The sequence below is a fragment of the Pseudorca crassidens genome, chromosome 6, assembly GCF_039906515.1.
Source record: "Pseudorca crassidens isolate mPseCra1 chromosome 6, mPseCra1.hap1, whole genome shotgun sequence".
Lineage (NCBI taxonomy): Eukaryota > Metazoa > Chordata > Mammalia > Artiodactyla > Delphinidae > Pseudorca > Pseudorca crassidens.
In genome coordinates this window covers 18,640,299-18,922,737 of record NC_090301.1, presented here as the reverse complement: position 1 = coordinate 18,922,737, position 282,439 = coordinate 18,640,299, and the positions used below count along the sequence as shown (strand labels likewise).

Below are 282,439 nucleotides of genomic sequence, written 5' to 3'. Positions count from 1 at the left end.
GCGGGCGTCACCCCTCCCCGTGCCTCCCTCTGCAGGCGGTGATGGAGAATATGCGGCGGAAGTGCAAGTGCCACGGCACGTCAGGCAGCTGCCAGCTCAAGACGTGCTGGCAGGTGACGCCGGAGTTCCGCGCTGTAGGGGCACTGCTACGTAGCCGCTTCCACCGCGCCACGCTCATCCGGCCGCACAACCGCAACGGCGGCCAGCTGGAGCCGGGCCCCGCGGGGCCACCCTCGCCAGCCCCGGACATTCCGGGGCCTCGGCGCCGCGCCGGCACCGCCGACCTGGTCTACTTCGAGAAGTCGCCCGACTTCTGCGAGCGCGAGCCGCGCCTGGACTCGGCGGGCACCGTGGGCCGCCTGTGCAACAAGAGCAGCGTGGGCCCGGACGGCTGCGGCAGCATGTGCTGCGGCCGCGGCCACAACATCCTACGCCAGACGCGCAGCGAGCGCTGTCACTGCCGCTTCCACTGGTGCTGCTTCGTGGTCTGCGAGGAGTGCCGCATCACCGAGTGGGTCAGCGTGTGCAAGTGAGCGGACGGCTCGCCTCCCTGTGCCTGGTCCTCTGCAGCTTGCGATGTTGTCCGGGCAGCGTCGCCTTGGTTCCTGGGAGTGGAGGATGGACCACAAATTCTTACAGGAACCTCCCAGCTCTGAGGTCGTCAAGACGGCAATCACGGGACAGTTCAGGCCCGCTCAGACCCCCTGCTCACTTCTGTGGCCTCCAGGACCGGTTTGCCTCCCGGGTCTCTGACCCAAGCTCAGACAGTTCCGTTGGGCTGGCGGTTGCCCCACACTCTAGGGCAGTGTCAGCCAGGCATCCTCTGGGCCTGCCTCCTTTTATCTCTTCACCCCTACCCCTGGAGGGGGAGGGAATGAATGGAAGCTGATGGGGAGGGGGAGGAGGATTAAAAAGAAGAAATGGACATCACTGAGCTGAAGTGATTCTGCGGAGGCCTCAGACACCCTCCCCCACTGGCCTCTGTCCCTCATCATTTAACAAATATTTATTTTTGCACTCTTTGTGGCCTGGCACTCTGTGGGGGACGAGAGGTGCTGGGGATACAGATGTGAATGCGAGATACAAGACCTGCTCTCTTGGAGTTTACATTCGGGCTGGGGAAGATGAACAGTAAACAAGAAAACACACAAACAAGGTCATTTCAGACAATGCTATGTGCTGTGAAGAAAATAAAGCAAAGTGCTGGATGTAGAGTGATTTGTGGGGAGTGGGGCCCCTCTAGATAAAGCTACTGGTTGGGGAAGACCTCATGCTGAGACTGCATGAGAAGGAGAGCCATGCACAAATTGAGGGTAAGGGCTTTTCAGGCAGAGGCCATGTGAATGCAAAAGCTCTGAGGACAGAAAGATCTCAGGAGGAGCAGCAAAGAGGCCAGTGTGGTTGGAGTGAAGAAATCAAGGGACAGATTAACAGCAGAGGAGCTGCTGGAGGGGGGTGGGGGATGGGGAATGGTCACATTATGCATCCTTCCAGGCCAAGGTAAGGGATTTTATGTAAGAGGAATGGAAACCTTCAGAGGGTCTTAGGCAGGCAAATGTCATGGTCTGATTCCCACACTGCTTGCTGTCTGGGGAACTGAAAGGCAGGGGACAAGTTGACAGCAGGCGGCCAGTTAGGAGACTACAGCCATCTTCCAAACCAGAGATGAGGCCTGGGCTAGATGGAGGCAGTGGGGAAGTTGGCAAGGAGCTGGATCAGGAGCCCTGGATGCCAGAGCTCCAGCTGTCCACCTTGTGCCTGAGCCCTCTGCCACAAGCCAGGACGAGTGTCGGCCAGTAGCACCCGTCGGCAGGTACTCTGAGAGGAGTAATCCTGGGCAAGACCCAGCCCAACCCAGCCAGCCCAGCGCCCCAGGGAGCAGGTGGGGCTAGGAGGTGCGGCCTGGAGAAGGGTGGCAGGGGAGGGCCAGGAGACTCGCTGTCTGGATTCTGGTCTCTTTGAGTCCAGGCAGGGGAGGCGGGGTATGTAAGTAAGGCTGGGGGTGGGGGGATATCCTTCCTGGGTCTCTTGTGCCCCCAGATCCCCGGCTCAGGATGTCCCTTGGCAGGTCAACCAGCCCCTCCTCCATACCCCCATAAGAACGCTGCTAAGCTGGCGGCCTGGGTCCAGCATTGCACTCTCCTTGGCTCTCAGATCTGATGTTTTTCTGGAACAGACCCTCAAGGAGGAGGCAGTGGAGAGGGAGGTGGGGTCAAGTTCTCGGGGAAAGAACCCTTCACCAACTTCATCCGGGCCTCCTGCTGCTCACAGTGGAGAGTCCTGTGCCTGCCTCAGTTCACCCCAGAGTGGCACCCTTCTCGATGAACCAACCAAGGATGAAGTCTTGTTCCTTTTCCCAGTTGCCAGCCTACCTGCATCTCCATACTTCCCTGGCCCTGACCCATGTCTCCCTACCCCTGGGTAGGGCTGAGAAGGAAAGGAGGCTCTCATGGTGATGCACGCCTGCAGGCCCACCACCTGGGAGACTTGCCCTCATGCGCTTGCCCTCAGCTCCCTTCCCTCCAACTCCTGCATCCCAGCAGCTCTCAGACATGACTAAGGCAGCAGGACATTTCACATGCTCAGTTCTGCTGCCTCTGGAGAGGACAGGGTTTCTCTCCCCATCCCCCTAAAGACAGTACCACAGGCAGGCGGGTGAGAGTCCCCCAGGAGGAGGGGTGGGCAGAAGCAGCCAGACACACCTGCTTCATTCCTTTCCTCTTGTTCACCCAGGAGAAAGCTTTGGGGGCTGGGTTCGCTGCCTCCTCCCTCCCTCCCATTCAGGGTAGGAGGGAAGGGAGGGGCAATGAAGGCCTGGGGGGGTACTCTCACCCCCTGCCCAGCCCCCAGCAGTGTCCACTACAGCGTTAGCTGTGGTTTCAGCCTCCTCTGCCTTCCAGGCTTTAAGAGGACAGAGTTGGGGGAGGAGAGACTGAAGATGAGAGACGCAGGATGAGGGCTGGGATAATGAGGTAGGAGCTGTAACACTGCAGGGCGTGCTGCCTCTAGAGGGAGGGGTGGGCTATGGGGTGGGACAGGGGACTGGACACCAGGCTGTGGGGGACATATCCCAGTCAAGTCAAATCATGGTGATCTGATACATGCTAGCTTTACCTGTAAAGGGAGAGAGGAAAAGTTGGAGAAGGAACAAATAGGGTGTTGCCCACCCCCATCCTTTCTCTGGGCCTGAAGCTGACTAGAGTCTGGACCAAAGCTGAACCCCACATTTGAAAAGGGGTGTATGGGATTTGGTTGACCCTAAAGGGAGATATGGAGGTGATAAGTGGTGGGAAAATGGGGCCCAAGAGGCCCTGGGTTTATGCACTCTGGCTACGAGTGAGGCAGAAATCAATGTGCTGGTTGGAAATAGGGGAAATGGGCTGAAATAAAGTGGGACGGTGGAAGTAAATAGGAGGAAGAACTTGCCAAGAGCTAGGAGAGGACCAAGGTTCAGATTTGGAAATAAGAAGAGAGGGTGGACCAGACTTCACTCAGAGGGGGAGGAAGCCATCCCCACCCCCAACACCTTTCACCTTGAGGGACATTGGGCCAACTCCTTGCAGGAGGAAAAAATAGCATGGAGCCTGGATGGTCCCAAAGGGAAGAAGGGAGGGAAGTAAGAGAGAATGAGGTGGTGGATAGATCAGCAGGCAGTGGTGGGTTAAAGGTCAGGGAGAGGCAGCCAGACTGGGGTGGGGATCACAACCCAGGCATCCTGCTTTTTTGTCGCCCAAGGTCCCAGGGTCAGAAAAAAGAGGGAGAGGCAAAGGTAGAGGCCTCGGCAGCTGTAGGAGGGCCAGGTGGGTGAGAAATGAGGTCAGGGGCATCCCGGCCCTCCCTCGCCTTCCTCCGAATTAATGCGCCCCCAGCTAGCCCCCGGCAGGGGGCCTTCCACGTTGGAGCTTGGCCAGGCCCTAGTCGCGGCCTCCCTCCACCCCTCCCACCCCCCCTTCTCATGTGGTTGCCGGCAGCTGCCTGCGGTCGCCCCAACTCCTGCGCTCAAGGCACGGGGACTTTCCAACAGGGGAAAAAATGACTTAATGAGAGTGGGAGCCGGGGCGGGAGGGACAGGTCCCTGTAATCACCGCTCTGCTGTGGGGCCTACGCGCCTCCGGGCCCTTCCCTGGCTTCCTGCTGCCAGCGGCCCCCTCGGGCTCTGCGGGGGGAGGGGGACGGGCTGGCGCAGGGGATCCCTTTTCAAGTTCCAGGCTCTTTGGGGGCTCCGGCTGCCTTTGTTCCCTAGGCTTGCCCTGCGTGGAAACTGAGACGCCCCGTGGTCCCTCTCTGGACTTTGTCCTTGAAGTTGGGGGGTGGCAGTCCTTCCCAGGAGCCACGGTCCTCTGCTGGTGGATTAGAGGGGTGCGGGATCGTGGAGAGCCCTTTGCCACTTCGCGGCTGCGCACTTCCAAACGCCTCCGGTTGCTGTGGCAACCAGGGCAGTTGAGGTGTGTCCGCAGGGCTGGGAGGCGCCCACCCCACCCCCCTTTTCTCGCAGCCCTCCGGGCCAGGCCGGGCCGCTGCGGTGCGCGGGGGTGGGGGTGTGCCGTTACCATGGCAAGGGTGCGCTAGGAGGGCACATTCTTCCCCAGGGTGGGAGCGCCCCGGGGATACGAGAAGGGGGGTGATGGGGGCAGCAGAAAGGGGAGGCTAGAGGGTCAGAACGAGGGAGGAGTCTCGGACAAGACGCTCCAGGGCTTCTGGGGTTGGGATGGGGAGTTTGGAATCTGCCCTCGCCACCCCCAGATCTCCGGAGATGTCCCGGTCCTCCCCCCTCACTCTCGCTGGGGTTCAAGCCCCTAAACCCCGTTTCTGAGGAAGGGATCCGAACTGCCGACCCCGAAGGTCTTTTGGCTTCCTCCGAGGTCTGGTTCGCCGAGCTAAGTGTCCATCCCCTCCCCCCGCAAGCGGAGCTGCATCCCAGACTGCGACCCGAAGCCCTGCAATTAAGCCCCTCGCCCTCCCCTGCGCCGCCCGCGGGTCCTCTGCCCGGCAGGGCCTGCACCGCCAATTACAGCATGCGCGCAGCAGCTGATTACTCCGGAGTCCAGGAAGCGGCCGGGGTGGGGACCTCAGCAGGTCCAGGCGGCGGGGTCCCTGGGGTAGTCCCCGGCCAGGGGTCCTTCACTGGAGCTTCGGGCTGCGGCCCTCTAGCCCAAAGTCTCCGCTCCAGACAAGACGGGGAGGAGGGTCTACTCGGTGCTCAGTCCTGCGCTGCCTCAGTTCCTCCCTCCTCGAATGCACACTGCACCCAGGGCAGAAAGAGCGCAGGGAGGATGTGTGTGTGTGTGTGTGTGTGTGTGTGTGTGTACGCAAGAGTTCAAAGCCCTCAAGGCCAGGTCTCTTTCCTGCCGCAGACGATCGCGTGGGTCTCTCCTGGCCCAATGTCCCGCCCGGTGGACCCGGCTCTGTTGTGCTGAGCTAGCCCCAGGGCGGCTGACAACCGGTATCGCACTTTTCTGGGAATCGGAAAACGGCGCCCCCGCTGGGCAAGAGGCTCCCGCATTTCTACCCCACAATGCAAGGCAGTCCGGGAGCCTGCGGGGCAGCGACGTCGGGTATTCTGCCACCACCTTTGCCCCCTGCCATCCCTTCTTCCCTCTCCCCTCGCCCACCGGTCTGCAGTGGCTAGGGTAGAGCTCAAGTCTCCCGTGGTCCAGCTGCCCACATCTGGCCGGCAGCTGGGACCCGCCCCCTTCGCACTGCTGTGGACCCAGCGCCCTCTGTTGGTGCGGAGCCGCGGCGCACCAGTTTTCCGGCCTGGATCTCCAGCTGCCGCCGCCGGTCTGGGGTATCGCTCCAGTTCCAAGGATTTGGGGTTCCACCCATTTGACGCCCCTTGCCGTTGGGTACACCCCACCCTCTGCCTCACGTCGCTCCCAAATCCGACTTTTGGGGCCCTTTGCTCTTTGCCGGCCGCGGCCTCTCTCTCTTTCCTCGGTCTTTGCGTGCTCAAAACCTTGTCCGGCGACCTAACTGTCCCCCAACCTCCCATCCTCTCTAGTCGTCCAGGCTTCGAGGGCAAGTACTGAGGTGCGATCTCTTGGAGCCCAATGTGAAAGTCCGCAAATAGGAACACGATTACATAAATCGCCGCCCATCTGTTCAATAGGATTCCTCGCAGTGCCCTTAAAAATGAGGTGGTTTGAAGTATATTTAGGGACTGAGACTGAGTGTTTGCTCTTTATGGGGGGGGGGCGTGTGTGTGCAAGGTACAAAATAGCACAGGGAAGGATCCCTCCTTTATCGCAACAAAAATTATAGATGTCATTTGCATTTTTAAAGTCTAAAGTAGGCAGTAAAACGCTAACAGAAATCATTTTTTGGATGATGGAATTATAGGTGGTTTAAAATTTGTCTCTATTTTATCTACATTTTTCGTTTATCTATAATGAACATGTAATACTTTGGCACAATAAAAATTCCATATCCAGAATATTTTTGCCCAAAATGTGAGAATCGAATTACATCATTAGAATACATTAAATTTTAAAAAGAACCCTTTTAAAAGTAGGAATTAGGGAGACCTCCTGACAAGAGCTAATATGATTATGTCATTGGGATTTTCTCTTTAAAATCATAAAACTTTGTAGGGAAAGCAGGCTTCCAACCTCTGAACTTCAGGACCTAGGGAACTGAGAAGTTGTTAGAGGGTCCTCAAATCCACATGCACCTCCAGTACTGTTGCGAGTGGAACTGCTGATTTATTGTACTGCGTGTGTATAAAGATGCTGTCATGATTAACAATATAGAAAATAATTTTAATACCTTTTTCTCAGTCTTGATCCTCTTTGGTCTCTTTGCAGCACTACACTTCATTAAATGTCCTCCCCTTAGACATATTCAATCCTTTAGTCCACGTGTTTGATGTTGCCCTGCCTAGTTCTCTCATTCTCCACTGCCTCAGGGATTCCATTAACTCTTTCCTTCTCTTTTTTCTTTTTATTTGGTGTAACAGAAAAGTTACAATAGTACAAAGAACTTTCCCCTTCCCTGAACTTGAGAATAAATGACCTACACAATGCCTCATCACCCCTAATACTTTAATGTATATACTTCAGTGTATATTCTCCTACATAACCTAATACAATGCTCACAATCAGGAAATTAACATTGATACATTAATACTGTCTAACTCCCAGACCTTACTGAACTTTCATCAATTGGCCTAATGATGAAAAGATCCAGTCCAGAATTATTCATTGCATTTAGTTGTCATGTCTTTCCAGTCTCCTTCAGTCTGAGACAGTTCCCAAGATTTCCTTTACTTTTATGACCAGGATGATTTAGAAGGTTACAGACCTATTACATTGTAGAATGTCCCTCAACTTGGGTTTGTCTGTTGTTTCCTCATGATTAGATTCAGGCTATACAACTTTATGCAGCAATATTACAGATGTGAGTGTTTCACTCATTGCTTCATTATTTATTCTGATGCTTAGAATTTCCCAGACTCGGCCAGCTGCCGGGCTGGCTTCTGTCACCACAATTCTTTGAGTACTTCCTTACTTTCTGGCACAACAAGATGTTCAGGGCTCATCTTGTACTTTCTCTGCTCAAGTCCTGTAATTAGCCATTTCTCCAAGGGACTTTGTTTCTTTTAGTAGAGAATGGTATTTAGAAATCAAGATCTGGGTGCCAGGTGTGCTCATTGTTCTTGGGATATCACTGCTTCCGGGCCTTTTATGGAGAATGCTAGGAAATTTGTGTATGATTAAACACACATTATCTATCTATCTATCTATCATTTATCAAAGTATGTAGAAAACCATGTGTTCACACAATGCCTTCAATTCCCATCCAACACTATAGGATTTATTCTAATTTTCTCCCTTTTTATTTGTGTAACTTCCTTCTCCCTTCTTGTTGGAGTAATCCCTTTGTAAGTAACATGTTCCTGACTGCTGCTGCCGTCCCCTCCACTCACCTTGCAGACATCCTCTTCTCGCATCTTGGCCTTGATAACCTATGACAGCCTGATGTCCACTCTGCCCCCACATGGATGCTTCCCTTTGTTAGCCCCACATCATGGCTTTTCAGCCAGAAAAACTAGTTCAGAAAGGCGGGCAGGCAGGAAGGCTGGAAACAATTTTACTCTCTTGAGGCTTAGAAATACTTCTCAGTCTTTCCTATTCAGTAAATGCCAGAGGATCTTCCTGTTGAAAACTCTGGAGGCACTGGACTCCTTTATTTCTCTGACGCCTCACATCCAACCCATCAGCAGATCTTGCTGGTTCTCCTTCAGTTTATATCTAGAGTTTGGTCACATGTCATCTCCTCCGTCATTGCCATCACAGTGCAAGAGACCATAGTCTCTTGCCTTGAATGACTGCAATTATCTCCTAGTTGATCTCCCTGCTTCTGCCCTTACAAACCACCAGTATACTCTATACACAGCAACCAGAGTGATCCTTTTGAAGTATTAATCATGGAGCGCACCTCCTCTGCTCAAAATTGTCCAAACTCTTCCTATTTCACTCAGAACAAGAGCCAAAGTACTTATAACGACAGGGCCTTACAAGATTTGCTCCCTACCACCTGCACCTCTACTTCTGCCCTCCTTCTACTCTGCCCTCATCAATTTTGCTTTAGCCACACTGACCTCCTAGAAGCTCTTTGAACAAAACAAATTGTCCAACCTCAGTGTCTTTGCACTCATTATTCTCTCTGCCTGAAATATGTTTCCCCTAGAAAACTACATGGATGTTGCCCCCCTGCATTCAGGACTTGACTCAAACATCTCTTTCCAAGAGGGGCCTTGGGCTTCCCTGGTGGTGCAGTGGTTGAGAGTCCGCCTGCCGATGCAGGGACACTGGTTCGTGCCCCGGTCCAGGAAGATCCCACATGCCACGGAGCGGCTGGGCCCATGAGCCATGGCCACTGAGCCTGCACGTCCGGAGCCTGTGCTTCGCAAGGGGAGAGGCCACAACAGTGAGAGGCCCGCATACCGCAAAAAAACAAAAACAAAAACCAAGAGGGGCCTTTACAGAGCATCCTATCTAAAAGAGCAGAACTTCTCTTACCTTTACCTTCCTTTATTTTTCTTCAGAGTATACATCACATATTTGACGTATTTGTGTATTTGTTTACTGTCTGCCTCTATGCTCTATAATGGAAATTCTGTGAGAGCTGAGACTCTCTCTCTCTCCCCTCTCCACTCGCTTTCTACGGCAAGAATGGTACTGAGTACATAGTAGGTACTCAATAGATGTAAGTGAATGAACGAATGAAATGTCTTTGAGAATGACTACCAATCTGTCTTTAGGCCCAGTCTTCCTTTGTGGGATCTTTTCTGAAGTTCCGGCTAAACATGTTTTGCCATGTGTCTGTGGCACCACAAACTAAAGCTTAATCAAGGCAGTTTCACGATCTCATGTACGTATTTGTTAATATAAGGAATGAAATTTTGTTTTGTTCACTGATGTCTTCTTAACACCTAGAACAGTGCCTGACATAGAGGAGGCATTCAGTGTTTGTTAAATGAATGAATGAATGATTTCCCCCTCAAACTAGTTCTCCCTGGCTTGCTTCTTCTCTTTGTAACATCATCATTTTCCTAGTTACTAAGGCTCAAAACTCCTGTCAGCTTGGACTTTTCCCTCTCCTTTCTTTTCCATATTCCGTGAGTGGCCAAAACCTGCCCATTCACTCACTTCATCGGTGCTGTCAATATCATAGCTCATCACACACTCAAATGTCACAACGGCCTCCCAACTGGCCTCCTCAATCCACCTCTGTCAGAGTTTTCAATTTTTCTCTCCCCTAAAGTGCTCTGATCATGTCATGTCCTCTGGCTGAAGCTTTCAATGGGTCTTTGTACCAAATAGGGCTCTTAATTGCAAACAGTAGAAATGGACTCTGGTTCACTTAGGTAGAAGAGGAATGTACTGGAATGATATCAGGCAGCTCACAGAATTGACAGGAAGCCTCAAGAATCAGGCTCAGGAAATAGGCAGGAATCAAGAGAAGCTAGGCCGCCAGAACTTTATTCAGGTCTTGCTCAGGAGCAGCCTGACTAGGGGGCTGCTTCCTCTGGGCTCTGGGCTCTCACAAGGCCACCACCACCCTGAGACCTGACTGGTGCTGCCTCGAATCATAAACAGTCATCTGCTTCCTGGGGTCACTTGCCGAAGATTCAGAGTCCTGAGTGGGGTCATCAATTTGGCACACTGTTGAGGTCATAGTCCTGTGACCTTCCTGCCAGGGGTCAAGGGATGTCTCATTAAGACATCCACTAAGGACGCTACTCCAACACAGGAAGGAGGCTCAGATGCTGGGCAGCCTAAGAACCCAGTGTGTACCCATATACGGGTTCCTGAGCATGTCACTGAAGCTCTCCACCATCTGCCACAAAGCACCACCTCTAGTTTTTTCTCCCTTGCACAACATGTTCCACTGAAGCAGGATTACGTGCAGTCCCCTGAGCTGATCCTTCCTGCCTCAGCCCCTTGTAGCAACTGATCTCCAAAGATCGTTCCTATTGAACCACTCTTCCTGATATTCACACCTAAGTATTGTCTCCTGCCCTTGAATCTGGGATGGCCTGTGATTCATCTTCATGGATAGCATGCTGTGGAAGTGACACGGCATGACTCCCAAAGACAGGGCATAAGAAGTCTTGCAGAGGTTTCCCTGGTGGTGCAGTGGTTAGGAATCCTCCTGCCAGTGCAAGGAACACGGGTTCGAGCCCTGGTCCGGGAAGACCCCACATGTCACAGAGCAACTAAGCTCGTGCACCACAACTACTGAGCCTGTGCTCTACAGCCCGCGAGCAACAACTACTGAGACCGCGTGCTGCGACTACTGAAGCCCATGCGCTCTAGAGCCCATGCTCTGCAACAAGAGAAGCCACCGCAATGAGAAGCCCGTGCACTGCAACGAAGAATAGCCCCTGCTCGCCACAACTAGAGAAAGTCTGCGTGCAGCAACGAAGACCCAACACAGCCAAAAAAAAAAAAAAAAAAAAGAAGTCTTGCAGCTTCTGCCTCAGCCTCTTGGAATATTTACTCTAGGGGAAGCCAGTCACCATGTATGAGGTCCATTTACTCTGAGACAACCATGCTATGAGGAAATCTAAGCAAACACATGCAAACACATGTGTGGTGAGAGAAATTCCTGGTTAGTCCCCATCTGTTTCAGCTAATTCAGATGAGATACCAGACACGTGATTTTAAAAAGCCACTTTGGATATCCAGCAGAGTTGAGCCTTCAGATGACTCCAGCCCCAACCTCCACCTGACTGCAGTTGCATAAGAGACCCCAAGCGAGAACTGCCCAGCTGAGTGTCCCATAGGACTGTGAAGCTAATAATAAATTGTTATTTTAAGCCACTAAAATTGGGGGTGGTTTGTTCCACAATAATAGAGAATCAAAAGAGCCCCTTTGTGGAACATGCTTTGCTCTCTCTGGAATGTTCCCCTACTCTCCTATCCCATGTACCACTCATATCTGCATTTGTCAAAAACCTTCTGCTTAGTGTGGTTCAGGGCAGAGGAAAGAGCCATGCTTTGCGGGGCAAACTATGGGTTGAGAGGGGTTGAATCTTAATTTAGTCTCACTATCCCTGTGACCTTGGACAAAATAATTTCTCTGGATCTCAATTTCTGCATCTGCCATATGGAAATAAAAACACATGTCTCCTGGAGTTCTTCTGAGTACTAGGTAGAAAATATGTAAAATATCTATGCAACTTGTCCATTTCAGTCTCATTGAATAGAGGTCTTCAGGAGATACCCAGCTTTCTAGACCTACATCAAATGGCACTCCCAAAGTCTAATTCTCGTCACTTGCAAACTATACGGTTTTGGACAAATCCTTTAAACTTCTTTAAGCCTTACCCTCTGCATTTGTAACACGGGTTTGATGATAATATCTGTGTAATGGGGTTTCTTGCCTGGGCTAGGGACTGGGCTGTCTCATGGTATTAGGCAACACTGCCCCCTTGAGACAGAACACCCAGAACCCTTAAGCCAGGTCCCTTAACCTATATGACATTTGGAAGAGAACGAAACCATGCCCACAATTTGGGTTTGGGGATGAACAGACATGTCTAGTGGGCCAGGGACTGTGGTGGACCCCATACCACAGGGAAGAACAGCAGAATCTCTGAGAGTGCATCACCCTGAGTGAGAAAGGGGTTTCAGTGGAGGGGGGGGAAAGGGTGCATCGAACAGAGAAGAGGGAAGACTGTTATTTGGAATGGTGTGAGGCTGGATATGACCAGCTTGTGGCTCAGTACATCCCCATTTCCCACTTTCCCAGGGCCTTCCTTGTGAAGGAAAGATCTGGGGTATAATGGCAAAGACAGGGACTACCAGGGGCACACATATCTCTACCATCGGAACCCTTTTGAGAAGAAGCAGCAGCAGAATATCATTTTCTACCTCAGAGAGGGAGAGGCATGCCAGGAGGTCATGGGCACAGGGGTCCACTATATGATTTCAGTTGCATCCTGTGCAAAAACAGGGAAAACTAATTTCTGCTGGAAGGTAGAATAGTGGTTACCCCTGCAGGGGAAGTAGTGACTAGAAGGAAACATGAGGGGGATTCTGAGAGCTGGTAATGTTTTGCTTCTTCGTCAAGGGGCTGGTTACACCAGCATGCTCATTTTATAAAAACTTGAGTGCGGGCTTCCCTGGTGGCGCAGTGGTTGAGAGTCCGCCTGCCGATGCAGGGGACCCGGGTTCGTGCCCCGCTCCGGGAAGATCCCATATGCTGCAGAGCGGCTGGGCCCGTGAGCCATGGTCACTGAGCCTGCGCGTCTAGAGCCTGTGCTCCGCAATGGGAGAGGCCACAACAGTGAGAGGCCCGTGTACTGCAAAAAACAAAAAAACAAAAAAGAAAACTTGAGTGCACTTAAGATTTGTGTGCTTTTCTGTATCTTACTTCAATAACAAGTTAAAACACACACACACACGCACACCTGTGTGGAAGATAAGCAGTCATTTCCCACTTCAAGCCCTTTGAAGTGCAGCCACATCAGCTAAGGGGGTAAGAGATTAGTGAGCTGGAGGCAAGGACCACCTGGTACCTGGCCAGACTTATTTCATTTCTCCCTCCATTCATTCACTCTTTCACTTATGGTTTATTTATTATCTCCTAAACATTGAACACTGTACAACATGTAAGGGGATAAAAAGAATTATTAATAGCAGTAGCTTCCACCTATTGAGTGCTTACTTTGGAGTAGGCCCTGAACATACAGACCACTCACAATAATCCCATGAAGTATCATTACCCGCATCTATCAGTGAAAGAGCCTCAGAAAGGTTAACCAAGTTGCTCAAGGTCACGTAGCAAGGAAGTGTCTAGATTTTCGTATGAACCTGAGTCTGTGTGAACCCAAAGCTGGGACACTTTTCACTGAGCTACGCTCTCCTCTAGGAATCTAGGGGGAGGAGTGATCTGTTCACAAATTGTTCTGCCACGAGCCTTCAGAGCTGGAGTCAGACTGGGTTCGAATTTTGGTCGCATCCTTTTCTGTGACCCTCGGCCGGTTCCTTCACTTTTAAGCCTCAGTTTCCCCATCTGTATAATGCGGGTAAAAATCACATTCTAGTGAACGCCTAGAACAGGCAGTCATTAATATTTTTGCAAAACTCGACCAGGGCCACAGTCAGGCATGGGCACGGGGTGGAAGGCGAATCCCTGACGCCCGTTATCTGAACCATTAGGGCCCGTTGGACTTAAGTGAGCCGGTGGGCCTTTATAGACCCGTTCGTGCTGGTAGAAAACGGGCCGGGAGAAGAGCCAGCACCCCAAAGGACATCCAAAAAGGGTCACCGCCCTCAGACCTACGAGGTCGGCTATCCGGGTCGGCTCGGCCGGCGAGAAGAAGCAATATCGCGAGATCTGGCGGGACTAACAGGTTTCCAGGCCGGAAGTGAGGAGGCGGGCCCGAGGGAGTGCGCTCCTTTTGAAACCTGCGGGAGGGGAGAGTGGGTTGGAGGTCGCTGTCCCTTCTGGGAATCGGTCGAGCGCCGCAGGAGCGGGACGTTAGGTCAGCGGAGACCTCGGCGTGGGATTAGGCCGGGAGTGGCCACAGCTTCGTTCATTGGGCAGCTACCCGGGGCCGGCCACGCTCCGTGAGCCACTGTGACGAAGCCCCTTCTTGTCTCCCCAGAGCTCAGCCCGGGCCGCTGCACCTCCCTCCAAATGTGGATAAAGTTCCCACCCTTTGGCTCAGCCTTTTAAGGAGCCTTTGTGACAGCAGAGGTGGTTTGCTCTGACACTAACCAAACTTCACTTTCTGGACGCCCACTTACCCAGGCCCAGTCTATGGCCATGGAAGGGATCTTAGCAACGTGTTTACAAGATAATGTTTTTATAAAATTAGCAAAACTAAGATATTTTAACCCACATCTGTTAAGACAGCTGCCTCTTTCCACTGGGACTTTCCTATCTGGGAGCACTGAAGTAGCTAGGGCAGCTTGGGGCATTTTTAAGTAGGGTCTTCCCGTGAGTAGGGCTTGAGTGTGTCTACTTGGCCTGCCTTTGGGTTCTGGGTTGTGCAGAGTTCAGAGGAGTTATCTTTACTGAGAGGCCCAGTAAAGATAAAAGGGGAAAAGTTGTGTTTCTGAAGTGTCTCCAAATCTCCAATGGTGGCAGCCCTCATCCACCCCTGCCAGCGATGAAAGGTGGCCAGGATCTGGTGAGAGAGAACCATCAGAAGAACTGCAGCCATGGGTCCTCCCTCTGTGTCAGGGTAAGTTTGGAATTCTTGAACAGAAACAGAATCAGCTGGTGAACCGGCTGTGAGTGAATATGCATGCAAACATGTCTTTTGTTGTTTCTCAAGCCAAGTATATTTTTGGTCTGTTTCCCTGGAGACTGGAATAGGGAGAGGCTTTACCAAGTGTAGTATAATTTTGCCGACTCCACTTCCCTTCCAATTCCCCAAATTAGTCATCCTGTCTCTTCACCTGGATTGATTTTGTCCAAGGTCACTAACTTCTTTGTTGCTAAATCTAACTTTTCAGTCTTAATCTTAATTGACTCTCCTTTGCTACCAATGCTCTTTTCAAATGTAAGTCCTATCCGCCTCTACTTAAAATCTTTCAGTGGCTCCCCTTTGCTTTTAGGATAAGACCCAAATCTCCAACCTGCATGGTCAGACCCAGTCCTCTCCAGTGTCGTCCCAGTCACACACACTGATCTTTCATGTCTCCAATGAGCCATGCTCTTTTCCCGATACAAAACTTTTGCACGTGTTCCTTCACCCATTTTATATGTGCCTCAGTTTATCTGTTAACACCTCAAAAACTGTGGGACAGTAAATTTCTGTTACTTAAGCCACTCAATTTATGGTACTTTGTTATGGCAGCTTTAGGAAACTAATACACTCACCAACACTTGTTATTTTCCATTTTAAAAATTACTATCATAACCATCCTTTTGGGTGTGACGTGGTATCTCATTATGGTTTTGGTTTGCATTTCCTTAATGCAAGTGATTTTGAACTTACTTTCACATGCTTATTAGCCATTTGTATATCTTCTTTGGATAAGTGTCTATTCATATCTTCTCTTCATTTTTCAGTTGGATTATTTGTCTTTTTGTTATTGAGTTTTAGGAGTTCTTCTATATCTAGAAAGAAGTCCTTTATCCTTTATACGTTTTGCCAGCATTTTCTCCTCTGCTCAGGTGGTCTTTTCACTTTCTTATTGGTGTTCTTTGAAGCACAAAAGTTTTTAATTTTGATGAAGTCCAATTTATCTATTTTTTCTTTTGTTGCTGTGCTTTTGGTATTTTATCTTCCATCTTGACCTAGCTCAAATGTTTCTTCCACAGGGAAGATAGCATTCCTCTGATGTATGCTCTCAAAAAACCATCTTTGTAATTACAAATTTATTGGAGAGATTTATTTGATTGTCTTTTCCTCTAGACTGTAAACTCCAGGAGAGTAGGGTCTGAGTCTGCTTCCTCTCTTCCCATTTTGACCCCAGCAGAGTGCCTGCTATGTAGCAGGCGCTCAGAGTTGTTGAATGAATAAAATGTAGACTTGACTCTATGGACTATTCCCTGAAATGGAATGAAGAGTGAAATACTCTTCATGTGGTCTTGATGACATCCACCCTCCTGTTCTCCTACTTCTTGGCTGCTCCTAGGGCTATTCTGCTGGTTCCTCTTCCTTTACCCATTCTGTGGTCACAGGCCCTGCTCTCTTCTCACCCTCCACACTCTCTTTGCCTCTGCTCCCAAGACTTTAATTACAAGTTGAAAGCTAATGACTCTCAAGTCTGTTTCCTACCTAGATGGTTCTTCTCAGCTGCAAACCTGCATGTCCCACTGAAAAAAATGTGTATGCTTTTTGTTGAGTGGAGTGTTCTATAAATGTCAATTAGGTCTAGTTTGTTGATAGTGCTCTCCATATCTTCTATATCCTTATGAATTTCTGTTAACTTGTTCTGTAAATTATTGGCAAAAGGATATTGAAATCTGAGTGTAATTGTGGATTACTCCTTACAGTTCTATCAGTTTTTGCATTGTGAATCTCGGAGCTCTGTTTTTAGGTGCATAAACACTTAGGATTGTTATGTTCTTTTGATGACTTGACCCTTTTATCATTATAAATTACCTTCTTTATTCTTGGTTATGTTTTTTCTCTGAAATCTACTTTGATATTATTATAGCCACTCTGGCTTTCTTTTAGTACCAGCATGGTGTGTCTTTTTCTATACTTTTACCTATTCACGTCTTTATATTTAAAGTGTATTTATTTTAGGAGGCACGTAGTTGGGTCTTTTTCTTTTGTAATCCAAACTGACAATCTCTCTCATTTAATTAATTCAATTACATTTAATGTGATTTTTAATATAGTTAGGTTGGTTATCACGTTGCTTGCTGTTGTTTTCTATTTGTCCTCTCCATTCTTTGTTCCCTTTTCCTCCTTTTCAGCCATCTTTTGGATTGAGTACTTTTTTTATTCTACTTTATTTGCTTCATTGGTTTTTTAGCTATAATTCTTTGTTTTTTTAGTGGCTGTGTAGGGTTTATAGTATACATCTTAAAGTTACCACAGTCTGTGTCTTCAAGTTCACTAATCTTTTCTTCTGCAGTCTAATCTGTCACTAATTCCTTTCAGTGTATTATTCATCTCACACATTGTACTTTCATCTCTAGATGATTGATTTAGTTCTTTTAAAAACTATCTTCCATGTGTCTACTCTATTTCTGAACATATGGAGTTATAGGTATAATACCTGTTTTGATGTCCTTGTCTTCTAATCCTAACATCTGTCTCAGTTGTAGGTTGGTTCAATTGATTGATTTTTCTCCTCCTTACAGGTGGTATTTTTCTGCTTCTTTGTAAGTCAGCTAATCTTTGATGGGGTGCCAAACATTGTGAATTTTATTTTGTTGGGTATTGTCTTATTTTCTATTCATTTGTGTTTGAACTTTGTTCTGGGATACAGTTAAGTTACTTGGAAACAATTTGATTCTTTTAATTCTTGTTTTAAGTTGGGCCATAAAGGAAATCTCAGCAAATTTTACAGGATTGAAATCTCTGCAAATTAGGCTAGAAGTCCATAATAAAAAATAACGACTTCCAGTTTCTGGGCTTAGAAGTCACTACTCTGTCCTAACAACAAATAAAAAGCTGAAAAAAACTGAAAAGTCAACAACTCTTCTTAGATCTGTAAGAGAAGTGAGGTCACAGGGCAAACCACTGTCACCCAAATTGGAAGGACCAATGCAGAGAATCACAGCTTACTGAAGCAGAAGACCACAAGCTGAAACTTCTGCAGGAACCAGTGCTGGGGTAGGAAACCTGAACTGTAGTTGATGAATTGCTGGAGGCTCAGTATAGACAATTCTGAGAGTTAAAAACTCCGAGGGGACTCATTCATTGAGAGGCCTCCACCTTTTTTAGGAGTATTACCTACTGTAGTTCTACCAGGTTCTCAAGTGAATCATGAGAAACATCCCCTTGTGCTTCTGGCAGGGGAGGGTGAAAAGGAACCACTTTGAAATATACCAGAACATTCTGTTCTTTTTAACAAGGTCTGTCCTCAGGAGAAACTATTTAACCAGAGCTCAGAGCGTAACCTGCTGGGGTTTTATCAGAGCCTAACTGACCTGAGGGAAGGCTGGCTCTAGCCTTCCAATTGTGAGAAAGGAAATACTGAACTCCAGCCCCCGTCTAGCCATTCTGTCCCACCTAAGAGGGTAAAGGAGAATGAGAAGCATGTGTGAAGATCACAGTCCAGAATCACAGACTCACTAAAAGACTGAGACCTAATCATAGGACTGTAAAATGCTTTCCCTCCCCCTATACCTTACACCATATTACTAAAGCTATTTACAACAGTTTCTCTTACCCAGTACATCATGCCTGACAACCAAGAAAAAACTCAAAAGTCATATTAAAAGACAAAAAACACAGTTTGAAGACACAGAGCAAGCATCAGAACTAGACTCAGATATGGCAGGGATGTTGGAATTATCAGGCTGGGAATTAAAAACAACTATGATTAGTATGCTAGGAGCGCAGAGAGAGAAGGACAATGACATAGCAGCAACCTGGATATACATAAAGAAAGGAAGAGCACTAGAGAAGGAATAAGGATAGGTAAAATAAAAACTTTTATTTTTTAAATTTTCAATTGATCTATGAGATAACAATTTGTTTAAAATAATAATAGCAACAATTACTTGACTATATATATATTCTTATGCATGCTTATAAAAAAAGTGAAATGAATGTCAGCAATGATAAAGGGATCAGAGGGAGGAATTAGGATGATTTTGTTACTATACAGTATTCACACTACCTGTGAAGTGATATAATGTTATTTGATAGTGGTTTGGATTAGCTGTAAATGTATATTACAAACTCTAGGGCAACCACTGAAAAAAAAGTTTTATAAAAAGCATAGTTGATATACTAAGAAAGAAGAGAAAATGGAATCATAAAATGCTCAAAACCACAAAAGGCAGAAAAATAGTGGAAGACAAAAAGTAGGGACAAAGAATAAGGCTGACAAATAGAAAACAGTAACATATATCATAAATATTAACCCAACTATATCAATAGTAATCATTTTGGACATCAAAGCTCTAAATGCACCAACTAAAAAACAGATTGTCAGGGTAGATAAAAAAACAAGAGCCAACTATATGTTGTCTACAAGATACACACTTTAAATACAAAGACACATATAAATTAAAAGTAAATGGATGGAGAAAGATGTACCATGCTAACAATAACTGAAAGAAAGTAGGGGGACTTTCCTGGTGGCACAGTGGTTAAGAATCAGCTTGCCATTGCAGGGGACATGGGTTCGAGCCCTGATCTGGGAAGATCCCACATGCCAGAGAGCAGCTAAGCCTGTTGTGCGCCACAACTACTGAGCCTGCGTTCTAGAGCCCATGAGCCACAACAACTGAAGCCCCCGTGCCTAGAGCCCATGCTCCACAGTAAGAGAAGCCACCGCAATGAGAAGCCTGTGCACTGCAAGGAAGAGTAGCCCCCGCTCGCCACAACTAGAGAAAGCCCGTGCGCAGCAACAAAGACGCAACACAGCCAAAAATAAATAAATAAATAATAAATAAATTCATAAAAAAAGCAAGCCAAAATGAAACAGCTTGAGCACTAGTTGCTTAAAAAAGAAAAAACCTAAAAAAAAAAAAGAGGGGCTTCCCTGGTGGCGCAGTGGTTGAGAGTCCGCCTGCCGATGCAGGGGACGTGGGTTCGCGCCCCGGTCCAGGAAGATCCCACATACTGCGGAGTGGCTGGGCCCATGAGCCGTGGCCACTGAGCCTGCGCGTCCGGAGCCTGTGCTCCGCAACGGGAGAGGCCGCAGCAGTGAGAGGCCCGCGTACCGCAAAAAACAAACAAAAAAAAAAAAAAAAAAAAAAAGAAAGAAAGTAGGAATAGCTACATTAATTTCAGATAGAGCAGACTTCAGAGCAGAGAAGGTTATCAGGGATAAAGAGGGGTCTTACATAATGATAAAGGAGTCAGTTCTCTAAGAAGACATAATAATCCTTAATGCGTATGCACCTAACAACAGAGTGTCAAAATACATGAGGCAAAAACTGATAGAACTGCAAGGAAAAGAAGATGAATCCACTATTATATTTAGAGACTTCTACCCCTCTATTGGAAATGGATTGATCAAGCAGGCAGAAAAGTCAGTAAGGATACAGTTGAACTCAACACCATCAAATAACTGGATATAATGGACATCTCATGGACTTCTTCATCCAACAACAGCACAAGGCACATTCTTCTCAAGCTTACATGGAACATTCACTAAGATAGACCACATTCTGGGCCATATAAAATACACCTTAACGAATTTAAAAGAATAGAAATCATACAATGGAATTAAACTAGAAATCAATAACAGAAAGATAGTTGGAAAATCCCCAAATACTTGAAGATTAAACAACACACTTTTAAATAACACACGGGTCAAAAAAGAAATCTCAGAATAGCCAATACAATCTTGAAGGAGAGTGTGAAGTTGGAGGACTGACACTACCCAGCTTCAAGACCTACTATAAAGCTACAGCAATCAAGACAATGTGGTAGCAGTGATAGGACAGACAAATAGACCAATGGAACAGAATGGACAGAGCTGATATAGACCCACGTCAATGCAGTCAACTGATCTTTGACAAAAGAGCAAGAGCAATACGATGGAGAAAAGACAGTCTTTCAGCAAATGGTGCTGGAACAACTGGACAGTCCATGTGCTAAAAAAATGAGTCTAGACAAAGACCTTCCACCTTCACAAAAGTTAACTCAAAATGGGTCACAGACAGTTTTTTGTTTCTTTTTATCTTTTTCTTGCCTTCTTTTGTATTGATCAGTATTTTTTTTTTTTTTTTGAGGTACGCGGACCTCTCACTGTTGTGGCCTCTCCCATTGCGGAGCACAGGCTCCGGACGCGCAGGCTCAGCGGCCATGGCTCACGGGCCCAGCCGCTCTGCGGCATGCGGGATCTTCCCGGACCGGGGCACGAACCCGTGTCCCCTGCATCGGCAGGCGAACTCTCAACCACTGTGCCACCAGGGAAGCCCCTGATCAGTACTTTTTTATTATTCTGTTTCCTTCCTCTATAACTTGTTAGTTACACATTCACTGTTATTATTATTATTTTGTTACCCTAGATATTACAGCATACATCCTTAACTTAACAAAGTCTCCTTTAAATTAGTACTTTTACCTTTCTCTAGACAATTCAAGGACCTTACAACACTTTAATTCTGTTTAGCACCCTCCTGGCTTTCATACTATTGTTTATTCTAATATATTGTAAACCTCACAATAGATGACATTTATTGTTCTGAACAGTCATTATTCAATGAAATTTACCTACAAATTTACCCTTTTTTCTGCTTTTCATTCTTTCTACATTTCCCTTCTCTCTGGTAACTTGGTTCTCGAGGTCCTGGTTGCCTTGGTTGTTCTTTGATGTCATCAAACAGCTATGGTTTGTGTTTTATCTAGCTTTAATATTTGTTTTCAGTGAGAGAGTTATTCTGGTACTAGCTACTTCATCATAGCCTGAAACAGAGTTTCTTTCCTGGGTTCTTAATCTTTCCCTCAATTCTAGCTCTTTCTGCTTAGTGTAAAAAATCATGTATTCACAATTCCCTAAACACAACCAGCCATTTCAGATCTCTGTGCCTTTGTTTATGCTGTTCCTTCTGCCTCTCCTCAACATCCTCCTTGTTTTTATGGCTAAAAGTCCCTTTAAGTCTCAGCTCATATTGACAAGTTTTCTGGGACGCTACCTCCACCCTTGCATCTTGGGTGAACCTCTGTTGTGTCAGTTATCACATTGTGCTATAACTGTTATCTATCCTCTACACCAGACTTACAGAGGATACTGTAGGGATTCCCGCACATAGTACAGTGCTTAGTACAGTATAAGACATTTTTTGAATGAATGAATGACAAGCATATCCTTCAGATGATCCTTCTCAAATCTTGTGCTAGTTAGGCTCCTCTGATTGCAAGGGATGGAGACACCCTCCCCACTATAGATTTATTCTGATGATATCACTTTATTCTAATATCATCATCTACATCATCTACATGTGGCAAGAAGTTCAATAAATATTTTATAAGAAACCAAGAACAGTTAATCCTTATGTAGCCTGGGGCATAATTTGAGAACTAGAAGGTGAGTTAGAACCTTAAGTAAACTTGTGACTGGGTCACAGGGTTATCATGCCCACAACATCATAAGTGCTTCAGTTCCCTGCCATCATGGGGACTCAGCTTGTGTCTTTCTTTGATTCTCCTACTCTTCCTGCTGGCGGCCAACCCCTCAACCTCTTCTCTGAATATCATTTGCTTGTTCATTGATTTTGCTTACTCATAGCTTCTGCTTCTTTGTGGCCTCAAAACCTCTGCACTTGCCCCCTCTTTTTGTGTTCACTCAGTTTCTCAACCTGTCATCAACTTCCGACTTCTGCATCTCAGTTTCAGCTCCACAAGAGAGTGATCTGATTGGTTCGTTTAGACAGCGTCAATTCTCTTGGCAAAGCTCTTATGCCAGGTCACATCATGGCCACCATTCTTCCATTTATTTGCCTATTTAACAAATATGCACAGGCCACTGGCTCACTTCTAGATAAGCTATCATAAGGTAGGTGCCCAATCCTGGGCTAGTAGCCGTGGTTGGGGTAGAGTGGAGGACAAGGTCATAAAGTGGTAACAGTGTGGAGATCTGTATTGAAGAAACTGTCTTAGGACGGGGCTGTGGCCACACCATGCATTCTAAGCCTTGGCCAGTTCAGGAAACAAATTCCAGCAAGGCTTTTGAAAATAATTCCAAATTGAGAACGCTGGTGCTGAGCGAACGGTATCTTATGTTCTGGAGAGTAAGAGTGTCTTTTGTTTGAGATATGAGTACTGCAGGTGACAGAGTTAGTTTGGGGGATGGGAAACAGTTCATTTTAAGATGAAAACTAAAGAGTTGATTTGTATTGTGGCCTGGTGAGTGGTTGTCCCACCTTTGCTGCAGGAACACCTGTAAAGTCAAGATTCCCTAAGAAATTCTGTCCCCTAAAACCATGAGATACGTCTTGGTCTGGAAGATGTTCTGAGGAAAGAAGCTTAGAATGTTTGATTTTGGATTAAATGCACAGTTCAGAAATTTTTAAAAACTGATCCACAGATTCATTGTTGAAATGATCCTCCTGGATGCTGAATAGTATCAGCCCAAACTGGGGCTTTGATATTGACACGTTCTTTCCTATGAACAGGTGCAGCTTACTTCCTCCCGCCTTTCTTCCCTCCCTCCCTCCCTCCCTCCTTTCCTTCCTTCCTTCCTTCCTCTTTCAAATATTTTCCTTTTTCAAAAAATCAAGAAATACATCACATACACTTAAATACATTTATTACATGAATATATGTCGTTTAAAGATTAATCATCCAATGAACATTCATGTACCCACTATTTAGGTTAAGAAACAGAACATTCTGAGGGTTCCATACGCTCCCTGTGGACCCTTCCACAGTTACATCCCCCTTCCTCCTCCACAGAGACAACCTCTGCCTGTCTTCTGTGTTAGTTCTATCTTCTCGTCTCTATAATTATCCTTATAATTTCTAATACCTTGGTATTCCTCTACCATATATTGTTTTGTTTCATAAAACAGTAACATGCACAAAGCTGGGTTAGTAAGGACAGTGTATCGTTGCCTCTTTAGATGAAGGTCCTCAGGAGAAGGTGAAACGATGACCTCTGGGTCAGAGGTGACCTCATGTTCACTGAAAGTTTACAGGGCAAAGTCACAAGTGAGTCTGTGGGAAATAGCACTCATCAAAATTGGCCTGCATGGCAGGGTGAAGTGTCAGACAGATACTGGACATCAGGCAGGATACGGTCAGGAAGAGTGGGCGGCTCTGTACTCTGTGATTTGAAGTTCCTGTGGCCTACTTGCAGCTCTCAGGAATGGGTCAGAGCAAAACATTTTTGTGAGAGTGAAATAAATATCTTCAAACAATGCAGGCAGGAGGGCATCAAGGGAAGAGCAGGGACTTCATCCACACATGGTCAAGACAAGCCTCCTGGTGATGCTGCAAACGCCAGAAGCAGCTAAAGGTTTATAGTCAACCAGAAGGGCTGTGGGAATGAGCCCCTCAAAAAGAAGGGATGGAAAGCCTTCAGCATCTGTGATGCTGCTGCTGCTGGTGATGGTGACGATGGTAGCTGAATGCTCACTCTGAGCCCTGCATGGTGCTAAGCAGTGTCCATTTTTGTCTCATTTAATCTTCATAACAAGAGATAGATATTAATATAATGCTTGTTGTCCAAATGAAGAGATTGAGCGTCTGAGAGTTTCTTAATTAAGAAACTGGCCCAGTGTCACATAGCTGGTAAATTGCTTCAGATGTTTTCCAGGGATCAAGGCCACATTATCTGCTGGGAGAGAGATGAAGAGACTAGCACAGGTGGTGAACTGATGGGAGCATGCTTAGGTTAGTGGCGGTAATAACAAAAATAGGGGCATTCCCTGGTGGTCCAGTGGTTAGAACTCAGTGCTTTCACTGCCAAGGGCCCGGGTTCAATCCCTGGTTGGGGAACTAAAATCCCACAAGCTCTGTGGCCAAAAAAAAAAAAAAAATTTACTGGATGTGCACTAAGTACCTGACATAGTGCTAAGCACTTTTACATGCATTAATTTGAGATGAAATAATACCCAGATACACAGAACTGGCACATGAGGCACAAAGCTTGAGGCTTTTGGAAAACTTAGAAATACCCTCTGGCCACATCAAACAGGTAAAAAAATCCTCGCTGTACTGTAGATGTTTCTTCTGATCAGAGGTAACCATTTATTCAAAATTTATTTACGAAATGCCTCTTGTCTCCCAGGTACTGTTTTAGGCACTGAGGACATAGCAGAGAACGGAACAGGCTCAAGGAGAAGAGGAAAGTTCAGAAACATAAAGGGAAATAAGGAAATATTCAGAAGCATCTGAATTTTTGACCCTCTGATCAACACCACCAGAAAAGGAAAAAGAGAAGTACTATTACATTTGCTACTGGTACTACAAAACTGTGCCCTTACCTAACTTCATTTCAGCAAGCCTTTACTGTGAACTATTAATGTGCCAGGCACCAGGTGCAGAGGCGCTGGCCCAAAGATGAAGAAGATGAGGTTTCTGTCCTTGGGAAGCGCAGTGTGGGAGACAGACGGGTAGGCGGATAATTATATTACAGATGATTCATGCTATGATTGAGGTGTGAACAAAATTCTGTAGGAGCAGAGAAGAGTGAATAATTCTGCCTGGGGGTGTCAGATAACGTTTAATGGAGGAGAAGACATCTTACCTGGGTCTAAGGGAGGCTAGGAGATGGCCAGGTGGAGATGGAGAGAAAAGACATCTAGGGAGGAGTCATTTGTGGATAGAATGATGAAGTTACAGTGCTAAGTTCTGAAATATGGACTGCACACGGACAGCCTGGATCCCTCAGACAATGGTGGGGTGGGGTAGTCCGCAGGGTTAATGATTTATTGAAAAGGAGGATTGAGGCTTGTGTTGCTACCAGTTAAAATAACTGAGTTGATAAGCAACCCACTGACTGTTTCTCTGTGCAGAAACCGTTCAGGCGTCCACCATAGTTTTCCCACTCTATGTTTAAGCTAAAGTATCAAAAAGACTTAAAGCACTGCTGTACATATTTGGGGAGGGCAGTGTAAGTTGGTACAGCCCACATGAAAAGCAGATTGTCAATATCTATAAAATTACAAATGCTGCATATATCTTGTGACCAAGCAGTTTCACTTCTAGGAATTTATCTTCAGATGCACTCACTGGCACATGAAATAACTTATGCACGAGTATCCATTGCATCTTGTTTGTTATAGCAAAAGACTGAATACAAATTAAATGTTCATCAAGAGGGGACTGGTTAAATAAGTTATGGTATCTCTTTAAAATGGGATACTATTCAGTTTAAGAAGAAAACAAAGAATAAGGTAGCTCTTTATAATCCTGTTTGGAATGATACATTGTCAAATAAAAAAAAGCAAGGGGCAGACCATTTATATAAAATGGGAATGGAGAGAATTCAGGTCTTCCATGGAGTGTTCCAGCAGTTGAATTAAAGAACCCTGGGCTGCCCTGCCTCCAGGCTCCTTGTGATAGGTGACAAGAAAGGTCAGCTGAGACGGAGTCTTCTGTGACTTGTAGCCAAAAGCATACAGACACAAACCTGAGGTCTGCAGAGGTCTTTGTGTTTGGACCAGGAATAATGCAGAAGAGGGGGTTAAATCTTTGACTTGCAGAAATTCTCCAGTTGACTCCATTTTAACTCCAGTGGGCATCCCCAAGTGCTTCTTCCCTCTGGGTATCCTGAGCTCTGTATCTCAGGGCAGCCAGTCATTCACGTGATGCAGCTGTGGGGATTTCTGTGCAGAGATGCAATCTGGCAGAATTCAACTTGCCTTCTTTTAAAATACAACCTCATCAAAGCAAGAGCGCTAAAAGCCTGATAGAATCTATTTGTAGTCAGGGGCACGAGGGCAATACACTGGTTGCTAGAACCAAATCTGGCCATTCTCCGCCCACAGGAGGACCCAGATAATCCTGACCTGCCGTAGTGACTATAGAGCTGAGAAGTCTCTGGATCAAGCTTCATGTGGTCTGAGAACTTGTCCACACGGCTGAAACTGTCCTGTCAGTATCTTCCAGACAATTTTGAGGATTCACTGTCACTCACTTATCTTTTCTTTCAAGAAAGTTATTTGTCCCTGGCACTCTGCTAGGTACTGGAGATACAACAGTGAGCAAAACTGAAGCGGCCTTGCCTGTATTGACTTACAGTCTAGAGGAGGAGATGGGAATTAGTTGAATAATTATCAAATAGGTGTTCAATTACAACTGAGCTAAGTATTGTAAAGGAAGCGTTCATGGTGGATAAGAGTGGTTAAGAAAGATACCTATATTAGAATGGGATCAGAGAAGGCCTACCTGAGGAAATGACACTTGAGCTGACATCTGAAGAATGAGTGAGAGTTAATTAGGTGATGTCGGAGAAAAGCATTCCAGCAGAAGGAATAGTTCCTGCAAAGGCTCTGGGGTTGGGGGTAGCATAGAACACTCGAGGAATTGGGAGAAGGCCAGTGGGGTTGGAGGGCAGAGAGTGAGGGGGTGTGCTGGGAGGCGAGGCTGAAGCCTGGAAAGGCAAAACCAAGAGACATGTAAAGTATTTTTGTAAGAGCGATGGAAAGCCATTTGTAGTACAGAGTATTGGTTGTTCCCGAATATCCATTTTCCCCTCTGTTCCTTTAGTATTCGAGTCCCAGAGTTTTGGCTCAGTACATTCAAATCCCAGAGTTTTGGTTACCCAGTTAAAGACTATTTTCCAGACTCATTTGCATATAGATTTGCCCATGTGACCAAGTTCTGACCAGTGGGTTGTGAGCAGAAGGACAGGCTTCCATTTGCTCCTATTTTCTTCTCACTGGCTGGTGTACAGACATGATGGTCCGGGCTGGAGGAGTCATCCTAGACCATGAGGTGGAAGCCATATGCCGAGGATGGCAAAGCAACAAGATAGAGGGAAACTGGCTCCCCATCACCATGGAGTAGCCCTAGCAGCCCCAGACTGTTAAACTCAGACTATATATGACAAGGTAATAAATTTCTAACCTGTGTAAACTACATTTTTTGGTCTTTATCATAGAAGTTACGCCTATATTCTTAGTGACTGTTACAGACTGAATGTTTGTGCCCCCTCAAAGTTCATATGGTGAAATCCTAACCCCCAGTGGTATTAGGAGGTGGGACCTTTGGGAGGTGATTAGGTCATGAGGGTGGAGCTCTCATGAATGGGATTAGTGTCTTTATAAAAGAGGCTCCAGAGACTCTCTTGCCCCTTCTACCATGTGAGGACACAGTGAGAAGACGGTCATCTGTGATCTAGGAAGGGGCCTTGCAGCAGACACCGAATCTGCCAGCACCTTGATTTTGGACTTCCCAGCCTCCAGAACTGTGAGAAATAAATGTTTGTTATTTAAGCCACCAGTCTATGGTATTTTTGTTATGGCAGCCTGAAAGGACTAAGCCACTGGTACACCACTGAAGTGTTCTAGGTGACAGAATCAGATTTCCCCCTTGAAACGGTCACTCTGGCTGCTGTGTGGAAGGTAAAAGCAGTGAGAACAGTCAGAAGCTATCGCAGCCCCCATCAAGGAGGCTGATATCTTGGACCTGCAAAGTAGCTACGAAGATTGGACCGGACTCCATTAGAACACCTTTCGCCTGGTGTAGTGGAAAGAGCATGGACTCTGGCCTCAGGGAGAACTAAGTTCTGCTCCTGGATCCACTACTCTGTAGCTGTGACCTTGGGCAAGTTACTTAGCATCTTTGAGTCTCATCTATAAATTCAAATTGAGGTTCTTTTTAGGGGCTGTATGGTTAAGTTTAAGATGGCCTTCAGAACTGAACTGCAGCATTAGCTCTTCCCTGGGTCTTCAGCTTGCCAACATATCCCCAGAGACTTTGGACTTGCCAGTCTCCATAATCACTCTCGCCTTAAGATAAATGAGCCAATTCCTTAAGATAAATCCCCCCTCCCAACTATCTATCTATCTACACATCCTATTAGTTTTGTTTCTCTGGAGAACCCTAATACAGGAATAAACTCTCTATTGGTTTATAATATGCATACAGCAGAGTGCACAGATATGAAGGGCACAGCTCAATGAATTTGTACAAAGTTAACACAATCAACCACTATCCACAAGAAGATATAAAACATTAGGGAAAAAAAACAAAAACAAAAAAAAACCCATTGGAATTCCAAGATATAAAACATTGGAATTCTGTGAAACATTGTGGCATATTGTTTTAGATAGCAAAACTAGAAACCCATGGATAATGTTTACAACAAAATTAGGTGGTAAGGTATCCCCACGAAGCCCAAAATACAAGTGGGTGAGGACAAGGCAGCAAGACGGAATTGGCAACTGTGCAGAAGAAAGCAGAGGGAAGTAGTGGGCTTCTTATGAAACAGAACAGGAGGGACATAAAAATAACCGGTAGGTGTTCATGCGTTAATTTTGAGAAAGCAGAAACTGGGCGGGGTTTTACCTAATTCAATTATGGGTGAGTGCAAGCAGCCTACAGGAAGGTCTGAAATAAATGGAGCTCTCTAGCCCTTGTGAACTCCCAAGACGGCCATCAGTCAGGGCTCTCTGCCAGGACAGGAGCCCATGCTGAGAAGAAAGTACTTGGAGAAGAATCGAAATTGGGCAGGATAGGTACAACAAAGATAAAGACAAGACAAGGCCCAGACAAGAATGGGGAAGGGAGTAGAGCCAGGAAATCTGAGAAAGCATGCTGCCACATATTTTATTACTGCATGAAAATAGCAGAAAAAGGAACTCTGTGAGGTTAGAAGACTCACTCTGACCCATGTTTCCCTCTGAAGATTCAGGATAATCAATTTCATGTAAAAATAAACAACAGAAAAGTACTGAGTCCAAATCAATTACAAAGTTACAAGAAAATAAGCAGAACCTACCGGCAAAGAAAGCATGTCAGAAAGACATGCCCACAGGGCAGATAAAAACTGTGACCTTAACTATTTAGAAAGAAGATAAGGGACTTCCCTGGTGGCCCAGCGGTTAAGAACCTGTGCTTCCACTGCAGGGGGCATGGGTTCGATCCCTGGTCAGGGAACTAAGATCCCACGTGCCATGTGGTACAGCCTAAAAAAAAAAAAAAAAAAAGAAGATAAAAGATGTTTAAAATAATACAAGACATAAAAGGATAAGATAAATCAAGTTAGAGATGGTCTGAAATGAGATGACAGAACTCAGAAAAGAATTAGAAATGAACGAAAAGTAATTTCAGAAGGAAAGGCTAAATTGTAAAAACACTGGAGTGAAGTAACACAGCAGATAACCCTTAAGAGAAATAGAAGGTGAAAAGGAAGAAGACATTAGAAATTGACATGAAATTTTAAAAGAGATGAAAAGGACTCAAAGAAAAAGAAAATTCCAAATATTGAAAATAGGTGAGTAAGACTTAACACACAGTAAATAGAAATCTCTGAGGAAGAAAATCTAGGCAAGGAAACAGAATGGATACCATGGGAAGGCCAGCCCTCAGGAAGGAACTGAGGCCTTCTGCCAACAACCACTTGAATGGTTGGGTGTGGGTCTTCCAGCCCCAGTCAGTGACTGCAGTCCCCTCTTTGTAATCTTCATTATAACTTCATGAGAGACCCTGAACCAGAATGACCCAGCTAAGCCACTCCTAAATTCTTGATCTCAGAAGCTGGGAGATAATGTGTCATTGCAAGCCACTACATTTCGGAGTGATTTTTTTTTTTTTTTTTAATGCAGCAATGGATAACTAATGGAATGGGCATTAGGATAGCTTCCAGTTGGGGCTATTTCAGTGTCCCTGCTAAGCACATCCTAGTATATGCCTTATGGTGAATATATATGCATTTCTGTAGGTTATAAACCTAGGAGTGAAAATGCTGGGTCACAGGATATACATATATAAAGCTTTAGTAGGTACTGCAAAAGTGTTTTCCACAGTGTTCGTATCAATTTACACTCTCACCAGCAGTGTATAAGAGTCCCTGTTGCTCATATTCTTACCAACACTTGCTATTTTCTGTCTGTTTTCATTTTAGTCATTTTGATGGATTGTACTGGAATCTCACTGTGGTTTTAATTTACATTTTTCCTAGTGTCTGATGAGGTTTAGTACCTTTTCAAAAGCTTAGTGGCCATTTAGACTTTCCATTTATAAAACACCTGTTCAAGTCTTCTACCCATTTAAAAAATTGAGTTGTCGGGCTTCCCTGGTGGTGCAGTGGTTGAGAGTCCGCCTGCCGATGCAGGGGACACGGGTTCGTGCCACGGACCGGGAAGATCCCACATGCCGCAGAGTGGCTGGGCCCATGAGCCATGGCCGCTGAGCCTGCGCGTCCGGAGCCTGTGCTCCACAACGGGAGAGGCCACAACAGTGAGAGGCCCGCGTACTGCAAAAAAAAATAAAATTAAATTTAAAAAAATTGAGTTGTGTGTCTTTTCCTGATTGATTTATTCTTTTTATAGTTCTGAGATTCATTTTATATTCTGTAACCAGTCCTTTGGCAGATGTATAATATTTCTTCTCCCACTCTCTGGGTTTCCTTTTCACTCTCTCAGTGACTTTTTTTCCTTTTTTTAAAAAAATAAATTTATTTATTTTTGGCTGCGTTCGGTCTTCGTTGCTGCATGCAGGCGGTGTGTGGTCTTCTCATTGCGGTGGCTTCTCATTGTAGAGCACAGGCTCTAGGCGCGGGGGCTTCAGTAGTTGCGGCACACAGGCTCAGTAGTTGTGGCGCACGGGCTTAGTTGCTCCATGGCATGTGGGATCTTCCCGGACCAGGGCTGGAACCTGTGTCCCCTGCATTGGCAGGCAGATTCTTAACCACTGCACCACCAGGGAAGTCCCTCGATGATGACTTTCGATAAACAGTTCTTTTTTTTTTAATTAATTAATTTATTTATTTATTTTTGGCTGCATTGGGTCTTCGTTGCTGCGTGCGAGCTTTCTTTAGTTGCGGCGAGCGGTGGCTACTGTTTGTTGCGGTGCGCAGGCTTCTCATTGCAGTGGCTTCTTTTGTTGCAGAGCATGGGCTCTAGGCACACGGGCTTCAGTAGTTATGGCTTGCAGGCTCTAGAGCGCAGGTCAGTAGTTGTGGCGCACGGGCTTAGTTGCTCCGTGGCATGTGGGATCTTCCACAGGGCTCAAACCCATGTCCCGTGGCTCGAACCCATGTCCCCTGCATTGGCAGGTGGATTCTTAACCACTGTGCCACCAGGGAAGCCCCTAAACAGAAGCTCTTAATTTTAGTGTAGTCCAGTTTATCAATCACTTTTCATATGGTTAGTTATTTTAAATTTTCTATTTACAAAATATTTGCCTACTCTAAGTCATGAAAACATTTTCTTAAGTTATCATCAAGAAGCTCTATTCAGTCTATGATCCATTTAGAATTGATTTTTGTGTATGGTGTGAGGTAAAGATTAAGATTTACAGTTGCTCCAGCACCATTTATTGAAAATAAAATCATTTCCCCAGGGTATTAGAACTTTATCATAAATCAGGTGACCGTACATTTAGGGATCTGTTCATGGAGTTTGCTCCATTTGTCTATCCTTGCCCCAATACCATGCTGTTTTAGTTATTATAGATTTATAATAAGTTTTGATATCTGTTACCTGGTAGATAAGCTTTCCAACTTCTTTTTCTTCAATATTGTCTTTGCTGTTTTGGCTGTTTGATTTCCATATAAATTTTAGAGTCAGCCTGTCAATTTCCATTGAAACATCTACTGGGATTTTGATTGGGATTGCATTCAATCTCTTGATAAATTTGGGGAAAATGAATACACTATTGAGTCTTACAAGCCATTAGTATGCTTTTTCTCTGTTTATTTAGGTTTTCTTTAATTTTTCTCACTAATGTTTCCTAGTTTTGCGTGTAGAATCTTGAATGTTTTTCATTAGATTTACTCCTAGGTGTTTGATGCTTTTTGATGCTGTGTTAAAGAACATCATTTAAAAAATTTCAATTCTAATTGTTATTGCTTATATGTAGAAATACACTTGATTTTTAAATATTGACCCTTATATCTAGTGACCTTGATAAATTCTTTTGTTAGTTTTGTACATTCTTCTTTTTACTTTCTTCACACACAGTCTTGTAGTCTCTAAATAAGAAAGTTTTCTATCCATCTTTATACATTTTATTTTTTTTCAGCTCAGATCTCCGGTATAATGTTGAATAGAAGTAATGACATTCTTGTCTTGGTCTTAATATCAGGAGGAAATCTTACAATATTTCACTAGTAATTATAATACCTGATGTGGTGGTGGCCGTGCACAGTGTCGGATCTGATCCTGTGAGAAGGGCATCTGCATAGGAGAGTGACCTGGCCTGGGGCCTAGGAGCCTGAATGGGGTGACAAGGACATCCCAGCAGAAGGGTGGTACAGTACAGGGTGTCAGAGCCTAGGAAGACTAAGGAGGGCATGTTAGGCAGCCTGGTGTGGTGTGTTGGTGCCGCAACAGAGGGAGGAAGACGTCCATGCATGGTAAAAGGTATTAGACCCCAGGAGGGGTAAGGAGAGCTTTTACATAAGGGATGGCCTGGCATGGGGTATCAGAACCCAAGTGGAGTTAGAAGGACATTTATGGAAGATTTGCAGAGAAGGGAAAGTAGAGGTGACAGGAGATTGGTAACATACAAAGGGATGGATACAGTTGGGAAATATATTGAGGAAAATGGGAACCAGGTTTCTTACTGTTAGAGAAAGAGGTTATAAATATGAAAAGATGTACATATGAAAAGAGGTACAACTACAATGAATGCTGGAAGGTGAGATTAGAATTGGAGGTATTAGTGTGAATTTAAAGTTTTCAACGTACAGATTGATATAGGGGTGTGTGTGTGTGTGTGTGTGTGTGTGTGTGTGTACACATGCATATATTTCTTAGCTCTGTCCATTAAGAAGATCTAGGAGTAGCCCCACCCTAATAGCAATGAGCATATCTAGCATCCAGATCTTGGTTTCTAAATGCCTTTCTTTGCTAAAAGGAACCAGAGCTCCTTGGAAAAATGGTTGATTCCAGTCCTGAGGCAGGAAAAGTACAAGATAAGCCTAGAATTTCTTGTTGTGCCAGAAAATAAAGAAGTGCTCAAATGATAATATCCATTCTGTCAAGGAACACAGAAACTAGCTTGAAGGGGCTCCCACTGGCCAAATCTGGGACAATTTGGACATGGAAATAAATGACAGTTGTAACACACTGAATGAAATAGGAATCCATGAATCCATTTGATATAAATAAATTAATTCAGAATTTCAGGACGAATGGGATATTTATGTAGTCTCAAAGTACGTTGCCAAGGGAAGAAGAGTAACTTCTGCCAGCAGAGATGCTGGTGGATATACTATCTTAATCAAAGGATCAAGATTAAAATAACAGTAAAGAGACATAACAATTAAAAGCAATGTGGGGGGCTTCCCTGGTGGCGCAGTGGTTGAGAGTCCGCCTGCCGATGCAGGGGACACGGGTTCGTGCCCCGGTCTGGGAAGATCCCACATGCCGCGGAGCAGCTGGGCCCGTGAGCCATGGCCGCTGAGCCTGCGCATCTGGAGCCATTGCTCCGCAATGGGAGAGGCCAGAGCAGTGAGAGGCCCGCGTACCGCAAAAAAAAAAACAAACAATGTGGGATCCTGGGTTAGTTTCTGAAACTGAGAAAGGACCTTAGTGGGACAGTTGGTTGAGATTTGAGTAAAATGTGTAGATTAGATTATTTGGTAGTAATCCATCCACCCTTGTTAATACTGATTTTGATGGTTGCATTGTGGCTAGGAAATGTACACGAAAATATTCGTGGGTGATGAGGCATTGTATTACTCTCAAACAGGAGAAGAAAAAACATTCTTTGCCCTGTATAAAGAAAAAAGGTAACTACAGTTATTCTGGACTTGGGAGAGTGTTTATCTGGAGTCCTGATACATGAAGTAGGGAGGGCAACACCACTTCCAGGAGGAGTCAAATCTTACCCAGAATGAGTGCTTTTATTGTAATTTGTGCAGGTTCCAACTGTGAATTCCTTGAGGGTGGGGCCTATATCTTACTTAAAGGGGCGAGGGTAGATATTGTGGGGCCTGAAGGTTGCATAATCTCAGAGCCCTTCTTAAGAAAAAGATTATAAAATTATAAGTATAACATTAGGCAGAAAAGTGAATATTTATTTAGAATGAGAATTAAATCATAACAAATTATAAATTCTAAAAACTGACAAATACCACTGATATCACAAAATCCAGAAAAATATACTTTTTTTTGTTAGTTAACTACTTGATAGATCCCTCTATAATACTTTTGTGCCACATTTCTTGGCTGCATACGCTGTGATCACATCTTTATATGACAACAGTTTTATAATATCAGTGTCTAAGAGAGAATGGAAAGATAATTTAGTCTTTCCTCTAGCATGGGTGATCATATAATTAAAAAAAATTATTCATAGGGCTTCCCTGGTGGCGCAGTGGTTGAGAGTCCGCCTGCTGATGCAGGGGACACGGGTTCGTGCCCTAGTCCAGGAAGATCCCACATGCCGCGGAGCGGCTGGGCCCGTGAGCCATGGCCGTTGAGCCTGCGCTTCCGGAGCCTGTGCTCCGCAATGGGAGAGGCCACAACAGTGAGAGGCCCGCGTACTGCAAAAAAAAAAAAAATCTTTTTTTCATAGCTTTAAAAAGTTCATTTTGGCTTCAAAACTCATTGATAATGTCATGTCAGTTTTTGGGTTTTTTTTTAAATTTTATATTTATTTATTTATTTGGTTGCGCTGGGTCTTCGTTCCTGCACACAGGCTTTCTCTAGTTGCATTGAGCGGGGGCTACTGTTTGTTGCTGTGCGCAGGCTTCTCATTGCAGTGGTTTCTCTTGTTGTGAAGCTCAGGCTTTAGGCACACCGGTTTCAGTAGTTGTGGCACATGGGCTCAGTAGTTGTGGCTCGCGGGCCCTAGAGCGCAAGCTCAGTAGCTGTGGCGCATGGGCTTAGTTGCTCTGCGGCATGTGGGATCTTCCCGGACCAGGGATCGAACCCATGTCCCCTGCATTGACAGGCAGATTCTTAGCCACTGTGCCGCCAAGGAAGTCCCTGCATGTCAGTTTATAAGATTGTTATCAAATTTGGAAAAACTGCTACTAAGCTTCTTTCATATATGAGTTGTACGATTTCAGGGCATAACCAAATATATTCCTAACAAGAGAGAACTTCCATTTTTGTCTCTGTGAGGACTGAATTCTCCATGTACAATTTTCCACACCTGATAATTGGAAGAATCTTCCACAGGTAAGCCTCTGGCTCCCCACATTTCAAACCTTATCTTCCTTACTCGTTCACTTCTGGTGCTAGGCGCTGTAGGACATGTCCATTCCGCAATATAACCTCTGACCTCACATTGCATCATGATGCCAGGTCCACTGGCATAGTGAGTGGGCACTAGTCATAGTTCTGGAAGACACTCTTACACCAGGATGTGAGAGAGTTAATAGTTAGCTATACAGAGAAACGCCTGCAGATACACAACTACAGCCCACTATATGGGTTGAATGGCTCTCCCTTCCCCTGCCCTGCCACCCAAAGATAGATCCATACCCTAACCTGTAGAACGTGCAAATGTGACCTTATTTGGTAATAGGGCCTTGTGAATATAGTTAAGTCAAGGATCTCAAGATGAAGTCATCTTGGATTTTGAGTGGGCCCTAAATCCAATGGCAGGTGTCCTTCTAAGAGAAAGGCAGAGGGAGACTTAAGAGACACAGAGGAGAAGGTGATGTGAAGATAGAGGCGGAGATTGGAGTGATGTTTCTACAAGCCAAGGAACGCCAAAGATTGACACAGTCATCAGAAGCTAGGAGAGAGGCATGGAATGGATTCTCCCTCAGAGCCTTTGGAAGGAACCCAACCTGCCAACACCTGGATTCTGGACTATGAGAGAGAAGTTTCTATTGTTTTAAGCCACCAAGTTTGTGGTGTTTTGTTACAGCAGCCCCAGGAAGCTAACACAGCCACTAAATCCAAATTAAGTATTGTCCCAATTTTAGCTTGATCCCAGAAACTTCATAGCAGTTCAACACCCTCTGCATAAGGGAGCAGGTAACAGAGGGGAAGTTGGAGTGGTAACAGCAGTCTTAACAAATTTTGGTTAAAATATCAGTTTTTCAGATTTTACAAAGATCGTATAACTCTCTGAATACATTAATAGGGCCCCTCCCAGGACGTTGGAAGGGGTCTGGCCAACTGAGAGTCCCTGAAGCTTAGAAATAATAAATTTCACAGAATGGCTACCTCTGTGTAGGAGGCGGTGTAGTGTTATAAAGACAAGCACTGGAGCCAGATGGCCTGGGTTCAAATCCCCTTTTCACAACTATCTGGCTGTTGACTTCAGACACGTTACTTAAACTTTCTGTGCCCCAATTTCTTCCTCTGTAAAATATGAATGATAAAAGCAATATCTACTTCATAGGGTTATTGACTGGCCACTGGAGCCAGATGGCCTGGGTTCAAATCCCCTTTTCACAACTATCTGGCTGTTGACTTCAGACACGTTACTTAAACTTTCTGTGCCCCAATTTCTTCCTCTGTAAAATATGAATGATAAAAGCAATATCTACTTCATAGGGTTATTGACCGGGTCAAGTGATATAATGCATATAAAGTGCATGGTACATGTAACACACATAGAACAGTACATACTCCTTGGTAAGTACTCAATACACATTAGCCATTTTATGATTTACTAGGCAAGCCATTGTACTAGGCATTGGGGTGTAAAGACAAATAAGAAATGGTCCTTGGTTTCAAGAAGCTCACCATCTATAGGGGAAATAGGTTATAAAATGGTTATAATACAATGCTTTAAGTGCAATGAAGTGGATGCTATGTCCCAGATGTATGGGAGCACAGAGGGGGATCCTCTGTTCGCAGATTGGGGTCATTCCAGGAAGGTTTCCTGGAGAGGGTGACATCTGAGTTGAATCTGTCCATATGTTTGTATGACAAGATGATTTATTGAGCTATTAATTTTTATATTGTTTTTCCTGAATTCATTCATTGATTCAAATACTTATTGAACATCTACTATTTGCCAGGCACTTTTATAGGCACTGGAAATACTCTAATGAAAAAACATATCAAAAAGCCCTGAACTGGGACTTCCCTGGCAGTCCAGCGGTTAAGACTCCGTGCTTCCACTGCAGGGGGCGTAGGTGTGATCACTGTTCGGGGAACTAAGATCCCACATGCCACGCGGTGCAGACAAAAATTTAAAAAAAAAAAAAAAAGCCCTGAACTTACTTATTTTGAAATATATTAAAAAATAAGTTGGGGCTTCCCTAGTGGCGCAGTGGTTGAGAGTCCGCCTGCCGGTGCAGGGAACACGGGTTCGTGCCCCGGTCTGGGAGGATCCCACATGCCGCGGAGCGGCTGGGCCCGTGAGCTATGGCCGCTGAGCCTGCGCGTCCGGAGCCTGTGCTCCGCAACGAGAGAGGCCACAACAGTGAGAGGCCCGCGTACCGCAAAAAAAAAAAAAAAGTTGGATAGAGGAATAATATGTGATACAGCAAATATAGTAATAGGTTAATTATAGACTCTGTGGCAAATATATGGGTCTTCACTGTACATTTCTTTCAACTTTTCTGTATATTAGAAAAGTTTCATAATGAAATGTTGGTTAAAAAAATGAATATCTGTACAATCAAACACTATACATCCATTAAAAATGTTTTGGTAAAATATTTATTCCAACAGAAAGATAAATATTATTTATTTTAAACTGAAAAAGAGTAGGGTTCAAAACCATAATTGTACTTCCATCCAGCTTTCTTTATGTCTATATGAGGAATGTACACTAGGAACAGCACATACAAAGGTCCTAGGCAGAAGCTTTACTGGAGCGTTTGAGGAACTGCAAAGAAGCAGCTAGGATTAGAGAGGAGGAAGGGAGCAAGGTAGTAGATAAGCTGATAGAGATAATGGGAGGGGCAAGGTTCGTTAAGCTGTTCTGGGAATTTATTTCTGCATAAGAGATTATCTCAAATTTAGTGACTTGAAGCAACAACCATCTTTTCATTGCTCACAACTTGTAGGTCAAGAATTTGGACAGGGAGGCTTCCCTGATGGCACAGTGGTTGAGAATCCACCTGCCAATGCAGGGGACACAGGTTCAAGCCCTGGTCCGGGAGGAGCCCACATGCTGCGGAGCAACTAAGCCTGTGTGCCGCAGCTACTGAGCCTGCGCTCTAGAGCCCGTGATCCACAACTACTGAACCCATGTGCCACAACTACTGAAGCCCGCGCACCTGGAGCCTGTGCTCTGCAATGGGAGAGGCCACCGCAGTGAGAAGCCCATGCACCGCAGGGAACAGTAGCCCCCGCTCGCCGCTACTAGAGAAAACCCACATGCAGCAATGAAGACCCAATGCAGCCAAAAATAAAAAAATAAAAATAAAAAGAAGAATTTGGGGGCTTCCCTGGTGGCACAGTGGTTGAGAGTCCGCCTGCCGATGCAGGGGACACGGGTTCGTGCCCTGGTCCGGGAAGATCCCAGATGCCACGGAGCGGCTGGGCCCATGAGCCATGCCCTCTGAGCCTGCGCGTCCGGAGCCTGTGCTCCGCAACGGGAGAGGCCACAACAGTGAGAGGCCCGCGTACCACCCCCCCAAAAAAAAGAATTTGGACAGGACACAACTGGCCGATCTTTCCACGCCATGTGGCATTAACTGAGGTCACTCGGTGGTGTTTGGCTGGCAGAGGGGTTGGTCTGTAGGGTCCAGATTGGTTTCATTCTCATGTCCAGTGCCTTGGTGGGGATGACTAGACTCATCAAGGCTGGGCTCAGCTGGGACCCTTTTTCTCTCCATACAGTCTCAGGGCTTTTCCATGTAGTCTCTCCAGCAGGGTAGTTGGATTTCTTACATAGTGGCTCAAAGCTCCAAGATCAAATGTTTCAAGAGACAGGACAAAGAAGTTGCCTGTCTTTTTACGCCTGCCTCCGGAAATGGGCACAGTGGCACTTCTGCCATATTCTATTGGTCAAAGCAGTCATGAGACCCACCCAGATTCAAGGGGTCAGGGAGAAGACACCAGTATACCTCTCAATGAGAGGAGTGTTAAAGAATTTGTGGCCATCTTTAATCTACCGCATAGGCCCTTGTAGGTCAGAATAAGGATTTCGGCTTTTACTGTGAATGAGAATGGAGCCGTTGGAGTGTTTTAAACAGAGGAGTGACATGATCTGGCCCCTATTTTAACAAGACCACTCTAGCTGCCATTTAGGGGGAGGGAAGAAGTAGGAAGACCAGTTAGAGTTTATTTTTATTGCTATTGCAATAAACCAAGCAAGGGATGATGGTGGCTTGGGCTAATGTGGTGGTGAAAAGTGGTTGAATTCTGGACATACTTTGAAGGCAGAGTGATCAAGATTTGCTGGTGGATTAGATGTATGTGTGAAATAAAAAGAGGAGTCAAAGATAACTCCAAAGCTTTTGTCCTGAGCAAGTGGTAGACTAGAATTGCTGTTAACAAAGATGGGGATGATAGCAAGAGTTGGTTTTTAACATGTTGAGATGCCTATACATCCAAGTGGAGATCTCAAGCAGGTCTGGTGCTTAAGGGAACAATTTAGACTGGAGATAAATATGTGAATGTCATTAGCGTATGGGTGAATTTCACCTAGAGACTGAATGGAGAGAGAGAAGAGGTCCAAAGACTGAGGCTGGGGCCTCAGACTCCCTCTTTTCCTTCCTTCAATCCCCCTTGGCATCCTTGGCCTCCAAAAAGTTGATGTTTCAGATGCTGCCTCCAGGCCACCTCTCTTCCAGTCTTTTGTGAAAGCCTAAACTCATTGAGAAGATTGTGCTGGGGAAGTGAAAACTGCAGTGGTTTTGAGGAGAGAGAGGAAGGAGCTGGGTGAGGAGAGAGGATGATGTCTTCTTCTGGGGTCCTTATATGGCAGAGAGAGTAGGGAAAGAGAAAAGCTTTCTGTTGTCTCTCCTTATAAGGACACTAACCCCAACATGAAGGCTCCACTCTCATGACCTTATCTACACCTAGTTGTCTCGCAAAGGCCCCATCTCCAAATACCATCACATTGGGGGCTAGGGCTTAACATATGAATTTGGCATGGGAGGGACACAATTCAGTCCATAGCAGGCTAGTTAGGGTAGACCTCATTAAGACAATGGTTTTTGACCAAATACCAAATAAGATGAGGAAGTCAGCCCAGCCTATAACTAGGAGAATGTTCCAAGAAGAGAAAAACAACCAGTGCAGAGCCGAAGGTGGGAGGCCAGTGTGGTGGGGGCACAGTAAAGGGTGAGGTTGAAGAGATAAAGGCAAAGGGAAAATTACATTGGGTCTCAGAAGCCACTTTCATACCTTTTCCACTGGATGAAAATTCTATAGGATAAGGACATTGTCAATTTTGTTCACTGCCTGACACGTAGTGCCACTTGATAAATGTGGCACTTGATAACTGTTAAATACATAAAATTCATATGTTATTACAATGAGTTATTTCCCATAATCTGACAAGATCACAAGTTGGTGAGAATGTGAAGCAATAGGAACTTGCATACATTGCTCATGGTGGGTGTAAATTGATACAGGCTCTTAGGAGAGCAGCTCAGCAATATCTAGCAAAGTTGAAAATGTGAATGCTCAGTAATCCAGCAATTCCACTGCTGAGCATATTCCTAGGGAAACGACTGCACATGTGCAGGAGAGAAAATATTTATAACAACGTTGTTTGTAATCACAAACAATTGAAAACAAGGTACATATCAGTCAACAAAAATCAACATCAACAAGGATAAATCTTACTTTTTAATGTAAAGAAAAAATTTTCAGATTAATATAGTATGGTTTCACTTATATAAAGCTAAAGTATCTGAATAGATAGATAGATAGAAAAATAGGCATAGTGATAGGATTCTAAGATGGCCTCCACGTTCCCCCTTCCCCAAGTTACTCCCATGATTGTTACATTATATGACAAAGGGGATTTTTACAGATGTACTTGAAGTTACTACTCAGTTGACCTTAAAACAGGGAGAGGGCTTCCCTGGTGGCACAGTGGTTAAGAATCCGCCTGCCAATGCAGGGGACACGGGTTTGATCCCTCGTCTGGGAAGATCCCACATGCCACGGAGCAACTAAGCCCGTGCGCCACAACTACTGAGCCTGCGCTCTAGAGCCCGCGAGCCACAACTACTGAAGCCCGTGTGCCACAACTACGGAAGCCCGCACACCTAGAGCCTGTGCTCTGCAACAAGAGAAGCCACCACAATGAGAAGCCTGTGCCCCGCCACAAAGAGTAGCCCCCGCTTACTGCAACTAGAGAAAATTTGCATGCAGCAGCAAAGAACCAATGCAGCCACAAATTAAATAAATGAATAAATTAAAAAAACAAAAAAACAGGGAGATTATCTGGGTAAGCCTAACTAACCTAATCATACAAAACCTTTAAAAGCAAGAAGTTTTCTCCAACTGGTCACAGAAATGGGAATAAGAGACATTCCAAGTGTGAGGATTCCATGCATAATTACTGACTTGTGGGTGGCCTCCAAGAGCCAAGAGCAGGGCACAGCTGACAGCCCACAAGGTAACAAGGACCTCAGTTCTACAACCACAAGGAACTTCTGGCAACCTAAATGAGACTGGAAGCAGACTCTTGCCCAGGGCCCCCAGATAGGATCCCTGCCTTTGATTTCAGCCTTGTGAAATTCTAAGCAGAGAACTGAGCCAAGCCCGCCTGACCTACAGAAGCGAGCTAATAATTGGATGTTGTTTCAAGCCTCCAAATGTGTAAGTTTGTGGTTGTTGTTATGTAGCAATAACACACACACACATACACATTTGCTTAATCAGGATCTGTATATGTTGTAAGAGAATAAAGAAATATTTGGAAAGATAAACACCAAATTTGGAATACTTGTTATTCTGTTGGGCAGTTGGTGATAGGGAAGAGAGGGCTGTTAGGGAGAAGATAAAAAAATTAAACTGTAGACAATATTTTATTATTTAAAGCAGGTATAGTGTTTTACTTTTTATACCTTTTTATGTTTTTCATACATTGCATAACAATTTTAAAGATTCCTGACCCTCATTCACAGCCTGGAAACAGTAGAGATGCTAGACTCTGAGGGGCCCTTAGGGCTTGGACAATGAGTGCCCCCACAGGTATGTGCTAGAGACCTTCTTCTGGTTTCTGAAAATGTCCTGTAACCTTTGGGAGGAGGATGGAGTCTTCATAACAACTGAGATTGAATTTCCCTCCACCCTAGAAGAATCAGGCTAGGAGTCAGATTTAATTTAACACCCCACCCCCACCCCCCGCAAAAAGAAGAAAGAAAAAGAAAAAAAGAAAGAAAATGTCTTGTTCACCAAATTTGTGTTGAGTGAACAAATGAATGAATGGAAAGGTGAATTATGAATGGATGCCCAAGGACTCATGAAATCACTATCAAAGTTGTGTATTTGGACCATAGAGTAGGATAGGAAAATATTGTCCTATTGCAGAATAACCCATAACTACTTGAAAGAAAACGGCCTCAGAGTTAAGAGAGAGAGAGATGTGAGCCATGTTGTAACCGAAAACTGGTTTGGTTGGAGCTCCAGTCACTCTCCTGAGAGAACTCCCAAGGGCAGGCCAGACAGAAGTCCTGCAGCAGAACCCTGGGGCAGCTTAAAGCTCAAACCCACCCCCACCCCAGAGACGCTGTGCTAATGACCCTGATAACAAATGATTCTGTGTGGCCACAGCTGCCTCGTACACTGGTTGGGGGCAAACTTGATTCAGAAGCATGATGGAGGGTGAAGCATTAAATTTCTTATTTAGCAGAAAGCGGATACCCAAGGAATGCAACCTGGCAGCTGCCCAGAAAGAAGACTTGACAATTATGCAGCCTGTAGGAAAATGGCTTTCTTGTCACAAAGCTTTTACTTTGAGAAAGGGTTACTGGGACTTGATGAAGAACACGTCACCAGCTATAGTTTGGACAGGGAGGTTTGAGGAATCCAGCAGGAAATAAGTCTTGGGGTCAGAACCCAGGTTGTGGTCAACAGTGTCTCATCCAGATTCAGTCCTTCACTGACAACCAGATGCGAGAGACCACCCTCCTCAGTCATCAAGACGAAACATGTACTTCTCTGAAGTTACCAACAAATTTCCAGAAGGTAAATGTCCAGGCGGGAAGTTCTAGTCATTGGAATTTTTTTCCTTGCAAATGTTAGATTTGCTACTCAAATTACCTTAAGATTAGGAAAAAAGTGGGAAAGAGGGGTGTTTATTGGGTCATAGACCTGCATCAGGTCCAGCTGGATCCAGGGGCTAAAATTACATCAGGAGTCTGTCCCTCCATCTGTTGACTGTTTCCCTGTGTATTAGTTCAGATTTCAGATGACCTCCATCCATGTGGGGGCAAGAGAGTCACTGACATCTCAATGCTTTCATCCCACTAGCTTAGCAACCTCAGAGGAGGGAAAGCATCTCATTCTCAATAGTTCTAGTAAAACTCTGAGAACTGAATCTCATTAAGATTGGCTTTGGTTACCAGCCCATCCCTGATCCATTATGACCGGGAAGGTAGACGGTCAGGTACCTAACTATTAAAGAGGCTGTTGGAAGTATCAGGTGAAATCGTGTCTATGGATGTGCTTTGTAAGCTGTAAAGCACAGTACACAGTACAGGTGGTCCTGAGTCTGGCCCTTAGGTGCATGGAAAAGACATGCCCATTGCCCCATGTAAACCACATGAATTGAGAGTGTGGGAGAAGTGGTTTCCCTAAAGCAAATTAGGGTATTCTTACTACAGGGAGGCTGGTTGCTCCTCCGGCAGCAATAGCAGTGGAGCTCAACAGAAGAAACAAGTAGGACCCAGCCATCTCCCCGAGTTTTCCTCTTTCTCTTAATTTTTTCATACAGTGATGCCACCTTAAGACTACCCCAAGAAATTTTGGTTCCATAGGTCTGAAGTAGGTCCCAGAAATTGTATTTTTACAAAGTTCCTTCAGGTGTTCCGTGAGGCAGAGTGGTCTAGAAGCTACCAATTAATCTAGCAGACAACCTTCTTACACTTCTCTGCTCCCTCCCCAAAAGTGAGTATATATGGGCCTCCAGGTGATAAAATCAGGACTGCTTTTTTACTTAAAGGAGATAAAAATAAAGGATTCACCTTATATTTTGAGATCATGGAAAGGAAAGCATAAATTAATGAATCCGTTACAAACCCCAGCCCCTAATCCTGGACAAATAGGTAAACAGAAGTGGCTCCTATACGACAAAATGCTGGGCCGTAAGCAGGCCCACCAGAGCTCTTCCCACAAGCAGTTACCCATTAACCCTCATGCTCAGAGGGCAGAATCGGTCACTGTGAGCAGGCGGTGGCTGAGGCCTGGCTCTGCCTTGGGAAAGGCGCTTAGCATCATCACAGCTTGGGGTCGGACAGGAAAGGCCATGGACTGGAAGGGACACAATACCAGACGGAGGAACAGGACCTCAGTTAAAAATTGATTTTAACCCCCTACCAGTGGTTGCTTAGCTGTGAGAATTTAGGATAAGCTGGAGTTAGATTAGTTGCAAAGGTAGAAGGTGGAGGGGAGGGGGTAGGATCACTCAAGTTGTCCAATTCCATTCTCTGTAACTGATCATAGGACACTGATCAACTTACTACTGTTTATTATTTTTTTTCGTGTGTCTCTAATTTCTGTTGTATGTTCTTTGAAGCCTGGAGACCCACCGCATCCTGTTTCCTATTCCCAGCACCTAGCCCAGTACCTTATAGGTGACGGCTTCTCAAATAGTATTTGCTAATATGGATTTTATAATTTTGCAGAATATTTTCTCAAACCTTTTGAAAAGAAAAACTGACCCTACATGGAGCCTCTGGAGCTGTGGAGAGACAGCAGTGTGTGGGATGAGTAGCCAGAGAGCGCCCTCTGAAAGGTGCAGTCAGAATATGGGGCCAGCATGGTACCTGGCACACAGCAGGTACACGGAGATTCACCAAATGAATGAGGCCCAGAAGGAAGGACAGCTCTAAATTCAGGTCTCAAAAGCCAAACAAAAAGAAATGATAGTACAACCCTGTCCCTTTAATGAAGAATGTTCTAATGAGAAAAGCAAAAACAAAAACATGCTAATGGTACAGGTCAAATAAACTGTTCCTGCTCTGTAAAAATAATGATGACAGTATAATTCTGTAATAACTCACATATTTTGAACACCAAGTACCATGCACATGTAATATACAAGCATTGTGGAGCATTGTGAGATTAAATAAAATCTTACAGCAACGCTATGATGGTCCACCTTTATAGACCTCAGGAGAGTCCCTCAGCGCGTAAGTGGAGGGGCTAGACTTGAACCCAGACCTGCAAGACTCTAGAACCCACGTAGGAACGCCCACACTGTGTTTTTTTAAGGTGACAGATACTTTCTGTGCTATCTGTGAATGAGTCAGATCTCTTCCTGGCCCCTCCCTCTGCTAACAAAGGAATCTGGGCCAGCGAGCCCCTTGTTCACTCCCAAAGGAGGACTGTACACCAGGTCTCAGCCTCTATCAGGCGGCAGCTCCCGAAGAACCCCAGGGCCCCTGAGTGATTCCTGTAAGTCAAGATGAGAAAGGCTCTCATGGTCACGGCTAGAGTTTAGGGACCGAGTACCCTGAGGGAGTTGTTGGGGCAGATGAAAGCGGGGCAGAGACAAAGGTTATGGGGATCCAGGGAATATCCGAGCTAGAGTTCTCGAAGGCTCTTCTCTTTCCCCAAGAATCTCCAAGACAGGGCTTTCAAACCTCACTGGGGCCAGCCAGGGCGGAGGGCACCCCTCCCCCATCCCAGGGCACAGAGATGGGAAGGCAGGACTCACAGAGTGGAATTGAGATAGAGGAGGACAGAGACAGGGAAAGAGACGAGTAGATGAAGACCCAGTCGCAGTGGCAGCTTTCCTGCAGCCACCTGCCTGGTTGAGATGGAAACGCTGATTCCAGCTCCAGCCCCCAGACAGGCTAAGAATATCCTAGAAAAGCAACAGCCACCACCCCCGCCCTCCTTGATCTGCTCCCACATCTGGAGTGCTATGCTGGGCTCCAGCAGGGGCAGGGAAGAGACAGAGATGCTTGCGGCTTGGGGTTGGGGGTGAAAGGGAGGAGGCAAAAAAGGGGCATGATGGGAGCAGGAGAAGAAGAACTGAGAAATAAAGCTATTGGAGAGTATATATATATAGAGAGAAATAAAGCTGGAAGGATTGGGCAGAGAGAACTCTTCACAGGGGGCAACAAAGCGGGGTGAAAGCAGGAGCCAGAGATATGGGGAGAAAACATCCAGGTATGAGGATGTGGGAGGGCTGGCATCAGTAACCCAGAAGGGAGACCAAGGCTTTATTAAGGAATCAGAGCCTAGGGCAAGAAAAAGGAGCCCCAGGCTCACCCTTGTCCTCCCCTGACCCTTAATCCCGGGCCCCCCAGCCTCTCAGCATTGCTCCCTTCTCTCCCTGTCCCAGAGCACCACCCCCAACTGTGCTTATCAACCCTATTTTCTGTTCTAAAAAATCTATATTTGGGCTCCTCAATTAAGTCCTCCTAGCAAGGGGCCTGCTGGAAAGGGAAAGGTGTGAGAACATGGGGGTCTCCCTCCTGGCAGCTAGCAGCACCTCCTTTGTCAAGTTCATCTCTTCTCTCTGCTCAGCGCCTTTCTCCACTCCCCACTGTTACCTGGGGAGGGATTCTACTCCCTCCACTGCCTCCCCACCCCAGCTCCCCTGGGGTAAGGTCCTCCAGAGAGGGAGGGAGGGCTGGTGCATATCCTCTCCCTTTGTGGGAGTACTGAATCAGGGAAGGGGGACAGCAGGATCCAGGCATTCAGATGCCCAGGCTGAGTCTCTACTCTGGCTGTTTTAAGAATCTACATTATCATCACCCCCTTTGTAGGGGCCCCTTGGAGACACGGGATGCAATGACCTTGAGTTCTAGGACCTCCGGCCTTGATGTTTACTGGGGGGACCCTGGAACTTAGCCAGCTTGGCATCTTGTCCTTTGTCTCACCACCTTTCAGAGGCCCCCTAAAGCTTGAAGGGACCTAGGAAGGCTTATGTTGCTGAGAGCCTGAGCACCCCTCCCCTTCCTCTCCTGGGTAGAACTGCAGAAGAGCAGTCCTCGCATGGCTGCTGTGCACACAAGACTGAGCCCATCAGGCAGAAACAGATTAGGGAGCACCAGACAGGGCTGGAGCTACAAAGCGAAACAGAATTCTTAGGGCAGATTTTATTTAGAATCAGAATCAGAGAACTGGAAGAGTCTTCAGGAATCATTTTTAAGTTCAATCCCAAGATATTATCTTATTTCTTCAATATTCTTTTTTTTTGTCTGATAATAAAAATATGTAGAATTCCTGCATTTTAGTATGAAGAATGGGAGGCCCAGAGAGCTGAAATGACTTCCCCAAGTCATACAATTTATAAGCTGTGGACTAAAACTCCTGACTCCTAGACTGTGACCTCTCAGAAAAAAAGATAAAAACAGCCAATGGGCAGAAGAGTCTGCGCAGCATTGCCTGGGGATGTTCCCTTAAAGATGGGCCTCAACTGGGGAATTCCCTGGCCGTCCACTGTCCTTCCGTAAAGCCTGCCTTCTCATGACGCCTTTCTGGTTTCACCGTGCTTACCCCTCTTGGCCTCCACCCTGGAGAGATATAACCTCCCTCTCTCCTCCCTCAATTCTGTCAGCATTTTTTGTAAAAGAAACGCCGTCACTCTTTATGGATTTGTTTTTATTATTTTGTCTGCTTGTCCTTTAAAATTCCATCCATATTCATCTTCCACATCTTTGACTAGGAACTCAGAGCTCAGCTCTTAACTAAGTTGTTATGTAGCAGTTGCTGCTGGCGGGGGAAGAGGTTAGAAAGATTGATGTTAGAAGGAGCATCAGTTCCCTCCCAATCAATCCAAAAAAGCTTCTTGGAAGAGATGGAATTTCAAGAGCTTGACGAAGGCAGGTTGGTGGTCTGAGGGAGGGGCCTGGCACAGTGATAGGAGCTCAGAGTTTCAAGAGATAACCAGAGTAGGAGGGTGGTGAGCATGTCAGCCAAAGAGAGAGGGTCTGAGGTAGGGCAAGATGAAGAGTGAGAAGAGGCAGTAAGGTCTTTTAAGGTACCTGGTTTGGGGACCCCAAAGCAGAGGAGGGAACTCTCAATTCTAAAAGGACAACAGGAGGTTGCTGCTGGGCCTGGAGTGGGGATACCATGGTGGTGACATCTGTGGGTGCTGCATAGACTCTTGTCCTAAATGACACGAGCAATAGGCCTTATGTCAGTGAGGGACTCCTGGGAGGACCCACGTGCCATTCAGATCCACGTGCCCGGTATCTCTGCCAGTGCACCTCAGTCTCTATGGGGCCTGTCCTTAACTACTGGTGAGCCAACTGTTCCTTGGGTGCCAGATAAAGGCTGACTCAGAAAGCCTTGTAGGAGGAAGTAGGGCCAATTACAGAAGCTGAAAAGAGGGAACATTCTTCTGTAACTATAGGGAGAATGAGAGGTTGGGCAGGTCAGCTTGAGCTGTGAGAGAATAAAGATCAGATCTAAGGGAGCAGGAGAGACCCCACTGAGAAAGTACAGATGGGCGCTGAGTCAGGGAGGTGTACAAGCTGGCCTGTGTATGGTGGTGTACGGTGGTAGAGAGGTGGGGAATCAATACAGCTAGACCACAGGCCCCCACAGGGGCAGGCCTGTGGGACAGCTGAGAAGAGCTGGTGCCTCTGATTCTGGAATCCTCTCTGGAATGAACTAGGTACACACATGCATATGTACCAACCCTGACAGCAGTGGATCCTTGGAGGTGTCTTGGTGGTCTCTGAGGAACATGGAGGTGACTCCAGGGCCAATTCTGAGAATTCTGCTGAATCCATAGGCCAAGGCTTCTCTCCCCCATGAAACCCATACCTACCTCCAAGGCCCACTTAAGAAACCAGAAGACCTCCTGTGTTGGGGAGCCAGAGAGCAGGCCAGACTGCCTTCTACAGTTCTACAAGGCAGATAGAACAGCCCAGAACCAGCTGGGCTCAGGAGGTGCAGGTAAGGCCCAGCGAGTACCAAATCCAGGGCAAAGGCCTTGTGGGTGCCAAGGAGGGAACAGACCCAGAGAGAAATGGGCAGGATCCAGCCTAACAGCGTGCAGCTGGGAACGGGGACAGCTAGGACCTGAATGGCAGGGAGCATGTAACAACGAAAATCCATCTCAGCCTGGACCCAGGCTGGGCTGGAGGTGGGACCAACGCTCCTGGGCCTCCCTTCCCACAGGAGGCCCATCTGCTATCTGAGCCTGGGCAGACCAATTTCCAGACTTTTCCCAGGGACCAACCACCCATCATCCACCCAAGTGTGGAATCAGGGGATCTGGGTTGGGGGAGGGGGCAAAGAGCACAAGAGCAGTGGCCCAGGGACCAGAGCTCATGGCCTCTCATCACAGACTCAGCAGCAGAGAATCAGGTCGGCAAACGGTGGCCTCAGGGACAAATCTGAGCGTCTTGCCACCCCCCAGAGTGAGGACCTTTAAGGAGTCGGTTTGTGACCTTCAGGAAGGCCAGGGCCCAGCCAGCACCCCATCACAGGCAGAACAAGAATGTGCCTTCTGCAGCCCTCCCAGGCGGCCTTGTAGGGGGAATGGAGGGGAGGAGAGCTAAGAGGGAATCAACCGACTGCTAGATTGGACGAGCCGGTGCAGTGCGACCCAGCTGGGGCCAGGGCCCCTTGATGAAGGCATTCACTCCTCACGCTGCCCCCCAACACATAATCAAAAGGGGGGAGAGGCTGTTCCCATGGCATCTCTGCTATCGCGATCCAGTGCATCAAAACAAGTTGACTCGGGGCCCTAGGACCTGGAGGGCTAGGTGGGAGCAGCCCCCCCGTCCACCCCGCCCACCCCACCCACCGGCTCTGACCCTGAGGAGGCCCTCGAACCAGCCACCTCCTCCTCCTTACCCCTTTCCCGTGAAGGGAAAGGACCAGAGACAGAGTTGGGGGATGGGCGGGACTTGAGATTGGCATGCGAGATTCTATTGGGCAGCGGAGCTGCCGGTTAGGAGGGCAGCTCAGGCGAGGATTGGCTGCGTGAGGCGGGGCGCGGCGCGGCGAAGACGGGGCCCAAGGGGTGGGGCTGACGCTGCAGCTGGCGCAGCTGAGACTCTCAGCAGCCGGCGCCGAGCAGCCGAGCAGCCACCTTCTACTGCCCGTTCCCGCGCCCGGGCCGGGGCTGGGCCCCCACCTCCGGGTCCCCGGGGGCTGCAGCAGCGGGCAGCGGCGCCGCCCGCGGTTCCCGCCGGGGCCCGGGCGCCGGCCCCGCTCTGCAGGATGGGCACGGTGCTGTCTCTTTCCCCCGCCTCCTCGGCCAAGGGCCGGAGGCCCGGCGGGCTGCCCGAGGAGAAGAAGAAGGCGCCGCCCTCGGGAGACGAGGCGCTGGGGGGATACGGGGCGCCGCCAGTAGGCAAGGGCGGTAAAGGCGAGAGCCGGCTCAAGCGGCCGTCCGTGCTCATCTCGGCGCTCACCTGGAAGCGGCTTGTGGCCGCGTCTGCCAAGAAGAAGAAAGGCAGCAAGAAGGTGACGCCCAAGCCGGCGTCCACCGGCGCGGACTCCCTGGTCCAGCAACGCAACCGCGAGAACCTTCTCCGCAAGGGTCGGGACCCCCCCGACGGCGGCGGCGCCGCCAAGCCCCTGGCGGTGCCCGTGCCCACCGTGCCCGCGGCCGCCGCCACCTGCGAGCCGCCGTCGGGGGGCAGCGCCGTCGCCCCACCTCCAGGCTCCGGTGGAGGGAAACCGCCGCCGCCGCCGCCCCCAGCCCCGCAGGCGGCGCCGCCGGTACCTGGCGGCTCGCCGCGGCGGGTCATCGTGCAGGCGTCTACGGGAGAGCTGCTGCGCTGCCTGGGCGACTTCGTGTGCCGACGCTGCTACCGTCTCAAGGAGCTAAGCCCAGGCGAGCTGGTGGGCTGGTTCCGCGGAGTGGACCGCTCGCTGCTGCTGCAGGGCTGGCAAGACCAGGCCTTCATTACGCCCGCCAACCTGGTGTTCGTGTACCTGCTGTGCCGCGAGTCGCTGCGCGGGGATGAGCTGGCGTCGGCCGCCGAGCTGCAGGCTGCCTTCCTCACCTGCCTCTACCTCGCCTACTCCTACATGGGCAATGAGATCTCCTACCCGCTCAAGCCCTTCCTCGTGGAGCCCGACAAGGAGCGCTTCTGGCAACGCTGCCTGCGCCTCATCCAGCGGCTCAGTCCGCAGATGCTGCGGCTCAACGCCGACCCCCACTTCTTCACGCAGGTCTTCCAAGACCTCAAGAACGAGGGCGAGGCCGCTGCCGGCGCCGGGGGTCCTCCCAGCGGGGGAGCGCCCGCGGCCTCCTCCTCCTCGGCCGCCAGGGACAGCTGCGCGACTGGAGCCAAGCACTGGACTATGAACCTGGACCGCTAGGGATACCCAAGGGCCGCGCCCACCCCCCGCCCCAACCCCTGACACACACTCGGAGCCCCTGGGACCATCAAGACGCCGCCGCTGTTACCGCCGCTCCGCGCCGTGGCCGGAGGAGGAGCCGCCCCTGTCCCGCAGGGGAAGGTGGAGGCCAGGATGCCAGAGGCCGCGGCGTCTGGATTTGCTGGGCGCAGGGTGGGGGTGGGGGATGAGCGCGGGAGGGGAACCCCCAACCTCACCCTTTCTATCTGTCTGCGCCCCCATCTCTCCAATTCTACCCGGGTCTCCGCCTTCCCTTCTCTGTGTCTGTAAGTTCATCTCCCTCGGATTTGTCCATTTCTTCATCTCCTTCCTGTATTTTCACCTTCCCTCCTTCCTTCATCTTCTGCCTTCCCAACTTCCTCCTTGCCTTTCCATTTTCCATTCTTTGGGTGTGTATTTCCGTCTCCATCTTACCCCCTACCTATCTCTCATTGCCCCGTTTATCTTTCTGCACCTGTGTCCCCATCTCCCCTTCTTTTCTTTTTCCTCGCTCCTGGCATGTGTCACCATCTTCCCTCCTGTCTGCCTTCCCCCCTCCGCCTGTGTTAGCTTGCATTTCTTCCCCCAACTGAGCCCCTGTACTCTCTTCCCCAGGCCAAAGGGAATATTAGTTCTTAATTTGGATCGGCTGAGGTACTGCGAGACACTGCAGCCCCAGGAGCCCAGACAACCACCAGGATGGTCCTTCGCCCCACCCCCAACCACCTCTCCCTACCTTTTCCAACGTGTTGCATGCCGGGAGATAGTGGGAGGGGGATGCCAGCTTCAGGAGACTGAGGTTTGGGGAAAAAATGAACCTAGGAGGTCACCCTGGCGGCGGCGGCGGCGGCGCCTCAGCCGAAGGGTGGGAGGAGACAGAAAACTCTTCTTACTCTGAGGGAGGGGCACCCCTCTTCCTTATCCTTAGGTGTTTTTGTTTCCCCCTCCACCCCCACTCCTTTTAATTTATTTGATTGTTTCTGGAGGGAGGGGGGAGGGGCGGGTTGGGCCGGGAGCTGTCTGAGGTGCTGATCTGAGGCCGGACCAGAATTCTCCCGGGAGGGTACCAGGGACTGGGTTGGGCCTGGTGCCGTGTCCAAGGTGCCAATGATGCGGGCCGACGGTGCGGGCCGCATTGTCTGTCTGTCCTTCTGTTCGGGAGAGAACTATAAAGCGCTGGAAGCGCCTGCAGATGTTTTTGCGCCAGCCTTTTTTTGGGCCCTGGGAGGGAGGGAGCGGGAGTGGAACTGTCACAGGCAGGGCAGGAGGGCCCCCATGGGTCTAGTGCGGAAGGTCGAGTCCCTGAGAACTGCTACTGTCTTCCTTCCCCCTCCCCCCAATGGCTTCCATTTTACAGAGAGTAAAGTGAGGGAGCCACAGAATGGGGCCTGGTGGTGAAGCCGAATTCCTGCTCCCCTGCCCCCCCCACCCCCGCCTTCATCTTTTCCGACCTACCTACTCATTAATACCCAGGCCATTTAGAGAATAAGTGATGAGGACGTCAGAAGTTGTTCCCCTTTTACAGAGTGGCTCATTGAGGCAGCACCAGCTACTTGTTGTTGCTGCTTTTCTCTTCCTTCTCCATCTCTCCCTGCCATTCATCCTGTCAAGAGTCCAGTCAGGCCTAAGTCTGTCTTCACCACTCTCAGGTGGGGCCTGAATGTCACACTTAGCCCCATACGCTTCCGCCCACCCATAGGGCTGCTTCAAAGCTGTTTCAGTCACACGCCCACCCAGGGCAGCTTTGGGAGGTCCAACCCTGTTTGAGATTCAGCCCTGGCCCTTTATCCCCAGGGAGGCTAGTACACAGGCAGCCTGGAAGACAGGAGCCATTCTTTGGGGATGAAAGAAGAAAAATAAGCTATTTGGCCTGAAATTCCTCTTTGGTCCCCATTGCCTTCTTAACCACATAGCTAAGCGCCCCATTCACTATTTCATTGGCCCAAGGAGGCCTGGCTCCATTGGAGCGCTGGCGTCTCTGACCCTGGTCTCCATGGAGACCTCAAGGATTCGGAGAGAGAAGCGGGCGCGACCCGCCAAGAAATGGTCCTGGTTCGCTGTCCGTGGTACTGACGGGCGTGCTCGGGCTGGGTGAGGGCTTGCAGGGGCAGGAGGATTTGCAGACTCGGCCTCAGTTAGGTTTTCCGGATAATTTGGGAGTAGGGTGTGATCCATTTCTGGTGGCAGGTTACGGGACTCTGGGCCAAGAACCCAGGAATGCCGGCTTCTACTTGCCCTCCTAGGAGGACAGACCTCGACTTTCCCCCGGCCTCGGCCCAGCGCCCTTTCCCCGCCCCCCCCCCCCCCCCCCGCCCCGGCCTGGAGCCGGAAATCCCCAGTCCAGATTTGTGAATCGAGTTCCCGGGGGGAGGTGGGGAGAGCTGGAGGAAGGGAAGGCGGGAGCAGCCGCCCATTGGCTGGAATTTGGCGCAGTCAGCGCGGTGCCGTCATCTTTCTAGGTTTGGGAGGAGAGAGGGCGGAGCACTCGGGTCACCCCGAGGCTGTCGCCATAGTAACCAGACTGAGCGGGCGGGGCCCCCTTTCCACTCTCTCACCTCTGGCGGGCCGGTTGGGGAGGAGAGCAATCCTGGTCCGCCTTATTTGGAACTAGTTAGCGAGGCTATTTGATTGGGATTTCTGTGTTAGAAGAGCCTAATGGGGATGGGAAAGAAACCCGAGAACCTACAGAGACCCCCAAACATCCTGCCCTTGGAGGGAGGGGCCTCTAGATTCTGCCCCTGAATGCATATACTCAACACTCTCCTGCTACTGCTCTCGCGCACGCACACACACACACACACACACACACACACACGCGCGCGCGCGCGCCTCCAAGAACCTGTGCTCTGGCACTTGGAGAGCTAGAATGAGAAAAAAGCCTCAGTGCGTGATGTCAAATTAAATCGCACTTTCCTTGCCATGGCCCAAGGCATGAAACACTGCCGTAATCCGATTAGGGGGTGAGGGACTGGAGGAGGATCAGCATGAATACATGGAAGAATTAGCCTCCTGGGTCAAACTTGGTCAGACTCCTGTTTTATCAGGGAGAAGGCAGTCATAAGGAGGAGGACTCAGAACAGTCTTCTGAGAAGGCAAAGTGCGAAGGGAGTAAATGCAAAAACAGAGTGCAGTGCCTTCTCTTTATTGTCCAGAAGTGAACCTCTGGGAAAGTGAGTCCAGGCCTAGGAGGGAGGTGGTGAAGAGGGCCCAGAGCTTTAGAGAGGGTCCAGCAGGGATGAGGGAGGGATGCACTGAGGAAAGAATGGAGATGGAGGATAGGAGACAGAAACCCAGCTGGAGCCATATGACTCAGCATTTCCCCTCAGCAAAGGGCAGAAGTGACTCTCCCAACACAGGGACAGCAGAGAGGGGAGGGAAGCAGGGAAGCAAATGGGCAGATAAATGGTGATCTGACCATTTGCATGGTACATACATTGATATACAACACATTTTAACACATAAGCACGTACATATGCATTTATACTGATGAAGTTTCATTCAATCATAACATATACACATCTCCACTTTCCTTCCCTCCCCCACTTCCTGGAGCAGAGGACATTCTGTCCTGAGAGCTATGTTTGCCTGTCTCTGGAACCCTGGAATACGTTGGCACTTAATGGGAAAGGAGATATACCAAAAATCGCAGACGTGTGTGTGTGGGGGAGTGGTTGTCATGGTAACTGCTTTGCCTGCCAGGCACGGTGCCCAGCAACCAGAGAATCTGGCAGTATCCAAGGGGACATCCTGTGGCCTCTACCCACTGGGACTCTGCCTCAGGCACTCAGATGGGCATCTCCAGAAGATTTCTACTACAGGGGCTGCCAAAGCAGTCCCTCCGACCATGCCACCGTGACCAGGGACATCTGGCAGCCAGGTTTGGGGGCCTGACCTTCTTAATGTGCCCCACTTTAGGTGCTACTCCTGACCCCTTCATACATCGTAAACAACACTTACCATGAGTGGCCTCAAGACAGCAGGAGTTAACACTTTAAAGACCTTTATTAAGACCATTCCCTTTCCTCTCAGCACCTTGCCAGACATCCAACAAGAAGGTCATCTATAGCCACACACGTTAGGTGTGTAATTGAGGGATAGAAAAATAGTTTTAGTTCAGTGAGATGAAAGATTGGGTATAAGATAGAAAAACTGCAGAGCACAGTCTCAGGATTCAAGTTCCTTTGACCTGAGTTTAATACACTGATGAGATTTTCAGAAGCAGTCTCTCTTTTTCACTCGCAGGCTGGCTGACCCGACGTTTTACTCCAGCACTCAACCTTCCTTTTTTTCCTGGGCATTCAGATTTAACCTCTTAGTTTCTGGCTTAAAATTCTCCCTATCCAGTTTGGGCCTTCAGGGGGTTTCTTTTCCCCTGGGTTCTATTTATTTAGCAATTAGCTGCTCCCAAGTTCTCTTTCTACTTGGCAATACTGCGCACCGTAGTTACTCCCCTTTTACGACTTCCCCCCCACCCCCATTACTTTATACCCCTTGATCATCGTGTCCTGTGACTGACATTTAGCTTCAAGCCCATAAAATATAAAATTAGTCTCTCTGTGTGCATTTTTATATATGACAACCTAAAAGGATGGAGGGGTGTTGAACAATGTAAACAGGGAAAGACGTATTTCTTTATAACCTTTCTACATTTTACTCCTTTTAAAAAATAATTTACATATTATCCCAGAAAAACACAGAATATGAAGAAAAACATAAGAAGAGTAATGATGGAAGGCTTGCCCTATAGAGCTAAGGTAGCTAAAACATAAGGCACTGATACAGGAATAGACATACCAGTAGAACAGAATAGATAATCCAAAACTAAACTCAAGCATACGTGGGAATTTAATATATGATAAAGGCACCATTTCAAATCCACTGGGAAAAGATGGATTAGTCAGGAAATGGTTTTGGAACAATTGGATAGTCATTTATATGAAGAAAAAATGTCAATACTTCCTGATTCTTTACCCCCAAATAAGTTCCAAATTGATTAAAAAGACTTAAAGAAAAAAAACTATAAAAGTGTTAGAAGAGAGAACAATTTGGAAGTGTCTATTAGAAATCTAAGTGCACATACTTTTCTACTCTGGAATTCCAGTTTCTAATATTGACCCTAGAGAAATACTTAAACATATAAAGAGGCATGATAAAGATTTTTTATTGTATTATTGTTTAGAGAAAGATAAATTGAAGTCAACCTAAATATCCACCAATAGTTTAGAAATTTTAAAAACTTTGATACATTCAAATTACTAAATACTACAGTATTCAGTTTAAAAGAGTGGATTGGACTGTATTATGTATTATACTGACATGAAAGATCTCCAAAACATGTAGTATCATTAGAAGTTGCATAACAACACACACAGTACAATATCATTTATGCAAAAGCAAAACAAATCAAACTATAATTTGTGTGTGTGTGTGTGTGTGTGTATGAAAAATAGAAGCTGAAGAAAGACACACATTACTCTTAAGTGACTTCTGGGAAGGAACTGGGATTGATGTTGTCTAGGGAACTTTTGCCTTATCTGTGGTGTTTAACTTTTTTACGATAAAAATGTATTAGTAAGTTATCTGCATAACTAGAAAATAGTAATTAGTATGTGACAGTAGTCAAATATTAAATAAAAATACTCGAAGAGTACCTGTATTATTATTAGTAGTAGTAGTAATATTGCGTCTTGGGTTGAGTGGAGAACATCTTTTTAGAGATAGAGCTTAAAGAAAAAGATTGATTCATCTGACTCCATTTAAGCTTTTGAATGTTAGAGAAATAGAGAAAAAGAACAACCATAAACAAGATTGAAAAACAAATGACAAGATGAGAGAACATATTTGCAACACAATATATTTTCCATAGAAAATTAGTTAAAACTATGAAGAGTACTTCACACAAAGATGTAAATAATCAATAAACACATAAAAACATACTTGACTTCACTCTTGACCAAAGAAATTCAAGTCAAAACTGTAGTGGGATATTGCATCTCTTATACCAGCAAAGATTATAAAAATGGAAAATACCAACCATGATAAAAACATGGGGAAATGTGCACTTTCTCACACCGTTGTAGACATATATGTTAGTGGAGTCTTTTTGCAGAGCTACTTGGCTGTGGCTCAAACTGTGGAAGGCAGTGAGCTCTTAGTCCCAACCACCACATTTCCAGAAATTTGCCCTGAGGAGGTAATTGGGAAAAGACCTGACGCAAGGATACTTATCATGACATTGTTTATAATAATAAAACTTCGCATGCATTAGTAGGAGATTAAGTAAATTGAGACAAAGCAATATTCTTTGGGCTATTATGGACCACTAAAAATGATACATAGGGCTTCCCTGGTGGCGCAGTGGTTGAGAGTCTGCCTGCCGATGCAGGGGACGCAGGTTCGTGCCCCGGTCCGGGAGGATCCCACATGCCGCGGAGCGGCTGGGCCCGTGAGCCATGGCCGCTGAGCCTGCGCGTCCGGAGCCTGTGCTCTGCAACGGGAGAAGCCACAACAGTGAGAGGCCCGCGTACCGCAAAAAAAAATAATAATAAAAATTTAAAAATGATACACTAATCTATATTAAAAATGACCATGACAAAGTGAAAATAGCGGGTTGAAAACAATATAATGTGGTCCCATTTTTGTAAGGAGAGAGAGGCCTTTAAATAACTGTCCTCTTCCTGTCATTCAGATCTCAGTTTAACAGCCACCTCTTCCTGATGAATTCATCTCAGCCTGCCCCACAGTCACCCTTCATCACATACCCCTGATGGATTTCTCCACGACATTTGTCCCCACCTGATAATTTTTTGTTATTTATTTTGTATCCTGTCAATAAAAGGCCTATCTTGTTCACTGCTAGATTCCCTGCACCTGGCAGTAAACAGTCACTATAGATATATACTGAATCTGTGTGTATGTTTGTGTGTGTGTGTATATGCAGAAACACAAACTTTTAGGATGTTTAGTAAAATGTTAATGGTTGTTCTCACTAAGTGGTGGGATTTTATTTTATTTTATTTTTTAATGTTTTTATTGGAGTATAATTGCTTTACAATGGTTAGTTTCTGCTTTATAACAAAGTGAATCAGTTATACTTATACCTATATCCCCATATCTCTTCCCTCTTGCGTCTCCCTCCCTCCCACTTTCCCTATCCCACCCTTCTAGCTGGTCACAAAGCACCGAGCTGATCTCCCTGTGCTATGCGGCTGCTTCCCACTAGCTATCAATTTTACATTTGGTAGTGTATATATGTCTATATATACACTACCACTCTCTCACTTTGTCCCAGCTTACCCTTCCCCCTCCCTGTGTCCTCAAGTCCATTCTCTAGTAGGTCTGCCTCTTTATTCCCATCTTGCCCTTAGGTTCTTCATGACCTTTTTTTTTTTTTTTTTTAAGATTCCATATATATGTGTTAGCATACGGTATTTGTTTTTCTCTTTCTGACTTACTTCACTCTGTATGACAGACTCGAGGTCCATCCACCTCAGTGGTGGGATTTTAAATGATCAGCTTTAATGATCTCTTCTTAATTCTTTTCTGAGCTTTTTAGTTAAGTACAATAAATTAAACTATTGTCAGTACCTAAAAAAAAAAAGAAGGAAAATTGTAAAGAAAGAAAAAGAGGTAAAAAGAAAGAAGAGAAAAAAAAAAAAAATGAAAGGAAGGGGGAATTCCCTGGTGGTCCAGTGGTTAGGACTCGGCTCTTTCATTGCCATGGGCTGGGGTTTGATTCCTGGTTGGGGAACTAAGATTCCGTAATCTTGCAAGCTGCGCGGCACAGCCGAAAAGGAAAAAAGTGAGGCTAGGCAGTGAGTGTCTGGAAAAGCTGGAAAGGGAGAAACACACATCTACAGCCCTGCCCTCCTTTCACATGTCTCCAAAGTCTCTTTATTCCCTTCCCTCTCCTCAAGCTATTTCCAAATCCCTAGGATTTAAGAATGTCCCTTGATGGACAAGGGAAGTGAGACACCTATCTATCCCAGCAGGCGTGTGTGTGTGTGTGTGTGTGTGTGTGTGTGTACACGCACAGCACACGTATAGTACATGCACATGGGCACACACATGTATACACTCTTACGAGGACCAAGACCATTTAAAGAATACTTCTCTATCTTTTGCATAGCTGTCGAAGAAGACCCATTGTCCCTTATCCAAACAATAAAGCTAGGGGAAATTTTCCTCGTCACACTAACTTATTCATATCTTTTCTTTAAACAATGAAAATTAACACAGTGCCTGACACTTAGTAGATCTCAATAAATGGGAAATGGATAAATGAACTAAAATAGTGACAGTTTCCATGTTTGCCTTTGGTTGTCAATAAGTATACAATTAAATATATATCTTTAGGACACAGCCGTGGTAACCAACTCCTCCCAGATGTTTGCTATTTCTCCTTTCTTTCTGAATGTTCTTGTTTTATGCTGGGTTTGGAGATTAGGATTTGTTTCATTTTTTAATTTTATTCTGGTACTTTTATAGAGTCTTTATTTCATTCTTTAATTTATTTTGGAATTTATTTTTGTATGTGGTGAGAAGTAGAGATATAAGTATTTTCCCAAAATGAGTAACAGGTTGCACCAACTTTTGAACTGTCTTGCTTTTCTTCCAGAGAATGCCATCTCTATCTTTTATGAAATTTCCACATATACATGGGTCTGTTTCAAGGTTCTACTGGATTCCATTGGTCTACTTGACTATAGCTGTGACAAACCACATCTTTAATAACTGTAGCTCTGCGGTATGCTCATTGTTCTTTTGCTAAAACTGCCTTGGTTATTTTTAAATACATAGTCCAGAAGAACTTTAAAGCCAAGTCTGTCAGTTTCCATAAAATTCCTTTGGGACTTGGATTGGGACTGTATCACTTTATAGATCAGTTTGGACAGACCTGACATTTTGCAATATTGAGTCATTCCACCCAGGAACATGCTAAGTGTTCCATTTAGTCTGGTCTTCTTTTATGTTCCTTAGTGAAGATTTATAGTTTTTTTTTCATTTAGATAGTTCCCAGGTTTTTCATTAGGATTACCTGGGAGTATATTTTTATTGCTCTTGTGAATCTGTCATTTCCAATTCTTTTCCTTATTTCTACACAGTTATGGAAAAAACATATTTTTTTTGTAGTAACCTTGTGTGTTAACCTTTTGTGTGTTAACATTAGAATCATTAGTTCTAATTGATTTCCTGTTGAATCTCTTGGATTTTCTAGGTAGGCAGTCATATTGTCTGCAAACTAAGATATTGTGACTTTTTCCTTTTCAATATTAGTGTAAAACAGATAACTTTTCTTGTCTTATTGTGTCGACTAGGACGTCCAGTAGAATGTTCAGTGGTAGCAATGATGACAAGGTTAGAAAGGATAAAGAAGACATCCTTGCTTTGTCCCTGACTTATGGGAATGCTTCTCATATTTCGCCAGTTGCTTTTTCATCTTTTAAAACTGAATATCCTGTTTTGTGTATACTGCTATATAGTAAGTCATCTCAAATCATTTTTTGGAAGTTGATAAAACTTTAATCAAAATAATTATTCAAATTGTCTGTTCTACGTGAAACACCAGCTGAGCCATGTGGCCTACAAGGTCCTGGGCATGTGCAATTTGGGGATAGAGGATAGGGTGGCTGGATGTCCCTCTGGGACTCCTTTGTCCCCCTGACATTTAAAGGCAGTGTGACGTGATGTACAGAACAAAAGACTAGGAGTCAGAGGTTTGAGTCCCTACTCTACATTTACTAGCTGTTGCTGTAAGACAGTTATTCAACCTCTCTGAATTTCAGTTTTCTCATCTTTCAGATGGAAACAAGAATCTCAGATTTGTGGTGTCTTATCAAATGGCTATAATAAGAATGACAATATTATTTTTGTTGGGGTAGCTACCATTGCTATGGTAGTCAGACTATTAATAAATTTTGACAGAGGAATTAAGGGACCAAGACAAAGTCCAGAATGGAGCCCTGAGCTGCTCTGACCAGCTCTGCTGGCCCTTGAGGCAGTAGGGAGTCCTAGAGGTCTGGGCCTCCCATGAGCAATCTGTGACCTGGGTGACATGTGTTTACTCCTTGCTGCCAGGCCTCGGCCCTAGTGGGACCCACATGCCTCTTTCTGGGATGCCAGCCAGGGGACTTGCTTCAGCTGCTGGTGGTAGATACTTGTGCCAGCCTGGCCCAGCACAGCAGCATTCCTGAGTCTAGGCATTTGGGCCAGGAGACTAGGCTTCTCTTGGGACTCCCCACTCCAGGGATCCCCCTGCCCCAGCAGGGAAGAACAGCTGAACCTGCCTCCTCATCTCACCTGCTTTGTGATGAAGGGTGGAGAAAGGTGCATCTTGAGGGCACCTTAGGACACTAGGCATTAAGAATCTTCAAACTGTGAGGACATGGAATAGCAGGCACGACATTATGCCAAAGCCTGTACTGACATCCATGCTACGATATGTAGTGGAAATATGCTGAGACTTGCAGCAAATCTGGGCCCTGCTCTTTCCTCATGGTGGGACCTTCAGACTTTTTTCCCTCGTCTGTCATACAGGAATTAAAGAGGCTGTTGTATATGGTGAAATCACATATATGGATGTGCTTTGTAAACTGTAAAGCACAATATACATATAAGGTGGTCCTGAATCTGGCCCTTAGGCACATGGTTACGGACATGGCCAATGGACAGATGTGTGTACAGGATGGACCCTAGAACTTGTCTCTCTGCCTCTGTGTGTCAAAGGTAGAAAACCAAGGGGAAAGAGTTGGAGAATTGGGAAGGTGATCACAGGAAAGGAGAATGAAGCCCAGAGGTTACCATCAGAGCCTGGGACTCTTCCCTACTTTCCCCACTCATCTCCCCGTCTAGTGTATCCCCAGATCTCTCCATGTTGCAGGATGATAAAGGATAGCCCTGCATGGAGCCTCCCTGACAACTTCTGCTGTGTTGCTAAGCAACTTGGTCTCCTCTTCCAGAAAAAGGAACCCAGGGTCTGGCCTTCCAGCCTTCCTCTGCTACTTCCTCCTCCCACAACCTCACAGAATCTCAAGGAAGGAGCTTCTCCGACTCATGGAAGGAGAAGTGGGATGCAGTGTTGGGGGATTAGACTGGGGGAGGTGGTTTGAGCTCCCAGGGCAGGTGTCTGTTCTGGGCTGGTCAGTGCTGGGGGGATGACATTTTTGGAGCAGTCCTCCAAGCTGGAATCTTTAGGCACATACTCTGCCCTTGCAGCAAACCAACAAGGTGGGTATAATCAGCGTTTCCATTTTATAGATGAGGCCACTGAGGCTCAGAGAAAGTAGCCTTCTCATTCCTACAGGGAGTAGACAGAGGTTGGGTTTGAATCCATGTCCATCTGGGCTCCCTCTACTCCATCATGCATTCTGAGATAAATGCAAGGGTCACATTGGCTACAAGACTTCTAAAATGTATTTCTCACTCTGTTATTTGTCTGGAACCCAGGTGAGCACTGGAATTGGGAACCTAGCCTGGGGTTGGGCTGAGATTTGGGGAAATAGTCCTGCCACTTCCTGGGCTTCTCAGAATCTCAAAATCTGCTCATTCCTCCATGAGAGATGATCAAGGGAATAAGGGATGGGGAAGGGAGTGAAAACTGGGCTGCTGGGGTTGAATCACCTTGCTACCATTTAGCAGCACTGTGATTCCAACCAACTTATTTAATATTTTGTGCCTCAGTTTTCCTCATCTATAGAATGGGAATAATACTAGACCCAACTCCAAAAGGTTGTGAGGATTAAATGAATGTAAAGCTCTTTCAATAGTGCCTGACACACAAGTGTTCAATAAGTATTAGCCTTTGTTATTACTTCTAGGACACTTTAATGTATAAAGCTCTTTCACATCCTTAGTGGTTAAAAGAACTCACTGCCTCTGAAGTCAGACTGGGTTCAGACTCTGCTCTGCCCTTTCTCACCATGTGACTCTAGACTTAACCTCTCGGTGCCTCAGTTTTCTCATCATAAAATCAGGGAAATCATCATGTCTATATCGGAGGATTGTTGTAAGGATTAAATGTGATTTGAGTATTAGTTATGGTAATGTTTGTTGCTGTTAAAAGGAAACCTCCAAATTAAATGTAATAGTCCAATGCATGTGGATGAGTGATTTCTCTCTCTATGATGGATCCTTTCATAATGGAGCTCTGCCACCTCTAAGGAACTAGTCGTCCTCTAAATCCAGGTGGCAGAAAGGGAATAAGAGAGTATGGAGAAGGCACATCCATTTCCAAATGTTTTGGCCTAGGAGCAACACATACTATCATTTTCATTCATATTCTGTTGGCAAAAACAAGGCACATGGCTCCCACCAACATGCAAGGAGGGCTGGAAAATTAGTCCCTGGCTGGGCAATCACTTCCCAATGACAACTCCACTACAGGAAGTGAGGAGCATGCAGCTTGGGGTGGGGAGGGGGGTTGAGCTAGCTGTGTCTGTCGTTTTGAGAAAAATTTTAGGATATTATTAAATGTGTCATAGAGAGTGAGAAGTGTGTTAAGCGCTATTGCTAATACTATTTTTATTTAATCCACATACTAACCATAGGAAGTAAGCATTACAATTATCCATATTTTAAAGGAGAAAATGAATTCTCTGAGTGGTGGGGCCATATTCCCAAAGTCACACGGCTGGTAACTAGCTGAGATCCTATCATTTTCAATTCAGTACGTTCTCCAGTTACCCCGTAAAGACATGGAGGATGCACGGAGTATAGGAGGCTGGCCCATGTGATGGTTGTGGCCACATAACCAGTCAAGAGGCTGGTTCTTGGTGAAGCTCACCAGGTGGGTGACTGGCTTAGAAAAGTAGACGTAGCCACTCAAGATCCTTCCCAGGACACGTGGAGGGCATCTGATTGGGACTGGAGGGGAAGAGGCAGGTGCTTGCTTTCTTTGCGGTTGTTTTATTTGTTTGTCTAATAATAGAAAACACTGATATGTGTACAAAGGTACTTATATAATCATGTATTCTTTCAACCCTATGAGGTAGGTTCTGTTATTATCATATCCATTTTACGGATGGAGTAATTGAGGCACAAAGAAGTAAGTAAATTGCTCGAGGTCACGCAGCTAGTAAGTAACAGAGCCAGCACTTGAACCTAGGATGTCCAGCCCCAGAGCCCTTGCACTTAACCATCATGCCTTTTTTTTACAAAGAAAGGAAAGGAGGAAATAGCAAAGAAGATCCAGTAGGAGAGAATTCTCAGAAATAGAAAAAGTTACAGTCAATGGGACATTGGGCCACTTGCCTCAAGACCCACCATCCCAGGAAAGAGGAGGGCAGGGGAAAATCTTGCTGACCGAACTGATGTAGGAATTGCCACCAAAGTCAAGTTGTAGTCAGACCCTCAGCCACGCCCTAGAGTACAGTGATCTACTCAAAGCACAGTTAGGAAAGTGAAGGCTTGCAAAAGACAGTGGGGCAACAGAACAGTCTGATTTTTTTTTTTTAAATCAGACAGAGGCACTAACTAACTAAAGACATGCGTAAGACAAGTCATCAATATGTCCATTATAACCTGTCATTTTCTGCTACGACTAGACAATTAGATGGAGTATGTCTGCGATGGGTAGTCTGCAGGTCACATCCACATGAAGAAGCTTTCCAGGAAGGCCCAGTGAGAGGGGATCTGGTGTGATGGGTGAGGACTTGAGCTCTGGGGTCACAGGCTGAACCAGTCACTTAACTTCTCCAAGCCTCAGTTTCCTCATCTGAAAGTGGAGGTAACCATCCCCACCTGGCAAGGTGTGGCCAAGTCAAAGGAGAGACCACAGGTAAAGCATTAGCACAGGGCAGAGCCTGGCGCAGAGTCAGGTTCAATGAATGGTAGGGCACATTTTTATTATCAGCAGGTCTACTTGATGTGAATTATAAAAAGAGGTTGAGGAACAAGTTAAGTGCATTTCAAAGACACATTGAAGGGAAAATGAAGGCCGAAAAAGCAGAGGGCTCTGAGAAAAGCACATCACAGTGAGATCTAATGCATTTTGATGTCTGTCTATGGTCACATGGGCTTATGTATGAGAAAATGCCTTGTAAGCCTTGGTGCCCTAGGTGATATCATTTCTCTGTGGCTGTGCAGGTCTAGGGCAGTGTGTGGGCATGGATGTCCTCACACAGCATGCTAGCTGGACTTCTGATTCCATCTGCAAATGACGGCAAGTGGAGCTTGGTCACAAGGAGCACACGTTACTGGAGGACACACGGGTCTGTGTAATCCCGGGAGGGCGGGGGAGTGGTCCTACAAACACAGTGACCAAGGCCACTTGGGACGATGGAGAAACCACTCCAAGCACTGGGAAAAAGCCTGGTGAGGAACCAGAGGCACAGGTCCTAGAACAAGCCCTGAGACTTTGGCCAAGTTTTTTAACATCTTGGGCTTTGGTTTACTCATCCTCCAAGTGGATAAAGCAATCCCTGCCCTATCTTCCTCCATGACCCTGGAGGCGATCAATAAAACAGTGGATGTGAAAGTGTTCTGTAAACTCTGTCGTGCAAGCACGCGGCAAGGGGTGGGGAAGTGAGCCATATTTTCACCAATGACATGAGTGAAGAGATAGAGAAAAGGCTCAGACCTTCAGGGAATGAGAGAGGGGCTGGACCCTGGATTGGGAGAGAGAAGCAATGGTGGGATCAATATCTGGGAGAGCCAAGGACCAAGAGGTTAAGGGTCAATGAGGACAGGCCTGGATCACAGGAAGCTGAGTGTGGTATGAGTGTGGCTTCATCAGGGTTTGGGTGGAGTAGAGTCAACCCAAGACCACAGTGAATGGAATCCCAGAATTATCTGAAGGTTAACTAGCAAGTCAGTTGACAATCTGGGACCAGAACTCGGGTTTTCCAATGCCCAGTCCTATATATCAGCTTCCCAAATTGGCTCTTCGTGCAGGAAAGAACAGCGGGGCAAGGTGAGCTTTAAGGATGTGATATCACAGGTAAGAAGACCCCCTAATCTAACAAGACATCCCCCAGCTTCCCAACGATGTCTAAATCCCTCCTTTAGCAACTCACTCACAGGACTTCAAGAGTCTCAAGGTTGAAGTCACCTAGTACACCTCCCCTCTCAACCTCCAAGGAAGGGTCTGCTGAACACTCCAGTGACAAAGCACTCCTCATCATGGTCCATAGCAGAAAGTTCTCCATTAGATCAGGCTGACATATATGTCTCACTGTAGTTTTCTACCGTGTGTCCCAGTACACGCATCCAGGTGCTCTGCCACAGGACATCTCTTTGAATAACTGAGGACAGCTCCCATGCCTCTTTCCCCACTATGATTTTCCAGACCACATCTCCTGTGGCTGGTTTTCCAGCATTGTTCCTCCTCACTTCCTGGGTCCACTATTCTGTCTGTTTGGTCTTCTCCTGAAAGTGTTATCTAACACTGTGTACAATATGCTGGGGGCACAATCATTATAGCAAGTGGATCATTTCCTGCATCCTAGAGTGCCATAGCTGCATCAATGTGTCCTCAGATCACAATGTTTTTTTCTGCATTTACCATACAGGCTCCCGTGTAACATTGTGTTAACTAAGACACCACTAATTTACACATAGGCTCTACAGAGCACCACCCTTGCATGTCTCACACTCTAGCCTTTAGAGATCTAAGTACAGGACCTCACACTTCTTGCCAGGAAATTTCACCTTTTTACATTCAACCCACAATTCTTAGCAGCCCAGACCTTTCTGGAACCTGGTTCTGTCTTCCCAGTGCATTCTTTCTCCCTCCCAACTTCTGCCCCCTGCAAAGAGGCCCTTTGCCTCTCCCTCTAAGTCCCTGAGGCCCTCACCAGGCTGGATTCCTCCCCTGGCCATCTGCTCCTTGGAATACATGATCCCACACCTTCTTACCCCATGAAGTCTAGAGAGCATAACAACGGCATGGACCATGCTGATACCAGAATGTTAAGGGACTAAAGCAGGGTACCATTCAATTCCAAAGGGCACAGAGAAAAAAGGAGATTAAGACAAAGCGTTATAAATAGTGGCCTTTGTGTAATGAGACTGTAGGTGACTTTTCCCCATGTTTCATTACATGCTTAATTCAACTAATATTTCATGGAGCCCTTATTGTGTATTTTCCAAATTTTCTATGCTGAGTGTGTTATTTGGAAAACCAGAAAAAAATAAAGTGAAGATGAAATGAAAAGAAGTAAAGACTCTTTCCCTAGGTGGACCTCGATGATTTCATTCCCTTTGGGAAGGGGCATTCAGACCCTCCCTGCACTTAGTTCTCCTGCCTTCCCCCTGCATTTTCCCTTCCGGCCCATGGGGCACAGGGAAATCTCAACTGCCTTGTGGGAACCCAGGCACTCTCCCACCAACTAGCGAGGAACCTTTGGTCCAGGAAGAGATATGGCTCCTGGGAAAGAAACACTAGGACCATGGAGAAGGGGGAGCAATGAGCTTACCTTGGTGTGCAGCTCAGAGTTCTGGCTATCACTTCAAGTACCTCCCCCGTGTTGTTTCCGCCTAAAGGAACGCGTTCAAGGCAGTTTTCCTGCCAACAGGTTTTGTAAAAGGCACGGAGAAAGCATAAGAGCCGTGGCCCCCGGTGGGCACAGTATTCAAAGGGCCTCAGGTGGTGAGGAAAATGGCCCTGCCAGGAGGATGACCCACTTCCCAGACTTCTCGAGGTCGGACCTGGGGTGCAGGGCTAGGATTCCCCCTTTTCGCCCTCCTCTCTGAAAGCCAAGTTTGGCCTGAAGTGTCGGGTTCTCAGTTTAGCTGCAAAACCTGGCTCTGGCTTACCCTCCTGAGACCAGCAGAGGGCGCGCGCCGCCCGCGAGAAGGAGGTTGCAGCCGCAAGCCCGGAGGGGAGCGGCAGGCGCAGAAGGGGAGATTCCCTCCTCCTGAAAACGAGGAGGCAGATCCAGAGAAAAGATAGTGCTGGAGATAGGGGGACCGGGGAGGGGAGCGTTTGTGAGTGGGAGTGAGAGAGAAAGTCTGAGTGAAGGTAGGATGGAGAGGAGAGGAGAGGTGGGGAAGGGGATGAAATGGAGGGACTGAGGAAAGATTGAGATGGTGTGAAGATGAGACAAGGTGGGGTGGAGGTTGGGAGGAGGTGAGGAACTTGCGTAAGCATGGGTGAGATGGGGGAAGGTGGCATGCCGCTGCGCGTTGGGAGGGAAGTTGGGATGGGGTAGGGGGAAGGGGCAAGTGGAAGGCCGGATGAGGCAGGCTGGGCTCGACTGCCAGGTAGGAGGGGCGCTGCAGCAGGAGCCCATGCATTAGAGGCTCCGCGCTCCCCTCCAGTAGCACCGAAGCCTGCCTGCCCTCATTCTCTCGAGCTTTTCCTTGGCAGGCCTTTCTGCTCAGGCCTGAGCTGGGCGTCTCACGACCTTTTCCACAACCACACCCACCCCCAACCCCAGTCAAGGTTTTGGTGCAGCTAAGAACAGAGAGAAGAGGCAGTGGGGAGCTTGGGAGCTTTAATAGGTCTGGAAGGTAATAGAAACACAAGGCAGTCCTGTGGGAAGTTGGGGGCGGGAGGAAGGGGGCCCGGAAGCTACCTAGAAGTGTCAAGGGAGACGCGGCCCTTACCAAGCCCGCTGAGGTGCCAGGGGAGGAGAAGGTGGACTCTGCTGGGCCTCGGTCATACTGGAATCGGGGCAGCTCCGTGGGGGACAAAAAAAGAGAGAGAGAGAGAGAGAGAGAAAATTTGGAATAAGAGAGGGATCATAATGGAGGGGCTTCCAGAAGCCAGAGGGAAGTACAGATGGAGGGGAGGAAAAATCAGGGGAGACCCGAGAACCCCTTTCAGGGATCTGAGGTCTAGAAGAAGGTTAGAGGAAATGCAGGCACAGTCACCCTCCCTCGGGGGTTGCGGGATGAGGCGGGGGGCAAATCCGGTGTTAAAGGAAGATTGAGGCGACTACAGGCCCCTTCCCCCGGGGGGGTGCAGCGGGCGGAGTAAAATCTGAGGTTGAAGGAACAGCGGCGGAGGCGCCGGCCCCTCTCCGGGATGTGGATGGGATTGAGCGAGGCTCTGGGCGTCTGGGAGAGGCCACGGGGCATCCGGCCGCCCCGTCTAGTGGTAATGGCCCCCCAGGTGCGAGGCGGCGGCCACCGCGCCGAAGGGCCCGGACGGGGGCTGCAACCCGGGGCTGGGGTAGAGCGCGGCGGTGGCGGCGGCGGCGGCGGCGGGGCCCGGACCCGGCCAGTAGGAGAAGCCGGCGGGCGCGACGCCGGCCGAGGCGGCCATGAGGTTGAGTTTGGAGAGGCCGGGGAAGGGCAGTGGGGCCAGGCTGGGCTGCAGCTTGTAGAGTGCGCCTTCCTGGGCGGCGGCGGCCGCGGCGGCGGCCGCGGCGGCGGCGGCGTGAGCGTGCGCGGGGGGCGGCTGGCAGGCCTGCGCCAGGCCCTGGAAGTCGAAGCGGTAGGCGTAGCGCTTGCCGTGCACCTTGCTCATGATGTTCTTGTCATAGTAGTAGCGCAGCGCGCGGCTCAGCTTGTCGTAGTTCATGTTGGGCTTGCTCTTGCGCTCGCCCCAGCGCCGCGCCACCTCGTCTGGGTCCGTGAGCTTGAACTCGCCGTGGCCACCCTCCCACGCGATGCAGCCGGCGTTCGCGCGGTCAGCCAGCAGCTCCAGCAGAAACTGCCACAGCTGGATCTGGCCGCTGCCTGTGGGGAAGCGGGGCAGTCAGCTACCGGCGGGATGAGGGAGGCTAGCGGCGGGGGAAGAGGTGAGGTGGGAGACGACCTCCCTCCCCGCCGAGTCGGAGGTGGGGACCGATATCAGGGAGGAAAAGGGCACGTCCAGCTGTGTAATTGGGCACAGCTGGGGCGGCTGGCCAGGGAGGCGCTGATCAGCAAAGCCGTCCCTAGCCAGTACCGCGCTTTTGCACAATGGAAACGAGTCTCCCACTAAGGAGGACGCAACCCCGCGGGCGCACAGCTTTATGAGAACTGGGGTGAGAAAGGGAAGCGTCACCTCCTCTGTATAGAGGTAGAGGCGCTCCAACGCACAGGGCTCTCGGAGGTGAGCAAAGGCGGGATATCAGCCCTTCGGCTTAGTGCTCTTACTCGGTGCAGAGCCTGCACAACCGCACAGGGTAGCCTACATAGGTGGTTAGACTGCCACATCCCAGCCGGACCACGTCCAGAGATCCAGAGGGAAGAAGCAGGCCTGCAGCAGGATCACCCCAGCCACCGGACAAGGCATACAGTTGGACCCCCTGCCCGAGGTGGAGATGAGGTGGTGGCTGGCTTCCTCGAGGTACCACATCAGACAAGAATGGGCACAGTGGCTCCCTAAGCGTGAGAGGAATGGCAGCCTCTGAAGTCTCCCCACCCTTGCCAGCGTCTGGTGCTGGGGCTACTCCGGTTCGGCCTCTTTTTTCGAAACAGGCGGGATTCCCAGGGTACCAAGGTGTCGTAGTTCCCTGGGGGCGTGATGCGCCGCTCTGAGAAGAGGAGAGGAGACCGGGAAGCCTCTCTGCTTGGCTCCCTGCCTCCTCCCATCTTTGGCTAATCTCCAGACTCTTCTGCCCCGTCTGGATTTGGGGGGGTGCTAAAAACGGCCAGGAGGCTTTCCCGGGTAAGTGGGTAGTGAGAGAGAACTCCCGCTTCTCTGTCTTGGAGCCTCAATCAGACAGTTGGAGAAAAATCTTGATAGCATTACCCGCCCTCCCCCACACACACACTCTTTCAGAATAAAGGATTTTCCTCGAAACTGTCTGTTTTAAATTGAGCCTGCTGAAACTCTTCTTTTTTCAACAACTCGCTCAGGACCCAGATGCTGCCCTCCAACATCATTTTGATCCAAGTCCCTCCACACCAGCCCGGTGAGGAGCTGCCTGGCTCCAGGTCAGGACTGTTGAATTTTAGGGTCAGAAGCAAGGGAAGATTTGGGTTAAAATGTGCATCTGGTACTGAGGGGCGTAGAGGCTTGGAAGCTCATTCCTGTTGGGTGTTGTGTTCCCTTTTGGATAAAGCAGTTGCCAACCTTGTTTTTCTGGTTACGGTAACTTGGTGAGATCTAGGGTACTGACTGGGTGGGGACCTGTGGGGAGGCTTGGCCTGGAAGGCCGGCCAGGTTCGGCTGCCAACATGGCAAAACCGAGGATAATTTAGCCACCGGCAGAGACTGGGTGGCCAACCTGGGAATCAACTGCAACGGCCCAGAGGGCTTGGCTCACAGAGCCTGGCATGGGCCAGTGGGGCAGGTGGATGCTGGCCCTGGTGCTAATGGTGAGTCGGCCTGGAGTGGCCAGGGAATAATTTTCCGGGTCACCTTGCTGGGCGGTGCCGATGCCTTGGGCTCCCGCTGCCAGTAGGGAAATGACACCAAGCACCTCAGCCCCAGCCCCACAGCAGGAAAAACATTCCCAGCTGAAAGGGGGTGGGGCAGGATCTTCATCTGCCCTGGCCATCGAGTTCAATCCTGGGTCTCAGAAGGTGCAGGAGCCAAAGGCCAAATGAATGTTCCCCCCACCCCGAGCCTCCCCACAACCATGCCCCGACCCTCTGCTTCCCAAAGCCCAGCATCGCGTATCTCTCCCACCCTCTGTTCAGGCGGCAGTGGCGCCTGTCCGTATGCGGTGGGTACCCCGGACCCGATCCACTGTCTTCGCCTCCGCCCGTCCACCCCGTTGGCCAGCTCACCTTTTTGTACCGCGGGGCTCAGCGGCCCCCACCCAGGGCTCTTTCCTTCCTTGAAGAGACCGTCTCCGACGGGATCTGTGGCAGCAGGAGAAAACAATCAGGCGGATCGAGGCGGAGGTTGCCGACTTGCCCGAAAGGGCCCCAGGCCAAGGCTCAAGGGGGAACAGGGGGGTGCCTTGGCTCCCCGGCGCGAGGCTGGGGGCCCGATCCGTCCGGCTCCTCCTCCCGGAGCCTGGCCCGGGCGCGCGCCGCGCGGAGCCCCTCCATAACGCCCAAGTCAGGAAACGCGTCCAGGAAAAAGGAAATCCGCTTTCTGAACGGGCCGGCGGGAGCCTTATAAAGCCGAGCGGGGTTTGCGCCAGCGAGCCGGAGCGCGCAGAGCCCACCGGAGAGGAGAGGGCGCCTGGAAAGCTGGGCTGGTGGGAACGCTCGGAGCACGGAGGTGAGGGGCCACGAGGGTGCACAGGAGACTCCCGGCTGACCACAACCTCCCAACACTGCATGCGCACTGAGTCCCCTGCCACACTGTAGACCTCTGCTCCCCCTGCCAGGCTCTTTCAGCCGCTGAACTGGCGCTCTTGGCTTCCCAGGCTCCCAGTCGGCTCACTTCAGGTCCTCTAAATCTCACACTAAAACCCCAAAGCGCTCCATCTGCCTTTAAGGTCTCCCAGCGCCCTAGACTGCTCAGTTCTCCCAGAGATCCGATTCTCTGGACCGCGCCCCCTTCCCTTGGACCGCAGTATCCTCTTTCCAAGCCCCAGCCCAGACTTCCCGCCCCGGGTCCTGGTGCCTCCAGCCCCCGGCTGGTCCCTGGTACCTGGCAGGTACATGTTGATCAGCAGGGGTTGGGAGGCGCCGCTCTGTCTCATCGCCGCCAGGGCCTGGGCGGTGGGAGGTGGGGGTGGGGGTGGGAGAGGGGGATCGCGTCAGGCTTTGCGCTCCGGGGCACCGATCCCCGCCCGAGGCGACAGCGGGTGACAGGGAGAAGGCGCTGGGTCCAGCAAGGCCTGGCGGGAGGGGGCTGCCCGGGTGTGGCGGGGGATGGAGGGGTCCTGGAGCGATGCTCCCAGCTACCAGGCTGCTCGGAACCCTCCGGGCCCCCGCGCGGGCAGGGGCCGCAATTTCCGTTTTAATTAAAGAGCTGCAGCCTCGGCCCCCCGGACCCCGCCCCCGCCCCTCTTATCGCCCCATCGCAATAAAGTCTCCGACTTGCCGCGCGGCAGCCAAGCGCACCCGGCAGCCCCCCGCACCTCGCAACCCGGGAGACGCGCGGGGGATGGGCCTGGGCCTCGCGCTCTGGCAGGGGTCAGGAGCCCATTTCTTTTCCGCCTCCCTGACTCTGAGCAAACAGGATTGGGGCGGGGTACCCCAATCCTTGGTACCCCCGGGGCCACAAGGGGGTAGGGGGCTCCCTCCTTCTCACCCATCCCCCCCCACCTCACCGCTCCACTCGCCTCCCCTCTCCCCACCCCACCCCCACCCGGGTTCCCGTCTCCAGGCTGCGTTATCTGCATCTTCACTTTTAAATTTCCGCTTCCCTCCCTCTCTCCTGTCGCTGCGCTCCGGGTCGGCAGCCGTTGCTCCCTTTATCTACCCCGCTTCCTCCATCCCCGCTACTCCTCCCTCCTCTCCTCTCCCCCTCTCTGCTCTTCCCTGGAGACCTGATCTCCTTCCCTGTCTCCCTCTTGTTTTCCCCGGTTTCCTGCCTTTCCGGGGCTCCCAGGCCTCCGGGCCAGCGCTGGGGCGTCTCCCGCACAACTTTTAGTGGCTTGTCCTTCCTCCCCCTTTCTAGGTCTCTCCTTCTTCTTCCATGTAGTCCCTCCTCCTCCCATCTCCCTTCTGTCTCCTCTCTACCTCTCCATCCCATCTCTCTCTTTCCCTTCCTTTTCTCATTCGTTTGTTCTCACTAATTTGTGGCAAATGGGTGACTCGTGATCCCCCTTCCATCCCCCCCAACCATTTCTCTTCTATCTTTCCCCATCCCTTGTCATCCCAACTTACCATCTACCCTCACAACTATTCCCATCCTGATTATCCCAGAACTAGGCTGCAGTTGGCACCTTGCTCTAGCAGGAGTAGAGGAGTTAAAACAGGTGCACCGTACAAGGTCCCCCAACCCAGGGGGAGTGGAAGTAAATACACTCCGAGAAAGGGGCGAAGGGGGGTATTAGCAAAGCTGATGTGGTTCCCAGGTGGCCTGGAGTCTCTGGGTACCTGTGGGGCTTCCTGGCTCTGGAGGGGCACACTAAGGAGGGATGCTGCCTGAAGATGGGTCTCTGAGACAGGAGCCCACCTGCAGCCATGCAGCACCCGGTGACTCCGGTCAGAATCGATAATCTCAAGGCGTTTCTCTCCCACTGCTTGACTTCAGGAGGTGAGGAGGCCTGGGACTTCAGGGCACTTGGATGGAAGTGGGCAGGTTTTCTGCAGGATCCCTGGTCCTGGGTTGCCTGACTGAGGATGGCTGGGAAGTCCAGCTGGGGGAGGGGTTTCTGTGGGGCCTCTTGCATTCTTCACTTGCTGTTAACTCCTGGGGTGTTCCTCCTTGCTGGTGGAGGGTACAAAAATCAGAAGGAACCAAGGAGGAGCGTGGGAGGTGAGTCTAGGGGAAAATGGGGGGGGTAATCCCAGGACCCTGGAGGATCCTAAAGGGACAGGGGTGGAGGCTTCAGGATGTGCAGGTGGAACCTGGTGGGGGAAAGATGAGAGGTTGGGATGCTCCCTAGGAACAAAACTCAGGGCTTTGAGGGAGCAGAGGGTCTTGAGGGTCCAGCCGAGGTCTCACTCTCTCTCCTTCTTGCTTTCTTGTCACTTCCCCAGATAGAAAATGAGGAATAGGAGGCCAGAGTTGCAAGAATGGGGAGGCAGCAAGTTTCACCCACTAATGCTCTGAGTGGAAGGCAGAGGCAGAAGGGAGAGGCGCTTAGAGTGGGCATCTATCCGGACATCCCAGCTCCGAGCTGATGAAGGATCAACAGCTCAGGCTCCGCCCCCACCCCCACCTCACTGAGGACTCAGGGACTGAGGGGTAGGTGGGCTCTGCGAAGAGTTTGTGAGGGAGTGAGGGGCACACCGTACTGCACCGGGGTCTCGGCTGCACCAATGGAAAGGATATGACCTCCTCCGTCCCCTTTGGCCTTTGGCTGAGTGCAGCCAATGAGCAAATCCAGGCAGCTTCCCTGCCATCATCCTCGCACCTGGCTGGGTGTGAGCCCCACCGTGTTCTGCAGACCATCAGCCTGCCCAGCATAGAGGGACGGTAGGAAGGTGAGAACACTCGGGCCCAGCCTGGCCTCTGCGCACCCCCTCCTTATTTGCTAATGTGGGGAGCAGAGTTGGACCCGTGGGTCTCAGAAAACCTAGAAGGCCATGCTGGCAAAGGCTGCAACAAATATTAGCTCCCCCAACTCCTTCACTGTACAGGTGGGGACACCTGTAGAGACAGGGCGTACCCTGGCAGGGTCACACTGCCACTTCCTGAAAGCATCTTGCTGGGTGGTCCTAGTAACCATGGACCTTCCTGGAGGGAAGGCAGCTCAGCTTATGGTAGATACCAGATCTCCCTTTGCCCACTGCCTGCCCCCAATACAGGCAGTGCAGAGATGGGCTGCTGGGCTCTGAGACCAGTTTGGGTCTGGGCTCAACTCCAGAGCCCCCATTTCCTAGTTGCGTGGCTTTTGGGGAAGTTACATAACCTCTGTACCTTAGTCTATTCATCTGTAAAATGGGGATTATAGTACCAACCATACAGAATTATTAGGCTTATATAACACATGCTGAGTGCTCAGACAAAGCTGCATATATTTAGCTGTTGTTACTATTACCATGCCCACAAGGGGACAGTTAGGAGCCTGTGACTACAGAGGAACCCCAGGCTCCTCTGGAGCCCACAAAGGTTTGGGGCTCTGCTGAGGCCTGAGGCTTTTGGCCACAGCTCAGGTCAGCCTCCGGTTAACAGCCTGGATTTGGTGTCTGGAGCCCTGTGTTCAGGTCCTGGCTTTGTCACCAATTAAGTGGATGACCTCATCAAGCCTTCTCCCTCTCAGAGGAGCTGCAGTTTCTTCATTGGTGAAATGGATGAAGAATGGAAGCTATTAGGAGGATCAAATGTGACAGGGGCGATGGACTTCAGAACCCATCTAGGTATGAAGCAGAATTCATACCCCACCTAGAACTCTGTCCTTGGTCCCCTGACCCAACCCTGAGATCCATGGGGAGAGGCAGGGAAGGGAGGTCCTATGGTAAGTGCCCTAGTTCTTTTCTGAACCACAAGCATTTCCAGGCAGTTCTCCTTGAATCCTCACAACAACCCTGTGAGAGAGACAAGGCAGGACTCAATAGCCCCAGTTTATAGGTGAGGGAATTGAGGCTGGGGGATGCTATGTGACTGGGTCCTGGGTGTTCTGACCTCTGGTCCAGGACTCTTCCCAAGGGAGCAGATGCCTGACTGTGCACAGCTGGGCCCCTGGGAAATGCCCAGGTCCAAATCTGACTTTTCTCCAACATCGCTTTGACTCCCCTGGGCTGGGGCAATGATCTGGGCCACCCCTCCCCATGGATTGGTCCACCAGGGGCTTGAAAACTCAAGCATCCCTGAGAGACAGGATGAAGGGCCTCCCAAGGACCTTGAAGGCCCTGCCTATGTGGGCGAGATTATCATAAACTGAGTCAAAGAGGGAGCTGGAAAGAAGCCACATTGGTGCCACGGACTCTGATGGCTGCTGCCACATTCAACCCCACCATGGCTGGGGGCTTCTACCACCTGCCCCAGAACCCGGGCTCGCTGTGGTCAGTGGCTCAGGGGTGGCCTCTGCAGCTCACTAGTCCTCTGAAGAGTGGGGAGGAAGAGGAAGAACGAAGAGGGAGTTTTTGAGACAGCTGAGAGGCAAGGTATGCAAATGCTTTGTACAATAAATGCTGGAGCTTAATACCACGAGGGATTGTTATTCAAAGGGCCTAGGGCTTTGCTCAGAGAAAGCACATCTCCTCTAGGAGGCAGTGGGGCCTCCCAGCAATTACCCCTCTCACACCCTTGCTCCTCTATAAGGCGGAGATTCTACAAAGCTGGGAAATGGGTGCAAGCTTCCCTTAGGCTGGGTAGGGAGCCAGGGTGAAGATAGGGGCTCGAAAAGGTAGGGGTGGGGGTCAGAGAGGAGCCCAGCAGGGCTGCTGCACAGAGCTAAGGAGGTCCTGCCCCGAATGCTGGAGCCTGGCCCAGGGGGTGTGTGAAGGTTGAAATTCAGCTATGAGCCCTGCCGTGGAGCTATGTGCGCCCAAACCAGAGGATGGCAAAGGAACGATCTGGGCTAGCGGTACACCTGGTCCAAGCTGATAGGCCTTTGCCAAGGAGAGGTGTGGGGCTGGTTGCATTTAACAGGATCCCCAGGATTCTTACCAGCATTTTCATCTCAGACCCATCAGCCACATACATCCTAAGCCAGTGTATGCTCCAGTCAAGGGTCCTGGAGCCAGAGGGGAGGGGAGGGTTGGCAGAGAAGGACCCTCAGAAGGATAAGGATGGAGATTGCAAAGCAAGACACCAAAAAGGAGGCAAGAGGGGCAGGCAGGTTCAGGAGCCTTTATTGAGGGTCCTCATGGGAGGCGCCAGGGCTGTGGAGCCTAGTGCTGGACTCTCCGAATGGACTGCAGCTGCCCAGTGTGGGCCTGCGTGCCGAATTCACTGTAGTTACGGAACTCCCCGCTGTGGCGGTCCTGCTCCAATACATACTGGTAGCCCCGGTAGCCTGGGTACTGGTAGGCCACCCACCTAGGCCAGTGAAGGCACAGGGGTGGTAAGTAGGCTCTGCTCCCCCCCCATGTCCTCCACGTCTGGTCCTCCTTTCTCAGCTCCGATCCCCAGCTCCAAAACTATGGCTTCTGTTTTCCCTACATGGATCTCTCCCTGCCCTGTCCACTGCTCCAGGTCTTCCTAACACCTTCTTCATCTTGTCTCCTATTCCCACCCTCCATTGCCTCCTCACCCATGTTTTCAATCCCTTCCTCTACCCACATTGCCCCCCTGACTCATTCTCCTATTACCTGCCCCATCCCTCCCAGTCTGTCTCCATCATCTCACTTCCCCTTGCCTCTCAGTCTCCCATGACCTCACTCCCCCGTCCCCTAGCCCCCAATGTCTCTCTTTACTGTGTCTCTTAGCACCCCTGTCACTTTTCCCCACCCTCCTTCCTGGTCCCCACCCTCCTCCCTGCTCTTCTTCCCTGTTCCAATCCCAGGACTCACGCTCCAGAGCTGACTTTGAGGGAACCCACATCCTTGCTGGCCCAGCCCATGGAAGGCAGGGATGGGTAGTCATCATTGAGTTCAAACTTGCAGCCCTGGAAGTTTTCCCCCTCAAAAAGTGTCACACGGCTGTCACTGTGGTTCTGAGGCACAAGAAAGTAGGGGTGGACAGGTCAGGCCCTCCAAAGAGGATACATTCTCAGCCCGACTCCCCCAACACTCTGCCCAGCATAAGCTGTAAAGACACAGGGTCCATAAACACACCCAGAGTTCACTCCATCAGCTCCATATCAGTCTGGGAAGCTGGGATGCTCAGAGGTCCCCAGCCTGGTCCCTTCTATGGCTTTGGATTGAAGTGGTGAGACTGAGGGGGCTGTTCCCAGAGACACTTCCACATCAGGGGTAGAGAGCATCTTTTGACATGGACATGTTTTGCAGGAGGAAAATCAGAGGTCCTGAGGGAAATCTGGTCCACTAAGCAAGACAGTTTCCCTAAGGAAGCATTGACTATCAACCCCCTGCCCAGCACCCTGGGCATAGCCTCTCATAGGTTAAGACCCAGAGAAGGGTGGAGAGAAAAGTCAGAACGTACAGGCCGGGGCATCAGTGTTTGTTGAGTCTGGGCTCCCATTGTGCCAGGGCCTTCCCCCTGCAGGGCTCCTTGGCCTCCTGGGATGGAGAAACTGGGCTGAGTCAGCACCTGCTTTCTGTCCTCCACCACACAGCCCCAGGCCTCACCAGTAGGGTAGATAAATCGGCAGAAATGGGAAGTGAGATCCTCCCCTCCAGTGTATTTGATTTATTACCAACCCCTTCCCCCCAAACACACACACAGAGACTAACCCCTTCTCAGCCTTGATCCCTGATTGAGTTCTATTCTCATGTTAACCTTTGTGACCAGGGTCAAATCACTTTGCCCTCTGAGCCCCATTTCCACACCTGTGTATGAGGTTAAGAGCAGTCACCCCACCTCACGGTGCTGTGTGACAACAGAAGCGCTCGCTGACATGTGCGGACCTGTGGACGACTGGGTGTGAGGAACGGGGCTCAAGACTGCACGGTCTCGGGGCTGTCCGTGGTGCTGATTTCCGATGCTTGGCTTAGGCCCACGTTCCACAATTTCTGAGACCCCTCTGGTTCTGGGAAGTAATGCCACTCCTACCCATCTAGGAGTTGTGTTTACACCCCCCGTACAGTGAGGGGACAGTCTTTCCAGGTGCTGTGGTGGGGCCAGGGCCTGGAGCTAGGAGCTAGGACGCAGAGGGGGAGGGGGAGGGCTGTGCTCACCGCGCAGAGCACTGGCCGGAAGGACAGCAGCTGGTCGCTGTGGTGGCCGCCACTGCCGCTCCAGGCACTCCAGCGAGGGTAGTCACCTTTCTCCAGAATGAACTGCTGTCCCTGGAAGTCGGGGTACTCGAAGGCCACCCAACTGGGGAAAAATAATGGAAGCTGCGAGGCATCTGCCCCAGCCTCATTCATTCCTCCCCCTCCCCCTTGCTTTTACAGAACCGATCTTTGCCTCCACCCAAGGCCTTTCCCTTAACACACCCATCACAAGGCAACCCAGCCCCTCTAGAGGCTAAAGACCCTAAGCCGGCTTCTATCTGGGGTTTGAGGGGTCCAGGCTTCCAGCTCAGGGCCCCCAGGCTGGAAGGAATTTTCCAGTCTACGAAGATCACCCGACCAAGCACTCCTATCGCAAGGATTTTGGCCCCTGCAAAGGTAGGTGTAGGAACCCCCCTAACCTGCAGTAGCAAACTGCAATAGCTCAGGGGCCTCAGCTTTCTTGAGGGCCCCAGTCTCTAGGAGACCGGGGTGGGGCGGGCGGAAGGGATTTGGCTTCTTTTGCTAAACGAAGCTTAGAGCCATCTAACTTTGGAAGGGACAGAAATACACTGGGAACCCCTTCAGGGTTCAGACTGGCCCCACGGAGTCCCGCAAAGGGTCGCTTCTCGCCTTTATCCCTTTAGCTCACACGAGGATACAATCTTTCTCATGATTTGTTTTGGGGCAGGTGGGGAGTTTTGAGGAAGCCGAGATATGTTCCACGTGGCTGGGTCTCTCTCAGCCGGGGCTTACATACAGTCTGGGGAATGGAGGACTGGGAGCCGAGGACCCCGTCTCGCAGCTTGCGCCAGGGGAGCCTGGCGCCCCCCAACCCAGCCCAACCGCGCCGGGGCATCACTCACGCGCCATTTTCCACCTTGACCGAGCGCACCCGGCGCAGGCCTACGCGCTCGCCGATGTTGGTGCAGTCGCTCAGCAGCCGGCTGCGGCGGCCCTGGAAGTCCTCCTCATCCCAAAGCGTGAGGCTGGCGGGCGCTGGGCCCTGTGCGGGGGCGCTGCTCATGCCGCTGCAGACAGGGACGGGACCAAGCGCTCAGCGTCTCGAGAGCCCACTCCCCGCCCAGGCCCGCCCAACCCCGCCCAACCTCTCCCAACCCTGATGGGAGGTGAAGGACCGCGGGCCGGACCCTGGCCGCTAGCGGCTTTTCCCCATCTCGCCCTCCCCGGCCCGAAGAGACCGCGCCCCAGCACCGAGTATTCACCCGGTGGGTGGGAGCGGTACTGACGGAAGCGGAGAGGCTGCGCGCGAGCTGGGCGGGCGTGCGGGGCTTTATACCAGGCCTCGCCCGCTCTCCGCACCCTCTCCCGCTGCGGTGGGGGGGAGCTGAGTCAGCGGGCAAGCTGCGGTCAGCTCTGGTGTCCCCGGGGCAGCCGCGGCCTCTCCCGCAACCGCTGACCTGGCCGCAGCCCTCGGGGATTACAATAGAAAGTGCTGAGACACATGTACGGCGCTCGCCACAGCCGAGGCTGACTCCGCTTTTTCTTTTTGGGGGGCCTGAGCCAGGCCGAGACCTTCAGGGATAGAGGTACCAGGCCACCCGGTGGCCACTCCGCTAAAACCGCGCTTTCCTGGCTCGAGATGTGGAAGTTCTTCCCAGCGTCTAAACTCCTTTTCTTTAGAGGTCGAGGCCTCTCTTTGGGGCGACGCTAGGGAGGAAGTAGACAAGGCTCCCCATAAGAGACTTTCCTCACGACCCTCAGCCCTCTTTTCCCTGGAGGGTGGGCCATCGCGGCCCGTTTCTTCCCAAGATCGAGTCCCCGGACCCGGTGCTGAGCTCCCGAAGTTTTCTTGCGCGGAGGTGCTGAGAAGAGGCGATGACCAGGACTCGCCGCAAGGCGACGCTGAGTGCAGGAAACGTAAAACGCCCAAAGGAAGGCACGGATTTGCAAAGCGTTCAGGGAGTGGCTCGCTACCGAACCGCTCAACCTCAGCGCGGCCGGGACCGTGGCGCTCCCAGCCACCCGACAGAGCTCCCAGTTTTGGGGCCTCCGGCCACGACGTCAGCCTGAGATCTAGCAGCTGATTATTGAGCGCCTAGTTCGGGCCAGACCCTCTACTCAGAGCTATTACGTGCGTGATCTCAGCTAATTGTAGCACCGACCAGTTGAGGCAGGCGGTGTTACTGCCTTGCATTTCACAGATGATCCTGCGGCCCAGAAGGGTACCGGAAGGCAGTCGGGGAGCTGTCACAGCTGAGAAGCGGCCCAGTTGAGGTGTGATGGGTTTCTCTTTTGACTATAAGGCTTACTTAGGCTCTTACCCGCAATCCCACTGCCTTGTACGGTGGGGGAGGGGGGAAGGTTGGGTGTAGGGAGGGAGAAATTTAGGCGGAAAGGCTTGGGGCCCCAGGGAAGTTCTAAGGAGGAAATTTCCTCACAACTTGCAACAGAATTTCCTAACCCTCATGGCTGTCAAGGAGACACAAAGGCTCCTGGCAGAATTGTAAGTGTTCCTTAATGGAGGGGGTATTCCAGCAGAAGCGGAGGGGTGAGTAAGAAGGAAACTAATATTTTGTTGTTCCCATGAACCAAGTGCTTCTCTTTTAGACTCAACAGTCCAAAGTGGTAAGTTTCGGTGAACAGATGTGGAAATTGAGGCTTGGGAGGTACAGGGCCTTTTCCAAGTCCACATGGCTAGCTAGTGTCAGAGCAAGATTGAAATTTAGACCTTTTGACTCCAAAGCCAGTGCTCTTGCCACCCAACCTCCTGTGACTAAAAGGGCTCACAGGCCAGATGCAGCTGCCCCAAATCCGGAAGTCTAGTTACACTGGCTTCTATGCTTTCTCCCAACTGCCAAGCTCACTCCAGCCTCAGAGCCTTTGCATTTGTTGCTCCTGTTACCTGGAGCGTCTTAGTCTCAAGATCTTGGCATGCTGGCTCCTTTTTCTACCACCTGGATGATGCTGTTCCTGGTATTTACTGTCCATCACATCACACTATTTTCTTTATAGCATTTATTACTCTGTAAAGTTGTCTTTTTCATCTTTTGTGTATGGCTGTACTGAGTGTTTCCTTTTGTACTAGACTGTAAGCTCCATTTAAAGGGGCAGGGGCTGTGTCAGTCTCGTTTTCAGTTGTTATCCTCCAACCTAGCACAGTGCTGGACACATAGTATGTGCTCAATAAAACTTCTCGAATGAGTGAGTGAACAGGGTGGTCAGGTTGGGCCAAATGTCCATGGGGGAAGGCGTGTAGAGGAAATTCTCCAGTGAGAGTGGGGGGTGACGGTTTGCCCATCCCACTGACCTCCCCACCCCTGAACAGGCACTGGGGGAAATTAGAGTCTCCCCTGAGTCTCACTTTTCACCGGTGAGTAATTTCTGTCAAGGATCACAACGTGTGTGAAGGTGAATGCCAAAAGCACAAGGCCCTATAACATAAAGAGTAAAGCCCAGTTTGGAGGTTTTAAGTCAGAGCAGGGACGGCCACAACCAGGTTTGACTGCAGATGTGGTCAGAGCCATGCACAGTCCCCTGACTCCCTATGCTAGAGGGGGTCTGGACAAATAGGGTATAATTTTCCCCAAACCCCAAAAGGGGAAATACAAGCTATAGAGGGAGGCAAGAAACAGTCCTGGGCTGTTCGTGACCCGGCAGTTTGTCTCGGTTTCACAAGTTAGGGCTATCGCAGCGGTGAGAAGTGAGGGACCGAATCCTTCTCTCTTCCTCCCCCATCTCTATCCAGCAATTCTGGATTCGGCCACCAGGGGGGGCGCGGGGGCCGCTCTGGGTAGAACGCCAGAGCGGTGGGGCCGGGGGGCGGGGAAAGGAAGGGGGAGTTGGTCTGAGGCTGAGGTCGGGAGGGGCGCCCGTGGCGAGTGTGTCAGGCTGTGCGTCTGCGCTGGTCAGTGACGCGGTCACCCAGTCTAGTCCCGAGGGTGCGGGGGTGGCTGTCAGAGGGTGGACGCTGTGTTTTCGGGAGCTAGTGCTGGGAGGGCAGTTTCCGTGTTGGTGGGACCACCATATTCCACAGGAGGAGTGTGTGTGTGTGTGTGTGTGTGTGTGTGTGTGTGTGTGTGTGTGTGTGTGTGTGTGTGTGTGTGTGTGTGTGTGTGTGTGTGTGTGTGTGTGTGTGTGTGTGTGAATTAGAACAGCCATCGCTCCTCTCCTAGTCCTATATTCTGATCTTGGCTCTGCACTAAGTAGCTGTGTGGCACTAGCTAGCTTCTCCCCTCCTCTGACTCAGTTCCTTCATCGGGAAAATGGTGTGTAGGTCCCACTGCCAATACAGGATAGTCCATGGCTTTCAGTTCTACCTGTCTTCACCAGCTCTCTCAGAAATGGGCACACCCACCGACACTGCCAATAGCCAGTTACCCAGATCTCTAGACTCTCTCAGGCTCCCCACATCCCTCCAGACCCCTCCCTGGCTCTGGGCCTCATAATCATCAAGAAAGGGAAGAATGAGCCACTGGGGGGAAGGGGCTGTCAGGCAGCCCTTACAGGTGTGCTAGAATGGGGCTCCGGGATCCCTGTCCCTTTTCTCTACTATGGACCCCCTTCTGGCCTCCTTTCTCTACCAGGCTGGTCCACCTCCAGCCCCCCTTCCGTCCCCCAGCAGCTGGTCCTGTTTGTTTTCCGAGATCAGTTGTGCTCAGAGCTTCCTGAAGGATGGATGCACAGGTGGCTTTGTTTGCCGGCTCAGCACCCTCACCCCTTCCTTCTCCACATCCACAGCCTCAGCCTCCGGGCATGGGGAAGGGGGAGGAGTTAGACAAAAAAACAAGTGTCCCCAGGTCTACACATCCAAGAGACCTCACTCAAGATCTCGTAGGGAATCTCATTACCCGAAGAGAACTCCCCACCCCCACCCTGTCCAGTGCTTCATCTCATATAGGGACCTTTGGTCGCACTTAAGAATCCTCAGGACCCACACCCCCATGATTCTGCCGAAGCACCCATCCCATAAGGCGCACTAAGATCCCACAGAGAAGCCCTCAGACTCGGTCCTGTGTTCTCAGTGAGGCCCTGTATCCCACTCAGATCTCCATCCTATATGCGGAAATGTACATCTGACAAAGAAACCCTTAAACCCAATCCTGGACTCTCATCCAGGTCTCCATCGCAGGTAGAATCCCCAGAGAAGTGACGTCTCCCTCGTATAGGACCCCATCCCTCGAGCAGCCCGACTTCACAGTACTGATGGGCAGCTTAGAGGGTCCCGGTGGCCAAAGTCTTCTCCTCAAGTCGGCCTGCTCCCACCCCTTTCCCTCATTTCACTGGGAAATCAGCCAGGGCTTTGGTGACTGAAGATGCAAATTCTGTGAATGTGGTGCCTTCCCCCACCCTGTACCATCACCAGCCCCTCCTTTGCAGCCCTGCTCCTCCACTCCCCACCCCCACCCCAGCTCCTGGGAGCCAGGAACAGCAGTGAGTACCTTCCCTGGGGCTGTGAGGTCTGGTCTCCTGGGAGACAGAGATAACGCGGGTGAGAGACTAGCTCAGCTCAGGCTGGGTCCGACAGCTGGGCCTGAAAGAGGTGGGTCCTGACGGGGTGAGAGCCCCACCCACACAGACTCATTGTCGTGTCCCTCTATCAACAGAGCCCCTCTTCTCTGCCCCTCAGTGGGGATGGAGAACTGGCCCCCATCCAGGGAGATGGGAGGCAGCTTTCACCACCACCCACTCACCCAGGCACAAAGCCAGGGCTTGCACAGGGCGGCAGGGAGAGGGCACACACGTGCGCAGGTTCACATGGGCGGAAGCTACATGCATCACATGTGAACAGTCTCCTTCTAGGATTCAGTAGACACCTCAGTGGTCAAACTCATTTATGGGCAGACATTTGTTCACTCACTTAGTCCTTAAATATTTAATAAAATGTACTATGTGCCAGGCACCGTGGTGGGTGCCTTGTGTACTTTCATGAGCATACAACCCACTCCACGGTTGCCTAGAGAAGATCATCTCAGTCACCCACTCAAGGCCATACAGACACTGAAGGGTTAAGAGTGTGGGCTCTGGAGTCACACTGCTGCCTGGGTTCAAATCCAAGCTCCACTGCTTATAAATTGGATGAACTTGTACTCCACTACTCAGATTTTCCCCCTGAAAAATGGGAATGATAGTTCTTTTTTTTTTTTTTTTTTTTTGCGGTACGCGGGCCTCTCACTGTTGTGGCTTCTCCCGTTGCGGAGCACAGGCTCCGGACGCGCAGGCTCAGCGGCCATGGCTCACAGGCCCAGCCGCTCCGCGGCATGTGGGATCTTCCCGGACCGGGGCACGAACCCGTGTCCCCTGCATCGACAGGCGGACTCTCAACCACTGCGCCACCAGGGAAGCCCGGAATGATAGTTTTTAAAACTGTTGTAAAGATTTAAATGCCTGTAAAACCCAGAACTAGCCTGCAGTAGGCATCAAATAAATGTTCGCTGTTACAGCTGTGGTTATAACTGGCTTTGCTGCCTAGTTCTTCCTATCCCCCTGGGGCTGGGCTGGGTTGTAGGGAGGAGTCGGGTAGCAGGCATAGCGGCATCCCCTGTCCCGAGAAGCCAGCCTAGCGCTCAGGATGGGGAGCCTTCCTGCTTCACTCCATTAGAGCCGCTTTACTGATGAGCTCAGTTGGGGAGGGTCGGGGGGTATCTCAATTTCCTTTGTTTTTGTTCAAATCTCTGCTGTCTGGGTGGAACCGGAGACCTGACTTCCGGTCCTGGTGCTTTTCCTGGCTCCATATGTGGCCTTGGGCAGGTCATTCCCCATCTTGGGGCCACAGTTTTGTACCTGAAAACTAAGCTAATTGCTGATCCTGGAAGGGCCTCCCAACCCTGACTCCTGTGATCCTGTGATGCCTCGGGAAGGGAAGGCTCCCTTCCCTCCCCACCGAGCCTCTGCCTGCACCCCGACTCCCCACTCCCCACTTTTCTCACACACACCTGGCCTAGCCCGAATGAGGGGGTGAGTTGCCACTGTCGTCATGGGGACTAATCTCCAAGAAGGTCAGTGAGGCTCTGCTTCTGCCTCGGCTGGATTGGGGATTAGCGCCTGTGTGCAAGCCCTCCCGTCCCCCCGGTGCCTCCACTCCCAGGTCTCCACACTGTTACATAGACCCTGGGCCGCCTCCACACCCAGAAGTTCCACGGCTGGGCCAGAATCAGCAGGTGGGTAGTGGGGCCAGGGCAGCTGCCACAGCTGTCTGTCCAGCTGTGGCCAAGAGAGAAAGTGGGAGAGATCAAGTCAGATCCATGCCCCTCACTACTCACATGGCCTGAGCTGTGTCCCTCTTCACCTTCTGCCCTTTAATGGGGAGAGATGGGTCTCCCAAGATAGGGGTATCACCTCTACTTCCAGCCCTGGCTCACGTTTGCAGGTCACATAGGAGCCATCTCTTTCTCCTTTGTTGTGGGTAATTTCCCCATCCCGACGTGGGGTGGGATGGAGGCTGTTTTCACATAGCCTCCCCCTTCCCCCTCACATGCTGTCTCTTCCATCCCTGGTTACCCTGACCTCTGACCCAGCATCTTCAAATCCCATCTCTCTGGAGTGTACATCCCTTGTTATCTCACACTGCCTCCGTGTATCTCTGGTCTCTCTCTAGCTCTCACTTTCACAATCTGGGGTTGGGGGGGGCGGTGTCTGCAGCCTCTCTGGACCCTGAAATCTTCCACACCCTCTGGGCTGCACCCTCTGTCTGCCCCTCTGTGCTTCTGCTGGGGTTCTCCACCCTCTTGCTCATCCTTCTCCCCTCTCCATTTCTCATGGGCAGGCCCCTGGTCCCCCTATGGCCAGCCACACTCCAACTGCTCTTTCCCTTTTTCCGCTTCCTCCATTACCTGTCCCCTCCCCCGCTCAGGGTGCTGACAGGGATGACAGGAAGCAGGCTCCGGCTTCAAGCAGGAAGGGGGAGGGGGTGGGGGCCCGCCTCGAACACCAGCTGCTGAGCACCCCCCTCCCCAAGCCCTGCACCTGCAGGGCTGCCTGGCGCCTGGTGACTCCGCCCCTGGCCAGGCAGGGGAGGATGGACCTGGAGGAGAGGCCAGATCCTCGGCTACGTCCAGGAAATGCGGGTCTAGGGGATGGGGGGGCGGTGGAGGTCTGGGGAAATTGCCGACCCCCGCAGCGGGGGAAGAGGCAGTGGCTCTCTGTCACAAGGGCAGACCCCAGCCCACTGGTGGCCTCATTCTTCTCACCCCCGCCCCCAGGACTGCTGTGTGTGTGTGTGTGTGTTGGGCGGCGGTCATTCCAAGGGGAGACCTTTTTGTTGTGCAGCCCCAGAATCTGGAATCCTAGCCAGAGGGGGAGTGCTCTAGCCACCTTCCATGTTTGGGGGAGGGGAGAGGAAGCCCTCAAAGACACAGGGAGGATGTACCAGCACCAGGGCCAGGCGAATCAATCAGTGCCAGGCTGGGAGGCCAGGAGAGGGGCTGCACACACCCAGCCTGGGACCCATGGACTTCCCCTCGCCCTCGCGGCCCAGGCTGCTGCACGGAGATCCAGCCGGCAGTCCACCCTCTCCCCAGACCTGCCTGGGATCTGTCAGAGCCATCTCGTCCCCTCCCCCTCCCTCTCTCTGTGCCAAGGACTCAGCAGATCCTGTGGAGCCTGCGGGTAGTTGGGTGAGGGGTGGCAGTGGAGTGGGGGGAAAGTGGAGGGGGAAAGCCAGCACCCCCAGGAACATCCAAATTGGAGTCAGAAGGGACCAGTGACTCCTGACCCTCATTCCCATCTCCCTGGGGACTGCCTTGGCCTGGGTGTGTAGGGTACAGTCCCTCCCCATAAAGCTTCCTCACCCTTAGGGGAAACTGGGCTCCTTACTGCTGTCCAAGGAGCCTTCCTTCCACCCCTGACCTACAACTGGCCCTTCCCTCCGGGGCTGGCTCAGCATCACCGTCAGTTTTGGGAGGCGGAATGGAGTACACCTGGAATCACAGGGCAGCGGCTCGACTGGGAGCTCAGACTGACCCCAGGCCTCAGTTCTAGGCTCTCCAAGCAGGAGGCCAGGGGTCTACGGCAATCTTCATCCTCCTCCCCCGTGTCAGATCTTAACACTTTGAGTCACTGAAAACGCAGGTGGTCTGTCCTAGGTTTGGGTTGTGGCTAATGACCCATGGACTCCCACCTAATCTGAGGGCCACGCAGACCTACCCCACCTCCAGCTGACGGAAACAAGAGGCCTCGGGATTATGAAGTTTGGGAAAGGCAGTGAGCTGCAGTGCCTGGGAACCCCATCAGGCAAGGGCTACCGGACCCCGTGTTTGTCCTTTTCGATCAGTCTGTCTGTCTTGAACATGGGAAGACTGAAGGATGGGTCAAGGAGATGGCAGGGAGTGAACCCTCAGGATGTCAGCACCAAAGATATGTGGAGGAGCTGGACTTGATCCACTGTGATTCTAGCTCCCCCCACCCAGATTTCCCACACCTCATAGCTGCTGTTCCAACCCCTTGAGAGCCTCAAACTCCCCAGGTCAGGGGCCTCAAAAGCATTGCTAAAAGCCCAGAAACTAGGATATGGGGAGTGGTGGGACCCACGCGGGAGGCCAGACCAACCCCCCTCATTGCACAAATGGGGGATGGGGGTTGGAGGAAAGCCCGAGGAGAGGCCATGAAATGACTTGCCCAAGGCCACAGAAGTCGCTGGGACAGAGCCGGACTAGAAGGCGGGTTTTCACCTCCGGAAGGGCTCCTGACCAGGCCCACAGCCCTCCATGCCACCCGGTGGAGCCTGCTCCGCCGGCCCGTATTATCCGGAATCGAGCCGGGCAGCCCAGGAGTTGCGGGCAGGACCAGGCAGTGCGGGCGGGGCCGGATGGGAGCCGGATCTCCCCGGGGAGCGGCGCACAGCCTCTCCGACCCTTATGGCGGCGGCGGCGGCGACAGGTGCTTGCGTGGCGATCGGGCCGGGCCCCCGGGCGGGTGCTGAGAGGCCGCCCCTGCCTCACGCGAGCCGAACGAACAAAACGCTCAGGTCCGGTTTGTGCGAGGGGCTCGTCGCGGGGCGGGAGCGGAGGGCCCGGGGCCAGGCTGTGGCCCTCGGTGGTCTCCTGGTCCTGGTCTTCGGCGAGCGCAGTGCGGCACAGCACTCCGCTAGCTGCCGCCCTCCCCTGCGCGCGTCTGCGGCTGACACGTCGGCGGCCGCAGTGGCCACTACAGGTGCGCACCTGGCCCGCCCCTCCCTTCCTGGCCACCTTCCACCCGGCCGGGCCCTGCCTGGCTTGGTCCCCAGCGCACGCCCCGGAGCTTGTGCCGGAGCCCCGGCTCAGCGCGCTTTATACGGCCTACTGAGTCCCCGCCCCTAGACACACACACACACACACGCTCACGCACACACACACTCACACCTGTCCGGGCGCCCGTTTGCTCGAGGCAAATATTGACTCAGAGGAGGCGGAGCGCCCCTCTCCCCGCCCCCGCCTAGGCTTTGGGGCCGGAGCTCCTCCGAGGCCTTGGCGGTGGCGGTGGAGGGGGGGGTGTCGGGGACCTGGGCGCCTCTGGAACAACACCAGATGTCACTTTTCCACCCACCTGCCTCGGGGAGGGGGGGTGGAGCCGAGGACAGAGGCTGCCAGGCGGAGGTTAGGGGGAACCGGAGGTGGGTATCCTAGGGAAAGTGGGACATCCCCTGGTCTGGGGATTCAGATTCACGATGAGAGTCGTTTAGTAGGGTCTGTGGCCCGCTGTCTAGCGATGATCTTCACCCGCACCCCAGCGTCTAGTTCTTGGCCCTCCGCGAGATGCCTCGATTTCCCAACCTCAGCAGAGTCCCGGGAGTCCGGCAGATGCTGAGAAAAAGCTAGAGGTGGAAGGGCCGAGCCTCAGAGCAAGCGCGGCGGGGAAAGGGTAGGGGTGGCAACCTTGCTCCGCGGCCACCTGCTGCGCAGACCAGGCCTGGCGCTCGGCTCCTGTCCACCCGGCTCTGCTGGGTCAAAGGCCAGCCAGGCCCCGCCCGAAGCGCCCTCCACTGGCCAGACCAGGTCCAGCGCCCGGCAGCGAGCAGTGAGAACTCTTGCCCAGCTGCCGAGCGGAGTGGAGAGGCGCAACCTCCCAGCCCCTAAGTCTCCAATGAGTCGAGGCGGTCCACCTTGGCCGCTTCCACCATCTGTCCCTCTGAGACCGCGCGCGCGAGTTCTTGTCGTGTCGGGGAAATAAAGTTAAGGCAGATATAGAAATAAAGCTATAGATGCTTTACTGGGGGGTGATGGAGAGGGGGGCGGGAGGAACCTAGAGCTGCAAGTCGGAGGGGGTGGGCGCTGGCGTCTGCAAACAGTTGGTGGGGGGCGGCTCAGTCGAGCCGGGCATCTCCGCTTGCTGCGGCCCCGGGGACGCCGCTGGCAGCGAGTCGGGAGTCAGAATCCTGGATGACAGAAAGCTCCAGGTAGGGGGGGTCGGGGAGAGGCTTCCCGCCGAGGCTGCCCGTCCCTGAAGCCCCTCGCGCCCCTCCAGCGGCCGCTGGCCCGGGCCCCCCCACCTGGGAACGCTGAGCGGCGGCAGGGCGATGACGCGTGGCCGCGAAGTGAGCACCACCTCCCCGCGGCTCGCCTCCACCAGGATGTTCTGGATCATGTTCTCCAGCAGCGCCTCCTGCAGGCTAACGAAAGCCGGGAGCCTACGGGGCGGGAGGCGGGGGCGCCGGGGTCAGCGCCGCCACCGACCGCGCTCTGGTTCTCCGCTGGCCTCCTCTGTGCTGTATCGTTTGCCGCGTGCTCTACGTGGATTCTCATTTTAACTCCCCGCCCTCCCAACACTATGAGGCGTCCTTGTTCCAATTTTACAGACGTTCAAACTACGGCTTAAACAGACCAAGTTGCCAAACGTCACGCTGCTGGTACACGTGGTGGGATTCGAACCCAGGGAATCGGAGTCCCCATCCCAGGGCCAGGGTTGGGGAAAGGCATCGAGCGATGAGACGGTGCAGAAGGGACTCCTGGGGAATCCCACCACAGACAGAAAACCCCAGAGCAGCCCCAGGGAAAGGCGGTGCAAGAAGAGGTGGTACTTTTCTCCTGGCTCTAAAAACTCATTTAAGAGACTTTGACGGCTATAATCACCCTCCTGGAAGTGGTGTGATGGTAAACGTTAATAGTCTGCTCTTGGAGAAGAAAATTAAAGCTTGGATCGCCATTTCGTAAATACTCCCACTGAGGCCTTAAGCGTCCAACAGTGATGTCAATGAACACTGAGTTGGAAAGAGAAGCTCACACAGGTAGAGCCCCAGCACACCATCGCCTCCTAGGAGCCTGCTGCACTTGACCCCGCCCCCGCCAACCCTCACGGTGGTCTGGCTGCTTACCGGCTGATGGCCTCCTTCTCATCTTGCTCTTGCTTCTCCTTCAGTGAGACCTTCAGCTGTTGCTGCCACTGCCATTTCAGGGACTCCTGGGACGTGGGCTGCAGCGTGGGCTTCGTCTCCGTCCAGGGCAACTTCTCTTCCTCCTCCTCCAGCTCCTCCTCTCCCCCCTCTTCCTTCTTCCTCAGCCTCCGTTTGTCTTCCGCCTCCTCTTTGTCTTTGCTGACCTCAGAGCTGCTGGAGGACTGAGACGTTGCTGGAGCTAAGTGCAGGCTGCCGTTCTGGGCCGTGAACCTTGCCGACTGCTCATTCCAGAACTGGCAGAAGTAAGGCATTTGCTCCACCAGGTTTCGGTCCACAGCCTCATGGAAGATCTTGTCCTCCAGCAGACCCCTGGGTGGCAGGGAGGAGGAGAAGGTCCTCACTGAGAGGCCTTGCAGCCCCCTCTGGGGGGCTCTGGCTTCAGGGGTTCCCCAAGGGGTGGTTCTTGGCTACTGTGTCCACAAACAGGTGCTAGGTGGGGGGAGGGGAGCCCCTGATCAGTTGCTCCCTCCCATTCCTTCTTTAGATAAAGGCATCTCTGGGCCCCGTGGATTCTTAAAGGTGAACATTATATGGTAGAGGAAGAGCCAGGATGTCAGAGTTACACAGATGAGGCCCGGAGCCCTGGAGAGACAGTGAACTGGCTCCAGACCGCATCTACCAGACACGACAAGGCAGAACTCGGGACCCAGCCCTGAGGATCCCTCCAGCCAGCTCCATTAGAGCTGTACCATCCTCAAGGGCCTGGGACCACCAGTGGAAGGATCTTGTGAGGAAGTTCTATCTTTCAGGAAAGGAAGGGCTGGGATTTCAGGGGCTTTGGGTGGACCCAGAATTGACGAATGAACAAGGGAGATGGAGGGGTGAGCGTTTAGGGGGTGGGTGGTCACCTGATTATGGTGGTGAGACAGTCAGTCAGGAGCTGCTTCTCCTGCTTGGAGACAGGGGCCCACTTGTCCGTGGATAATTCCTCACCAGCCTCCGACTCCTCCCTGGGGTACTTCCTCTTTGGCAGCTCCCTGGGGCAGGCCGTGGCATTCTGAGTGGCCTGGGCAAGCCACCACGCTGGGGTTGGGGGCATGAGCAGTGATGGTGGCTGCCCAGTCATGAGGACATAGGTGAGTTTGGGGCAGCCCCCAGCCTTAACCCAACATAGTGCTGCTGCATTTGGGGAACCAAGCCCGACTCTCAGAGTGGGCACAGGACCTGGAGAGGCTCCAAGTTGGAAAGGGAAGGAAGGAGGGGAGGCAGGGAGGCCTAAGTGGGTTCCCCAGGGGCTCTGGCTCTTTGCCCCCTCCTCATAAGGGCCTAACAGTAACGGGGGCATTCTGGGCCCAGCAGTGCCCCAGAAGTCCCAGTGATACTGCACGTGCTTCAAGCCCTCAGCAAGGGTTAGGTCTGGGCAGTCCTGTTCTAGAGCGGGAGGGTGGCAGAGAGCAGAGCAAGCAGACCCCTCCCTCCCTGAGAGTTCACCGGTGCAAGAAGTGGCGGGGAAAGTCAGAGAAGAAGTTGGCCAGGAAGTAGTCGGTGGCATGGGCGCGGGCAGTGAGGCCTAAGCTGAGCGTCCCTGGCGAGGGCGGCTGGGGGCATGGCCAGCGTGCCTCCTCCTTTGCGATCTTAAGGCTCCAGCTGGTTGGGCAGTTGAGACACCACTGGTTCTTGATGGGGGGCAGCGTCTTTGGGAAAGGGGAGGCATGGATGACAGGGGCTTAGGGACTGCGCTCCCATCACTGATGGGTCCCTAGCCCCCCAACCAGGTCTTTTGTGACACCCCTGGCATTTCATCCGCACCCATTGGCACTTTCATCCCTCCCTTCCAGGAGACTAGACCAGAGGTTGGACGTCTCTCTGGAGAGGAAGCAAGGATCCTCTCAAGTTATCCCAAGGAGACAGGCCTGGGCTTACGTCCTCACCCTGTACTTGCTCACAGGTTCACAAGCTGTACAACACGCCCTTCTCTGTGGAAGCAAAGAGACCCCCGGCTTAGGACGCAAGAGGCCTAGAGGGACTCCCCTCTTCCTCCCCTTCCTGCTGACCCACGTAGGGCCTGAAATCAATGTCAGCACCTGCTGCCCCCTTGGTTCTGCCCAACTCCCAGCCACACCCTCTTCCAGAACCTTCCCTAGGGAAGTGCTGCCTGCAGACTTGGAAAATCTGGTTACCTAACTAAAGGAAAGAAATGGAGATGTCACCAAACACTGCAGGCTGCCCCAAGGGTACTTCTCTGGTGCCCTGGAGCTTTGTGGTTTGGCTTGATAAGGAAACAGCCATCCTTATTAAGCCTTAATTCAGAAATCCCTTCTCCCATAGCCCTCAAGACATGATTTGCCTTCACAGTTGGGCCAGAGGTTCAGAGGGGAGTAGTGTCTCCCTGGGGGTTCAGTGTGGAGTACACAGGGGTGATCGAGGTGCAAGAATGCAATCGTGGGGACTTCCCTGCTGGCGCAGTGGTCAAGAATACGCCTGCCAATACAAGGGTCATGGGTTTGAGCTCTGGTCGGGGAAGATGCCACGTGCCAGAGAGCAACTAAGCCCGTGCACCACAACTACTGAGCCTGTGCGCCACAGGCCTGCGTGCCTAGAGCCCGTGCTCCGCAACAAGAGAAGCCACTGCAATAAGAAGCAACACAACGAAGAGTAGACCCTGCTCACTGCAACTAGAGAAAGCCCGCGTGTAGCAATGAAGACCCAACGCAGACAAAAAAAAAAAAAAAAAAAAGAATGCAACCGTGGGGAGGAGGATCCAAGGTGGATACTTCGTATCATTTATTATCAGTCTCCCCTGCATAAAGAGTAATAGCCCATGTTTAGTGAGTGCTTACTGGGTGCCAGGCACTGTTGTAGGCACTTTACATGCATTAACTCATTTAATCCTCGCAGCAGTGCCACAAAGCAGATAACAATTTATTCACATTTCAAAATATTTTGGGGCTTCCACGGTGGTGCAGTGGTTAAGAATCTGTCTGCCAATGAAGGGGACACGGGTTTGAGCCCTGGTCTGGGAAGATCCCACATGCCACATAGCAACTAAGCCCGTGTGCCACAGCTACTGAGCTTGCGCTCTAGAGCCTGTGAACCACAACTACTGAGCCCGCGTGCCACAACTACTGAAGCCCTCGCGCCTAAAGCCGGTACTCCGCAACAAGAGAAGACACCGCAATGAGAAGCCCGCGCTCCGTAATGAAGAGTAGCCCCCGCTCGCTCCAACTAGAGAAAGCCCGCACGCAGCAATGAAAACCCAATGCAGCCAAAACTAAATAAATAAAATAAATTTTAAAAAGAATAAAATAAAATATTTTAACAACTTTTCTTTTTAACCTTTTTTTTTTTTTTTTGGCCATGCTGCACAGCTTGTGGGATCTCAGTTCCCTGACCAGGGATTGAACCCGGGCCATGGCAGTGGAAGCCCAGAATCCTAACCACTAGGCCACCAGGGAACTCGCTTTTTAACCTTCTTAATATGGAAAATTACAAAAGTATTCAAAAGTGGAGAGAGTGCTACAAAGAATCTTCCATTACCCCCACCCAGCTTGAACAATTAGCAGTTCATGGCCAATTTTGTCTCATCTATACCCCATCTCTGGATTATCTTGAAGCCAGTCTCAGATGTCCTATTACCCCCCATTATACAGTTGAGGGAACTAAGAGGTTAAATAACTTGACTAAGATCACAGAGCTAGAAATCATCAAAGTCAGGAAACAAACCTGGGCAATTTGTTTCCAGAGCCTGTACCTGAAACCACTACGCCACACTCTCTTCCAGCAGAAGGTGAGCTCTGCCTGGTTTCCCCTGGGTCCCCAGTGCCCAGCACCGGGTGGGTATTCATTAAATACAGGCTACAGGAAGCAGGGAATGGTCAGCCAGCTTTCAGTATCCAGAGAGTCTCTGGGGGATGTGCTATGCTTAGCCTAATGAAAGAAATCTAATCTCTTAAGTCAGGCTGACCAGTTTTTTAGGACCACCTCGGATCACCACCTCTGTCCCCTCTGGCAAGGCCAATTGGAAAGCTCTGTGGTGTTCAAAGCCCACCCTGCCCTCATCACCTTTGCTTTCCTATCTGTGATGGTGAACTCCACTTCCTGCCGCACCTTCTCGTCCTCCCACTCCTGCAGTTCCTTACGGTACTGCGTCAGGAGTTTCTGCCGGTACACCTGTGGCTCAGGACAAGGAGAGAGAAGACCAAGGTCTGGAGGGCCTTGGCCTGGGCCTGTTCTGTGGGCCCCCCACTCTTCCAGAGGTTGGCCTTTGCCTCTCTCTGGGGGTCTGGGGATCTCACAGACCACCCCACACCTCAAGACTGGGAGCTGTGCACCATCCCAGCTTCTCGCTAAGGCTGATCCTACCTTGCATACCAGGTCCATGCTATAGAAGCTGGCATGCACTGAGGCCTTCAGGGTCACCACAAACGGGATCGTCTCTTCAGGAGCCACCTCTCCTCTCATAGGACTCACAGACACCTGTTTATTTTGGGAAGGAGTCTCTGGACCTTCACAGGGATTGTATGGGACAAGACGGGATAGGGGGTGGGATGGGGTGGGGTGGGATGGGGTGGGATGGGATGGAGTGGAACGGAGTGGGATGGGATGGGATGAGTCTAGAGCCCCTCTGGAGGTTCTCATTCTGCAAACACAGGGAACTCTCACCTCCCCGAAGTCTAGAGCCTTCCGCTGCCAGACAAAGACAATTGTCTCATCCTTGGAGATGTTGTTGAGGAACAGCAGGCGGCTGCACTTGCTCTGCACAGGAATGTTTCCCAGGGAGATATGCGATTGGGACAGGAAGACGTTCTGTTGGTGGAGACAACACAACAGCAACTTTGGGAGGTGAAGTAGTACTCAGCATAGCAACCACTACCAGTCACTCAGTGCTTTCAACAGGCCAGGTACCACTGTAGGCAACTGACATGCATTTGATCCTCACAGTGGCCCAATATATAGGCCACTACTATATATAGGTACTACTAATCATTTTCACTTTATAGATGTGCTGCTGAGGTTCAGAGAGCATAAATAATTTTCCAAAGGTCTCTCACAGGCACAGCTGGGACAAACCCTGACAGTCTCACTCTAAAGCCTATGATTTTGACCATTAAAATAGGCTTGGAAGGGCTGAGAAATCAGAATTCGCTTAGAGAAGGCAGAAGTAAAGCCGACAAAATTCGTCTCTGAAGGATGGTTGTAAATTAGTAGGTGATCAGCTGTTGGTACCTTCACTGCGCACACAGCAGGCGCTGTGTTGTAGGGGTGTCTGGAAAGATTGAGGCCATGGAAGGGGCACTTTCTCTCTGTCTAGACCCTGAGTGCCTCCAGAGCTGAGACTTTGTCTGGCTCTTCTCTGTGACCCCACAGTACTCATCCTTCAGTAAGAGTCCAAAGAGGGTAGGAGTGGAAGAGTGGACAGGCAGATGCATTGGTGGATAGTAACTGGATGAGTGCATGGATGGAGAGATACATGGATGAATAAACAGGCATGTGGATCAGTGGGGAAATGGATGGATGCGTCATACCTCCCAACAGTGAGGAGTGTGTGAACTAAAGGTAGTATTACTGACCCTAGATATTTCAGCAAAATCCATCTACATCCAGGGGAGAGACTGTTCTATATGAAGATAATATCTCAGTGCCCTAGACTGGCAGAGCTTCTTTTTACTCCTTTCAATACCTCCATCCCAATGCCCAGAGGCAAGGGCGGGTGGAGGGCCCTGCAGCAGGTGGAGTGGCTGGAGCAGGAACACCTGTGGGCACTAGGTGGCAGGGTAAGCCTCTCATGGAGCTGGTGCTGCCTCCTAAACCTGGAGGAGGGCTGGTTCCAGGTTCACCTCTGTATTGCTCCCTTCTCAACTCCGTCTCTTCTTTCGCAGCCTCCCCACCCCTCCGCAGTGGACACCCTGGACCCTCAGTCTCCTCCTAGGCCTCAGGCCTTCCCAGATCCCTTCCCCCTACCTGTCCAGGAACCATCAGCCTCGAGTGGATGGAGCTATTGTCCCATGAGGAGATGTTGTGGAATGGGGCTGTGTCGCCCATGATGTTAGGGTCATAGCCCACTCCCTGGAAACGGATGATGGCTGAGTTCCATCCCAGGATGTGTATGGGCACATCCACCTGGGAAGTTAGGAAGGTGGGGGAAGGCACTGGTCAGAGCAAGGCCTGATGGGGAGGCCACCTCCAACCCCCGGCCCAAGCCCGTGTTAGCCCAGGCTGCTGCTCACCATGTAGGTCTTGGCCTCAATAGGTGAGAAGATCCAGAAGACGAGAGCAGTTGTACCTGGCTGGATCTCCCCTTTGGGGTTGAGGCAGCAGAAGATGGGGTGATCAAAATTTTTTTCCTGAACCTGCGACAGGATGCTGGTCTGGATCTCATATGTCACGGGCACCGAGCCACCATTATACAGCTCATAAATCTGCAGGGGGAAGGAACAGGGAAATCTCCACACCAGCTCTGGGCTGCAATGCAGAGAGCCTGGGATTCTGTGTCCACTGTAGGAGGGCAGGTTGATCCCCGTGACGTCGCCCTTACAGTCCCAGAGCTCCCTTAAATACCTCTGATTTCCCGTATGGCTTGATCACCCAAGAAGTATATAACTATATTTTCAACCTGTGACATTTTAGTATAATCTGTAATTCTTATTTTATTTGCTCTCAATTTACCTTATTTTATTTTATTTACCTCAACTTATTTTATTTACCTTACCTTATTTTATTTACCTCAACTTAAGGGGACACTAACGCTTGTGTCCCTAGTGTTGGAATTTAGGGGAATGTCCATGCATACACCATCCAGACCCTTCATCGTTTTCTAAGCTCTCATTCTAATTACCTGTGAGGCTGCCACTCCATGTCTGCCATTAGAGGTCGTTGTGCTTACAGGCAGATAAGGGAGCAGAAGGAAGATATGAGGTCCCCCAAGACTAACTCCACAGTTGGGGAATCACAGAACGGCCTGCCTGAAACCAGAGATCTTCTGGTCCAAGCCTCCATGTTAGAGATGAGAAAACGGAAGACAGTGAGAATAAAGAGTTTGTCTGGATTTAGGTCCAGCCCCTCATCTTTCTCAGCACCCACCCCTGAACGCGCTGATGCTCTTTCTCTAGCTTGGACCACCCTCTGAGCTTCAGACCTGGTATCCAACTACTACTAAACAACGCCTCCTGGTTGTCTCATAGGCCTCTTAAATTCAGCCAAAACCCAACTCTTCACTCTAAAACCTATTCCTCCCCCAGTGTATCTTGTTTCAGCAAATGGCACTACATACTTCCAGTGGCTCAAACTAGGAATCCAATACGTTTTTCATCCATCCCTTTCTCTTACTTCCCAGATCCAATCCCCAGCAAGTCCCAGGGATTCTGTCTTCAAAATGTAAATTAAATCTGTTCACTTCTCTCAGTTTCCTCTGCCCTCTTGCAGGTCCAGGCCACCATCTGTCATCATCTTATGAACGAAAAAGGCAGCTTGGCTACAGTTGTGGAGTTTGGCTGGAGGTACAACTGGGTCTTCTCCAGATCTGGGGGCCTTTTCCATTGTCTATGTTCAGGGCCATGGGGGAGTGGTCTGATCTCTCTGGAAAGCTTTCCAGGAGGCATGTGAGTCTTCGCCTTCTCTTTTGAGGGTCTGGGTTTCTGGGTGGGGCTTCTGGGAAGCCAGTGGCGTAAAGGGTGGTGTAAGGCAGTGGGCAGAGCTCGGGACTATGAGATCCCCTCTCAGGTCTAGGAAGCCCATTCCTGTGCCTCTCGGCGGAGGGGCTAGAGGCCCCTGCCCAGAAGCACAAGGGCTTCTCAGTTGTTAGAAATTTCAGAGTGATGAAGTGTTTGTGAAAATACTATATCCTCTATTGGAGATTTCCAATGTACATTTTCAGAACAAAGGAAACTGATTCCCTCCAATTAATAAATAAAATTCTATAGCTTTGAGGATTTACATTCTAGCTTTTCATGCTCCAGACAGATGCCCTTTTGGGGCAGTGATTTTCAAACTGTGACTGAGACCCATTAGTAAGCAGGTCATGAAACCAATTTATCAGGTCATGTCCAGCATTTAAAAAATGGAACAGGGCTTCCCTGGTGGTGCAGTGGTTAAGAACACGCCTGCCAATGCAGGGGACACGGGTTCGAGCCCTGGTCCGGGAAGATCCCACGTGCCACAGAGCAACTAAGCCCGTGCGCCACAACTACGGAGCCTGCGCTCTAGAGCCCGTGAGCCACAACTAATGAGCCCGCACGCCACAACTACTGAAGCCCATGCGCCTAGAGCCCGTGCTCCGCAACAAGAGAAGCCACCGCAATGAGAAGCCCGCGCACCGCAACGAAGAACAGCCCCCGCTCGCCACAACTAGAGAAAGCCCGCGCGCAGCAACGAAGACCCAACACAGCCAAAAATAAAAATAAGTAAAATAAAATAAATAAAACATTTAAAAAAATGGAACAGAATAAAATAAAAAAGAAAACATCAGAGTACTTAGCATGTAGTGGTGACGTATTGATTTGTTTTGTTTCAGTTGTATGTATGTATTGGGTTTTCCAAAATATATTAGTGTGGCTCATGGTCAAAGAAGTTTGAAAAACCCTGTGTTAGAGGAAGGAACTCCCTGCTTTTGCATGGGAATGAGGCCTGGCAAAAGGTTTAGAACCAGTGCCAAGAAGCTGAAGCCTCTCGCCTTGGGTCTCTCCCAGTTGCCCAGTCTTGGGGTTCAACCTGTCACCCCACCTCTTAGAGTGAGGGCAGGGTCCTTGTCATCCTGTCAAGGGCTGATACAGATACACAGAGATCAATACTGAAGCCTCCTGGTGACCAGGACAATGTACCACTGACCTGCCTTGGGGGCAGTGTGTCGCCGATGGGGACGGGGATGAACTGATGGCTGGTGGAGGTGAAGTGCACGTACTTCTGCTCCAGCTTCACTGTCACACCTATGAAATTTAGCTGGAAATAGAAAACCTGTGAGTAGCATCCTTCCCTGAGAGGAACTGAAGTATCCAGCAGAGAGATCTGGACCCCATCTCTCTGGGGAGCACGGCTCCCTGTGCCTCTCTCTTGGTTTTCCAGGACAGGACCAGGGCTGGGCCTCACCAGGATCTCCCGGCCATGGGACACCTTGAAGAGCACCGGGAGGCGATCAGTGCCAATGAACAGGTGGCTGGAAGGGAGGAGAGAGTCTGGGATGAGTTACTGAGCCCTGGTACGAGTGGAAGAGCAAGCGGTCATGGCACACCTATGGCTTTGGGGCAGCTACGTGGAAACCCTCGAGCTGGGATGGGGCAAGAGGAAAATTAAACTTCCCCTGCAGGTGGGAAGGTGGGGCCTTCTCAGGGTGGTAGCCACTCAGGATACCCTGGAGTCACACAGTGCAAGGCCAGCGTCCTCCAGGAGTCGGGGGGAAGGGGGTCTCCAGGACTGGAAGTGCAGGGCGGGCGGTGGGGGCAGCACCTGTATCTGAACTCCACCATCTGCTCTTGCCCGGGACCCAGGCTCCCAGCCTTGGGGCTGACGGAGAATATGCAATTGTCCTGCACACGTATTTGGTGCAGCTCAGTGCAGTCGAAGTCCACCTGCTCTGCCCACAGCTCCAGGTCGATCTGCTGGTCACTTGGGAAGAGGAAGGCCCTGGGAAAGGGGTGCAAAGCAGAAGGGGTGGAGCCCCTCAGTCAGAGCAGAGGCAGGAGCTCTGAGCCCCAGGCAGGATGGATGGAGGCCTTTTCTTCATCCCCCAGCAGGCAAGCTCTCCCATGCATGGCCGGGCAAATGCGGCAGTTGTGGATTCTCGTTTCTTAATGGCCCCCAAACCCAGGAACAGAAGCAGGGTCCTGGTGACTAAATGGAAAGCAGAGATTGGGGCTCGCATTGTGGGTGCCAGGGGTCAGGGTGCTGCTTGTATATGTGGGCCACTTTGAGCTGGGCACTGACCCTGGAGGGGTTTGTGTGACAAGCTGTTAGGAAGGGCCATTTGAGCCACCTAGAAATGACAGCAGCACCAACCAAGGGTCCCCAAGAGGGCTGGTAGTCTTGAATCCAAAGCAAGGCTGGGCATAGAATGAGCGCCCCTGTAATGCCTGGTGCTGTACTGAAGCAGACACTGCACTCTAAATGCGACCAAATAAGTGACCAAGGGGTCCCAAGGTCACCATCTGAAAAGAAGATCCCTGCGCTCTCAGAGGGATGGCACGGAACTGTCCTCAAAACGGGCAGAGGTTATGAAGAGGGAACGGCCAGAAGGGGGAAAGAAAACAGCCAACGCATCTGAAAAGGCTCAAGGGGAGTCGGGAGATGAAAATCAAAACTCCCTTGAATCAATCTTAAATATTTTCACATCTGAATCGTGACAAATAGTTACATCCAATGCTGGTAAGTTTAGAAACAATGACATCTTTGAACACAGGCAGGGAGAGAAGAAATTGCTACCACCTTTTGTTGTAGGAATTATGACAGCATCTTTTAGAATAAAAAGTGCATAGAATAAAAAATGCCCTTTGACTCAGAAATTCTATTCGGGGGAACTAAGCTGCAGGAATAAACGTAAGTGTGCAGGCAGGCAGGCAGGCACGCACGTGCACACACACACAGACACACGTACTCACACAGGGATGTTGATTACAACTTTGTTAGTGATGGCAACAAATATTAAAAAGCACCGGGAACAACTAATGTCATCTAATAAAAGAGTGGTTTTAAAACATAAGGGCCATTCATATTACGGAATACTATGCAACTATTAAAAAGAATGAGTTAGATCTATACGTCTTGATCTTTATTGACCTATAGGGAATGTTATTGACATAATGCTGAGTGAAAAGGTTATTGCTATAACGCTGAGCAGAGAGTAATACGTGTAACATCATGCCATTATGGTAAAAGAAATGAAAGGGTAGCTGCGTCCCTGTGTCTGTGCCTTGTACCAGTGCTGAGAGTGGAAGCTCATGCCAAACCCTCCAGGGCAGACTAGAGAGGGAGCTGGGGTGTTCCTTCCATCTCTTCCATCACCCTTGTATTGTTTGACTTGCTACAGGCGAATAAACTGTTTGGTCATTTTATTTGCGGGATATTGATCAGCGGCAAAACTGGTGATCTTGATACTTCGGGGATGTCTGGATGGTTTCCCTCTTGGCCCTCACCCAGTCTCCCTCCAAATGATCACAGCCCCCTTTTCCCTGCCAGTCCTCTGGTGTGGGCCCCCATCTTGGGACTGTGGAAGCCTGCCAACCTGTCCCCCTGCCTCAAGCCACGAATCCTTCTCAGAAGGAGAAGGAGTCCAAGGCCCTGCCCGTCCCCCTATCAACGTTGCAGCCACTCTGTGGCCTCTTCTCTTACCCATGCCCGCGCTACACCCTCCATCTGGGAGGCTCTTCGCAGCCTCTCTTGCCTCCGCTCCCTGGGTTGCAGGTCTAGCTTGGCTGTAGCTTTCTCCAGGAAGCCTTTCTCATGTGCCCACCCCCACCTACCACTTCCAAAACAGAGGCAAGTGGCTGCACAAGCCTCTGTCACAGCACTTGTCACCCTGCACCGAAAGGCCGGTCCGCCCCACCTGGAGGGCAGGGCCTGGGCTCATCTGCATTGCTATTCTGAGCTCTGGGCCTGGAGCCTACACCTGGGAAGCCCCAGTCAACATTTAGCCAATGACTTAATGAATGAGTGAGGGAACAGATGATGTTAACCAGTATATCTGATGCCTGTGAGGGATCACCCCTTAAATGCACGGCAGCTTTTCTGTCCTGCCTGCTGCTGCCTGCAGGCCAAGTCCACACTCCCCATTTCTTACTGGTCTTGGCAGGAATAAAACCTTCAGTCTGTTCCTTACGAGTTTAGCAGAGACCCGGCTAGAATTTTCAAAAATAGCCTTCTAAGAAATTGAAAGGAAACACAACAACACAGAAAGTCTAGGAGAGTCAAGCCTTCCAAGGAAGGTTCCCTGTGTTTGGAATCCGGGAACAAGCACGGACTGCCTTCCTGAACCTCCAATGATGTCCCAATGGACGGCCCAGCTCGGTGGGCACTCTGCCCGGCTTTCCTCCCGCCCCAGTTTCCAACAACCTGGACCCTCTCCATAGAGAGTGTGAGCTGGCTTGCTCCTACACAAATACACACGCACGCACAGTCCACCAAAGTACCCTGCTCCACACCAGGACACAGGCCAGCGCCGCTTTTCCTGCCCCCACTCCTGAGCCCTGCAGGGGCCTGGCTCCCAGCCACTCAAACAACCCCGGGAATGGCAGATCCAGAGCTCCAGGCGGGCCCTGGGCCTCCCCCACCAGCCTGCCAAGCTTCCCAGTCACTCAGGGCCAGGAGCCCTGAGTTACGCACAGTCCCGGCCCTTCTCAGACAGGAGCCGCCTAATAAATCAGCTCCCCCGGCATCCTCCACCACCAGGAGGGGCAGGACGACCCGGAGAGTACAGGGTGGCCACTGCACCCCGGATGATGCAGCCCCCCACCAGCCTCACCCACGCGCACCCCATGGCTCGGCTCAGGCAGGAAGGTTCCTGAGATCACAGATGGCCACCCCCTGCATATGTTCACCCTTATCCACTCACTGCCATGCCCAGGCTGGGCCCCTGGCTCTCTCCCCCAAGCCTGACCCAGACGGGGACACTTCTTTCTCACCTCCATCTAGCCAAGCAAAGTTGGAAGTCATCAGAAGGAAGTTTATTAGGAAATCGAGGCGCGTGGCAGAGGAAGGGAGGGAAAAAAAGAAATGGCGATGGCATGGAAACAGGATGCTTACTGGGCACCAGTTTGGGGCCCCAGTGGGAGGAAAGCCAAGCACAGGAAGGGCCCAGCTTGGCGGGCTCAGGTCTCCAGGCCTGGGCCCCCTGTGATTGGGGAAGTGCAGCCTGCCCCATGGCCAGCCTCGACCCTTCCTGCAGCTCACTGGCTTTGCTTAGCCCTGTCATCTCCCTGACAACGGCGCTGTGGCAGCAGAGCACTGTCCTTCCCTGCCAGAGACCCTCAACTCGCCCCTGTGCAGGCCCGGCCCCCATTGGCCTGGGGCTCTGTCGGGGCTGCCCCAGTGCCTAGCACAATGCCTGGGACGCAGGAGCACCTCGCAGCTTCTTGCTGACTAACCAGTGTAGGCGGGGATTCTGGAGTTGGACAAATCTGGGCTTGAACTTGGCTCTGCCTCTAATGGCTGAATGCTCTTGGTTGAGTCCTTAGCCTCCCATCTGTGAAAGAGTCAGCAGAGGGGGATTTTTTTCACAGGGTCGGTGTGAGGCTCGGAGGAGAAGAGGCTCATAAAGGCCAGCGGCTAGCGTGCAGCAGATGCGTGACGGTTACTTCTCATTTCTTAAGCTCTGAAGATGACCCTGCCAGTCTCCGTAGGGTGATTCGACCATTTCTGAGCCTGTGGACGCGACTCAGCCAGTGACAGGTCTGGTGTCCTGCTGGGCGACCCTAGTCCCACCCTGGCCTCTACATCCTTCAGTGGGGGCGGGGGGCACACTTCACAGATACCAGGCATCCAGGGCTACCACCAGCAAGAGAAGGCCTCCAAGCCCCTGTCCCCCGGCCCCCCGGGCCCCCACACTGTACCAGTCCAGGGGCACCACTCCACCGTTCTTCAGGGCCAGGAACACCACAGAGGGTGGGGCATCTATTGGTGCTGCCCCAAAATTGAAGTTGAGCTTCAGAGGGGTGAAGACAGAGGGGATCTGGCTGGTGCTGTGTGGAGCAGAGAAATGGTCTCAGAAACAGGGCTGCGGACAGGATGGGGCCCTTCCAGGGGTGGCTGGCTTGGCACCCATCTCCCCATAGGTGGGAATTGGAGAATCTGGGACTCAGGGGCAGGGGTGGGTCAGCACTTTAGACCTCAAGCCCATCCCTGCCTTCTCCATGCTCCTCCGGGGATGGGCAGGAATTGGGGAGGAGATAGGGACCCCCTTCTTGGACAGGGCCTGGGGCTGAGGGCATGGACGGAAAGCTCCAAGAACATCCCCAGACAGGCCCTGCCTCTCCCCCAGGCCCACCTCACCTGTGCCGGGTGGGCGCTTGGTAGGTGAGTTCCCAGGGGGTGGGGTCGCGCTCCAAGTAACTGTTGAGCAGGTCTAAGGAGAAGAGGCGCCACAGGTGCTTCCGGGTGATGCCCTCGGCGCTGCCCATGGAGCAGATATCCAGGATGGAGAGTAGGGGGTACACGGCCATCAGGGACACGCGACACAGCTCCTGCTTCTCCCCAACCTTGTTATCTGGGGGAAAGCGGTGCGAGAGAGAGGGGTGGGCTCACCTCCCAGCTCCCCTGGGGCGGGGCGTACAGGCTGAGGATGCAGGGGTCCCGGGAAACCTGTCCTAGGACCCTTGTCAGGAGCAGACTCTGGGATGCTTCCAACAACAGCCAAACTTTATCTGATACTTTCTATGGACCAGGCACTGTCCTAAGAGCTGTGCAAACACCACTGTGCACTGTTTTCAAACTACTGATTACACGTACTAATGGCTTTATTGAGATATAATCTATATGCCATAAAATTAACCCTTTTAACACATACAATTCAGTGATGTTTTTTGTATATTCAGAGTTGGGCAACCATCACCACAAATTTTAGAACGTTCTCAGTCTTTCCCAAAGAAACCCAGTACCAAGTAGCTGTCACTCTCCGTTCACCCCTGGCAACCACTAATCTACTTTCTGTCTCTGTAGATTTGCCTATTCTGGGTGTTTCACATAAATGGAATCATACAATGTGCAGCTTTTTGTGACTGGCTCCTTTCACTTGGCGTAATGTTTTCAAGGTTTGCCCCTGTGGTAACATGTACTTTATTTTTTTGCCTGTGCACCATTATTATCCCCATTTTACAGATGTGGAAACTGAGGCATAGGGAGGTTAAACAAGTCGCTAAGATTACATGGCTAATAAGTGCTGAGGCCAGGATCCAATTCCAGGGAGTCCACACTCTTAGCCACTCTCCTGTGCTGGACTCTTATTAGGCAGCCCCGGGGCAGGATGGTAACAACCTCATTTTATGAAGGAGGAAACTGAGGCCCAGGGCAGCTGAGGATTTGCTTACGATCCCACAGTAAATCAGCACAGCGCCCAGCCCTTCACGTTGAGTCCTCCACAGCTCAGGCACACACAAACGGACACCCACACATACAGATGTGGTTGGTATGAGGCATATACACCAGACACCCAAAGGCACACCCTGGCACACTCACACCCACTCTGCCAGCTCTGTCTGAACCCTCGGCATCCTCCCACCCCAAGTCCTGCTCACACAGTCCTCCCCCTTTCCTCCCTGGTCCTGACTCTCCGTGCCAGATGGCCCAGGTACCTCTGTGGGAGAGGAGAGAGTAGTTGATGGTCCAGGAGTACTGGGAACGGTGTTTGGGACAGGCGGTCAGGCAGATGGTGTCCTGGGACCGGGGCGGCATGCTCCCCTCTGTGCGGTCCAGCTGCAGAGCTGTTCAGGAATGACCGGGTGGGGTCAAGGGCAGAGGAGGCCCTCAGTGCAACACAGGGAGGTCCAGCCTTTCCTCTTGCTCCACCCCAGATACTCTCCCCTGGACCAGCATTGCTCTGGTTAGAGAGCAGGCCCTGAGCCAGGAAATGGGGAGCAGAGTGCTTCCTCCAGATCAAGACAGTGTGAGGACGTGTCTTGGTGTCACTGGCATCTGCTAAGCACTTTGCGCCACCTAGCTGCCCGGTGAGGCAGGCTCCACCAGCAGCCCCATTTTACAGATGAGGGAGTTGAGGCTCAGAGAGGACAATCACCCGGCAACGCCACACATCTAGGAAGTGGAAGCACCACGTTTTAAGCCCTGCTCTGCCTGCTCCCGAGCCACGGTCTGGTTAACCAGTCTTAACCAGCGCCCTTCATTGCCTGCCTCCCAGCCCAGTCCCGCCCAGGCCTGAGTACCGAGGGGGCCGTTGCCGACAGCCTCAGGGCTGCACTGCTCCAGGAACAGGCGGTAATAGAGGGTGCAGTTGCCGTCATTCAGGAGCACCAGCATCCTGGTCTGCTCGCTGTTCACCAGCACGTTCCCAAAGTCCAGCTCCTTTTCCTTTGCCTGAGGGCCAGAGTCAGCCAGGCCGGGGTGGGGGGCTCCCCCAGGTCCACGGCCCCGTCTTACCCAACCCTGGCCTCAGAGAATCCCCAAGGAAGGACAGGTTCAGGCACCCTGGGGCCTTCCCTCCCGCAGGTGCCCTGGTCCCCTGCCCCCTCCCTTCCTCGCCGGGGTCCTCCCACTCACGGAGAGGCTGCTGCGGAGGCCCATGCCCACCAGCCGGAGCAGGTAGTGGGTGGTGGCGGAGGGCTTGGTGTTTGGGGGCAGGCCAGCTTCCCAGACCCACATCCCCTCTCGGAACAGGTACTTGCTCTCCTCCAGAGGGCTGAAGGTCCACGTCAGCGTCTGGGGTCACAAAGATTAGCCCTGCATGGGGGTCTCTGGGAAGCCCTGCCCAGGCTCTTGGACGTCTAAGGTCCCGCTGCAGGACATCAGGCTATGGTGACCCATCCTGAGTGTCTCCCCGTGCCAGCCACTTACACACATCTTGTGCTATGTCATCTCCCTTAGCCCCTCGATCCCTTAGCCCCACGAGGTAAGCGGTATTCTTCTAGTGCCTCATTGTCTGATGAGAAACTGGAGACTCAGAGAACTGGGGTAACTTGCCCAAGGTCACACAGCTGATGAGGGCGCTTGGCAGGAGCTGGGGTGTGAACTCTTGAGGCGGACTCCCAAGTCTGTGTGGTCTCTCGCCTTGCAGGTTGCTACCCCCGGCTTCTAACAGACACCGTGTGTTGGTGGTTCTTGCCTCAAGTTGGGCCTCCCCAACTAAGAGGCCCTAGACCAGGGATGGGAGGCTGCTAGTTTGGGCCCCACCCATGCCCCCCCCAGGGACCCGCCACTTTGACCTCCGCGAGCCCTCTTCCTCACTCCTTAATGGTAGCCACCCACTTGTCTCCACACCGTCTTCCAGTGATCTCTCCACGGTGGGGACCAGGGATGGAGAATGGACTCGTTTCTGGGCACTGACATCAGAAACCCTGCTTCAAGTCCCAGCTTTGCACCTCCTAACTCACAGTCTCAGTAAATGGCTATTGTTCCCCTCTAAGTCTCAATTCTTCTTTGTAAAATGGGGGTGTGGTAACAATCATACCGACCCATAAGGCTGGAAGAAGTGACTGTGGATTGAATGGGAGGGTAAGCCTGCCCCCTGATAGGCATGAGTAAGAGACGCTGGTGCAGGTGAGGATGACGGGCCCCTTCCCTCTGGCCCTCGGCAGTGTGGCAGGGCACTCACCAGGCTCTCATTGGGCTGGATAATCCCCCTGGCGGGCTGCACGGCCAGCATCTTCCGGTGCTGCTGGGAGACCCTCCACTCAAACTCCAGAGGTAGACGCGACGGGTTTTGGAAGGTGAAGAGGCTGGTGGAGGAGCAGCCCACCCAGGTGGGCTTGAAGAAGACGCTTTTACAGGCGTCCAGCTTCAGCTGCAGCGGCTCCTCCCGGCTCTGCATGCATACCTCCTGGGGCCAGTGAAGGGAGGACAGTGCCCTGACGTCACCCTGCAGCCCTGGCTCCCCCAAAAGTCACGGGCGGGCAGCTTTTCCCCCCTCGGAAAGGGCAGCAAAAGGCCCTCCCCCAGCCTGCGCACGGGCAGCTTCTGTCAAAGGCAGAGTATGTAGTGACTGACCCAGGAGATAAGGAAAAGAACTCAGGGACTGAAAGAGGATGTACAGACCATTTCATGGGCCAGACATGGGTCCAACACCCTGGACCCTTTCCCTGCCCTGGTCCCAAACACCCCTCTACCACCTGCAGATATGAGTCTTCGGGTTGCCCCCAGTCCTTCCTTGGGGACCTCTGTACCCCTTTTCTTGTCCCGACCCCATAAGGTGGACAGGCAAGGTCCTGAGGATAGCTGTTCCCAGATGTGGCCGAGGGGTCCTCTCCCTGCCGTGCCACTTCCTGGAGGAGGAACAGCCCCTGGGCCACTTTAGGGGAGCTTTAGGGGCCAGGTCCAGAATGTGGCTTTGAAAAGGGAAGCCCCAGACTATGGCCCCCTCCCGAGGACCCCGTCCTTACCCCTGCCTCCTACCTTGAGATACTGGGGGCAGAAATTGAACTGCAAGTAGAAAACATGCTGCTTCCAGGAGGTGCCCTTGGGGTAGGTAGAGATGAGGAAGATCTGGTGGGCCCCAGGGGGCACGAGGCCCGAGCTGGGCCGTAGGGAGACGTCCGAGCTGCTTCTGGGGGCCAGGTTGAAGGTCAGCAGCATGGAGCCTGTGTTGGTCAGGAGCAGGCTGCGGTAGGAGGGTTCACTGGGGGACACTGCCGGAAATAGCTGGGGTGCGAGAGAAGAGGGACCCACGCTCAGATCTACACGCCCTGCCCATCCCCACCTCACACACACACACTCAGGGAAGTCTGTGTGGGCTTGGGTGGCGCCATGTCTCAGGAGATCCAAGATGCCTCTACACAACCCAGTCAGTGCCCTGGGGGCGGGGAATGGAGGAACACAGCTTGGCACCAAAAAATGCTTCTGTCCTCCAGAGACCTCCAGGCAGAGAGATGGGGTGGCCACAGGAACAGGCTCCGGGAAACTCAGGCCCCTGAGACCCCCCACCCCAAGTTTCTTCCACCTTAGGGCGCCCTCAAATCATCCTTTGGAGAACCCAGTTTCCAAGATCTTGGTCCAGAAGCTCTGGGGGTAAGCAGCCCCTTCTAGAGGATTCTCATGCTGGTAGCTGAGGGGAACCCCACTCTGGGAAAGGGAAAGCCCCAGCAATCCCAGGTTCCAGACATTCCTTAAGCATTTAGGGTGTGGCCAGCACCAGGCAAAGAGCTGGGCCGGGTACCAAACACAAGGCTGGAATCGCTGCCCTGGGCGCCCCATGCAGCTGGGGCGATGAGCACCGTGCGTGAGGCAGTGGGGGTAGGGGGGCAACACGGGCCCAGAATCTGCTGGATTTTAGTAAAGGCCACAAACTGCTACGAGGAACTGGCCGAGGGAAAGGGGTGGGGGTCAGGGTCAGCGAGGGGGCCCCTGTGCCGTCAGGAGGGCTTTGGGAAGCCCTAACTAGTCGGGAGGCAAGACCACCCCAAGCACATTGTCCAAAAGTGGCACCTTTCTAGCAACATGAGGGGTGGGGGAAGTGCAGACGGATGAAAAGACTGACGATGGAAATGGAAGCTGGGAAGAGGCACCGAAGGAGAAACCAGGATTAGGACTTGGCCGCCTGGCTCTAGAATCTATGTTTCTCAGCCTTGTGGCATCCTGGGGCTCAGGTCAGACGGGGCCTCCAAGGGCCCTTCTGAGAGACCTGGGAATGATGACTCCCTGAGGATGGGGTTACACCGAGGGGCGGGCTCTGCGACCCCTCCAGAGCTGGATGATCCCCACGGGCAGGGGCTCATGACGTGGGTGGTCATATCCCTAGCAGGCACTCAGTAAACACAGCGAACGGAGGAGCTGGAGACTTTTAAACCTGAGTGAGAGGACCGGGGAGTATTTCAGATGGGGCAGGCCGGAGCCATAGGTCTAAGCCCCAGCCTCTTCCCGGTCCCAGTGCTGCGGTCCAGGAGAGAGTCCTTGATGGGCACAGAGCCCCAGGGGCTGGCAGTGGGGAGGTTGGGATGGCCAGGGAGGGTGCTCGACATGTTTCTGAGGCCATCAGAGACAGGAGAGGGATCTGCAGGCCACGGCAGAAGCCAGGCTCCCCTGTTCCACCTCTCACTGCTGCTGGGGCCACGCTCACCTTGGGGGCATCCAGGGTATACTGAGGGATGTGGTGCTCCAAGTCAGCACAATAACTGTGGCCTCGTGCCCGGAGCCTCAGGCACCAGGACGGGCACACAGTGCAGTCCTCTTCGATATTGTTGTAGCTCCGCAGGACCTGCAGGAGGGCCGGACCCATGGATAGGCTGAGTCCTGTGTCTGACCCTGTGGGGCACCCCCGCTTGCCTGCCCTGTACTGCAGGAGCCCTACGTGGGGCCCAGCGGGAGGGGCCCTCGGGGAAGACAGCTCGGAGAACAGCAGTCATAGCAGCCCCTCCCGCTGTGCGCCAGGCCCTGCCCTGAGCACTCAGCAAACGTGCTCTTTGATCCCCCCAGTCAGACGAGGGTGGGGCTGGGATGTGAAAGCAGCATTCATCCTGCAGGAATGTGCCCAGAGAGCACTGGCCAACAGAAATATAATGCAAGCCACAAGTGTGAGCCGCAAACGGCATTTTAAATGTTCTAGTCCCAGCAATCCCACTACTGGGCATATACCCTGAGAAAACCAGAATTCAAAAAGAGTCGTGTACCACAATGTTCATTGCAGCTCTATTTACAATAGCCAGGACACGGAAGCAACCTAAGTGTCCATCGACAGATGATTGGATAAAGAAGATGTGGCACATATATGCAATGGAATATTACTCAGCCATAAAAGGAAACGAAATTGAGTTATTTGTAGTGAGGTGGATGGACCTAGAGTCTGTCATACAGAGTGAACTAAGTCAGAAAGAGAAGAACAAATACCGCATGCTAACACACATATATGGAATATTAAAAAAAAAATGGTTCTGAAGAACCTAGGGGCAGGACAGGGATAAAGACGCAGATGTAGAGAACGGACTTGAGGACACGGGGAGGGGGAAGGGTAAGCTGGGACGAAGTGAGAGAGTGGCATGGACATATATACACACCAAACGTAAAATAGATAGCTAGTGGGAAGCAGCCGCATAGCACAGGGAGATCAGCTCGGTGCTTTGTGACCACCTAGAGGGTTGGGATGGGGAGGGTGGGAGGGAGGGAGATGCAAGAGGGATGAGATATGGGGGTATATGTATACGTATAGCTGACTCACTTTGTTATACAGCAGAAACACACCATTGTAAAGCAATTATACTCCAATAAAGATGTTAAAAGATAAATAAATAAAAAGTAAATGTTCTAGTAGCCACATCAACAAGGTGAAACGCATGCAATTTATTCAACAATACGTTTTGTCTAACCCAGCTGATCTAAAATCTTTTCACTCCAACGTATAATCGATATATAAGTGATGCAGGAGGCATTTTGCATTCTTCTGTGCTAAGTCTTAGAAATCAGTGTGTCTCCTCCCTTTACAGCATATCTGTTTGGACCTGACACAGTACAAGTACTCAGCAGCCACATGTGGCTGGTGATTGGCATATCGGACAGCACAGGGTTACAGCCTGTAGCCTAAAAGTCTGACAGGCTCAGCAAAGCCAAGTGTCCACAGCCTTATTCCTACGAACTTCCAAGTCCCGCCACTGCCAAGATATTAGAACAGAGACAACTAAAGACTCAGCTTTGGAAAAACTTCTCAGAAGTTTGGATAGGTTCCCAAGTTCACAGATGAAAAGACCAGGGCTCAGAGGCATTAAGGGACGTGCCCAAGGTCACAGAGCTGGTAAGGGACTCTGACCTTGACTGCACAGCTCTCCTCTTCCCTGAGCCCCAGCACCCAGCCACTGGGAGAGAACAGCAGGGTGGGTAGAGCAGAGAAAGGAGGGAAAGGGCAGGATGGACTGGAGATGAGGAGGGAGCGACACGTCTGGGGCTAAGAGACGTGGCTGGGACAGCCTGGTCAAGGGAAGTTGGACTAGAAGCCGCTCCCTACACGCACCTAATCACCAGGTGCCCCTGACTCCGCCCCCCAGGCCCTAGTTCCTGCCCACAGCTCTTTTAGAGGGACCACTTCCTACCTCAAGGACTAGAGGGAGGCCAGGAGCCACCCCGCCACACCAGCCAGGAGCCCCAGGAAACTATGTGCACCAAAATTTTCCAAAGGGCTTGAGCCCCACTGAGTTCTCCCTCTGGAGGGGTGGGAGGCACATGTGAGTGAGACATAATCAGCTGGGTCAAGAAGCCCCTTGGCCCAGGCAGGCCATGAGCCTGGGGAAACACAGACCGCGAAGGCTGTAGTCCAGCCAAGGAGACAAGAGGAGGAAGCAGAGCCTGGCACAGAGAGGATGGATCCTACATCACCCCATCACCCCCTCCGACCCCATACCCTGCCGTTCAGCCTCCAGGGCAGAGAACCCACCTTCCCCCCCTCATCTGCCCACACACCTTATAGACAGCAAAGGCTTCAAGCTCCACGGCATACAGGCAGTTGGGGTGAGGCGGCTGGAAGTGCAAGCGCATGGCTGTGGACTTGAGAGGGGGCACATCGCAGGGGTTTGGAGTCACCCAGAAGGGGCAATCAGCCCTGCGTGTCCAGGCCACAGTGATTTTGCCTTTGGTGTAGTTCATCAGGCACAGGGGGACAGGGTTGGGGTCCTTGGGCCTGGGGCAGGCACCAAAATCCACCTCAACAGGCTCAATGCTGACGGGCGGGGGAAAGATGGCCATGTCGTTGGTGCCGTCGAAGAAGTACTCGGTCATGGGGGGGATGAGGGGATATTGCGGGGCTGGTATGTCCTCCAGGTCCTGTGTGGGGAGAGCCGGTTGCCGGGGGCCCAGCTGCCATTCCTCCTGCTGCTGCCCCTCATCTGCATGCTCCTTTCTGGAAAAGGCTACAAGAGCTCCACACACGTCACCCCCGACTACTAAGGGTACCCACAGGGCTACGGAGCACAGGACTGCCCAAGAATTGAGAAGGGGGCATGAACCTGGGGAGGGTAGGTGGCCCCCGGGGCCCCAGAGGGGTCCATCGAACCTCAGTGGGAATCATCAGGGCACCGTTCTTATCCTGCTCCAGCTTCCTCTCCCTCAGCATGATGTCCAGGATGTCAGGCGGGTAGAGCGTCAGGCCCCGCACCAGGTGTGTGCGGTACCAAGCGAGGTGCTGAGGCCTGAGGATGGCTGGCTTTGTGCTGTCCGAGTGACACGTCCCAATCAGGTCGAGGAACAGTGGGTCCTGCGACATTTGTCTGTGTGAGGCTAGATTTGAGCCTCCACTTGCCACCTTGGCCAGAGACCAGCTGGTCAGGGCACAGTTTGTACCACCTTGTCCAGGGGCCTGGGTTGGGGTCGTCACTTCAAGGCTCTCTGTGCTGCACATGCTGCGTGGGGCGAGGTCCAGTCCCCCCTACACCAGCCCATTAGCAGCATCAGAGCAAAGTCTTTGGCCTGGCAGCAGTCACAGCAAGACTGGCCTACCCACCCGGCTCGGAGCGAGCGTTCACATGCCCCTGGCCAAACTCTGGCTCCAAAAGCCAGACTGGGGCTCTGGAGGTGATGATCCAGGCAGACAGCCCTGGAAGCTCCAGAATACAGGGGACTGAGCACCAAGCACTGTCTGCATTGCTAGGACTCGGATCGGCCCCTCCAGCTTCCCGGGGAGCCCCTCCTCACCCCCTCCCCCATAGCTCACCTGGTGGTGGATGAAACAGGCCACCCTCCGAAAGTAGATGATGGGGTGAGTGGGCTGGAAGGCACAGTGCAGGGTCATGCGGGCCTTGCCCACCAGGGTCCCAAAGGCAGGTCTGATGCTGAAGACGCTCTCCTGACAGTCGATGTCAAACTGGAAGTGGGCCGTGCAGTCCGACTTGTTCTCAATCCACAGGGACTGCTCCGAGCGCTTCCCGAGGTTGACCCAGCTGAAGTCGACACAGTAGTACTGCAGGGACACGTCAGGACCTGGGCGGAAGAGATGGGGGCTCTGTGAGTGGGCCCTGCCACCTGAGTGGGGCTGGGGTATCAGCCTCCCCGAGGCTATGTCAAAGGGTACCACTGATGGGAGGTGGTGCTGCCTGGAGACAGAAGGTTGGGTTGGAAAGGCCTGAGCAGACCACCAGGTCACCAGGGGCGAGCATGGGAACAATATCTCCAGGCGTCTTCAACTGGTTCCTCACTGATTCCACCAGGGGGCAGCAGACACCCAGGTTGAGGGCAAGGAGGCCCTGGGCGACTAGGAGTGGGCACTTGCCAATCCTAAGCATGGGTTGCTCCAGTCTCCAGAGGGAGTGCAGTGACCTGGGACTGCCAGTACCTCTACAGAAACCAACGACTTTGAGCAGGGTTTGGGAGGCACAGCCAGAGGGCATGACGGACAAGTAGTCCATAGTCCTGACGTCCAAGGTCTTGGGGTGGAAGAACACTGACACGCATTTCTTCTGTCCCGGGGGCACGATGCCATGGGCCGTGGGGCATGAGAAGGCCTCGTCTTTGGCCAGCATGTCTGGGGCCACTTCAATCCTGAAGGGGGCGCTCACCTACGGGGCCAGGTGGGGACAGGAGGTGGTCAGGTCACAGGTGGCTCGTCTGTTATTACCAAGGTGCCCAGCCGAGGGGGTGAGGGCAGCTGAAGCCCCACCTGTGCCTCAATCATCAGCTTTGATGGTGGAGCAAGGCTGCCTCTGCCGGGAGGAAGGAGGGGGCCGAGCCGTGTGCCCTACACTGGGACCACCCAGAGGGGGCACCTTTTCCTTTTCTCAAAGGTACCACAAAGGCTGGCTGTGGTCCTGGCATCAGGACACCTTAGGACTTCTCTTGGAGTTGCTCTGGGGCGGGTCGAGGGATACCCCAGCCCAGCCCCCAGCTGAGAGGAGAGTGGGACCCCTTTTGACATGAGTGTATCAGCAGACATGGGTACGTGAGGTTGCAACATTCTGTACAGGGGCTGAGTGTTAGTTGCACCTGGCCCTGTGGTCCCTGAGTCCTGCCCCCACTCCCGCTATGTGCACAGGACGCATACCACCGATGGGTTATACAGCTTGATCTGCCTCTCAGCGGTGCAGCCCACGGCAACAGAGCCAAAGTGCAACACTTTCTGGATGCCCTCGGCATCCTGGTCCTCCGGGCGCTTCTGCTTTATGCTCACCAGCAGCTGGGCGCATTTGGCTGGGCAGAGAGGGGGGAGTCTTGGGGAGAAATCCACCAGGGCCTCTGTGGCCCTAGCTGAACAGCCCTTCAGAGAAGACGGGGGTCCCCAGGGAAACACTGGTCTGCGACAACAAGGAAGACAGAGAAAAGGCAAAGCCTGCAGGGCTCAGGGGAGGGCAGGAGGCTGGAGGAGGTCCCGTGGAGGCCAGGCCAGGGCGGGGGCGGGGGGGGGCACACTGCGGCTTCGATCCCTGCAGAGGATGGGTGAGAGGTCGGGCCTCACCCACAGCCTGCAGCTGGATGCTGCTCTTCTGCTTGCTCCCCTCCCCGTACCAGCACGTGGCCTGAACGTCATAGATGACAGCCATAAGGGGCTGAAAGGTCACGGTGATCCGGCAGGCCTGGCCTGGCTCCAGCAGCCCCGTGGTCGGCAACATCTGGAATGGGCTGGGGGACTCCCAGGTGAAGAAGGTGGGCAGGTCCCTGGAGGGGGGTGGGCAGGTTAGAGCCACTGGGCTCACTGACCACTGCCCCTGCTTTAGAAAGGCCGGGATGCCCCCTTTACTCCCCCTATCTCCTTCCACCATCACACAGGCCAGTCTCTCCTGCTCCCAGGAACCCTCCTCACAGTCCTCACTCTTCCCACCTCTGAGCCTCAGCCACAGCCCTCACCCCGCATTGTCCAGACAGAACCAGGCCTCGGCCATGTCCCCCATGGCACACACGGGCAACTGCAGGGACGGTGGGCAGATCAGATTGTGGCAGGGCAGGGTGGCTCTCAGGTCCACACAGAACATCCCCTCTGCTTTCTCAAACCACAGCTGGTCCATGTACTCCTTCTGCAGTGTGGGGGCAGAGAGGCAGAGGCCCTGGTTGATCAGTGGTAGCCGGGTGGTACTCAAGGACCACTCACCTGACCCCAGCCCTTGGCCATCCCCTCAACACAACTGCTGAGGGCTGGGTTGGGCTATGGCCCTCCATCTCAGTCTCTGAAGAGAGGGTCAGTTACTTGTGTTCCAGCACCATCTTGGTCTCAGAGATGTAGGGCTTCTTTTGTGAGGAATAAAGTATTTGGGGAAACATTTTGAGAGCAGGAAGAGCCCAAGGAATATAGGGCTTTCTGATGGCCAACACAGTAGCACAGCCTTTTCCCCCAACAACATCCAACTGGGAAGCCCCCTCTATCTAATGAGTTTTGGCTCCAGCTGGTGGGATGTGGGTGTGGTGGGAGAGCTCCTTGCTGCTCTGCCCTACATCCTGCTCTGAAGTCACTGTGCCTGTGTCCCTCCCTGCCCTCCGCTCACCATGGCAGACCTTACCTCCTCCAGGGGCCGGAAGATGATTGGGAGTGAGAGGGTTATGCCTGGGCTCAGGAAGATGGGCTGGGGGATGACCGTGAAGAAGAATTTCGTCTTGGGGGGCCTGTGGGAAGGAGCCAGAGGATAAGCACTTCAGGATCAGAAAATTAGGAGAGGCAGAAAGATTAGGGAATATTCTGGAAAGCCAAGCAGACTTGAGTCTGTGGGACCATGGAAGGAGAAACACAGGTGTTCTGTCATAGGAGGAACTGTCTCCCTCATCCTACCACTTCTCTTGCAGACCTTCACTCTCGGATGTCAGAGCACTGAATGAAAAGATACAGGGCCAAGGGAGCAGCGCTTGTACCTCAGATGCACATGGTGGTCAGTGGGGTCTGGGATGGGGAAGGCTGCCCTGATTTAACCAAATCCCTGAGCACTTAGCTGGGGGAAACCAAAGCTGAGAACAGAGGTGCCAGGGATGCATTCCCAAGCAGAGATCTCGGCACAGCTGTAGAGTTCCAGAGTGGGTCAAAACTATAGATTCTGCAGACTTCAAAAATACTAATAGGGGACTTCCCTGGTGGCGCAGTGGTTAAGAATCTGCCTGCCAATGCAGGGGACACGGGTTCGAGGCTGGTCTGGGAAGATCCCACATGCCGTGGAGCAACTAAGCCCGTGTGCCACAACTACACGCCTGCACTCTAGAGCCCGTAAGCCACAACTATTGAGCCCGTGTGCCACAACTACTGAGCCCATGTGCCACAACTACTGAAGCCCGCATGCCTACAGCCTGTGCTCTGCAACAAGAGAAGCCATGAGAAGCGTAGCCCCTGCATGCCCCAACTAGAGAAAGCCCACACACAGCAACGAAGACCCAATGCAGCCATAAATAAATAAATTTATTTTTAAAAATATATTAATAAGAAGGCAATATTATCAAAAAATCTATAGCAATAAGTTCAGATAAAATATACATATTCCTAGGAATGTATAATTGACCAAAACTGATTCAAGAATTATACATTTTATGGCCACCCTTTCTAAAAGTATCCAAAAAATTAAATAAATAGTCAAAAATCTTCCCACAAAGAAAACACCAGGCCAGATGGCTCCCCAGCAAGTAGTACCAAGCATCTGATAATCCTTGTCTTCTCTTCCCAACAGCAGAAAACAAGGAAACCCTCCCCACCATATTCTATGAATCCATCATAACGTTGTTATCAAAACCTGACAGTTATGAGAAGAAAGGAAAATCACAGGCTAATATCACCCATAAACAAAATACTGGCAAAAAGAATTTAGCAATCTGTATAAAAAGAATACTCAATCATGACCAAGTTGGGCTTATTCTAGGAATACACAGTTGGTGTAACATTAAAAAAATCAGTTAATGTAATTCACCATACTAACAAATTAAGAGAGAAAAAAATCAAATGATCGTCTCAATAAAGAAAAATATTAAACTTCAACATATGTTTATGACAAAAACTCTCAGCAACCTAGAAATAGAAGGGAACTTCCTTAACCTGATAAAGTTTAAAAAAAAAAAAGAAAGAAAAAACTACAGGAACCATCCAAATTAATGGTGAAACACTGGAATCTTTCATGCTGAGATCATGAACAAAACAATGATGCCTTCTATAACAGCTTCTGTTCAACACTTTCCTTTTCAACAGTGCAGTAAGAAAAGACAAAGAAAGAAAGGAGATAGGGTTGGAAAGGAAGGAAAAATGCCATTTTCATATAAGATATGAATGTGTATGTGGAAAAAAAGAATTAACAAATACATTATTAGAGTTAATGAGAGAACTTACCAAGGTTTCTGGGCACAAGATTATGAACAAAACATCCATATTTTTAAAAAATGACTTTCTATAAAGCCAGCAACAAGCAGAAAATGAAACAACTTTAAAAGAGATCATACTCAGCATCATCAAAAATATAAAACACTTAGGGATAAATCTAACTAAAGATGTGTAAGACACCTACAGAGAAAAATCTATATTTTATTGAGAGGCATGAAAGAAGACCTAAAGAAATATAAAGATAAACCATGAGTCATGAAAGATAAAAACTGTCATGAAAGACTCAGTTTGTAATGACATCAAGTCTCCCCAAATTAACCTATAGTTTCAAATAAATCCCAATCAAAATCTCAAAAAGTAGTTTATGTGTGTGTGGTAAGCTGATTTGGAGACATATATGAAAGTTCAACGGCCCAAGGATAGCCAAGACAATCCTGAATAAGAATGAAGTTGGAAGACTTATACTATAAGATATTCAAGATTTATTATAAGCTCTAATATTTAATTCAGGATGATATTTATTGGCCCAGGGAAAGACAAATAGAGCAAGGGAACAAAACAGAGTTCAAAAATGGATCCATACATATATGGACACTTGATATACATCAGTGGTGGGGGAGATCATCAGGGAAGGTATGAACTTTTCAATAAATGGTGTTGGGACAATTGGACATTTGGTTGAGGGAAAAAAATGTCATTGGATCCCTACTTGAAACCATTCACAAAAATCAATTCCATATAGATAAAAGACAAATATTAAATGCAAAATTATAAAGTCTATAGAAGACACTATAAGAGAATATCTTCATGACCTAGGTAAGGGTAGAGAAGAACTTCTTAAACAAGATACAAAAAAGCCTCAACCATAAAAGAAAAATATGGGTACATTTGATTCCTTTGAAATTAAGAACTTCTTTTCTTCAAAAGACATGATAGAGTAAAAGACAAGTCACAAAGTGGGAGAAGATATTCACAACACAGAACTGACAAAGGATTAGTATCCTCAATAAGAATTTCTATTTAAAAAAGACATTATAAGGGCAGACAGCAGAAGCAAGAAGAACTACAATCCTGCAGCCTGTGGAACAAAAACCATATTCACAGAAAGATAGACAAGATGAAAAGGCAGAGGGCTATGTACCAGATGAAGCAACAAAATAAAACCCCAGAAAAACAACTAAATGAAGTGGAGATAGGCAACCTTCCAGAAAAAGAATTCAGAATAATGATAGTGAAGATGATCCGGGACCTCGGGAAAAGAATGGAGGCAAAGATCAAGAAGATGCAAGAAATGTTTAACAAAGACCTAGAAGAATTAAAGAACAAACAAACAGAGATGAACAATACAATAACTGAAATGAAAAATACACTAGAAGGAATCAATAGCAGAATAACTGAGGCAGAAGAACGGATAAGTGACCTGGAAGACAGAATGGTGGAATTCACTGCTGCGGAATGGAATAAAGAAAAAAGAATGAAAAGAAATGAAGACAGCCTGAGACCTCTGGGACAACATTAAACGCAACAACATTTGCATTACAGGGGTCCCAGAAGGAGAAGAGAGAGAGAAAGGACCTGAGAAAATATTTGAAGAAATTATAGTTGAAAGATTTCCTAACATGGGAAAGGAAATAGCCACCCAAGTCCAGGAAGCGCAGAGAGTCCCATACGGGATAAACCCAAGAAGAAACACTCTGAGACACATAGTAATCAAACTGGCAAAAATTAAAGACAAAGAAAAAGTATTGAAAGCAGCAAGGGAAAAACGACAAATATCATACAAGGGAACTCCCATAAGGTTAACAGCTGACTTCTCAGCAGAAACTCTGCAAGCCAGAAGGGAGTGGCATGATATACTTAAAGTGATGAAAGGGAAGAACCTACAACCAAGATTACTCTAGCCAGCAAGGATCTCATCCAGATTCGATGGAGAAATAAAAAGCTTTACTGACAAGCAAAAGCTAAGAGAATTCAGCACCACCAAACCAGCTCTACAACAAATGCTAAAGGAACGTCTCTAAGTGGGAAACACAAGAGAAGAAAAGAACCTAAAAAAAAAAAACCCAAAACAATTAAGAAAATGGTCATAGGAACATACATATTGATAATTACCTTAAACGTGAATGGATTAAATGCTCCAACCAAAAGACACAGACTTGCTGAATGGATACAAAAACAAGACCCATATATATGCTCTCTACAAGAGACCCACTTCAGACCTAGGGACACATACAGACTGAAAGTGAGGGGATGGAAAAAGATATTCCATGCAAATGGAAATCAAAAGAAAGCTGGGTAGCAATACTCATATTAGATAAAATAGACTTTAAAATAAAGAATGCTTCAAGAGACAAGGAAGGACACTACATAATGATCAAGGGATCAATCCAAGAAGAAGATATAACAATTATAAATATATATGCACCCAACACAGGAGCATCTCAATACATAAGGCAACTGCTAACAGCTATAAAAGAGGAAATCGACGGTAACACAATAATAGTGGGGGACTTTAACACCTCACTTACACCAATGGACAGATCATCCAAAATGAAAATAAATAAGGAAACAGAAGCTTTAAATGACACAATAGACCAGATAGATTTAACTGATATATATAGGACATTCCATCCAAAAACAGCAGATTACACTTTCTTCTCAAGTGTGCACGGAACATTCTCCAGGATAAATCACATCTTGGGTCACAAATCAAGCCTCAGGAAATTTAAGAAAATTGAAATCGTATCAAGTATCTTTTCTGACCACAATGTTATGAGATTAGAAATCAATTACAGGGGGAAAAAATGTAAAAAACACAAACACATGGAGGCTAAACAATATGTTACTAAATAACCAAGAGATCACTGAGGAAATCAAAAAATACCTAAAGACAAATGACAATGAAAACACGATGATCCAAAACCTATGGGATGCAGCAAAAGCAGTTCTAAGAGGGAAGTTTATAGCAATACAAGCCTACCTAAAGAAACAAGAAAAATCTCAAATAAACAATCTAATTTACACCTAAAGGAACCAGAGAAAGAAGAACAAACAAAACCCAAAGTTAGTAGAAGGAAAGAAATCATAAAGATCAGAGCAGAAATAAATGAAATAGAAACAAAGAAAACAATAGCCAAGATCAATAAAACTAAAAGCTGGTTCTTTGAGAAGATAAACAAAGTTGATAAAACATTAGCCAGACTCATCAAGAAAAAGAGGGAGAGGACTCAAATCAATAAAATTAGAAATGAAAAAGGAGAAGTTACAACAGACACCGCAGAAATACAAAGCATCCTAAGAGACTACAACAAGCAACTCTATGCCAATAACATGGACAACCTGGAAGAAATGGACAAATTCTTAGAAAGGTATAACCTTCCAAGACTGAACCAGGAAGAAATAGAAAATATGAACAAACCAATCACAAGTAATGAAATTGAAACTGTGATTAAAAATCTTCCAAAAAACAAAAGTCCAGGACCAGATGCCTTCACAGGTGAATTCTATCAAACATTTAGAGAAGAGCTAACACCCATCCTTCTAAAACTCTTCCAAAAAATTGCAGAGTAAGGAACACTCCCAAACACATTCTATGAGGTCACCATCACCCTGATACCAAAACCAGACAAAGATACTACCAAAAAAGAAAACTACAGACCAATATCACTGATGAATATAGATGCAAAAATCCTCAACAAAATACTAGCAAACAGAATCCAACAACACTTTAAAAGGATCGTACACCATGATCAAGTGGGATTTATTCCAGGGATGCAAGGATTCTTCAATATATGCAAATCAATCAATGTGATACACCATATTAACAAATTGAAGAAGAAAAACCATATGATCATCTCAATAGATGCAGAAAAAGCTTTTGACAAAATTCAACACCTATTTATGATAAAAAAAACTCTCCAGAAAGTGGGCATAGAGGGAACCTACCTCAACATAATAAAGGTCATATATGACAAACCCACAGCAAACATCATTCTCAATGGTGAAAAACTGAAAGCATTTCCTCTAAGATCAGGAACAAGACAAGGATGTCCACTCTCACCACTATTACTCAACATAGTCTTGGAAGTCCTAGCCACAGAAATCAGAGAAAAAAAAGAAATAAAATGAATACAAAATGGAAAAGAAGAAGTAAAACTGTCACTGTTTGCAGTGACACTGTTTGCACTGTTTGACATGATACTATACATAGAGAATCCTAAAGATGCCACCAGAAAACTACTAGAGCTAATCAATGAATTTGGTAAAGTTGCAGGATACAAAATTAATGCACAGAAATCTCTTTCATTCCTATATACTAATGATGAAAAGTCTGAAAGAGAAATTAAAGAAACACTCCCATTTATCACTGCAAAAAAAAGAATAAAATACCTAGGAATAAACCTACCTAGGGAGACAAAAGACCTGTATGAAGAAAAGTATAAGACACTGATGAAAGAAATTAAAGACAATACCAACAGATGGAGAGATATACCATGTTCTTGGATTGGAAGAATCAATATTGTGAAAATGACTATACTACCCAAAGCAATCTACAGATTCAATGCAATCCCTATCAAATTACCAATGGCATTTTTTACGGAACTAGAACAAAAAATCGTAAAATTTGTATGGAGACACAAAAGACCCCCAATAGCCAAAGCAGTCTTGAGGGAAAAAACCGGAGCTGGAGGAATTAGACTCCCTGACTTCAGACTATACTACAAAGCTACAGTAATCAAGACAATATGGTACTGGCACAAAAACAAAAACATAGATCAAAGGAACAAGATAGAAAGCCCAGAGATAAACCCACGCACCTATGGTCAACTAATCTATGACAAAGGAGGCAAGGATATACAATGGAGAAAAGACAGCCTCTTCAATAAGTGGTGCTGGGAAAACTGTAAAAGAATGAAATTAGAATAGTCCCTAACACCATACACAAAAATAAACTCAAAATGGATTAGAGACCTAAATGTAAGACTGGACACTATAAAACTCTTAGAGGAAAACATAGGAAGAACACTCTTTGACATAAATCACAGCAACATCTTTTTTGATCCACCTCCTAGAGTAATGGAAATAAAAACAAAAATAAACAAATGGGACCTAATGAAACTTCAAAGCTTTTGCACAGCAAAGGAAACCATAAACAAGACAAAAAGACAACCCTCAGAATGGGAGAAAATATTTGCAAACGAATCAACAGACAAACGATTAATCTGCAAAATATATAAACAGCTCATGCAGCTCAATATTAAAAAAACAAACAACCCAATCCAAAAATGGGCAGGAGACCTAAATAGACATTTCTCCAAAGAAGACATACAGATGGCCAAGAAGCACATGAAAAGCTGCTCAACATCACTAATTATTAGAGAAATGCAAATCAAAAGTACAATGAGGTATCACCTCACACCAGTTAGAATGGGCATCATCAGAAAATCTACAAACAACAAATGCTGGAGAGGGTGTGGAGAAAAGGGAACCCTCTTGCACTGTTGGTCAGAATGTAAATTGATACAGCCACTATGGAGAACAGTATGGAGGTTCCTTAAAAAACTACAAATAGAACTACCATACGACCCAGCAATCCCACTACTGGGCATATACCCTGAGAAAACCATAATTCAAAAAGAGTCATGTACTGCAATGTTCATTGAAGCTCTATTTACAATAGCCAGGACATGGAAGCAACCTAAGTGTCCATCGACAGATGAATGGATAAAGAAGATGTGGCACATATATACAATGGAATATTACTCAGCCATAAAAAGGAACGAAATTGGGTCCTTTGTTGAGACGTGGATGGATCTAGAGATTGTCATACAGAGTGAAGTAAGTCAGAAAGAGAAAAACAAATATCGTATATTAACGCATGTATGTGGAACCTAGAAAAATGGTACAGATGAACTGGTATGCAGGGCAGAAGTTGAGACACAGATGTAGAGAACAAATGTATGGACACCAAGGGGGGAAAGCCGCGGGGGGTGGGGTGGGGATGGTGGTGTGCTGAATTGGGCAATTGGGATTGACATGTATACACTGATGTGTATAAAATTGATGACTAATAAGAACCTGCTGTTTAAAAAAATAAATAAAATTAAATTAAAAAAAAAAAGGAAAAGACAATCTAGCACAGCAAAGGAAACCATAAACAAAATGAAAAAAACAACCCACAGAATGGGAGAAAATATTTGCAAATGAACTGACCGACAGGGATTAATCTCCCAAATATACAAAAGGCTCATGCAGCTCAATATTGAAAAAGCAAACACCCAATCAAAAAATGGGCAGAAGATCTAAAAAGACATTTCTCGGGCTTCCCTGGTTGCGCAGTGGTTGAGAGTCCGCCTGCCGATGCAGGGGACGCGGGTTTGTGCCCCGGTCCGGGAGGATCACACATGCCACAGAGTGGCTGGGCCCGTGAGGCATGGCCGCTGGGCCTGCGCGTCCGGAGCCTGTGCTCCGCGGCGGGAGAGGCCACAGCAGTGAGAGGCCCACGTACCACAAAAAAATTTTAAAAATATAAATAAATAAAATAAATAAAAAGACATTTCTCCAAAGAAGACATACAGATGGACAGAGGCACATGAAAAGATGCTCAACATCACTAATTATTAGAGAAATGCAAATCAAAACTACAATGAGGTATCACCTCACACCAGTCAGAATGGCCATTATCAAAAAATCTGCAAACAATAAATGCTGGGAAGGGTGTGGAGAAAAGGGAACCTTCCTATACTGTTGGTGGGAATGTAAATTGGTACAACCATTATGGAGAACAGTATGGAGTTTCCTTAAAAAACTAAAAATAGAGCTGCCGTATGATCCAGCAATCCCACTCCTGGGCATATATCCAGAGAAAACCATAATGCAAAAAGATACATACACCCCAATGTTCATTGCAGCACTATTTACAATAGCCAGGACATGGAAGCAACCTAAATGCCCATTGACAGAGAAATGGATAAAGAAGATCTGGTACACATATATACAATGGAATATTACTCAGCCATAAAAAAGAATGAAATAACACCATTTGCAGCAACATGAATGGACCTAGAAATTGTCATACGAGTGAAGTCAGTCAGACAGAAAAAGACAAATATCATATGATAGCGCTTATATGTGGAATCTAAAAAAATGGTACAAATGAACTTACTTACAAAATAGAAATAGAGTCACAGGTGCAAAAAACAAACATGGAGGGAAGGGGTAGGGATAAACTGGGAGATTGGGATTGACATATACACACTACTATATATAAAATAGTTACCTAAGCAGGACCTCCTGGGAACTTAAATTTAAAACAAAGTTATTACAAGATAATGCCTATAATTCCCTGTACTCTGCAATATATCTTTGTTGCTTATCTACTTTAAACTTAGTAGTTTGTTTTTCTTAATCCCATGTCCCTATCTTGCCCCTCCCCACTTCCCTCTCCCCACTGGTAACCACTGGTTTGTTTTCTGTATCTGTGAGTTTGTTTCTTTTGCTATATACATTCATTTGTTTTATTTTTTAGATTGTACATATAAGTGATATCATACAGTATTTGTCTTTCTCTGTCTGACTTATTTCGCTAAGCATTATATTCTCTAGGTCCGTCCATGTTGCTGCAAATGGCAGAATTTCATTCTTTTTTTCTGGCTGAGTAATATCCCATTGTGGTATATATTGATATATACTCATTTGTCTGTTGATGGATGCTTGGGTTGGCTATTGCTATGAACATTGGGATGCATTTATCTTTTCCAATTAGTGTTTTTGTTTTTTTCTGGACATATACCCAGGAGTGGAATTGCTGAATCATATGGTCGTTTTTTTTAGTTTTTTGAGGAACCTCTGCACTGTTTTCCATGACGACTGACCAATTTCCATTCCCACCAACAGTGTACAAGGGTTCCCTTTTCTCCACGTCCTCACCAACATTTGTTATTTGTAGACTTTCTGATGATAGCCATTCTGACAGGTGTGCGGTGTTATCTCATTGTCGTTTTGATTTGCATTTCTCTAATAATTAGTGATCTTCAGCATCTTTTCATGTGCTGTTAGCTATCTGTATGTCTTCTTTGTTGATTGTCTTTTGTCTTTTTTTCTTCTAATTTTTATTGGAGTATAGTTGATTTACAATGTTGTGTTAGTTTCTGCTGTACAGCAAAGTGAATCGGTTGTACATACACATATATCTGCTCTTTTTTAGATTCTTTTCCTATATAGGTCATTACAGAGAATTGAGTAGAGTTCCCTGTGCTATACAGTAGGTCCTGCTTAGGTATCTATTTTATATATAGTAGTGTGTATATGTCAATACCAATATCCCAATTTATCCCTCCCCCCCCTTATCCCCTGGCAACCATATATCTTATAATAGCTTTTAAGGGAGTATAATCTAAAAAAATACTGGATCACCATTCTACACATCTGAAACTAATATAATATTATAAATCAGCTATATTTCAATATTTTTAAAAAATGAAAAAAGATAATCTATTAGAAAAATGGGCACAGGCTTAAACATGTATTTCACAAATGAAATGGCCAATAACATTTGAAAAGACACTCAGCTGTATTAGTAATCAGAGAAATGCAAATTGAACCCACAACAAATTACCATTATTGGCAAAAATTTTAAATCTTGACATTATCAATTGTTGATAAAGATACAGAGGAATGGGAACGCTCATATGTGGCTTATGGGAATATAAATGGATTACAAGTCCTTTGGGAAAGAGTTCGGCAAACATGTACAGAAATCTACAAAAAGCAAACATGTACATGTTCTAAGTCACAGCAACTGTACTCCTATGTATCTACCCTAGAAAAACTCTTGAACTTGTGCAATAGGAGATGTATACAGACCCAAACTGGAAACAACCCAAACGTCCCTTAACAGAAGAATGGGTGAATAGGTAGAAGCATACATTGGACTATTATACTGCAATGAAAAAGGATGAACTATATCTGCATGTGGATGAGTCTTACGAACATAACTGAGCAAAATAAAAGTGTAACGGGGCCTTCCCTGGTGGCGCAGTGGTTGAGAGTCCGCCTGCCGATGCAGGGCACACGGGTTCGTGCCCCGGTCCGAGAAGATCCCACATGCCGCGGAGCGGCTAGGCCCGTGAGCCACGGCCGCTGAGCCTGTGCATCCGGAGCCTGTGCTCCGCAACGGGAGAGGCCACAACAGTGAGAGGCCCGCGTACCGCAAAAAAAAAAAAAAAAAAAAAAGTGTAACAAAATATACCATGTTATCCCGCTTATATAAAGTTCATAAGAAGGAAAAATTAAACTATAACATTTAGGGATACAAACATAAGTGGTAAAACCTTTTGAGAAAAACAAGAAAATCATTATCATGAAAGACAAGGTATTGGTTACCTTTATGGGTAGGGAAGGTGTTCCAGTGCGGGGGACACATAGTGGGAGAAGGTGAGCTTCAGACACTGTTAGTATTCCATTATTTAATCTGGTCACAATTATTCAACAATTATTCAAATTATACTCTCAACAATTATTCAAGCTGTACATGTTTTATATCCTCTTCTGGTTTTATATGACATTTTAAAAGTGTGTTTTTTAAGAGTGGCTGCTTTGGGGGCTTGAAGGCTCAGGGGCTTAGTCTCTGATCGCTCATACTGGTACCTGTACTTTATCTTCTGGATTTTCAAGGATAGATTTTTCAGAACCAGGTTCTTGGTGATCTCCTTCCCCAACTCCCAGCCTTTCCACTGAAGCTCCTCAGCCACCTCAATGCCCCAGATGACCCTCTTCTTCACTTTGTCCTGCTTCTTTGGGAAGCACTTCTGAGTATCCATGGAACTGGCAGGCTGTCTGGTCGGCAGGGAGAAAGGGGAGAAGCAAGTGGGATAGGATTCAAAGACCCAGAGAATGGGCAAAGATCTCCCCACCTCCAGAAAGTAATGAATCACACCACTCTTCACCCCTGGGGGATGGTCTGGAGAGAGAAGGTGAGGGGCGGGTAGGCGAGTCAGATATTACCTCTTCTGAGGTCACTGGAATGGTTTTCCAACTAGATTCCCAGAGACCCTGCCCATGAAGCCTTCCCTGGCCACCGCACGGGCCATTCCACCTGGCACACTCAGCAGCCTTAGCTTGCCTGTTGTGCTCCTCAGTGTGCCCTCAGATCCCGGCCTGTTCAGATGCTGCCTCCTCCTCTGCCTGCCATCCTACCCCTTCGCTACAGAAGCCTCTCCTAGTTGGAGTGGTCTATCCCCGGCACTTCTCCAGAGCACAGGGATACACCACCATTCCCTCTTCCACCCCTCACCTAGCTGGTAGAGCAGAAGAAAGAGCCAATTTGCCTGCGACCACCCCGCACCCCGTGCCTTGACTTCGAGACCACCCCAAGCACTTCTCCTAATGATGCTAGAGGTTCGCTATGCCAACGCTTCTCGTCTGTAATGGAAAATCCTGTCATAGGTGAATCCCTAGCCCCTATGTATCTGAGGGGGGAGGGAGATGGAAAAATGCCTGGGGTGGCAAGATGGCAGAAGGATGAAACAGGTGCCTCTTCCTACCAGTCATCGCTCTGAAAGTAAATTCACTGCCATTTAACTTTATCTTTGACCAAGTATTGTTGTTATGTCATTACATAACATAAGGATACATTCATCTATTCGACAGATATTTGTTGACTACCTATGATGCAATGGACATTGTATTAGGTGCCAGGACTATAAAAGTGAGCAGGACTGGCAAATCCCTTCCTTCTTGGAACTATATCTCAGTTTATAGAGAGTGTCGGATGGCCTGACCTGCCCGTGGAGGAAAGGTGACTTGGGTGAGCAAGGATCATTCATTATAAATATCAACTGGTGCATCAGTTAGGGTCCAACCAGGAAAACAGAAGCCACTCCGGGTGTTTAAAATAAGGAATTTAATGCACAACCAGGGGATAGTGAAGTAACCCCAAAGTTAACAACATCAAGAAGCTGCCACCACACATAGGTTAGGGGAAGTGGCGGGGTTCTCAGAGCCCAGAGGCCTGTCTGGTGGGGACTGGAGTCACAGGGAGATGCAGCTGCTGATGGAGACACTGTCAAAAGCAGAGAGGGAAGAAGATAAATAGCCTGGCTTCTCCCTTCTTCCCAACTTCCAATCTCCTGCCAGCTCAGAGCAGAGTGGGGAAGGGCAGTGAGTGAATCTGTGAGCAAACTGGGCCAGAATGGCACAGATGGAGGGGTGAGATGACCCCGGTCCACAGAGAGGCAAATGCAACCACCATCACATCTAAGGAAACACGAGAATTCACAAATGATACAGACACATGCTGCACAAATGCAGTGAGACCCCATAGTTACATCCCTAGACAAGCACCCCCTGCCCTGGTCCTGCGCTATCACAGAGAGGGACCCCCGAGAGCTGTGAGAAGTAAACAACATCCATCCACTGACAAACACAAAGCCCTAGGGCTCGAGACCAGAAGAGCTTTGTGAAGGAAGAGAGAACTACTGGCTACTCTATCAGCCCCCAACTCGCATCTCCCCAGCGTTCTCCCCGCTCCACCATCACGCTCACAGCTGCCACCACTCCAGTTAGCATAGGGCTCAGTGTATGCAGGGTCTAGTACTGGAGTTTAGACAGGAGAGTGGGGTCGTCTCAGATTCCTACCCCCGCTGCCCTGCTGCCCATCTACCCTGCTTGGCCCTGCTCCACCCACTCCACCCGCCCCGCACGTGTCCTCACACAGGCACTAGCATTGCTGCTGCTGTAGGCACTCATGGCCACGCTGCTGCCAGTGATGGTGGGAAAGGCCACTGTGCTGGCACTCAGGCATGATCCAGCGTTCATGGTGTAGTCCCCGCTGTCCTCGTGAGGAGGCTTAGGGCTGCCCTGATGAGCATCCGGTGCCTGGAACACAAGTCCAAGGGAAGCTCTCTGGCTAAGACAGGAGTTCCTGCCAGTTGGGAGCTGGGAAGAGACCAGAGGGGAGGCAGGAGGGGCATGAAAAAGAGGGGTCAATGAAGAAGGCTCACCACGGCCATCATTTTCATGCAGGGGTGTCTGCTTCCTAGCTCTGGCAACAGGTGTGAAGTAGCACCATGAGGAACAAGACTGAATGCAAGATCCAAGGCTTTGCCTGGGAGCCTAGGGACTCACCGTTCAGGAAAGGCCATTTGGAAAAGGGAACTGGGGATGAGGCCCAGGCAGCCCTGCTCTCCAAGGCCACACTTGGCATTTCTCAGCAAGCCCCCAGTGAGTGTTACTGAAGCATATGCATTACCTTTACTTGGCTTTTACTCTCTACTTGTTTCCTCTGAACGTGGCTTGCCTCCTGTGGGAAAAGGAATAAGAGTCAAAGAAGAAGCAAATGAGACTGGAGGATTCTTGGGCTTCTGGGTTTCCTCTATCAGTACACGACATGTAGTCCAGGTTTAAAGGAAGCATTCACTAAAATAATGACTCAGTCCAAAGATTAATGAATCAACCTCTAAAACAGAGGGATCCACTGATAGACTGCGGCTGGAAGTTATATGCAAATACATGCAAACGTTATAGACAAATTATATGCAAAATGTCATGGGTTTGGGCATGTGCTCTTTTCCAGGGAGAGTGTCCACAGCTTTCACCAAATGCTCAAAAGGGTGCTTGGCCCTGCTCTAGGGGACACAGAAGTGTCCCAAACTGGCTCTGGCTCCCTCTCAAATCCCCCTTCCTTTAGCAGGCTTCCTTCAGCACATATACCCAGGTATGGCTACTACATTGGACAGCATCAATGTAATCCTTTTTTGAACATGTATACATTTTTAAGACTACTCAGTATCCTAGCCCATCTCTTTGAATAGCAATCTCAAAAATAATAACAACTTCTAAGAACATTTACTAAGAACTTACCATGTGCCAAGCAGTGTTGTAAGTCCTTCACATATATTTTAGTTCTTACAACAATTTATGATTAGATGGAATTGTCTTTTATTTGGCCTAAAATTATCTCTTTTCAAGTCTGGGTTTCAGCTCCCTTTTACAACATATTATGCTTTAGTAAACAATTTCATGGTCGCCCTTTAGAAAGTTCCACGTTTCCATCAGACACTCTCCCGTCCCCTCCCCACCACCCATTCAGAACAAAAGATTCTGTTGATGCACTTTTTCCTAATTGGCAATATGTCCAAACCCTCTGGAGGGGATTATCTTACATTCATTCATTCACAAGGCATTTACTGAGTGCCTGCTATGTACCAGTGCTAGGCACAGGACAGGACAGGCAAGGCTCCTACCTTTGGTTGTGAAGTGAACTGTTCAGATGGAATCAAAGAAATGCAAGCTGGGGAGATAGGGAGGAAGGTCCCATTACTTCTCTGCTATTGGATGGCTTTGTAGTACTTCCCCGGCTCATTAATGACTGTTACCTTAGGGGATTCTACAGACAGTCCCTGCCTCAAGGCTCTGAAAAAATTTCCACTCAACACTTGTAGGAAAAATGAGAGACAGTGGGATAGAAAGCTGGTCCAGACCAGGTCTTAGGGCTTAGAAGTGAGCACTGGTCCTGGAGCAAGAAAAGCTGGGTTGAAGCATCTGCTCAGATTCGTTTAAGATGGGCAAGTTTCTCCATCTCCTCAAGCCTCAGCCTCCTTACCTGTAAAATGAGGGTTATTGTATTTCACAAAATTGATGTGAAGCTTGAAAGAAATAGAGAAGTGAAAAAGCCCTAGACAAACCTATGTTACTATAATGAACAATTACAACTTCCACACTAACACGTGCTACTCTTCCAAAAGATTCACACATCTGCAATCATTGTGAGGACACTGGGCAAGGGAGGTGTTGTTTTAAATCTTTTTCTAATCTTGAGGATCTTAAAAAAATATCATCAGCTTCCTTTATTTGCCTAATTTCCAACCTAAAAATTCCTAAGATGACCAGTGTAAAAAGTGGCGGGTCGCCGAGTAGAGGGAGGAAGAAAGAGGTAAAAAGAAGGAATAAAATATACTTAGAGCTGTTCCACCATCGTCTAAGAGATCCCCAGGCTGATCTCGCCCAAGTCTCAGTCCCTCCGGGCTCTCTGAAGGACACCGAGGGGACCCCTGGTTACGACTTCCCAAAGGAGACCGTCTCCCAAGACAGATACCTTCCCTGGCCACTTGCGCAGCTCCCCCTGGTCACTTGGACCAACGCTCAGAACTCACACCGCCGCCATGTTGTCGTCTCTATAGATACAGGACGCGCAGGACACGGCGTCTCCTGGTATCCCAGGGCAACGACGGCTACCCGAAGGAGTCAAGGATCACAGAAGGCGAAAGCTCCGCGCAACTTTAACGCTCACCACCATTTTTTATTCTCCGACTTTCCCTGCTAGCAGTAACTGTCTTCTACCAGTCGCAGCACAGTTGTCGTGACGTCCCCGCAATCCTGGCTTTAGTTGAAGACCAAATTCAGAGGAGGCTACTACAAGGACTTGTCACACCAGTGAGAGTTGTTTCTGTTCTTTTCTGATACCCCTCGGTGACATAGGGTCAGAATTTCAACTGGAACTTTATTCTGTGATTGCAATTGTTAACTTAAAAGCAGCCGGTAGTTATTTCTTATTTGCATATTGCTTTTCAAATTAATTCCTTTTGCAGGTGGAAGAGAATGTGTTCTAGGCATTTTCTCCTAGCATTTCCTTCTGCCCAGCACAAAGCTAACTCTTGAAGGGATCTGAAGGTGAATGTATGAAGAAGGCATTATTACACATAATATGGATTTTTGGAAGCCCATTAGTTCATTTGTTTGTATGTCCTTTGGGAGGAAGAGTCTCATTTGGTGAAGACTTCTTAGGTGGGTGAAGCTGAAAATCTCAGAGTTCATTCATGGGCAATTAAAGATGTTTCACTACCCAGGACAGTGATGGAGGTGGGTGTTGGGGGAGAGAACTTAGACACTCTAGGGGTAAACCCAGAAAACAAACTCTCATTTTGGGAAAGTTGGAGTATATCTGTGAAAGGTGAAAGACTCAGATGACAGTGTTGCCTGAGTTGGCCTGGGAGATCACATGGCCAGAGGCTGGCTGTATTAGAGGGAAGGGTCAGACCAGGGGGCCCATTAAGTTATGCCAGCACAGTTAGGTCTGGAGTTTTCTTGGGATCGAGGAATGTGGAACTCAGTAAGCTTTTCACTGGTTTTAATGTTATTCTCAGTATAGGAAACCTGTACTTTGGACGTTACCACTTTTATGTTGTTTGTGGTTTCTATAATGATTTCTTTTTTGTTTTCCTCTAAGCTCTTTTTGAAATAGTCATCCTGACTCAGCTGGATCTTAGGAACAGGGAAAGGGACCTGTTTGTCCATTCTTAGGCCAAATAGGGAGCAGTGACTCTGGGGGCAAGGCTTGGTGGTGGCCTCAGGAATCCCAGCAAGAAAACCCTAAGGGGATTAGGGTTAGAAAAGCTTATTCTAGGGATTTCCCTGGTGGTCCAGTAGTTAAGACTCCATGCTCCCAATGCAGGGGGCCCAGGTTCGATCCCCAGTCAAGGAACTAGATCCCACATGCTGTAACTAAGAGCCTGCATGCCGCAACTAAAGATTCTGCATGCCACAACGAAGATCCTGAGTGGCACAAATAGGACCTGGTGCAGCCAAATAAATAAATAAAGATTTTAAAGAAAAAAGCTTATTCTAGGAGCCACACATCCTTGTGCCTCTTCACTGAAGGAGGGTCCCTCCAGAGCTGGCCTGCTCAAACCTTGGTGGATTCTGGGCTTGAGACGGTGAGAAGGGATTCGTAGTTGGTCCTCTGTGGGCTCTACTTCTGCAAGTTTCTAGCTGCCTCCTGGGAGTTCTGCTGGTGAGTGACCTTGACTGGCATGGTGGACTCCCAGGGAGAGGCCCAAGCTGGACTTTGCCGCAGGAAGCAAACAGCATGGAAAGGGGTGTGGCAAGGCGTTGAACCCGAGGAAGGGAGAGAAAGTTGGGTTTGCCACTCATTTCAGGATCCCGGAATGTGTGGGAAATAATGGGTGCTGGGTCCTGGTGACCATCTCCTCCATGGACCCAAGAAAGACAACAGGGTGGTGCTATTTTCTTCAAGGCTATGAACAAGTGTGGGTGATGATTCAGTATACTGATGAAGACCAGGATGTGGAAGAAAGGGAGGGAAGAGGATGAGTAGGAGGACTCTGATGCTCCTGGCTGGAAGCAGAGCAGTGGGGGTAATAAAGATAAAGCACACTCCATGATCTGGGCTTCAGCACACACAAAATTTATCTTTTCTAAGCCTTTTTCCCATAGCCATCCCCCCGCCACCCATGAAATCCAGAAGACTCTGGGCTGGGAAATCAGGCAGACCTGAGATTGATCCTGATTGCCACTTACTGGCTGTATGACCTTGGGCAAGTCCCATGACCTCTCTGAGCCTCATCTTTTACCTGGGGATAATTATCAAAAGGCCTGTGTAGGGACTGAGTGATCAGTTATGTAAAGTATTTGACACATGGTAGACAATCAACAAAGTTACACACAGACACACACACACATACACACAGAGGAGGGTCACTCACTATGTGGGATGCCCTAGAATTTTGCCTCTCAGCTCTCTGTCCACCCTCGCCTCCTACCACGTCCCAGCCTCTCTGCTGCACACTGGAGAAGTGGAAAGTTTTTCTCCTCTCCACAGCCTCCTCTTTTGTTTCTCCAAGAAGGAGGCTGCCTTCCTGCTCCAGCGTGGAGAAAGACAAGAAGAGATGCCGGGGTGATCTGCTGTCCAGTTGGCAAGTCACCCAGCTCCAGGACTGGCCAAGCCCTCTCCCACTTTCCTTCCCCTGCAACTCTGACTCAGTTTCCAGTGTTGCTTCTGAAATCAGGTCAGCATCGAAGACGTACTTAAGCTAGGGGAGGGAAATGAGGAGGTGGGTACTCCCACAGAAGCTCCTGACCTCCGAAATAAGTAGGGTAAATCTTCTAAGCCCAACCTGATAGATGAAGAGGAGACTATAGCTAAGAGGGCCACTGGGGTTGTTCAAGGCTGGATCTAGGAGCAGGCATAGAGCACTCTCTGCATTAGACTGCCGCGGTCCCCTGGGTTGCTTGGTGTGGAGAGGGTGTGTCAGGAGATTGATAGCACCTCCAGCCTGAAAGGGCTGCCAGGGCACAAATTTGGCAGGGGCTGGGGGAAGACTGCCATGTGGCAAGGTAATTCAAAAGAAAGAGTTCCATTCTGCCTGAGACCCCTATAGGTTTTTCTAACTCTCTTGTGTCAATCCAAAGCCCCTCTTCAAATTGCTTCCTGTACTCGTTGTCCCCATCAAATGGTGAATAGGCACACAGGCCGACAGTAGTGGGGTGGATGGAAAATGACATGAGGCTCAATCCCAGAAGACCGAGTTCAAGTCCTGATTCTACCATTTAAGAGCTGAGCTAGGACTTCCCTGGTGGTCCAGTGGTTAAGACTCTGTGCTTCCACTGCAGGGGCATGGGTTTGATCCCTGGTCAGGGATCCTGCATGCTGCGTAGTGCGGCCAAAAAAAAAAAAAAAGGTTAAAAAAGAAAAAGCTGAGCAATTTGAGGCAAATCATTAAACATTCCAGAGCCTCACTTTCCCCACCTGTAAAATGGGGGCAAACAGGGGTAGCATTCAAAATACTTAAAAATTGGTAAGTTATGAGTACTGACCTATGAGAATGGACACCAGGGGGCCTTAGAGCCAGAGCTGGGTCCTGGGAGGCCACATTGTGCCAGGCCTTAACCTTTTAGTTGCTGGGTTGTGGGGAAGCCTGCAGGTGTGGAGAGAGGACTGGGAGAGCAGCCGCAGCAGTGGAGAACTCAGCCAGTGACTACTCACCAACTAGTACCAAAGTATTTCCAGATTTTAACAACCAGTACAGCTACCCTGGATAGTGATGGCATACGGGTTGCAAGTGAGACCTGAGGAAAAATCCTATCTCACCAGCTACTGTATACATGGTTATTTATTTTAAGCCCAAACTTGAAGTTCTAATTCCTTCTAATTCTTCCTGATCGGTAGAGGACCTGCGACCGCGTCTAACTGCTCTGTCCCTCTAGTCTAGTGCAGGCTTCTTCTCTGTGTTAGCTCTCCCAGCTGTCTTCCCCTACACCATCTCCTACAGGCTCTCCAGCTCCATGCCCCTCTGACCAGCACCATGGACAGCTCCAGCTGACCAGCCCATCCTAGGCCATCCCCTTCCTCCTGCCTTATCTCTCCTCTTACCCCACCCATGCCAGCACAGAAACCCTGAGGTACGAACTGAATGTAGGTCACCCCTGAGAAAACAGTACAGTGGAGTGGTTCAGAACAAGCTCTGGAGTAAAGCCGACTGGATTTGAATCCCAACCCACCAGCTCTCAGCTGTTTGATCGTATTCCTCCATTTCTATAACACCCAGATTGCTCTCTTGTCAACAGTGAAAACTTTACAGCTACCTCAAAGGTCGTAAGGTTTAAGTGGGATAAAAGGTTTAAAGAACTTAGCACAGTGCCTGGCTCATTATATGTTCTGAATAAATAAAGAGCACCATTATTCTGTGACTTTCTATCCTATTTAATTCCTCAAACCCTTTTCCAATCCATCTCTGATGAGGGCCCTCTCTCAGATAAAGGTATTATAACATGACCACCAGCTTAGTGTAGCTGGCCTCCTTTGGTGTGAAAGTTGGCTTGGACTTCAAAGATGGTAAGGAAGCCAACCTTTGGTCCATGAGATTCTCTTTTTATTAGTTTTTTTTTTTTTTTTTTTGCATTTAAAAAATTTTGAGTTAATCTTAGACATACACCAAAATAGTACAAGTGGTTCTCATAAACCCTTCATCCAGTTTCCCCTTAGGTTAACTTCTTACATGACCATCGGACGCTTATCAAAAAGAAGAAATTAATGTTGGTACAATGATACTATTAACAAAATTATAGAATTTATTTAGATTTCACAAGTTTGTCCACAAATCTCCTTTTCCTGTTTCAGTATCCAATCCAGGATACCCCCTGGGGCATTTCCTGAAACTTTCCTTGTTTTTCATGACCTTGATTCTTTTGAAGAGTACTGTCAATTGTTTTGTAGAATATTCCTCAATCTGGGTTTGTTTCTCATGATTAGAGTAAAATGTGCATTATTGGGAAGCATAACATAGAGTTATAGGCCCTTCTCAGTGCATGATATCAGGGGGTACATCGTGTCAATACGTATTTTTGGTGATGTTAACTTTGATCACTTGGGTAGAGTGGTGTCTGCCAGGATTCTCCACTGCAAACTTGCTCTCTTCCCCTCTTTATTAGATTTTGAACATGCCCATCTTTTACTTCTCTAGAATTAAGTGTTCAGAACCAAGAAAACTGTCCTCGCTGTAACCCATCCATCTGTACACTCCCAACCACTCCTGAGCCATACCCATTCCCTATGACCTGCCTGGTCACTTTCCTGTGAGTTTTCTTTTTTCCTTTATATATATACACACACACACACATTCCTTTCCTATTTTTCTTTTTTTTTTAACCTCTTTATTGGAGTATAATTGCTTTACGATGATGTGTTAGTTTCTGCTGTATAACAAAGTGAGTCAGCTATACGTATACATATATCCCCATATCTCCTCCCTCTTGCATCTCCCTCCCACCCTCCCTATCCCGCCCCTCTAGGTGGTCACAAAGCACTGAGTTGATCTCCCTGTGTTATACGGCTACTTCCCACTAGCTATCTATTTTACATTTGGTAGTATATATAAGTCAGTGCTAGTCTCTCACTTCATCCCAGCTTACCCTTCCCCCTCCCCGTGTCCTCAAGTCCATTCTCTACATCTGCGTCTTTATTCCTGTCCTGCCCCTAGGTTCTTCATAACCTTTTTTTTTTTTTAGATTCCATATATATGTGTTAGCATATGGTATTTGTTGTTCTCTTTCTGCCTTACTTCACTCTGTATGACAGACTTTAGGTTCATCCACCTCACTGCAAATAACTCAATTTCGTTTCTTTTTATGGCTGAGTAATATTCCATTGTATATATGTGCCACGTCTTCTTTACCCATTCATCTGTCAATGGACACTTAGGTTGCTTCCAAGTCCTGGCTATTGTAAATAGAGCTGCAATGAACATTATGGTACATGACTCTTTTTGAATTATGGTTTTCTCAGGGTATATGCCCAGTAGTGGGATTGCTGGGTTTTTTAAGGAACCTCCATACTGTTCTCCATAGTGGCTGTATCAATTTACATTCCCACCAACAGTGCAAGAGGGTTCCCTTTTCTCCACACCCTCTCCAGCATTTATTGTTTGTAGTTTTTTTGATGATGGCCATTCTGACTGGTGTGAGGTGATACCTCATTGTAGTTTTGATTTGCATTTCTCTAATGATTAGTGATGTTGAGCATTCTTTCATGTGTTTGTTGGCAATCTGTATATCTTCTTTGGAGAAACGTCTATTTAGGTCTTCTGCCCATTTTTGGATTGGGTTGTTTGTTTTTTGATATTGAGCTGTATGAGCTGCTTGTAAATTTGGAGATTAATCCTTTGTCAGTTGCTTCATTTGCAAATATTTTCTCCCATTCTGAGGGTTGTCTTTTGGTCTTGTTTATGGTTTCCTTTGCTTTACAAAAGCTTTGAAGTTTCATTAGCTCCCATTTGTTTACTTTTGTTTCTATTTCCTTTTCTCTAGGAGGTGGGTCAAAAAGGATCTTGCTGTGATTTATGTCATAGAGTGTTCTGCCTATGTTTTCCTCTAAGAGTTTTATAGTGTCTGGCCTTACATTTAGGTCTCTAATCCATTTTGAGTTTATTTTTGTGTATGGTGTTAGGGAGCGTTCTAATTTCATTCTTTTACATGTAGCTCTCCTGTTTTCCCAGTACCAGTTATTGAAGAGGCTGTCTTTTCTCCATTGTATATTCTTGCCTCCTTTATCAAAAACAAGGTGACCATAAGTGCATGGGTTTATCTCTGGGCTTTCTATCCTGTTCTATTGATCTATATTTCTGTTTTTGTGCCAGTACCACACTGTCTTGATTACTGTAGCTTTGTAATATAGTCTGAAGTCAGGGAGCCTGATTCATCCAGCTCTGCTTTTCTTTCTCAAGATTGCTTTGGCTATTCGTGGTCTTTTGTGTTTCCATACAAATTGTGAAATTTTTTGTTCTACTTCTTTGAAAAATGCTGTTAGTAGTTTGATAGGGATTGCATTGACTCTGTATATTGCTCTGGGTAGTATAGTCATTTTCACAATGTTGATTCTTCCAATCCAAGAACATGGTATATCTCTCCATCTATTTGTATCATCTTTAATTTCTTTCTTCAGTGTCTTATAGTTTTCTGCATACAGCACTTTTGTCTTCTTAGGTAGGTTTTTTCCTAGGTATTGTATTCTTTTTGTTGCAAGGGTAAATGGGAGTGTTTCTTTAATTTCTCTTTCAGATTTTTCATCATTAGTATATAGGAATGCAAGATATTTCTGTGCATTAATTTTGTATCCTGATACTTTACCAAATTCATTGTTTAGCTCTAGTAGTTTTCTGGTAGAGTCTTTAGGATTCTCTATGGATAGTATCATGTCATCTGCAAACAGTGACAGCTTTATTTCTTCTTTTCTGATTTGGATTCCTTTTGTTTCTTTTTCTTCTCTGATTGCCATGGCTGAAACTTCCAAAACTATGTTGAATAATAGTGGTGAGAGTGGGCAACCTTGTCTTGTTCTTGATCTTAGTGGAAATGGTTTCAGCTTTTCACCACTGAGAATGATGTTGGCTGTGGGTTTGTTAGTATGGCCTTTATTATGTTGAGGTAAGTTCCCTCTATGCCTACTTTCTGGAGGGTTTTTATCATAAATGGGTGTTGAATTTTGTCAAAAGCTTTTTCTGCATCTATTGAGATGATCATATAGTTTTTCTCCTTCAATTGGTTAATATGGTGTATCACATTGATTGATTTGTGTATATTGAAGAATTCTTGCATTCCTGGGATATACCCCACTTGATCATGGTGTATGATCCTTTTAATGTGCTGTTGGATTCTGTTTGCTAGTATTTTGTTGAGGATTTTTGCATCTATATTCATCAGTGATATTGGCCTATAGTTTTCTTTATTTGTGACACCTTTGTCTGGTTTTGGTATCAGGGTGATGGTGGTCTCATAGAATGAGCTTGGGAGTGTTCCTCCCTCTGCTATATTTTGGAAGAGTTTGAGAAGGATAGGTGTTAACTCTTCTCTAAATGTTTGATAGAATTCACCTGTGAAGCCATCTGGTCCTGGGCTTTTGTTTGTTGGAAGATTTTTAATCACGGTCTCAATTTCAGTGCTTGTGATTGGTCTGTTTATATTTTCTATTTCTTCCTGGTTCAGTCTTGGAAGGTGGTGCTTTTCTAAGAATTTGTCCATTTCTTCCAGATTGTCCATTTTATTGCCATATAGTTGCTTGTAGTAATCTCTCATGATCCTTTGTATTTCTGCAATGTCAGTTGTTACTTCTTTTTCATTTCTAATTCTATTGATTTGAGTCTTCTCCCATTTTTTCTTGATGAGCCTGGCTAATGGTTTATCAATTTTTTTTTATCTTCTTAAAGAACCAGCTTTTAGTTTTATTGATCTTTGCTACTGTTTCCTTGATATTTTTTTCATTTATTTGTGATCTGATCTTTATGATTTCTTTCCTTCTGCTAACTTTGGGGGTTTTTTGTTCTTCTTTCTCTAATTGCTTTAGGTGTAAGGTTAGGTTGTTTATTTGAGATGTTTCTTGTTTCTTGAGGTAGGATTGTATAGCTATACACTTCCCTCTTAGAACTGCTTTTGCTGCATCCCATAGGTTTTGAGTCGTTGTGTTTTCATTGTCAATTTTTTCTAGGTATTTTTTGATTTCCTCTTTGATTTCTTTGGTGATCTCTTGGTTATTGAGTAGTGTATTGTTTAGCCTCCATGTGTTTGTATTTTTTACAGATTTTTTCCTGTAATTGATATCTAGTCTCGTAGCGTTGTGGTCGGAAAAGATACTTGGTATGATTTCAATTTTCTTAAATTAACCATGGCTTGATTTGTGACCCAAGATATGATGACTCCTGGAGAATGTTCCATGAGCACTTGAGAAGAAAGTGTATTCTGTTGTTTTTGGATGGAATGTCTTATAAATATCAATTAAGTCCATCTTGTTTAATGTATCATTTAAAGCTTGTGTTTCCTTATTTATTTTCATTTTGGATGATCTGTCCATTGGTGGAAATGGGGTGTTAAAGTCCCCTACTATGATTGTGTTACTGTCGTTTTCCCCTTTTATGGCTGTTAGCATTTGCCTTATGTACTGAGGTGCTCCTATGTTGGGTGCATAAATATTTACAATTGTTATATCTTCTTCTTGGATTGATCCCTTGATCATTATATAGTGTCCTCGGCTCTTGTAATAGTCTTTATTTTAAAGTCTGTTTTGTCTGACATGAGAATTGCTACTCCAGCTTTCTTTTGATTTCCATTTGCATGGAATATCTTTTTCTATCCCCTCACTTTCAGTCTGTATGTGTCCCTAGGTCTGAAGTGGGTCTCTTGTAGACAACATATATATGGGTTTTGTTTTTGTATCCATTCAGCCAGTCTATGTCTTTTGGTTGGAGCATTTAATCCATTTACATTTAAGGTAATTATCAATATGTATGTTCCTATTACCATTTTCTTTATTGTTTTGGGTTTGTTATTGTAGGTCTTTTCCTTCTCTTGTGTTTCTTGCCTAGAGAAGTTCCTTTAACATTTGTTGTAAAGGTGGTTTGGTGGTGCTGAATTCTCTTAGCTTTTGCTTGTCTGTAAAGGTTTTAATTTCTCCATCAAACCTGAAAGAGATCCTTGCTGGGTAGAGTGATCTTGGTTGTAGGTGTTTCCCTTTCATCATTTTTTAAAAATTTTATTTATTTTAGGCTGCGTTGGGTCTTCATTGCTGTGCTGTGCTTCCTCTAGTTGCAGTGAGCGGGGGCCACTCTTTGTTGTGGTGCGTGGGTTTCTCATTGCGGTGGCTCCTCTTGTTGCGGAGCATGGGCTCTAGGTGTGTGGGCTTCAGTAGTTGTGGCTCACAGGCTCTATAGCACAGGCTCAGTAGTTGTGGCACACGGGCTTAGTTGCTCGGCCTCATGTGGGATCTTCCTGGACCAGAGCTCGAACCCGTGTCCCCTGCATTTGCAGGCGGATTCTTAACCACTGTGCCACCAGGGAAGCCCTCCCTTTCATCACTTTAATTATGTTCTGCCACTTCCTTCTGGCTTGCAGAATTTCTGCTGAAAGATCAGCTGTTAACCTTATGGGGATTCCCTTGTATGTTATCTGTTGTTCTTCCCTTGATGCTTTTAATATTTTTTCTTTGTGTTTAATTTTTGATAGTTTGATTAATATGTGTCTTGGCATGTTTCTCCTTGGATTTATCCTGTATGGGACTCTCTGTGCTTCCTGGACTTGATTAACTATTTCCTTTCCTATATTAGGGAAATTTTCAACTATGATCTCCTCAAATATTTTCTCAGTCCCTTTCTTTTTCTCTTCTTCTTCTGGGACCCCTATAATTCAAATGTTGGTGCATTTAATGTTGTCTCAGAGGTCTCTGAGACAGTCCTCAATTCTTTTCATTCTGTTTTCTTTATTCTGCTCTGAAGTAATTATTTCCACTATTTTATCTTCCAGGTCACTTATCCGTTCTTCTGCCTCAGTTATACTGCTATTGATTCCTTCTAGAGAATTTTAAATTTCATTTATTGTGTTTTTCATCCTTGTTTGTTTGCTCTTTAGTTCTTCTAAGTCCTTATTAAACATTTCTTATATTTTCTCCATTCTATTTCCAAGATTTGGGGTCATCTTTATTATCATTACTCTGAATTCTTTTTCAGGTAGACTGCCTATTTCCTCTTCATTTGTTTGGTCTGGTGGGTTTTTACCTTGCTCCTTCACCTGCTGTGTGTTTCTCTGTCTTCTAATTTTGCTTAACTTACTGTGTTTGGGGTCTCCTTTTCGCAGGCTGTAGGTTCATAGTTCCTGTTGTTTTTGGTGTCTGCCCCCCAGTGGGTAAGGTTGGTTCAGTGGGCTGTTTAGGCTTCCTGGTGGAGGGGACTGGTGCCTGTTTTCTGGTGGATGAGGCTGGATCTTGTCTTTCTGGTGGGGAAGACCACATCCGGTGGTGTGTTTTGGGGTGTCTGTGACCGTATTATGATTTCAGGCAGCCTCTCTGCTAATGGGTGGGCTTGTATTCCTGTCTTGCTAGTTGTTTGGCATAGGGTATCCAGCACTGTAGCTTGCTGGTCATTGAGTGGAGCTTGGTCTTAGCATTGAGATGGAGATCTCTGGGAGAGCTTTCGCCGTTTGATATTACATGGAGCCGGGAGGTCTCTGGTGGACCAATGTCCTGAACTTGGCTCTCCCACCTCAGAGGCACAGGCCTGACACCCAGCTGGAGCATCAAGACACTTTTGGAAAGTCTGAGGTCTTCTGCCAGCGTTCAGTAGGTGTTCTGTAGGAGTTGTTCCACACATAGATGTATTTCTGATATATTTGTGAGGAGGAAGGTGATCTCCACGTCTTACTCTTCCTCCATCTTGAAGGTCTCCTCTTTCTTTCTTTCTTTTTCTTTCTTTCTTTTTGGCCACACCATGTGGCTTGTGAGATCTTAGTTCCCTGACCAGGGATCAAACCTGGGTCCTCAGCAGTGAAAGCGCAGAGTTCTAACCACTGGACCGCCAGGGAATTCCCCTGAGTTTTCTTAAGTTGGGCATTCAGAGGTGTGCGCCAGATGCAGACACACCTGGAGTTTATGAGGGTAACAGGGTACTTCTCAGTTCATTTTCATGGACCTTTTGTTAAGGCCCGGCAGCTTTCGGCTTACAGGGGCACTCTGAGAAAACGTGGCCAGCAACTGTCTATGGGAATGTCCAGCCCCTTTCTCAGGTCTGGCCCCAAACTTTGAGCACTTTCTTCAACATATAACATTTGGGTTTTTTAAATCTCTAGTAGCATTCGTTTCTTGGCAATGTACAACTCCTTGCTACCCACTAGCCCAGATCCAGGAACTTCCTTCCTTCCAGAAGGCTCTTCACTACTCCAAGAGTTTGCTATCACCAGATATCCTGCTACCAGAGTAGATACCTAGCATTCTTTCAATCGAGTGTGGAGAGATGTGCTTTTCCAACCCTCCCCTTTGTCTCTCTCTGCCCCGAGTCTATTCCAAGTCAGTGTGTCTTCTACACACTGCCCCTTTAGAAGATGAAGAAGCACCACACCTCCTCCAGCCTCATGCAAACTCCATTTTAAAACAGCTTTTGTGTAAAAGTATATTAAAGGCTTCTGGAGAGCCTCAGGAGATGTCTTCATCAAATCCCATTCCCTCTTTGCCCTTTGTTCTGGTTACCATGGCAGTGTAAGAAATAACATCGAGATTTCAAACAACCATTTTATTTTACTTATGATTTTGTGGGTCAGGAATCAAGAAGGGCTTGACCAGGCAGTTCTTACTTGGACTGTGTCATACAGTTACAGTCAGATGTTGGCCAGGGCTGCAGCCTCCTGAAGGCTCCACTGGACTGGACCTCCAAGATGGTGCACTCACACAGCTGATGGTTGATGCTGGCTGTTGGCTGGAAGCTCAGTTAGGCTATGGCTAGGGACACCTATCTGTAAGGCCAACTGGCCCGAGGCAGGGGAACACAATCAGATTCACAGGTTGCATCAGACCGAAATTCTCTGGACCACCCAGTTCCAGAAACTGCCCTGGAGACATTCCGGACCACCCAGTTCCAGGAACTGACCTGGGGACTTTGAACCCAGCCCAGCCTTCCCGCCTTTCGAGGGGCGGGATTAACGGTCCCCCAGGATACCCGAAAAGACCAGCAAATAAGGAATACCCTGCGCCCTCCCAGATTCACCACACCCCTTTCCCTTCTTCCCCTATAAAATCTTGCCCAACCCTCGCCCGGGTGCGACTTCTCTGGCCCCTTTCTCTCGGACCAGTGAACCTCACCCGGGAGCGCTCCCTAATAAAGCTCACTTGAAGCTTTCCTCTGTTTCCCGGTGCCGTTTGTTAAGATCCGACCTTACACTATCCATAACCTTTCCAGCTTAGCAAGCTCAGGGTAGAACCAGGCAGAAGCTACATGGCCTTTTCTGACTTAGTCTCAGGCCAGATTCAAGGGGAGAGCAGTGTCAAATAATTTATGGACATATTTTAACCATCGCCACTCCCATCAAAATGAGATCCTCTCACAGCATCTAGAACATCGTTTTTCCAGGACCACCTTCCTGGAAGGTTCTTAGCCACCCCAGCCCTATCAGATCTTTAGGTGGAGGCTGGGAGTGCATTCGTCCCATTCCTCATGAGTTCCCACCTTCCTCAGTTTGCTGCTGCAGGGGACCTGAGTTCTGGTCTGGACTCTGCTACTGTGTGACCTTGGGAAAGTGACTTCACCTCTCTGGGCCTCAGTTTCTTCTCTGCAAAGTAGGAATTGAAAATAATCTCACTTCACAGGATGTTAGGATTTTAAAAGGATTTTATGTAAATAGCAGACCCAGCAGTTGATGCTCCTGATTGTGGAAGAAATATCTGTGGACAAGTCATTTTCCCTCTTGGAGACTTAGTTTATTTACCTCTGAAATGGGGAGTGGTGGTAATTGCCTTATCCTGCTTCCCCATGCACATGAGAGGGGTCTTACACGGACTGCAGGGAGTGCCAGCCCAGCGATTGAGGCTCCCCAACCCCTACCTGGGTGGGAAGCCCCCTACGTCTATCCTTGTGCGTGCAAAGCAGCCTGGGTGTGGCTTGAGGCAGCACAGGCTTGCAAGGTGGGGCTGCTATCTGCCCTACCTGGCCTTATCAGATCCGGGCTGGCCACAGCTCGGCCAGTGGAACAAAGAAGCTTTGAGAACAAGGCTGGGGTGTGAGATGTGGGCCCGAGCTCCGAGCTCCGGAAGGCGCGCTCCACCCAGGGGACAGAGGGCATGGGTTGGGAGAGCGGCCACCGCCAACACCTGCCAGAAGTTTTCCTGCAGCAGGGACACCATCTGAGGTGGGGAGCAGGGCCTGTGCTCCCCACTGAGGGCCTCCGTTCCTTCTTTGGGGTGTTTCCTGCTCCAGCACTTCCCACCAGGCCCTCACCTCTGCCCCTTTTATGGGGTGAAGCGTTTCTCCTCCCCTACTTCCATCTCCCCTCCTGGCACCTTCGAGCCCCAGTCGCACTGGCTCCCAGTCGCACTGGCTCCCGGTCCTTGAGCATGGCCTACGTTCTCCTCCACGCATCCGCTCCCAAACATCCATCCACCCACCCTTGCCCACGTCACGCATACCCAGCCCCAAACCACTTCCAGGCAGTGCCCAGACACTGTACATCCCATCCCCATCCCTCGTCATCTCTCCCCACTTCCTCCCGTGCGACACTGTAGGGAAATTCTCTCCAAATTTTCACCACCTGCAGAATCTGACTGAGCCTGGCAGAGGCCCAGGCCCATCGGGGCCAGAGTTTAAGGTTGTACGAGTTATATACTGCACAAGGGCTGTAGGCTGGGCAGTCAAGGTTGGGCGGCCTGAAATCCAGACGTTTTGCATGCCCCACACGACCTCAGTGTGAGGCTTTCTCCTAAACAGACTTCCTGGCGCCAGGCCAGGAGAGTTGTCTTTTCTAGTTGCACCTCCTGAAGGGGCGTTTTACTAAGATTTTTAATGGAGGGTCACCTGTTTCCGGTTCCCATCCTGGGGCTGCAGGTGCTAACAGCAGGCCTGGCTGCCTAAAGGACTGTTGCATTGGTTCAGCCCTTCCCCTTCCCTTCCCTTCTCACTGTCAGAAGCCACTCCACAGGCAGCCCCTTTGGGTGGGAGCTGGGGGAGAGGGGTGAGTGTGAGTCACAGGGTTTCAGTAGAGCCATGTCCAGCGGTGATGGGGTCTTTCCAAACGAGAGAGGAGGCTGCAAGGACAGCTTGGGGACGGGTACCTGAGGAGAGGCCTCGCACAGACTAGTTGGGAAGGCAGGTGCAGTGGTCCCCGTGCTGTGGGCAGTCTGCCCAGGCAGCTTAGGCCTCACAGCCAGGAGGCTCCCCTACTTTGTCTCCTGGACTCCCACAGGCCAGGTCTCCCCAAGCACCTGACACTTCAGCGTGGTCTTCTATTTTGTCTTTTAGTGTTTCTTTGGCTGCACTGGGTCTTAGTTGCGGCATGCGGGATCTTTTAGTTGTGGTATAGGGGAACTTTAGTTGCGGAGTGCGAACTCTTAGTTGGGCATGAGGGATATATTTCCCTGACCAGGGATCAAACCTGGAACCCCTGCATTGGGAGCGTGGAGTCTTAGCCATTGGGCCACCAGGGAAGTCCCTCAGTATGGTCTCGCACCTTGCCTGGACTGGGATATCAGGGGCTACTCTGAATGTCCTCCCCATGCCCTTCCGGGATGGGGGTAGGGGTGCAGGCAGAGAGAGCAGAGCCTGGAGGGTCCCTTGAACCCAGGTAGACCAGCCTTGGACAATGAAAAGAGAGGATATCTATATGGGCAAGAAATCCCTGGACATCTCCCTTGAAGGTGTGGACACTAAGGCCAGAGAAGGACCAAGGTCAAGGGCGTGGGGCAGCTGGATCTCATGTTTAAAAACCCAAAGTTGATGTGCGCCCCTTCCTTGCCCTCATTGCTCACCTGAACTGGCTTCAAGTCCTGGTCATTCTGCTGCCTAAATGTTACCTTCTTTCTGACCCCACAGTCACCTCTTCAGTCCAGGTCACCAACCTCTCTGCCCAGCAAATGAATTCCCTACTTCCACAGCTGCCTCTTCAGTCCAGGTCACCAACCTCTCTGCCCAGCAAATGAACTCCCTGCTTCCACAGCTGCCTCTCTGGTCTGTGCTCCACAGTGCAGCTGGGGGAGCTTTCTGAAACAATCTAGTTGCAAGCTTTTCCAGACTTCAAACCTCCTGGGTGCTCCCCAAGCCCCCGAGATAAAGTCCAAATTTGGGGAATACAAGGATCTGTGTTGTCTAACTCCAGCCAGCTCTCTACATCAGCTTCGCCATGCCCACCTGCGCCAGATGGCTTTGAGATGCGGACCTGATGCTGGTTCTTCCACGCCTTTTTTTTTTTTTTTTTTTTTTTTGCGGTACGCGGGCCTCTCACTGTTGTGGCCTCTCCCTTTGCAGAGCACAGGCTCCAGACGCGCAGGCTCAGCGGCCATGGCCCACGGGCCCAGCCGCTCCGCAGCATGTGGGATCTTTCCAGACCAGGGCACGAACCCGTGTCCCCTGCCTCGGCAGGCGCCACCAGGGAAGCCCCTTCCAAGCCTTTGCATTTACCATGTCTTCAGCCTGGATCCCTTCCTTTACTTAGCTGCCATGCAAACTTCTCCTTGCTCTACCTGCAGCATCTTCACCTCCAGGAAGTCTTCCTAGTTCCCAGGATCTCCATGGCACTCTCATAGCCCCTGTGAGGATGTCAGCCACAACACTTAACATATGGTGTGGACATTTGTCTCCCCATGTTGCTCCCTGCTACCCAGGAGTTCACTGAGTACAGGGACTGCCTCTTTCCCTCATTCTGACACAGTGCCTGGCACAAGGGTGTCCAGCAAACGATGACCAAACAATGACCATTGTGGATGCAGCTGCCTTGGGGGCTGAGCTTAGGCCTGAGAGGAAAGGCAGGCATGGGGCCAGTAGCTACCCGGGCCTGGGCAGTATGGTTGACCTTCCTCTGGGCCTCGGCATCGTACAAAGGATAAGCAAGCAGGGTTCTGGTGGGAGGGATTGAGGCCATCGCACTGCAGAGGTGGAGGATGACTTTCCAGGCTGTCTCTCTTGTCCAGCTGGCACTGTCACTGCAGTTCTGGGCCATTATTCCCAGAAAAACTGCAGGGCCTCACCTCTACCCCAAGGTTGGTCTTTTGAGGGTCTGAATTCAAAGTGTTTTTCTGAATCTTTGCAGCCACCTCTGTCTGAAGAATAAATGTGTTTCGTGAGGAGACTCTTACAGAACAGAAAGGTCTACGGACACCAAATGGCTCTGTGTCTGCAAGACAAAGTATCCCCAGGCCCTGTAGGAGAGGCAGGTAGGCCCCCCATAGGGGAGAGTCTCGATCTCTCTACCCCGCACCACCCTCTCGCCCAACCATGCAAAATTTCTATAAAAGAACGAATGTGCAAATGAATGGACAAGAGCCTCCTGACCTTGACCTTTTGTTTCTCACTGCAAATGAGTTCATAGATGTTCTGGTCCCTATGAACCTGGTCCATGAGAGTCTGCCACAAGGTGATGAGTAGTACACTCTAGGTGGTCTGACAAAACAGATTTCCGGTCCTGAAATGCTAAGAGTGCCTTCTGGAAAGGACCCAAGTTCACCAAGGGAAAAGCCTTGTGGTAAGAACAGTGGACCTGCGGGCAAGATGCATGAGTTCAAATCCTGCTTCTGTCACTTGCTGCATAATCTTGGGCAAGTTACTTAACCTCCCCATACTTCTGTGTTCTCATCTGGAAAATGGTAAGATTACAGTATATACCACATAGGGTTGCTATGAAAATGAAGTGGGTGCTACATGTAAAGCACTTAGAACAATGCCTGGCAATGGTTAGTCTTCATTAGATGATAGCAGTTGTCATTCTAGTCTGTGGGGGCCTATTCCTCCCAGATGACACAGTCTCCAGGGCAATGAAGTTTTCTCTGGAGTTTTCCTTCATGGGGGGGGGGGTGGTGGTGGTAAGGTAAGAGTCTGGGCAGTCATGCTCCCCCACTTCCAACGCAGAAGTCTCTGTCAGAGGATAGAACCTGGGCAGGGGTGTCCTTTAACAATTGGCCCTCCATGGTCAGGGGAGCTCTAATTTGTAGCATATGCCAATTTCTATGGTGTAAATATGCCCACTATGGCCTATTTCAACTGGCTCACAATATTCCTGCAAATTTAACAACTGTATCAAAGGACCAGGGAGTCTCAGACGGTCTATAATGAGTACAGAAAAACCTGCTATGGGATACAGAAACCAAGAGAAAAGGAAGAAGGGGGTCATCTTGTCTTGGCAATAAACTGGCATCCTTTAGACTAAGCAATGTTTCTCAAAGTGTGGTCCATGGACTATCTGCCGTGTTTGGGGTATTTGTAAAAATAAGTTCCTGGGCCTCAATCTGGATCTATTAAAGCAGAATCCTGGAAGTGGGACCAGGAATCATTTTTAAACAAGCTGCCCAGATGATTCTGAGGTTTGAGAACTGCTGGGTTAGGGACCCCTGACTTACCCAAGAAGTCAGGATGGGCCACAAGGCAGGTGTGAATTCTACAGAATATTTTCATACCACGGTTCATTATCCACTGTGAAAAATCAGAAACCCAGGCCCTGAGAAAGACCAGAATAAGCAGGGAAAGCACCTTAAATCAGGTTCTAGATGAGGGAAATGACCATGGACTAGTTACATCAGTTCTTTGACTGGTCTAACTGTTTAGGGTAAGCTTTGGAGTCAGCATGGAAAGGCCTTGCCTGGCACAGAGCACAGCTCTCTGTTGAGACTTTGCAGACCTACTGGGTGAGAAAAGGGCCCACAGAGGGGGTGGGAGCTCTGGAAGTTTTGACCTTGGAGGAAGGTGAGCACAGCCCTGGACAGCCCCACCCATGGCTCCGGGCTCTCTGTGTATCGGCCCTACTCGGCATCCTGGACACTAGGGCTCTAACAACTTAAATAATTTTTATTACAAAAGGAAGAAAAGACCAAAACATCCCCAAAATTTTCCCATGGGCTTCCCCCTCGGTGCCAATAAATAAGGTGGGGGAGACTGACCGGAGGAGGGGTGGGGGGTCATGGTTCAGCAGAAGTGGGAATGCAGAGCCTGGGCAGGGGTGGGAAGGACATCCAGCCCCTCACCCAGTCCTGGCACTACGATCACATTGGCCGGAACACGGAACTCTGTACACTGATAGCGACAGTCTCTGGTTGTGTCCCGAGGAGCGTGGCCAGAGAGGAAGGTCATGCCTCAGGATGGCCAGGCTGGCTGCCCCACCCTGCAGCCTTCTGAGTTCTGGGCAGCATTGAGTCCAGCCGGCTCCCTGCTGGCTCCCAGGGAATCTAGCAGCATCAACTGAGGTGCAAGCCCACTTAAGAGGGGCCTAAGATGGATGGAATGAGCCCTCCCCATTGGGGGAGGCAAGTATGAAAAATCATAGTGAGAGCTGGCTGGGTTGGGACCCACTGGTCTCTAGGATAGAAAGAGAGGCCACCCCCCACTGCCAACTCAGCTTGCAGCTTTGTCACTACACCAGGATGGGGGTGGAGGACGCTGGCATTGCCCAAGTCTCAGTGATGTACACCTGTGGTGGAGGAGATGGTAGAAACCAGTGTCCCCGCTCAGGCCCCTTCCAGGGCCAGCGCCCTCCTGGCAGGTAGGCCTTTGGACCCATTTGGGCAGTTCTGGGAGGGCAGTAGAGGGATCCTTTCAGCTCCCTGCCCCAGCCATGCCCAGTGAGTGGAAGCTGCCCTCTTCCAGCAAGAGATGTCCCAGGCGGTAGAGCAGCTGGGGGTACCAGTGCACACCCTCCCCTGGGGTCCAGCTGCCCCACGCCAAGCTGTGAAACAGTCGCAGGGGCCAAAAGGCCAACTGAGCCAGCTGGTGGTCAGCCACGGCCGCGAAGCAAGAGGCCACCACGTCCTCCACCACCAGTGTCCCATGCCTCGTTAATGGGGCGTAGGCCCCAAGGGCCACGTGTGTGGAGACGGCTGCCACTCGGGCAGGCTGCAGGCCTGGGACCCCCGCCACCAGCACATACTGGCCGGGCTGCACTTGGCTGGCAAACGTGGCCCGGAAGTGGGTGGCTGGCTCTGTGTGATTGTTGGCCGTGAAGAGCAGGTGGGCGGGTGTGAGTGCCAGTCGGCGCGGGGGGTCCTGGGTCTCGATGACCTGGAAGGCCCTCAGCCTGTCTGGTTCGCGATCGAGGAAAATGAGTACGTCGCTGAAGGTGGGGCTCCCATCCTCCCCCATGGCCAGCACTCGGTCTCCTGGCCTCACGGCTGACAAGGCCACACGTGCCCCACTCTCCAGGCGCACCTGGGCTCCAGCAGGGAAGCAGCCGCCTGTCTTGGCCGCGGCCGAGTGCTCTGTGGGAAGAAGGGACATGAAGGCATTACTGCTGTGGAGCTTGGATTCCCGGTCACAGCATCCCTCCCCAGTCCAGCCAGAGTTCCTCTTGCTCCCAGGCTGCCCCCCATCGCCATATCCTGTCCCCTGTCCCCCACTTTCCATGCAGCTTTGAATCCACCCCAGCCCACAGTGTGACCTCCTGCCCTCCTCCCCAGCCTAATGCTTTGCCAATGAAAGGAGCACACTGAGGCTTCAAGACCCAGTGGGTGTGAGGGACAGGGCCCTCCTGAGGCCCATGTGAAGCCCCCCCATCTGCTCCCAATCCTGAAAAGGCTGTGAAGTAGTCAGAGAGGCCAGAGGTCAGCTGAGCCAAGCAGTGGTCAGCTGTGACTTGACACCCAGAAGCTGCAGCTTCGTCGAGAAGGCAAGTTGCTTAGCACCTCTGGCATCTGGATGTCCCCTTATTTCTCACCCATTGCTCAGATGCTCCCCAAAATTGTCCTCTCAGACTGATACCCCAAGTTCTGTGCCAGAACTGGCCCTTGGAGTCTATACTCCAAGGGAGAGGAGGACCAGTCAGTGGCGAGAATACAGACTCCTGGGGAAGCTCAGAGTGAATGGCCAGGCCAGGGTGTGGCTCAGTGGCAAGGGTGGAATCACCATCTTCAGTTCATGTGCCGGGTCCTTGTGCGGGGACGGGACACCATGGCATCAGTGGGTGGGATGCAGAATAGTGTTTGGGGGTTAGGAGTTATGAAGGCAAGTGGCCACCCTAGGAGCTGGCACCTGGCCGACGTTAGCAGGTGAAGGGTTGATGTGACTTGAAGCAGACACAGTTGGCAGGGAAGTGCTGAGGGGAAAGGTCAGGGTGGGGTCACCACTGTGAGCCCAGGTGGGATCAGGAATAGTAAAAGCCTGCCTGGTCTCAGTGTGCCAGGTCTGTGAGTGTGGCAGCTGCATGGGGCCGGCATGGAGGGCTGAGCCTGCAGCGAGGGGGGACCACGCTGGCAGTCACACAGGAACCATTTGAAGCATCCATGACTGGGTTCAATGCAGGTGACAGGGACGCTGACAAGATTTGGGGGGGGGGGGACGAGGCCCCAGTGCCTGCCAATTCTGATCAACAAGGCGGCCGATCTGGGAAAATCCACTTTATTAAGTCCACTCTGTTTATTCTTGCCCTCATGGCTGGCTTTGCCCCCAAATGTCCAGCTTCAGGGCCCTGGAGGAGAGGCTGGGGACGCCTGCGCCCCCTGAGAGGGGCGTACACAGTGCCTTAAAGGGCCTGACCTGCAGCTGGGCTGTGGGTTCTGAACCTCTGGGCTCCTGGCTCCCGCTCAGGCACGCTGGTGTCTGGGCACACTCTGGCCCCTGGTCCCACCCCACCCCCTAGCGTTCTGCACCACACTGGGTGGGGAGGCCGTCTCTGTCAGCCTGGCTTCCTCCATCTGGCCAGCTTGCTCTGTCTTGCACCTCCTGCGGCAGGCTCTGGACTGTGGACCGCCAAGTCAGCACCCAGCGTCTCTGGGACAGGGCCCTGTCTCCCTAGGCTCCTGCCATGACACTATCAGGCACGGGTCGAGCAGGTGGTCAGGAGCAGCAGCGGGGAGCGCCGCAGACGTCCTCTTCCCCGGGGTCCCCGCCTCCATCCCTGGGAGGGTCTCTTCACCTTCTTGGCCCTGGCGGGCCCAGCGCCGCCTGTCCATGCCCTGCGGCCCCGGCCCCGGGCCCAGCCCCCCGGCAGCGGCTCACCGGACTTGACGGAGCAATGCACGTGCGCCTTGGACTCGTAATACACCCAGTCGAAGCCAGCCTCCACTGCCAAGCGCGCCAGCAGTCCGTACTTATTGCGGTCGCGGTCCGACGTGGTGATGTCCACCGCGCGGCCTTCATAATGCAGCGACTCCTCCGAGTGGTGACCATCTTCATCCCAGCCCTCGGTCACCCGCAGCTTCACCCCGGGCCACTGGTTCATCACCGAGATGGCCAGCGAGTTCAGGCGGTCCTTGCAGCGCTGTGAGAGGAAAGGAAGCCGAGTTAGGGGGAGGAGCTGGCCCACAGGCAGGTTACGGCGCAGCCTCGTCCCTCACTCTCCCACTGCACTCGCTGGAGTCGGGAAACCGGGGAGGGTGCTCTATCCCTCTCTCCTAGGAACAGAGAGTCCTAAAGTGCTCCTTCCCTTCTAGCATCAGCTGCCCCAGGGACCTGGCCCGCGCGGTGGCGCCACAAATCTGGAGGGCGCGTCGATTCGCTCACCCTTGGGGGCTTTTCTCTAAGCTCTCTCTCTCCTGCTGGGATTACTGATCCCTCCACAGACAGGGCTCCACCTTTTAAGCGCCGGGTCCCTCGGTCTCACCGCGGGACCAGGGACCAGGGACCGCCTGCTGCCTGGAGAATAAAGGTGGTAGCAGAGCTGACTGCCGGCCGCCGGCCTGCTAGGCGTGCAAGCCTCAAGGAGCCCAGTAGGTGTCACCGTAGCCCCAGGGCTGAGGCCCCCGAAGCGGCCAGGGCGCAGCAGGCGCGGCAGGTGCGAAGCGCCTCAGCAGCCTGGGGGTGTGTTGGAGGGGAAGCCCAAGCCTGCCTGGATCCCTCGGCGCCACAGAGCATTCCTGCTGGGACCCTCACGATCCAAAACCGGCCCGCACCCGCTCAGGGGAGGCGGCAGCCCGGGAGCCAGAAGCTGGTGTAAAGGCCAGCGCCTGGCCTGCCCAGATGGAGGACCATGCGGATGGTCTCCCGCTGCAAGGGGTGCGCTCCGGGTTGATAAACCCAGGCAACGTTCTCCCTGAGTCGAGAGCCCTCAGCACCTCTGCGCCGCCCCTGTCTGGGAAGGGACCCGAGAAACTGAGCGTGTGATCTCAGGGAGCCGGCTTCATGCTCCGCCTCCCATGGAGTGGGAGTCGAGCTGTGCCCTGGGGGAAGGACCGCAGAGATCATCGTCTGTGCTGGCTCCCTTCGTGCCTGGAGCCCAAGGGACCCCGCAGTTGACTGGGGGGTGGGGCCTGGGGGAGAGGGGCCTTTCCACAGTCCTTCACTTTGAGGTGCCAGGCGCTCCCAAGTGTAGGCAGCCCATGTTTCGAACTACCCCCGCCCCTCAGAGCCCGGGCCCCACAGACCCTTGGACTCGGTCTCCCAGGAGCCAACAGCGGCTAAAACCCAAGGCCCTGTCGGTCCTCCCAAGATGCGTCCCAGGATGCAATCTAGCTGGGGGTGCTCACGGCCCGGGGAGGGAGCTCCGTGTGTTCCTTGCCGCCAGGCTTCTAGCCACCCACCTATGTCCGCTCCGCGGCCCCTGCTCCCCGCCCCTCTATCCCCCACCACCCCTCCCCTCCTCGGGTCCAGAGCCCGGGCACGCGCTGTCAATGATTGCCCAGCCCGTGGCCCGGATCCTTATCTGCATTCCTCGGCGCCCGGCCCGGCCCGGCCACCAGCCAACCTTCGCCCCGACACCCGCCGGCCAGACCCGGCGCCAGAGCGCATGCTGAGGGCCGTGGTCTAGCTGCCGTTCCCAGAGCACCTAGAAAGCAGGCCGCCTGCCTGCGGTGGAAGCCCCAGGAGACCACTAAGGAAGGGGACGGAGATGTCTTCCCTTGCGAACCCGGCAGCAGGGAAGAAAGTTTGCTCTCCACCCCCCCACCCCCACCCCTTCCCGAGGCGCTTGGGTTGAGTGCTGGTCCTGTTCCGAGCACGCAGAGACTAAAGTTAGCCCTGCTGTGGGGCTGTCCGGCATCCCAGCCCCTCTCTTTCAATCCATCCCCGCCATAAAATCCAGGGACCCCCCGCTCCCCCCCCCGAAGTTAGGTCTCAGAGCCCGGAGGCCTGGCACCTCACCCTTCAACTGCAGCTGCGCCGCTCAGCTCTCGGGACAGACACGTGGGCTTGCCCTTCAAGTTCCCTTCCCCACCTCCACCTCCTGGCTCTAATATTCCCCGCTGTTCCTTAAACCCAGACCCCGCCGGGGCGCTGCTCCAGGAGGGGGCAGCGCTGAGAACCGAGAGCGCACGGGAAGGAAAGGCCAGTGGGGCCCTCCGCGCCCGGAGCTTCTTCGCCTCAGGGGTGCCAAATCGCCTCGAAATGAAAGGGGCGCAGCCGTGCGGAAGATTAGGCCGGGAGGGACTGGTGCATCCCGGAGGCGCAGGAGGCAGTCAGGTAGAGGTACCTCCAGGTGCCGCATCTGACCTGAGCTGCCAGCACTCCAGGGCAGAGGGGCCACGGCCAACCGGCTGGGCTGTGGCTCTTGGCAGCGGGGAGCTCTTCTCACAGCCTCCGGCGGGCTCGGGGAATGCTAACACTCCGCCGGGACCCCGGCCGGCCCATCTCGGCGAGAAGGGCAGGTGCCAGGGGGCGTGCCAGCCAGTCAAGGAAAGGTGCCAGGGGGCGGGTAGGGCCGGGCAGGTGGCGGTGCTTCGGCGGCGGCGCCCAGCGAGGGCGTTTCGCGCTCACCTGGGTCATGAGGCGGTCGGCGCCTGTGTTCTCCTCGTCCTTGAAGATGATGTCGGGATTGTAGTTGGGGGTGAGCTCCTTGAAGCGCTCCGAGCTGCGCGCGATCTTGCCTTCGTAACGCCCGCTGGCGCCCAGGGTCTTCTCGGGCACGTTGGGGCTGAACTGCTTATACGCGAGCGGCACGAGCTTGCGCGGCGGCCGACGGCGGCTGCCCACCACCCGGCCCGGCCCGCAGCCCCGCGCCGCCGGCACCAGCAGCAGCAGCAGGAGCAGGCAGAACCGCAGTCGGGGCCGGAGCCGGGCGGGAGACATGGCCGGGGAGCCCGGGAGACCGGCGGGAGAGGACGCCTGGTGGGCTGATGGGTGGGCGAGTCGACGGGAGCGCTGCGGGGGCTCAGGCGTCCGGGTGGCTCCGGGGGGCTCCAGGTGGGGGCGCCATGGGCTGCGCGGCGCGGCGCAGGGCCGGCGGGACTCAGGTGCAGGACGGGGGCCCGGGGCCCTGGCTGGTGGCGGCGCTCTGTCCCCCTCGGCGCCTCGACTCTGAGCTGCCCGGCTCGCCGGCCGCCAATAAATAGGCCGGCCCGTTTGTTTTGGCAACGCGGCGACGGCGGGGGGCGGCGGGCGGCGGGGCTGCGGGCCGCCGGTCTGGGCTGGGCTGTCCGGGACGGCGGGCTGGCGGGCCCCGCGGTTAGCACCCCGGCCCGGCGGTCAGGCGGCTGGGGCGGAGCGGGAGCTGCTGCCGTCTGCGGCGCAGCCCGGGGCCGAGTGAGAGGGGAAATGGAAGAGATCCGGGCTCGGGCCCCGCGCAGACCGCACCCTACCCATGTCCCTGCCTCCTGTGCGCTCGACAGCAAACCTGCGGCAAGGGCAGCACAGCCTCCTCCCCCTCGGGCGGGCGGCCGCGGCACTAGCCAGCCCTCGTCCCGCTCGCTCCTCCGCCGTGCGTCCGCCCGCCCGCTGCCCTTGGCGCCCCCTGCACTGCCTGAGTCTGCCCTCCCCGCCCGGACGCGCCCCACCCCGCCTTGGCCTCGCCTCTGGGCTCCCCGCGGCTCCGGGGTGCCCCGCCAGGAGCTGCCACCCCCACAGAGACCGCAACCCACGGCGCGGCCGGACGCGAGGGGCGGGGGGCAGTGGCCGGACCGCATAGCCGCCTACGGTGTCCCTTGCGGGGAAGTAAACCCAAAAGGCAGGAGGCCGCTCATAACCTGGTGCCCCACCCTGGCCCAGGAGGCGCGCCCTGTCAGCTTGCTGGAGCTGAAATTCTGTATCAACCCGGTGCACATCCCACGGCCGTCCGGTCTGAAGCTGGGAGTGGGGCATGCAGCCTCATGAAGAGTAAAGGGGCGGGGGGGGGGGTTGAATTGGAAACACTGTTAAAAGGAGCAAGATGAAGTTGTGAAGGAATAGGCCAAGGTGTAGAGAAGAGAGGCTAAATGGTGACATCAACAGAATACGGGAGAACCCCGACTGACCACGTTGAAGACGGGCAGGCACAGATCGCAGGGGCCGGGGCTTGCTGAGGATGCAAAAAATGATTCAAAGCCGCAGGACACAGGAGCTGCTAAATAACTCTCTTAATTCTACTTCACAAATGAACAAGGGCAGAGAATGCGTGGTGGCAGTCAGAGATGTAAACATGGGTTGTGTGTGTATTTTAATATGACATTCAGGAAAGCTGAATGAATTAGGATTCATTCTGTTAAAACAAGAAAAGACAAGTGTGTTAAAAACAAACACCACCACCACAAATTATGTAATGTGTTTGTAGTATTTTCTACAAATTCAATAGAGATAGAAATAAAAGGGTGAGAAATAAAACGGTTTAAAATTCTCGTTGCAAGAATATTAATACAATAGGTACTGCTTATGTGCCTGATATATGGAAGCTATTAGATATTATTATACTAAGCATTCTACTTGCATTATCTAATTTAAACTTACAACTCCAAATGAGCTATTATCATCCGCATTTTGAAATTTTGAAGATTGTGCAGTTCAGAGAAGAAAAGCAACTTGCTCCTGGCTGAGGGATTCACCCCATCCCCCACACCAACTGACCCCAGAGCCCGGGCCCTCACTGGGCAGCACTCAGCCATCCAGCACAGCCTGGGGTTTGGACACTGGTAGATTTTCACAGATGTACTCACATTTTCTCTGGATCGATTTTATGAACACAAATTCAGAATTGGAAGGGACTCAAAAGTGAGTGCTTAATCCAAGCACTTCATATTACAGAAAAGGAAACTGAGGCCCACAGAAGGGAATTTAGGACGGCTCCACCAGGGTGGACGGATGTCTGTCACTTGGAAACAAAATGGCTCGTTTCCTTTACTTCTCTTTGCCTGTACTTCCTCCCCACACCGCATGTCCGTTCTTATATTTGCATTCAGATTCTGTGTCTCCCAGTCACAGATTACTGTAACATTGCTTCTTTTCCTTGAAAGCTTCCAAAGTGCTTTAATGTATGTTTCTCGGGGTTCAAGAACTATCCCTGCAATATTCCCCAACCCCTCCCTCTCTCCTGCTCAGATTTCTGGGGCACACTACTCAGCCAGGTCAGTACCTCTCCCAATCCAGACAAATAAGGCTCTGTTTTTCAGAGGTCCGAAAAAGAAAATCCCATAGGCTCCCATGGTCACCTATCCCGGTGTTTTATAATAACTTTTTAGAGAAGTTTTGCTTTAAATTCAATCTTTCTTCCTCGTCTCAAATGCTAATTCAACTCCTTTCCTCTTTTTCTGGCCATAGAGATTAGGGCCATTATCCTGCTTATTATCCAGTATGCATGGTCTTGAAGAGTTGTTAAATCCACTTTCAATCTTCTTTTCTCCAATGAAAGACAATTTCTTCCAGCTTCCCTCAGAGGTTCTACCTTATAACCATTTATTAACTGTACCATTCTTCCTCTCATTTCTTCTCTTAAGCTGTGATCCTGTTGAATACAAATCTCTGGTAAAGATCTGATCAGTGTCAAATAGGAATTACGTATACAGTGCAGATATAGCTTGGCATCAGGGCTGCTTCCACAGCAGGGCAACCTTGTTGGTTTAGATTGTGCTCCATCAGGTCCAGACCCTCCTCGGCCTAGCAACTTAGCAGCAGTGACCAGGGTGTGTCCTGGGAGAAGCAGATGGGGGGCTAACATTTATTTAGTCCTTTGTCTATGACAGGTGCTTTAAGCACTTAGTAAAAACCTTCAGAATAACCCTCTGTGCACAGCAATTATTCTCATCTTGCCAGTATACAACTCTACAGCTCTAGAAGTAAAGTAATTTGCCTGTGGCCCCACAGTCAAGACTTGAACCCAGAGCGTTTTTGCTCCAAACCTATAATCTTTTCTCAGGACACAATGGCCATTCAAGATCTGAATCTCAAATTTAGGTCGGCTTCAGTCCGATCTCCTTCAGTGGAGGAGGGGGGAGAGGACGACAGAGATTGGAAGCATCATAATTTCTACAGCAATGACCTTGGAGCACTTTTAATCCAATTTGGGGCCTAAGGACCTTGGTCATTTCTTAGCTGCCTATGTTCTTAGCTGTTCAGTTTATGTAGGATGGCTTCTGAGTTGGCGCAATCCATTAGACCTCTCAGACAAAGCCTGGCTCTTTTTCTGGTCACTGCCAGGCTTTTGCCTGCAGTAAAATTGGAGAACCGAGGTGTCCCATTCTGGAGGCACCAATGGCCTGGGGTCTGAGCAGCAGCAATAGAGCCTTATCAGGGCACCTCACATCTGAGTCCTGGGCCTGTTGGTAAAATCACTTTTCTTCTCTCAACTTTGGATCTCTTCTACCCCTCAACCATCTCTATTTTGAAGAAAACAAAGTAAAATCTATTTCTTTGGATAATATGATTTTTTGCTTACAAGAGTAAAAGTTGGGAAAATAGTTTGGAAGGAAAGGGAGGGAGGAAAATACACCATTAGAACCTGATAATTTAAACATCTGTTTAGTAGATTACCATGTTGGCATTTTTAGTCAGTCTTGAATTTAACACCATAGTACAAATACACTGTACTAATAGCGATACACACACACACACACACACACACACACACACAGTGTAGGTCCACACTTCTATAATCAACTAGTCTTTTTTCTCCTGATCCTGCTTCTTGACCAGATCTATCCTGCTCTAAATCCACAAGTGCTAAGCCACAACCAGACAAGTTTCAGGAATGCAGTTAGTCAAATATCCTCCACTGATTCAGTGCGCAGCAGCCCTGGCTCAGTAGAAAGAGCACGAAGGCCTGGAGTTGGCAGATCTGTGTCTGAAAACTCTCTTTGATATCTTTTACCTGTGTGGCCTTGAGCAAGTCACTTGACTTTTCTGAATTTTAGTTCTCTCATCTATAAAGTGAAAATTAATATCACTTACCTCGTAGGGTTGTTAAGAGGGTTAAAAATACAAGCCGTAAAATACAAATCTTATGTATAATTCATTTTCATCCTCTGGACGGTTCACTGGTGGTAGCAGTTCTCTGATTCTTATTACTTGTCCACAGGAAATACATCAGGATGCTCATCTACGTGCACCCAAGACAGTGGTGGGGATTAAGAGGCCCTACTTCTTTCTATTAGGGAAGCATCTACATTGTGCATGCTAGTGTAACAGGCACAAAAGGATGAAAAATGCAAACAGAAAAGTAGAAGACATAGTTGTCTTCAAGGTATTTACTATCTAACCTCAAATCATGAAAATAAAAGGCAGTTACAAAGCCATGAATGCCATTCATAAATGAGTACAGAATAATGCATTCTAAACTAGATAGGTTAATAGATAAGATGAACTTGATCTAGAAGAATATGGAATTAAGGAACAATTAGCGTGGGGTTAGACCTCTTGGAAGAGATGTTTTGAAGGAGGGAAAGGAATGACTGGAAGAAATGAAGAGGATACTCAGGAAAGGACAGTGGCCCAAGCAAAGATGCTGGCATCGTAATCATGAAGCGCCAAGTTGGATGATCTAGTAGAGGGGAGAAGCCCTAATATTATCTGATGTAACCTTCACAAAAACCTTATGAAGTTTACACAACCATCTTCATTTTATGAATGAGGAACTGAGGTTCCGAGCTTCTAAGTGAGGAGGTTGGAGGAGTTGGAGTTGGAATCCAGGCCTGTCTGACTCCATAATAATCCAGTTTCTTGGTGAGTGATTCCTAGCACAGCATGCTGGGTTGCTGACCTCTGTTCAAGTCACTCATTTTCTCTCTAAATCTAGGAAACTCTTATTATCTTCATCTTGGGCTTTAAAAATTCATACTGTCTTTGACTAACCATTTCCCCAACTGGTTGGGATCATTCTGACTCCTACTGTTGATTTTTTGAAGAGGTTAGCAGCTCCACCAAATTTCACCCAAATGCTGAAATGAAAGAAGCATGCCTGTCTTTCAAGCCTCTGATCAGCGCAGAACACATTTGGAGATCCAGTTAGAGCCACTCAAAACTAACAATGCTTTAAAAGCTGGCTATCGATTAGAAATGGGAATGTCAAGTTACCTTTGCCCTAACAATAAGCTCATTACAAGGCACTTCAGAGAGATTCAAGCATTAAAGACCTTGCTTTGATGACTTTGACAAGGTAGGAAAAAGTAGCAGAATTAGTTACAAAGAGAGTATTTTCCCCTCAAGTCAGAGACTTAAAGACTGTGTGAAACTCTCATAGACAGAAAGACACTTGCAGACAGAAAGACATACATATATTTCTGTATATGGATAATAACATGTTTACTAACTAATGGGCTTTATTTCCATCCCAGTGTCTCTATTTGGGAAGAAATTAGTTGCTTAAAGAGAATCTTGGAAGATACTAGTTCAGTGAATGAATACAGTGGAGGGGGAAGGGGTTCTACTCTTTTACTACTCAAGCGATGCTCCTGACATGCCTGTCAGCTTTCTGTAACTGGGTCTGTACTAGTCCACCCACACTCTCTCACCCGTCTCTCTTGGTCAAGATAGCACCCTAAGGATGCCGGATCTATAGCCAAGGATCTATAGCCAAAGAAAGCAAGAAGGTGTATAGTAACTTACTTTTTAATAACGTGTATTCTTAGTTTCTGTAAAATGACAAATTCATTCTGTTATGGTTATAGCTAACAAAATGGTATTTAATCCCCACTCTCACCTTATGACTGGTTGCCCCAAACAAAAAAGATTACATCCATTGATATCCACAAATTTCTAAAACCACTTCAAGATACTGCTGCTGTGGAGGGGTGTGTGTGTGTGTGTGTGTGAGTGATAATCCTCCTTCATATATTCACTCAACAAGTATTTCTGAGCATCTGCTAAGTGCCAGACACTGGAGAGGTGCTCAAGATGGGAGAAAAAAAAAAAAGATTCCTGCCCTTATGGAACTTTATTCTAGTGGAAAGGCATTGGGGAGACAAAAATAAATATAAAAAATATTACTATATATAAAATAGATAAACAACATGGTCCTACTGTATAGCACCAGGAACTATATTAAATACCTTGTAATAACCTATAATGGAAAAGAATTTTAAAAAGAATCACTTTTCCGTATATCAGAAACAAATACAACATTGTAAATGAACTATACTGCAATTAAAAATAAAATAAAAGTAAAAAAGCAAATATGTATTATAATGTGTTAGAAGGGAATAAGGGCTGTGAACACAAAACATGAAACAGGGTAAAAGGTTGAGAGTACAGCCAGCCTGTGGGCAGCAGTCCGAGGCCAGGAGGCAGGTGGCTCTGTTAAGTAGGGGGCTCAGTGGAGGCCTCACTGAGATGGTGTGATTTAAGCTAAGAGGTGAGGGCTTCAACCAAGCAGACACCCAAGGGAAGAGCGTTCTAGGCAGAGAGAAATGCAAAGAGCAAAGGCCCTCAGGTGTTTGCATATTAGAGAAATAGCAAGGAGACCAGTGAGATCAAAGATGAAGGGAGAGATGGAGTGAATAAGCTTGACTTTCTACTTTCTGATCATGGGAATGTTTTTCAAACTTTTTATGAAGCTCAGAGTGAAGATATCTTATCCTTTAAAGAGATTTATGTATTGACATGTAAATACAGACACAATGCAGTTAAGTAAAGGCAGGAAACAGAACGGAATTTATCCACAGGATTCTTTTAAATTTTTTAAAAAAGAGATACATACTCATGGCTCTCACTTTCTTCTTCACACACTTGAAAAGCTTTGGGGGGAAAAAATCTGTCCTTTAAATATCATCTTTGGATTGTAGACTTCTTGAGAGCAGAAGATATGTCTTTGTGGCCATAAGACAGCAAGTAGCCTAATGCCCCATTGGTGGGAATGCTAGTGAGTAAGCATTCAATATATATATATGAGTTAATACATGTCTAGGTATTTCCGTTTCTTATTGAATGTGGGTTTTTCTATCTCATTCCCAACACATTTCCAACAAACCCATGCCATTCCTTTGAATTCCTTTGCAGTGATTTGGCATGTTCCTGTTGGACTTCCCCATTTTGCAGTTCACGTCTCTGTACAGCGTAACCAACTTGGTTTCTTATACCCCCTTTCCTGGTCAGGAATAAAGCCCATTCTTTAGAGATTCCATGGCGGATCTTTCTTCACACTGAGTTCTTCCCACTAGTTACCCAAGTTTAACTGTTGAAATGTTTTCCGTCATCTTTAAATCATCTTGATATCAGTTTCATACCTGCTTCAATTTGATTTGATGACTGCCATTAAGGTATTTTTGAGATGCCCACACAGAAGCACACACCTCTCTTAGATTCTTAGTCCAAGGAAGTATTTCCCAGATGTCTTTCTGATGGGAAGCTCAGTTCCCACCAAGCAGTCCCTGCTTTAAAATGGCTTTGATGAATGGCCCACAGGAGCCATGCCAGTCCCTGAATCATCACATGGCACCCCAGGTGGGAAACATCAAATGTCCTCTGATGTTGCTCCACTCCTGCCCTATATGAAGAGATTAAATACCTGCAGTTTGCTTTGGCACAGCTCTGCTATTTTCATTCGTCAAATCCTAAAAATGCATACACTCTGACCGTTCAATAGTCCACGGTGCTGGAACTAGGGCCTCGCTGTACTTCACCTCATTGACTGATGACACCTCCAAAAGCAGTGTGGTGGCAACTTGTGCCCAGTGGGTGTGTGACAGCCAAGTAAAAACTCAAAGTTGGCCACTTCACAAGCTGGGTGCCCTAGGATCTACAACAGGAACATCCTCTGCCTTTTCCTGAACGTAGCACATGTTAATTTTCCCCTTTCGCACAGTCCAGACACTGCATCTTTCTGGTTTTTTCCAAAATGCCATTGCACAGCTTACCTATTCCCTCTGTCCTGCTATTCTAATTATATAAATTACCCTGCCACAGTTAATTCGTACTTATTCAAGAGAGCACCATAATGGACATTACCACTACCAGGAAAGCACTCAAGTTGGGGTATCAGTATCACCTTCATACATCATCACAGTATTATTTATATTGCCGATATATCAGGTTACTAAATGAAACAGAAATATTTATTACCAGCTCCCCTTCCCCCAACCAGTGCCTTCCTATTCCCCCATATGTGACATACGACCAACTGGCATTGCTTTGTGCCCTGGAAGTACCAGGCACTAGTAATAAATGAAACTGGCGGTCTTTCCTTCTCATCTGGCAGGAGTCTTTTTCTGTCTTGAATAAGGGATCTCTTTACCAACCAGGATTCCCAGCAGTACTGCTCTTGACCCCTGAACACACACCCAGACCCAGCGGGGGCTTCCCCACCAGCTCCAACTTGTTTCACCACCCCCTGCTCAACCTTCAAGGCCTGGAGTGGGAGGGGAAAGACAGGATGGAGTGCCAGTCGAGAGGATTACCCTTCCCCTACTCCATCCTCCCTGCTCTTGTCACCCATTTCTGACTGGCTGTCGATCCTATCAGGGGTCCATAAAGCCAGGAGGACTCTGGCCCAGGAGAGGGGGGTAGGGGTTAGGCAAACAGGCCAGGGAGGCAGCTGGTTGAAATTTAACCACAATATTCTTGGTCTCTATTGTTTTGAGTGAGGCCCAATATTTCCACAGCAGGATTATAGGATCTGATTAACCATGTTAGACAACAATGCCGAGCTGGGATGGGCTTCCCCTTCCAGCTGCCAATATGAAAAAGTAAATACAACACCCAGATTTCAGAAGGGACTCCCTGCAGCCCCCAAGCCCTACTCCCCAATTCTAACCCCAAAGTGAGGGGAGGGAGGAAGAGTGTGACACTGCATGCTCCTTTAACTCCTGGCCCTCAGCCGCCGGCAGGACGAGTAACCTGGCACAATATTCCCAGGTGAGTCAATGGCTGTGTGCTCCCCACACCCTGGAGTTTTCCAATGCTTCTTCCGGGTTCCCTAGGCTGACCCAGATTCTCACGAACCCATGAGAGTTAGGTGCTGAGAGGCTAGCGCTCACTCACAGGGTCCAGGAGTGTGGAAAGCACAGCAAAATCTGTTGGGTTCCAGGACAGAGAAACTGAGGGCAGGTAGGATTTCACAGCTTTGAAGAGACTGAGCCTTTGCCAGAATGCTTTGGTGCTACCTCATGCCCTCCCATATGCCAGGGTAGAAAAGTGATACCCAAGAATTGAGGGGAAGCTTAAAGCCCACCATAAATGCAAGTCTCAGGAGAAAAGTATTCCTTGATAGCTCTGGGATGGAAGACGGAGGATAGATGGGCTTCTAGATCCTCAAGTAGAGATGGATTCCCTAGGGTCCCTCGCCCATCACAGACAGACAAGCTACCTCACACCCTCCCTTCTCTGAATGTTTCCCCTCAGGGTGGGATCTTCTGAAGCCCTGTCCAAGAGAACATGGAAGAAAAAGAGAGCATTAAGAAGCCCTCAACAAGAATACCCTGCAGCAGCTTCCAGGAGGTCACAGCAGCTAGGGGAAATCCTCTCTCCAGAGCGTGGGCTCCCTTCTCTTCTGGCATTTCTCTCTGTGTCTAAGTGCTAGCAGAATCCACCACAGTTCTGTGAGTCCGTGCATTTACTCATGTTGGTGACAGGGACTAGGAACCAAGGGTCTTGAGCTCCGAGTTTAGTGGCTTCCTTGTAGAATGTCACTTGCTCCTTTTGAACAGTTTCTTCTTCAGGAAAATTAGAAGACAGAAAAATACTTCTGGGAAGAGCTCAGAAAAGCATATCGTGATTGCATGCAAACCCAGTGAACATAACGTTGCACCCTTTAGTAGTATAATCCCAACACAGTGATATTTTTTGATTTAGCGTTAAAAACTGACCCTGTTCTCAGAGTATATGCCAATGTAAGGATGAAAACAAAAAGCCCATAGGAAATCTGTATATAAACACTGATTATATTAACAGCACAAATAGCGAGGAGGTGGGCAGAACAGATAAAGTGAGCTTACTACATCACGAGGAAGGGTAATTAAGAGGATTTTAGGTTTCCCCGATACTCTCTGGAGCAAATCCCCTTAGCTTTGTAAACAGGAGGAAATGAAGGACAGAATAATTGGAAGAAGGAAATGCCCCTGGTGACAATGTCAAGAACGAGACCAAATCTAGGACGAGGAGAAAAAGCACGGGCTTTTCCATCCCCACTCCCACCATCTCTGTACAGAGAATGACACACCGGCTCCTGCTGATCTCCCAGCAGACCAGGGAGGAGGAGGTAAGGGCTTCAGAAAATGGGAGGTTTAAGTGAACAGGAACGCAAGAAAAGGGAGTTCAAATGGACCACGGGATAAAATTAAGAAGCAGCGGGCTGAGTATTCAGGAGACTTGAGCATCTCTCCCTCCCCCAAGTGCTCACCGAAGGTGAACTGTATCAGACCCGTGGAAGGATCTTGGTCCAACAGGAACAGATTCTTTCCAAGTCCAGAGTACAGGAGCTCAGATCTCACTCTTTGCCACTTTACACCCTAGGGACTCCAGGGCTAGTTCCTCAGGATTCAGTGGGCAGAGACTAGAAGCTCCTTCCTCCCTTTTCAATAATTTTACTACCCCTTGGAGACACTCCTTGATCTGGGAGATTGGATGACTGGTGACAGAACAGAGAATGACCCTCGTGGGGTTTTCCAGGACCCAGCTCGGGCTCTGCCCTCAGGGCTGCTGAGAAAGCCCTCGGTGAGGCCTGAAGAGAGGAGCTGCTGCCCAGCTGGAGTGCTAAGGGATGAAGATTTCTCTCCCAGCAAAGAGCTGGCCTCTCCTGGCTGACCGTGGGGGAGGGGTGAACCACCAGCAGGGCCAAGTAGGCCTTGCAGCCTAGGTGGCGCTATTTCTCTACTTTTTAGGTCAAGTTCCTGCAGGAACTTCCTCGAGGTCCCTACTCCTGCTCCTGGTTTGCTGGCTTGCTGCTGTAAACCACCTTATATTATTTTTTTTTCTAAAAATACTCCAAAGCAATTGAAAGAGTCCCTTCTCCCACCAGCCAGCCCTGGCCCCAGCCCCAGCCCCGGGGAGCGGGTGGGTAGGCGGGGAGGTGGGCCACTGCTTTATTAAACACAGGGAAAACTAATATTTACGGAATAAAATTTATGGAGCAGCCACGAGAATTCGACCCTTTTATGTGCATGTGGAGTGGGGCTGGGCCAGCCTGGGGGCCTCAGGGAGGGGCCCAAGCCAGGGGGCAGGGCTGGAATACAGCCTGGCTAGGCCAATTTGTCAAGGCAGGGATTTCCCTGGAGTTGCCCCGGGATGAATGATTTTCAAACACCACCCATTGCTTTGGGGGGCAAGAGCTTCAGAGCAAGAATGACTGAGGCAGGGCCTTGGGGAGCAATGTTTCTCTAAGGGTGTGTTTGGGCAATACCCCCATGGGGGCAGCAACCTCTGGGGATAAAGGGGGCAGTGGGCGGGGAGGTCATGAGGCATACTCTTACTTAACCTTTTTAAAAAGTTACACATTCTTTTGAGAACATGAAAAGAAAAATTATGCTGTTAAGATTTGACTTATAATTTTAGGGGATTCTAAAACCCCTGATCCCTCTCCGATTAAAAATGCCTGCTCTTGAGACTGTGCTCTTAGGGCAGAAGGATTATCTAGGGTAAAGAACCCTTATTTTCCCCCAGCTTGCTGCGGAAGTCTTTCCATTTTTCATGTGGTCTCATACCTTGAAATCTGGCCATCTAAATTATGCCAAGAGAAACTAAACAACAAAGTAAGTCATCTGATAGATTGTTTTTACATAGTTCCCAATTCACTTCAATGACAGTCACCACCAGGGCACAGACTGGGTCTGAGGGTAAAGAAGGTTATCAGCAGCAACTGGGAATGAGCCCTGGTGGAGCTCTCTCAGACTCTGCCAGCAGGTAAAAAGGCCTGGTGGTAAGTCCTGGAGTCCGCCAAGGCTCCTCCCTTGAAGAGCTAATAGGGAGTAGAAAGAACATCCTCTTTGAAAGGAGGCAGCGTCACGGGAGAAAGAAGGACGTTACATCCTTCCTGGAAAATGTTTTCGGTAATGTACGTAATAATGCAGTTTAGAACTCAGCTGTCTGGGTTCAAATTCTGGCTGTTACTTATTAGCTGTGTGACCTCTGATAAGTCACTTAGTCCCTTCAAGACTCCATTTCCTAGTGGGTTAACAGTATCTTCTTCATATGATGCTGTGAGGATTCAATGCCAGGCACTTATTAGAGTACCTGGTATACATTAACTGGTAGCTGTTTATTATCGTTATTATAATCATTATTATAATGACTTGGATCATCCTCTTTCCCTCAAGACTTGACATGGGGACAGACACACCAGTCCCAGCCAGAAAGGACATGTGGACGAGGAGGCCTTTGACCATCGTAAGTAACTGAACCAGAAAAGGCCTCTACCTAACAGCTCCCAGTGAATATCTGAGTTCTACTTTCCTTCCTGTCTCTCCAAGGTAAAGTTTCAGATGGTCTTACCTATAGAGGAAAACCTAGCAGAGAAGGCCAAGGAACTCTGCGAATCCTCTTCTGCTAAATCTTCTTCTTTTTTTTTTTTTGGCCATGCCACGCAGCTTGTGGAATCTTAGTTCCCCGACCGGGGCCACAGCAGTGAAAGTACCGAGTCCTATCCACTGGACAGCCAGGGAAGTCTCAAATCCTGCTAGATTTGTCCAAAGAGTTCACTTTCTAACTAAGATTCTGCCTATCTCATACAGTCTTTACATATTTTCCTGCTAAGCACTATTCATTCTATACATCAATTCTTTTGGTTCCAGAGAACTCCTCTGGCCATATTTCCTGTTCCCTGTCATCCTATCTTTTCTAGTTCTTCTAGTTACTATGTTATTTGAAGTGAAGTGAAGGATGGGAAAATAAAATTCCTTTTTCTCCCACTCCGGGAAACTAACTTGGCCCTAGGGCTCAGAGCTCTTTGTAATTTCAATCCCATATTCAATCCCATATTAACCTGTTGTCTATGCCTTGGAAATAGACAAAAAAAAAAAACCCATATCAAGTTGGACCAAAGAGCACAGAAACCATATGTTCTGCTATCTTGTGCCCACCATGGAGAGAGGTCTCAAGATCAAAGCTCCTGATTGGAGGCTTAGCACAGGCCACAGAAGAGAAGTATAAGAAGAACCTGAAGGATTAGACCGAGGGCCTAGACTTCATCCAGAGACAACAATGGGGTGGGACCCGGTAAAGTGAAGTGAGTTGGTATGTGTTCCACAGATAAGCAATCTCAAAAGCAGGGAGTGTGAGTGCTTTTTATTCCATGCTAAAGAGAGGAGAGGGTCTCTAAGGAACACCTGGGACTGGCTAGGGACTCTTAAGAAAGGTAGACAAGGCTTCCTAAGCATGCTGTGCCTTTCTGCAGACCTGCCCCATATACCTAAAGTCCATGGTAGATCCTGGGTCTAGAGAACCTTCACCAAAAGAAAGGAGGGTATGGGATTCCCAGAGATTGGCTTCCACTCGGACAGGGAAGGCCAGTGCCCGATGGATTGGAGCCAGGATTCCCTCAGTTAATAGTATCCATGCCTGTCAACATGAACTTCAGTTATCTTGCCCTTACAGTGGAGTCCCTGACTGTGTAACTCTGTGTCAGAGATGCTGCTGTCACAGGACCTCCTTTCAAGGTGACACTAGGAAACTACTCTCTGAGTCCATCCTCAGCAGTTGAGACAGTGACCGGTTAACTGAAGAGCCCCCTTAGCTTCTTCCTCTTGACCTTCAACAGCTGAGGTCTCTGCATAGGGCCTGAAGTAACCTAGAAAAAAAGGAACCCAAGTTAACAGAGGTTTTAAACAGTTCCACTTAAGTTAGGAAAAGAAATTCCTTCCTCTCATGGCTCTGGTTAAGACGGGTGGCTGATGCAGGAGTTCTGAAGTCCATGTCAGGCAGTGAATGTGATATAAGACTCTATGCAGGACATACGCACATCACTTCTCCCCTAGGGAACAACCTCATAGACCATCACCGCAAGTGCGATAAGGCAAAAAAGGAGTCAAGGTCCATCATCCAGAAGAACTGCAGAGAGGAGACAGCAAGGGAAGATGCAAAAGACCATGACTCTCCATCCAGAAATCCACAATTTAGATGCCTGGTCACAAATATGCCCCAGTGTTGTTAAGGCAGTGTCAACTAGGTGACAGTTCCAGGGACCACTGGCTTGGGAGCTATAGGTGCAGACTCTCCCAAATCTTGAAATGCAGTCTAGGAAGCCACTCACGACTTACTGTGGGCTCTTTTTCAGGCACTGGGAGGGACGGTGCTGAGGAGGCCGGCTCTTCTGGCTGATTCGGAGGTTGGCTATCAGTTCCTTGTGAGGAGGCACTGCTTGAGGTCTGGGGATCTTCTGATCAGAAAGATCAAGGGAAGATAGTGATAACTGCCTTCTTCTTACCAGAAAGGCATTAGCATTTACCAAGCATTCTGATAAAGGCCAGGCTTTGGTACTAATATGTAAACAGACACAAATCCACTTCCAACTAAATTCTGGAAAGCGCTGTTTCTATGATGAAGATTCTCCAGGCCACGTTAACCGCGTAGGACAAGAGTTTCCCTGACCCAGAACAGCTCACTGTTCTTCTACGTATTGCCTGCCATGTCTCAGGTAGGGAGATGAATTTTTTTCCTGGTTCTCTCACTAATTCTCCTAAGCATGTAGACCAGTTCTAATAAAGCTTTCTGCAGTGATGGAAATGTTCTGTATCTGAGCTGTCCAACCTGGTAGCCACTGGACACATGTAGCTATTGAGCACCTGAAATGTGCAAATGAGGGGATGAATTTTTCATTTTATTTAATTTTTATTTATTTAAATTTAAATAGTCACTATTGGCTAGAGCTACCATATTGAACAGCACAAACGTAGACCCTAACTCTAACCCCAGGAGACCAGGTACCTCTGGAGCTACTCACCAGTGCCTCGAAGCTTCTGTCCCACTTGGATCTCTTGTCTGGTGACTGCCATATACAGACTCTGTAGATTTGTGACAAAGGGTTTTCCGTCACCAACACTGCATGCCTCTGGTAGTTTCTACAGGGGAGAGGAGATGCTATCATTGGTGACATGGTATTGCTAGAAAAAAGAAACTTGATATCCCACTGGCAGAACTGGCATCAACCCTAAAAGAATTTATATACAGAACTTAGATCCAATATAGGACATCCATATCCAAACCTGTTAGGACCAATATAAAGACCTCTTGGGAGGTCTTCTCCTCTGAAAGGCAACTCCAAACAAATATCTTTATTTCCTTCAATACTTATGTCTATTATGTTTCCCCATGAACACCTCATAGGTTTGTAGGTTCTTTTGTCCAAAAGGATGACCTCTTAGAGGACTGTTTTACGAAATCATCTTCCCTAAATTGTCCCTGAGTTGTACAGATTACTATTTTAATTAAATTCACTCCTAAACTTCTACACTGGAGAGAGAAAAAGGATGAAATCCAGGAAAGGGGAAAAAGAGCAAAATGGGAATGACAGACTGAGAGACAAGAATAAATTATGGAGCTATGACAGTCAGTCAAAGGAGACGGGAGAAACAAAGTTCACAAAGCTTTGGAGGCTTGCCTGCTACACTATACATTGTGCTTTACTATAATCCATGAACTCACATTGGGGGTGATATTTCCCCCAAGTGGGGAGAAAATTTGCTCTTGGGGGATGAAAAAAATCTTACTCTTTTAAAGTATAAAGCACAGATACACAAATTGTACATAAACAGAATTTTGGTTTATCTATGGTATTAAAATTTCCTGAGGGGGGATGATTAGGAAAAAATGTCTTAAAAGGTTCCTCAGGGAGGTGATAATGACAAAAAAATTGAGAAACACTGCTACAATCATATTATATTTATCTGTTTCCTTCATTATGGAATGAACTGTGGATTTATATCCACAGCAAAATGCTTTGCCTAGTTCAGGTTTCATACACTTGGCTGAACTGAGTTTAAGTAACGGCTGAAGACTTAAGAAAGTGCAATAAAAATGAGATGAAAGAGTATGGTGTCCAGTGGACCTAAACCTGGCTGTACTTCAGAATCTTGGAAAGGGCCCAGAACCACTTCGTCTGTCCCTATGCATGCAAATCGCCATGGCTCCCAGCCAAGTTAGCAGGTTCTCCAAGGGAAGCCAGGCCAGCAGCTCACATGGGAACAAGCCCAGGAATCCTGGATTGGCCCACATCTCATGTCAAGGGCACTCTCTCTGTGCTATAAGGGCATTCATTTCTGAAAACCCACTGTGGGAGAAGGATGGAAGAGAGAAAGTGGGAGAAGCAGTGAACTAGTTGCTGAAACCATGGTTAAGATTATACAGCTCTTTCCCTGAGCACGGTGGTAGCTGAAAAACTTATTGATCCCCGAGAAATGTAACATAGATTTCTACTCCAACCCTACTCACATAAAGACTGTATCAGTCTTGGACTTTCACTGGAAACCGCAATCAATCAGGAGCCTTGAGTGAAGACGTTGCTTCCAGCAGTAATCTCACTAGGAGTATAACAGCCCTCCTCAGCAGCATTCCCTGAGGAATGAACTGAAACAGGCCACGGACCTCTATCTCACCTCACTCTCCTTCCTAAGTTGAGCTCTCCAACCCCCAAGCCACCTCCTCCAGCAGAAGGTCCTCTACTCTATGGCCAGAGAGCCCTGACAGCAGAGAGGCAAACGGCTGTTCTCCGTCCTCACATCTCACGTCTCTGGGATCTCCCTTCATACTGCTCACGACGTGTGGCCTCTCTTAGGGTCACCCACACATGGTTTGGTAGGCACTGCGCTGTCCGTACAAACGGGCCAGGCAGAATCTAGGCAGTCCAGGGTCATCTCCTCCTGCCCTTTCTATGGAACTAAACAGACTCATAAAATTTCCAGGGTGACCTTTAGCCAGTTCATGTATTTAATCTCAAAATGAAGTGCCAGAAATAAAAGGCCACTGGAGCTACTGCTGTCCTGGACCTAAGTCCAAATCCAGAACCTGTATCTTAGCCCTTCCTCCATCCTTCCCCTTCTCAGGGAGATCTGGTCCTGGAGCTGCTACCAAAGGTCATCCCACCCGATTGTCTATTCTCAGAAAAGTACTAGGAAGAGAGTATTGGTACATTTCCTGCATATTTACTATGTGCTAGACACTGCTCTAAGCATTTAAAGGTATCAACCCATCCTGTCTTATTCACTGCTATTTCCCTGGCACCTAGAACAACCTGGCCCACAGGGGATGCTCAATAACTATGTATGAATGAAGGAATATGGTTGGCATGAGTGTGACCCCATCTTGCTGAGGCAGTTACAGCTGGTAAGTGGTGGAACAAGATCAGAATCCAGACCATGTGGCTTCAGGGCCCTCGCATATAACAACTACCCTATTTACTTCTCTGAAGCATAGAATTTTAGTCTAAAGGGCAATACAGCCTTCCCCAGGATTACAGCCCTTAATTCCTTGCATCACAGATCATCTGCATCACAGACCATCTGCGTCACAGATCATCAGCTGCACCCATCCAGCTCAGAAACAAGCTCCCTCAGGGGACAAGGAAAACATGAGCAGATATAAAGGAGGCAACTGGCCCCATCTGGAACTCTCAGAGGGCTGAAGGGCCATACCCTTAATCCTGTCCTCGCTGTTCCCCATCATCACTGATCCCTTGGGTATCATTCTCAGAATATGCTAGGGAAGACAGGTGGTGAGGCCTGAGCCTGGGAAGGAGAAATACTAGTTCCCTGTGCAGGACAATGGTAGGGGCGAGCTGGGGCGGGCAGTAGAGATCAAAGGGAGAAGCTGGAGTCAGGACTAAGAAAAGCAAATAGCAGTGCCCCCTGCTATAAGTACACCTGAGCCAGGAGCAAGGTGTACCAGCCACAAGCGGGTCACTGCCCAGAATGGGGAGGGGAAGAAGAGCCAGGTCAGTCTACTGTATAATATGTTCATCTGATTAACCCAGAATCAACTCTACTCAGCAGAAAGGTTACTGAGATTCTACCATGTGCCAGGTGCTACAGGACTGGGGGAGGGGAAGTGGATGCACCAGTCCTTCCCTCCTCAGAACAGGACAGAGTTAGTATAAAGATAAATAAGTCAGGGCTTCCCTGGTGGTGCAGTGGTTAAGAATCCGCCTGCCAATGCAGGGGACACTGGTTTGAGCCCTGGTCTGGGAAGATCCCACATGCCTCAGAGCAACTAAGCCCATGCGCCACAACTAACTGGGTGTGTGCTCTAGAGCCCGCAAGCCACAAATACTGAAGCCCGCGCACCTAGAGCCCGTGCTCTGCAACAAGAGAAGCCACCACAATGAAAAGCCCGTGCGCCGCAATGACGAGTAGCCCCAGCTCGCCACAACTAGAGAAAGCCCGCACACAGCAATGAAGACCCAATGCAGCCAAAAATAAATAAATTAAAAAAAAAAAAAGATAAATAAGTCAGGGGCCCTGCCTCAAAGAGTTTACAGTCATACGTGGGACAGAGGCAGATGCAGGTATCCCCCACTTTTTGAAAATTTGCTTGATGTCCCTTTGCTTTTAGGAAAAGCCTACATTAGTACCTGTTTTTGCTAACTGGAAGAAATCCAAAAAAGATTTTCGCTTTTATGAAAAAAGGTAATTTCTCCTTCACTTTACCCCATTTCAGCTTATGAAATGGTTCATAGGAGTGCTCTACTTTCAGATAGAAGGAGGAACCTGTATGTGTGTATGTGTGTTTTTCAGGCATTATGCTATTACAGAGTTATAAACAAAGGGTAATAAGAACCCAGAGAACAAGGAAGGGACAAAGTCTCACTGAGAGTCCTGCAAAACACTTCAGAGGTGGTGACATTGAGTTAAGCCTTTGCAAGGTTAGACTTTGAATGTGGTGGAAGTATTTGAAGCACAAAGGTGTGAAAGGACAGGACAGGTGGACAGATCTCATGGGAAATGAGACTGGAAGGCTAAATTCATATCCACGAGATGGCAAAGGACTTTGTTTTCTGAATGAAGGATATGCCCGTGGGAATCCCTTTTGTTTCACAAAGTGGCTTTCTCTGCTATACAACTACTTGCCAAGGCTTCCTTGGCATCAAACTATTACTGATAAAACCTCGAGGAGTCAGAAGTTTCCTCAAGGTTTCCCTTTCTAGGCTTTCTGCTACATTTAGAACCTCTTCACTACTTACTGCTGGTACTGTGACCCTTTAAGAGCCACAAGAGCTACATCACTCTCCTGTCTCCAGCAGCTCTGTTACTCTCTCACCTCCAGTCCACTAGGACTTTGGCCCCTGCTATACGGCCACATCAGAAGCGTTAGGAAAACCAAAGTTACAGAAATCATAAACGGCATTTTATTTCCCCTTCTTGTCCCTATGGCAATCCATCTTGGTTGCTAGGCCCCAAACTCCCCTTCTTTAACCATAATTCCCATCTTCACTGAGTCTAAAACTCACTCCCAGTGGTCTGAAAATTCTAAGACCCCCTCCTACCCCATGATCCCAACAGGATCTGTTGGAGCGATCCCAACTGCCACTTTCAACTAGAAATGAAAGGTCTGATCCTACCCCCACTCCCCACCCCCATCTCATCCCTCCTTTCCTCTGAGGCTGCTTCAGAAAAGAAACCTTTAGAATCCTGGGTAAGGAAAGGCTGGACCCGGATATACTGCTCACCCTACTCAGTATGGACCCACAGGTCAAGTATACAGGTTTAAAAGACAGAAGAGAAGGGAGAAATGAGCAAACTGGAGCCCCCAACACTAGCCCTGAGTAGGTCTTTGGTTCTGGCACCAGCCCCAGAAGCTGGCACAGCCCCAAGGCCCTGACACTGACCATCACAATATCATAACCGCCAGGGCAGGGCCCCCAACACGTGACTTCCCAAGGGTAAAAATCCTCTCCTCCCTCTTGCAATGTGGTAAACTGCTGTACTGGATACAAACTTCCCTCCCTAGAGGGCCCAAGTCAGGTTAGGAAATCATGGTAATCTTCATCATTAGCTCCTCTTTGCGGTAAAAGCATACTGAAAAACCCTTCTAAGGTCTCAGATTACCAAAGGTTTACCAAAATAAATAGGGAAGAACAAGAAAACTGGTTTGGGAAGAGGACTCCAAGGAGAAAGACTCTTCAGAATAGAATTCCACCCCCGCCACACCATCCATTCATTCGACAAATATTTACTGATTACCTACAGTGTTCGCGATGATGTGGGTGCTGGGGATACAGTATATTGAACAAAAGAGATAAAAATTCCCTGCCCTCGGGCTTCCCTGGTGGTGCAATGGTTGAGAGTCCACCTGCCGATGCAGGGGACACAGGTTCATGCCCCAGTCTGGGAAGATCCCACATGCCGCCGAGTGACTAGGCCCGTGAGCCATGGCTGCTGAGCCTGCACGTCCGGAGCCTGTGCTCCACAACGGGAGAGGTCACAACAGTGAGAGGCCCTCGTACAGCAAAAAAAAAAAAAAAAAAATTCCCTGCCCTCCTGAAGTTTACATTCTAGAGAGGGGAGATCAACAACAAACATAGCTAATTAAACCATATTCTCTATCAGATGGTGTTAACACCACAGAGAAAAATAAATCAGCACAGGCTGATTACGAGATGGGGCAGGAATGTGTTGCAATTTTAAATAGAGGTCAAAGAAGGCCTCACTGAGAGATGACACTTTAAAAAGACCTAAAGGAAAGTAACAGGACGATCCACTGGCTATCTAGATCAAGTGACCAGATTCCCAGTTTGCCTGGGTCAGTCCCAGTTTGTGCTTGTTGTCATTTATTAGTAGAGCTCCTTTTCTCTCTTATAAGTGTCCCAATTTGGATGATAAATTAGATGATCACCCTAGATCAGAGGGAGAGCATAGCAGGTCTGTGGATATGTGTCTGTGTGTTTATTTGAAATCGTGAGATAACGTAGCATATGATCTTTTATTCTGTGAGATGGGAAGCCACTGGAGTTTATAAAGAGAAGAGTGAAATGATCTGATACACATTTTAAAAAGATCACTTTGAATGTAGAAAGACAAGTGGGTAGATCTGTTAGGAGGCTGCTACAATAACCAAGTGGGAGAGGATAGTGGCTTGGGCCTGGGTGGCAACAGTGGAGGTGGTGATAAGTGATCAGATTCTGAATACATTTGAAGGTATGGCCGATAGGATTCATTGATGGATTGTATATCAATCCATCAATGGATGGAATCCATTGAGAGGAATCAAGGATAGCTCTACTCCAGGGCATAAGGCAGATATTCCAGAGGGATGATCCAGAAACCTAAAATAAAATCAGAGATAACTTGAAATGGCTCGTGGGTCGACAACACAGACTCAACCTGGGTAGGAAAACAGGGAGACTCAGTGGGAAACGTGAACCCAATGCCCAAGAGAAGTACCAAAAAGTTTAAAAAGAGGAAGCCATAAGTGGCTTCTCACTCAAAGAGGACGAAACAAAACCGTCTAAGAATTAGGGGGAAAAATGTCTCAGAAAAAAAAGATAAGTAGAAACAAGCTTTAAGTTCTGGCTTTAGAGTCACAAAGACTCGGATCTGTACCTAAGGTCTTCTATTTGCTAGCTGTGACACTTTGGGCAGTTTACTGTATTTAATCAACGTCCTATTTTAAGAGAAAAAAAGAGATGGAGGGCTGGGTAGATATGGGGGGTGGGGAGGGAGGACTGAGACAAACAATATCTACGTCATAGAGTTCATGAGAGGATTAAACAAGAGAGTAGAATAAGTACCCAAGAAATCTCTGTCCCCTCCCTTTGCAAGACACAGGAGGCTCAAGAAATGCCCTAATGAGCTCCAGTACTTAGAGAAACCAGGGTCTCACCCAAATGTTAACCTTTCCCCACTGCGTCCCAAAGCATATGATCTAAAAATTCAGTGACTACTCAAAGCCCAGGTCAGGGAGATACAGTCACAGAAACCCAGCTAGTAACCTGTGGGTAGTTCACTGTCCACCACGGCCACACGAGCCCAATCCTCAGGCTCCAGTAAGGACCAAGGTCCTGGCTTTAAACTCTGGCTTTGCCAGTTAGCAGCTATGTTACTACCTTCTTTTAGCCTCTATCCCCTCACCAGAACAATGAGGAGACCAATACCTACTTTTATGAGACTGATAGAAGGATTATATGAGGTAATACATGTAAAGGTTGCCTGCTCCTTATAAATTATGTCTCCTGACCTCCCCTCAAATGCTCTTGTTGCCTCTCAAATATCTCCTTTACTCTCCCAAAGTGCAGGACCTACCCAAGAAGCCAAGGTTTCACCTTCCTTCTCCTCACCCTCCTTTTTTGGGAGGTGGTGGGTATAATAGTGGAGAGTAAAACTTCCTATTCCAGAAGCACACAAAGCACAAACAGCTTACTCCCTGAAAAACTTTAGCTGAAGTCCAACAATGATTCCACCAGGAACCCTTTCTCACTGCCATTTCCTGCTCCCCAGTGAGGCCTGGCCAAGAGGCTCTGCTACGGTGTTTCCATTGTAAAGTAATATACACTCAGTAAAGGCTATTTGGAAAGTAGAAAAACGTGACCTGCAGATATGTCATTCAAACAGTCAGTCGTATGTTTTTGATGGGATTAATCTCACAGCTTCTTCAGAGTTTGAGAGGGAAAAAAAAAACATTAATAGGACAGAGAAAAGAGATGTGGTGGTGACGTCCAGGTTTTCAAAAGACGACCAGCTCGCTCTCCCTTCGTCTCCCTTGAAATTTTTCCACAGCAGCTCACTTGGATGAGGTGTTTCAGGCAAGATCTAAGCCCAAGGGGTCCCTCTGTGTTGTCCCTCACAGAATACGCCTCTGAATTCCCTCAGTTCACTGATCACAAACCCTGGTGATTTGAGAGAGACCCGGCGCTCTAAGGATACGAGGCGCGCTGCCCTTGAGAGCGTATGTGAAGCCGACGAGACAGCTGACCTGCTCCTGTGTTTCGTCTGGCTTGGCTTTGTTGGGTCTGTGTCACACAAGGCCCACCCTGACCATTGTGCCCTGCCGCGGCTGACCTCACCATGCTCTCCCTTTGGCCTCTGGTTCCTGAGCACCCACCCACTCAGCACTGGGCTCTACTAGGGGAAAAAACACAAACAGACCTGAACTTAATCTTGTGTTTGAGACCTTGCAAATTCATTACAGTCTACCTCAGCCCTCCCCACTTTTAAAACTAGGTGGGAGAATGGATGCGTGCATATACTCACCTATCCAAGAATGCATTCATGCAATCCAGTTAAACCATTACAGCACCTTCTTCGTGGTCTGCCCTTCAAAATGGGATAATTTTGCTGCCTCACTCTCCCTCACAGTGCTGGAAATGCAGCCGAGATAAAATAGGTGCAGAGCTCAAAACAGTTTGAGATAAAGTCCAGATTTTTCTGGTTCTGCTTGAGGCCTAGGTAGCTCCCTGAAGTGCACAGTCAGAAGAGAAGGGAGATGGGAAGAAAGACTATAAAGGGAGGTCCAAACAGAAGGCTTGAATAATATTAGTAAGATGAACATTTTGGAATGCTTTCAGTGTACTAGGTACTAGGCTAAGCATTTTAATCCATCATCTCAATTAATATCCACAGTAAGCCTACCAGGTAGGCACTAAAATCATTCTCAGTTTATACAGGGGAAAACAAAGGCTCAGAGAGGTTATGAAACTTGACTAAGGCCACAGCTAGAAAGTTGCAGAATGGGGCAGCAGAAGGCCCAGGAAGCTGAACTCCAGAACATACACTTGAACCACTTCACTGTATCTCCTCGTAAAGTCACCCACTGAGACAGCCATTTCTCCCTCCTATCCCCCAGCTCCCACTCCCCAGAAGGAGGATGGTCCCTGGTCTGAGACCTAGTGGTACTAGAATGTAGCTCTCTCGCCTTCCTTCTGAAACCTCCAAAGAGCCCAAGAGACTGATAGAGGGAAAAGACAAAATGGCCTCCAGAGAAGGAGAGCCTTACTTAAGTCCTTGACTGTCCTCCAACGGGGCTAGAAAATCAGAAAAATGAATCTCTGGTATGGGGAGGCTCTAGACTCTAAATCTCCTTTTAAAATAAGTACAGCCCCTCAAAGTCATAGCAGGAAGGCCCCTCAGCTCTGCCCCAAAAGAAAAATAATGGTAAAGGGAGTGGAAGTGAAGGTGGGGGCAGGGGCCGCCGCTCTCATAAGAGCCCTTTGTGGTGGCTGCCTCTGAAAGGAGGTTTTGCTAGACAAGGTGGAACTTCTCAAGGTGACAAGCAAATGGTACAGCCTGAGCGGTGACCCTCTGCTCGCTTGCAAGCACCCCCTCCCCTCCGGAGGGCCAGAGCCTACACTGTCCCCGAAGCCCCACCCAGCGCCAGCACAAACCACGGCTTTCTAACTAACAAGCAGCAAAGGGGCTGGGGGGACGCAAGTGGTTTCCTGGGGGGGAAGGAATCCTCAGAGCCCCTCAGAAAGTGCAGTAGCAACTCTCATTCCTTCTTTTTCTACTCCCACTCCTTCTCCAGGAAGAACAAGCAGCTCCTGTCAGCTCTGGCTCAGGGAGGGGGTGCCAACCAGCCCATCGGGGACAACCAGTCTGAAGGATAGTTTAGCCCCTCTCTCAAAGTCAGCCACCTCACCATCCTTTCTCCAGGTGGAAATGAAACAAGGAGGTAAAAACCAAAAAGAAAAGAGCCTCAGGTTTAAGGACAAAAAGAAAATCACAACAATACAGCAGGCATCTGACTCCGAAAGCTTGTGATCCCTGCCCCAGGCCATGAGCACGACACAGGAGCACATACTTCACTTTTTCCCTGTATCAGTGGAGAAGAGAGGACAGTCAACTGGGTCTGTAGGGCACAGAGGTGATTTAGAGGACCCGGCAGTATTATCTGTAGGACCTCTACCACCAAAGGGATTCTCTTTCACTCCCCATTACACGCTTGACAGCTGGGAACACAGCCCACGGCGGCTGTGATCTCATGGGCTCCTCGCCCCCGCCCTTCCTGTCCTCTCCACCCCACGTAACACACACACACACACACACACACACACACACACACACACACACACACACACACACGCTCATGATAAGGGCCTGATCTTCATGACCTTAGGTAGGCAAAGATTTCTTAACAGGACATTCATAAAGGAAAAGATTGATAAATTGGACTACATCAAAGTTAGGAACCTCTGTTCATCAAAAGATACAAATAAGGGCTTCCCTGGTGGCGCAGTGGTTGAGAGTCTGCCTGCCAACGCAGGGGACACGGGGTAATGCCCCGGTCCAGGAAGATCCCACATGCTGCGGAACGGCTGGGCCCGTGAGCCGTGGCCGCTGAGCCTGCGCGTCTGGAGCCTGTGCTCCACAACAGGAGAGGCCACAGCAGTGAGAGGCCCGCGTACAGCTAAAAAAAAAAAAAAAAAACAGATACAAATAAGAGAGCAAAAAAGCAAGCTATAAAGTGGGAGAAAATATTTGCGATACATATAACCAACAAAGGACTCATTTTCAGAATATTTGAAGAACTCTGAAAAATCAATAAGAAAAAGACAAATAACCCAGCAGAAAATTGACAAAATGCTCGGTCATAGTTAAGTGATCAATAATTACATGAAAATGTACAGAACCTCATTAGTCACTGGGGGAGTTAAAAAGCCACAGTAGGATACCACTACATATTCACTATAATGGCTAAAAAGAAAAGGCAGATAACACAAGTGTTGACAAGGATGTGGTACAACCAGAACTCTCATATACTGCTTGTATGAGTATAAATTGATACAGTCATTTTGGAAAACCGTTTGGCAGTATCTACAAAATCTAAACATATGCATAACTATGAAGCATCCAACACAAATGGGTAAATAAATTGTGGAATAGTCTTACAATAAAATATTATACAGAAATGAAAATTAACAAAGTACAACTAACATGGATGAATTTCATAAAAATTTTGTTGAGTGAAAGAAGTCAGACACAAAAGAGTACATACCATATAATTCTACTTATATGAAATTCAAAGCAGGCAAAATTAATCTATCATATTAAAAGTCAGGACGGTGACCCTTTGGAGGCAGTAGGTACTGAGTACTGGAAATTTTCTAGTTCTTGATCTGGGTTCTGATTACACAGCTATGTTCATTTTGTAATTCTTCAGGCTGTATGCTTATGATAGGGGCACTTTTCTGTATGCATCTTATACTTTGACTTTAAAAGTTTATTAATAGAAGAAAAACAATTTGGCAGTTCCTCCGAAAGTTAAACATAGAGTTATTATATGATCCATATAGTTATTATATTGCGCTCCTAGGTATATACCCAAGAGAATTGAAAACGTATGTTCATACAGAAACTTACACACAAATGTTCACAGCAGTTTTATTCATAATAACCCCAAAGTGGAAAATGACCCAACTGTCTATCAACTGACGAATGAATAAACAAAATGTGGTATATCCGTATAAGGGTCTATTATCCTGCCATAAAAAGGAATAAAGTACTGATACTTGCTTCAATGGATGGACCTTGAAAACAATGCTAAGTGAAAGAAGCCAGACACAAAAGACCACATACTGGATGATTCCATTTACATGAAATATTCAAGAGAGGTGAATCTACACAGAGACAGAAAGTAGATTCGTGATTTCCAAGAATGGGGGGAGTGGGGAATGGAAAATGACTGCAAGTGGATATAGAGTTTCTCTTCGGGGGTGATGAAGAGGTTCTGGAATTATATAGTAGTTGTAGTTAAACAACTTTATGAATATTGTAAAACCACGGAATTATATACTTTTGCTTTATACTTTTTTGGTAAATGTTATGGTATGTGAATTACATCTCAATTTTTCGAAAAGATTTTTAAAAAAAGATAAAGTCTCTACTCTCCCACACTCCTCTGCCTGTCCTCCACTCTATTCTCTCTGTCAGGAAAAGACTCTCAGGCTCCCAACAGGCCTGGACAACTTTCAAAGGACTTTAACACAGTCAGTGGAGCAGATTCCTGCCTAGTGGCTGAGTAACTGGCATTATCACAGAATGGGGACAGAGCACGGGATCTAGAGTTGCATGGGCCTAGCTTTGAAAATAAGCCCACCACTTACATATTCTTTTTATGATCTTGGCTAAGTGTCTATTAATCTCTTTGAGCCTCAATTTTCTCTCTATAAAATGAGTAGAATAATTCCTATCAATGAGGGTTGTTGTGAGGATTGTTAAATGAGATCATGTACGTAACATATTAATTCTGCTCTCTTGGAGTTCCAAGGAACCTCAGCTACCTCAAGGCAACCAGAAGCACTTTGATTTGGCAAAACAGTGTGGGCTCTGGAGTTGAATTGCTTACACTCAGATCCCAAGTCCATTACTTTATCTTTCTAAGCCTTAGTTTCTCCAGTTATACAATGGGAATAAGAATACTACATGCATTTTCGAGTAATTCTGAGGATTAAATGAGATAACGCATGTAAAGTCCTCACTACACTGTCTGGCACATAGAAGGCACTCAATAAATATTAACTGTTGTTATTAATTCAGCCATTAATCAAAACTGTTGACTATGTCAGATAGTGTGCTGTGTCCTAAGGATAAGATGGAGTTCACTGCCTTCAAGGAGCTCATAGTCTGGTTGGGGAGTCAGACACATAAACAGATAATTGTTCTTATGGCTGGGCACACACTGGAGCCTTTGATTGTCAGTCAGCAACACTAGGTCTAAGGCATTATAAAACCAAGCTGGATACGTACGGGATGGTGTGGGGTGGGGGCAGCGGTGAACAGACTAACCACGAATTAACAGTAGACCCCTTCTTTTTTCTACAAATAGCCTACAAGAACCTAGATAAATAGGCAGGCAGACTTCGACTTCCTCCTCAGCATTGCTACTAACTGGCCAGGGGCTTAAGGGCATCTCCTGTATATCTGTCTCCCCCTACTCTTCAAGTGGCTGGTTCCTTCTCATCTTTCAGATCTCAGATCTCAGTTCAAACGGAACTTCTCCTGGTCCCCTTACCATGTCATCTAAAGTATTTGTTCTTATAGCATTCTCTTCTTTTTCCTCAAAACAGTCATAATAATTTTCAATTATTTATGTTTACTTGTTTCCTTTCTCTCCCAGTAGACTGTGAGCTCCTAGAGTTCAGGTTCATTCAGCAAATATTTATTGAGTATCTACTACATGCTAGGCTCTGAAGTATGTGCTGGGAATTCAGTTTGGGGGTACAGACATGGAGCTTATACTCTATATTTGTTGCAGAGCTTTGGGATGGAAGTATATCCCAGTCCTGGCTGAGGACCTCTTCTGATTAGCCCAGTTAGAGACGAGCCCTTGGCTGCCAATCTCTCACTGAGTCCAAAACGCAAGGGGCTGGAACTCTTGGGACATCTTAGTTCTTCCTTTTGCAGTCCCAGATTCCCATGCTCACTGTCCAGCAGAGCTTAAGTGAGGGCAAACAGCACAACCTCAGAGACATTTCAGCAAGTTCTTTCCTTACAAAGCTATTCACATCAGCATTCTAAAAGCAAGAACAGTCAGTATCGGGCAAGGGATGTACTGTCTGGGATGGGGGTGGGATGGGAGGTGGGGATAGGGAGGCAAAAGGCTCCTTTTAAGTCCTGCAGAGGAGGAATAACTCGAGTCCTCAGCACTTTTCAAATTCAGTGCCCTGAGATTGCTGCTTCCCATAGTCTGAGCTTCTCTAGCATTGATCCTGACCATTCCAAGGCTGCTTCCTGCTAAAACCAGCCTGAGGTCTAGGGATGCTCCATTAGACTTTAGTAAATATATTCAGCAGCAAACTCTCTGGGGACAGGCCAAGAGAACATTGTTTTCCAGGATTGGGAGATAATAAAATTGAAAGGAATATTTAAAAAGCTGCCTCAAATTTTTTGTTAAATGAACAAGAGTGTACATACACACACACAAAATCAATCCTTTATTGATTGACTGATCAATCTATCAATCAGTGTGACTCTGAGCCCCTGGCCCCAACTAATTAGACCAAGGGTGGACACCTGACCCAAGAGAAGTCAGTCTCTAGATCAACCAGATTCTCTTCATTGGCTGTGTGACCCGAAAGTCACAGCACGGATGCTTAGCTTTTTGTGTGTGCTATGGACTCCTTTGCAGTCTGGTGAAGCCTGGGGAGCCTTTTCAAATGCATAAAATAAAATATATAAGATTACAAAGGAAATAAATTAATTAAAATGCCATATTCAAATATTTTTAAAATGTGGGGACTTCCCTGGTGGCACAGTGGTTAAGACTCCATGCTCCCAATGCAGGGGGCCCAGGTTCAATCCCTGCTCAGGGAACTAGATCCCATATGCATGCTGCAACTAAGAGTTCGCATGCCACAACTAAGGAGGCCACGAGCCACCACTAAGAGGAGCCCGCCTGCTGTAACTAAGACCCGGCGCAACCAGATAAATAAATATTTTTTAAAAATAAATAAATAAAATAAAATGTGTAACAGAATAATGTATGTACTTCTTTATTAACACATTAAATTATAAGATCTAGTAGTAGGTCAAATAACCACCAGAATTTCAAGTAGTGATGAGTGTAAATTATATTTCATGATATCTGTAGCAACTATAAAATGATATGAAAATATCTGTGATTTCTATTGGTGACAAAGTCACAGATACTGCTAATGACATGGTGAATTTTGCTTACATTTGTTTATTTTTTTAATTGAAATATAGTTGATTTATAATATTGTGTTAGTTTCAGGTTACAGCAAAGTGATTCATGTATATACATATTTTTTCAGATTATTTTCCATTATAGGTTAAGATATTGAATATAGTTCCCTGGGCTATACAGTAAATCCTTGTTGTTTATCTGTGTTTTGTGTTTTGGTGTTTTTTTCTTTTAATTAAAAAATATTTTTAACAGATTTATTGGAGTATAATTGCTCCACAATGGTGTGTTACCTTCTGCTTTACAACAAAGTGAATCAGCTATACATACACACACACACCCATATCTCTTCCCTCTTGCATCTCTCTCCCTCCCAGCCTCCACATCCCACCCACCCAGGTGGTCACAAAGCACCGAGCTGATCTCCCTGTGCTATGCGGCTGCTTCCCACTAGCTATCTGTTTTACATTTGGTAGTGTATATATGTCCATGACACTCTCTCACTTTGTCCCAGCTTACCCTTCCCCCTCCCCGTGTCCTCAAGCCATTCTCTAGTAGATCTGTGTCTTTATTCCCATCCTGCCCCTAGTTTCTGTTTATCTGTTTTATGTATAGTAATTTGTATCTGTTAATCCCATACTCCTAATTTACCCCTCCCACCCTCTTTCTCCTTTGATAGCTGTAAGTTTGTTTTCTATGTCTGTGAGTCTATTTCTGCTTTGTATATAGATTCATTTATATTATTTTTTAGATTCTACATATAAGTGATATCATATACTATTTGTCTTTGTCTGACTTACTTCACCAGTATGATATTCTCTAGGTCCATCCATGTTGCTACAAATGGCAATATTTCATTTTTTACAGCTGAGTAATATTCCATTGTGCGTGTATATATATATATATATATATATATATATATATATATACACCACATCTTCTTAAACCAATCATCTGTTGATGGGCACCTGGGTTATTTCCATGTCTTGGCTACTGTAAATAGTGCTGCTATGAACACTGGGGTGCTTAAATCTTTTTGAATTACAATTTTCATCTTTTTGGGATACATGTCCAGGAGTGGGATTGCTGGATCATATGGTAGCTCTATTTTTAATTTTTAGGGAACCTCCGTACTGTTCTCCATAGTGGCTGTATCAATTTACATTCCCACCAACAATGTAGGAGGGTTCCCTTTACTTAACACCCTCTCCAGCATTTATTGTTTGTAGACTTTTGGATGACAGCCATTCTGACCTTGTTTACGTTTATAATAGAGGAAATGCTAAATTTGTTACAGGTTAATGAAAATAAAGATGCAATCCCCCCCGCATCCAATTCATGAAACCCTGAATTCTAAGCATGAATTCTCAAGGTATCCATGGATCCCAGGGTGAAAAACTCCTGCTATAAAGACTTGCATTAGATAATAGTGCTTGCTTACTTAGAAAGGCCATGCAGACCTAGTCAGAGTTAGCAGTAAGGCAAGCCAAAGCCACATGTCAGTCAATAGCTTACAGGAGCAGAAACAAATCTGTCAGTGGGTCTTGAGATGAGCGATCTTGAGATCCCAGAGAAAGACGCTAACTTTCCAGTTCCTGTGAGACATGGTTAGGTATCCTGAAATTAGACATGGACAGATCTCTTTGTGCCTTTTCAGTAAATTTCCTGTTTACCTAAGCTAATTGAGGGGATTTTCTTCCTTACAATTAATTACTGAAATAATTCTTTAAACAAATGAGTGAACTGAAACATGTTTATAATATACTATGTTTATTTGTATATATTAACATCCTACCGGATTATGAATTCCTTAAGAGTTCAGAGTATGTGTAATCTTAACTCTGTAAAGCCCGTAGCTGCTGATGTCCATGAGCTCGCTGTAGCAGATACTAACAATATCAAATGCCTCTGAGGAGGAGGGAAAGCTGCCTTTCTTCTGCCTATGTGGCTAAACCTGGCAGGCAAACATAGGCAGTTTAGATAGTGAGCTCATAGGAGCCTGATGAAATGGATTAGGATGAAAAATCAAGAAAGAGGTCCTGGTACCATCTGAATCATTGTAGAGCTCTAGGTTTAGGGAGGGCAAGAGCAAGTAAAAATATTTTAAAAGACAGTGAAAACAAATCAAATCAAACATCCAAATGAAAATGTAAAAAATATTTAACACAACACTGCAGTGACTACCAAAGTCCAAGCATGGCAAATCTGTTGAGGGTCATGCTCTTCAGACTTGTACCAGTGCCTGGCCCCCCTGAACTCTGAGTTTAAAGAAGGGCACAGATTCCAAGAAATCTGAGGTTCTAAGAAAAAAAAAATTCTAGATACAAAGTCACTTTCCAGAAAATCAAGAACCCGGCAGGCTTCAAGGTTAGGAAGCTGAAGCGCTAGCATGTTAATCGCTAGGCCTGAGTCACCTGCACAGTTCAGCTCAAAATACTCATTCACAACAGGGCACCTGCCTAACACATAGCTGGGGTGGTGACGGAGGGGTGTGACCCAAAGTTGTCCACTCTAAACTCCAGTGCCTAGGGAAAACTAGGCAGGCCTAATGAGGCATTAAAGAGATGCCAGAAAAAGATGGAATACTAGGAAAAAAGTGGAGGTTAAAAGATACGCTTCAGGGCTTCCCTGGTGGCGCAATGGTTGAGAGTCCGCCTGCCGATGCAGGGGACACGGGTTCGTGCCCCGGTCCGGGAAGATCCCATACGCCGCGGAGCGGCTGGGCCCGTGCGCCACGGCCGCTGGGCCTGTGCTCCGCAATGGGAGAGGCCACAGCGGTGAGGGGCCCGCGTACCGCAAGAAAAAAAAAAAAAAAGATACACTTCAACCAGACCACGACTCAGAACAGGAGTGTGGTTGCACTATGGGGGAGTTGAGGGTGGTGGGAGAAGGGGGCTGGAGAAACAGAGAAGTGTGACTCTGCAGAGGGGTCAAGGCAGGCTTGATTAGGAGGGAATTTTCCTAAATGGATGTAATCAGGCTTGACGCTAAAAGCTGCTTTCTGAGCCTTTCTAGTCCCTCAGCCCAGGATTTCTGCGTCCCTTGTCCACTCTCCCCGTTGTAGTCCAGGGACCACAGGGACTCAAAGATGCCTGGATCATTTCTAGGTACAGTACATCTCACACTCCTTTGGATCTAGGTTTCACTGAAGAGGAGAGAATGCCCTGGTTACCTAATTAAGCGTTTCCTAACTGATACACTCTCCACTTCCTCGTAGGAAGCCATAATCTTGTGGGTTTAAGATTCCCACTGAGTTTGCTAAACGCTTATCCTCAGGTTCACTTAGGAGGCAAGAACAGGCAGCCCTGACACCAGGCTGACCCTAGGGAACAGAACAGCTACTCCAGGGTTCATCTCCAGGTGAGGGGACGAAGGAAGGACCAAATCTAGGCTCTGGTTACAGGGCATCTGCAACACCTGCTGATAATAAAACATTATCTGTCAAGGCTTTGGCCCTCCAACCCACCAAAACAGAGGAAGAGGGTGGGAGAGGAATTTATTCCCTGTGATGCCCACCCCAGGGGCCCCCCACCCCCACTCCACCCCAAAGGCCACTAGCCAGCGTAGAAAGGCACCTAAGGGAGGGTCTAAAGAAAAGACTGACCAAGAGATATGAAAGGCTGTACTGATCCCTTCCTAGAAAGGGAAGGTGGGCAGTGGATATGAGAGAAAAGCTAAGGAAACACTTGGCCAAATCAGCTTTCTTCCTTTCCCACTTCCACTGAATCTAGTTACAGAGGTGGCTTTTGTAAGATCTGTAGGAGAATAAAGCAGAGAATGGAAAGGAAATATTCAATTTGAATATGTTGCATTTGAGACGTCTATTAGACTTTCAAGTGGAAATGTTGAACAAGCAGCTGGAAACACAAGTGTGGGGTTTGAGAACATCTGGGCTGGAGAAACAGGCGTAAAGATGGTATTTGAAGCCATGAGATTGAATGCAATCAGTCAGAGTGAAGGTGGGTAGAGAACAGAAGAGGACCCAGGACTGAGTCCTGGAGGGAGTGCAGAAGAGAAGGAATCAGCAAAGGAGCTTGTGAAGAAGTAACCAAGAAGTGGAAAATAAAGCCAAGAAAGTGCACAGATCTGGAAGCCAAATGAAGATAGTGTGTCAAGAAGGCCTGGGTGACCCGCTGTATCAAAGGCTGCTTGTAGATCAAAAGAGATGAGAACCAAGAACTAACTATTGGACTTGGCAGTGAGAAAGTCAGCAGTGACCTTTTCAAGAACAGCTTTGGTAGAGTGAGAGTCAAACCCCACTGAAATGGTTTTAAGAGAGAACAAGAGAGAAAATGAGCATCATGAAAATAGACAGCTCTTGAAAGGAGTTTTGTAGCAAAGGGGGCAAAGAAGTAGGGTAGTAATTACTGGGCAAAGCAGGGTATCAAAAAATAATAGCACATTTGTATGCTAATATGATAAACTTATAGAAAGCAAAAAGTTAAGAGAGGGGAGAATTACTGGAGCAATTTCCTTGATAGGTAACATGGAATCTAATTGCACAAATAGAGGGACTGCTTTTAGATTGGTAGATGGCTAATTTATCTATGCAAACAAGCAGAAAGTCAGTATATGAGGGTATATATGCTAGCAGTAAGTAGAAGTGGTGGCGTAAGTCTGTTACCATTCACTTCTTATTGATTCTTCTTTTTCCCCCAGCAAATTAGGAAGCAAGGTTAAGGTGATAGGGACTTAAGGAAAGAGAAGAAGGTATGAAATAGTCATCTAGAATGATGGGAGAGTGAATGGATTAGGGAAATATAATATGACTGCCTGGCATTATTAAGGGTGCACTTGAAGTTGTTGGTCAAGAATTTAAATTGAAACTAGTCAGCATGCTTGTTTTTTTTTTTTTTCTGACTATATCTGGCTGCATATGCAGGTATGGGAGAGGTAGAAAAGTTGGGTTTAACTGTATATGACACAAGAGATGGGTAACAGAATCAAGAGTGCATGCAAGGGGGCTTCCCTGGTGGCGCAGTGGTTGAGAGTCCGCCTGCCGATGCAGGAGACGTGGGATCGTGCTCCGGTCCGGGAAGATCCCACATGCGGCGGAGCGGCTGGGCCCGTGAGCCGTGGCCGCTGGGCCTGTGCGTCCGGAGCCCATGCTCTGCAACGGGAGAGGCCACAACAGTGAGAGCAAAAAAAAAAAAAAAAAAAAGACAATGAAAAGGAGGGTAAGGTCAATGGACTGGAGGTCTCTGTGGAATTAAAAGAATGTTGAGTCGAGGTAGAGAAGGAGAGCTGGAATGATAAGAAAAGGAAATGGTTGGAAAGTAGGATGTATAAAATTGAGATTACGGAGGGGTTGCGATAACTGATGATGACAAAGTCCAGAGGAGACCCTAGAGCAGCTTCTAAACAGTGGCACTACTGACCCTTTGGGTTAGACAGGTCTTTGTCATGGGGCCCATCCTGTGCACTACAGGACGCTGAGCAGCATCCCTGGATGTTACATACTACACTAGATGCCAGCAGCACCCCACCACAGATGGTGACAACCAAACATGTCTCCAGACATTTCCAAAGGTTCTCTGAGGGCACAACCTCCCCTTGCTGAGAACCAGTGCTCTAGAGTATGTCCACAGTAATCAGTGAATGAGACACAGCAGAAGTCAAGGTAATCAGAGAAGACTGGAGAAAGTGGTGGTGAGTCAGGAGCTAAAGTCCCCAAGAAATGAGTTGCAATGACTCAGAGTCAGTGCGTTACAACAACAATGAAGAATAATGGATGATATAATCTTATGACACGAGATTCAAAGCCAGGCTTTTTAGGGAAGAGGAGGGAGAACAGTCGGAAAGCAGCAATTAGAAGCATGGAGGACACGTATCCCACCTTCAAACTCAGTGGTAAGAGGACTATGGGAAAAGAAATAGCTACCATGTGAGAGGGGTGTAAAAAAGAAACATCCTCAGGGGAAAGCCAGGTTTCTGAGCAGGAAAGAGAAAGAAATGCCCAGAGAAGAGACTGAAGTTAAAGAAGATTCTGCTGATGATGTACTATTAATTCCAGAAGGTACAGTGGAAGGGTTCAGCAACTGGGGAAGGGTCGGAAAAGAGGACAGAATGGAGAAATGCAAGATGTGCTCCTCAAACTGGAAGGTGGAATCCAGTGGAAGGTCCACTAAGGGGAGTGGTGGTGTAGAGGACACAAATCTTCAGAACAGAAAAGAAGGAAGCCTCTGTTATCCTGGCAGGAAGGTGGACACAAGGTAACAATCTGCTGGGAATACAGCACATGCCACTAGGAGTCATGCTATAATTACCAACCGGAGGCTAGAACTAGTCTAGAACAAAAGGATAGATTTCTAAGCTCCAAAGAATAGCACCAGCTTTAATATTAGGAAGTCAACCAAACAGACACATATCTCTCAAGAGATGAGAACAGGATTTTCAAGAGTCCAGGAGCTAAGGAAACTTTCAAGAAGGGTGAAGCTTGTGTAAGGTTAGTGAAGATAGGCCTAAAGACCTAAGTAGAACTCTTGGGGCCCATTAGGAAAGTGCTTTCCTCATTAGATTAGAAATTAGGGCGATCTAAGAGGGCCAGAGGAGCTCTAAAGAAGCAATGAAATATGGCCAAGAATCCAGAGGACTTGATCTCGTGCTTACACTCTGGAAGAGAATTAGAATTTGTAAATTCCCAGAGGGACTGATAATTATCCCACCGGCAACACACCCACCAAGCCAGACAAGACTGAGGAAAGGAACAAGGACCAGTGGGCCCCGGAAGCTAAACCAATCAATCAGTCTAAGAAGAGGCAAAGAACTCTATCAGGATAAGGAATTGGTGCTGGGTAAACTCATCCATTTATTTTTCTTCCTTTTAAAAAGATTACAGAGAAACATACTGACTTAACACTTAAGTTTACACTTAACACAAGTTTAAACACTACAGAAGTATATAAGTAAAAGACTCCCTCTTTTCACCTCCAGTCCATTCCTCAGAGGTAATCACTGTAAACAATTTGGTGTATATCCTCCCAGACGTTTTTCTATTCTTATATAAACATACACAGAGGTGATTTTCCCCCTAAAATGGGATCATATTACACATATTTTTATGCATTTTTCTTTTTTCACTTAATAGTATATCATGGTCATCTTTTCAAGGTATAGACAGGTCTACCTCATTCTTTTTAATGGCTTCTTTGTATTACATTGAACGGATAAACCATAATTTTTCTTATTTACATAACAGTAGGCATTTAAACTGTTTCCAATTATAAAGAACGCTACTTTGAACATACTTGTGTATATCTTTGCATGTTAATAATTCTACAGATTACATTCCTACCTGCTGGATTAAAGGATATATCTGATACTGCCAAAAATTGCCCTTCAAAACTAATGTATCAATTTACCTTCCCACTAGAATTGTATAAAGAATGCCCAATTCCCCACACTCTTGCCAAAACTATAATAATCTATCTTAATTTTTGCCAACTGATAGGAGAAGATCGCATTCTTGTTTTTTTTGTTTGTTTTTTTTTTTTTGCAGTACGCGGTCCTCTCACTGTTGTGGCCTCTCCCATTGCGGAGTACAGGCTCCGGATGCACAGGCTCAGCGGCCATGGCTCACAGGCCCAGCCACTCCACGGCATGTGGGATCTTCCCGGACCGGGGCACGAACCCGTGTCCCCTGCATCGGCAGGCGGACTCTCAACCACTGCGCCACCAGGGAAGCCCCGCATTCTTGTTTTAATGTGAACTCCTTTTTGTTTTGTTTGTTTGTCTGTTTAGGTAGGGAAGGATATTTCAGTGTAATGATAATGAGAACTAATTTCAAATCCATTTATATACATGAACATTGAACCAAGGGATGCCATCTTTATTAATATACTGATTGCTAAATGGAAAGAAATATGAGAATAATAATTATACACATAACCAGTACCTTTGAGGGTTGATGATGTGCCCAGACACTGTGAAAAGTACCTAAGTATATTATCTTATCAAGCTCTTACATCTCTATAGGGTACATTAATATACCCATATTACAGAAAAAGAAACTGAAGCCAGATAGGTTAAGTATCTTTCTCAAAGTCATACAGCTAGTAACTGAGTAGAACCATGCTTTGAAACCAGATCACTTGACTCTGCAGCCCCCACTCAGACAAGTTAAGTAACTTGCTCAAGCGAAGTTGCACAGCCAGCAAGTGGTGCAGTCAACCCAGACTGTCAAACCCAGGCCTGTCTAACTCCAGAGCACACATATGTAAGGTGTTTGTTTGTTTAGTAGAACTTGCATTATTTATATCAATAATGTAGTGATGGTGTGGGAAAGAATTTAGTCCTAAGTAAACGTGGGGGTTTTTTTTTTTTGTTTTTTTGGTTCTGGTTTTGGTATTTTGGGTTCTGTTTTGTCTAAGGTTTCAAAAAAAAAAAGTACTGAGATTGCCTTGGCTGAACTAACGGCAGAGCCACTCAGTGCATGACTCCAGGGCATCATACTTTATGTGCACGGAACTCACTGGACTTGTGCAGTACACAACCTGCAGGGCCAAATGTGGTGGCCCCAGGACCCGACACAGACTGACTAAAGGAAAAGGGATATTTCTCCCATAATTAGGCCAAAAGAGCTAAGGGAAACAGAGTGGCCCCTAGTGGCTCAGAACGGTGTTAACAACCACAAAAGTCTGGCTAGAAATCTCCAGAACTGCTGAACTAGGGTCGTTGCTGTAGTGAAATCAGGAGATATGAAAACTAATTGCTGCTCTCTCTACCTAGAGGGCTCCCTTATAAGGGAATGCAAGATATATCAGGACTACTCTTTATAGAACAAATGCTTCCCTAGGGAACAAAGGGGAACAGAGGGTAAGTATCACCCACATCTTGGGTCTCAAGAATAAGATGCCTACAGAATAAATGAAGAAAGGAAAAGAAAATTACTTTACTAGTCTAGAGAAGGTGGCAGAGAAGAGGGGATACATAAATAGACTCAAGACTAGATAGTCAGTCCTGGAAACTTCTTAGCAATCTTATAAAAGGCACCGCCCCCTCCAAAAAAACCTAGAAAATTAGGAGAACCTTGAAAATGTTCTCAAGGGGGAAAATGATGCTAAAAGAAACCCAGATGTGGTGAATATAAAATGAATGGAATTTTGGATTCATTCCTACTGTCAGCCTCTCTTAGAATTGAGGCAAAGGCAATTGCAGACTTGGGAAGAAAGGCTTAACTTGACCAAATTAAAATGGCCTAAAGCCATGAAGAGACCATGGGTAAAACAGAAACATACATCAGCTGGGCAGAAGATGGGCCTTGAGAATCAGCACAGTAACTGAAAGAAATGGAGCAGATTCAGCCAAGGTAAATATGATTATAGTATCAATCACATGCTTGATTGAGAAGCGGATATTCTGGTTAATCATATTTTCTGGTTTAATATTTACCATTTGTAACATATACAGATTATCAATTTTCAAAGAATTCAAAAGTATACTGTAAAGTAAAAATAACAGTAAAATATAAGACATCTCATAATCTTCTAATGATATGGGGTGTTTATCAAAAGTATCAATCATCACTATTGCCTAAGGCTTGTGCAGAATCTGGTCTCTGTTACTGACGTGTCAAAAATCTAGCTAAGAAGGAATAATCTAGAAAGATGGAGATAGCACCACATAGGGAGATGACAATGCCCAGAGGGTTGAGACATGATTTTTTTCAGTTCAAAGGACTTAGTACAGTAAGAAGCATGATGAGTGATAATAGCAATGGGACAGAGGAAAAAGGTCACGTTCGTTTAGACAACTCACCGGACTGTCAGTTCTCTGAGAGCAAGGACTTTGTTTTGGTCACTGCTCTATCACCGCATCTAGCACAGTGACCGGCACACAGTTGGCACTCACAAATATCTAAAGAAGGAATAAGTGTTGTTCTGTTTAATATGCCCCTTTCCCATTCTCTCAAAAAATATTTCTGGGAAGAAAGAATGAATGTTGTTTGCTGGGTCTAATATCCTTTTCCACATTCTCTACTTAGGGAAATTCTTACCCTTCAAGGTCCAGCTCAAATTTCTTCTCTTTCTCAAAGTCTTCCCTGATCCCCTCCTGCTGCCCACAACCCTACCTCCTTCAAAGAGCCAAAAATCAAACCTACTTTATTCTTTTCTTCCAGAGCACACTAGTTCAACCCATATTTGCTCTCATTTCATTCTGCACTGCATTACAGTTCAGTATATACACGTCAGGGGCCCTTCCACCGGGTTATAAACTCCTTGGGGGCAAAGTTCTGGATACAATTATTCTTGAACCCCCACCTTCTAACATAATACCTTGCAAATAAATAGTCATTACCTAAATGTCTGCTAAGTTTAGTAAAATAGAATTATATTCTTGGTGTCTAATAAGAAGGAAGCATATAATAGGTGCTCAAGAAATGTTTATTACATGAATGAACTGAAAGAAAGATAATACCAACAAAAAGAAAGTTCCTTGCCTCAAATCCCAGGGCTGGGAGGCATCATGCCTTGAAGTTAGAGAAACGGTCTCTTTCCTGCCTGGTTCATGTGCCCAGTATTGGGCATTCTGGCACCGAAACTGTAGAGATAAGTTTGGGGGAGCTCCAGGAAGAGTCACATAACTGACTTGGGGTGAGGGAGGAAAGGATAAAAAAGGAGTGATTAGGGGCTTAAGCCAGGCAGATGGCCTATGACGTCTGAGACTGGACACGATAACCTTCTGCTAACATTGGGAGAGTGTAAACACCCAAGAGGGGAGGAATTGTTTAGCCTGGTCCAAAGAGCTAAAAGTAGGAGAAAGGATGAAACAAGGGATGGGAGATCAAAGCCCTGGGACAGGAAAGCCAACCAGGAGAGACACTGCTCTCCCTGGACTGAGAAAACAATGTCATATACATTTTCAGATATCAGCAAGTGTTATTATCCTCATCTCCAGGCCTAAAGGAGGTCTACAAACAGACGGATTACTGAAACTAGAAGAACTGAAACCTAATATCAAAGAGCCTATGCTTGGAACAGAAAGTCCTTTTACCATCATGCAAAATATAGTCCCATACTCAGTGTTATTAAAGCAGTGTCCAAAAAAACCACTGCTTCAGACTGCACCCGTAAGTAAAAGCACCTCCAAGAGAAGATGAAAGAAGAAACGGTGAAGAGAAAGAGATCAGCAAAGCAACGGGCCTGGAATCCCCTCGTTCAGTAAAACACATGAAATCTCCCATCTGTGCTCTAATTCGCTATTTTCCATTTTACTCTAACAAAGTCATCTCTCAAAGTGGAGTTTGCTGAAAACATATTCATTACTTCCTATGCCCAATCCCCTCCAAGTCTGCCTGCTGGCCTCTCAGAGAAGTATTAGTGGGCTTTAATGCTGCCTACAACATTCATAGTAAGTGCAGTGAGTGGTAGAGATAGAGAAGATATGGTCTCCTGCTTCAAAGAACTTGTAATCTACTTGAAGAGACAAAATATAAATATGTGAAAATAGCCAGAAAATAACTGCAAAGAAACATTTGATATATGCAAGGAAAGAAGAAAAATATATCCTGAAGAAGAAAAATAGAAATGGACTGATTGAAATCAATATATGCGTTTATAAAAGCTCGAAGGAGTCTTATGGGATAGTCTATCAAGATTGCTCATTGACAGATGAATTAAACAGAAGCCCAGGGAGCTTAAATAATATGTCCAAGTGACAAATAAGTGGAAGAACTGGAATTCAAATCAAAGTAACACCACTGTTCATTGCAGCATTCATTACAGTAGCCAAGTTATGCAAACAACCTAAGTGTCCATCGATAGATGAATGGATAAAGAAGATGTATATATATATATATGGGTGTGTGTGTGTGTTGGAATATCATATATATAATGGAATATTATATATATAATGGAATATTATTCAACCATAAAAAATAAAATCTTGCCATTTGTGACAACATGGATGGAACTAGAGGGTATTATGCTAATTGAAATAAGTCGGACAAAGATAAATTCCGTATGGTCTCACTTATATGTAGAATCTAAAAAGCAAAACAAACAAAACAAAATGAAAACAAACTCATAAACACAGAGAAAAATGGGTGGTTGCCTGAGGGAAAAGGGGTAAGGGAGACAAAATAGGTGAATGGGATTAAGAGGTACAAACCACCAGTTATAAACTAGATAAGCCATGGGGATGTGATATAAGGAATATGGTCAGTGATATTGTAATAACTTTATATGGGGACAGAGGGTTAGTAGACTTATCATGGTGATCATTTCATAATGTGTGCAAATGTCAAACCATTATGTAGCACACTTGGAACTAACATAATACTGTACGTCAACTATATTTCAATAATAATTTGAAAAGTCAAAGTATTCTGACTTCAAATCCAGGGCAGATGACAGGAACAAATGCAGAGAAGCAAGAATTAGCAACGCCTGTAAGGAGGAAGGTGAGCAGATTGGCTTAGCTGTGACAGAGGGCCTGTTTCATAGAGTGCTGAGAACTAAGAAGCCCTTGTCTGTTCCCAGATAACAAGTGGCTCCATGTGAGACCCTACTTCTCTCCCTCCTCAGGAACACCCACCATATGTTAGTGACAGGGGCCCTGCAGGACTTCCGCATTTCCCACACAGCATGTCCTGCTCTGAGACCTTATCTTCTAGCAGTCACCATTTTTACTCCCAGATGCCCGCTAGTCCTGAGGGCCCCAAAAGCTCCAAGATACACATATGGCAAAACTAACCCAGAAGCCACTCCACATATGAACTTCTGGTTCTGCTCACAACCCCACCCTCCTCCTTTGCCCCCACCAATGCTGAGGAAACCAGACGTACAAATGGTTAACGGAGAAAAAAAATCCCACCCAGACCACTTGAAACGCGGCTAGTCTGGCTGGGCTTCGAGTCCACTCAGCGACTGCGCCATGTCTGCTATTTATAGCCTCTGGGTGCCCAGCCCGGCTTCCAGGTCACTAATTGTGGCCCAGCCCCGAGCCAACCCCCACTCCTCCCCCGCCCTGCAACACAGGGAACGAGAAGCAAACCCAGCTCTGTCCAGCCCAGGAAGAACAGCCAGGAGTGAGATCTGAATCCAAGACCCTATATTATATGTCCCGCGGAAGGTATCGAAACTGTCCCAAAGGGTCTGCCCTCGTACTGCATATCGTGGAGAGCTGAGTTCTATCTGTTCCTTCTATAGCATCCCTTCCTGAATTCTTCAAGATCATCCAAAGTTGAATCCTGAATTCAGCCTAATCCATTCAAACACTAGAGAGGGGAGGACATCAGCCGACAGTCCATGAAGAGCATATCTCTTTGAGTAAGTGTCTAAGCACCCATGGATTGGTAGGCTTGCCCATTCTTAGGGTCTATTTGTTAGATTATCTACCCACTTATTTGAATTACTACGCCACAACAAGACAAGTACCTGAGTACTTTTTAGTTTTATTAGAGTTCTTATGTATTAAAAATCCCTTCTGATTCCAAAATGCTGTTACTTGAGTATTAGTCCATAATGCAGTTTTTCTCCTAGGAATGCAGATGATTCTGAGGCAGACAATGACCGTTGTTTGATATGTGAAGCTTTGTGAAGTCACCCTGAGTGGAGAAAAGGGGTTTTGGGGTTTTTTAAAGATAAAGGCACAAAGATTAATAACAAAAAGACTTGGCAAAAAGACTCAGTGAAGCTTTCTGTGTTAGACCTGTATCTGTGCCGCACTGGGACAACCACCAATGGGCCACATTCTCAACCATCAATTCTAATCTGAAGTCTTGCCTCCATCTCAATTAAACCTGACCATTGTCAATGATGTTCATATTCAGAGCAAAGGATTACAACTAGAAATAAAAGAAGAGGTAAGGGCTTAGAATAAAAGTGAGAAGTCTCCTTCCTTTCCTGGTGCTCCAGTGCCTCGACTACGGTTACCATTCTTCTCAGACAGCCCAACAAGTTCCCAACCCTCTATATCCTTGACCGATACTGCCCAAGACTATACATCCCAATGTCAGTCTTCTCCTTCTCACTTTGGGGTTCATTTGGGCCACTGGGTAATATGCCATAGATTCTGATTATTGGAGCCAGAACCAGAATGCTGCTGTGCTATCTCATCATCACCCACAAATACCAATTCCCAGCCCCAAATGGCCCCAAATCTTTCCTCCCAAGACCACAAGGGGGAAAAATGTTTCCAAATTAAAAAACTAAAACTGGCAACAAAGGTGCCCCATGGCGGTAACCTTTAAAACTGGCCATTAAAGTTTATAAGTCAGACGGGCACCAACATGAACGATCAAGAAGAGAAAAACAGCCCCCTCCCTTGGGGACCTGGAGCCACAGCCTTCCCCCTAAAGCCACAGAGCTGATGTCACAAGAAGGGCTTGCCGCCGTCAAGGGCTCTCTGTGTCCTGACTACAACCACTCACAATGTAGGCAGCCTCTGTGTGCTGGAGGTGGGTGGGTGTCTGGCTGAGAATAAAGGAAACAGGAGGGGCAGGGAGGCATGGGTTGGGGGTATATAGGAGGTAGGGAAAGGTGAAAAGGAGGAGAAAAACAACAAACAACAAATCTCCTACCATGACGGTTGCCTGAAATTCCCAGGCCAGGAGGGGACAAGCCTGTCAGCCTGCCTAGGACAGTGGTTCTCGACCTTTTTTTCCCATCCCAACACATATGAGGCATACCAAATATTTTCATCGGTAACTACAGGTCATTATGCAATGATCCTGACCATCCTGGGGTTGGCGGGGGCACATATCGGAATTTTTTTTGGTGAGGGTATGAATGCTCGGAAAGGCCTCCAAATCATTCTGACCACCTCCCCTGGGGGCTATGTACCCCCTGTGAAGAATCATCGGTTTAGAGAGCCTACTTCTCCTTCCCTCCCTCCCTTCCTTCCATGTATTCAACAAATACATTTTGAGAGCTTACACGTGCCAGGCATTGTTCTAGAGGCACTGGGTAGATGGCAATCCCTGCCCTCATTGAGAATCCATGCCTTCACAGAGGAGGAAAACAACATAATAGAAAAGTAAAATCTGGGGTACATTGGGTAATGATAATTACTAAGGAGAAAAACAGAGCAGGGAAAGGGGACAGAAAGTACTGGTGGGGGTGGGGGTGGGTGGAATTTTAGATAGGGTGGCCAGGAAGTCCTCAACTAGAAGGCACAGGGAAAAGGCCTGGAGGAAGAGGAGGAACCAGCCATGCAGGTATCTGGGGAAAGAGCATTCTTAGCAGAGGGCCCAGCGAGTGCCGAGGGCCTGAGGTGGGACACACGTCTAGGATGTCCAAGGAAGACTAAGGAGGTAGCCACTGAGGCTGGAGCCCACATCCCACTGTTCACATCAGCGTTCTTCCTCCACCTCAGATCCTGCGGCTCTGATCACCTGTTGGACTAAATTGTCGAAGCCAGGAACGTGATCACAAGCAGAAAAAATGTAAATACCTTGGTGAAAGGGGGCACAGGTCAGTAGGTAAGATGAGCTTAGTATTAAAGTCTTTCTTATTATTTAAACAGCTCAGAGTTCTTCTAAATAAAATCTCATCCATTTGCACAAAATCCCTCCAAGGAACAAAGGTCATATCCCCTTAACTAAGGACCAGAGGGAAAAATGGCTAGCTCAGAATCATTTGTTAAATGATTTTAAAGCTAGAAACTGGAATAGAATTTACTCTTCATACCCAGTCCGATGCTCCATTATTCATCAGATCATAGCATATTAAAAACTGGAGAGTCCTTAATAGATTATATTACACATTCCCCTCATCTTACACAAGAAGCAGCTACCGAATTAGAACCCAGGGCTCTTGGATAAGAGTTAACACTCCTTAGAAAGCAAAGGAGGGGGATAGTGCAGATTTTAAAAGAAGGGACCATTTCTCTCAAATCTCACATTTCTAGAGTCTCTCCTGCAGAGGGAGGTGATGGTGATGACATTAGGATTACCGAAGACTAAATAGTGTTCTCTGTCCCCTGACCCCTAGAAAAAGTCTGTTATCTCCACCTGCGAGGCCCACTCCCCTTTCCCTAGCTCTCTTCAGCCCAAATGTCCTTTGTGAGACAGAGCCTGGCCGAGCCAGTGGGCCGCAGGTCTGGAGGCCAGATGAAGTCTACAGCATGGATACAGATACGTACACACACACAGACCCACACAGTCAGGGGGAAGGAGGGAAAAGGAAAGCACACACAACACAACACACCAGGGCAGCTGCAGAAAACAACTGCTTGTTAAGTTAAAATTAAACTCTGCACAAATATTGACCTTTGGAGGGGACAGAAACCGGTCCCATATTTACCAGTTTTATAAATGGGACTGACCACAGCTGCCCCACGCGCTTGGCCAGCATGATGGCAGGATGGGGCGAGGCCATGCTTTGGGGGTGGGGGATGAGTGAGAGGGGCAGGAGACGTTTTAAACACTCTCTTAAACGTAGTTACTACTGGTAGGTCAAAGTTCCCAGAAGCCTTAAAAGAGGAATTTCTAGGAAAGCAAATAAGGCAGTCTCTGAAAGTGGGGGGTCAGAGAAGTAGGGATAGAGAGGAAAAAGGAAGTGTCAGAAAGAAAAAATTGCTAAAAATAGTGAGAAATATAACAGAGATTGAAACTGAATGGAGAAAACACTGGGGAGCTTATCCTTTTGAACCCTGGCCCTTGGTCAAACCAAGAGTCATAAGGTAGAAGACCAGGTGACCAACTTAACCCAGTGGAACAATCTAAACTGACTTGGATTGAGTCTTGGCTCTGCTGCTTACTTGCTATGTAACCTTGGGAAGCGCAGGGACCCCAGCTTCTTCATCTGTAAAATAGGGGTAGTAATATAAAAACATTGTCCTAATTCACAGAGACCACAACCAGAAGACGATGTAAATGTAAGCACTTTGCCAACTATAAATACCACACAGATATAAATCATTACTTTTATTAATTCTATTCCAGCTAACTATGCACCTTTATGCTCCAAACTGGCCAATAACCTGCAGTCTCTCTAAGAGCAAAGTCAGGAGGGGTCAGAAGGGAGACGCTGAGCTTCCCCTTAACTTGTTTAAAAGCCTCCTAACGGCATATACCTAATCCTTCCCTTGCTGCAGGATGACAGGGAGGCCAGCTTGCTGCAATAGTCCCCAAAAGCCACACTCACAGCTGCAAAAGGCCTAGATAAGCAGGAGGAGAAAGGACTCATCAGTATTATTTCCCTGAAAGCTGATCTCTGGCAACCTAAGGTTTTGCAGGAACAAACATCACAGACGCTGGGCAACTTAGTTCTGTTCCAAACTCTGATGCCTTCACCCTCTTTTATCCTTTCCTTTACACACATGACTTTCATGATCAATAATAATACACATAAAAGGCCTGGATCCAATCTCTACACACGGCATGATAACACCCTCTCCCCCAGTTATGCCACCAAGAATCACAATTCTGAAAGTATTTCAACTTTGAACAATACATGAAAAGGTTTTGCTGAAATTAGTCACCAGTTTTATAGAAAGCTCCTGTGCCTTTACGTGGTACACTGTTTACACTGCTTATACTCCACACCTTAAAAGCATGGGGTAGGCAAGCGTCTATCACTTACGGCACATGAGAAAGGTAGTGATGAAATTAAAGTCCTTTACCTCCTCCTCTGTACTAACCAGACACGTCACTAGTATCTTCCAACTCCGCTTCACTTGTTCAATGTTTTACCTTAATATATTACAGTTTATATTGTTAAACGTGTGTCATAAAACATAAACAATGTACAGCACAACCATGTCAGCAATTCAGGAGGAATTTCCAACGCTGCAGTCTCTGTGGTCACAGGACAGGAAGATGTTTTTTTTGTTGTTTTTTTGCGGTACGTGGGCCTCTCACTGCTGTGGCCTCTCCCGTGGCGGAGCACAGGCTCCGGACGCACAGGCTCAGCGGCCATGGCTCACGGGCCCAGCCGCTCTGCGGCATGTGGGATCTTCCCGGACCGGGGCACGAACCCGCGTCCCCTGCATCGGAAGGCGGACTCTCAACCACTGCGCCACCAGGGAAGCCCAGAAAGATGTTTTTTATTTGGTGCACCAAACACGTGCTGAGGCAGAGACTCCCAACAAATTGGGGAGCGGGAGACAGACAGGAAAGAAAAGGGGAAGAGAGTGGGGAAATTACACTCCACGTGGGGAACCAGCTTCCCTGAACTGTGATCCAAGAACTTAAAAATGGAATCATTGTGAATTTCCATAACCCGCTTCCTATGGCTTTATCCTTCTGCAGGGATAAAGAGAAGTGATATGCCCCCAGGTCCAGCTGCTCAGGGCCTCTAAGAGCTTTTGTTATTCTTTCATAGAAAAGAGTTCTCTCCTCACTCCCCCCACCCCCTTTCCCATAGGCAAAGGACTCCTTCTCTGTAAGTTTTAGTTCCATCTTCCATGAACTTTGGAGAAGCCAAGCTAGCTGAGCTAGCGGACCTTCTCTGCAGGAGCCTAAGATTCCTTACCTATTAAGCTATACCCAGAACTGATATTGTTTTCAAGTATTCCCTACTTCTAGAAAAAGGGAAATAGATGTTACCGTAATTAAGAGTGTCATCCATTTAATACTCCAAAAAAGTCCATCCTCACTCTAAGTGCCAGTGCTCTCAGGAGAAGCCCTGAACAGAACGTGTCAGTCTGTCACTCTTCAAGATCCTCCTGCCTCAATGCTCTCATCCAAATAAAATCAATGCTTTAGATAGGGAGGTGTCTAGGCTTGGAAAATGGTACAGGAGCTGGAAACAAGTATCTTCAAAAGCAAACTATTCTTAAGGAGAAAATCACAGCTAAGTAAATCTCCAAGAAAATAATAAAGGGCACAATGGGACAAGCGATTATTATCCAGCAGTTAGAAGTGACGCGTCCAAAGACGCTTGACGAGGGGGTCTCTTGACCCTCTACCCACAGCTTCACCTGTGAGACCCTGGCGACCCCCTCTCAGACTAAATTCAGGCTGCCCAAATTCAACGGAATGCAGCAAAATGCAGCCCCACTTAGGATTTCTCGTTGAATACTGCTTGTTTCAGCGACCTCCTGCTCTCTCCTAGCCAAACTGGGAGACTGACCTCTCAGAGCAGCCCCTGAGCAGATCACGTGCCAGGGCAGATTCCCACTTAGAATGCCTTGGCTTGCCCAAGCAAGCAAAATGTCTTTCTTGGGGGCTTCAAGACAGAAGGGCACTTCAATATCAAAGATGACAGCTCCGCAAAGGCTCCAAAGGCCTATTCAGGCCTTTGAGCAATGCTTATTCAGGCCTAAGAAATACAAAATGAAGCCAAGGTCCCCAGAAATACTCTGATGTAGCCCAACGGTAAGGTCAAGACGGGGACCCTTACACAGGGCCTGGATAAGGCTGGGAGCAAAGCGAAAGCACAAAGAAGGGACCCACAGACCTGGAGAACATCTCCATACACGAGTGCACATCTATTTCCTGTCTGAGGCTCAGACACTGCAGAAGTTTTTGACTGTGTAAGAACTATGTCTGTTACCCAGAAACAACTAAATTTCAAGCACATTAGGAAGCATCCTTCTCTGGTAATCTCTGAAGCCCCTAGAGAAGTAAATAAGGAAACACGGCTACCGGGTACCAGTGAGTGCTGCCGACTCACCAGCCCTGGGAAATGTCTGAACAGAGTCTTATTCAAGCCAAGGGAAAGCGCTGTTAAAATACACAAAACTCCTTTGACTAATGTGAGAGGGGGAAAGAGCGTCTATAATTAACAGAAACTGTCACAGGCACTGGGGGCTCCGACATGTTCAACGCAAACTGCTTGAAAAGACCTGGTCTTCTAGAAGAAAGCTGGGATTTGTGAGTGGGGAATCCAAGAGGCTGGGGATAGCTTTTCCAAAAGAATCCCACCATATTAAAAAAAGAAGAAGAAAAAGAAGAAGAAAGAAGAAGAAAAAGGAGAAGAAAAAAAGGCGGGGGTGGGGTGGGGGAGAAAGGAAAAACCCAAACCTCAGCTGAATATTTTTCCACCACTGGAACTAAAAAGCAGAACAGAAGGAGAAAAGTCTGAATGCAACCAGTTTTCAATCAGGGCCTAATTAGAAAGAAAAGTGGCAGTGCTATTATTACAGATCTGGGGAGGAAGAAATGCAGTCAATGACTTTCGCTTGGGCTGAGCCATCCACTTGAAAGCTGTGATGGTTAGAGGGACAATTTATGGTGAGAGATGCTGGAGGGGAAGGGAGCAACAGAGAGAGCGGGCCTAGGGGCTGACTGCTCATGCCAATCAAGAGCCAAAGCACATAGTCAGAAGCATTTATTGATCACTCGCAGTTTGCAAAGCATCACATGAAAGGCTGTACGGAGGACTAGAATAAAGATCGTGACAGATGTAGCTCTGACCTGAAGAGGCTTATAAGCACTATCCCTGCAATAAGCACCCAGCTCTTAACTCTCAGCCACTATATACACATGCACAAGTCTTCAGAGAAAATTTAACCTCGACTTCTTTTACAAAGTCCACTCTGACCACTCATGTGGCCTGACTCTGCATTGCTCCCAGCTCCCTCCTCATTTCCACACACGAGACACAGAGACCTCACGAGAAAAAACAGGCCGTCATGGAGTATACTTCCTGAATGAAGCTACCTGGATTCGCCTCAGCCCTCAAGAGAAGCCAGTCAAGGTCTACACCCTGGCTCAGGCAGGCTGAGACATCAAGGTGGGGAACCTGAGAAGAGCTGGAGGAGTATATTCTGCTTTCCTTATGATCCTGAAGGATTCAGGTCCATTTTCTAGGTAAAAGTCATAATGCATGAGAACAAGCAGAAAGGAACTAGGGATGGGCACCCTCATATACACATGGCTATAGGAAGGAAGGGGTCAGCTAGTTCCATTCCATATTTACAAAAGAACAAAGCAGTTTGATTGGTAGAAGCGTGAAGTACTTTCTTCCCTTGCTCTGGGGTACCCTCTCCTTTGTTGATTTAGTTCAGGCAACTTGGAGGAGGGACAGGAAGGGCTAGGGCAAACATGTCACAGCCTGCAGTGAATAGGGCCAACAGAAAGGAGAGGCAAAGAACAGAGCTGAGAGGAGAGGAAAAGAGGAGAGGCCTCTCTTCCCATCCCACAAGCTGGGCTCCATCCAACACAAAGTTAATTCCTAACCTCGGCTCACCACCCTGCCCACTGCTTGCATGATTTATCCCCCTATCTGCCTGCGTCGCCTTTACAAGCCTGCTAGCCCTGCACACCATTATAAAAGCTGTCTGTGCTGCTGGCTCGACCTGGCCTGGCCCAGGCTCTTGCCACAGTAACCCTTCCCCACGCCTACATTTTACAAGCCTTCCACCATCATGGAAATCTGAAATCCCACGAAAGAACAGTAAACATCGCAGGGAAAAGAAAATACCTGGCCAGGCCACTCTGGACAGCAGAGTCACAAACGGACTGATGTCTATAAGCCATGGATGAAGCCCTCTAGGCAATAACAATGAGCTGTCTTCTTGCTTGAGCTCAGTTGGATAATAACAAAGAGATGTACACCCAGATGTGCCAATCCTTCACGGGGCACAGCCAAGCATCCTGGTGCCCTGGGAATTCCCAGGCTCAAAGAATCAGCCAGAATGTCAGGGAAACTCACGAGTAAACACAGGTGTCAGGTTTAGAGAACCACATGGAAATGTGAAATTTTAAATAACATAAAGAGGCTAAACATTATTCAGACCACAAACTAAGTCAGAATCAGCTCCATCACCTTCTTATGGGCTCCTCAGGGAGGCAGCATGGCGTAGTGGAAAGAGCATGGGCTTTGGATTCAGCTGACTCACTTTGAAAGCTGGCTTCATCACTTACGAGCTATGTGACTTTGGGAAACTTACATTCTCTGAATCTCAGTTTCACTCTCCATACCATGGGAAATACCAACTCATAAAAAGGTGGTGAAGAGCAACAAGATTTGTAGCCAGAGGATCCAGCACTCAAGAGGTACCCCAAACGGTAGCTATTATGATCATCAGGGATGTTAGACATCCTAAAACGGGGCGGGTGGGGGTTCTATTGCTTCCTCACGCAAATTTTAGCCTGCTGCACAGGTTTCCCCTTTATTCTAAGAAAACTTTCCCTTTCTAAACCAGATTCCACCGTTTCATCTCCTGGCCAGAGAATGAGCCAAAAGGGAGGCCCCAGGGGGAGTATTCTTTCCTACCCACTGTCTTGAGTACCCTTGTCACTTCATCACTTTGAACTCATATGACCCAGTTGTGCTCCGGACCCTCCTCACCAGGCCCCCGTTGGCTCCTCCGGCCTCAGTTCATAAAGGCTCTTCTTCTTTCTCTTCATATGCCTCAAGGGAACCTCCCACTGGGTTCCATTCTCTTCAAGTGCCTGACTGCCCTATTACAGCAGAGTCTAAGCCAGAAGTCAGGGTTCATACCTTCCCCAGCTAACTGAGTGGAGAAATGGACACTAAAGAATTCTCCATGAGTCTCTGGAGTTCCAAAACGCTCTGCCAATGAGGCTGAGTGCTCCCCAGAGCTCTGTTACTCACTTGGGGGTAGGCAGTGGGGACACGGAGGGGGAGGGACGGGGGAGAGCAGGGAGAGAAGAGAGCCTTGATTCAGGGGCCAGACTGAGTCCGTGCCACAGGCCAGGCTCCGCTGAGGTTTCTCGGGTGAAACACGCCTCTGTGATGGCTGTGCCTGTGAAGCGGATGGAAATGCCCATAAAGCCGTATCAAACCCTGCGCAGAGAAGGACAGGGATATATATAGAACCAGGAACCAAAGGGGCCACAGGGGATTCAGGCGGACAGCTCCGCCCAGCCCTTAAACCCGCCCCGGAGAAGGGGGGAGGCCCAAGGAACAAGCTCAAGGAATGAAGGTTGGAGACAGCCCGGCGGGTTTGCGAAGGGAGTGGGGAAAGCAGGGGTGTCGGGGACAATGGGAGAAGAGAGCTAACGACTGGGCTGCGGGAATCAGGGCTGGGGAGCCGTGCCTGCTCCAACACCTGGAGGCCAGAGAGCCGGCCTCTGAGTTTTGGCAGATCCTGAGGTGACTTCTAACACTCGCTTTGGTGTCCTACAGTCTGGACAGTGTCCTGCTGCCTTCTCAGAACCAAAGAGCCTCTCATGAACCAGCTTTCCCTGTCCTCCTCTGCCCTCCTGACCAGCACCTCCGGTTTAAATTCATCCAGGGGCCAGTGTTCTCCATTCCCCACTCCCTTAACCCCACTCTTAGCCTCCCAGAGAAACTGGGGTGGGGACAGGTCGAAAAAAGAGATCTACCCATGAAGAAAGTGTCCCGAAACAAGAAAGGTATCCCAAGATGGGCATCTGTCAAAAGACAGAAAGAAATTCACAGAAAGGCTCACCGAATGAGGCGAGAGCCTCAGAACCCACGGCATCTGGTAGAATCAGGCCCTGAAGAAGACAGCCTTGCCAGGCACAGAAGGTGAGCTGGCCCTTCTTCCACTCTTGGATTTGCTGGGATCCCCCTCTCCTCACCAAACCTCTGGTCAAAGTAGGACATTGGAGGTACAGTCCCTGGGTGAGGGGGAGTGAGCAGACACTGAGCCCGCAAGGATTTCCTACCTGAGCAACAGCCGGGGCAGCCAGTCCCCCCTCCCTGTCCCCAAGAGAACCCTTCCCTCTCTCCACGTCGCGTCTTCCCCAAGTCAGCGTGAGAAGTAGGACAATGTTTTGGCGCCACCTGCTGTCTCTTCCTGACAGCTGAGTACACTAGATCCTAAAACTGGATGGACCTCAAATTCACCTTCTTCAATTCGTCACAAGCCCTAAAGGAACGGAATCCAAACAATGGACAAGTCCAGGGCTCCACGCTTCTCCCATTCCTTTGGACTGATGTCTTAGGAACCCCAACTAGCCAGAACCTTCTTAGTGGGTTCTGAGTTCCAGTCTTAACAGCCGTTAGTCTGTGAGGTTCCTTCTCCAAGAGACTTGCTGATTTGAGAACTGTGAACACTCAACAAGCCCTTTCTCTAGTTAATAAATTCCATATATTTAAAAAATATTTCTGTATCACACTGTCTGGTTTTCTTGGTTTTAAGTAGGAATTCTAATTTTGCACCGAGATGACATGATCCTTTGTCATCAAACAGTAGAATGAAAGCAGTGTCATCACCGAGCAGTGACTTAGATATTTCACGCTGCTCTACCATTCCTGTGGTCCTCACTATGGTCTGGGCAAACATTCTAATAAGCAATATGCTCATCGAGCGGTCAGTTCATCTCACAAATATAAACATTTGTTCATCCATTTAACAAATACTTCTGTAGCACCTACTATGAACGAGGCACAAGCTGGAGGTACAGTGGTGAACAAGACACACAAGCACCCAGCTCTCATGAAGCCTCCATTTTAGCATCATTTATCTGATTCTTTAAGGTAATCTAGCAATTTCTCACCCATCTTAAAGAATATCTAGGTGAACAGCGAAGATCAAGAAAAAATGTAAACAGACTTTGTAAAGAGACAGAATGAAGAAATATAAGAGGAAGGATATAGAGGGGGACAATGAATGTGTATAGAAAAAGAACTGTTAATATTATCCCTCCCTCATATCCCTTCTGAAGAAATGTTTTTTTCCTAAAACCCATTCCTGGACCTAACTCTAGGCACTGCATGCCAGCTTCCAAGGTCAGCTTCCTCAGACCTCAAGAAGGATCTAGTAGGTCTTTAGTAGAAAGTATGAAGGGATGCCTGGGATTGACAGCTTAAATTATATGCAAGTATTTCCCCAAATGTCACCATAGGAAATATGTGTGGCTCCATAAAAAGTATTGTCATCTGGTAGAAGAGGGAGAAACTTCTGCTAGGCTGTAGTACAAACCAGCAACTCGAGGGGAATAGAGAGTTAACCATAGAATCTTAGGGCCAGCCATGCCCTCTCCTATTGCTTTCCAATTGTTTCCAAGCAGGGACAACACCTGTCATTAGGGAAACAGTCTTAAAGAATTCTAGAGGGGTAGTTTCCAAAGCTTCCCTGGTAACATTACAGTCAGGTAAAAAATTCTTCTCTCCACCTCAACTATATCCTTATTGATATAATTCAAGTTTATCCTTTCTTGTAATATCGTGTATGAAATGTAGAAAAGCATATCCTACAGATGATAAATTTTCATGTTTAAAAAAACGAGCTACCACTCAATCTACTCTCTCAATTAATTAATCCCATTTTCCTTGAATATATTTTTCTTTTTTTTAATAAATTTATTTATTTTTATTTTTGGCTGCATTGGGTCTTTGTTGCTGTGCACGGGCTTTCTCTAGTTGCGGCGCGAGGGCTTCTCATTGCAGTGGCTTCTCTTGTTGTGGAGCACGGGCTCTAAGCGCGCAGGCTTCAGTAGTTGCGGCACGCGGTCTCTAGAGCATAGGCTCAGTAGCTGTGGTACACGGGCATAGTTGCTCCGCGGCATGTGGGATCTTCCCGGACCAGGGCTTGAACCCGTGTCCCCTGCGTTGGCAGGCAGGTTCTTAACCACTGCGCCACCGGGGAAGCCTGGATACTTTTTTAAGAATTCTGTTTCCATCCCTTTTATTATTGTCCTGATCTTCTTATGGGCACTAAGGCCCCATGCATCTTTCAAACATGACACCAAAATCCTAAGTGGCCAACTAGTGCTACAATGGAAGGGTGGCCTCAGGCTCTCCTACTCTTCTTTTAATTATGCAATCTGGAATTATGTTCATCTTTTTAAATAACCAAACTATGCCAAAAACTGTATCACAGTTGGGAGCTCTTACTAGTTAAATCTTTCAGAAAAAAAAAGGGAAATTTTCCCACCTAGGAAGTAGAAGGATACTTTCTAGGAAAGAAGTTCTATTAAATAAGATACTGGAAGAGCTGAAGCATCTGACAAAAGGTGTAGCAGGCCAGGCTGGTAAGCAGGGCACCCGGGGGAGGCGGCATTTAGAGGGCTTTACACCTTGTTGAGGGTTGTTAAAGGAATCGCAGGAAATTCTATTTTTCTTTCCTTTCAAGAGCTCCCTGGAAATCCTTCACTAATTTCCTCACAGAGAACGACTTCCTCGTTTGTCCTCGCTCAGCGCTTTGTGTACGTCTCCGGAACAGTACTCTCACTTTGGATAATAGATATATGAATACCTAACTGTCTCCCCTTCTCTTCCACGTGCCTCTTGGGGCAGGAATCCCTAGCACTCACTGAGTACTTACCAATGCTAGTTTCCTACCCCACAGAGTACCTCACGCGAGAACGTAAACCCAGCAGTACTCAATACACACAGGACAAGGACGATGGCATGAACAGCCATCCAGCACAACTCTGCTAAGTTGTCAGACCAGTTCAGGATATTGGCATGAAAATTCCTCTTTCTCTTGGCCCAGACATTTACTCTTAAGGTTTGCCTTCTCCTCAAGAGACTCCAGGAAATAGAGCTAGTTTTAAGTTCTAGAAACTCTAATCATTCCTGTTTTCTCCAAGCTAAGGGCCCGAAGGAAGGCTGCAGATACCTCATGAATATTGATGAGCCTCTGCGGTCACATGAATATTAACAACACCCTGTGGCTTTCGGGAACAGCAGCCCAGCTAGAAGGTCTAATATTAACCTTGGCTAGTCCCAAAAGGTGGGAAGAGCATATGCCCATACGACTCCGTGATGAGTAAAGAGCGAATGGCAGAGTCTAGTTGGGGGTTGGCCCCTATGCAAACGCTGGGCACAAGGGCAGTTAAGAAAGGACTAAACATTGTGCCCACGTCCCTGGCACTGAAGACTCTGTTATCTGCTACCCAGGCAGAAATCCCCAATTCTCAAGCTCTACAGAAGTAAGGATGCAGAAACTAAGTCTTACTCAATTCAGAGAAGAACTGGTAGGGATACCCTGACCTAGATCAATCAAGAGCTACAGTAGAGGGGTAGGGAAGGTTCAAAGTCAGATCTCATTGGACAGAAACCAGAATCAAATAATAAGGCTCAATTAGGCAACAAAATACACAGTTAGCAGGTCACACATTAACAGTAATGAAAGACCTACAGGCTGTGGAATTTCCAGCCCTACACCTTCCGTGAAACAAGCAGACACAGAGACCAATGACTTGGGTTTAAGGGAAAAGATGTTCTAACACTGAAGGAGCAAGAGATAAGAGGGATCGGGTTCCTTAAGCACCTACAGATTCTGAACCCAGGAGACACCAGTAAGAATGATGACTGTTATGAAAAATACATAAATAAAGGAAAAGTACCATGAATTGAGTTGACCAAAGAAACCCAGCCACCACTGGCCCTGGGTCTAAGCTCAAAACCTACTTCCATGGCACATGACAATACTATTAAAAGGAAAGGCAGGGGCTTCCCTGGTGGCGCAGTGGTTGAGAGTCCGCCTGCCGATGCAGGGGACATGGGTTCGTGCCCCGGTCCGGGAAGATCCCGCGTGCCGCGGAGCGGCTGGGCCCGTGAGCCATGGCCGCTGAGCCTGCGCGTCCGGAGCCTGTGCTCCACAACGGGAGAGGCCACAACAGTGAGAGGCTCGCATACCGCAAAAAAAAAAAAAAGGAAAGGCAGGTTAAGTGCGCCATGCGAGGATTGGAATTAATGCTAATAATAGGATTCCTGCTGTACTTGCACACCAAAGCAGACTTTGCTTAAAACTAGAAAACACCTCTTTACTCCTCTTGCCTGATCCTACCCAAAGGCCTTGACCCCCAGCTCTGTCTGCACACCTGACCCCGCCCCCTTCGCACACACTCCAGAGGAACAGAGAGGCCTGTGGGCCTAACCCCAGCTGAGGTGGTGGAGGCCACAACTAGGAAGAGGGTGGGGACTGCTCATGGAGCTGTGTTCTGTCACACAATTACCATATTATGTAGCTCTAATAAAAAGAAACACTTGAAGCTTTACTAATGCCATATAATAAAGTATTTATAGAATCCGGGGGGGGGGTGGGGGGCGGGAAGAGGAATCAGAATTGTAATTGTTCGCAAGAGCCCTGGCAACAGCACCCCCAGTATTCATCACATAGCTCAACTTCAAAGGGTCAGCCTGGGCCACCTGGCTGGCTCTCACTAGCCCCAATCAAGGTGGCTCCACTCCCTCTCCAGAACAGTCTGCCTCTGACTTCTTCCTGGTTAACAAAGAAAGAGATGAGAAATTGAAAGGACTGGGAAGCAAGAAGAAGGAATGTCCGCAGAACTGTGTGGAGGCCTGAAAAGGCTGGGGACCAGAGTACAGGGGACGGCAGTTGAAAGAATGAATGGAATGTGAACTCTAAAAGGTTCTATTCTGAGGCTAACCGTCTACATCTCACCATCCAACATACCTGACAGTTTCGAAATTTGCCAAAACAGGGTTCTCTGTCATTGCACTCTCCCCTCTGCAACCCCTCTCACACTCCCCGTGCCGACCCTACACTCCACTTGCAGCCACCAAGAGCGCGGTGCGCTTCACACGTATGACAACCACAGCGTGGCCCATACACACCCCCCTCACACACGGTCCCTACGGCCACAGCATCTCACACACAACACGCTCACCACAGCACACTCCTCCCCACGAGCTCTCACTGGCTGCCTGGATTTCCCGGGCACCTTCCCAACTTAAGACACATCCTAGATAAAAACATTTTCTGAGTCTACAACCCTCTTTAACATTTCAAAATTTCCTATTACCCAGAAAATCTCCCCAAAGAGAGAGCAGTGAGGGCTGTGGCATTATTACAGAGGAGACTATAAACAGAACAAATATAGAGCTGCTTTATTACAAGGCAGTGTGGGGTTGGTGGCTGGCTGATTACAGGGACACTCCCCAGAGCTCTCTGCAGTCCCAGACCTCAATAAAGGCCAGACTAGAGTCGCTTTCAACTGAGGGGCAATTGGATCCGGGGGGCCCCTAGAATCTCTTCAGATTCCAGGCCAGGATATGAACCTGCCTTGGTTGAAGATAAGAAGGAAAGCAAACACAATCTAAGAACAGCCATGCTTGGCAAAGAGCCACCAGACCATCTTCTCAAAGGCAAACACAATTAGTAATGGTTTGGGTTTCTTGAAATCAACAGATATCAAACTTCAGATTAAAAAAAAACAACTATTAAAAATCGAGAGCAAATTGATAGATTTAGAGACTGCACACATCAGGGATGGTGTAGAGTGAGGAGACAGAATGGATTCGAAGACAGAAAGAGAAGCAGTGCAGCCTGAGTGACTAAACCAGCCCATATTACGCATAAAATCATAGAAGGAAAGAGTGGGAAATCCACAAGTCTTCTCCTCTGGGCTCTGGGCACACGGCGTCCCTTCCTGGGTGACTCACAGTGGGATCACCTTCACCCCTGCTTCATGTGGTAAGGGCCTCTTTATAAGGAGACACACCGCGAGCCTTCTCCTCCATCGCTGCAAGCCAGGGGGATTGCGTCACTGACCTCCACACACACTCACTCCCTCCTCTTTCCAGCCGGCCACCACACAAGGGATCTTGTCTTGTGGTCCCCGCGATCCTTTCATCTAGGCTCCAAACCCACTGTCACCTTGGCCCTGAATCACTCCCCAGGAGACACTGGGAAAACACTGCTGGACAAAGAGCGTCTGGGTCCTATATGGCTAGAATTTACTGATCCCTCCTGGTGAGAGAACGCAGGCCACGCTCTTCCCTGCCCAAAGGCCAGGGCGCAGGAATAATTTTGAACCTAGCCTTGTGGCCAGCTCTGCCTACAGACAAGGTTTCCGCTGATTTGGGTGATACCAATTCCCTCCAGCTCCCAAGAGCTGAAGGATAAAAAGGGCTGAGAGGCAACCTTAATGGTTCTAGCTCTGCCTTACTTGTTCAGTGGCTGAGAAATTGTTAGAGCTGGAAGAGGGCTAGCAAGTATCCCACCCAGTTCTGTTCTCATCCCACTTGGCTATCCTGTTCCCAGGGCGGCCCCAAGGGAAACATTTTGGCAGCTGAAAATGTCAGTGTTTCTCAGATCCTTCTCCAAGATAGAGGATTCCCCTCCAACTGCGTCTCAGCTCATTTCTATGTCCCGTGGTCCTAACATTTTTCCTTGACCTTCTGTGTGATAATACTCCAGTTTGGTGCTTGGCCGTTTTTTCTATAATTTCAGACCTGTGTTTCAATGGGCAGAGTTAAGAAGAGTTACAGGAATGCTTTTTACTCTCTGAGTATCCTGCCTTCTGAAATATATTTCATTAGAACAAGAGTCTCTGAGACAGTGTGAGATAGTGGAAAAAAGCTCTGTACTAGAAAGTCAAAGGATGAGGTTCTGGCTTCAACTGCAATTACTTGTGGGACACAAGGTCACTTAATTCTCTTAGCCAATCCATCATATCTCCTTAATCTGAAATGGCACTAGTGGAGTGAAAAATATTTTTATGTAAATTTGTTCTTTCTTTTTAGCCTTTTTAAAAATCTGAGTAGGTGATCAATATATTATGTTGAATTTTCCTCAATGAAACCTGCTCATTTCATCAGATAGTTATGAGAATCAAATTAAATAACAAAGGCAAAAATTCTCTGCAGAATACATAGCACCACAAAATTTGCTGAGTACTTACAATGGATGAGACAAGTTAAACAAGACCAATAATACCCCTGCTTTCAGGGGCTCCCCTGGTGGCGTAGTGGTTAAGAATCCGCCTGCCAATGCAGGGGACACGGGTTCGAGCCCTGGTCTGGGAAGATCCCACATGCCGCGGAGCAACTAAGCCTCTGCGCCACAACTACTGGGCCTGCGCTCTAGAGCTCGTGTGCTACAACTACTGAGCCCGCATGCCACAACTAGTGAAGCCCGCACGCCTAGAGCCCGTGCTCTGCAACAAGAGAAGCCACTGCAATGAGAAGCCTGCGCCCCGCAAGGAAGAGTAGCCCCCGCTTGCTGCAACCAGAGAAAGCCCACGCACAGCAACAAAGACCCAACACAGCCAAAAATAAAAATAAAAAATAAATAAATTTATTAAAAATAAGAAAATATCCCTGCTGTTGGGGAACTTACCGTGTAGTGGAAGGAGCCAGAAAAACCAGTAAGTACAATGCGGTGTTGATAGGGCCTATGATAGAACAAATAAAGTAGCACGTAAGGGCTTCCCTGGTGGCGCAGTGGTTGAGAGTCCGCCTGCCGATGCAGGGGACACGGGTTCGTGCCCCGGTCTGGGAAGATCCCACATGCCGCGGAGCGGCTGGGCCCGTGAGCCATGGCCGCTGGGCCTGCGCGTCCGGAGCCTGTGCTCCACAACAGGAGAGGCCACAACAGTGAGAGGCCCGCGTACCGCAAAAAAAAAAAAAAAAAGTAGCACATAAGAAGGGCAACTAGGGAATTCCCTGGTGGTCCAGTGGTTAGGACTCTGTGCTTCCACTGCTGGGGGCCTGGGTTCGATCCCTGGTAGGGGAACTAAGATCCTGCAAGCCATGCGGTACGGCCTTAAAGAAAAAAAAAGAAGGGCAACTAGCCTGAACTCAGAGGGCCAGGGAAAATTCCCTGGAGGAAGTGACATCTTCACTGAAATCCAAACAATAACAGGAGTCATCCAGGTGAGAAGGTTTTGCTGACGGTTGGCAGGAGGTTTCCAGAGGGAAGAGCATGTGCCCAGGACTAGAGATAAGAGAATAATGGGCTCTAGGAACTGACAGCCGTTCACTGCGACTGAAGTGAAGATCTGGGATGGGTTTGGGGGTGTAGATTTGGAAGTGTAGATTTGGGGGTGAGTGTGGCCTAGCAAAAGAGTGGGAGAGGTAAGGAGACGCCAGATCATAAAGGGCCATAATGGTTTTACTAAGGAGTTTGGACTTTATCTTAAGGTCAATAGGGAGCCACCGATCAGTTTTCAGCAGGAACACGTGACCAGATTTACTTTAATCAGGAGTTTCCATCTGGTTTCTTGTCCTTTCTTGAGTATCACCCCCCACTCTCCAATGAGGGCTGTCGGGTAACCCAGGCAATAGTCCACATTTCTAACCCAAGGGCCATTTCTTATCTCTTACTTGAATTCCACCAACTCTGCCAATATTTACTTTTCTCCTCAATCCTAGATCTTTTAACCTGTAGAAACAATTTGGTGGCCTCCTAACAGAAGGCTAAGATAATGCTGCCCAAACACATGATCGATCTGTATAAGAAAGACCTCATAACTGGATGATAATGACAGACTAGCAAATGAACTGTATGAAAAACATCCCCTCCTTTTCTTTCTTTACCTCATTAAGTCACCTAGAGCCACAGTTTAAGGCTTAGAATCAATACCCTAAGGGAAAATCATCATGGTCATTAACTTTATCTCTTGGCCTCACCATTTAACCTTAGAATTGCAGAACCTTGGCACTGGGAAAGAAACCTTTAATCCTCTAGCCCAGCCTTCCACCTGAGTGTCAGAGCTCTTTGGCATGACTTGGCAATTGAGATCAGATTATTTCTTACTGCCTGAAAGTTCCTTAAGAATTTATTTTTAGATTCATCCCCCATTGAACAGGTTTAGGGTGGGGCCTCTATGTCCAATAAGGAATAGCTCAAACTCACTACGTCTTAAGATTCTAGAATAATGCTACTCAAAGTGTTATCAACAAATTGCTCCTGGTCCATGGACTCCTTGTTACCAGCCCACACATAAGGTAAGTACAGAAATCAAGTGTAAGCATTTGAAAACTTTTATAGCAACCTGATATTGCCATGACATCCAAACACATGTTCAGAGGACTCATCTCAATGAACAGGGTATAAAACAGTTTGAGTATTATTGGACTTGTCACATGTGACACCTGCTGCATATGAGTTATGCACAGTAAGACCATGTGTCAGATTACTTTGAAAAGCACTGTTCTAGAAGGTTCTATGGGAAGAGAAGAGGAACGGTCTTGGGGTAGGAGGGCTAGCTCTCCTCCTCCCCCCCTCCCTTCTGGGTACAAGAGAGCGAATCTGCTGCCGAGGATGAGGAACAGGAAGCTGCTCCCACTAAGCCACTGGCTGTGTGGGGTGAAGAGGAGGGCAGGAGTTGGTGGCCAGGTTATCAGGCAATAACAAACTCAGCATCCAAGCACGCGACTTCCAGCAATGCAAGGAGTTTCCTTTGTTTTGGGAAAACAAGAGCTGCAAGAAGCCTCTCCTTGACACGTTCTTGCCTGGCTTCGGGAGGAGCCCAACCACTCCTGACACACAAACAGGACAGTCCTGGCCAGTGAGAGACAAGCCAGTACCCTGACCACAACCCCTGTTTGCTTTTCCTTTTCCACCACTTCCTCAGTTGGAGGGCCACTGTGGGGCCATAGGGAGCTGCGAGCCTAGGTCACCACTCAAGAACTTCACCCCCAATGACCCAGTACCTACTCCATATGACTCTTCCGATGCCCTTTCTACAGCCTACTTTCTCTCCCCAGTATGGTACTTTTGGTCTGAGACCAAGGGCATCCTTCCCTAGAGTTGTAGGTAAAACTAAGCCTCAGAGCACCACTCTGACAAAGGTCATGGTATGCTCTAGCAAACTATGCTATTTTAACTCTAAAACCAAGAAAATCAGCACCTATACAAGTGCCCAAGAAGAACAATATTTGAGCTTTCAACAAAATGTTCTGAACAAGTATTTTTAAGTTATCTGAATAGTCACTTAATTATATTAGGTTCTCAGATTCAAGAACCCAGTTATCACCAAGACTAACATATATAAAACAATGCACCTCTTCACGATGCAGAATGTTGTCAAAACTAAACTTCTAGTAGCTAGCTAGGGAGTGAGGACCCAAGACCCAAACATCTGACACCACCTGGAAGTCTAGCTCTTGGGGTATAAACAGAGTAAGAGCGTCAACCTCTCAGACTCACAGGAGAGCACCTTCTAAGACCAAAGACTTAGGAACATTTTCTCCAACAGCACTGAGAAGTAGGGCTGGCAAGTCCTATTTATGACTTTACTATGATCAATCAAGAGCCTTGGGGACCAGGAAACCTTCCTCCCCTTCGGATTAATCAAGGGAGCTTACTCTTTACCCTGGCTCAAGAGTCCAAGTTTCTATGAAGACTCATTTGTCCAGTAAGAGGAGGGGTGTGGCGGCGGGACTCCCCCCACTCCAGGCCTCCTTCATGCCAAAGAAGGAGGAAACAGAATAAGCAAAATAAAATTCATAAAGCGAAGCAGTAATTATGGTGTGGTCAACAAGAGGCTGTCCTCAGGCCCATCATTATGTGGCTAAATTTAACGCCCTGCGCGGCCAGGGGAGCCGTGCGCCCCGGGCACCGTGTGTCCACACAGACGCCAGCTTCGCCACCTTCACCCGCTCGACAGCCGCCAGGGCTGCCAGAAAGCAGGTCACAATTTTTTTTTATAGTCTGTTTACCAAGATGCTGTTTTTACTGCGAGGTTTCTCTCATTTTATCTCTTTTTCCCTTTTCCCCAAACAGACTGGCCTGTATTTTCTGTCCTGGTTTTTTTTTTTTTTTTTTCTTTCTCCCTCTCTCAGTACTATTTTCAGAACTCTAATTTTATATGGTATGTCCCTTTTTTTTTTTTTTTTTTGGTAAATATTTGCCATGACTAAGCCAGGCACATCCAGTTTAAAAGGCTCTGTCCCACAAAACATCGGGTCTCTAATGATATGCATCTCATTAGCCTTCCCCATGAAAGGGGGTATAGAAAAAAAAAAAGCAACTTACAGACTCTCTCACTTTTTATATCTAGAGAGACCTATATTTATATATGAGGACAAGCTGGAAACTGACATTCTGAGCCTCGATATGAGGTTAGTACAATGGCCATTTGATTCAAGAGAGGTCTGTGTGTCAGTTGATTGCTAGTTGATCCAGGCGGTTCTGACCAGACCAGTACAGCCAGAAACAATGCTCGAACTTCTGAGATATGAGGGCTCACTAGACCAGGGGAACAAAACTCTGGGAAGTTCTCTGACACTACATTTTCTAAAATGGAACAAAGAGAGTCAAAGGGGCACCGATATTTCCCTCCTCCACCGGTGGATGAAGTCAAAGAAAAGAAAGCTATGAGTTAAGAGAGCGCTGAGAGAGACCCCCCCACTTCCAGTTAGAACTTCATACCTCCCTTCACCAAAGGGCTTCTCCAGCTGGGCAAAGCCCCAAAACTGATGGGAGGATTTCTTACTGTACATGTTAGGTTTGACAAAAGGGGCCGTGTGTACAGTTACTGCACTGAACAAGAGGCACAGCATCCAATACCCACTCTCCGAGGACTGATCCGTGATGCATTTAAAATCACCTTGATCCTCCAAGAGGGAGTCAGATGAGCCCCTGCTATTGACAGTTTTCAATAAGAAATGTTGGCGGAGGGAAATAGATACATGGATTGAGACACCCTGAGTGGTTGCCGAAGCAGCATCTCATGGGGAGTCTCTACTTTGTTGGCATCACCAAAGGTCCAGAGTCTTTAACTTGGTTTCCATTGGTTAGTTTAGGGATAATCAGACTCTAGAGGATTAACTGATGCTAACTAAAATCATAAGAGACCAATTTAGAAATTAAAGTACCAATTTATTAGTTTACAAGGTGAGGGCTATACTATTCCAGTGACTGATATATCTTCAGCCGATTTTTCCTGGGACGCTGAATAAACACTGAGAGTGCTACTTGCTAAACACAGAAAAAAGGCAAACACAGCAAATGACTTTATGTGATAGTTCATATACACTGCGGAAAAAACTAGCCATTCATCCTCATTCTACTCTAGCATTGCTTTGGCACTGTGCTAGACAAATTAATCAATTGTCACTCCTTGGCTTTTCTTTTCCTAAATTCTATACAACTCTGCTCCTCTGTTAGTACATCTCCTCAGACCTCATGAATTAACTATATAACAGTTTTTCTCAAATTGCTTGTAAGAGCCAAGAGGTGTGCAAGATGAAGAGTTGGAAGAAAGGGATATGGGGTAAGAAATGAGGCGGTACTTGGGGCAGAGTTCTCTAGCCATGGACCACTTCCCTATCTCAAAATGAAGTTACGGAGCTTCCCTGGTGGCACAGTGGTTGAGAGTCCGCCTGCCGATGCAGGGGACACGGGTTCGTGCCCTGGTCCGGGAAGATCCCACATGCCGCGGAGAGGCTGGGCCCATGAGCCATGGCCGCTGAAGCCTGCGCGTCTGGAGCCTGTGCTCCGCAACGGGAGAGGCCACAACAGTGAGAGGCCCGCGTACCGCAAAAAAAAAAAAAAAAAATGAAGTTACGAGATAGTTACGAGTCTCCCTATTGTTCATAGATGGGTCTCAGTCTTGCCTCCTGCCCACAGAAAGTTCCAGGTGTAGCTGTGTAACATGCAGCAAGGCAATGGGACATGATGGAAGAACACTGGGCTGGAAGTTCAGAGCCCTGGGTCCTTGTGCTAAATTCTGGGTCCTGGTGCCAAAATCTACCACTGTTTTTCTACGTAAGAGTTCTTTTACCTTTGTAGGCCCTAATTGCCTCATAAGTAGAACAAAGAGGCTTGATATATCCTTAGATTGATAAAGTCCCTTCCAGCTCTTAAAATTCTATGGCTCTAATCTTCTGAACAAGATATCTGAGATGCCATAATTTCCTTCTTAGGTACTAGCCTAGGCCCTTGAGATCTATAACCTCATCTCATAAGCAATATATTTACAAACAGTTGGGTGGATTACTTCTGTAGGTAGCTAATCTCATCCACTTTATATTGATTCTTATTTATCTCAGTATCAGAAGTGATCCCAAATTAGGGGGGATATTCGGCTTGAGACTTGTGTCTCCTTAGGAACCCACTAAATTCAGCAGTTTCACTCTGCTCTTCCCCGGCTGCCGGGTACTACAGAAACCTAAATGCTAAGATGCTCATTGACTGTTCCTTCTTTACACCGAGCAGTATCATCATCCTTGTCTCAAAGCTCCTCTTCATTCCTAGCTTCACTCACACCAAGTTGGAAGGAGTTCTTTGCAATAAATATTCGAAGAAGACAATGTACAGCATCAGAACTGCTTAGGCTTCAAGGGTAAGAGTAACAGTAGCCAAAGAGCTTTTGAAGGACTCCCTCAAACCACCACACTTAGGGAGAGCCTCTCAGATTGTATAAATGAATAAAATCCTTAGATGTGTCTTTCCTTCAGCAGCTATTCACCGTACAAAATCTCTCTGAACTTGAAGCTCAAGATTCACCTCTCCCAGAAGTACCTTACCCAAACTAGCCTGATATGAACCCCAGATCCCATCCAAATGAATCTATTTCTTCCTCCTCTCAGACAACATATATTTTATGTATTTAGAATATTCTTTGCATATGTGTAAACATGGTCTAATCTCTCTCTTCAAAAGTCCATCTTTCGGGGGCTTCCCTGGTGGCGCAGTGGTTGAGAGTCCGCCTGCCGATGCAGGGGACACGGGTTCGTGCCCCGGTCCGGGAAGATCCCACATGCCGCGGAGCGGCTGGTCCCGTGAGCCATGGCCGCTGAGCCTGCGCGTCCGGAGCCTGTGCTCCGCAACGGGAGAGGCCACAACAGTGAGAAGCCCGCGTACCGCAAAATAAAAAAAAAAATGTCCATCTTTCAAGGGCAGAAACCATGTTTTAACTTCTCAGTATGACTCCACGATGTTTAATATTTCACTGGTGCTTAATAAGTACTGTCCACACAGAGTTTAAATTTCCAAATAAAAAAACAAATAGACTAAAGATCACCCACACAGAATGAAAAAAATGCTTCCTGAGACTCCGGGGCAATTTCCCCTTTGACAATTCCCTTACGGGAGATAACAAGGATGCCCACGAATCCTGCTGTCTTGTTCCCTAAACATTGGACAGCTGAGCTGCCAACCTACAGGACTCAGACTCCCTCTCATGTTTCACTGTGGCTCATTATCCAAAACAGGTTTCACCCACAAGCGAAGGCCATCATAAGAGACCACTTTATATAAGGCTACATAAAGTCAATAGATCAGGCAAAGCTTAAAGGTAAGTCGTTGGATACTTTTGTTTTCTCTCTTCCTTTCTATAACCAGAGACATTTACCAATGTGAGAAACTTCTCCAATGCCAAGACCTGTGAACTACAAGCACTCATTATTGTGTACCTCCTACTACAGGGCACTGCAGTAGGTTCAGAATAGGAAACAAAATGAGCAAGACAGTTTTGCCCTGATGGAATTTATCACCTAACAGGGGCGATAAGTACAGAAATTCTTATATACAAGGCCAAAGTGATAAGAGACACAGGAAAGATACAAAGCATTGTGGGATCTCAGAAGAGGGAAAGAATATAGCTTATACCTTGACTTCTGTCCCTTTCACTATTTCTAGCATAACAGAAATGTCATGGAACCATCTGATTCTCTTTTTAAGTAAGGAGAATTAAATGCCCTTGGAAAGAACTGCAAAATTCCTGGATGAAAAGGCTACATCCCCTGGGGAAAGAAGAGGGAAATAGGCAGAAATCAAGTCACCTATCTTCAAAATATCGCCTGTGCCTTCATGCCACCCACAAATCCCAGAGGAAGGCCTATCCCCTCACTTTGCTCCACTCCGTAGGTCCTTGCTTTCACACTGTCATTTTCCCTTCACCACCGTAAGTTTCTCCTTCTCCAGTGGCTTCTTTGTTTTCAAACACGTATGTGTCTTCTCTTCTTTAAAGGGGAGTTTTGCTGGGCCACTTCTAGCTCTCCAGCTAGCTCTCATTTCCTTTTCATTGTGAAACTTCCCGATGAGAGTTCTACACTTATTGCCTCCATTGCCTTATCAATCCACCCTTCTTTAGCTGCCTACAATCTGCTGATATTGCCCAAGATTCCGAACTGCCTGATGATCTTTCCTCAGGCAGTCAGTCTAGTCTCTATCCAGCACATGGCACGGTGGACGACCCTGCCTGGTAATGGGAAGAGCATGGGATTTGAATAGAGACAAATTCTGTGACCTGAAGTGACCCAAAGCAAATTACCTAGCCCTTGAGCTCCTGCTTCTTTATCTTTAAAATGAGGATAATATCAAACCAACCACATAGGTTTGTTTTAAGGATTAAAAGTTATAACTTAGCTGAAGCACCTACTGCTGTACCTAACACACGAGCAGTATGTACTTGATAACTGCTAGTTCCCCTTTCTTAGCTAACTTACTCCTCTATCCAGATTCTCTTCCTATCTCACGTTTCCTTCACTGGCTCCTACTACCTTCCAATTATGATTGTTCCCCAAATCTCAATCATTGGACTTCTGTTCTTTTCTCCATGCTGTTCCCAGCAAAAGATGCTTCCATTCTCATGCCTTCAAATGCTGCTCCTTTGTAGAACATTCCCAATTCTATTTCTAGAGGTCCTTTTTCAACCTAAGCTTCAATCCTATTTTTTTAACTCTTTCCTGAACATTCCCACTTGTATGTCCTATAATCAATTTAAATCCAACATGTATTGAAAAAGATTTTCATCTTATGTTTTTAAATTAACTCTAATTATATATAAGCCTTTTTTTTTTTTTTTAATAAGCTAAGGCATCGTTAAGTGGTCACACTGGAATGAATGGGCTTTTATGAAACCCTTCCTCTACTAGGGGACGACGAGGGAGATTCAACTGTGTGAATTGTGGCAAAATGTTCCAGAGGTATGTGAAGCTTATAGGTTAGACCTAAAAGGACTCGATATTTGCCAGAAATAAGGTATCAGTTATCACTCCCTCACTACGCAATTCTCATCTCAGTGGATTTCTCAGACCAGAGATTGAAACCAAATGAGAGACTAGCAGTGGATTTGGTGAAGCTAAACAGAAAAAAAGAAAAACAGTTTTCATTTTAGAAGAGTAGGTAACTTCCTTTGAATGAAATAAGGTGCACAGCCCCTGCGGCAGTGTCTGTTAAACTGTGTTAGCCAATCTGGGTCTAGATGTATCTAGACATGCAGGATTTAGTTTTCCACAGGCCCCTACAAACTCTGTTGTCTTTTATCCAGCTGGATACATGTTTCTGTTATATACCTACCCCCTGTAGTCATCTGAGTTTGTAACACCTGGTTTTGAGTATTTTAGGATAAGAGAATTGAAATGTGATAAAGCCCTTTACTACTGGGATTCTCAGAATCAGAAAGCCCAACTTTTGGAAATGAGTAATTTTAACCCACTTGTATTCTCTATATTGATTTCCTTCTTGTTTTCCCACAGATTTTTGGTGGGTTTTTTCCCCTCAGACTTTTAATAAATCTTCTTTTGAAAGTATAAGCCCTTATAGAGCTTTGTAAAAGGAAAATAAAGAAAGAAGCCTTTTTATACATTCTTGGGGCAAAAAGAGAGAAGTGGTGACCCCTGGTAGCAGGGCTCAGTGGTGACTACAGGAATCCCAGTGAGAAAACCCCAAAGCGAAGGCAAAATTCAGAAGAAATATGGTTGAGAAACATGTGCAGCCATCCCTTCCTCCCCGGAGATTTTCATTCCAGACCTCAAATACTGGTGGACTTGTGTTTTAAATAAGGAAAACCATTCCTTTATATGCCCAAGATTAGATTTAATTGAGCCCCACCCATGATTTTTCCAGTCTGTCAATGGCACCACTATTCTTCAGATCACATAGGCAAAGCACTGACAGCCTAATCTTCCTAAAAGATCACTTTCATATGTCACTTCTCCAGTCAAAACTTCCAATGGTTTCCCACTCTCTATAACAGTAATTAACTGCAAGAAGGAAGCGCTCCATCTCCCTCCTAGGAGACGTGCCGCCGTTTGAAAATCACTGCATGTAATGATAGATGTTAATAACTGGACTGAAACGGGCAAATAAATGGATTACAGGCAGAAAAGAGCTAAAAAACATTTACCTTCAGAACAAAGCACCAATCTTCCAGGCCAGCATTTAAGGCCTCCCCACAACCTAGCCTCAAGTTATTATCTTGCTAACTTTATTTTCTACTAATCCTCACCCACTCTTCTTCTTATTTTACATCCTCTGCCCATGTGTTTCTCACCTAAAATGCCTTCCACATAGTTCCCTAGCAAAATCTGAAAGAAAGACTAAAGTCCAGTTCAAGTCATGCCTTTTACAGGAAGCTTTTTCCAATCACTCCACTACTGTGGCCCCTGTAGCCATTCATTAAGTACAGCAAGCTCTTTGATGGCAATATTGCCGTTTATGCTCATAATACATATGCACAACACTGAATACTGTAAGGATGAACTAGCTGCAAGTCTCGCGAGATCAGAGAACTGACACACACAATCGTATGGAGGATGTTCTCATGCATCTAGACTTATCCTTCTTTGTGATGCCCATGAAGAAAACTGAAAAAACATCCTCGGAATGCTATGTCTTCCTCTACATATTGAAGAACAGATATATGGCAGAGGAGCAGCCCTTCCAGACTTGGAAGAGGAAGGAAAGACTGAGGAAGGAAGAAACTTAATAACTTACTTTGGGTTCTATGACTAATGTTCTTCCCAGAATTTTGTCAGGTTCTTATTCCTTTGGTTTTTGAGATATTTAATTTCTTAACTGGCTCTAAAAAAAGAGGTTCTAGGATCTCTCAGTAATAAAAGATTCAAGGTTTATACTTCATCCCAAAATTGGGACTGTCTCCCAGTAAACTAAGTGTCAAAGAAACAAGGCAGGTAGTAGAATGGCAATCTGACAGTGATCTTCTCCTTAGGCTACTCATCTGTTTACAGTAGGGCTGTCTAAGTCTCAGGCTACCAACAGGTGATGGTTTCATGGCCTAGTCATAAGACAGTAAAAATAAGGAAGAATGGGAAGATATGATTCCTTCATCCATCAACAAATACTTCCTGAGTGCCAACTATGTGTGGAGGCATGGCTTTAAGCACTTGGATAAACCAGCACGCAAAACACACATCCTTGTCCTCATTGAGTTTATACATTCGGGCAGGGGGAAGACAGGCCATAAACCATAAGCATAATAAAATAAGTAAACTTGATGGTAATATGGAAGAAAAGTGCTATGGCGAAAAAATAAGAAGTAGAGCATGGTAAAGTGAAATGGGAGTGCCAGGTGCAGAGGGGCAGGGATGTGGCTTACAGTCTTAAATAGGATAATTAGGGTAAACCTACTGAGAAGGTGACATCTGAACAAAGACATGATTGTAGTCCATGTAGATATGCCGGCACATTTCTTGACAAGCCTCCCCTTAAGAGGTGGAGCTTAATTACCCTTTCCTGGAGGAGTGTGGCCTGGACTTAGTGACTCACTTCTAACGAAGAGAATATAACAAGACGGTGATAAGGTGTCACTTCTGAGATCAAGTTATAAAGAGACTGCAGCTCCCATCTTGGTCTTGGTCTTGGTCTCTCAGCCTCTCGGATTATTGGCTCTGGAGGAAGCCAGGGCCATGTCATGTGAGCGGCCTTATGGAGAGGCCATGTAGCAATGAAATGGCACCTCCTGCCAACAGTCACATGAGAGAGCTTGGAAGTGAATTCTCCAGCCCCTTATGATGACTGCCTTTCCAGCCGAGATCCTGACTTGCGGTTTCAAGGGAAACTCTGAGCCAGAATCACCCAGCTAGCTGCTTCTAGATTCCCGACCTTCAAAACCATGTGAGATAATAAATGTTTATTGTTTTAAGCCACTAAGTTTTGGAGTAATCTGTTATACGGCAATAGATAACTAATACAGACAGAAAAGAAGGGAGGAATTTGGCCATACAAATATCTGAAGAAAGAGCATTCCAGGCAGAGGGAATAGGCAGTGTAAAGGCCTAAAGGAGGTGATGCTTAGAGTATTAGAAAACCAGCAAGAGGCCAGTGTGGCTGCAGTGGAGTGGGGGTGGGGGGAGAGGGAGGAGATGAGGTCAGAAAGGTAATAAGATCCAGATCATGTAGGATTTTGTAGGCCATCATAAGGTCTTTGGGTTTTACTCTATAAATGAAATGTGAAGCCAGCTTTGAGCGGGAGAGTATCACAATGTGATTTGTGTTTTAATAAGATCACTTTGTTGGTAATGGGCCCAGAAGGGAGGAGAAGTAGCAAGAGGGATACTAATAAAGAGGTTAATGCAAAAATGTGGGTAAGAGACAATGGTGGCTCAGACAAGAGTGGTAGCAGCATAGGTGAAATTACAGGTGTACTTTGAAGGTAGAGCCAAGAGGCTGATAAACTGGATGTAGGATGTGAAAGGACAGAAGTCAAGGATGACTCCAAGGTTTCTGGCCCTAGCAAGTAAATGGATGAAGTTTCCATCAACATGGGAGGGGGTTTTTAGAAAAGCAACTTTGGGGGTTAGGATTAGGAGTTCAGTTTTGGACATGTTGAATTTGAGATGCCATTAGACTTCCATGTAAAAATGTTGAGGAGACAGTCTGAAGTTAGGGACAAGGTCTAGAATTAAGATTAAATTTGGGATTCATCAACAAGATGATATTTAAAGCCATGGGACTAGATGAGATCACTAAACGAGTGAAAAAAGATCAGAGCATCACGGACTGAGTCCTAAGGCACTCCAACATTAGGAGGTAAGGGAGAAGAACCAGCAAAAGATTCTGAGAAGGAACAACCAATGAGATGGGGAGAAACAGGAGAGTATTGTTCTGTGGAAGCCATGTTAAGAAAGTATATTGAAGAGAAGGAACTGACAAGCATTATAAAGGAAAAACCTAAATGGGAAAGGATTAGCCAACTCGATTGTCCTCTGTCTCCCTACTCTTCTTTTCATTTCCACATCCTGTCTGATGTCAAATTCTACAGCAGTGATAAGTACAGGGGGCTGTGGGGCTAGCAGGGTAGTGTACTTATCCCTAGAGGAAGGAGAGCAGACTGAGAAAAGGAAAAACTGTCATGGAAGACTCACAAAAGGGATGACACCAGTGCAGAGTTGGGAAAATTGAACAGGAGTTTGGCATGAGGACAAGAGAATACCTGGCAAATGGATCACGAGACGTACGGGCAGGAAGCTGTCAATACTTGAACGTGATGAAAGGGTGGGGTGCTACTGGGGAGTGACAGAAGGTCAGGCTGAAGAGGTCAGCAGGACCAAATCATGAACCATCTTGTGTGGCATGCAAGGAGTTTGAACTTTACCCTGCAGCCTGTTGGGAACCACTTAAGGACTTTAAGCAAGAGAGTGACATCATCATGTTCCTGTTTTAAAGAGATCACTCTGACATAACTGCAAGTTCAACTGGAGGAAAATAAGTATTGACTGGTAGACAAGTTAGGAGGCTGTGGCATAGTCAAACCAGAAACAGGGTGGGGAATGGCTAATCTAAGGCAATGGAAGCCGGAATAGAGAAGAAGAGCAGATTCAAAAACGGGTTAATAAGTTAGGCTCTGGAAGTAAGGACAAAGAGAAGAGGGCATAACTCCCAAGTTTCTAGCTTAGAAAACTGAATGGATAATGGTACAATTCCCCAAGATAAGGAATATAGAAGAGAACTGGGTTTGGGGGGAGCAGATGATTAATTTTGGACACGTTTAGGGTATTGCATTTGGGACATCCAGGTGGGAATGTCAAATATGCAGAAAGAAATATGGGCCTGAAACATAGTGGAGATATAAAACTGGTACTCAGGGGTGTACTAGTGATAGCTAGAACTGGGTTCTGGATGAGATCACCCAGAGAGAAAGAGAGTGAAGGGTGGGAGGATGGAGGACCCAATCCTGGGTTACACTAACATTTGAGGGTAGGGAAAGGATGGAGAGCCAGCCAAGGAAACCAAGTAGAAGCTGTCTGTGAACTTAACAGGATAGCAATTTTCAGGTTAAAGAACTCTGCATCTTCCCCAGGTGTCTCTGATATAAGCTCTAGCTTCATAAGAACAGCAATGAATATCTTCATAGCTTGAAGTCTCTGCTCTAGAATCAGGCTGCAACCAGACAGGGGATGAAAATACTAACAAAAACTAGACAGGACACAAAGGCCATGGCTACATTTAGGATGCTGAGTCAAATCAATGTTAACTATAGTTGTAGAACTATAACTATATAATAGAAATTGGTTAAGATATTACACAGAACAGATTCTTTAAGTCTTACAAGGCATTCGGAAAGCAGTTAACGGGAGTGACTGCTATGCTGAATATTCTCCTCTGAAGATAGAGAAGGAGAGAACTGCAAAAATCTCTATCTCTGCTAAGGCCTCCCTCCCCAAGGAAGCCAACTTCACGCAACTGCCCAGGTTTCGGTGTACAGGGCTGATTCCCAGCCAGGGGTTGCCAGCTGCAGAGGGCGGGGCTCTATTTTGGGCTGCCTGCTGTCCCTGAGCCCAGCCGCGTCTGGTTTGAGCAGCATGCAGCCCCAGTGACTCACACACCCATGCAAACCGCCTGTGGCTCGTGGCATGGCCTCGGAATGCCAGCTTTAGGCCAGCTCCCTCCTCACCCCATTACACTGGGATAAATAAATAAAGAGCACGCCAGCAGCCGTACAGCCTGATGGCAACCAGATGAAGAGAGGGAGGCATGGACGCGGCCAGGGGAAGGAACTCCCTCCAGTGGACCCTGCTGAGCGTGGGCCATGCCAGCCCACTCATCCTAAACTTCCTCCTTAACACTGTTCATACTGGCATGTAGTCATAGCCCCCAATTCCTTGACTGGTCTTCTATTCCTAGCCCCTAGTCCTAGGAAATGCTCTACATGGGGATGTTGCCTTCTGTGAGAACAGGGCCAGCCCTGACTTGAATGGGCACTGCCAGGAATCCCCCTCTAGTTAGGTCACCATCGATTGTCCCCCTTGGGCTCCCTGGAAATGAAAATCAGGCTCCTAAGGGGAGAGGAAAAACAAAAGGACTAAATATGGAGAAGTAACCCCTGTTCGATCCTTAAATAATCTTCCTGGCCTTAGTATCCTAGAAACCTCTCATCCTACTGCCTCCTGTGCCCTATCTCGATGTCCTCTTGCCTAGCAATAGTCCTAACGAGAAGCAGGAAAAACAGAGCAAAGGCACTGACCGCATGGCCCTCTGACATCAGCCCTGCCCCCTGCACCTTCATCCCGAGCTCTCTGTCTCTGGTTTGTTTATCTTCCTATGTTGCTTATTTTGATGGCACATCCTTCCAGCTCGGTCTTGGGTGACCCCGTGACCCTTCTGTGTCCTGTTTGTAGGACCCCAGGCAAGCAGAGTAACTGAAAAGATGCACTGGCCATAAGAAATGCTGCAGTCCCGGTAGGAAACCTTTCAGTTCTAGCAGTTCTACAGGACATTCCGAGGACAGGGCAGTGATCCCAGAGGTCATAAGAATTCTACATTATCCTAGCCCTTGACTCTCCTCTAATTTGTGTGTACGACCAGTAAAAGTAGCAAAACAAAATAGGGATAATCCTAGACTATGAGTCAAGAAGTGTGGATGGTCCGAAACATACAGCTACCACCATATGACCTTAGGCGAGTCACCTAACCCCTCTGAGGCCCAATTTCTTAATCTATGAAATGGAAAGCTACAACTATCTATTGTCCAGATCCTTTCCAGATATAATAAAATTCTACAGGTCTATGCAGTTTGGATGTGATCCACCCAGAACCTAGAGGACCAGAGTTCTTGAAGTAGTTGGTTCCAAACACCAATCCCCTTCCTGGGCTAGCACCTGTATTCCGCATGCTTTCTCATTCAGTTCTGCAGTGTTCCTCCACCCCAACAGCATGAAAGAAATGAGACTTCAGTTCTACAAATGAGAAAATAGAGGCTCTGAGAGAAGTGATTTATCCAAAGCCGCAAAATAAATCAGGAGAATAACTGAAGATCCCAAATATGGGTCTAACAAGCAACACTATATCCACAGCCCACACCACCACAATTTTCATAAAATCCCTCCAGTGTAGGTTTATCAACATATTCACCCACAAACTCGTTGAGAACCTATTACTTCTAAGCACTATGTTTGGTGCTGGGAACATAGAAACACATTCAACGTGGTCCTTGCCCTCAAAGAGTCCATAGATGAGTGGAAAAAGACATAGTCTTGCAGACATACAAACAGCATCATGACAAAGTTATAACTAGTAAAATAGAGGCATGAACCAAGGCACTATAGTAGCAGGAAAGAAGGATTATCTTTACAAGGACAGTCCGGAAAGGTCTCCCAAAGAAGCTGAAGCTGACACTTGAAAGATTAATAGAAGTTTACAAGGTAGATAAGACCAGGGCACTGGGCATTCTAGATAAAGGAACAATGTGTGCAAAGACACAAAGGCTAGAGAAAACAGCGTTTTTGGTAATTCAAAGCCATTCTGCGTGGCTGAAGCATAAAATACACAGAGAAAAATGTTGAGAAACCAAGCTGGATACGTATGCAGGCACTAGATCAGGAAGGGACCTCCCTGCTGAGCTAAGAATAAGCATCTCATTGTTTGACTAAGGGGCTGAGGTAGGGAACTAGTATGCCATCCCAGCCTACATTAACCTCCTTAATACCCAAACCTATCTGAGAGAAAGCTATCTGAGAGAAAAATGGGGGAAGCTATCTGAGAGAAAAATGGCCTAGGAAATCTCTCTCTGTCACAGGTTTAGGTTTAATGATCTCTCTTTCCCCATGAAGACCTGAAACCTATTCTGCTTCAGGACTTAGCAACACATGCTTTCCTTCTCCTCCAGAATTACAACTGCTTCAGTAGATGGACTGAACGCTCAACTCACATGTTTTGTTCTCACTGTTGAGACCTCAAGCATCAGGAGGCTACTGCTCAATGGACAAAAGGCAGAACAGAAGGTTCCCAATCACCTGCTTTGCTCAGCCCTGTGAAAAGCACTAATTTCAGGTTAAAAAGAAGTAGGAGTCACAGCCCCTGTCCACAACAAGCTTACAAATTAGCCTAGAAGACAAGACAGAAATATAAATAATCTATACATAACACAATATTATAACAGCATTATTTACTTACACAATAAAGTACCAACCTGGGTAACACGTATAATTAGAAAATAGTGCAATAATACTAGGGTACTAACTGTACAACCAACAAGTCTCAGAAGAGTTAGAGAAAAAGATCAATATTGACTGGTATTATCAAAGGTCACTACTATTAATATTACCCCTGCTTGGCATTTAATAGATGTTTCTTTTGGCCAAGCTCAATCCTTAGAAGGGAAACCTAGGCAGGAGCTTCTGACAGGCCACAATTATCTACTCCCCATTCATTCCTTTGCCAGTCCCCTTGTATAAACACTGTGATTTTCCACAGCCTACTGTGCCCACAAGACAGTCCCCAAATGGTAGCCCTGTGCTTTTCACCTTCCTCTACTGTGGGATGTCGAAGGGGCCCAGACAAGTAATAATGACTAGCCCCCCGCTCCACAATCCAGACCTGGGATCAGATCTCAGCAAGCAAAAATTTAGCAACTGGTCAACCAAGGTTTCCAAGAGAATTCCAAACAAAATCCCTAGGTACCTTAGCAGAGATGTTTTACAAATGTTAATCAGCTCACTTTTGCCTTTTACATCTTTCCCCCTACTTCTCCCCATCTTCCCCAGGTACATCTTCAGCTTTATCAGACTTTCTATAGGTAACTTTTCCACAGAAAGGGTTCTCCAAAGATGCAAGCAAACCTAACACCCAAAATGCAAGTCACCACTCAGGCACCTGGAAAGAGGAAGTAAAGCAAAGCTGCACAAGGAGAAAGGAAATAGCAAATACTCTACCTCTACCATAAACTGTCCCAAGAAGGAATTCTCTTCAAATGGCTCTGTCTTCAACCGATCTGTAATAAGAAGGGAGGCAGAAAAGAAATATGAGTCTTAGAATGAGTTTCCTACCTGTGAGATGGAAAGGGAACAGAGCCCAGGACTTCTTGGGAAAGAGGATAAAGATGCAACACCCAGAGACACCTAGTCCAGTGGGAGAAGAGGACAAACAGGAGGAGGAAAGGGTGATTAGCAATAAATGACAGGTTCATTGGCAGCATGCGCTCTAGAAGGTTTTCCCACCACAAAGACAGGTGAAATTGAATTTTCACTCTGAAGTTGGAGCTATGCAGCTTCCTAAAGTCCCAGGTCATTTTTCCCTCATGCAATTTTATATAGCTGTTGGCCCTTTCCAGAGTCTTTCCTTCCCATTGCCTAGGGCATGTCTGGGCTCAGTTACAGCTTCTATTGGATACTTGGGCCCCAGCCAGGTACTTGACGCAAAAGAAGTGTCATCTAGTCTCCAGTCCTGGTCAGCACCCACCCTCGGGAAAGCACCTCCCTAATGCAAATGAGTCTCCCCCTTTGCTAAGGCTCTTCGACCGTCTGTACCACTCCCGACCCAACTCCTCAAAGAATGTCCTCTCACCTCGGCTCAGCGTAGCCCCACTCTCCTGGTAGTCCTGGATCTCCAGATCTTTCATACGAAGCAATGTTGCTAGGTCCCTCACCTGGCACTGCAGTGCCAGACTCATGCCCATCAGAGGACGAATCAAATGTTGGGAGACCTTCCATGGAAGAGATACCAATTAGCCAACAGATAAACACAAAGTACTCCCTAACAGTGTATAAGGTACCAGGAAAAAATACTGAAAAACAAATGTTTTCACAGGAACTTGTATTTTCATAGTCAAGCAACCCATTTACATGAATGTAAACACAAATATAATAATTAAATAAGTATATGAAAGAGGTTCAAGGATTTTCTTTGTGGCACAGATAAAAGGATGGGAAGAATAAAGGAGAACATGTATGAATAGATAACCTAGAGAACAGATAACCTAGAGAAGGATGTGGGGTTCCCTGGTGGTGCAGTGGTTGAGAGTCTGCCTGCCGATGCAGGGGACACAGGTTCGTGCCCCGGTCCGGGAAGATCCCACATGCCGCGGAGTGGCTGGGCCCGTGAGCCATGGCCGCTGAGCCTGCGCGTCCGGAGCCTGTGCTCCGCAACGGGGGAGGCCACAACAGTGAGAGGCCCGCGTACCGCAAAAAAAAAAAAAAAAGAGAGAGAGAAGGATGTGATACAGGTGATAAGAGGTAAGTGTGGACTCAACTCTCAGCAAAAACTGAGAGATGAAAGCAGAAGATCCAAGTAACCTCCAAGCAAGTAGGTGCAACTAAAACAGAGTATGCTAGCTGGAGTGTAATAGAAGACAAATATCAACAGAAAGTAGAGAACTGTGAAAGTCAAATCAGACCCAGACACCAATTATGAACCATTTCAGGGCTGATGATAGCCCAGAATGAGGCCAGAGTTTCCATCTGTTCCCACAAATGCAGCAAAGTCTAAGGTCACTGTTGTAATAGAAACAAGCCAGAAACCAAGAGACCAGCCTAGGAAGGAATAAACCACCCCTCCACACAGCTTGCTCTTAACCAGAGGTAAGAAGGATGTAAGCATGGCTACACTGCAGCACAGCTAGAATGATGTTCTCATATGATAATGCATAGCTATATAGAATAACCATTCCATTCACCTATACAAGGTATCCATTAGCCGTCCAAAAAATTAGCTAAAATCGATAATTTGTGGCTGGGGGGTATTATGAAAGTTCCTTTCCCTTCCCCCAAGAAGATGAACTAAAGGAGGCAGTGAGAAGAAACGCCCTAGATCAGAGGTCAGCAAACTTTTTCTGTAAGGGCCAGAGAGTCAACATTTTCAGCCCTGTGGCCCATATAGTCCCTGTCACAATATTCAACTCTGCTGTTGTAGCAAGAAAGCAGTCATAGAAAACATGTAATAAATGAGGGTGGCTGGGTTCCAGTATAACTTTACAAAAATAAGCAGCAAGCCAGGTTTGGCCTGTTGGCCACAGTATGCCAACCTGTACCCTAGACCTAAAAAGGATAGCTTTTAGACAAGAAACCCCACAGAGGCTTGAAGTGAGGAAAAGGTACTAAAGTGGCCCATAAGATGTGCAAGCCAGACTCATCTGGATCAGGATCAGAAGTCTGGACTCTTCAGACTTGTACGTTTTCATTTCCATTAATTTTCTAGTAAAACTTATTACTAAAAATTTCAGGTGTATTGTGGCTCAAACTAACAGGAAATGATTCTTTTTCTCTAAAGACAGAGTAGAGGAGAAGACACTGGGTGTGCGTTAGGGTTGCGGGAGGTTAGGGTTTAGTGGCAGCGGGCTTTTGCACCAGCACTAGGACCCAAGAAACGCAGGGTAACAGTGCAGAGTGGAAGGCCGGCAATCAGGTCCAGCTATAGACACCCGTCACTTCTTTCTGTCACATAGCACATCCCAACCTAGAACTGTCTCCCAGCTCAGTCCTTAGTATAAACTTAAACCTCCAGGAAGTACTGTTCAGAATGTGACAGAAGCTCTGCTTTTGGAAAATGTATCTGCTCTAGACTCAACTCTCTTTCCTAGGAATTGTTTTAAGTTTGCTCCTTCTCAAGGGAGATCAGGAGGAAAAATAGGTGAATACTTTGCAAGCCAATGTTTGGTGAGTTGAATTGAAAATAATTGCCACTACCAACCAAGCAGCATCACCATCCATCTGCTGGCAGCACTCAAATAACAGAAATTCCTACAGTCAATAACCAACCTTTCTCTGGGGGCTACTTTCACAGCAATTCCTTTGAGTAGTGGTAAATATAACAGCATGAAACATGATGAGGAACAGTTTTTAATCAATGCTATGTCTAATTAAATGTGGTAATTATTGAAATTATTGATAGGACTCCAATGTCTATAGAGCATTTTTTAAAAGTTTTTTATCCTTAAATATTTCAACTTCTCAAATAATTTCATAGGATTGGGTTACACCACTCTGACTCATTGGGGTATAACTCATTTCAAAGTTAGTTGAACCCTAACTTAGATCAATTAATTAGAATAAAACATTGTGGCTGAAGCAACAGATTTCAAAGCAAATCCACAGACACTACAAAGAAAAATCTTGAAGTGCTTTAGGAGGCTGGGACACTCCCTCCCCTTCATTTACAGACAGCAACATATGAAAAGATGCAGTTCAATAAATCAATTCAACAAATACCTACTGGGTGCTGAATACACGCTCTGACCCTGTGAGGCTTCTGCCCTCAAAGAGATCACAACAGTTAAGGAAGTCAGGAAGTGTGGTGGATACAGAACAGGAGTTGCCAATCTTCTCCAGAGGAAAAGCTATTTATAATTTTCCCCAGCATCTTCAGATTTCCCATAGAAATGTTCATAAGTCATAGGCAGAAGAGCAGGATGGCAGTTACCAATCCCAAGATGAAACATATCATGTTTGGATATAATGAAAAGAATAGTAGACTGGGAATTAGGAGACCAAGATTCTAGCCCTGGCTCTCATAGCACCTAGATGTGAAAATGGCTTAACCCCAAGTACTCTCATGGTCCTTGTCTTTTTTATTTTTATTTTATTTATTTATTTTTAAAATAAATTTATTTTATTTATTTATTTTTGGCTGCATTGGGTCTTCGTTGCTGCACGCGGGCTTTTTCTAGTTGTGGCGAGCAGGGGCTACTCTTTGTTGCGGTGCGCAGGCTTCTCATTGCGATGGTTTCTCTTGTTGCGGAGCATGGGCTCAACTACTGAGCGCGGGCTTCAGTAGTTGTGGCTCGCAGGCTCTAGAGCACAGGCTCGGTGGTTGTGGTGCACGGGCTTAGTTGCTCTGCGGCATGTGAGATCTTCCCAGACCAGGGCTCGATTGCATGTCCCCTGCATTGGCAGGTAGATTTTTAACCACTGAGCCCCCAGGAAAGCCCCTTGTCTTTTTTTTAAAAAGACAAATTATGGAGTTGGACTATTTGCTCTCACAGGCCCACTATAATGCTAAGGTTAAGTAATATTACATATGTTCTCTTATTTAATCCTCACGTCTCTGTGGTAAGGTCAGGACTGGTATCGCCATTTTACAGATGAAGAAACTGAGTCTCATAAAAATTCAGTAACTTATCCAAGGTACTACAAGTAGTCAAAGTGATGGAGCTGAGTTACAAATTCAGGTCTGCCTGTGCTCCTTCTACCACCCAAAAAACCTTCAGATGTGACTCCTGGGAATCATAATCTGGCCAAAGAGGTGACAAATTTGAAACTCAAAATATGGAATATAAAGAATTACACTAGAAAAAAAAGATAAGAATGACAACAACAAAAAAGAATTACATTAGATACTAGGAAGAATAGACAGTGGGAAGGAGGAGGGGGTGATGAAGAGAAGTTGGCCAGAAGTGGAAATGGGCTTAGTGTTAGAAAGCTTTGTATATTCCATAATATCCTGCAGAGACATAAAAAGTATTACATTATTAATGTGAATGTGGTAGGGAGTGTGGGGAAATAGGTACTCTCCTACTCTCTGACATGACTTGGAGGAGTTAAGCTGCACAGTCTCTCTGGAAGACAACACAACATTACGTTAGCGAGATCAAAGATGCAAATACTCCTTGATTCAGCTATTCCCCTTCTAGGAATTTACTCACACATTTACACATAGAAAAAGTAAATGCAGGGCTTCCCTGGTGGCGCAGTGGTTGAGAATCCGCCTGCCGATGCAGGGGACGCGGGTTCGTGCCCCGGTCTGGGAAGATCCCACATGCCGCGGAGCGGCTGGGCCCGTGAGCCATGGCCACTGAGCCTGCGCATCCGGAGCCTGTGCTCCGCAAAGGGAGAGGCCACAGCTGTGAGAGGCCCGCGTACCGCCCCCCAAAAAAAAAAAAAAAAAGAAAATGCAGGATATTCACTACATATAAAAACAAAAGAATGGAAACAATTTAAATGTCTACTAGCAGCAGAGCAATTAAACACACGTTGATAAACTCATTCATCAAAATGCTATGTTGCCATTAAAAAATATTAAGGCAGGTCTTCTAAATGTATTGCTGTGAATGATTTCTATGTTCTAAAACTAAGTGAAAAAAGCAAGGTACTGAACACTGTGAACAGAATATTGCCATTTGTGAAAATACATATATCTAGATATGTATTTGACTATACGAGTATATTCATATGTACTGATATATATATATACTGATATATATATGTATATATACATACATATACACACACATATATATGTGGCTTTGCTTGAGAATTCACAAGAAGTTGACAGCAGTAATTGCTTCAGAGAAGGAAAATGAGGGACTGGAAAGGGAGTAGAAAGAAGACCTATTTCTTCCCTACATACACTTAAATGCTATTTGAAGTGTTTGCCTTTTGCATGAGTTACTCATTCAAAAAGAATTAAATAAAAACTATGACAAGAATGAGTAACAAACAAAAATTATGACTGTGTGACCTCATAGACACACACACAAGCCTGAAATAGTATCCGCCTACATCCTCACCGGTGTCCACTGGCTCTAACTTTTTCCCTATAAAGCTTCCTCAGGTACAGGGATTTCCCTGGGATGGCATTCTTCTTTTAATAATATACCTTGAAGCATAATTATTAATAAATTGTTCTCCCCATGGCCAACCAAGATTCATTCCACTCTAAACACTGTTGCCTCTTTTTATTTATTTATAATTTATTTTATTTATTTATTTTTTTGGCTGCATTGGGTCTTCATTGCTGCGTGTGGGCTTTCTCTAGCCGTGGCGAGCGTGGGCTACTCTTCATTGCAGTCCGCGGGCTTCTCATTGCGGTGGCTTCTCTTGTTGTGGAGCACGGGCTCTAGGCGTGCAGGCTTCACTAATTGTGACATACGGGCTCAGTAGTTGTGGCTCATGGACCCTAGAGTGCGGGCTCAGTATTTGTGGTGCACGGGCTTAGTTGTTGGGCGGCATGTGGGATCTTCCCGGACCAGGGCTTGAACCCGTGTCCCCTGCATTGGTAGGCGGATTCTTAACCACTGTGCCACCAGGGAAGCCCCTGTTGCCTCTTTTTAAATTGCAGCTCTGCAATTAGAGGAATTTGCCTAGAATAGCTAGGTTTTCTTCACCCATTACTTTCAATTATAATATCATTATACAAGTGTTCTTTACTGTATTCTTTTGAAAGAAAAAACTATTAGAGCCCATCAGCTTCCAACAAGAACTGCCTCCCCAATCTCACTCTTCTGAATTTCCAGGGCTGTGTGATATAAAATGAGAGTAGCTATTGCTAGGGCTTCCCCAAGGCTGCCCAAATGTTTTTGTGTCATAACAAGCATTATTGAGGGAACAGTGCCTCCTAGTGTTACTTAGAAAAAGTTACAGGGGTTTTGAACAAGATAAATTCTACCTAAAGCAAGGTGGAAATTTTCACAAGAAGTTCAATTAAAATCAACAAAATTGAGTGATTATTATTTGCTAAGCACTGTTAATGGGCCTTAAAAATTCAGAGGTTAGTGTTCTCCAAACACTCAAGACTAGCTTGGGTCAAAAACACTAGATCAAAAACAGGGAACAGTTTATTGAAAAGCACTTTGTTCCATCACACTATTGTTGCCAAAGCATCACACTACCTCTGGGAAACTAAAGAAGGGAGACAGGAAATGATGCCCATTTGTCTTCAGATCCCTCTGCTGATAAACCTACAACCTTAGGACCCCCAAAGAAGACCCTGTCCTCTAATGCTAAAACAAGCTCTGTTTCTATAAAAGGGTAGAAGGACAAGCAGAAGTAATTCCTGCAAACTAGTTCTTCACTCTCAACTAACTAATTGCTAATAAAAGCTCTTGGGGCCTAGAAAGCTACAAGTGAGCAGAGGACATTATCTTCTGAGTCCCTGAAAATGGGCTCTTGAATCAGACCTACCTGGGAGTCAAATTCCAGCTCATTCATTTATAAACTGGATGACTTTGGACAAATTACCTTCAATCTCAGCTTGCTACTCTGAAAAATGGCAATAATATTTATCTTGCAGGACAGGACAGTTGTGAGGATTAAATGACAAGATAATGTTCAGAAAGGTACTCAACACTGGTATATAGCCTACCCTACTACCAGAGTGATCTTGATAAATTACAAATTGGATCGTGTTAAACCCCTGCTTAAAGTTGTTCAGTGAATCCCTGTTGCCTTTTGGGTAAAATCCAAACTCATTAGAATCCTTCAAGATCTGGCCACTGTCTACCTCATTTCTCACGGCTCCCTGTAGTCATGAAGTTCCCCCACTTGCCCCACACTTATACATCTCCACACCTCTCAGAATGCATTCATGCCTAAAATGATCTTTTTATTTTCTCCCACTTATTTCCTATTCATCTTCAAAACTCAGCTCAGAAACTCTCTCTTCAAAAAGGTTTTTCAGATCCTCAATCATCCTGGGCTTATCTCAATCAAAGTATATACCATAATTTATCCTGTTTCCTGTCTGTCTGCCTTCTCATTAGATTATGAACTCCAGGAATAGGCTATATTGTTTTAGATCTGGACACCCAACAATTAGCCCATAGTAGATGCTTAATAAATGTTGAATAAACCAAGTAATGAATAAAGATACCCGGTAAAGCATGTAGGCCCAAACTATGCTCCTTTTGTAAGGAAAGAATGTACCAGTCAAGAAATCTTTCTGCCTTCTTCCTAGTCAAAGAAAGTTTTCTAATTGGAGACAAATGTCAAATGGGGTTTACCAAAAAAAAAAAACCCACCTAAAGCTTCATTTGAGAAGCTTTGAGAAGGGGAAGCAGCTGGCATCCCTTTCCCTACCCCGTATTTGAATTGCACTTACCAGCGAAGGGCTAGCTAGGATGCAGTGGAAATTCCAATAGAATGGGAGACCAGAGAGCTCACTCCGCACCCGGAGTATCAGCGCCTCTGCCACACGATCACAGGAGAATGTAGCTTTGCCAGGGCAAGCAGTGTCCTTCAACAGTGGGCAAAGCAGATCATCCAAATGACAAAGAAAAGCCGCAGGAGGAGCAGTGAGGCGCTTGTTCAGCTCCTAAGAAGAGAGCAAGCGTTGCACAGGGTGAGAGGGCTAAAAGGAAACTGACTCCCTGGTAAGTAACAGCAAAGGAAAGCTCTGGTTAACATGAAGACAGTGGGCAGAAGAGGAAGGGAAGGGAAAATAAAAACATCAGAACAGGAAAGAAGAAAACAAAAAGAAGAGAGATCAACTGGCCTACTTCACAATTCTGCCTTCCACTGAATGCACTACAGAAACACACATACACACACACACACACACACACACACACACACCCATATGGAAAGATCCTAGGGCTAGAGGTAGAAGTGCAGAACATTAATGGGAATTGTAGCAACCTAATTTGACCTTCCTTGGCTACCTATAGGCCAATGAGCTGGGTGATGTTAATGCCCCCTGACCTTCACTAGGAAAGAAATTATGTCCACTGCCACCCATAGCAGTACTTCTCTTCACACTTACCTTGGCTCGCTGGCTGATCACACTAGTGTCCACCTGTTCATGCCACACCTGTTGAAGATCTGAAACCAGCAAGGCATAGCCCTGCTTGGTGATATAAGCCTTGGCCAAGAGGGAATTCTCGGCAAGCTGTAGCCATGCCCACGGCTGCATCAGCAGGCCTTGCTCCAGTTCCTCCATCTGCAGGAGAGTCTTAATTTAGCAAAGTGCCCCCAGGGTGCTGTAGGCCTGGGGGGACACCACTCAGAGAGTTCTCTATCAAATACATCTTGTGAAAATCCTCCCTAAGAAAACAGAAGGCATTGATTTACATTCTACCCCCTCTCCTTCACCCTCCCAGTATATAACCAGCTGAGCACCAACCTTACCACCTCTTGCCACTAAAAATTGATTTAGAATTTTGAGGGGTTTTTTTCCCATATTAAATTCCTAGAAAACATAAAATATCTCCTTCTTCTATAGCGGTTAAGCCTCAGCATATTGGTACTAGTATTTGTGCTTTCTAATAATATAACAATATGGAAACCTAAACCATTCTTGTTGCACCTTTATCACATTCCTAATAAATATGTCAATGTTATCCTTTCCCAGAGCTTCTAGAAGAGAAGAAATAGTTCTTGTTTTACAAAACATCATGTCATAAGTGTCACACGCAGGAAATTCAAATTATTTGATCATTATCTAAAAGCAAAACTCTGGGCTTCCCTGGTGGCGCAGTGGTTAAGAATCCACCTGCCAATGCAGGGGACACAGGTTCGAGCCCTGGTCCATGAAGGTCCCACATATCGTGGAGCAACTAAGCCAGTGTGCCACAACTATGGAGCCTGCACTCTACAGCCCGCGAGCCACAACTACTGAAGCCCGCACGCCTAGAGCCCGTGCTCCACAACAAGAGAAGCCACCGCAATGAGAAGCCCGTGCACCGCAGGGAAGAGTAGCCCCCGATCGCCGCAACTAGAGAAAGCCTGCATGCAGCAACGAAGACCCAACACAGCCATAAATTAAAAATAAATAAATAAAATCTAAAAAAAAAAAACTCTGGAAGCTCTCAGAATTTTAAATATGTGTGTGTGTGGGTATATATATATATGTATTCCCTAAACATATATATATATTTCCTAAATGAATATATGTATGTATGTGTGTGTGTGTATATATATATATATATATTTATTTATATTTATATGCCCCCTAAATATATTTTTTCCCTAAATATATATACATTCTCTAAGTCAGGGATTCTTAATCTAGAGTCTATGCATGTAAACCCTCTGGAATTATGTGCAAAATTTGTGCATACCTGCATATACCCATTTGGAGGGAAGACGTCCACAGCTATGGTCAAATTCTCAAAGGGATCAATGAGACACAAATAAAGAGCTAATAACTCTGTGTCCAGAAGCAAGGAGAAAAGCCCCAACCCCATTTCAAGAAGACCCTGAATGACTAAGAAGTCAATACAAGGCACAGCACATCACAGAGGTAGAGACCACGAATTAACTCCACTTCACTCATCCACACCCACATCCAAGGCACTGCCATCAATGATATCATGCCCGGCTGCACATCCTGGAAACCAACCTTTTGACTTCAGCAACTAAATTTGTAGCCTTAATCTAGTAGATGTTCAGTAACTATGGCTACTTTACAGGCAGTTTGATCATTTTTCCGGAGGGTAAAAAAAAAAAAAGGGTGGACCTCCCTGGCGGTTAAGACTCCATGCCTCCACTGCAGGGGGCACGGGTTCAATCCCTGGTCAGAGATCCTGCGCAGCCAAACAAAAAACGTGACGTAATTTCAGTTTATAAACACAAAGTGAAGTTGGTGGGGGGAGCGCAGATCTTAGAATACAAAGAAAACAATGAAAATCCTTGGATTTCATTAACGTGGTTAACACGGTGCTGTTCTTCCAGTCATTTTCATCTCAATCTAAGCCATTATTCTTCCAACCATAACCTAGTTTTTGAAGCATGGCCTTGTAACATAATTTGTACAGTCACTAGACAGGTGAAATAGAACTATATATATTGTGATTTTTATCTGCAGCAGCCTCAAAACCTTGTGTTCAGATGATGGTATTTCAGTCACATTCCCACCTGCTGTTCCTACTGGGAAGAGAAGATCTTGGAATGATTAAGCTAGTCCTCACGGGACCAGAGTTCCACATTGCTCAAGGTCAGAAACAGCAAGTCGGTCACAAACAGCAAGTCGCCAAGCCCTTCTCTCCCTTACAGGCACTCCCCAGCGTGCGCTCTAAGAGTCACCAAAATTGGGTTGACTATCCGAGCCTGTCACTTCGGAAAGCCTGGAAGCTCAGGACCCTCACACAGTATGTTTTGTTCTGCGAGCGGGGGAGGAGTTTAAAATGTGGGATCTGGGATCAACAAGCCCCCTAAAAAGGTCTGAGAAATTCAGCATCAGACCTGGGTTTGCTGCTCCCACCACGCGTGTCCTGCTTTGAGGCCTCTATATCTCACCTTTCTCATGTTTCCTTCAAGGATGCCTTTAACCCTCACGTTAACCAGAGTCACCCGTTTATTATTTTGAATGAGGATGGGGAAGCACCGAGGGCCAACAGAGGAGTGGGGTGGCCTAAAGCGGGTCGGCACCCAGTCCCGCACCTCGGCCGTGAGCCCCTCCCTCGGCGCAGTTCCTCCGCCATCCTGCAGAGGGCAGCAAAACCCCGGCGACCGTCCGGGCTGGGCCCCGCCCCGCCCCTCGGTCCCTTTACCACAGCTCTACGCCAGGAGACCCGCTTGGCGTCCAGTTTCCATTCGCCCTCACTAGAAAGGCCTTCACCGTTCACGTTTCTATTTTTTTTTTTTTATGCAGTATGCGGGCCTCTCACTGCTGTGGCCTTGACGCGCAGACTCAGCGGCCATAGGCTCACGGGCCCAGCCGCTCCGCGGCATGTGGGATCCTCCCGGACTGGGGCACGAACCCGTGTCCCGAACCCGTGTCCCCTGCATTGGCAGGTGAACTCTCAACCACTGCGCCACCGGGGAAGCCCCACGTTTCTATTTTTACAGCACCGGCTGCATGAGGCGCGGCTCGGGACCCCTCAAAGGGCAACAAAGCCGAAAACCGGCTACTTGGTGGCGCCGAGCGGCCCGCATAGGAGTACCCGCACAAACCCCGCCTCGCGGCCGGGAGGCAAGCTGCGCACGCGCGGCCCCCCCGGCCCCGCCCACGCCCACCCTCGGAGGCCTGTCCCAGAACCTCGGCCGCGCGCGGGTCCTTCCTGGGAGGAAAACTCTTGGAGGAAGCGCGTTGCCAGGGCCAGCCCGCAGAGTCCGAGCAATCTCTCGCCGCCCGGCCCCGGCCCTGGCCCCGATTAGAGCTCGACCCCACCTACCGTGAGCGGCCTGGAGAGCTCTCACTCTCCCCGCGGCAAGCTGGCCCGCCCGCGCAACCCGAAAGGCCTAGAGTAGGGGCATTTCCCCCCAACCACGGGGAGGCGGGGTCTTGGGACACTGGGGCGGAGCCCAAGCCTGATGTGGGCGGGACATCTGGGCCCACGGAGCTGATAAACTGGATCCGTCAGAGGTGGAGCGACACCGTGGCCGGGAAAGCGAGAAGAGAGGCTGGAGGACTCCCTGGTAGAGAGGTGGAGGGGTAGGGCCGCCCCTCAGTGTCGCGCTGGCAGAGTAGAAAGAATGCCGGACGAAGTGCAGGAGAGGGGACCCCGGATTTGGATTTGTTGATAAACCCAAAGTCATTTCCCTTCCCTACGCGTCCAGCCTTTTTTGTTGTTTTGTTTTTAAATAAAACGAGGGGATTGAACTTCACTAGATATCTCTTTTGGGTCTCCACCAGCACTCGAGTTAAGAGATGAGTCTCCCAGGCATAAATCCCATGGTCTGACCTCATCCTTTACCTCTCCTGTCTCATTTCTCCCTCCATGCACCCCCAATTTATGCTCCATCACCACAGAGAAGCTTGACATCCTTCAACTCATCTTGCACCTTGTACAACTTACTGTTTTGCTCGAGCTGAATACTTGAGCCTAAAAAATTCTCCCCATCCCTGTTCCACAACGAAAAATCCTCTTGTTAAGGCCAGCCTCAGTGCTGCTTCTATGTAAAGCTTTTCCCACTATCCCCAATCAGAACTCATTATTTCTTCCGCTTTGCTCCCATAGCATTGTTTCGATCTTTATTGCAGACTGCTTTCTGCTTTGGATTTTAGTTGGTAATTACATGTCTTTTTAAACCATAAGTGTTTGAGAGGGCAGGGACCCTGCCTTATCCATATCTGTATTTCCAGGACCTTGCACATAGGAGGCATAATAAGTATCAGTTAGTGAATGCTGGGGTTCGAGTATAGATAGTTCACAGGCAAAATATCATTCAATCATGGCCCATAAACCATGGCCCTGCTCTGGAACAGTTGGGCCTAATTAAGAGAAGGAAAGGCAAACACACCTGCTGGGAAATGAGACCTTTAGGTGGGCCCATGTGAAACACACACACACACACATCCTCTCCCTGAGAGAAAGTAGAGCCTGGGATCTGGCTCTCCAGCAAGCTGAGAGATAGGGCTAAAGTAATCAAGGTGGAAGCTGGAGTCCTGGTAATTACTGGGACCTAAGTTCTTCTCTGCTAGACCCAGGGCACTGCTCCCCAAAGCCAGGCAGCAAGTCGGCTGTCTCTCCTGGCTCAGAGGGCACTCCTTCTTCATTCCCAGAGTCTTCGGGAAGTGGGCAGAGGCAACGGAGGGGATGGGGAATGCAGGGACACAGGCTTTGGATGGAGAAAGGAAGCTCATACTCTTGAGCAGGCTTCTCCCTGGACTTCTGAGGCATCCGAACCTCTTGGGCAGTGAAAGAAGATGGCAGCCCTTGACCTAGGCCTCGCTCAAGCTGTGTGCCTGCAAAAGAGAGGGTGGTCAGGGCTTCCCTGGTGGCACAGTGGTTAAGAATCCGCCTGCCAATGCAGGGGAAACAGGTTCAAGCTCTGGTCCGGGAAGATCCCACATACCATGGAGCAACTAAGCTTGTGTGCTGCAACTACTGAGCCTGTGCTCTAGAGCCCACGAGCCACAACTACTGAAGCCCTCTCGCCTAGAGCCCGTGCTCCACAGCAAGAGAAGCCACCACAATAAGAAGCCCGCGCTCGCCGCAGCTAGAGAAAGCCTGCATACAGCAACGAAGACCCAACAGAGCCAAAAATAAAATAAATTTTAAAAAATATATTTTTTTAATTCAAAAAGAGAGAGAGAGAGAGAGAGAGGGTGTTCAGGCCATTGCCCAACCCAGGAAGTGATGACTTCCTGGCCATTCCCCAGTCTGCTGGGGCCTGGCCTCAACTTACCAGGAATGGTGTTCTCTAGGAGGAAGCCCAAGAGTCCCGCCAGGAAGATGGGCTCTGTGAGCAGTGAGCGTAGTAACACATCCAAGGGGCTCCAGCCTACAGGGGGTTGGGGCCAGGCAGGAGGGGAAACTCTGATCCTATGCAAAGCCAAGGAGCCTAATACTTCCAACCTAAGCCTAAGTCTTGGACCAAGGAAAGATCTTTCTGAACTGTTCCATGCCCCCCCTCCTTTGTCCCTGTGCTCTCTATTTCCCACACCCAGGCCCTTCCCACAGGGTCCCTGCTCAACACCCTATCTTCTGAGCATACACATGCCCTCCAGATATGCTTCGATAGTTCCAGGCTCCCTGTCTCCTGAAAGTTTGGTATTAAAAGCCCCAACCTTATTTCCCATTTCTTACCTTCTGTGCTCTAGCCTGGGTTCCTCAACCTCAGTACTACTAACATTTTGGACTAGATACTTTTCTGTTTGAGGGGGCTGTTCTGTACATTGCAGAATGTTTAGTAGCATCCTTCTACCCACTAAGTGCCACTAACAATCACCTCTCCCCTGCTTATAACAACCAAAAATGTCTCCAGACATTGCCAGATGTTCTCTGTGGGACAAAACCATCCTCAGTTAAGAACCACTGCTATTTGCTAAGCTAAGCTAACTAAGTTACTCGCCACTCCCAGGACATACCCTATGACTTCCTACTTCTATGTCTTTGTTTATGGTGGTTCCTCCACCAGGAATGACCTTCTCACCAAATACGTTTTTAAATCTTACCGTCCTTCAAGACCAGCTCAATGTTACTTTCTCCATAAAAGTTACCCAGATCATCTCCAACAGAAGCCATCTCTCTCACCGCCGAGCACCATAGCTCTTTATCTAAACCTTTCTAGTTATGTTTCTACACATCTCATCTCTTTTTCTAGACTGTCACATCTACAGTCACCTTTGTATCCCAAGGGGCTAGCACAGTATTCAATAAATATTTGCTAAACAAGTGGATGGACTATACCAAAGTCCTTCTCTGGGTGCGGGGGCCTGGAGTCCAGAGAAACTCAAGCCTTGAGCCCTTGCTTTCCCACTGCAAAGCAACTTCTCTTTCCATCCCCCCTCTTCCCACCTGTGCTCAGTAGGACTGGAGCTTCCCGAAACCATCTTGGCAGCAACAGGGCCATGAAGATGGAGAAGCCAACAATGAAGACATTCCGCCCAGAGTCAATGTCAGCCAAGTGGAAGCTGGAGAATCCAGTAGACAGAACCACGGCCTGGGTCACCCCCAGCACCCCACCTGTCTCATACAGAAGTAATTGAAGATGTTGGGAGAGGGCTGGCACAGCAGAGAGTGTTGCAGGCCAGGGCAGGTTGTAACGGGCAGAGACCACCAAGAGGCCCAGGAGCAGAGAAGGCCAGTCAAGAGGCCAAGATATGGCTGAGAAAATAGGACAGCTGACACGTACATCCATATATCAGGGAGGCTATTCAGAAAGAAAGGGTGCTGACCACCAGCAGCCAGTTGGGCCCTGCTGGGGGGTACTGGTTCAACACCAGTCCTGCTGATACATCCACTCACCAAGCACAGGCAGTGGGATGGTGGTGAAGAGCTGGACCAGCCTCGGGGAGAGCCCAAGCACCACGCAGAGCAGCCCCACCAAGTGGGCCACTCGCCGAGATCCAGCCTAGAAAACACAGCCACCTCCTCGACCGTTCAAGGTTTTCACCTGGCCGACAACTTCTCATCGTTTGGATCCCAACTCAAATGTCACTCTCCCAGGAAGCATCCCCCAGCCCTCTACCTAAAGGGGCTTCCCTTACTCAACCACTATCCCACCCCCACTTTGTTTTCTAAATAGCACTTATCACTCTTGGAAATTATCTCTTTTTTTTTTCTTAAATTGTCCACCTCTCTCTCTCGAAGTCCCCAAGAGAGCAGGGACTTCATCTGACTTGCTTCTCTCTAGAACCTCAGCCCTGGTACAGTGCCTGAGGCACAGAAGGAGTTCAGTAGTGATTTAGTGTCTTCCTCACACTCCTAGCCCTTACCACTTCTAGGTACCTCTCTAAATGAGATCACTGCTGTGAAGTGCCTGGCAGAGGGCTGGGCACAGCTGGCAATCAGTCCCCTTCCCTCTCCTGCACTTCCGGCTCCTCTCCCCCCACCTCCGTCCACATACCTGGAGAAGGCTCACCGTGCCCACGTTGGGGAAGCTGGATGCAGTGCCCATGGGGCTCCCCAACAGCCCGGCCAGCACACTGCCCAGACCCTCCAGGCTCAGCCCTCGGCTACAGGCATGCGGAGGTGGAGAAGGCAGATGCAGCAGCTGGCCACACAGGGCGTAGCAGCCCAGGGAGCTGGTGGAAGCTGCCAAGGCCATAGAGATGCCTGCAGCCAGAGCCCTAGGTGTCAGCAAGGGCCAGTCCCACTCAGCTGGGGGGGGGGGGGGGGAGAAAGAGCTGCTTTGGGGCCAGACTCACGTCTGAAGCATCCCCCTGCCTCTGACAGCCTATGACACAAGCACCCTAAAGGCCCCATTATCTCTGAAGATAATGTCTTGGGACAAAAGCATCAAACTCAGGGTAAAGACTTATCCCTTTACTGTGGTCTACAAGGTCCTCTTTGGTCTGACCCTTACCTATCTCTCTAGCCTCATCTCCCACCACACTCTGCCTCACTTCTTTCACTCCAGATACACTGGCCTTGTTTCAGGCCCTTGTACTTGTGTTGCTGGCCACTAGAGGGCCTTTGCATATGCTGTTCTCTCCACCTAGAATGCTCTTCACTCTTGCCTTTACCCAATAAGCTCCTACTCATCTCTCACATCTCAGCTCAGTGATCACTTCCTCAAGAATGCCTTTCCTGGGAATTCTCTGGCGGTCCAGTGGTTAGGGTTCCATGCTCTCACTGCGAGGGCCCACGTTCAATCCCTGGTCGGGGAACTAAGATCCCACAAGCCACACAGTGCAGCCAAAAAATTTTTTAATTAAAAATTAAATAAATAAAAACATAAAAAAAGAGTGCCTTTCCTGAACTCTCCAATAAAGTCAGATTCCCCATTATGACCTTTCATCACACAAGGTACCCGCCCTTTTTAATTTACCGCGTGCAATTTTACATTTACTTGGGTGACTATTTAATTAGTATCTGTATTCCCCAACAGATTATAGGCTTCATGAGTGCAGGTACCGTGTCTGTCATGTTTATCACCATGTCCCCTATCACGTGCCTAGCACATAATAAGCACTCAACAGACCACTATTAAATTGATGAGAGAGCAAATTTCATATACAATGCCTCCTCAAAAGCAATCTTTGTGCACAGGTCACCAACTCAAATGTCTGTGGGAGTAAGTAACGTAAATGTGTAAATTGGTTAAGGAGTATCAACACGCAGTGGTGGGGCTTACAGATGTCTCTAAACAGTAACAAAGACACCTGTGGTGAGCGGCTGGCATTGCCCCTCAGACTGGCAATTTCTCTCCCTTGTGTGTTTTGAGAATCCGTACAGCTAATTTCATTAACTCAGAGTCCAAAGAAAGAGACACCTTTATTTGAGTAAGAAGATGGAGGAGGAGAAAACCTACCTGGGTGAGGCAGCCAAAACCACGGTGCCTCGGTGGACGGCTCCCAGGGGGTGATGCTGAGACCCAGAAGGGCAGAGAGGATCCACACACAAGCTACTGGGATCAGCACCTGAGGGACAAGACTGAGAGGAAAAGAACCCCTCCCCCAGAACTTTTCAAGCTAGCCTTGGAGGGGTAGACAGAAACCAAAAGGTAGGGGGCCGAGCGAGCATTCCGTGCCAGCCCTTCTAACTTCAACTGCCCCTGCCCAGACCTCCACATACCGAGAGGAGCCTGAAGACAGGGATGTGAGTGTGGGTTGAAGAGGTTGAAGCTCGCCTCCAGGGGTGAGGCGGGAACAGGCGGGCGCCCAGGTGCTGAGAACAGACCACCATGAGCAGGATAAGCCTAGGAGAGGGAAGGAGCTTTACGAGCAAGAGGAAGCAGTCATCCGGAGGCGGGGCAGTGGAGGTGGGAGTGGCAGAATACCATAAAAGGGGGTCCCGGAGAAGAAAGCCCCCCATGGAGGGGGAAGGAGGGCACCTTGGGGGTCAGTGGGAGACAAGGTGAAAGTCAGGGTGAACAAATGAATCCAGCAAAAGTCCTGGATTCCAGATCCACAGTGTTGTCCCTTTCAAGATGGCAGCTAAACCTGGTGGAGCCAGCACCTCTGCCCTCCCCCGCTCCCACACACCCCACCGGGCACCACGCCTCTCAGGACTTACGTACAGCGATGCCAGGCCCCAGTGAGCAGAGCAGAACAGGGCTACCTCCCTGTGGGCCGAGAGCCCTGCCACAACTAGGCTGGGGGCCAGCACCAGGGGCCCACAGTGGGGGAACAAGTGGCCAGGACCCCCGAACAGCCCCAGCATGACCTGCAGCAGCCCGGAGACCACCACGGCCCCGGACACCTGGTGGAGTGGAGAAGTGGACAAAGAGAAAACATTCTGCTCAATTGAGATGACCTCAGCCTGGACATCTTAACTAATTCCAGGGAGTTCTCTGGTGGCCTAGTGGTTAGGATTCCGGGCTTTCACTGCCGTGGCCCGGGTTCAATCCCTGGTCGGGGAACTGAGATCCCGCAAGCCACGTGGTGTGGAAAAAAAAAAAATTCCAGGAGAGGTTCCCCCCACCCAACTCTTTGCCCTAGAGCCTCTCAGTCCCTGTAAAGTGGAAACAAGAGCCTCCCCAGTTGGGCACCACTCTTAGCTTTCCTCCTCCGCATCCCCACGTACTCACTTCTCGGAGAGAAGTGTTCCAGAGTTCCAGGCCGTGGCAGCCAGGTCCCCCACACAGGCGCAGCACAAGGGAGGCTGGGAGAAGTTGGGGACGTGGAGAGGAGAGAGATAAACAGGTTGGAGACCCATTGCTCTACAGTTCTGGCTGGTGCCTGACACAGCTCCAGCACCCCATGGTGCCTAACCCTCCCATCATTGCACCATCTCAATCCTGCACCCACTTACAACTGTGTGCTCAGGTGAGCACCCAACCTCACCCTCACCCTGTGCCCTTGCTCTGTGCTCACAGTTTCCAGGTGTCCGGGTGGTCAGAGGTAGCTTCTGACTGGTCAGCACCAGACCAGGGATAAGAAACTCTAAGGATGGAGCCTGGATAAGAGGCAGCCTGTAGGAACAGCAGCCCAGGCAGGTCTGGAAACATGGGGCAGCTGAAAGCCTCCCCGAGCCTCTCCTACGCGCTGGGACCCTGTTCCCTTCTCTCCAGGGAGTTCCCCTCACCTGCTGCCCATCCAAGTTTGCAGGGCTGTAGACACGCCACATGAAAAGAGGCTGGAGGCCAGGAGCTGGGCAGGGGAGGAAGAGAGTCCTCCTGCAGGGAGACATTGAAGCAGGAGCAGGTGGGAGGCGCAGAGCAGAGAAGCCAGGACCAAGATGTGCTGCAGGCAGAGGAACAGTCTTCAGAAATAGGCAGAAATACCTACTTCCAGAGGGTTTCTCATGCCACACCTCCTCCCTCCAAACACCCGCTTCAGTCAGCACCAGTTCCTGCACCTCTGCTCCTACCTGCAGAGCCAGAAGACAGCTGAGGCCCCAGGGAGGAGACCCACACACAGAGGCCCAAGAGTGAGAGGAGGGATTTTGGACAGCAGACGGCTGCGGCAGGGAAGCCATGGTACCCTGGGAGCCCACGGATCGGAGTTGTATGGCGTTGGGGGGTGATCGGCTCATGCTGCCCTGCCTTTCGTCTTGTCTTGCCTGCCCTGGAGTTAAGGAGGGAGAGTAAGAGGTCAGAGTTTGTGTGAAGTTAGCTGCCTGGAGCGGGCAGGGGGCGGGAGTGTCAATGAAGCAGAGCGAAGGGATGAGGGATTTGGGGCAGGACACGGCCCTTTCACCTTTGCCCAGCTCTTGCACAAATTCCGTCACCCATTAACCGGGGAGCCAAGTTCTGGACCCCTCCCCCCAAGAATCTCCATCTAGAGCCCCTGTCCCGGGATAGGAGTGGTGGGGAGGAAGCCTCTAAAATAGGCTGGGGAGATTTTACAGACTGTATTCCCTCCTCACCACTGCCATTTGGAACCACCACAATTACACTGCAGTTCTCAACCCTATTAGCATCCAGCCCCGTGGACTACCTCAAAAGGAAACATCCCTACATCACGTACGACAACTCCGTATAATGTCCTCACTGTAATATAAAGGAGAAATTCAAGTAATTTATCCTTTCAGTGTGTGAAAGCTTGGGCCCAACTAAACCAGAAGACAATGAAGTAGTCCAGTGCCCACCCCCATATGTGGAATCAACGTGGATGTGACAACTGCAATGCCAACTGATATCGGTGCTTTCCTGATGACACGTGTACCACAGGCACTGCTGCCATTAGTGACCTGATGTTCCAAAATAGTGAACAAGTTCTTGGTAAAGTGATGAACAAAGCATAGTTTTAATTTACACAGAGGTGCATTCCTAGCAAACTGAGTCTTTTTCCAAATGTGCAAAATCTATTCTGTGTTTACATGTAAAACACGTAATTCTAGGCTCAGACAAACAGGCTTTTCATATACGTGACGTACATCCGGTGGTTCAAAAATTGTCTCAGGAATTCTTCATAATAAGAGGTGGGGTTCCTGAGCATTTCAGGACGTGTAGCATCCTGTACAGGGCGACTACATGCCAGCGAGTTCCTTCCCTTCAAATTTTTGTCAATTAAAAAATGTCCCATAGGGACTTCCCCGGTGGTCCAATGGTTAGGACTCTATGCTTCTACTGCAGTGGGCATGGGCTCCATCCCTAGTCGGGGAACTGAGATCCCACATGCCACACGGTGCGGCCAAAAAACAAACAAAAAGCCCCATAAATTTCCAAGATGCACCCTAGGTAGCAGCACCACCCCTGCTGAGGATCTTCTTCCATGGTCCCAGATAACCTTAGTCCAGCTGGCTGCTCGGTTTTCCTTCTTCCAGTGATAACCCAGCCTTGGTCTTCTCTTTAATAATGACGACCTAACGTGTCAGACCAGAAAGACGACCACGTGTCAGACCAGAAAGGATGTCAGGAGAGATAAGGTGCCCTTGGGCTTGCCCTCAAGCTCACGGGGCTCCGCTGGATACTTGGCTTGGCCTCTCTCCACGAGAAGTGCTTAGGGATCCACAAAGACGGTGCTCAATCAGAACTTGTGACAGACAGGGCTACGACCCCCTGGCGTGGCAGTCACCTTCTGGGCCCCACTGCATCCAAGTCGAGCAGTGCTTGAGGCCCCAGGGTGCCGGGAGCAGGGATGAGGGAGAAGCTTGATATGGGAGCCTATGGCCATCAAACAGGGAAGTTCTGGAATGGGGCTGAGAGAATGAGTTGCAAGATGATAGCATCAGGGAGTAGGGAGGCTGAGAAGGTAGATATGGGGAGGAGAGTTCTTCGAGGGCTGCTGCAGAAGGAAAAGTCCAAGCCACGCGACTGAAATTGTTTATTGAAATCTTGGTTCTACAAAAAGCGTGAAAAACCCAGATACAAAGCAGTGGCCAGAGAGGCCTGTGAAGAGAACACCCGGGAGAGGAACCAGAAGAGAAGGAAGCCCAGGAGCGGGAGACTAAGAAGAGAAGGGTGGAAGACGAAAGGGCCAGGTTGCAGGTCCCAGCAGTCCCTGGCTCTTCTAGACTAAGTCCCAGGGACGGGTGAGGAGAGGGTTCCCCCCTCACCCCGCCTGCCCGCAGCAGCTCCCACCGTGGGTGGCCCTGTCAGTCCCTGCCTCTCCTGCATCAGGGACATCACATAGACCATGGCCAATGTTTCCTCCCTCCCTCTCCCCCATCCTAGGAAACTCAAAAGTCTAAAAGAGCCCAGGGGAAATGGAGGGACAGGGGCTCCTCCCCTGTCCACCTGTGACACGCCCCTGGTCGCTGAGCTGAAGCTTCTCCTGGCACCACCACTGCCCTGGCCAATCAGCCAGCCACTGAGGGACGGAAGAGCAAGTGACCTTCAGTCCTTCTGCCCCACAACGCCCTTAAGCTCCATCACTCAGGAGGACAGGGGACCAGCCAAGAACCCAGATCACGCTTTGCTCCTCCAGGTTCTCAGGGACTCCCAAATCCTCTTAATGCGTTCCTCAGAACCCTACCTAGCCTGGAAAAATGAAAGACTTAAGGCGGGCCAGTTCCATGATGCCGAAGAGGGAACACTGCTGGGGCTGTGGGAGCAGCGGGGGCGTCGGGCTCCAAGGCCAGGGGGGAGCCAGGCCGTGGGAGTGGTACCGGGGGCTGGGGGGCCCAGTGGGGACGGTATGGTTGGGGTGGTGGCAGGTACGGCAGGCTGGGGAGTCCTTCTGGAGCTTCTGGCAAAGGGGGCAGCTGTGGAGAAGAGCGAGAGGAGCCGGAGCAGCCGGGGGAGGCAATGGTGGCGGTGCCCGTGAGGCCAGAAGGCTGCCCCAGAGTGGACGCGGCCCTACGTCGACTTCCAGGCAGCTGGAGACGTTAGCAGGAGAAGGCAGGCACCGTGGCACCGAAGCAGGTATGCAGGGTTCCGAAAGGCACCTGGAGGCCAGTCCAAGGTCTGGGGGGCCAGGTGGGGGGCTACAGGACTGCCCCAAGGACTGGTGTATTACGGCCATCGATGCCACAGCCAGGGCCACACTGCTCACATATGCCATAGCTAACAGGCAGGACACCTGCAGGAGAGGGATTAAGAAAGGTCAGTGCCCAGATCCCCTTCCCCCAAACCCGCTTCTCACTGTCCTTAACACGCCCACCCCTTATTTCTGGACACCTGGACTCAAGTGAGAGCTCTCTATCACCTTCTACTCCCAAACCTCATCTCCTGAGCCTTTCCGTATTTGCTTTCCATCATCCCACCCTACACCGCAGCCGGCTCAAGCTCCCTATCCTTCCTGATCCCTCCTCACCTTTGCCAGCCACTGGCAGAGGGAGCCCAGGGCCAGCTGCCAGGCAGGCTGCTCCAGCAGCACACACAGGTCTGTGTAGGTGTACCAGCCCCGCCGGCGGCCCTGCTGCTCAGCCACGCTGCACAAAGAGGAGAAAAGACAGAGAGCGTCTGCAACCCTCCTGCAGCTGGCCCACTGGCACGCTCTTTCCCCTGGGGACCCGCCAGAAAACACTAGGGAACTTGTTAAATGTACAGATTCCTAGACTACCCGTTGATCCAGAAACTGAGAATGAGACAAAGATCTGTATTTTAAATAAGCTTCTCCCACCCTCCCAAAGGTTATTACAAAGAGGACCGCAGACAGCTTTGGGAACCACTACCTTGGGCGATTCTTTTTCCCGTCTTCTCTCTCCCCCAGTTACACACACCCTCATCTCTGTTTAGCTCCTATGGCTGAAGCCTCCCCCCAAATCCCTCGACCTCTTCCTAAATCCTGGAACCTACCAGCTCTCCAGCCAGCTCAGCACCTCAAAGATCTCCCGAGGGTCAGTGTAGAGACGCCAATCCTGTGGGTAGGAAGAGAAGAGCGTCGAACCAGGCTTGGATATGAGCCACAGTCACAGTCAATTAATAACCAGACCCAGAGGAGCAAGTACAACCACTGCTACGGGTAACACTTGGCTCTTACTGTGTGCCAGATACTGTTCCAGAAGTTTTTATTTTATTTTATTTTTTTAATATGTATTTATTTATTTATTTTTGGCTGCATTAGGTCTTCATTGCCGCGCACGGGCTTTCTCTAGTTGTGGCGAGCAGGGGCTACTCTTCGTGGCAATGCGTGGGCTTCTCACTGCGGTGGCTTCTCTGTTGCGGAGCACGGGCTCTGGGCACGCGGGCTTCAGCAGTTGTGGCACGCGGGCTCAGTAGTTGTGGTTCATGGGCTCTAGAGCGCAGGCTCAGTAGGTGTGGCACACGGGCTTAGCTGCTCTGTGGCACGTGGGATCTTCCTGGACCAGGGCTCGAACCCGTGTCCCCTGCACTGGCAGGTGGATTCTTAACCACTGCACCACCAGAGAAGTCCTGTTCCAAAAGCTTTTACGTATTAACTTACTTAGTCACCACATATCTGGTTTCATATTGCAGCCTCCATTAAAAGCAAGGGGAAAAAGTATTCTTGAGGATGGTCCATACTCATAGGGAGCAAATAATCAGAGCACAGTAAGATAAGCTCTGGCCCAGAGTGTCCCCTGTGGTGCCTGGAGGATTGGTGATGAGGGATGCTCCATTTCTGGCTTCACCATGCCAGGAACCTCCAAAGGGTGTGCTTATTCCAGAAAAGCTAGAAGGGAAGACAGTAACAAGGGAAGGCACAGGGAGGACAAGCAAAAAGAGAAATGAAGAGACAGCAGAAAGCTGGGAGATAAAAGACAAAGGATGAAAGGAATATAAAGATGGGCCAGGAAAACAGAGCGAGAGAGAATAGTTACTCACCATGGCACTCAGGAAACCCCTCTCCAGGGCATTGAGAGTGGGCACGGCCACACCCCCAGCAGCTCCCCATTCATCACTGAAGACTTCCTCCTCCTCCCCTTCATCATAGAGGTACTTACTGGCCACCATCTGCAGAGGAACCAGAGGTGGTGTCAGTAGAGCTCACACCGGGCTCCCGGCTCACCAGAGAGATGAAGGGAAGAGGGCATCTTACCATGGAGATCAGGAACAAGTCAGACGATGACACATGCTGTAGGTAGTCTGAGTTTCGATGCCGGAGCCGCTCAATGTACACCAGAGCTAGCATCATAGCACACGGGGAAATGCATGCCTCCCTGGGTGGCGAAAAGGATTAGTAATTAAACCCAAGGGTCTTTCAGCTCTTGTAAGTCTTATGATGCTCATCCCTGTATCTTTACAACTTCTCCTTAGAGATAACCGTTCCCCTCTCTCTAGGGCCGAAACACTCTCACTCCATCTCTCTCAATTGCAGGCTCACCGGGACACATGGGCTACATATTTCTTCTGAAGCCTGCGAATAGGACTGGGGGCTGCCTTCTGGAGCAGTTCCACAGCGATGTCTGCAGGGGGCAGAAGGAAAACAGTGAGCAAACAACTCCTCCAAAGTTGTCCCCACTGTTATCACCCAAAACTGTATTATCTGAGGCCTTGGGGGCAGAACCATAATAAAAAATAGACATCGAATTCTCCCACACTGAGACGAAAAGCCCATTCCAGGTTTGAATTTCAGCTCCTTCCAGGAGGAAGGCTTACTTCCCTGTCACCTGAAATTATCTAGATTTGTTCTTTACTCTAATTCATTTGAAAAGGTACACATGCGTTGTTTCGGAAATATATGACATGTATCCTCGGAAAATTTAAAGTTTCTGGTATACAAATCAAGAATGATATAGAAAAAAAAAAAGAATGATATAGACTTGTAAAATAGCCATGTCTCCTCCTCATCTAGGCTTTTAAAAAAAAGTGAAACACAAACCTAGTGCTTACACCAATCAAATGCACCAGCTATGAAGAGACAGTGCAGTTCCCAGGGTACACCTAGAGTCATTTTGGTGACCACTGACAACCCCATTTTCAGGCTTCTCGTTGGCCCATTCGCACAACACTGTCTAACCTGCCACAGGGCTGGAGAGCTCCTCCAAGCTACAATCAGCTTCCCAGTCCCAGCCATAGTAGAGTCTCCTTCGGATCCGAGCACTCAGCTTCTGGTGTCCTGGGAGGAACTGAACAGGGCAGGAGGGTGGTGGAGAGCGAAGGGCAGGGAAGGATATGATGGAGATCGTGGATCCCGGCTGGAAGGGGGGTGCCGGACGAGAGGCCTGCCTCACCACTAGCGCGGCCCATGCCCCACCCAGCCCCGCATTCTCCGGACTGTTTGCCAATAGCAGTCTGTCCACAGGGGGTGGAATCCTCTTCGCTGAGGGCTCTGGAGGAGAAGTTCTCTGAGAAAGGCCCCGGCTGGCCACCTCCTACTCCATAGTCCTGTACCCCGCGGCTGACCCCCCGGGGCCCAAGCAGCCAGGGCCTCGAGTAGGCACGGTTAGAGCGACTACCGCCTGGTTCCCCGGCAGAGCCATCAGGCGAGATCGCGGCCCCGCTCGGGCCCCGACGGGAGCGCCCGGAGTCCCGGCTCCAAGCGCGGGGAGGCAGGGGAGGGGGCGGGCCGCACGCTCACCGTGAAGTCCTGGAAGCCGGTGAGGGAGAATGTGCCTTCTTCGTCCAGCAGGAGCCCGGCCAGGTCCATCGCGCCGCCAGCCGCCGCCCTGCGAAGGTGGAAGGAAAGGAAACGAATTGTAAGGGAGCCGCGGAACCGCCCCTGAATGCCTGTCCACCTGCCCGCCGGCCTCCCTCAAGCTGGCCCCCACCCTCGCCGGTGGAGCAACCCCCACCACTGGCCAGAGGCGACAGGCGGGGCCGGGCAGGCGGGAGCCTCTTCCTGTTCCGCTCCGGGCGGGGCTCCGGGCTCCCAGCCCCGGGATCTGGGCTCCGGACTCGGGGAGTGAAGCTCAAGGGCCAGGACGTCCACCTCACCCAGGAGAGAAGACCCGGCTTCGAGGCGCGTGTTGTGCCTTTGCCGCGCCGCGCGTCTGCCCTGCGTTTAGAGGCCGCGGGGGCGCCGCTGGCCAGTCAGCGCCCGAGACTTCCTGCCTCCCTCTGGCCCGAGCCGCCGGCCCCGACCGCCGGGAAGGAGCCGGGCTATTATTCCTGGTATCGCTGAGCCCCAGCGTGCCCTCGTCTGAGAAATCGGAACAATTCTTAGGGGACCATGGCGCAGTGAGGATGAACGAGCCCGGCTGAACTTTTCATACCGATGTAAATAAAACAAAGACTCAGGACGGGGAGTTTCTAGCAGTTGTTTTTTTAAAGAGGAGATAATACGCACACACAGAATAATATACATAAAAAAGCGTCAGGAAGAGTACACAAAAATTTAACAGTAGTGAATTGTGTACAAAAGGCAAGAGCAATTTTGGCTGTACATCTTCCTTTTGTACAGCTTGGAATTTTAGACCTAATTAAACACGAATTCTGTAGGATTATTGCAGAGATTAAGTGATCTCAAGGAAACACAAAACGCTTGTTATATTTTACGCCTCAACAAATGGTGTTGGCTTCCCTGGTGGGGGAGTGGTTGAGAGTCCGCCTGCCGATGCAGGGGACACGGGTTCGTGCCCCCGTCCGGGAAGATCCCACGTGCCGCGGAGCAGCTGGGCCCGTGAGCCATGACCGCTGAGCCTGCGCGTCCGGAGCCTGTGCTCCGCAACGGGAGAGGCCACAACAGTGAAAGGCCCGCGTACCGCAAAAAACAAAAACAAATGGTGTTAACATGCCCCCCAAAGAGTAAACAGCACCTAAACAGGGTTTTATTTTTAAACTCACCCCCAGACCCCAATCTCTTGCTTAAGCAAGGGACTGGAAGGAGTTTTCCATGCGTAAAGGCGGGAGAGTTTACAGAAAGATGGGAAGGTAACTACTTCTCTTAATAACTGGAGCTGTTTTTGAGTCTGTCGAGTCAGGCGCTGCTGTTTGTTTATTCGCTGAGGAGAGGGAACTGGGAGGACTAGTACCGTCGAGTGTTGCGTAAAGGAACGGTCGCCGCCCTACCAGAGCAGAAGCAGGTCTCTCGGGGTATACTGGGCATCTGAAGCCCACTCCCTGACCCTGTCGGCCGCATCACGCCAGAAATACCGGGCCAAGACCAGCCTTCCTAGCCGCCCTGACTACACAGGGAGAAGAAAATTGGCTGGGGTGGGTAAAGGCGGAGATTTCCGTCCTTCCGTCCGAAAGAGGCAGACACCGCTCGGCGCAGCCAAAACACGAACCTGCGTAGGAGCAGGGTCACCGGCAACCTCCTGCGCGCAGGCTCCAGCCGCCCTAGCTCGGCGGTTAGGGCATGTCACGTGACGGAGTCGTCGCTCCGCCGTCACGTGACGCCCGTCCGCGGCCTCAGCGGCCTTCTCCGCTGCGTGCGCCCCCTTCCGCCTGACGCGCCCCCGGCGGCGGCCGCGCAGCCCTGGCTCCTCGCGGGCTTGGGCGGCGGCTGCGGCGGGGCCATGGCGAGTGGCGGTGGCGGTGGCGCTGGTAACACCGGCGCAGGTGGGGGCTCGGGGCTGGGCCTGAGCCTCGGCCTGGGCCTGAGCCTAGGCATGGGTGAGGCCACCGGCGAGGCGGAGGAGGAGGCTGCCACGGCCGAGGCGGTGGGACGCCTGGCCACGGCTCTGTGGCTGCGGCTCCGCGGCTGGGAGGCGGTGCTGGCGGCAGCGCAGCGGCTGCTGGTGTGGGAGAAGCCGCTGCACAGCCTGGTCACGGCGGCCGCGCTCAACGGCCTCTTCTGGTAAGGGCCGCGGAGGAGGGGGGCGGGGCCGGGCTGCGCGGTGGAGCGGGGGCGGGAGAGCCCGGATTCCTCTTTCTGGGGAAGATGCTTGTCCTGGGGGACTGACCCATCAGCTGTTTTTTAAAGGTCGTCGTCCGCCTGGGTTGCCCCATTTCTCTGTCTTCGGGTGTCGAGTTAGGCCTGGAGGTTCCCATTCCCCCATCAGTGGGCGCTTTTCCGCCTTTGCGATGGATGTGGGAGCCTCTCTCACCCACTCACCGCTGAGCTGCCTGTCTCTCCCTAAGGTTGCTGTCTTCTTCCTCCCTACGGCCCTTCTTCCTACTCAGCATCTCACTTTTGGCCTATTTTCTGTTGGATCTCTGGCAGCCTCGCTTCCTCCCTGACATCTCAGGTGAGTGTTACTTCATTCATTCAGCAAGCCCCGTTGAGCACTTGCTTTGTGCCTGACTCACCTGGCTGGGTTGAATGGTGAGGAGAGCGTACAGCAGGCCACCTGCCTCCCAGAGCACAACTGCTTCCCCAGATGGGAAATATAATTTCCCCTTTCTCAAAATTAATGTTATTGTGTGTAGTAGTTAAGACTGCGGACTCTGCAGCCAGATGGCCTGGGTTCCATTGCCTGCTCTCCCATTTACCTTGTATGTGACCTTGGAAGAGTCACTTGATCTCCCATTTGCGTTTGCCTGTTTCCTCAACTATAAAACAGGGACTGTAAAACTTATTTCGTAAGGAGGTGGAGAATAAAGAAGTGAACTCACTTTATGTGCCTGTGGTAGGGCTTCATATATGATAGGAACTATAGGAGCGTTAGCTCTTCCTGTGTTTTTTGTTGTCTACATACTCACTTAATTGACATGTTGGAGTAACTAGGTGCCAGACTGTGTGTGAGTTGTTTGGCGTGTAAACGTGAATAAGATGTCGTTCCCATTGTGGAAAAAGGTAAAGTCTAAAGAAGGAGACAGACATACAAATGACAACAATGTAATACTGCCTGCAAATGGCATTTCAAAAAAGCACTCTGGGACTGCAGAGGAAGGGCAGCTGTTTCTGGCTTAGGGAGTGTTTCCCAGAGCTCTACACCTCAATAACTTGTTTTCCTCCTCTCTCTAAAGCATCATCCCCAGAGGAGCCACACTCTGACAGGTGAGTGCAGGCCACCCCTTGAAGACAAATGCCCAATCCCTGTCTTGCTTTGGTGCCAGTGTCTCACCGCCACAGTGCATAGCAGTACTGCAGCTTCTGCAGGCACAGGCCCCAGCATAGTGAATGCACTGGTAACAAGCTTGGTCCCAGGTTCTTGCGCCGGTGTTCGTGTGCCTGCTCCTTTCAGGGCAAAGGGTTGGGAGCTCTGGGCTTTGTTCCCCAGGACCCAGACGGCCTCCCTCTGGGAGGTGGGGTTGTCCACTTCCTTAGACTAAAGAGCTCATTGACATTCTCAGAGGGATTTGAGTGCCTAGGAAGCTGGTGTCTGAGGCCTCCAGGGGTCGTGTCATGTCTCCCCAGTGAGGGTGCGGGGTCAGGCGCCCGGCCGCACCTGCTGAGTGTGCCCGAGTTGTGCAGATACCTGGCTGAGAGCTGGCTCACCTTCCAGATTCACCTGCAGGAGCTGCTGCAGTACAAGAGGCAGAATCCAGCTCAGGTAACCTCCCCCACATCACACAACAGTTCTCTACGCTGTGGAGAAATAGAGGCGGGGGTGGGGAGGAGTGACTCGAACTCCCCAGCTGGAGACTGAAGGATAAGGCCTGGTGCCTTCTTGAGGCAAGATTTACAGCTAGTAGTCTGGTACAGGAGGCAGAATAAGCTTCTGCCGTTCTGACACGGTTTCTTGCCGAGAGAGACCAGTTTGAATTATAGGTGTTTGGTAATGTTTGTTGCAAACTTCCTAGTTGGTGGTCCTGGGCATCCACTTGACTAAACTGGATCACCGCATTCCTAGAGGGCATACGCTTCCTTCCACCAGCTGAGCAGTAATATTTCTTACCCAGATAAGTGGAGCGCATACCTCAGCCTACAGTTCTTAGATCCTGTGCTCTCCTCTGCAGTTCTGTGCTCGCGTCTGCTCTGGCTGTGCTGTGCTGGCTGTGCTGGGACACTATGTTCCGGGGATTATGATTTCCTACATTGTCTGTGAGTAGGGTCTGACCTTTCCCCTTTCTAAAGCCCTGTCTTTGTTTTCTTTCCATGGACTGACCCAGGGGTGGGTGGTACACTGTCTGCCCAGTTACCCATTTACAGAGACCTCCAGGGGATGCTGTAGTATTAGTAACAGTGGAATAGTCATCTGGGGAGGGCAGTGGATGTGGGAAGAAGTTGGAACAGCCTCAGGAAGGGACTTTGTCTTTCTTCAGCCTTTTCTGTTTAAGCATCAGTTGAATGAGGGCCCTTGGGAAATAGGCTTAGGGATCTCTGAGTGGACACTCTAACCCCCAGTGCTGAGCATCCTGCTGTGGCCCCTGGTGGTTTATCATGAGCTGATCCAGAGGATGTACACTCGTCTGGAGCCCCTGCTCATGCAGCTGGACTACAGCATGAAGGCGGAAGCTGATGCCCTGCATCACAAACACGACAAGAGGAGTAAGGGGACCCCATGCCCCAGAAGGGGGGAATGGGGGAGGACCTTGGCTTGTAGCTTGTGAAGTGCCCTGGGATTTAGATACTTTCCATGCCTTTGGCAGTGTTTGTCCCCCACCACTGTTGCTGCTTGGTCACTGCCCAGCTGTTCTTGGTTCTCTAGAGCGGCAGGGGAAGAATGCACCCCCCGGAGGTGATGAGCCACTGGCGGAGACAGAGAGTGAGAGCGAGGCAGAACTGGCTGGCTTCTCCCCAGTGGTGAGGTCCAAGGGAGGTGGGCTGGGGGAGAATTGCTCTGCTTTAGAGCAGCCACCTCTCCACGGGGTGGGGGTTGGTGGTGGGGCAGGGATGCTCCTGGAAAGTGGGCTCTCTTAGCCCCTTGCCTGTGACATTCATCCTGGTTCTCCTGCAGGTGGATGTGAAGAAAACAGCCCTGGCTTTGGCCATTACAGACTCAGAGCTGTCAGATGAGGAGGCTTCTATTTTGGAAAGTGGTGGCTTCTCCGTATCCCGGGCGACGACTCCACAACTAACTGACGTGTCGGAGGGTATGGTCCTTTGTCCCCTCCAAGCTTCCTGTTCCCTGTCGTGGGATGCTGGCTGTGCTCTCTGGCAGTTGCCCCCATAAGTGTTTTCTGTGGGGAGCTGATCCTCTAGTTCTACTCCAAACTCCTGAAAGACCTTAATGCCTAAGGCCTGGCCCAGCCTTCCATGTCTTGAGTTCTCAACCTCGAGCCGATTGGCCTGTTGCAGCTGCTCAGCACAGCAGGCCCATTCCTGGCCCTTTGTTTTCTGCCCAGATTTGGACCAGCAGAGCCTGCCAAGTGAGCCAGAGGAGGCCCTGAGTCGGGAGCTGGGGGAAGGAGAGGAGACAGACCTGGCCCCTCCCAAAGACCTGCTGGGCTCCCCTCAGCCCCTCTCAAGGCAAGACTTGGACTTGGAGGAGGAAGAAGATGTGGCATCCAAGGAAACCTTGCTTCGGCTCTCATCCCCCCTTCACTTTGTGAACACGCACTTCAATGGGGCGGGGTCTCCCACAGATGGAGTGATGCTCTCCCCTGGAGGACCAGTGGAGACACCGAGCCCAGAGGCAGTGAGTGGTGATCTCATCACTCCACCTAGCGCCCTGTCACCCCTACTTTGCCTTGCTGAAAATGACCCGGCCCCTACCCCCTCAGTACTCCCGCCTCTTCCCCAGGACTCACCCCAGCCCCTGCCTGCCCCCGAGGAAGAAGAGGCACTCACCACTGAGGACTTCGAATTGCTGGATCAGGGGGAGCTGGAGCAGCTGAATGCAGAGCTGGGGTTGGGGCCAGAGACATTCCCAGAGCCTGCTGATGCTCCCCCGCTAGGGCCCAATACCCCGTCTCTGGTACAGTCAGCCCAAGAGGCTCAGGCCATGGCAGAGCCATGAACCCCAGGGGAAGGAGTTGCAGGCACAGTAGGGCTTCTTGGCTAGGGATGTCACTGTTTCCTCCTTTCCCTACTGCCCTGGGGAGGAGCAATATGTGGGGAAGCTGGCTATCAGATGGAGCCAGTCCGCCCTCTGCCTGCCTGCCTGCCTGCTGTCCTGGGCCTGGTACAGTACCTGGGATTGGTTTTAAGCTTGTAAATAATTTTACATTTGGGTTAGTGGATGTGAACAGGGCTAGAAGAGTCCTTCCCACTTGCTTCCCTGCCTCAACTCTAGTCTCATTCCACGATGCCCCAAGCCCTGGTGGTCTGTCCCTTTCTTTTTCCTCCTATCCTCAGGGACCTGTGCTGCTCTGTCCTCGTGTCCCACTTGGTTGTTTAGTTCAGGCACTTTATCATTTTTCTCTCCTGTGCCACGCTCCTCTCTGCTTTATTTCCCTGCTGTGTCCTGTCCTTAGCAGCTCAATCCCCACTCTTTGCCAGCTCCTCCTTCCCAGCAGGCCCCGGCAAAGCTTTAGGGAGGCTCCTGTCTGGGAGGTGCAGACGAAGCCCGGGGTGGTGGGTCAGGTCAGTAGTTATGCACTTAGTCGCTGTAGCCCGTGTATCCTCCACTGCACCCTTGCCCTTGTTCATCCCAGCCTTTCCCAATGCAGGATGGGAGCAGGGATCCCACAGCACATGCGCCAGCACTACGTTAGTGAGCAGGAGCTCTGTCTTGTGGGGCGAGGGGCTTTCTTACTATCTTAGGGAGGAATAAGGAGACCTGCTTCTCTGGGCCATGGTCCAAGTGTGGTGGGACCCCCTACTAGGGTCAGGAATTGGACAGTAACATCTGTGCAGGTGTTGACTGGAACAATAAAGTATTGATGGCTAGAACTGCTGCTGCCTGCCTGCCTGCCTCACTGTGAGCTATCGCCCTCACTCTGTGCTCTGCCCTTATTTCATTGTCCCCCACCTCGCTCCTGGCTGTTTATTTACCTTCGTGCAAAACAAGGCAAGAAGCAAGGATTTACCCTGACAGACGTAAGTAACCTGCCCTTAGCCGTGTTCTCTGATGCTGTGATATACTTGGTGAGATTGAGCACGTTCAAATAAATTGTATGCAGGAGGAAATTGCTTTGGCTTCCCAGTCAGTAGAAATTTGGGACCATAACAGTTGTTTTCTACAGTTTTGCCCACAACCTTAACACTGTCAAGAAGTCCTTACTCGTCTACGTGCTGACAATTAACTCCTTCGGTCCTCATTTATCTATCCTGGGAGAACCAAACAAGCGGGACCTATACCTGTATTAAAAGTGATTCCAGGCCCAGGAACATTAAAGAAATGGTGTCTAGTGCTAATTGAACGCAAGATATGTGCTTGGCACTCCTCTAGGTGATTTATATTAACTCGTTTTTCCCTCATGACCCTGAGATAATAGATACTGTTATTTCATTTTACAGATGTTGACTTTCACAAGGCCACGGCCTTAGTACGTGGTGGAGCCAGAATCCAAACCCAAGCAGTCTGGCTCCAGCAATCACCCTGGAACAGGAAGCCCCTGTCCATTAGTAGGGCGCAAATGGGAAGATGCTCAGGGCGTGGGAATGATAGAGCACCAATCTGCATACTATCTCAGCTTCACAAAGAGTGGTCTCTTAACAATCCTTGCTCTTTGGGGGAGAACAACGTTAAAGGAAAGCCCAGAACTGGGCAGATGGCCTTTTTTATGGGTTCACATGCTCGGCCTTCAGCTGGAGACACCATATGGCAATGCTACCTGGCTTTTTGAGGTTGACTTCTGTGCTGCATCTCTCTTAAGCGTGTGAGAAATTTTTCTTTTCCATTTGTTTTACATTTGCCTGAAAGACTCGGTTTCAATGGCCCTCCCTGTCTTTTGTCACTGAAGGCATAAGAACTTGTAATCATCGAGAAACTTCTGAAGAGAATGAGAAAACAGTTATAATCATCAAACAGGCAATTCAGGAAAAGTAGAATTAATCAGAAAAACAATGGCTGCCGTCTGCCCCACCCATAAACTATTTCCTTGTTAAACTTGCAGCTTGAAGATAGAGCCAGAAGCCTGTAGTTGGGTCAAAACATTAACCATATGTTTGGAGTTGCATGAGAGTCCATTCTTGACACTTGCCTTGGTCTGATGGTTGCTATATGTTTGTCTACAACTTTTTATTATCAGGCGTCCTGGCCATTTCCTGCCCCATGATGAAAGAGACAAGAAGAAAGCTTTTCATAGGAGTGAAAGAAAAATGAGCAGAAATGTGAAAACTACAGTTAGGCTAAAGAAAAAAATGAAGTACAGGCTGGGGGAAAAAGGGTTGGTTACATGTTTATGTTTGCAGGGGGAGGGCAGTGCACTTTAGTTAACTACACATTCAAACAGCTAATAGTGTAATGTTGCTGCTCCTAAACTTAATTTTAGGCTGCATTACTGGAAAGAATATAATACCTAGAGTGTACTGTGCACAAGTTAGACTACTTCCAGAGGATGGCTTGCTATGCTTGTGGACAAGTTGGCAAATAGCAGAGTGCCAGAAGAGGATCACCAGAGATGAAGGCTGAAAATGTCATCACGTGGAGCGTATGGGGAACTGTGAAGTAACAACGTTCAAGCCAAGAAGGGAATGCTGAAGTAAGTCACGTTAGCTGCCGTCAAACTTTGCAGGGTTATCTGTAGTACTGCAGAGGGCAGAAATTAAATCTTTGAGAAGAGTTTGATTAATAATAGTGTAGGCAGAATTTGTTTTTCTGGTCAGAGATTTTGCAAAACAGATTTAAATGATCTTTAAAAGTACAAAGATCGGGCTTCCCTGGTGGCGCAGTGGTTGAGAGTCCGCCTGCCGATGCAGGGGACACGGGTTCGTGCCCCGGTCTGGGAAGATCCCACATGCCGCGGAGCGGCTGGGCCCGTGGGCCATGGCCGCGGAGCCTGCGCTTCCGGAGCCTGTGGTCCGCAATGGGAGAGACCACAACAGTGAGAGGCCTGCGTACCGCAAAAAAAAAAAAAAAAAAAAAAAGTACAAAGAGCAAGGACAGAGTATAAGAATTTTCCATCATGCAAGGCCAGTATATCACCATGTTGTTTTGCTTTTCGTGTCCAACTAAAGTCTCTTGGACTTCCTCCTCCTGCTCCCTTAAATGTTGGTTTTTCACTGTGTCTATCACTGGCTCACTTTTTCCTTGCAGTCTGCCTGGGCAATTTCACTTGTTCACCCATTCAGTTTCCACTCATGCTGATGACTTCTAAATCTTAGCTCCTTTCCCAGAACTTCCGACTAAGCATCTCCACTTGAATGTCCCACGAGCACCTTCTGCTCAACATAACAAAAACTGAACCCATGCTCTTTCCACTCTGCATTCCACCCCACTACTCCCCTACACAGATAGGCTTTTTCTGTATTTACTATCATGCTTGTCGTCACCACCAGCTCGGAAGGTCTGCTTTTCTCTCATCCCACACCCAGAGTTGGGTGTGGAGTTGCTGCTAATTGGGTGTCCTAATTATTTCTTGATTCAGCCCTCTCACAGCCCTGATTCACAACCTCCTCATCTCTCACTTGGCCCAATGCAGCAGTTTCCCTGCCCACACTCTTGACCCCCGCCGAAATTTATGCCCAAAAAAGGAGCTAAATAAGTTAAAAATACAAATTGGGTGAGCTTTCTGCTATCTAATAGTAATCAAGGCTCTCCTCCTACAAGGTATCATTCAAGCTCCCTGATATGGTTAACAAGCCTTCTAAGGGACTTCCCTGGTGGCTCAGTGGGTAAGACTCTGCGCTCCCAATGCAGGGGGCCCAGTTCTTTTGTTTTTTTTTTTGCGGTACGCGGGCCTCTCACTGCTGTGGCCCCTCCCGCTGCGGACCACAGGCTCCGGACGCGCAGGCTCAGCGGCCATGGCTCACGGGCCCAGCCGCTCCGCGGCATGTGGGATCCTCCCGGACCGGGTCACGACCCCGTGTCCCCTGCATCGGCAGGCGGACTCTCAACCACTGCGCCACCAGGGAAGCCCAGGGGGCCCAGTCTTGATCCCTGGTCTGGGAACTAGATCCCACGTGCATGCCTCAACTACGAGTTCGCATGCCACAACGAATACCCGACGCAACCAAATAAATATTTTAAAAAATAATTTCAATTAATTTATGAAAAAAAAAGAAGTCTTCTGAGATCTGCCCTTGCCCTGGCTTGCTCTTTACACTACAGCATCAACCCCAGACAGATTCTTTCCTTGGCTCAGCTGCACTGCCCTCCTCCACCCCTGCTCTACACCCACACCCCTCATCCCTCCAGCTGCTAAACATTTCACTTGTCTTTTAAGATGTACTTCAGACCACGTTCCATTTTCGAAGCCTTCCCTGATGTTCCACATCACCCACCCCGCCCCCCATAGCAGACCTGCTCTCCTAGTGCTCCCTCAGTATACTGCTGTTTTTCCACATATCACGTAGAATCTTCATATGAGTACGGTGTATGGAGTACAGAGGCGTATGTGTTTATGGATAGATAGCTGTTGACAAGAGGCCTCAGTTCCTCATCACACTGACCTCTTCCTATGGCTGCTTGAGTGTCATCACGACATGACAGTTTCCTTCCCTAGAGCAAGTGGTCCAAGAGAGCAAGAAGAAAGCCACAGTGCTTTTTATGACCTAGTGTCAAAAGTCACACTCCATCACTTCCACTGTATTCTATACATTAGAAGCAAGTCACTGAGTCCAGCCCAAGCTCTTTAAGGGAAAAGTAGAAAAAAATTTGTGGACTTTTTTTTTGGCTGCACTGCTTGTGGATCTTACTTCCCTGACCAGGAATTGAACCCGGGTCATGGCAGTGAAACCACTAGTTCTAACCACTAGACCACCAGGGAGTTCTCTTATGGACATATTTTAAAACCACGACACCAAGCTTATCTGGAAATTATATTCAAGAATTTGGACTGGCAATCTACCCATTATAAAAAATAAAGACAATGTATCAACACATGGAAAATGAACAAATTTAGTAATAATGAATAATATACACAGTTAAACAACTAACAATACACATATGTTAGATAATTTAGTATATGTTAGTCGTAGATCTGAGTGCTTTACATGTATCAGTTTTGTAATCTTCACCATCATGCTTGGATGTAGGACCCCTTCCCCATTTTACAGATGAGGAAACTGAGGCTTAGTGAGGTAAAATGGCTTGCCCAAAGTGTGAGGGCTTCTCATTGCAATGGCTTCTCTTGTTGAGGAGCACGGGCTCTAGGTGTGCAGGCTTCAATAGTTGTGGCACATGGGCTTCAGTAGTTGTGGCTCACGGGCTCTAGAGCACAGACTCAGTAGTTTTGGCCCACGGGCTTAGTTGCTCCGCGGCATGTGGGATCTTCCCGGACCAGGGCTCGAACCCGTCCGTGTCCCGTGTTGGCAGGTGGATTCTTAGCCACTGCGCCACCAGGGAAGCCCCTTGAGCCAGATAATTATTTTTTGGTGGTGATAGGGGCTGTCCTGTTCATTGTCGAATGTTTAGCTGCATCATCCTTGGCCTCCACCCATTAGATGCCAGTAGCACCCTCTCCCCCACTATCCCCTTACCCCTCTGGACATTGAACAACTATGGGGTAGAGGCCATAAGTTATTCACCTCTATGCCCAGGGCCTAGTATAACATCTGATAAGACTTGGTCAATATTTAGTGGGTTGAATCAGATACATGTGAAATCACTGTGTGACCTATAAAATCATATGAATTTGAACTATGCGCCTAAACTAGGTCTATAATTAATCCACAGGAGAGCTAGGGCACTTCAGGACAAGGGACTGAATATTGTCACAAAGATTGTGTATCACGTACCTGAGAAAGCAAGGCAGACCTCAGTGAAGGCAGAGCCATGCTGGTCTCTCCTGGGGTCTGAAGTCAGTTCCAATCAAAGAGCTTCCACACCTGGTTATTTAAATAGTCATATTTAGATATTTAAATAGTACCTTGCTCTGAAAGGGTGTTTGATTATTGATAACCCATGGAGAGATTTGGGATTTTCCACACTCTGAGAAAACCACCACTTAAGATTCTTCTTTTCAGTTGCTGAGGAGGTTATAGAGTCGATTTGGGGGAGGCAATGTTGTATAGTGAAAGAACACGGGACTTAAGGCAATGCACAAACCTGGGTCCAGATCCCATCTCCAAAGGCAAGTAACTTCATCTCTCTCAGTCTCAGTCTTCTTATCTTCAAAAGGGGAATACATAATATCCACTTCAAAAGGTTTTCATGGGGGATTAAATAAACTAAGAGATGAGTAATAGTAGGACAGGACAGTTAGCAAAACGGTTTTCCTTTCCCTTTCAGTATGCACTGTTTCTCTAAGAGTCATTTGAGGAGGAGGAAAACCACGAAACTAAACAGATACCATTAAACTAAAATTTGAGTAGAATTGGGCCCAAGACATCCTTGCTGGCATCCTCACGTTGACCTTGTCTGCTTTAAACCTGCTGAAGCTGAGATAAGAGGTGTCTGGCCGTGACTGCACCTGCTGATTTGTAGAGGAGCCCATTTCTCCTTTTCCTGTGGGAGGCTGCAGCTCAGCTTCCCACAGCTGAAGCACAAAGCTGCTTAGCAGGTCTGCGTGTGCTTTGTTGGTCTACAATCAAAGAGACTTAAGCAATGCTCAATTGCTAGTTGATATCTTCTGACACAGCTTGTTCAACGTGGAAAGTGTTACTGGATTTCTCTCAATGTTCTCCTTTATTCCCTTATTCGGAAGCAAGGAACCTACGTCCACACTATGTAGCAGGAGGTAGTGGCTTTGGTCTGTTCATCATCCTTTTAAATCTTGGGAAGCTCCTAGGCTGCTGATCAGCATGGACTTAACCTACCTATAGGTAGGTTAATCTGGACTATAACCTACCAGTCAGAACTATAACCTACCAGTCAGGTAGGTTATAGCTTAATCTGGACTATAACCTACCAGTCAGGAAAAGTTTTGCCTGAGACAAGGGAAACTGTGAGGGCTTCATTCTCTCTTGTGGCCTTTGGGGTCTCTGACAGTTAAAACATTCTGGCTTATGCTCAAGAGAGAACTTCCAAGATTTTATTTTTAGGGTTCTCTAAGCTTTTGGTTATCTGAGCATTTGTGGAGTGGGAGCGGGGAAAGAGGCAGTGTTTCTCTTTGTTTAGTCTGCTCCACACAAGGTTCCAAAAAATTGGAAGCCTACCTCTCTAAAGCCATGAATGTAGAGAGGGAAAAAAATGAATAAATAAAATTCTTAAAATGAAATGATTATAGTTTAACAAGAAAAAATATTTAAAATCAGACAGCTATATGTTAAAACAAAAGGATTTATAAAGCCCTGGAAGTAATTTAAAATTAAAAGCAAGTAAACAAAAATAAAGATAAAACAAGTTTACAGAACATTAATGTGCAGAATATAATATCACTGTATCAGGAGTCTTTGCAGAGCTGTGAGGGGAGGATCTCTAAAGTTGATTGGGAAACTCAGTGATCATTCCACTGCTACCACCAGAGCCACCATCATATGTTGATGATACACCAGCAAAAAGTTCCATCTGGGTGAATCAAATGTTCACTTTTATTAAGGTGAGCTGCCACAACAGGTGTATCACAAAGGAAGCTTTGGGTTGCAAAATGTAGAAAACATTGCTAACAAGGACATTTCCTCTCTTACATAACAAGAAGCCAGATGTGGTATCCCCGGGTTGGTTAATTTATCAGTGACCCTGGATCTTTTCCATCTTTCTTCTCTGCCATCTTCAGCATGTTGGCTCTGCTTGGCTCCACTCATGGTCACAAAATAGCTGCCTGAGTGCTAGATGTCATAGGTAATGTCCAGAGCAGAAATATTATAAATTCTCATCCAAATAGACTATATGAACATATAAATCATTCATGAGGGAACTGATAAAGAATACAAAAAAATGGTTCTCTGAGTGTTTTCAGGAAAAAAATGTATACATATCAGAATGAAAATAATTACTAGGTTAGATACTAAACTGATTAACATTCCACAGGGCTAAAAAATAACAACTTTTAGGGCTTCCCTGGTGGCACAGTGGTTGAGAGTTCGCCTGCCGATGCAGGGGACACGGGTTCGTGCCCCGGTCCGGGAAGATCCCACATGCCGTGGAGCAGCTGGACTCGTGAGCCATGACCACTGAGCCTGCGTGTCTGGAGCCTGTGCTCCGCAACGGGAGAGGCCACAACAGTGAGAGGCCCGCATACCGCAAAAATAAATAAATAAAAATAAATTAAAAATAACTTTTAGGTTAATGTTTCTTCAAGGGTATACAAGAACAACACCTTATCAATTTCTACAGGTTAATGTTACAGAACTGTAACCTCTGTGCTTTTATCAGTAGTGGATTGTTAATCAAATATACTGTGACAACAGTTATATTCCCAGGAGTATCAGATGAAGGTCAAGTTGGATTCTGAGGAAAACTCTAGTATTATATTAAAAAAAGAATGATCATCATTTTTTGTCTTTTTTATTTTTTAAAAGTCTTTATCTTTTTAGTTCTAACTTATTTATTTGGCCACGTGGCTTGTGGGATCTTAGTTTGGGCCCTCAGCAGTGAAAGCCCAGAGTCCTGACCACTGGACCGCCAGAGAATTCCCCATTTTTGTCTTCTTTAAAGTTTGGGATAAATTTTTCTTTCAGATACAAATTGTTTTACATGCCTCAACAAAGGGGAAGTTTTGTTGGCTTAGAGAATTTGGGTTTTTTCCCAAACTGAAGGTTCTATCCCCTTAATGGGATGGTGGATGGAAATCAATGTAGTGTATGGCAACCAGCATTTTAAAAAAATGAAATATAATAGAATATCAAAGTGTATCAAAAATAATAAGGTTGGGCTTCCCTGGTGGCGCAGTGGTTAAGAACCCGCCGGCCAATGCAGGGGACACGGGTTCAAGCCCTGGTCCGGGAAGATCCCACATGCCGCGGAGCAACTAAGCCCTTGCGCCACAACTACTGAGCCTGCGCTCTAGAGCACACGAGCCACAACTACTGAGCCTGCGTGCTACAACTACTGAAGCCTGTGTGCCTAGAGCCCGTGGTCTGCAACAAGAGAAGCCACCGCAATGAGAAGCTGCGCACCACGACAAAGAGTAGCCCCTGCTCACCGCAACTAGAGAAAGCCTGCGTGCAGCAACGAAGACCCAATGCAGCCATAAATAAATAAACAATAAATTTATTTAAAAAAAATAATAAGGTCAATTCCCTAGTGGCGCAGAGGTTAAGAATCCGCCTGCCAATGCAGGGTACACAGGTTCAAGCCCTGGTCCATGAAGATCCCACATGCTGCGGAGCAACTAAGCCTGTGCACCACAACTACTGAGCCTGTGCTCTAGAGCCCACGAGCCACAACTACTGAAGCCCTTGCGCCTAGAGCCCGTGCTCCGCAACAAGAGAAGCCACATCAATGAGACGCCCACGCACCACAAGGAAGGGTAGCCCCGCTTGCCACAACTAAAGAAAGCCTGAGCCCAGCAACAAAGACCCAACACAGCCAAAAAATAATAATAGATAAATTAATTTAAAAAAAATAGGGCTTCCCTGGTGGCGCAGTGGTTGAGAGTCCGCCTGCCGATGCAGGGGACACGGGTTCGTGCCCCGGTCCGGGAAGATCCCACATGCCGCGGAGCGGCTGGGCCCGTAAGCCATGGTCGCTGAGCCTGCGCGTCCGGAGCCTGTGCTCCGCAACGGGAGAGGCCACAACAGTGAGAGGCTCGCGTACCGCAAAAAAGAAAAAAAAAAAAGTCAAGTGTCAGGCATGTATGTGTGTGTTTGCGTGTGTATGTGTGTGTGTGTGTTTGTGTTGGGTTATAAAATGTATTTCCTATTGTGAGTAATGGTTAAAAAGTTTGAAAAACATTGACTTAGACCATTTAAGACTCATCCTAGGAGCTGCAAAGGGACCTATGCAAAAAACAACTACTTGGAAAAAGATGATTAAAATCAGAGTTTTGTCCTCAAGGAGGGAGCTGGGGAATGGCTATTGGGTAGAGTGGGCTACAATCGAAGACTGACCAGGTGGTGCTTGGTCCTGTTTTTCTCATCCTCCAACCTCCCGAGCTAAGAGATATGCCTTACACCATTCTGGCTGCTGTGTGCCTTTAAGTGACCCACCACCTGCTTCATTACTTCAAGCTCAGGACAGCCCAAATACCATAAAAGTCATCCTTTATTTCCTTTTGTGACACTAGTTGTCCCCCAAATATCTGTTCTCCTTCACTGACATAATAATTGAAATTTTATCTGGACACATAGCCACCCAGCTAAAGACTACATTTCCCAGCTTCCCTGGAGTTGGGTGTGATCGTGTGACTAAGTTAATGATTTATACAATTATAGCTGGTCTATACAATGTTCACAGAAGTGATGTATGCAAATTCAAGGTCATTGAATGGCGGGGGTGGGGCGGGTGGAGGGTGGAGGGGATGCCTTCTGCTCCCTCATTCTGCTGCCTAGAACAAGGACTCATTTGGTACCACGTAGACAAAGGCAACACCTTAATGATGGTGAAGCAACAAAATAGGAGGTGTCCAAGTCCCCGACAAGTGCTATCATACCAGCCAGCCCTGAATAATTACATAAGCAAGAAATTAAACTTCTTTCTTGTTAATGCCACTGTTTCTGAGTCACTGTTATGGCAGTTTAACCTATATCCTACCCGATACCCTCTCCTTATACATTGTTAGTAGAAAATGGTGCAAGGTTGAAGTGCTAAGGTACATAGACATTTGACACATCTGATTTTAAGGTGTGTGGACTTTAAACCATACTCCCAGACAGTGCCTGTTTGTCTTCATATCTGGGCTCCAAAACCCAGCAGGGTGAGGATTAGATTGAAGGTCAGAGGAAAAACAGTTCTTGCCTATGACATGTGCTGCTTAGATTAAACCATATGAAATTGCTGTTTTTGTAAATTAAAAAAAAAAAGTCAACTATTAACAATTTCATATGTTTAAATCTAACAGAACTGATGCTGGATTCCACAGATATGGAGTCTTGGAATTGACAAATAGCAAGCTCTTCAACAGCTCTCCTTTCTGAAGGGCTTGGGTCAAAAGCTGAATCCCCATGGCAGAGGACGCTTAGGTGCATACCCGGATGAAGAGTCTCCTGCATGTCAATAGCCTGACCTCGGGTGTGATAAGAGAGTCTGACAAAGCCTTGGGAAATACAGTGAATCTAATGGGATAACTTATAACTATCTTAAAAGGGACAAAGTGAAACTAATGAAATGAAGGCAGTTAGCCACGGTTTTGTTGGGGGGTGTAGACTTTGGGAGGAGGCAAAAGAGGTAATGATATGATTTAAACCCATGTGTGTAAGCTACAAAATCAATCTCTTTTTATGGGGCTGTGTCCCATCAGTCATAGTATTGCAGATAACAATCTCTTCCTGTCCCTCAGTCAGTATGACAGCATGGTAGTATGGCAGATGGCAAGCCCATAGCTTGTATGTTACAGATCCAATGAACACTGATTTTTTTGGCCTCGATTCCAAATTCCCAGGAAAGAATCTGATTGGCCAAATATAGCAGATGCTCCTGGTGCCCTGTGCCTCGTCTGCTTGGCACACCTTGGACTTCAGCTGTCGCTGTGGACAGCTCCTATGAGCCCAGATGCCTTCCCACCTCCAAGCTGAGCCAGCTTCAGTATTTCTGCCTCAGGGCTTTTCCCAAAGCCCCGCGTAGCTCAATCAGCTTGCACACAGGTACGGGTTGGCTGTGCAAGGTGGACATGGGGGACTTATCACTCCCAGGAGAAACCCCCAACTTACAGAAGACAGGAGTCAGCCCAGCCTCCTGTCCTTCAGAAGGACGATTCTGAGGTGTATTTTACATGCTTCCTTCTAGGGCTCCCAGTGGAATTGGGAACCATAGTAGTAACCAGTTCAATAATACACTTTGTTTTCCTTCCTTCCGTGTCTCCCTCCTTCCTGCTCTCTTACTCTGGCTAGGACTACCTCCTACATGAATTATCTGCACCGAAATCCTTGTCTCAGGTTATGCTTTTGGGAAACACAAACTTAGTTACCCAATGTCGGTTAGATGACCACTCCCAGACCAATCATCTTTGGCAGAAACATGGCTGCCCAGGGCCTACCCCAGGGTGTGAGGATGGGTTGAAGGAAGGAGCTGACAAAATTTCCCTGCAAGATTGGCCAAAGGTGTTCCATACACTCACTGAATGTTAGGCTGAACTTCTGCATAGAGGTCAAGGTGTTTCCCACAGACAAAGTCATAATTTTTTCTCTGAGGGAATTTCCTGGTGGTCCAGTGGTTAGGACTCAGTGCTCTCACTGCTGAGGGCCCAGGTTCAATCCCTGGTTGGGGAATTAAGATCCCACAAGCCACATGGCATGTGCAAAAAACAAAAAATTTGTTCTGTGTACTTTATGGTTGCTCTGGGAACAGAATTTCTTTCTTTCTTTTTACCATTTTATTCTTTCAGTGATATATTGGAAAGTTACTTATTTTAAAATTTCTATCTCATATCTAACCTCTATACTGAGCTTTAATTCTAAGCATCATCCCTAGTTCATGCCATCATCTCGTCTCTACTATAGCAACAGGCTTCTACCTAGTCTCCCTTCTTCCAATCTGTTCCCCACTCTGAAGCCAGAGTGACTTTCCCAAAATACAAATTGGATCATGTTACTCTTCTGCTTAAAGCTATCTACAGTTTCCTATTATGTTCATGTTAAAATTCTCAACACTAACGTGGCCTCCATGACCTGAGATTTGACCCCAGCTAACTCTTCAGCTTTATCTTCTGCTAAGCTGTCTCTTACACTCTAAGATCCCGATGCTATAAGCTTTTAAAAAGCTCATCTAAAGGATCTTGTTCCCTCTTATCTCTAGGTTTTTGTCCTTGCTGTTTCCTCTGTCTGGAATACCATCTCCTTCCATCCCACTCCTTTCTCCCTTGGCCTTCACCTAGCCAACATCTACTCACCCTTCAGGTTTTGGCTTGAATAACACTTGTCAACTCCAGAATGGGTGTACCTGAAATGCACTGCCGTATTACCTGGTAGATCCTAGTCTATGCATGTATCATCCCGTGACAGGCACATGGGAGGACACTCAGTATGTTGAATGAAGGAAGGAAGGAATTGAATGGACTCTCTTGGGTTTTCTGGAAGGACTGTCCAAGCCAGCTTGGTGATTTTCACTCTAGGTGAAACTGACTCACTTCCCCCAAACATGAGACTCAGGCCTGGCCCATCAGAACAACACATACCCTGCCCTGGGCCACAGGTCAGGACTTGGCAGATAATCCAAGTCAAGGCAATCAGGCCCAGTCAGAGATGAAATCAGGCCTTCTGCTTGAGGAACCAGGAAAAAATGGTTTTAATTTCACCAGACTTAGAGCTGTAAGAATGTAAGAAGCAGAC

General features: G+C 48.3%; 10 protein-coding genes and 1 long non-coding RNA gene across 21 annotated transcripts in view; 3 read left to right on the top strand and 8 right to left on the bottom strand.

Annotated features, from left to right (window-relative positions):
* Positions 1-1,200, top strand: part of WNT10A (Wnt family member 10A) — an 11,851-nt gene extending 10,651 nt beyond the window's left edge. Inside the window, exon 4 of the mRNA XM_067740538.1 lies at positions 36-1,200. Coding sequence (XP_067596639.1) covers positions 36-533 — 498 coding nt within the window. The 3' untranslated portion in view covers positions 534-1,200. The remainder of the gene's footprint in view (positions 1-35) is intronic.
* A 49,525-nt stretch (positions 1,201-50,725) lies between these two features.
* CDK5R2 (cyclin dependent kinase 5 regulatory subunit 2) lies at positions 50,726-53,232 on the top strand. Its single transcript, XM_067740537.1, has one exon. It carries the CDS (start codon positions 50,908-50,910, stop codon positions 52,015-52,017), a length of 1,110 nt encoding a protein of 369 aa, XP_067596638.1. The 5' UTR covers positions 50,726-50,907; the 3' UTR covers positions 52,018-53,232.
* Positions 53,233-70,066: 16,834 nt separating this feature from the next.
* FEV (FEV transcription factor, ETS family member) lies at positions 70,067-73,508 on the bottom strand. Its single transcript, XM_067739836.1, has 3 exons — positions 73,457-73,508; positions 72,640-72,714; positions 70,067-70,656 (listed from the first exon to the last, which is right to left on the bottom strand). The coding sequence occupies exons 1-3, from the start codon at positions 73,506-73,508 to the stop codon at positions 70,067-70,069; spliced, it is 717 nt and encodes a 238-aa protein (XP_067595937.1).
* A 4,700-nt stretch (positions 73,509-78,208) lies between these two features.
* CRYBA2 (crystallin beta A2) lies at positions 78,209-81,262 on the bottom strand. Its single transcript, XM_067739835.1, has 4 exons — positions 81,069-81,262; positions 80,167-80,308; positions 78,880-79,022; positions 78,209-78,406 (listed from the first exon to the last, which is right to left on the bottom strand). Exons 1-4 carry the CDS (start codon positions 81,227-81,229, stop codon positions 78,259-78,261), a joined length of 594 nt encoding a protein of 197 aa, XP_067595936.1. The 5' UTR covers positions 81,230-81,262; the 3' UTR covers positions 78,209-78,258.
* A 10,118-nt stretch (positions 81,263-91,380) lies between these two features.
* Positions 91,381-153,163, bottom strand: CFAP65 (cilia and flagella associated protein 65). Its single transcript, XM_067739936.1, has 36 exons — positions 153,058-153,163; positions 134,392-134,418; positions 133,541-133,587; positions 132,547-132,597; positions 132,015-132,233; positions 129,945-130,129; positions 118,510-118,612; positions 117,863-118,029; positions 117,474-117,673; positions 117,063-117,208; positions 116,358-116,580; positions 115,740-116,005; positions 115,083-115,283; positions 114,494-114,853; positions 112,167-112,304; positions 110,507-110,752; positions 109,710-109,934; positions 108,659-108,817; positions 108,325-108,475; positions 107,740-107,868; positions 106,442-106,655; positions 106,003-106,131; positions 101,909-102,085; positions 101,552-101,618; positions 101,294-101,404; positions 98,698-98,889; positions 98,432-98,590; positions 97,133-97,276; positions 96,833-96,946; positions 96,533-96,640; positions 94,402-94,446; positions 93,962-94,164; positions 93,379-93,507; positions 92,450-92,839; positions 91,628-91,765; positions 91,381-91,513 (listed from the first exon to the last, which is right to left on the bottom strand). Exons 1-36 carry the CDS (start codon positions 153,161-153,163, stop codon positions 91,381-91,383), a joined length of 5,802 nt encoding a protein of 1,933 aa, XP_067596037.1.
* Positions 152,872-159,191, bottom strand: IHH (Indian hedgehog signaling molecule). The gene is made up of 3 exons (XM_067739834.1): positions 158,711-159,191; positions 156,020-156,281; positions 152,872-154,284 (listed from the first exon to the last, which is right to left on the bottom strand). Exons 1-3 carry the CDS (start codon positions 159,020-159,022, stop codon positions 153,626-153,628), a joined length of 1,233 nt encoding a protein of 410 aa, XP_067595935.1. The 5' UTR covers positions 159,023-159,191; the 3' UTR covers positions 152,872-153,625.
* A 13,136-nt stretch (positions 159,192-172,327) lies between these two features.
* On the bottom strand, positions 172,328-249,002 carry NHEJ1 (non-homologous end joining factor 1). Of its 5 annotated transcripts, none has more exons than XM_067740531.1 (8): positions 248,874-249,002; positions 245,522-245,698; positions 244,862-245,074; positions 237,617-237,755; positions 236,986-237,044; positions 173,997-174,114; positions 173,314-173,432; positions 172,328-172,844 (listed from the first exon to the last, which is right to left on the bottom strand). In XM_067740531.1, the coding sequence occupies exons 2-8, from the start codon at positions 245,696-245,698 to the stop codon at positions 172,770-172,772; spliced, it is 900 nt and encodes a 299-aa protein (XP_067596632.1). In that variant the 5' UTR covers positions 248,874-249,002; the 3' UTR covers positions 172,328-172,769. The 5 variants fall into 5 exon arrangements, with proteins under 5 accessions (XP_067596632.1, XP_067596635.1, XP_067596633.1 ...); XM_067740534.1 differs by having other exon boundaries at positions 173,314-173,429; XM_067740532.1 differs by having other exon boundaries at positions 245,522-245,802; positions 248,874-248,988.
* LOC137226200 (uncharacterized) lies at positions 198,448-236,072 on the bottom strand. The gene is made up of 3 exons (XR_010944250.1): positions 235,983-236,072; positions 234,934-235,011; positions 198,448-198,475 (listed from the first exon to the last, which is right to left on the bottom strand). It is a non-coding gene; the product is annotated as an uncharacterized lncRNA (long non-coding RNA).
* A 660-nt stretch (positions 249,003-249,662) lies between the features above and the next one.
* On the bottom strand, positions 249,663-256,617 carry SLC23A3 (solute carrier family 23 member 3). 3 transcript variants are annotated; one of them, XM_067739831.1, is made up of 12 exons: positions 256,401-256,617; positions 256,116-256,273; positions 255,881-256,002; positions 255,619-255,692; positions 255,109-255,290; positions 254,664-254,787; positions 254,401-254,509; positions 252,994-253,247; positions 252,393-252,498; positions 251,943-252,110; positions 250,831-250,926; positions 249,663-250,387 (listed from the first exon to the last, which is right to left on the bottom strand). In XM_067739831.1, the coding sequence occupies exons 1-12, from the start codon at positions 256,563-256,565 to the stop codon at positions 250,095-250,097; spliced, it is 1,851 nt and encodes a 616-aa protein (XP_067595932.1). In that variant the 5' UTR covers positions 256,566-256,617; the 3' UTR covers positions 249,663-250,094. The 3 variants fall into 3 exon arrangements, with proteins under 3 accessions (XP_067595932.1, XP_067595933.1, XP_067595934.1); XM_067739832.1 differs by having other exon boundaries at positions 255,905-256,002; XM_067739833.1 differs by lacking the exon at positions 252,994-253,247 and having other exon boundaries at positions 254,401-254,440; positions 254,664-254,756; positions 255,905-256,002.
* Positions 256,618-258,281: 1,664 nt separating this feature from the next.
* On the bottom strand, positions 258,282-264,573 carry CNPPD1 (cyclin Pas1/PHO80 domain containing 1). Of its 5 annotated transcripts, none has more exons than XM_067740528.1 (9): positions 264,546-264,573; positions 262,898-262,985; positions 262,337-262,445; positions 261,701-261,782; positions 261,416-261,536; positions 261,202-261,330; positions 260,215-260,276; positions 259,730-259,847; positions 258,282-259,495 (listed from the first exon to the last, which is right to left on the bottom strand). In XM_067740528.1, the coding sequence occupies exons 2-9, from the start codon at positions 262,964-262,966 to the stop codon at positions 258,950-258,952; spliced, it is 1,236 nt and encodes a 411-aa protein (XP_067596629.1). In that variant the 5' UTR covers positions 262,967-262,985; positions 264,546-264,573; the 3' UTR covers positions 258,282-258,949. The 5 variants fall into 5 exon arrangements, with proteins under 5 accessions (XP_067596629.1, XP_067596630.1, XP_067596631.1 ...); XM_067740529.1 differs by lacking the exon at positions 264,546-264,573 and adding an exon at positions 264,103-264,522; XM_067740530.1 differs by lacking the exon at positions 264,546-264,573 and adding an exon at positions 263,254-263,559.
* A 97-nt stretch (positions 264,574-264,670) lies between these two features.
* On the top strand, positions 264,671-270,157 carry RETREG2 (reticulophagy regulator family member 2). The gene is made up of 9 exons (XM_067740525.1): positions 264,671-265,057; positions 265,342-265,448; positions 266,170-266,200; positions 266,561-266,696; positions 267,103-267,187; positions 267,491-267,634; positions 267,795-267,889; positions 268,044-268,179; positions 268,432-270,157. Exons 1-9 carry the CDS (start codon positions 264,777-264,779, stop codon positions 269,043-269,045), a joined length of 1,629 nt encoding a protein of 542 aa, XP_067596626.1. The 5' UTR covers positions 264,671-264,776; the 3' UTR covers positions 269,046-270,157.
* The last annotated feature ends 12,282 nt before the right edge of the window (positions 270,158-282,439 follow it).

What these genes read in the sequence shown, in the direction of transcription:
- CDK5R2 (XM_067740537.1), top strand. Translation starts at nt 50,908, where the DNA reads ATGGGCACGGTGCTGTCTCTTTCCCCCGCCTCCTCGGCCAAGGGCCGG.
- FEV (XM_067739836.1), bottom strand. Translation starts at nt 73,508, where the DNA reads ATGAGACAGAGCGGCGCCTCCCAACCCCTGCTGATCAACATGTACCTG. An exon ending in GATCAACATGTACCTGCCAG is followed by an intron (nt 72,715 to 73,456) that starts GTACCAGGGACC and finishes CTGCTGCCACAG; the next exon opens with ATCCCGTCGGAGACGGTCTC. An exon ending in GAGCCCCGCGGTACAAAAAG is followed by an intron (nt 70,657 to 72,639) that starts GTGAGCTGGCCA and finishes GCTTCCCCACAG; the next exon opens with GCAGCGGCCAGATCCAGCTG.
- CRYBA2 (XM_067739835.1), bottom strand. Translation starts at nt 81,229, where the DNA reads ATGAGCAGCGCCCCCGCACAGGGCCCAGCGCCCGCCAGCCTCACGCTT. An exon ending in TCCGGCCAGTGCTCTGCGCG is followed by an intron (nt 79,023 to 80,166) that starts GTGAGCACAGCC and finishes CTTGTGCCTCAG; the next exon opens with AACCACAGTGACAGCCGTGT. An exon ending in CTCAAAGTCAGCTCTGGAGC is followed by an intron (nt 78,407 to 78,879) that starts GTGAGTCCTGGG and finishes TCACTGGCCTAG; the next exon opens with GTGGGTGGCCTACCAGTACC.
- CFAP65 (XM_067739936.1), bottom strand. Translation starts at nt 153,163, where the DNA reads ATGACCTTCCTCTCTGGCCACGCTCCTCGGGACACAACCAGAGACTGT. An exon ending in GATCGTAGTGCCAGGACTGG is followed by an intron (nt 134,419 to 153,057) that starts GTGAGGGGCTGG and finishes CCAAGTGACCAG; the next exon opens with GGGGAGCTGCGCAAGTGGCC. An exon ending in TCCAGCCCAATGAGAGCCTG is followed by an intron (nt 108,818 to 109,709) that starts GTGAGTGCCCTG and finishes TTGTGACCCCAG; the next exon opens with ACGCTGACGTGGACCTTCAG.
- IHH (XM_067739834.1), bottom strand. Translation starts at nt 159,022, where the DNA reads ATGTCTCCCGCCCGGCTCCGGCCCCGACTGCGGTTCTGCCTGCTCCTG. An exon ending in CCGACCGCCTCATGACCCAG is followed by an intron (nt 156,282 to 158,710) that starts GTGAGCGCGAAA and finishes TTCCTCTCACAG; the next exon opens with CGCTGCAAGGACCGCCTGAA. An exon ending in GCATTGCTCCGTCAAGTCCG is followed by an intron (nt 154,285 to 156,019) that starts GTGAGCCGCTGC and finishes TTCTTCCCACAG; the next exon opens with AGCACTCGGCCGCGGCCAAG.
- NHEJ1 (XM_067740531.1), bottom strand. Translation starts at nt 245,698, where the DNA reads ATGGAGGAACTGGAGCAAGGCCTGCTGATGCAGCCGTGGGCATGGCTA. An exon ending in TCCTAGCTAGCCCTTCGCTG is followed by an intron (nt 237,756 to 244,861) that starts GTAAGTGCAATT and finishes CTTCCATGGAAG; the next exon opens with GTCTCCCAACATTTGATTCG. An exon ending in TGGGACAGTTTATGGTAGAG is followed by an intron (nt 174,115 to 236,985) that starts GTAGAGTATTTG and finishes TCTCCCCTGTAG; the next exon opens with AAACTACCAGAGGCATGCAG.
- SLC23A3 (XM_067739831.1), bottom strand. Translation starts at nt 256,565, where the DNA reads ATGAGCCGATCACCCCCCAACGCCATACAACTCCGATCCGTGGGCTCC. An exon ending in CATCCCACTGCCTGTGCTTG is followed by an intron (nt 252,111 to 252,392) that starts GTGAGTGGATGT and finishes TGTATGAGACAG; the next exon opens with GTGGGGTGCTGGGGGTGACC. An exon ending in CCTAGAGAACACCATTCCTG is followed by an intron (nt 250,388 to 250,830) that starts GTAAGTTGAGGC and finishes TCTCTTTTGCAG; the next exon opens with GCACACAGCTTGAGCGAGGC.
- CNPPD1 (XM_067740528.1), bottom strand. Translation starts at nt 262,966, where the DNA reads ATGGACCTGGCCGGGCTCCTGCTGGACGAAGAAGGCACATTCTCCCTC. An exon ending in CCGGCTTCCAGGACTTCACG is followed by an intron (nt 262,446 to 262,897) that starts GTGAGCGTGCGG and finishes TGCCCTGTTCAG; the next exon opens with TTCCTCCCAGGACACCAGAA. An exon ending in TCTGCCAGTGGCTGGCAAAG is followed by an intron (nt 259,496 to 259,729) that starts GTGAGGAGGGAT and finishes CCTCTCCTGCAG; the next exon opens with GTGTCCTGCCTGTTAGCTAT.
- RETREG2 (XM_067740525.1), top strand. Translation starts at nt 264,777, where the DNA reads ATGGCGAGTGGCGGTGGCGGTGGCGCTGGTAACACCGGCGCAGGTGGG. An exon ending in CTTCCTCCCTGACATCTCAG is followed by an intron (nt 265,449 to 266,169) that starts GTGAGTGTTACT and finishes CTCTCTCTAAAG; the next exon opens with CATCATCCCCAGAGGAGCCA. An exon ending in TATGATTTCCTACATTGTCT is followed by an intron (nt 267,188 to 267,490) that starts GTGAGTAGGGTC and finishes TCTAACCCCCAG; the next exon opens with TGCTGAGCATCCTGCTGTGG.